General features: G+C 43.7%; 4 protein-coding genes across 5 annotated transcripts; 1 reads left to right on the plus strand and 3 right to left on the minus strand.

Moving 5' to 3' along the window:
- Positions 1–18151: 18151 nt before the first annotated feature.
- On the minus strand, positions 18152–170181 carry ADAMTS17 (ADAM metallopeptidase with thrombospondin type 1 motif 17). Its single transcript, XM_066558883.1, has 22 exons — positions 170112–170181; positions 169174–169508; positions 160950–161115; positions 150060–150232; positions 141499–141582; positions 141019–141176; positions 134934–134977; positions 112350–112455; positions 93480–93620; positions 92088–92238; positions 80674–80775; positions 79442–79587; positions 77053–77219; positions 76096–76223; positions 67272–67392; positions 55031–55188; positions 51039–51198; positions 49074–49209; positions 37581–37785; positions 33404–33556; positions 20634–20811; positions 18152–18491 (listed from the first exon to the last, which is right to left on the minus strand). Exons 1-22 carry the CDS (start codon positions 170179–170181, stop codon positions 18340–18342), a joined length of 3234 nt encoding a protein of 1077 aa, XP_066414980.1. The 3' UTR covers positions 18152–18339.
- Positions 170182–180185: 10004 nt separating this feature from the next.
- On the minus strand, positions 180186–215355 carry CERS3 (ceramide synthase 3). Its single transcript, XM_066558671.1, has 11 exons — positions 215291–215355; positions 208786–208968; positions 207220–207337; positions 205157–205275; positions 201612–201669; positions 200705–200755; positions 199740–199832; positions 199423–199551; positions 197779–197885; positions 196325–196481; positions 180186–183743 (listed from the first exon to the last, which is right to left on the minus strand). Exons 1-11 carry the CDS (start codon positions 215323–215325, stop codon positions 183612–183614), a joined length of 1182 nt encoding a protein of 393 aa, XP_066414768.1. The 5' UTR covers positions 215326–215355; the 3' UTR covers positions 180186–183611.
- Positions 215356–223345: 7990 nt separating this feature from the next.
- LINS1 (lines homolog 1) lies at positions 223346–234794 on the minus strand. 2 transcript variants are annotated; one of them, XM_066558827.1, is made up of 7 exons: positions 234714–234794; positions 230358–230892; positions 230182–230271; positions 229197–229338; positions 228380–228970; positions 225876–226056; positions 223346–224905 (listed from the first exon to the last, which is right to left on the minus strand). In XM_066558827.1, exons 2-7 carry the CDS (start codon positions 230760–230762, stop codon positions 224023–224025), a joined length of 2292 nt encoding a protein of 763 aa, XP_066414924.1. In that variant the 5' UTR covers positions 230763–230892; positions 234714–234794; the 3' UTR covers positions 223346–224022. The 2 variants fall into 2 exon arrangements, with proteins under 2 accessions (XP_066414924.1, XP_066414925.1); XM_066558828.1 differs by lacking the exon at positions 234714–234794 and adding an exon at positions 232846–232954.
- Positions 234795–241520: 6726 nt separating this feature from the next.
- On the plus strand, positions 241521–260982 carry ASB7 (ankyrin repeat and SOCS box containing 7). Its single transcript, XM_066559011.1, has 4 exons — positions 241521–241534; positions 244599–244859; positions 252009–252614; positions 259371–260982. The coding sequence occupies exons 2-4, from the start codon at positions 244649–244651 to the stop codon at positions 259388–259390; spliced, it is 837 nt and encodes a 278-aa protein (XP_066415108.1). The 5' UTR covers positions 241521–241534; positions 244599–244648; the 3' UTR covers positions 259391–260982.
- The last annotated feature ends 27376 nt before the right edge of the window (positions 260983–288358 follow it).

The raw sequence follows: 288358 nt of genomic DNA on the forward strand, positions 1-288358 counted from the left end.
GTAAATGTGACACACTGAGAGGAAAGAAGGCTCCTCAAGCATCAAGAATTTCTTTAAGCAACAGCTGTTCTTCACAGCTCTTACCTGCCCACACACCTTGGTGGGGCTGAGGGGTTTTGGGTGCTGGGACAGTGGCCAGGCAGGATGGGCTGAGCCCGCTCCCCATCTCCCAGCAGGATCTCCTTCCCTCCATCCCTGGGCCTGATCATCCCAGGAGCACTTTGGGCTCAGGCAGCTTGCTGGCCCAACAGATGATGGATTTAGTGTGCTGGTGAGGGCTTTACAAGCATGGGGAGTAGATGAAAGGTGCCAAAATGCCTTTCCTGAGCCACTCGGAGCCTCTCTGTGACTACTGATGTTCAAAAGTTACAAGCAATAATCACATTTTGTCAAACAGATCCAGGGTAACTGGGTAACCTGTTGAACCTGGAAAATAAACTGCTGAGGAAATGCTGGAAATGTGGAGGAATCAACCAGGCTCTGCTGACAGGGCTCAGTCTGGGCTGGATTACTGTCCTCGATAGTGTCTAACAAGAAATAACCGTTTTGTGGCAGTGTTGATGTTGGATCTGGGTCAATTGCATGGGTGATGTCATCATTCCAAATAATTGGAATATTTTTGTAGTTAGCAGACAGATTGTGAGAGCTGCACAGCCCCAAACAAGCAGAGTCTGTGTGAGAGCTCAATGGTTCAGTCATTATCTGCACTCAGCCAGCACAAGGGTCATTCTGAAGGTGCCCTGAATTTCAGGAAGAATCCTCCTGCCCTGACTGAGATCAATGTGACAGAGCTGTCTGCTCATTTGCACTCAATCCAAAGAGCAGTGTGTCCATGGTGCTGGGCACCAGCTGGAATTCACATCCACGCCAGCTGCTTCCCAGAGTTAATCCCTGTGATAAAGAATCAAAACCTTCATGAAGGTCTTGGCTGGGAATCTCCAAATGATCTAGAACAGGGCTCCTCTCCTGTGTCCCTGTGATTCCTGGGAGCTCTTGCTCAGATCCAGAACTGCAGTTTTCCTCATCACTTGGGATTTGTCCCTCTTTCTTCAGGCTCACTTTAGAAGTGTGAGAAGTGTCCGACACACATTCCCTGTGTTGCTCTGTGCTTCTCTTTCAGCTGCATTCTAAGCTGTGCAATAAAACCTCTCACTCAGTGACAGGCTGCTCTCCACCCTTGGGAAAAGAGTAACTTCAGGGAAAACTTCTTGAGCATCTCTTTAGTATCAACCAATCACTCCTGTTTAGTTTAGCAGATATCTGGGAAAGGCTCCTACACAGCACTGTGAGGCAGCAGGAACGTGCTGGTATTTCTGAATTATACACAAAAAGAGAAAAAGATGAGTATTCCTTTTTACCTTCATTTCATTGTTCCCTAGTGGGAGACTGGGAAGGCAGCTGGAGCAAACCCCACCCATACCCTGGACATGGCATTCTAGAAATTATGATGTCTCTCTTGCAAATAATGAGTAAGAGCTGGGCTCTGCTCTGGCTTTGGACTAATGCAGCACAACCAATTTTAGTGGAGCTACCCCTGTGTTAAGTCAGAAGCACAAGCCAAATACAACAAAATAAACCTCTCCCCTGGTACCTGGAGTGACTCAGCTTCTGTGGGTACTGCATGTGCATTTGATTGAATTATACACACAGCCATAATTTTAAGAGGTTCATACAGTAAGCACCCAACACAGGGGGGAAAACCTCAACCGAATTAAATTAATTTTAGGTAAATACTTAATAGAGTTAATTGAGCTGTGAAGGTTACTCAGAGTGCATGTTTGGTAGCATCAGGTTACACCTTGTCTCTTTCAAGGCCCTTGGAGCTTGTGCAGCTGAGCGGGTCCCAGACTCTGCCATGGAGCACAAGTCCTGTAATTGACTGCCCTGGAAGGGTCTGGGGCTGCAGGAAGGAGCTGATAGCTCAGGTGGTGACATCAGGAAAGGAGCACAGAGCCCCTTTCCTGTCCCTGCAGGGCCATCCCTGCTCAGGGCCAACCTGGGTACAGCCCTCCCACACCCTCTGCAGTGTGAGCCAGCCCCCGGGGCAGGTGGCAGCCACTCATGGTGTCCCTCCTCCATGAGCAGAGGGCTGTGTCACCTGGGTCAGGCTGTGAGGAGCTGGGTACCCTGCACCTCTGGCTTCTCCCAGGGCAGAAACAGCTCCTGCCTCCACCTTCTCAGGCTTCTTCTCCTGTCTGGAACAGAGCAGGTGTGACAATAAAGGCCCAGCTTCATCATTCATCTCAGACATCAAATTACTCCCACCTACGGGGACCACATTTGCAACTCTCTCACGTATGCAGTGACTCAGGAGTGGGACTTTTATCTGGGGAAGCAGAATGCAGATCTGAATGGCACTGCTGTCTCCTGGAGGAGATAAGGTGTCTCTGCTCAGAGCCCTTGTTCTGGGCTTGCCTTCTATCACACAGCTCCATTTGGCAGGGGCTGCCTGGTGTGTGTGATAGCAGGCACTGAATTACTTCAGAAAAACAGACTTATTCTTTCTATAAAAACAAATGACTAATTAAAAGTGGTTTTAATTTTGTAATTCATATTTTCTTGGGATTGTACCAGACTCTGGAGTCCATGCTCCATAATCTGTCCTTATGGAGAAATTTGGTGAGGGAAAGCACCGTGAGATTTGTTCCCCTTCCTCTCCCTTACTCCTGAAATCCCCCCTCCCCCTTCTCCCTTCCTGCAACTGGTAAATTGTGAAGAACAGGAATGTTCCTGGGAAGAAACCCAGGCAGAATTGCATTCAGAACAAGTCAAAGATTTCTTGCATAGCTGAAGCATGTGTTTGCAATCCCCAGTTGCTGGAGCACGTAAGCCCTGCCAGCGAGTGCTGTTCCCTTCAGATGTTCTCAGAGAGCTCCAGGCAGTGTCCAGGGAAGCCTGTGGACAATCTGAGCTGAGGAATTGCTCCATGGCCCATCTGCTCATGATGCCATGCCAAAATGTTCTTGGTGAAAGGATGGCAAAGAGCCATCCCTACCACTCCAAGGAGCTGTGCTAGGGATGGTCAGGAATGCTGCTCTGGGACCTCCCCCAGCCACAGACTGGTTCCATGAGAGAGCTTGGCTGCTACTACCAACCTGTCAGCCCAGACTTCAGGCAGCTTTTGGGATTGATGCTCTCCAGAATAGCCAGCATGTGCTACCCCAACAAAGGACAAAACCACAAGATCCCAAATTATAACTGCTGGGAAGCAGCAGAGAGCCAGCAACTACAGCCTGCTCTCCCTTCAGCTTGAGAGATGCTGCTGATCTAGAGAGAAAATTACCTTTCCAAAGGGTGCAATTCAAAACTGGAACCTGACAGGGCCAGGAGGGATGGGAGTTGGGGGCTGGGACACTGGTTGGGAAAAGCAGCTTCAACCTATTTGTGAGGAAGCTTTTGTCCTTGGCACTACACGGAGCACAGGATATTGCAGGAGCACAGAGGGAGCCCTTGCTCGAGCTGGTGCTGATTCTGGGGAGAGGCAGCTTGATGAAAGCATCACTTGTCTTTCCAATGACCTTATCATGTGAGCTGAGCCTGCCAAGAGCTGTCTCTCACTCTGTGCCCCTCGTGGCCTGAGCCAAGGCTCCTGGATGCTCTGTGCCGTATCTGGTATCGCTCGGCATCGCTGGCCGGCTCCCAGGGCTCACACAGGTCCTGGCTGGGACCAGGACACCTCTGTGCTTTGCTGCCTCCAGATCATCTCACTTCCAAACAGGCCCAATCTGATTTTGCAGTTTTCTGCGTATAAGGAACACCCTGAGCTTGAGGGAGGAACAGAAGGAACAGAAGATTCTTCCAAAGCAAGATCCTTGACCTCCAGATCTGCGTGGCTGTGCTGGCTCCTCTTCATGCTTCCCAACAGTGTTCCCAGGTCTTTACTGGTGTGTGGCAACAATAATGAGCAAGCAACACGTGGGGGCAGCAGAAGGCTTTGCTTCCTTGTCTGGGAGTCTGTGGTTGGAGCATCCTTGCAAGGGTCCTGAAGAGCCCAGGTGCCCCCAGGTTTGAGGGTCACTGTGCTGGGCATGAGCTGCAGCTGCTCAGACAAGGATGCTGTTGGACAGAGGGGCTTTGTGGCCTCCTGGGACAGGATGTCAGCACTGAATTCTGGGATTTTGTCACTGCATCTGGTCCTGCCCCAGGTCCTGCAGGCCCAGCCCAAGCACTGCCATGCTCATGTTCAAAGCATGTTCAGCCAGAAGACAGACACAAGGTTGTCCACTATGGAAAACTGGCTGAGGTGAAAATCCCAGAGTCAGATCCCACTGCATCCCACAGGACAAGCCTTGCTGAGCTTGTTGGACCTCAGGCAGGATGGGGCTCAGCATGTCCCTTTCAGTGAGGTGAAGTGAAAAAAAGAAGCTCTTACCTCAACACTGTGAAGAAAGATGAAGGTTTCAGCTGCTACCATTTTTTCTCTAGTAGACTTGGAATTTTCAGGTAACAGGAAGAAGCCTTGATCTTGGCTGTGGAGGTCTTGAAAGCCAAGTTTTCAGGGAAGGACTATTTCAGACAGGGAAGTGGCTACAATTTACACAGTATGGCTCTTAGATTTTCTGGCAGGGCTATCTCCAGAATAGGTGTCATTTTTCCTGCTCTGAGTGAGCAGAAATTCAGGAATTGCTTGTCCACTCTATATTTTCCTGACTGCTCACATCAGTCTCCCCATCATCAGTAATGTGGAGTCTGAGTGGTATTGGCACAAGCTGATGGAAATGGCAAGAAATAAAAAATCCAACAAAAGCCAACCTTGTCACCAGAAATGATGATGGATTAATTATAATTAGGGATGGGAAACAAAACACCCCTGTGCTCCATGAGTAATTTAAAAAGAGTAAAATCAGATACATTCCCAGATAGGAAAAGCATTTTCTGTAACTGAGGCTGCTACTTTAATTGGAAAATGCTGTTAACACAACTCTGACCGAGGCGAGGGCAAGAGCACAGCAGGGCTGGTGGAGATCTGCAAGTAAACAGCTGAATAGCTTCTCTCAGCCTCAATCTGCAAATTTCTGAAGCCAAAAGAACAGCTTTAAATGTAAAACTTCTGTTGGAGCTCATGCTTCAATTGGGCTGCGTGCCAGGACATGCAAAGACTTAGGGCATTAAAAGTCTCATGGAGATGAAAAGACAGTGGGGAGTCATTTGAGTTGGCTTGTAATGCACTAAGCTAAAGCAGGATCTGCCTTCATTCCCTTTAAACCAACTTGTGGGGAGGCAAATGGAGAAAACTGATATTTTATCACTTGTAATTGTTACAGCAAAAGCTGAGGCTGAGCGTGGCCCTGATGGAATCCCTGTGTCCTGCACACAGCCCTGCAGAGGGGTCCCAGCCCCAAACTGGCTCAGCCTTTCCAGTACCTGGGAAGTGAAGTAGCCCCTGAAAATGCCCCAAACCATGAAGTGACCATCTCTAGGGATGTGTGAGCTGCTCTGCTGGCTGCTGTTTTCACTTCAAACCATCATCTCAGACAGCCTTTACCCCAGAGTAACAGAACAGGTTTGCAGCTACCCTGGCCCTTCCAAGGAGCTCAAAGTGCTTTAAAGGCCCCCAGCCAAGCAGTGCTATTGTGGTTCCTATGGCACAGTGGTTCCCTGAGTTACAGGGCAATGCACTGCTTCACCCAAGGCTGCACAACATGCTGGCACATCAGGACAGCCCAGATCCTGGGAAGCTGGGATGAGCACCCACCAATAAATGAAGGATGTGTCTGGCTGACACTAAACACTGAAAAAAGCTGTGAACAGCAGCAAAGTGGCACAAACACAGTGTGGTGACCAGGTGCCACCAAAGCACAGCTGGCCAAACCCAGCTGTTGTAAGGAAAAGGAAGAGGAGCAGGGCCATGTCTTTTCCTGGCTAATGCTGCAGCTCCCTGCATGGGCTGGCTTCAGGTGGGCAGGCTGAGCATCACTACCAGGGCTCTGGGAAATGCTTTGCTGGGATTCTTCACTGCCAGAAGCTTCTTTACAATGCTCCCAGCTGTTCCCCTAAGTATCAGCTTGGACAAAATTAAAGGCAAATTAATTCCCTCGGGTTTCAAGGACCCTGGGAAGTCACCAATCGGGTTCCTGCTGAGCCAAAGGCAAGGAAGAACATTGTTAGCAACAAACACAGAAAATCTTCTCTAATTGGAGCCATGGAATGGGAAACGTGCTTCTGGGGAAACCTTGGTGTCTCTCAGGAGCACGGTCACCACAAGGAGAGGAGCCCCAGTGGGCAGTGGGGGCTTTTATCATGGTGCCAGGGACCTCCTCAGCTGGCAGGAAGGAAAAAAAAAAAACCACACACCAAAAGCTTCATTAGCCTTAAAACCTCACCCTCAGTCTTTGTCCAGATCTAAAGGGGGAGGAAAATGTTTCCATTTGTTTTGAGCTTGGTGTTGGGAAACTCTCCTCAAAGCCAAGGGCCAAATGCTGCTCTCTCTTCAGGAAACAGTCCCAGGGAATATTCAAAGACACCAACTACACAGTGAGGACTTTGTAGGACCAAGGCCTGGGTGCCAGAAGGGAGTTTCACCGTGGTGTCCTCCATGAGAAACTGGCTCCAGGGTCACACCCACAAGGACACCCTCAATGTGGGATGTGGGTGCATGGGAGCAATACTGGCCTTTAAATCTGCCAGGATCCTGGGAAAGCCATCCCAGGCCCGTGTGCTTGGAGTGCTAAATCAGAGCCTGTATATGAGACAAAAAAAAAAGGAGAAGAGGAACCATTAGCAGAATTAAAGGGACACAGGAGCAGATGAAAGGTGCAAAGTGTCATCTTTTGTGTTCCCAGGTTGGACATCACCAGGAGCAGAGGGAATACCACAGAGAATAGTGGGAAGTGTATCAAGTAATACCCACCTCACCCCATTCCTTAAAATGCAAAACACACAAATGCTGAGCTCTTGCTCAAAGCAAAGCACAATCCTCTCCTCTCATTGTTGCCTGTAACCCAGAGCCTGTGGAAGCAGCTACAGTGAATTAACATGAGAGAAAGGAGCTGGATTGAATTTGCTAAGGGAGACAAAAACCCCTACAGGCATGTTGTTAAGAAAGAATGAGCACTAATTCTGTTTATTCTGATTTGTTTTGTTTGATTGTGCTTGATTGTGCTTGCCCTAGGAAATGTGAGAGCTGGTGGGGATCATATCAGCAAAGAAAATCAGAGAGCAACAAGTTGATGGTTTAGAGTTCATGCAAACATCGTGCCAGCCACTGAACCAGAAGAAAAGAGTTGGCTCAGAGGCAGCCACTTATCTACTGATAAGACCCTTTTGGGGAAGAATCTCAGAATGATGTGGAAGAGAGATAGGAAATTGTGCAGCAGAGCTAAACCCAGCAGTCACCAGAGAATATGGCATTGTCTGGGTTTTTCTTTGCTTTCCTCCCAGTTCTTCCCCATTTATTATCAGAACAAAGAGTATTTTTCCCTGCAAAAATCTTTGTGCCTAAAGAGGTAACACTGGGGTGCACTCCTGCACCAGAGCTCAACTTCTGGGTAGCTTTGATTTAACTTTCTGGAGAAAATCACAGTAAAACTCTTAGCTATGGATCTCTTTATGATCATTATCTCAGCTTTAAAAACCTACATTTGCAACTCCTTGTTTGTGCAGATAAAATACATCAGCATGGTTTCAACTCACCAGAAACTCTCTCCCAGGGGCTGCTCTCTGTGGAAGTGTCAGAGGAAGGAGATCAGGTCCCAGGTGGCCAAAGAACACAAACTGTGGCTGGCCAGGAGCAGAAGCTGTGAAACACCAGGCATTTGGAGAGGTGAGGAAATTCAGGACAACTTCTTGGTCCAGCAGATAAACCTTCCTGCCTTTTCTTAGAGATGTGATGTGCTTACAGATGTTCCCTGAAAGGGGCAGCAGAGACCAATCCCACGCGATGAACAGAGAGAGCCATCCTGATCGGGGAGAAATAAAAACGAAGAGCAAGAATTATTTGCAATGTTTCTTTTCCTTGGCATGCAGAGGCTCCACCATGTGTCCACTCAAATAAAAACAGCTTGGACCTCTACAGGCCAAACTGGGGCTGCTGGTAGAATCTTGATTGACTCTGTGATCACTTCCTTCAACTGCTTTTGAGATGAGGGCACCAACCCATGGGTGCTGGGTGTGCAAACATCCTGGAGCTCTGGATGATGCACTGATTAACATCTAAGTCACTACAGCAGCACAGCAGCCTTTGGGCTGACAGGGGGATCAGTGTAATTTGGGAAAGGTTCACTAACAGGCTCTTGAGAACCTACACCACAGCTCATCGCTCACACATTTTGGCTCCCACCTAGCCCTGAAAGAGGGAGACGAGGAAAAATGCTGATTAAACTGTCAAGGTTCCCAACATGTTGGTGTGAAGGTGTGAAGTAGGGAAGTCCACCTAGCACCATCTTTACAATGCCTCCAGGCTCTCTTGAACCACTCAGAGTTAATTCTAGAGCTGATCCAAGTTGCTGCCTGGAGGAGGAGGCACAGTTATTTACCCGCAGCAAATCCCACATGTGTTACCTCATCTAAGTCTCTTACCCCATCCTGTCCTGCTGCTTTATTGCCTTATGCCCCTCTCCAGCATTGTCCACAATTCCCAGTGGAGAGGCTGTCCAAGAGCTCCAATCATGGGACAAACCACAGGCACAAACCATGCACCAGACTCTTCATCAAGGCTTTGAAAGAGGCCTAAGTTTTGAGAGCAGGGAGGGGCCAGTGTGAGGTGAGAAGGCAGCAAGAGCTTTATCAGGAAACCAAGAACCCTCTCTGCTCCTGCTCTCAGGATAGAACAGCACACCAGCAAATCTGGCTGCAGACTGAAATCTTGGCTTCCCCTGAAGCCAATGGCAAACATCCCACTGGCTTCAATGGGAGCAGCACTTCATGCCAGATCTCGTGCTTCCCATTCCTCTGCTGTAGCCATGAGAGCAGCTTCCCTTCCAAGGCTGTGTCTGCAGCTAGAGCCTCCAGCAGCAGGAGAATGGCTCTCCTTGCAGCCTGAGAAGTATCAATGGGAAAGGAAAGACTTATTTTTAACAGAAATGGTGACTTCCCTGGTGAACAACAGTTATGAGGCTCTCTGGAGCCATTTCTTTCTCTCTTAAAAATTCCCCTTAGGATTTAGGTGCCCAGAGGGTGCCCAGCAGCTCAAGCACAGCTTTTGGCTGTGAAGAAATCATGGGTGGGGGAAGTGGTTTGAGCTGGGTTATGCAACTATCAACACTCATCTCTCCCAATCTTAACATCCCTCATTCCACACCTGCTCACACAACAGCACCTGGACACAGTGGGACTTACAGCAGCACAGCAAACAGGCAGGAGACGACCAAGTTTGGCCACTTCTGTTTTTACCACAACAGAGCTGATGGAGGAAGGGATGCTGGAAGAGCTGTGCACTGACCACACAGGGCTCCACGTTTGCTCTGGCACGAGCATCCCTCTGCTGAGATGAGCATCTTGAGACCCCCGAGCTGTTTGGGAGGTGGCAAGGTCACATCTCTCATTTCCTGAAAATCTTTGCTTTCCTTGGCAGAAATGAAGGACTTTGTTAGGGAAATCTTGGTGGGTGTTTTGTGATCAGTCAAGCACAGCAGATGACTTGAGGGTGTACACAGGACCTGCCGTCTTCTTGACGTAGGAAAACGATTCTGCTTGCTCCAGAAATTCAGGAGTCACCAGCATGGTGCTACCACCTGTATTATTCCTTAGGTCACAAGGCATGTCTACTGGACAGATTGATGTCTGTACAGCTGACTGTTTGCATATCAATTCTAGAGGCTAAGGAAATTCTTCAAATCCCAGAGCACAAATGTGCACTGCTACAGAAAAGCAGGTGGAGATGTGCCAAGTTACAGCTCCTTAGCTGCTGCCCCTGTAAGGAATGCCCTGCGAGGAAAACTGGAAAATATTTCATGAAAGCGCAAAGATAACACAAGACAATCTGGCAAAGGGTAGAATTTAATATTAATGGCTTTCCTTTAGTCACTGTATTTCCTGTTCCTAGGTTAACCCTCTAAAATCAGCCATGGTCAGAGAAAGGCTATAAACTTTTGCACATCTAAAAGATCTTTCACTGAAAGATGTCAGAGCACTCTGCAAATGTCAGGGACTGTGGATGGATGGCTTTTCCCTGAGGAGACTGTCCATGCAGCCAATGGGCAGATGCTCCTTTGGCTGCTGAGGCCAAACACTGAAAAATTTGGCTACTCTGTGAGAACATCTTCCTTCTTTGCCTCCCAGGTTCCTGTCATCACAGGAACCCAAAAGTGAGAGGAGCTGGGCTTCCCTTGAGCTCAGTCCAAAAAATCCCTTCCTCATGGACAGATGGGTAACAGACACACAGCAGGGATGTTCTGGTGTCATTTCAGCCACTTCAGGATCTTGTCCCTGCAGATCTCAGGGTTCCATGGACACAGCTCATGGCTGTGCCTGGCTCAGCTGCTGGTGTATCTGAACATCACCATTACAGCAAACTAAAACCAGCCTTGAAAGGGAGCTGGACCAGCCCCACCTCCACCTCCCTACCCTTCCCTGCCAACTGGTGCTTGCCTGCAGGAATCCAAAATGAGTCCAAGCAGATAAGAGATGGACAATGTGGCTCCTCAGAGTCCCAGGCTCCTTTGCTCAGAGGAGATCCTTCTATGCCCACCCACATCTTCCTCTAACCTGGCAAAGTACCTGAGTTACTGAGCTGACTTGCCAAGAGAGATTTAGGCTGGAAGCCTCTCTAGAAAGATGTCTCTCATTAGGAGCAGGGAGCTGGCTGGGGCACAGAGCTGGGAGAGGAGTGTTACTCATTCCTGCCTCACACTGGGCCCTTCAGACACTCTCCTCTCCTGCAAGATGCACTGTTCTGTGACTGCTGGCAGAAATTAATGAGCAGAGCTGGTTGAAAAACTTTCCATCAAAACACTGCTTCTGCTTTGCCAGAAGATAGTTGAAAAATTAAGTGGAAAAATTAGAGAAGGGAGCCTGGGTTTTGGCTGACATTGTTGGTCCAAAAATCCCAAACTTGGGATTTTTTAGCCAAAAATGGAAGCATTTGGGGAAGGCAGGGGAGGAAAGGGAGGTGCCTGGCAGGATTTAGTGATACCCTGAAAAACATCTACAAAAATTTTGACAAATGTGAGGGCTTTTTTGTCAATTTTATCTTTTCTTTTTTTCTCCATAGTTAAGGATACTTCTGCTTTTAGAACCATCCTATGGGGAGGCTGAAAACAAGTAAATAATCTTTTTCTTTCTTACACATATGGCTACAGATCCCCCATAGCTTGTGGCACAAGCACAGGCAGCAACTCCTCTGCAGAAGGAGCAGATCTTTGCTAGGAGCTGCCCAAGAGCTGATTACCCCAAGTGCAGCTCTCAGAAAGGGACACACACAGAGCTGGGGCTGCTGTGAGTTTGTACAGCTGATGGGAAGCTCGATAACCTCTCAGCTGCCTTGCACACAAATAAACTGAGCCATGGGGACAGCCAGGGAACAGAGCTTGTGATGGAAGGTACTGTGCACACAGCTGCTCCAAAACCACCCCTGCTGAACACTCAGGCAGCCACACCACAGGCAGAGAGTTGTTGTTGCAGGGACAGTGGCACATGAATACCCACAGAAAGCTCTTTGCTATCTTGCTTACACAATAATGTGGGTTTTCCTTTTTCCCCTTTAAAATTGTTTCTTTAGCAAAACATGGTTAGGAAAAAAAAAAATAATAAAACAAGAAAGAAAGAGATGGAATCTTCCTTACCCTCTGGGAAATGTGGCTGACAGCATTTCTTGGGCTCAGTGTCACTGTCCCCTCCTCAAGGCATTGCTGGCCAGAGATGTGATGGGGGGAAGAAGCCACGGGTGAGAGCAGCTCCAGGGTGATGATGCCTGAGGAGAGCAGAATTCCAGAATTCCAGCAGGGCCCCTCTTCCTCAACACAAACCTGGGCAGGGAACAGAGCTGGCAGTGCTGAAGCCAGCACAGCACAGGAGGCACCAGCTCTGTGAGAAAACCAAATCTTGTTATTGAGCAGTGGGGAACAGGGGAGGTTCAATTTATAGTGATTTTCTAAGGAGTCAAACCATGATTCTAGAGAGGATTTCTATTTTAAACAACACCTAATCTTTAAATTCAGTCTAGATGTGGATTTCATACCTTTTCCTGAATGAGAGCAGCACTGGAGGAAGCAGGCTCAGGAGTTCAGATGTGTCCTGGCAGGGCACTGCTGCAGGTCCCCTTGCTGACAGCCTGAGCTTGACTCTCATCCCACCACAGCCTGGGGTTGCAGTCCCAGCCACTTCCACCACAGCAGCTCTGGCTCAGAGCCCCCAGAGTGATAAAAGGCTTCTTGTGTGATCATCTCAGGAGGGAAATTTGGTGCCAAACAAAGCTGCAGTCTGGTTGGGTCCTTTTGTCATCAGAGACAAAATCAAGGGGAAAAGTGCAGAGCTAGGGAAAGAAATGGGAACTGAAAAACATTCAAATAATGTCTTTTCTAAGAAAATGAATGAAGTCCAACCCAAGAATAGCTTGTCTGGTTTTGCTGGACAGGATGCACTGATCTTGGTGCAACATGAAAGACCCTGTTAGAGGATTCCCCTTCTTCACCAGTCCTTCAGCAGTCCAAGTACTTTCACCCCTGTCTCCAGAAAGGCTCCAGTGGTGCTGTAGTGTGCAGTGACCTTCCAGAGAGCTGTCAGAGTTCCTTCAGGTGGTTTGTGTGGTGGTGGAGGCAGCCCTGCAGACTGGTGAGCTGCCAGTGCTCTCCTGGTGAAAAATGAGTGTTTTCCTCCATTCCAAGCCACATGGAGAGCAGCATCCCATCCCATTCTTCCTGACACCATTAGAAGTGTGAGTGTATGGAATGGGAGCACATCTGGCATGTATCTTCTCTGCCTGGAACTCCACAGCACACTGGTGTTGGTGTTTGCACTGACACTCTCCAGCAAGAAGAAAACATCCCTTTCCCCATGGAAATGCTCCATGTGGTGTTGGGGAAAGCACAAAGGAACATTTGGTTTTCACTCTACCAGAGAGCAGAGTCCTCAGCAGTGGTACCCAGTGAGCATGGGGCTGATGTGGGGATGAAGTGTTCATACATTTTGGAAGGCAAATTCCTTCCAGAGCAAGCAGGGTGCGGCCAACTTGCTGCAAGAGACAGCTGAGGCTGCCATGGACACCAGGAGAGTGAAGGGAGCAGGTGGAGTTGCTAGAGGCAGAAGTGACCTCCAAGGAGGGGAGGAGGGATTTTACTTTCCTCCTGATCCTTCTGTGCCACAGCACCAGAGCCCTCTGACCCCACTGCCTTTAGTGACCTTGGCTGAGGTGTCTTAAATAAAAAAAACAACTGAGCTCACAGGGAAGGGCAATGGCTTGGGTAGAAATGGGGATTAGGAATGAGAGAAACAGCAAATGGCTACATGCAAAATAGGCAAAGTAAGTATATAATCCTACTGGATTTATAGCAGAGGTATTGGCACATACCAGGAACATTTCAAGCCAAATGTATGACAGCATTCCTTACACCCCTCCCACCCACTGCCATAGCCCAGCTTAATGCAAAGCCCTTTGGCTTCCCCAGGCTCAGAGCTAGGTTTTATTGTTCAAACAGGTCAACAATTGCAATCAGATGTTGACTGCAGGCAAGGCACAAACAGGATGATGTGCTAATGTACAGCACCACTTGGAGGGAGGCTCTGCAGTGCTGCTGTGAATGGTCCCGTGCAGGCTGGCACTGGGCTGATCTCCCAAGGCTGCCTCAGAAGCCCATCTCAGTGCTGTGCCATGAATCCTGTGTGAGACCAGGAAATGAGCTCTGTTATTAAACTATAAACTCCATTTCTGGAAATCATTGTGGGAGGAGGGCTCTCACACCAACTCTGCTTTGGTTGGTTAGAAAATCATAGAATCACTTGGGTGGGAAAAGACCTTTAAGATCATCAAGTCCAATCCAGCACTGCCAAGTCCACCACTCCACCATGTTCCTGGGTTTTTAAGGCTGCTTTAGAAAGATGCTGCTCCCACCTCCAAGTGCCCTTTTAACAAGAATTGAGCTTGAGTGGGATACAGATGATGGCATCTTTGTAAGGCAGGCTGGGAGAGGATCCTGCAGGTGTATCTGAGTGCAAAAACAACCTTCCCTGTGCTGGGGGGCAGCTCACAGGACAAAGATTCTGGCCAGTGCCTACAACAAAGACATCCAAAACACGTGGCACTGAAGTAATTCTGTTTATTTCACACCAGGGGAGAGTGCAGCTAGGTTATGCAGTACCCCCCCAATGGATGGGATTGCTTTGCTCCATTTTGTATAAATTTGTATAAATTTTGTATAAATTTCCACATGCTCAGCCCTGTTCATTGTCAGGGGGCGCCTGTGGAGCTGCTGCTCCCTCCCAGCTCAGGCAGAGCAAGAACAACCTTCCCCAAAAGCACCCTCAGAACATCCCTCTCCCCAGGCAGAAGCTCCCCTCCCCACAGCCTGCCCAGGCACACACAGAGATATCCCAAACACAGCCTGGCATGCTCTTCCCACACAGGAATTTTCTACTCTTGTGTCACTGACCACAGACCTGGCAAGGCATCATTCAGGTGTTAACATCCCCGTGCTTTATTTTGCAACCTGACCAGGACAAGACCCATCATTTCTTGGTTTTTAGCACACTGAGAACTCTGAGGTGCCAGAATTTTACTGCCAAATGACCTTTTACAACGACCACAGCAATTAAACAGTTGGCTTGGATTTATCCAAATCCCAGTCTCAGTCCAGTATTACACAGATGCATAATGTACCACTTACAGCTTCACTCCTTTCTCTTCATTTTCATGCTTTGGGTTTGCTTTGTATTTTTGCTTCAAGTTCAGAAACCTTATTAAAATTGTTATGGAAAAAATAAATTTATTATTCAACATATTCAATTTGTTCAAAATGGAATGATCCTTTTTTCTTTTTCTTTTTCTTTTTTTTTTTGGCTTTCATTTACAACTGGTTCCATTCAGTTTGACTGTTTTTTATCTTTTTCTATTTATAACCAGCACCAAGAAGAAAATTACCATGGATACAGTACATATGCAAATTAGCTAATGGAAAAATATATACATTTCACTCTGTAATGAGAAAACTTAAATGATATTATTGCCATGGAGAATATATCCCGGTACTATAATAAAATATCAAGCAATAATCAACTGCTAAGATTCTTTTCCACCAACAAAAAATAGCACCATACATGAGATAGTGAGAATCTACACTCAATAACACAATTGTGCAACTAGAAATGTACAGTACTTTAGTAACAGTACAGAGTATTGTTTACAATATGGAAATACCACCACTGTAATCAAAAGAGCATCAATCTCTTATGAACAACTAAGAAAAGTATTGTTGTAGATACACTGAAACAAACAGCTTTTCTTTGCACCAGAATGTGGGAACTGAGGGCAGAGCATAGCTGTGACTTCATTGTGAAGCTCCTATACAGTGATAAAAACCAGAAGTGCAGGAATATTGAACAGAATTAAATCTTTTTTGTGATTATTTTTCTGGCTGTTATGTGATGTGATAGTTGCCACTATGTGAAGTAAGAGAATTGAATAAAATGGAGCTGTGTTGTGCCATCAGTTCTTAATAACGTTGGGGGGTTTGATTATAAAAAATAAAAGGTTGATGCATGCTAATCTGTGAGCTGTGAGAGCAAGTGAGGTGGTTTTTTCTCAGTGCTCATACAGTTGAAAAAAATCCTTGTAAATTCCTTTTTCCTTAGGTAGGATCCAGAACTTGAACCCAAGTGTCCTTTGGGTCCAGAACCCAAATGGTCCTGGGTAAGGCCAGAGGTCTAACCAGCCTAGCACCCTGCTCTGGCCAGTAGTGAATTATTACTGAGAAACACAAAACCTAAAATCCTTCCTCTCCTATGTCCTACCTTTTGCCTAGAGAGGGTCACAGATCAGCACCAGAAGGAAAATGTTCCTGCTGTGGAGAAGCACCTTTGATTCCCAGCAATGATAATTCACACAATTCTGCCAAGGTAACAGAGAAAATGTTGCCCATGAGAAGAAAACAGCAAATTGCAAACGGAGTGAGGGGTGTCAGGGAGGCAGCAAGGACAGTCCCAGTGTCACTGCAGGCTAAGGGGGAAACACCACTGTGGATTAAGAACATAAACCAGGTCCTCCGGGCTCTGTCTGATCTCTTGGAACTTTCTCATTAGCAGTTCTTCTACCTGTTAATTTGCCTAATTGAGTATCACCTGGTATTGTCTAAATCTTCCCTGTCACCCCCGCCAGCAATTTTCCCTTGATTACTTGGCAAGTACTTACACAACCTCTGGGCTGGGCAGCAGGGTGGGAATAACAGAAAAAGGAGGTCTAATCCTGATTATAAATTGAAAAAAAAAAATCCAGTATAACAAAAACCAAGCTGGAATCATTTCCCTGATAGAGAAAATCATCTGAGGCATTGGAAAGCAGATCTGTTTGAGACAGGCACTTGAAGAAAAAAGGTGTGCAAATGTGCCCTTGTGCATCAGGCCAGCCCTGGTGCACACACACTCATTTGCACACTCACAAGCACAGATGTAAATGTGAAGCCCGCACAGGGTTAGTCTGTTGATGAACATTATCTCCCTGTGCTTGAAAAATTTAGCCCTTAATAAAATGCTGATAGGTTATTCCAGTGAGGTCCTGGATATGCAAAGAACGGTACTAAGCAAAAATTGCTTTAAAGACACGTTAGCTACTAAGAGTCTTTGTCCTTCCTTGCATTGACAAAAAGAGACAACAGCAACAAAGACAACCTGGGACCAGGTGAGAGCTGCAAGGCAGCCTGGCCCAAGGGCTGGGGGAGCAGCTGGGCTTGGTTCTGTGCTCAGCTCCAAGGAGTCAAACAGTCCCACGCAGTTCCAGAGCTTTGTACTCCCAAAGCTGCAATTATCCAAAGGGCTGTTCCTGTCACCAGGAGGGGGCTGAAACTCCACCATGGCCTTGGGCCCTGGCAAGGGAATGATGCTTGTTGGAGCAAGATGTGATAGGGAGACACTGATGTGTGTGACAAGGGAGGGGACAAGGCCTGCCCTGGGCAGAGTTCCTGTTTCAAGTCTCACATCACAGAGAGGAGCCTGGTTTAAAGTGCAGAGACATGGCAGAGAGTGTTGTGTGTGCAGCACCTGTAAGTGCTCTGACAGCACCAAACCTATAGCACCAAACCTGACAGCACCACACAAGTGACACAGGGAGCATTCAAAGACAGCAATGGAAGTCTGAGCCCTTGGCTTCCCACAAGCTCCAGGTTACACTTTGAATGTCTTGCATCCTTGGCTGCTTCTGGTTACTCCAAAAGCTACATAACCTCAGCTGTGTAAAAGAGCCCAGAGATAGAAAACACCTGTTCTGCTCCCCACTACATCCTTTTCATAAAGATTGTTCCAAATTCAGTTTCTGTTCCAACCCTATCCAGTTTCACAGTCCTCTTATAAGAACCAACAGTCTCATTATCTGATTGACTTCTAAAAATTGGAGAGAGCTTAGGCCAAGCAATCCCTCAGTGAGCTCTACTGGATGAAATGATTTCTGGCTTCTCCCATCTCATGTAAATGGTTCTTGTTTAAAAGTAACTATCTACGGCTGTTAATAAGCTTCCATTTCATTAAGCTCAGAGAAAAATTAGGTTTCACAAAAGAAACTCTATTATTCTGGGGAAAAGATAGAGAGGATTGTTTTTTAAAATTAGAAGGAAAAGCACTCCCTATTAGTGGCTCTAAAAATATGACTTGGAATGTTGGATATAATTATACTGAGTTTTCTGTAGGAAATTCAGAGATGTCCATCCTCTGCTATCAGTTTTCACGAGCTTTTACAGAAAATCCTCTCTTTAAACTAAGCCTTTCATTGATGCACGTCCCTCCAAGCCCACTCTGCAGTGGGATAACTGCTGGGAATTGAAAACAACAGATAAAAGCCAAGATTAAAAGATTAAGTAACGTCTCTACCTTTGCTGAATTATTTTGCCAGAGGCCTTCCTCCATGGAGGTACCCATAACCTTATCCAAAGTAATCACTTTGCAACTCTTGTCCTTTTCTTTAATGGTAGCAAGCCATCCAGTGGCAGGTGATTTAATATATTAAAAAAGCATTAAGGAAAAATGTGAGGATGTCAAAATATTCAGAAATGATTGGTTCCTTGAGATGACCCTTTCTGTGTGTTTTTTTAAGGTGGATGAGCAGATGACTTTGGTATCCAGTCTGTAGGATTAGTTTCAAGTCTCATTAGGTGTGCTTTGGGATCCACCATGCTGTAGCAACTCATGAAGTTCCAGTACTCAGACCTACTAGTCTGTGATTTCCATACCAACAGCTGGAAGACTCTAAGGAGTGGCACAGCTTCATTAACTCTTCTGCTGCATCTTGTTTGCATAAAAGTCTCTGCAGGTCTGGCAGCAGCGCTGGTACCACCGCATGTCCTGGCACAGGTTCTTCTCACGGATCACCCTGCAGTACACTGTCCACTGGTCCCCCGTGCACTTGTAGGTGAGGGCAGCTTGGGAGGAGACAAGAAAGGAGAAACTGCCAGGTTAGCCAGGGAACAGCACTGCAGGTGTGACCAAAAGCCCTGCACCCGAGGGGAGGGAGGGCCACGCTCGCTGCCGGCGCTGGAGAGCAGGTGAGATTCTCTCTGCCAAAATATCAGGCTCTGGAAGTGCTTCCTGCCTTCCCTGGACATGAATGGGGAGTGCAAACCTCCTCCTGTTGCACCTGTTTTGTCTCAGAGGCAAACAGGCCTGGATGAACAAAACACCCAAAGATGCAGCCCAGATTTAAGGCCATGAACTCCACACTGCAGTCAATGGGATGGAGATGACTAAATCACACACCTGGCAAGAACACTTTGAGACAGAGCTTATGAATCTGAGATGGGAGAGTTCACATAAGAGAAACTAAGCCACCAACAAGGCCAGGACTAATGTTTCAGAGGTCCAAGGTCCTTGATAGGTTGTGAAGCAAGACAGGAAAGAAGTGACAGGATGAATCCCTCTGAATGTGTCATCAATGAGAGACACTGGACACAGACATAAAAGCCAGGTGAGGTGAACTCCACACTGAGATATTTTTGGAAATGTTATCCAAGACAAAAACCCATTCTGAAGTAGGGACAAGGCAGCGTGGGGTCTGTAGACTACTGGGATTTTTTTCTGATTTTTTTTTTTTGCTTCCATTGCAGAAAAGAGAAAATTCTGTTTAAAGATAATCCAATTAGAATTGTTTATAAGCAAAAAGAGCAAAACACTCAATGATATGTCTTTCCACTAATACCAAATATCATTGTTTCTGGCTCTGGTGATTCCAAGCCTGGTTTAGAAACAAAAGCATCCCAAATTGCTTGCAGATTATTTTCAGCAGGGACTTGAGCCTCCTCAGTCTTCTAAACACATGAGCATTTTATTGCTTTGTCCTAAAACGTGAATTAGGATGGAATTCTTGTCTCATCAGTGTATCAAGGGCTTACTTCTCAAATGAAATGTTTTCCTTCCACTGTGCTCTTAGTGCTAAAATATCTGGGAAGTACTCTCATACCAAAAGAGGACAGAAACCCCTCAGCATGAGTGCATTTGCAAGAACGAAAGTCCCCATTTTCTCTTAAAACATCTGGTAAACTTTTGGGGAACAAATTTCAGTTCAGAAGCTTCAAGTCCAGCCCTAGTTTAAGTGTTATTTAATACTGGACAGCATTATTAGAAAACGGTTCTTTATTATTTAGCAGCTCTGTGTTTTCATGTGTGTTGGAGGTTTCTTAGTCTTTAAGATCAGCTCAGATGTGAAGGAGGAGGCTGCTCTTTCTGGTAATCTCTCCTTGTTTACAACTCTTCTACCAAAAGGGGACAGGAGGCACCCATGAGGTTGGGTCAGTGTAGCTGATGCCTCAATTTAGCTTCATCTTACTGGTGATGATGTGTGAAATGTAAAGAAACCAACTTGGTTCTTGGAGCTGCGGTGGAACACACAGGGCTGAACTTCAGAAAAATATATATTTAGTATATTTATATTTTTGTACATAAACCAATGTGGAAAATCATGAGATCCCACAAATTTGTATCAACAGAGGCATTCTTAATTAGTGGCATGTCTTAGGTACAGTGTTAGGTGTTTCAGGAGAGATGGTTATCACCATATTCCCATCCCAGCCAGGGACACAAGGAATGCAGTGAGGAAGAGGAAGTGACAGAAAATCAGAGGGTCAGGAAGAGGCTGGATGTTCTCTTGCCCCTCTGGGGAAATCAATCCATCAAACCACCTGTGAGAGTCATGGATTTTCTTGGGGCACCATGAATAAATGATCCTATTTCACACTCACTGCAGCACAGGCAGCGTGTGGAAGGGTTTGTGATGGAGAACAATGCACCTGCCAGCTCCCTCACCTGTGATTGATCAATCAATCAATCAGTCAGTCAGTCAGTCAGTCAGTCAATCCAATCAATCACCCACCATTTGTGTGCTCCTGCTGCTCTCAGCTCCCTCCTCTGCCATGCCAAGCACTCCACCTGGGCACAGCCTGAGGCAAGGCTCAGACAGGACCTAGCCACATTTAGGCTGGAGTCCGGCTGAGCCTCTCTCGATTTCTGCTCCTGGACAATCACTGCAGCGCCCTGGGCAGCTGGTACCTTCCCCCCAGCCCCTGACTCACCGAGCCTGGGTGAGGTGATGGTGTTGACGTTGATCCTGTCGTTGCAGACCTCCTGGTGGCACTGCCTGTAGGCTGCAGGCTTGGCCAGCGCGGGGCACTCGCTGCCGTGGCGCCCGGTCACTTTGTGCATGCACTGCACCACGCGCGACTGCAGCCCCTTGCCGCACGTCGAGGAGCACTGCAGGAGAGAGCACACTGAGCTCACGTGGCACAGCACAAGTCACTGCCAGGGCACAGGGTGCAGCCCTGTGCTGCTGAGGGCTCTCAGCTGGGTCACTGTGGCAGCCAGGGACACTCTGTGTGGCTGCTGTGCTGTCTGTGGTGGTTTTGCACCTTCAGGGAGTGCTGTGAGCAGAGGAACTCTCCTGGCACAGGGAAGGAACCTGTTATCTTTCTGCCCTGAGTTCACCTACTCTGACTGTCCCCTGTCGATACCCATGGGGTTCAAGCAGACAAAAATGCAATTCCTCCCACCAGTCATGAAGAGGCAAAGCTGAAAAATATGTAGTGGTTAATTATGGACCAGCAGCTTCCACCTTCCTCTCTGTGAGGGACCCGGTGGTTCTTGGTTTAAAAGCTCTCTCCAAGACTTGAATGGTCTAACAAGGCTTCCTCCACAGCCAGGCACTGATATCAGATAAATCCCAGAGTTCCAGCAGAGGCTGGCAGCTCCTGTGTGCCCAGAGCCCTGAGAAGCTCTGTTCTGGAGAGAACACATCAGGTATTCTAGTTTCACTCCCATCTATCCCTGCTAACTGTCTGGCCCTTGCCTGTCCTCCTGGGAGCAATTGCAAATTGTACTCATGAGTTTTGGCTGCTATTAGCCAGGAGGCCCAGCCTGTTCATATGCTCTCTTTGTTGTCATACAGTCAGAGTCCCTCCCTCTCCCTCCCTCTTCCTCTGGCCCAGTCACTTGTGATTTACAATGTCCTACTTGCACACTGTTCAATTTTAATAAAGCAAACACAGTGAGCACAGGGAGGTGCAGCAGCTGGAGTCAATAAAAGAACCTTGTATTTAACATAAAGAAACAATGGCTTGCAAGACTTGGGTAAGATTCCTGTTTCTGCTAAAGCCACACACAAGCAAACGATGGGGGAGAGGAGGAGGTGAGGGAAAGCCCGGGAGGTATCAACAGAATGATGTAAAAAAGGTCATGTTTTCTGTCCTCTGCTGTTCCTCACCAAAGTCAGGGCATTGGAGCTTTCTCCCTGAAAACCACCATCACCTCCAAGAGGTAATTCTCAAAGGAGAGATGCCAAACACTGGAGAGGTTCAGGAGTTGGGCATCACTGAGGTTGGACTGAAGTTCAGGTACAAATCCTGTGTGTGCAGAGTGGAGGCTTGTGAGACCCAGATCCAAGGGCAGAACATGTGGATGCACACAGGGCTCCACCTCTACATCCAAGGGGAATGAGTACAGCAAAGCTGTGGTCATTTTGGTCTGGAAGTACCACAAGAAATCCTTGCTGTTTGGGTTTTTCTCCTTTACAATCTTTTTTATTTCAATTTAGGTTCAACACACCAGCTTATGACAGTTATTTTTACACTTAGATTTTTCAGGTGTTGAATTTACATAAAAAATTGACCACTATGAAATAATACCTCAGCAATGGTTATAGTATTTAGGATTATGCTGAATGAACCCTTCTCCTGTCCTACAGTGAGCTATTCCAAAAATCAGGAATTAAAGTCCCTGATGTAAATCCCCTTCACAACCTGAATTTATGCAGTGAGATCTGGGCATTACATTAGTTTTGTGTGTCCTTCAGCTCTTTCCCAGCACTGAGCGCCCTCAGTGACTTCCACCAGCCTGGAAGCCAGTCAGGCACAGCCACTGGATTTAAAATGAACTATTTTCATCCTGATAAATGCAACTATTAGGCCCTTCCACTTCACCAGTCAAATACAACCTTTAATCCTCAGGATTCAGTGGCACTTTTAGTCTTCACAGTGCTTTACTAATCTTAATCCTCCCCAAACTCCTTGCTTTGGGAGAGGAATTGTACATCCATTTTGCAAACAGAACTGCTGTTATCACACAGGCATTAAACAACTCAGGCCATGGGCTTCCGTCACATGATTGCAACAGTGAGCCTGAAACCTCTGTCTCTGGCTTTTAAGCACTCCCTGTGCCCTTAACAGGGGGGACACAGGAAGAAAGAAGGGAAAAGAGGACAAACCCAGCATTTTTCTCATAAGGTGGATGAGGTTTTCAGATACCAGCACAAAAACACTCACCCACCTTTATCTGTGTTCCTGTCTCTGCATTTGTTAAGCAGCAAGGAGGGCAAGCAGTGAAACTTTTTTCCACAGACACTGCCAGCTCCAATCCTCAGACAAATAACAGCAGAGCTTTTGCCTGAAGCAGTTTTATTCCTTCTCCTGGGAGACTGGGATCATCACCTATGCTATGCAATTAGTTTTTCACAGCCAGGAAGACAGATTTTAACATCTTTCTTGAACTCTTTAGGGCTTGGCAGCTAAAGGAAGGTTGGACATCTGGCTTATTTTAAGACGAAATTTTCAACTCGGTACTTGGATAGTTTCTTTCCTAGGAATTTCAATAGGAAATAGGAATAGATACAAAACACATACAAAGGGGGAATTGTTACTCATGCTGCACTATTGGAAGAGGACATCATTAAAAGAGGCATAAAAATCAAACTCCAAGTGTACAGCAAATTCCCATAAATACCTTCTCTCCTTCTCTGGACAGCTAAATGCATTGCTATGGACTCTCTGTTCCCAAATGTTTGTGGAGCAAGGAACCATATCCACAGACCAATTTTCAGGGCTGGATTCAGCAGAGAAGACCCCCCAGCAATCTGCCTCCTCTGGGAAGCTGGGGCTGGGACAAGGGTTGAGCAGAGATGCTGGTGCCAAAGGAAGAAGGGGATTTTCCCTTCCACCAGGCACTGCCAGAGGTGTCACCATCACTAAAATGCACGTGCAAAATGCACAGAATTTAGCCATAATGCCCTAAACTGGAAATCCACCCCCATGCAAAGATCAAAGGGTTGCTCACCACTGTAAAATAGAGGTGGTTAATAAACAGCTACAAAAAGTGAAGCTAATGAGAGCCCCTGTAACTCCCAGTTCAAACACTGCTTAGGAAGGCAAAAGCAAGACAAAAATGCCTGCATTCACATTCTTTGGCACTAACATGCAAGCCAGTGGGGATATCCAGAAGGAAATAAACTCACAAATTGTCAAGGCAGCAGCTGCATTCAACAGCTTAAAGAAGATTTACTCACTGAAAAACTCTAACCTTAGAAGCAAGCTATGATTTTTCAACTGGAATGCTATTTCCACCTTAGGATACTGATATGAAAGCTTGAAATCTAGCAAAGGTGCTGACAGATGTCTAATTGCTTTGAAAGCAAATGCCTCAGGAGAATATTAGGTATTAAAATAGAATGAATTTACAGAAAGTGCTGAGATCTGTCAGGGCCTTCATCAACTCCTGCTCTACAAAAGATAGCAGAGAAAGAGAGGGGAATGAGAATGACTTAAGCCAGGGCAGGGCTGCTGTTGGGCAGCACAGCAGAGAGTCCAAAGAATCCCTCTGTTGAGGCTTAATGGGGGCAGAAAAGGAACAGATTTACCAGCACAGACACAGGCTCAGGACTGAATGGGATAATGGATCATTGCTGAGGGCTCCTGAGAGGCTGGGATACATTTCAGACCCCAGGACACCTTCAGAAATGTCACTTTTCTAACCTCCAAGGGATAGATGTAAAAATATTTTTTTGTAAGAAACTTCTCCCAGCAGAAGCAGGAGGTCACAGCATCCCTCCAGCCAACCCTGAGCACACTCCAGTACAGAGAGGGCTGATCTGTCAGAGGGAGATCCAGTTCTAGATGACTGTCATAAGTCAGCTGCAGGCAAGATGGGGTTTTCTCTTTATTCATCAGTCTGCAGGCAGCTGATGTTTAAAGATACTGGTTTGCCCCCAGTTTGCTGGAAGTTGTTGAAGCCAAGGATAACACCATGGCTAAAGCTCCAATATTAGAGATAGAGTTATGCTTTACTGACTTCAGAGTTCAAGCATTCAAGGCGTTAGGGTAGAGTGTTTTTCCCCTCGGGGGTCTTATTTCTTGCCTCTATGAAAGTCAGAAAGAAAGCAAGAGAAGTTCCTATTAAAAACATTCTAACACAGCATCTGAGATGAATGACAAAGGTCCTGTAATTGCTCCCTTCCCGGGACCTTAATAGCACACACATGTGTGCTCTGAGAGCCAGTGCTCCACACACCTTCACATCAGGCTTTTTATGAGGATCACTCCTTTAAACCCCACAGTTCTAGCTGAAAAGCAGCATGCAATATGCTTTCATAAACACCAGGTCAACTTTCACCATGGCATCATGCTAAAGAAAGAAATATCTGTCTTTTCACTGATAAGATCTAATTAGCCCATAGCAATCTGTAAGCTGTTTTTCAAGCTTCCTTGTTCTTTTCTTTTTTCTTCTTCTTCTTTTTGAACCCCAGATCTGTAAAAGAACATATCTGGTCTTGCTTACAACAATCTTTCATTTGGAAACTTTTGTGAAATGACTGATTTGTTTAATTTAGCCAAGAAGAAAAAAATGCATACCCTTCTGACTCAGTACGGGAAGAAACAATAAATTATGGCAGCAAATGCTCGTGGCTGATGTGACAGTATCTTAGCAGGAAAAGAGAAGCAATTTTTGCAAACTGCCTACAGCTGTACTTTCAAACTGTGCAACCCCAAGGAACAAGACCTGACCAGCACATCCAGCATGTCTCACTGCATAATTAAGTTTGGCTTTGCTATTCTGAAAAGCTCCATTGTATACAGAGAGTTCAGAGATTAAAGGCTGAACACATGAATATTCTGGGCAGTGACAGTGCCCCTAAAGTACTTGTGCAGTGGAGGCCAGGTGGATGCTGATGAGAAAATGCCATTTAATCCAATATTCCAATCAGGCAGAATTTACTTCTCACAAGGTTTCAAACTGGATTTGAAGAACAGGCTCAAGCAGAGCTGAGGTGATTCAGTGCTGCCCACTGGGGCCCATATTCTAGCAGGTCACCTACTGCACTTGTGGACCTGTGGCACAAAGTGGAAATACTCCAGAGCTTATTCCACCAGGACAAATGCAAGGACCTGATGGTGAAAAACACCTAATGCAAAAGGCATAACCAAGGTAATTTTAAACAGCCCCAGTAGTAATGGACATCCACGGGATCACAGAACTTGGGTCAGGCTGGATGCTGGAGAATTCCTCCTGTTCCTACAGCACTGTGAGCTGCTTGTGCTGAGCCAGGCTCTCAGGGCTCACATGAGCTCTATCCCCACTCCAGATGTTATCCTGAGAGGACATCCTGGGAACTGAAGCCCCCCTGAATGCATTATTACTTACTATTAGTTATTCATCAGTTAATGATCAGTGCTCCCCCAGTGCAATTTATTAAAGAAAGTAATTAAACTAAGGACTCCTTTAGGATTTTTTAATTTCAGCAAGAGACTGCTCATCTCTCATTCAGTCCTGCCTGAGCATTTTCTGGACATGGAGCTACCCAGCTCTGACATGTGTGATGCTGGCTAACACTGTTTAATCTCTTTGCACAGTCAGTCACACTGGTACTCACTGCTCCTTAAAGGTGTTCTGGGAGATTGTCACCTTAATGCCTTGGCAGTCATTATAAATCTCAAAAGGTTGTTGAAAGGACTGGGAAATTACAGCAGTCCCTGCTAGCAGTACATACTGTGTGCTGTAGGTATTCAAGGGGAAAATCCTCTTCAGACTGGTACTACAGAATTTAAATGGTGAATTACTACTCCCCTTATTTTCAAAAACATGATCCTAGACACTGTAGAATCTCAGAGAAACTCAGAGAAAATGAATGCCAATACTTGAACAGGCTTGTCTTTCACTCTTTCTCCTTTTTCACTTTAAAAAACAAGAGTAAAAAAAAAATCACAATGGAATTTCATTTCCAATCCACTGGTCTTGGTGGAAGGCTTTAACTCTCCATCAAAAAAATGCACTTAATGGACCAGGCTTTTAAATAAAATATCAAAAAAGAGAAGTTACTCTTCCAGTTAATAGGATCACTGGAGGCTGTGTTGGAATATGAGACAAAAACACTGTGGCAGAGCGTGCTCCACTTCAAACAAAACACTGATCTTTTTCAGTGCTCAGATCAATCTGATCTTTTTGCAGCACATTCTCTTTTACTACAGAACCTTAATAATTTGTACCAGGGATGTTCCTAGAAACTCCAGTGGAGATGAGCTGTGCAATTTGTTGTGCAAATAAGGAACAGCTTGAAAGGCACAAACAGTTCTTGGTTCCTGGAGCCTGCAGTGCCCAGGGGAAGGACACAGCCAGCTCTGCAGCCAGCATCTCTTCCCTTTCCATGCCCAGTTCCTAACTAGAGCTGCATCCACTGGGGCTGGCTCTTAGCCCAAGCCTAGGCACAGGCTTGACCTTGTTTTAGTGCCATGATGCAACATTTCCACCTCTGCCACAGCTAAAGACATTCCACAGATGTGGGGACACACAATCACGGAGCAGAAGGGTGGCATTCATCTTACTGAAGCCCTGTTCAAACCCAAGAGTGTTCCTTGCTGGTAAAACCAATTTTGGGCCATTTGATCTCATCTCCTGTAGGGAGGGGTGCTTTGAGATTTAGCTGTTGGCAAGAAAGGCTCTGGTTTGCACATCAGTGATCGTGTGCCAGAGCCACAAACCGCAGGGAACCACAGCTCAGAGCAGTCCATGGGGCAGGACTTCGGTCTAGGACAGATGCTCTGGCTCCTGGCTATGTCCAGGACCATAGGAGCAGGGAATTTGACTACTAAAGCTTGTTGGATCCTCTCCTGTCCCACCTAGCTCCATCACCTTCTGGAGAACAACTGATGTGCATCAGTGAGGCCTGTGGACAACCTTCCAGTGCTGCTGAAGGACGTGAGCAGCCATAAATCACAAAGTTGTTCAGTGGCAGAGAAGGTTCTGTCAGCTCTGATGTGCCACTACAGTTTTAAGCTACCACCCCTCCTGCAGAGTTTTCTCTCAATCCAACAAGAAAAGTTATTTTCTCCAAGGTAGAAGAAGATTAACTTAGTTCTGACCTTTATGAAGAATAACCAAGTTGTCCATAGCTTATCACAAACAGATGTCAGGTCAAGCCATGAATTTGTAATAAGTGTTAGAACAAAGGACAGTTTTGCTTCTATATTTATAACAGCTTTTAATACACCTCTCAAACCACAGCTGTCATTGATTTACTCTTCTTATTATGTAATATGAATTAATCATTGAAAGTGAGGCACATAGAGGATTTTGTTGACGTTCCCAATCATTTGGAGCTTGGAAAATATGCCTTCCTGGCACTGGGAGTCTGTATTTTTGAAAAAAAAGCCCCAAAACCCAACATGTTTTTTGGTGTACTGCAAGGCTGGGGGTTTATCTCTCAGAGAATAAGACCTCCTGTAATCCTGCCAAAACAATTAATTTGCAATTACAAATCCTTGTTACCACCCACTGTGATGAATGACTGCTGATCTTCAGTGTGAAGCACCTCAATGTCTGGCACAAAGCCAGTATTTTTCTTACAGGAAATTAGATTCTTTTTTTCTCTCCCTACTGTTAATGTCCTCCTGGGATGAGAACCCATCTCCAGCATTTCACAGGCTCAGTTCTGTAAAGGAATTGGCAACTCTTGATGCCCAGGGAGGGCAGGTGGCTCTGGGTGATTTTTCAGATGTGCTTTATCACTATTGACACTATTTGGCAACAAGAATGTTGTTTAACATTACACTTTGCCAAGCTGATCCTTACTGGGGCTTTCCATTTCTGGAGTGTTCAATCTCTCTGAATCCAGTGAAAGTTGTGCCAGGTGGTTATACAAGAAGTGAAGTGGTAGAAACAGATTTTTCCTCTACTTTCTCAGCTAGTAGAAGCCCAGCTTGATGTGTCATAGATTTGCTTTCTGCTCAGAGCACAAATCTGTGATGGTTCCTACCCAATACCCAAAGATTCTGCACAGCCCACGAGGTCAGATCCTGCTCTGCATGGCATTGGCATAAACCTGCATTAACTCAAGTGCCTGAATTAATCTGGGTTTACCCTCAGGTAAGAGAGACTGATATCTGACCCAGTGTGCTGAGTGAGATCCTTGGCCTGTGGCCAGTGGGTTGTAGGGAAGAATGAAAGACAGTTACCCTGGATTTACACTGGGTTATCTGAGATTAATACAGGCCTTAGTATTTACAGAGCACCTACTGTAACTGCAAAGAAAAAAATATGGCAAAGCCAACATGCTACAAGGCCTCTATGTGTCTTTCTTCTTCTAAAAATCTTTTCATTGGGCTAGGTAATATAATAGGTTAATGAGCTAAATTGTTGCCTGAGGGACAGAAGTTTTATATTTAAACTTCCACCCACAGAGCTGAAAATGCCCCTTGTGAAAGTCAGGGCTAATGATGGAGCTTGTGTGTCTGGCTTGTAATTCCAACTTTCTTGATACAACATCAGTGAAATGGAGAATAGTCAAAAAATGAAACTGGGAGCCTTGAACCATTCTGTGCTATTGGCTCCAAATACAGAACTTCAGTCAGGACAGAATTTGAGGCACGTGAAATAGAGAAACAATTAACTAAAACTGGAAATAAATAAAAATCCATAAAAATTTTGTGGAGAATTGCTCCTGCTATATAACCTTGCCTCCTCAATTTTACCTTAGAAGAGTCCAAGGGACAACTGGAGGAGAGGAACTAAAAATTATAGCCTTGGACTGTACAGAATTAAAGAATTACTAAGGTTGGGAAAGACCTCCAAGGTCAAGTCCAACCTTTGACCAAACACCACCTTGCCCACTAAACCTTAGCACTGAGTGCCTCATTTGCTTGTGATGGTGACTCCACCACTTCCCTGGAGAGCCTGTTCCAATGCTTAACCACTCTTTTACTGATGAACATTTTCCTAATATCCAACTTGAACCTCCCTTGTGCTATCTCTGGTTGTCTGGGAGAAGAGCTTGACCCTCCCCTCAACACAACCTGCTTTGAGGTGCTTATGGACAGCAGTAAGTTCTCCCCTGGGCCATCTTTTCCTGCCACATCACTGCTGGAGCAGAAGGGGAAAGAGCTGAGGATAGGGGGCAGCCTTGGGTGGCCAAAAAGCAGCCCCTGCTCACCTTCAAGCACAAGATCCGTGTCACCACCACAACTCGCAACCCCTCCAGCTCCCTGCATCATGTGGGACACGTTTCCAGTGACTCCAATGCCAGGTCCATGCCCTGCAGAGCCCCTGTCAGCACAGTCTGGGGCAGGGAATGGTGTGGAGCTGGGCTGTGTGTCCTGCTCAGCTCCCCAGAGAGCCACACACATAAAGACACGCTCTGTTCTTGCAGGAATGTAATCCTCGATGTAAAGTTTGTCAGCAAAAATATAATTCACCATGAAAGAATGGACTACTGTCTTGCTAAAGCATCAAGAGGCACATTTCAGCAGTCTGGGAGTCTGAGGCAAGTGTTGGGAAACTGAGCAACCTGTGTTTGTTCCTCTGACCAGCACAACTACAACAAAAATGTAAAAATGCTTCCAGTGCTAGAACATTTAACAGCTCGGATTTCAAACAAGGAGGAACTATTTCAAAGCAGAACGAGTGTATGAGATGTTTGTTTCTTTAACTGAATGCAAACTGGATGTGGAATTTCCTCTTGGAAGAAACGACTGAATGGGAGATGGCTTGGACTCTCTTTTGTATATTGCATCATGTACAAAAAAGGATGATATAATGAATTGCAATTCTGAAGAATCCAGGCAAAAATAAAATAACAATTTCAGGTTAACACCTTCAGTGGGTCTTGCATTGTGCAAATCATGTTTCTATTAGGTTTGAAGACTCTGGGGTCAGGAGCATTGTATCACTCATGCTGAGTTAAATGCTAAAAATAATACTTATATCCCTTTAAGATAATGGGTTTAAAAGAGAAGTGGCAGCAGTGTAGAGCTGCAGGTTTAGTAGCAGTGGTAACAGAGGTCTAGTAACAGAGCAACTCTCTGTCTTTAGAGACTCTCTGTCAGTACAGTTTGTATCTCAAGCACTGGGCTAACAAAGGCAAATTCAGAGCCATTTAAAATAACTTTACAAACTTGGCCTTATGTGTTTGCAAAGTGAACTAGATATATCAGTTTCTTGTGTAACACTTGAAACATGCTGCAAATATATTAAGAATATACAAACGTGACAATTAGCTCCAAATGCTTTCCAAAAGCTACAGGACACAGCAAGGACCAGCTGCAAATAAACCTGACAGAAAATGGGATAAAATCCCTCTTCTTTCAGGCATGGATAATGGCTACAGAGCTGTTGCTAAAGTCAGTGGATGAGGTTTGGCTGGTGGGTGCAGGTCTCAGATCAGCATGGCCTCATCTCCAGCCCTCACCTCTTCTCCAGCCCTCACCTCTTCTACACGAGAGCTGAGGACTTAAAATCACAATTTGTCTGGGTGGGTGTGGAGGTTTTACTGCTGCAGGGAGCTCCTTGGGGAGCTGATCCATCTCCTCAGGCACAGAGTCTGTGTGTTCTACAAATTGCCACTACTAACACAAAAATAGCACTGTCATACCACCCAAACAGCCTGCTCTATTTACAAGTTGTATCTGAACTTGACTTTTTAAATGAGGTTTTCCCTCTCTCTTACACGACTTCTCAGCATCTTCAAAGAGGATCTTGGTTTGGGAAATTAAGGATCAGTGGCCAAGTCACCAGGCAAGCTGTTTGCACACAAAGCATCAAGGCCCATTATTTTAATCTCTGATAATTATCACTGTTAGTTAAATCGTGCTTCCCTGATGGTTCTCAACAATAAGCAACAAATGCACAACACATTAATTGCACAAAGTTGTTGCTTGTTCTGAGATCAATTTGTATTAACAGAAAAAAAGTTTCCATCTTAGTCAGCAAAGCTCTCTCACAGTGACTTTTACAGGGCTGGGAACAAATGTTTTACAGTGGAATTTTGCCCTGGAAGGATGAGTTTTAAAGAGTTCACTATAAGCTAATGGCTACAGACTTTGTGCTTCTCCTTAAAGGAGGAACTGTTTTAAGCCAGAGTTGCTGATAGCTGTAAAGGCTCCTCTCCTAAGTCCAAGCCCTGTATTAAAGCTTCTGAATCCTCATGATGAAAATCCTTCACTCAGGATTTGTGAAGAATTGAATTCCACTTTAAACATTTCAGCTATCTGGGTTTCTGGAACAATACATTTTCTTCTAAGAATTGTACCTACCCTTTTCTGCAATCTCTACCCCTCTACTCAGAGAATAAGAATCTAATTGTGTGACCTAAGTGTCCGGTCAGAATTAACCAATATGTCTAGAATTTTAAATGCTCATTACAAACCAAATCTAAGTCCAAGAACATCCTGCTGGACTCACACAGAGTGAAATTCCTGGGAAGCAGAGCACTGGCACAAGCTCCCTGCAGACAGAAGCAGGCCACATATGCAGCACACAAGCTTTTGTGCCCTCCTGCACAGGGATGATCCTGATCCTGAGTTAAGAACCACAAACAACAAATGATTTTGCACTGATCCTGCCCTGCTCACATGCAAACATTAAACCCATCAAACAACACTGTTTACTGTGACCCATGTAAGACTGCAGCCCTCCCAGCAGTGAGCCAACATCTTTATCAGATTGGAACTGTTCACACAACACTGAACTTTCAATCCACGTAATCAGTGAATACACAATTATTTCATATTCCTCCCTATCAAGAGAACCCGGGTCCCTTTGCATGCCAAAATGTTTTAGTGTTCCACAAATAAATAAATAATATTATTTCACCTGTTAACACATGGGGACTGTTTGTTTTGGCCAGCTTGCATGGACTCTGAGTGCCAGGTTATGAATAAAATAATGTTCAATACTGTAAACATCTTGTGACATAAATTCCTGGCTCAGCATAAATACAGACACTCTGTATGTGGCAGGTTCTTCCTGCATTCTCCAGCACTGACACCACTAAATTCATGTATCTATGACAGAGTAGATACATAACTGCAATTCCTAAAAAAAAAAAAGGCAATCACAGATAAGCCAATTTGCCCATCCTGGGCCTCTGCTTCATTGGATTTTGCTTGCTGGAGTTTGGGTTTTTGGAAAGCAAAGTGCAACTCCTGCATCCCAGTGGTTTCTGCATATGCCATACATTCCAGAACAGAATGTAGGTTTTCTTTTTAAAGAACAGCACAGTTAGAAAGATAAGATAAAACCAAACTGGAATATAATATTACTGGGAATTTGTAGTCCTTTATGCAAACACGGAGTCAGTAATGTAAAGATGCTTTCTGAACAACACTGGCAGGGGCTGAGTTTCTCACACTGCCAGGCCTCCTTCCCAAGCAAAACCTCATATTACTCTAAGATCAGAATGCAAGTACAGAGCAGACTCTGCTCTGGTTCAATCCACTGCATTCAGGAATTAATTCCACTGATGTCACTGGAGAAACAACGTTCAGACAAGCCTAAGTGAAGGTAAGCTCCAGCCCTGAGGAAGGGACTGAGGTTTTAGCTCTGCCTTTAAACTGAAGCCTTTCTTTCATTTCAGGTGGCTGGAATGAGTCTAGGACTGGACAATGTGTGTAGATCCCAGGCTGCCCTGAAAACCAGTTAAACCATTGCTTCCTAAATATTTAAACTGCAATTTAATGCAGACAGCAGACAGGAGCTCAGCACCCTGAACATCTTTGCTCTCAGAAAGAAAACAGCACAAGGTGTTCGCTGTTACCTTGGACCAGTCTCCTGTTTTCCACTCGTAGCAGCCTGTGTGATCCTCGCACTCCTCCTCGTCTCTTGGCCTGGTGGCTGCATCACATTTCCCTTGGGAGTTTGTGCACGTCACTGTTCTTTTCTGAATTCCCCTGCCACAGTCTGCTGAGCACTGCAAAAAAACAGGGGTTTGGTTTTTTGTTACATGGTGCTTAGAAATGATGGCTTTTATGTTGGTAACACAGCTCAGAGGAAAAGCTGGGGTTATGAACACTGAGGAAAATGATAACCCATAAGGTTTTATTACAATAATCTAAGCCACTCATATATGAGTAATTTGAAAAGCATGATGACTGCTTGTGAAATATTTTACTTATGAAAAATGGCAATTCTGAAAATCAACCTTCTTTGAAAAATGTCAGCTGGCTTTTTGCTAGAATTGGTGCCACTAAATCTTGTGTTGAAGAGCTCCTTGTTCATACTGAAGGACACACTGAGATTCACTACACAGAACTGCCACATCCCTTGATGGATCATGGGATACATCAAGGGTGATAAATGGTGGTGTCAAATGTAATTTTCAATCCCAGCAGCATGAGACCACTGTTATAAACACGTTTCTCTAGTACAGTTTGTGCATATCATGGCAAAGTCACAATTCTCACACCTTCTCATGTGAAACACACACATCACGTTCACATTTTGACTTGCCATCACTATCTTAATTCTGAAAAACTCGAACAAACATTCACTGAGTGAGCACAAATTACCCACAATGTTTTTATGCCTGGGCTCTATGGGATTAGCTTCTAAAGAACAGGGATATCTGGTCACTCACTTGTTATCTTTGCCAATAGTTGGAAATTCTTGTTTAATGAAGAATTTGTCTTGATTTTCTTGGCTGTACGAGGTGAGAAAAGGACACTGGCATGAACTGAACCCGAATTTCTGTTTTCAATAGCCAGTTTGGTAACAGAGCACCTGCTGTCACAGCCACCTGAGTCCTTGTCACCACCCCTGAGCACAGCCAGTCTGCCTGCTCCTCATTCTCATGCCACTGCAGTGGTTAAGAGTGAGAAATTGTCTTGCAGAGCCACTGGGGACAGGTGGGTGGAGAAATGATCTATGTACCAGCTGAGATAAAAACTAACCTCCCCTGGCATGTCAAGTTCTCCCCTTCGGGGGGCCAGCAGGGAAAAGACAGTTGATTTGACACTGAATAAATAGTGCAGATATGAGATATTCTGTGAGGTCTTTTGAACGTGTTCCAAGAAGCTTCTCCATCCAGGGGGTCTATGCTGGAAACAAGCGTCAGCTTGATATAAATTACATCAAATGGACAAATCTCAGCATGCCTGTCTAACTGTCTTAAAAACACAATCCAGGCAGTTCTGACCTGCTGGCCTTGTTAAGGACATGAATGACAAGCGTTTATGAGCTGGCAAGCAAACAGACATGCCTTTAAATACTTCACAGCACTACAAAGTGACTTCTTGAGAATCTGGGAAACCTTCCACTTAATTTACTGTGTGCTGCTCACGGCGTGACCCCTCACGGATGTAACATCTTTGTAAGGAGCACAATCTATAGTTCTGCTAAGACAGGGGGGTGAATTCTTCCCAGCTTTGCGGAATTCCACAAAATGCTTTGCTGGACTGCTCAGAGAGCAAGGCTTGCCAGATATCCCAGGCTGGAGCTCCCTAAACGGTACCTTAAAGCCATGAATTTGCCCCAGGTTGGGTAGACTTTCCCAAATTATGTATCATTTTCCTCAGGCCCTGGGGTGGACTCCTCAGGGTTGCACTCGTTCATCTCAAACTACAAAGCTCAATATATAAAAATCTTTGGAATGGTCCAATTTGCTCGAAGTAAATCAAGCTGAAGTGGGAGTATTTTTCACAGTAGGAGAAATCTCTAGGTGGGTTTTACAAGCAAGTCTGGGAAAAACACCAACTGTTTGTTCTTCCCACAGCTTTTAAGTCATTCACAGATTAATACTGCATATACTTTCCTAGACAAAACAGCATGAGCAAGAAGGCTTCCAACAGATCTTTGGTGGTCACATATAAATCACCCTCTTTAAGAGGTTTTTTTCCTTTCCTCAAGTCATCTGTTTTCATGAAGAATTTCTTAATATATAGATTTTACAGAGAGTCCACAAATTAATAGACACAGTTCTGTGTGTTCACTCAATATCATTAAGTCTTATTTTATGAACAAATTACTTTGTCAGATCCCATGAAGCTTTGCAAAGGAGCAACACAACTTTGCAGTTAAGAGACAACTCCTTTATCTGAAGGAAATCCATATTTTTTTCCACTCTATTTCTCTAACAGTAGAAACATTCACCTTCTCTTGACAGGCTCTATTTTAATCATTAAAAATGGGTCGAGCAGTACTTTGTCCAAAACAATCTCAAGTGTTTGGCAATACAAGGGGAACTTAATTTTTTCCACGATGAAGATTGTATTGGAATTTGCTGTGAAAACACACATTTTTGACCAGGGACCAGACATCAGTGCAGTCAACTGTGTTGCATGAGCAAGAAGTTAAAAAAAAATACTAGATCAGAAAATAGATTTATAAAATGATACAATTTCAGTGATATTTATTCCTCAACATCAGATTAAAATGCTAAGGAATAAAGTGATTACCACTGAAGAAAATCCTCAGGTGTCAGAAGAGTTCACACTGGCAGAGCATCAAGTGTGTCCTGGAGTCAACTGAGCTTCATAACAGCAGAAATGGGCCAGAATAACAAATTTAAAATCACAAGTGCACAGTTACAGACCCAACAAAAGTAAATAAATGTATCAGAGGAAAAGTAAACCAGCTATTGAAAAAATTATCTAAAAATGCCATGGATTTGTAAAGGAGTTACATGGTCATGGATATGGAAGATTTCCACTGATCTGTAACTTGACTTACTCTATTCCATAAAAGGGAGACAGAAGTACTTGGGATTGTTAACAAAAGACTCAAGGAAAAAATCCACATGTAAACCAGGTGGGAATTGCACCCTAATCTCATCTGGTTTAGCTATAAGAAATCAAGAGGGCATCCTCTGAAAGTGGAACACACAAAAGGCATAACAGACAACTTACTAAAACCTTGGTGTGTTTGTGCACATTTTTTGTAACAAAAGAATCTCATGCACCAGTGAAGGATCCAGCACCCCACTGAAAGGGAACACTGCTCTCACTTAACCATCACCTCTCTTGCCAAACTAAGATTTCCTGTCCAGGAGGTGTACAATGAAATCCCATTGTATTTGTGAGGAGACACTGCTCCTCAGGATCCCTTCTGCCCTGAGCTTCTGTGACTTTTAAGCACATTTCTAACAATAATATCTAGCAAAAGCTCTTTGACAATGGTTTAAACAGGAGCTCCCTGTTCCAAAGAGAGGGGAATAATGAGGAATCCTTCCAGCAGGAAGGGCTGTTGCTGGACAGCCAGGCTGGAATGAGGCTGGTAGAGCTGCAACCCTGCACCCAGAGTGAAAGGAGCTCATCACTCAGGTGAGCCCAGAAAATACAAAATCAAAGTGAACATGGGCATCCTGTAAGGACTGCTACTCACAGGGTACACACAAAGTTGCCCTGTACTAGCTGAGTCCTGGTCATGAACTGCAGGCACACTCCCAGATCACTCTGCTGCTAAACAAAACACAGGATAACTATCTAGAACTCCCATTATTTACATCAGAAATGCATTCATAACACTTGGGAAAAATTTCTTAACTCTGCAACTACTTTGAGATGCATCTTTTATACAAAATATAACCAGCTTTTTCTTCTTCCTGGAATTATACAAAAGAAGGCTGGATAGGGCCCAAAGATTGTCCATTCTCTGTAACATGCAGATGCCTGATAAGTCTGGTATTTCTTCACACCACATTTAAATGGAGCCAGAAGCCCTGGGTTACTGCACTTCTGGCCTCAGGTCAGTGAAACATTTTCCCTCCTTGGTCAGAGTTTTCAGATGGAAAGATACAGTCACTAGAGCATATCTAAACACTGCCTTACTAACTCATCTGGTCTGGAAACCAAACCTGAGCTCCTCACTGCTCATCTCAACAGATGAGAGTCCTGCCCAGCACTCCAGCACAGTGAGGATGCTGACCATGAGAACCATGAATTAAGGCCAGTGTATGCAGAGCTCTGAGCAGTCTGGCTCCTCTCCAGTGAAGGTCCTACCTTTGACCACTCTGATGCTTCCCAGATGGACAGGCAGTCCCTTCCCTCACAGCTCTGCACCGTGGCTGGTTTGCTGCCCAGGCAGTAGAGGTCCCTGGTGTTGACGTAGGTGCCGTTCTGCAGCTGATAAACACAAGTGACCTCCCGGTGCTGCACTCCCTTCTCACACGTGGCAGAGCAGGGACTCCAGTGGCCAGTCACCCACCTGGAAGGAGCCAGAGGATAAATGTTAGCAAACTGTTAGAATAAAAGATTATGCTTCACTTAAAGCCAGTGAGAAGTGGGCAGCTCTTCCTGGGTGTGTGGGTGCTTTGATGGTGCTGTGCTGCTGTCACCCTGAGCTCACTGATCCCCTCTGGGAGCTAAAGTGTGTAAAGCAGCAGTGTCACTATGCAAGGGAATATTCCCTCTTGACTCCATGTCAGGCAAAACCCCAAACTCTGCATCATTTCCTTTAACCCCACTCTCTGCAGCGGGGCTGGTTTTTTCTCTCAGATAGAGACAGACTTGTCTGCTGACTGTCCTGCAAGACCATTCCTTGCAAGGGGAAGGAGGAATCCTCCCCACTCTGTCTTCCAGCTCCACTGACTCCAGCAAGTGCTGGAAGAACGACAGTGGGGCTACAAGGCAGTGAATAAAGTGTCTAAGAAGGATCTGAAGGAGGAGGGATGGAGGGAATGAATTTTTTTCTAAAAGAAAAGCAGCATCGATCTTCAGCTTCCTGCAATCTGTCAGTGAGAACATGTTCTCTGTAATTACAGGCATTCCTGGATGGAGTGAGGGACTGGAGCAATAACTGTGCAGCCACTGAGCACCAGAAGGCTCTCATGCCTTTCTCACCAGGCAATTGACCTTCTAGCCTGTTATTTAGGACTGTCATCCAGATCTGTATCCTTACACCATGAATCTTTTACTTGTCACCCAGTGCTGGGCTGTCTATTATGGTAAGGGGCCCAAACAAGACTTCTCAGAAATAGGTCTGCTGAGAAATACTATCTCATTCTGCTGGAGACTTCTGTAGCCCAGCTAGAACAATTTATTTACCACATTTCTTTTGAAGGTGTTGTGTGTTACTTCTCTGAAATGAATTAAAAAAATATTTCCCATCTTCCCATTCCTGAAGGGGAGAAAATCAGCTCAGCACCATTTGCAGAAACATCTTCACCTGCTGCAACTGTCATGAATTAATTTGTGAATGCCATGACTGGTGTGACAGCACTGATGACTGTGCTGACAGTGCAGGCAGAAGCCATTTGGTTTGAGCAGCACTGGGCAGACTTGGCCACCTGTCTTTTGTGGAACAGGGCCCTGCTCAAATGTTCCTGTGCATTAAAGCAGTTGACTGACACATCTGTGAATTTCTGTTGGCTAAAACAGCTGATGAGACATCAAACCTGTTTCTCCAGACTGCAGTTTTGGTGCATCTCTTTGGCCCAGGGCTTGGTATTTCTCCTATGGAATGGGAAAATGTCAGCTGGGAAATTGAATACTAGGGCTGAAAGCCTGACAAAAATAGCCTTGAAGTGCAGAAATCAGCATTCATGAAAATGAATAGCCAGGCCTCCTTGGTATCAGCTGGGCTCTGCCCTGTTGGAGAAACGTGAGGGAATTACCCACCTGGGGGAAGGACCCTCCTGACAAAGGCCTGGAGGGGCAGGAATGACTGTGCTTTATGAGCTGAGTGTGAGTCACAAGGCTGGGAAAGGGCTCTGCCCAGGCTCCACTCAGCTAATATTCACTTCAGCACTGTGCTCTCACTGTGATCTACAGCTACTGGCAGAAGAAAAAGGGAAAGGGGCTGCAAGCAAAGGAGAAAGATAAAAATACATTCTTGGCAGAGGCTGTCTGTGAGCTTGCACTTAGGATGGGCAGCACACAGCATGCCAACTATTTCCAAGATGCCTTAAGAAGAAAGGTTATGGCTTTCCTTTTAGGAAGGAAAATTCCTTTCTAATATTTTTTGTTTGTTGCTCTTGTGCAGGGGAGAAATCACCTGGTTTCTACCCTGTGGCTGGTCTGTCAGTACCAGCACAGACATGACAGAGTATAACTAGAAAATTAGCACAGAAAAGACAAGTATTACCATCATCATGAGAAGAATCATTGCATAGGGAATGAGCTGAAACCCAGGCTACCAATACAAAGATGTGTCTGTGGTGAAAACAATCTCCAGCTTCAGCCACCATTCTCTACATCCACTCCTGATCCCAACCCCGTGGTTACAAATCAGGTGGGGCAATGCTGCAAGGGATCTCTGAAACCTCACAGCCAACTCTGCCCTGCCTGTGACAGTCAAAATACTTAGAAATTAAAGGGTCTTTTCAAGTGGTGGTTTTACTCTCACATCCAGGAGACAAGTGACATTAAATGTCTAAATATTAAATTGCAACTACATTTCAGCAATGTTCACAACCAACATGGAAAGACAAAGGATTTATGGATAAAGTGATTAAAGATGAAAATTCCTGTCAGTTTCAAATTTTTGGAAGGAATTTGCAGCAAGATATTAGCAGAATTACTATCTGCAAGTAATGTACACAGAGGGGAGAAAAATGGGATGTGCAAGTAGTATCACATTATGGTAACTATTAAATTGCAGCACAGGTAGATTTTTGTCTCTACACTGTCATTACACCTTCTGAACACACCTGAGTTTGTTTAACAACAAGACCTACTGAGAGGGTGATTTTCTTTAAAAAATGGAGGCATTTTTCTTATGACAATGTCAAAAATACCTCCAGTGTTCTAACTCCAAACCCCAGGCTGGCTCTGTATTATTAACTAAGCCAATTAACTGCTGTACACTAAGCCCTGTGTATATCATATACATAATTTGGCTTCCAGTTACACTTTAAGCCTATAAACTGATCTTAGGGATTGCTTGACACCAGAGTTCCTTTCAGCTTGGTCTTTCCCTCCCAGGTTATAACCCATCTTCTGTGGGAGCAGGGGAGTGCTCCAGCTGGGGTCCCAGGAGAGCCTCTCCCTTTGCCAACAAGCACTGATTACGTGACAAACACACTCATCTTTCTCACAGCCACAGGGATGCCTTCATCCCTGGTATTATTATTTTTTGTAATCTTACCTCGACAGAAGATTCCAGAGCTAAGTGATCCCTGCTGGTGGTTAGATTCAGGAAGAAAGTGATGAGCTTTTAAGCAGAGATTTTACCCCAGTCAGTGGCTGTCTTTCCAGCTAAAATATGCCCAGAAGGGTGTGATTTTCAAAAGCTTCAAAAAGCTGGGATGGGCAGGACATGCAATCTGAGAGGGCTGCTCTAAATCTTTGTCTTCTGAGTCTTCCTCAACCTCTGACCTCTCAGTATCTCTTCTGAGGAATTGGGAGTTCTTCTTCTAATCTGCTTTGGCAACACTCATCTGGCAGGCCCCTGGAGCAAACTTGAAATATCTTTTGGAGATTCAGTTCATCATTTGATCTTTCTATGGTCTGGATTAGTTTTTAACCTTGAATTATCTACTCTACCTGCCTGCCTAAGACTCCCACATTTTCTAGGAAAAAAAAAATGCCTGCAGCACATTATACATAAACCCAGGGGAGATGAATGTCTGCAAATGAGGGCTTGGAACTAAAGATTTGGGAAAAAAAAAAAGTTAGGAAGAAAAAATGGATGAAGGCGGAAGGATGGGGGTGAGGGAGTGCAATCAAAAGACATGAGGTCACTTTGCAGAGATTTGCAGCCTCTTATAATATAAAGCCATTGCATCTTCTGGGGTAAATATTGTGACCCATTAAATTTGCCCTGGTTGTTTCTGCCCTGAGCCCTGCAGAAGAACAGTGTGTTCTCTTCCTTAACTACACATCCATGCCATGTTCACACATCCCCTCACTACCTACTTCTGTTGCCTTCCCAATGCTACAGTGACCTTTATTTCCCTGCTTTCACAGTAAGAGCTTGATATGACCAAAGACATGTTTGCAATAACACATTTTTTTCTTATTAAACCTGTTTTTTTAGAGCTGGCTCTTACCTTTGACCAGTTTAGAGCCTGTGCTACTGCTGAGTAAAGCATCAGAGGAAACTTCCTACAAAATATGCCTGAAAAAGCCATGTGACAGATATATATCTAAAGCCATGCACTGTGAGGGTTCTATTTCTAACAGATTTTCGTGAAAACCTTTTGGTTTAATGCACAGGTGAGGATGAGTCCATGCCCAGTTAGCACTGGTTGTCTTTAGCACCAGTTTTGATGTAAAATCACGTCAAATCACTCTTAGTTTTCTGAGGCACCTGGAGGAAACTGGCACCTGGCTCTACTGATTTAGGCAAAAGTCAGACCAACTTTCAGCAGGGCCAGGATTTTACATTGGATAATTTTAGCACGAAGAATTGGAAAAGATTTCTGAGAATCAGTCATGTGGAACTGACAGATATACTTTGCTTACAGCTGTCAAACCAAGCTCAAGCTTGACTGTGTAGAAGAAAAGTCTCTTTACAAATGGAATTGTGTTTTTCCTGAAACACACACACACTCTGCTATTGGACTGTCCTCTTCTCACACACTCCTGAGGCCCTCCACCACCTCTCTGCTGCACTAGGCTCAAAACAATCAGGTGAATCTTGTCTTTTTGGGAACAGGTTGTGCCACACCCAGTCACTAGAAGGCTTCTTTTTTTTTTTTGAGAAAAGTACAAGGAATCTAGTAGAATAATACAGCTGCTGATGTTGAAAGTAGGACTCCAAGACTAACATTCCTGTCTGATTGCCTTTATAAACAGTGCTCAGTAATTTTCCAGTACAGTAGTCATTCTGCTAACAGACTTGCCAACTTTCACTCACACAGGTTTCTTTTTTTCTTTAGTGATTATCATTTTGACAGCTTTTTTTTTTTTTCTTTTTCAATTTCCCACCAATAAGATCAGCCATGGAACAATGTTTTATAATTTACATACAGCTTGGGAAGTTCTTTATTCAGATGGAAGCCATTGTTCCCTGTCCTCCTCCCCCAGATGAGCAGTTCTCAGTTTTGGAGGACTCAGTGTGGGGTCAGTGTGAGGAGGGGTCCTGCTGGCTGCCACCAAGGGACAGAATTTCAGCACTCTCAGAGCTCCTCTGCAGTGAGTTTTCCCTACCCACCTCCATGGCAGGTGTAGCTTTAATGGGGCAACTGGTTTCCAGCTCCATTCCCTGTCTTTCCAGGAAGGCAGTGCCTTCTCAGCTCCCAGCACACGATGCAAACTGTGAAGATCGTTATAGCAGGCAGCAGGAGGAGTGGATTTCACAATTAAATATTTTGCTAGATTATCCTGCTAATCCTTTTCTGTGGGTTAGAACAGCACTTAGAAGAGCTTCAAAACAAAGCAGCACAGATCATGTAACATTTTAAAGCAAGGCAATGGTCAACCACAAGGTTGGTGAGTCAAACATTGCACTGGGAAAGAAGTGATGGAAGCCAGCCTGGGTGTTTACACCAAAGCTAAGGGACCTGTCTCATGACTCTATGTGGAAAATAATGCCAAATTAACTCCTGCTCCAGCAAATCATCTTGGATTGCTTGATGTAAGTGCATTTAGCAGTAGCCAAAGAGCACTTTTCATTCTACACTGTCTGCTCCCCAGCCTTGTCTGCCAAAATTGCTCCACTGAGTTGAGTTGCTGGATTTGCTGGAAGATACAAGCAAATTGTCTTTCAGTGGCTAATTAGCCACTGACTGGCACTTGATGACCTGCCTACAACCTGGAGCACAGGAGGTTTTGTCTCCTTTTGGTGGATGGGGATCACCATCAACTGACCTGGGCCCCGGATGTGCCCACAGCAAGACATCAGCCACCCCTCACAAAGGTGCCCGGGAGTGTCTCAGGTTTTCTGGTGTGCAGAATCTGGGCTTTTGCTGCTGCAAGGTCCACGGGAGCCCTGCTGCAGGCAGTGCCCCGAGGAGCTGCCACCAGAGTGCAGCATTCCCTGCTCCAGCCCCTCCAGCACAGTCCTGGCAAATTCATTAAGCTCAGGCTGACTCTGGAGATCCCAACTCCAGCTTTGGGAAGTACTTCAAAATGAGCTCTTACGTGGTGCCTCCTTGGATCAGAGGGTGCTAACATTACTATTGATGCCAGATTTCCAGGCTAAAATGAAACCCTCCCCACGGCTGCTCCTTCTTTTCTTTTTTTTTTCATGTAACCAAATCCAATGCACATCAAAGATGTTTCTCAGAACAAGGCACAGACAAGGGTTTGAACCTGCTGGCATTGAACCTTATGGATGATAAACTGCATTAATGAAAGGACTGACCCATTTGGAGCCATCAAATGTCCAGCTCAGCCCCTTCAGTTAACGAACACCCACATCCCTCCAGTTTAGTGCCATTTCTGTACAGCCCTGTGAGGAATTTGCTGACGTTCTTAAAGAGTTTTCCATCATATTGTTCCCTCCAAATTCTAGTATTTGCAAGACAACCACCTCACAAAATAAATCTGAAATTGTTTTGCTCCCCATCCACCTGTGATGAGAACACACAGAAATAGGGTGCAAAGAGCCCAGAGTCAGGGAGACAGACTGATTTCTGTATTATTCTGATTTCTGTATTCCTGGGCTGTTAAACAGAGCACTGTCACAGGGATATGGTGAAGTCTGAGGGCAGGGTGGACTCTCAGTCAGCACATGGATACACACCCTAAGCCTAAATCAGACCAGGAGTCAAAGCAATGGGCACTATCAACCATCACACACTGAGGCACCATTCTTTTGGCACTCCCAGCCTTTGGACATGTTTTTGAGGTGCTGAGCCAACTGGGGCCTTGACTGATTCTTAGAACTGGCTTAATTTTCCCCCAGTGGGCACTGGTGTGGTGTGTGAACCCTTGGGGAGCCTGGTGCTGGATTCCAGCCCACGATGGAAAAATGGAAGGGGAGAGAAGAAAGAAAGAAGGAAGTGATCCATGTAACCACAGAGCTGACCTCAGCAGTGTGCCAGCTTTTAGAGCTGATTTGGAGGGCAACAATAATCAAGGACACAGTGGTAAAAGGATGCAAGATAGGCTTCCTCCAGGCAAAACTCATTGGCTGCATTTCTCTGACTAAAATAACTGGCTTTTCAGACAAAGGAAATGTAGTAAATTTAATCTGTTTGGTGAATCCTTTTGCTACATGGGAAATGCTTACTGGTGACATGCTGGGAAACACAGATATTATTGTGTAATTCATAGAGAGGTGAGAGCTGGCCTCCCATCTACCTTTAGTGCTGCAAAGGAGTACCAGGTATGAAAGGAATTTAGATCAGTTACTAGTGGGCTTCCTGAAAGGTCTGTCTTGCATTTGATCTAATTTACTATGCTCATTAATGACCTTGGCACAAAAAAGAAGAAAACTGCTGGAAAATTGAAGAAAATGCTGACAATATAAAGCCTAGAAGCAGTGTCAATGCCTCAGAGCATTAGGATGTCAAACAGGAAGAACAGAATAACCTTCAGTACTGCAATAACAAAACTAGGATGGAAATAAACAGCACACAGTGCAAGGCTGAGGGCTCAGGGACCAATAACAAGCATTTCTGTGTTAAAGTAGGGTTCATGCAATGAAATAAATGAGGAGGAAAACATCTCGAATGACCGTAAGCCACAAATATGATGCAGCCATGAAAAAAGCAATAAGAAGTTAAAGTAATGGATTTAGCCCAGAAAAATGATTGAAGGAGGAGATACAATGGTTTGTTGTGTCCTGTGGCAAATAGCCCAAGGCTGAAAGGAAGGGAGGGAAAATACTCTGTAAGAAAAGGAACAGAGCTGATGCACAAAAAAAAAAAAGGCTGAAAAATGACAGTGCGTAACTTAGGCTGGAAATAAAAGGTTCTGACCCACATGAACAGCAAGGTCAAAGGAGAGTGAAGGAAGGAGCCTGTGGAAAATGCTCAGCTTATAGAAAGCAGTCTAAGATGTGCTGCTGGTAGTAGCAGAAAACTAACCCTGGAGCTCAGGAGATATTTTCAAGTCCTAAACAGTGAAAATAAGTGCTCAGGGTCTCCTGTGGTTTTCTGTAGATGCAGCCAGGGATTTCTGGCATTTATGCTGCTGTTCAGCATCCATGTAAGAACACCAAATATTCAGCAGGCCCCTGAAAGAACTTAACCTCTCCTAAAATCTCTTACAGCAAAGAGGAGAAAAATTACCATCGTTTGCACACAGTCCATTACAAGTCCAACAGTTGGGGAATTTCATGTGGTTTTGGTGCTTGTCCTGCCTTGGAGGGGAAAGTTTCATAGCCACAGCCCCAGCCATGCATGCAGAAGTGTGTGGCCAGTGGCCGAGCTGTGTTTTCAGTGAAAACAGCTGATGGGATCTGCGATTCGTGAGTCTGGTGCCAGCCCCAGGGCTGGCCCTGCCGCTGCTGTATTTGGGTTGGTGCTGGGCGTGCTGGAAGCGACCCATCCACACCGCATGCAGGAATCCAGATTCCATCTGGTTACAGCAGGGTTTTGTAAAAAATACCTAAAGAGCTAGGCAAAGGATTAGAATAAAGAGGTGCTAATAGGGTGCAGTTGGGACAGGAAAGGAAGCTGTAAAGAATTTAATGGAAAAAGAGGGTCAAGGAACATAAAAAATAAAATAAGAAGAAAAAGAGGCATTTTTTTAAAAGGTGAAAGAGTAACAATAATAAAGAATGAAAGATTCTTTTATTTTTGCCAGTTTCAACAAAACTCTTAAGAAAATTCTCTTCTCTGACGTTTAATTTTAAAACATGTCAGTGTATCCAATCAAGTTTTAAATCCTGCTTTGTTTTCCTCAGATGCTGGGTTGCAGTTGGAGAATTCCAATCTTCTCCTTGGCCTCATGAAAGTATTGTCCCCTGCCCTACATTATTTGGCTCTCCTGAGAGGTGGCTGAAGTTCAAAGGGATATATAATTTACAAAGCACTTTGGGATCATGCTGGAAGAAAGACACTGTTATTAATAACATACCCTTTTTTCCTCCTGATCACTTTATAAATGTGGGTAACTGTTTATTTTATTTTTATTACAATCTCAACAGCAACAGCCTCTTCCTCCACTTAAACAATATGATCTCACCCCATCCTAAAGAGTTTGCAATCTAGCTTACACATGGATTGGGAGAGGAAACAAAGGGACAGCGTGGGATAGTGAATTAAAGTCACACAGCCCATCCAAAAGTGAAACAGAGACTGAGTGTCCTCTGACCCAGTCCTGTGCTGGCCAAGAGACCCCCTCTAGAGATAAATACTCTGAAAGGTGATTCTCCTAAATTTTGAGTGAAAGTGCAAGTGCAATTCAGAATGCACAAAACAGAGCTGGTTTACTAGAGAAAGGAGAGCATTGTTCCTTCTTCTGAACTCAGGTGAAGGGCTTAGGTCTGAGTGGAAATGGGAAAGGACCTTATTGTAACAAGATGCTACAATAATTTTACTTGAAACCCTAAAACAAATTCAGGGCTCATAAAAAAAGCATTGACATGGTGAAAGAGAATGGTTTCTTTAAGATGTTCTTGGTCAGAGAATATGCTAAGCATGCTTTTCTAATGTCTGGGTGGGCAAACGCAAGTGGAAATTTAAATTCTACAGAGGCACAGAGAATGTGCTTCTGAAAATGTTTCCAGTTAAAAGCATGTTAAGTGTGAAAGTGTACTCTACACGGAGGGAGTGAGGGAGTGTGGTCTATCAGATCATCAGCAAGGATTCTGTGGCCTTTCCAGGTTCTAAGCACATTGACAGTGTCTGCTGTCATTGCTCTGAAAAAAATAGGCCAGTAAGAGTGTCCCTGTGCCAGAGCTGACTGCAGCTGGGCAGAGCTGTGCTAAGCTGTGCCCATAAACTGCCTGCTGGCTCCACACGGGAGAAGAGAGACCTTGGAATAACATTTAGGGCTGGACCCAATTCCCCAGAGGAACACAGGCTGGATACAGGAGCAGAGTAATCCTTTCTGAGGAGGTTTTGTGTGATTGAACCTCACCCACTGTCACTGCCCTGACAGGCAGCAGTGCTGGGCAGCAAAGAGACCTCCCCAGGGTCATGGGGGTGCCTCAGAGCACACTGTGGGGCGCAGGGCTGTGACATGGCCAGAACTTCCCATCCTTGCTCTCAGCTGGTAGAGGCAGAAGCTGCCCACAACTTCAAGAACTTTTAAAGTTGCTTTTCTTCATCTCTACCACCTGGAACCCCTCCTACACCTGCCTGGGCTCACTCCAGTCTACTCCTGACAGCTTTCCAAAAGGTCTGGGAGAAATACTTCATGCCAGGGCAGCAACACAAGCAGATGCTTTTTGTTTCTTTCTGAGAGAGCGACATGACAGAAATCTCAGCCTCACTGGACTTCCTTCTTCAAGGAAACAGTTGTTTCCTTGAAGCCATTGGGATTTTGGCTCTCCTTACACACCAGAATATCTCATTATACCTTTCAGTACTGCAAGCTGTACAGCCAATATTGTCCAGCAGCAATAACAGGCAGTGCAGACAGAAACTGAAACCTGAACCAGCCTTATTGATGGATGACCTGACACTGCATTTCCCTGCTCCAGGGCACTTTAATCAGAGTGCAGGTCTAATTAGAAGGAAGTGTGCTGTTTGCTGTTCCCCCCATTGTTTCTGCCAGCAGGATTAGCTTTGTAGGTGCATTTCTCTGGCTTGTCTGATTACCCAAGATGCAGCAGCCAGCAGGCTGGTTTGAAGGTGCTTTTTTAGGTACTGTTCAGCTTTATCTGAAATTGATTTTCTCACAGAATATTCTGAGTTGGAAGGAACCCACAAGGATCATTGAGCCCACCTCTGAAGTGAATGGCCCATACATGCATCAAACCCCTGATCCTGGTGTTATTCTAACTACCATCAAAACTGGAGTTTCTATACTATTCTACAATGCTAAACATCACTGCAGAACAAGAGTGAACTTTTTTTGTCAGCAAACAAACTGAACAAATTAATTTACCTTCCCGTCTTTTGCCATTTTGGCCAGAAATGTCTTTTTTAATATAACACAGACCAAAATAATTTCAGCTGAAAGTGCTTGCCAAATTAAAAAAAATATTTTTATTATTTTTAGAGATCTCTAATAACTAGTGAGGAGAAAAGCACCCTTACTGAGGAAAACCTCTAAAATGTGTTTCATCATAATTTAATTTATTGACCTCAGGGTTTTTGTAGTGCTGTTTGACAGTTAATTAGACCCCATTCTGTGCTGATTCAAAAAAAGAAAGGTTAGAGATGCAGTCACTCTACTCTTGTCTAACTTTATACTGTAAGTTCTGTCTCCCACGAGGCAACCAAGGGGAAAAGAAAACCATCCCCAAACAATGTATGAAGGCAGCCTGCATGGAATCTGGCCTTACTGACCACAAATTAAACGGGCTTTGTCTGAGGTAATGAAAATCTGACCTGCTCAACAAAAGGAAATGAATATTACAGCTGCTTACTGTGGCTAACAACGTGTCCCAATACTTTGAGACATTTTCACTGTGTTCACCAGATGAAGGCTTTGGAAAGGGGCAGTTTCTGAAGGCAAAGGATATTGGTTTTAGTGTTTTTAACTCCTTACCGTGACTGGCAGGGGTGTGTGTTACATTTCCTGACCTGGGGCTCGGGGCGGGTCACTCGCTGGCAGTCACTGTCATTCACCAGTGTCATGGTCTTGTTAATGATCCGAGTGCAGGACACGGTGGTTCTCCTCTCACCTGGAAGCCAAATCAAAAAGAACAAAACCACCTCCACTCATCAAAACTCCAAAACTCAAAAGCTTCGAGCTCCCTGCTCCCTCTACCAGATGCACTCCACCACCCCTGCAAGAAATCTCACTCTCCACTTTGTTAGACCTTTGTACTGGCATGGTTTGGGTCGGTTTTTTTCCAGAAAAGCTACAAATCTTTCCCCAGTAATCATGCAATTGACTGTTTCACATGAGCAGCAACTTGGGCTTTCTCCTTCTAGTGTTTAAGGTGGAAAGAAGCTTTAAAACAATTTGTTTTCATTTCTGGTTCCTCCTCCACAGGTAGCTGTGCCCTGTCATCACCTCGGGCAGATGTGCTGAAGTCACACAACCTCCCACCCCCTGCTAAGGTGACTGATAATGACAGGACAGCTGCCTCCTGCTGCTCCCCGGGCAGGAAATCGGGATGAAAAGGACTGACCGAGGTTCAAGAGTCATAAACTGAGCTTGTTCATATTTCACAAAGAGAAAATAAAGCCACCAAAACAAATTATTTCTCATCTCCAGCTCCTCCAGGTATACTGCTTTAAAATCCTTGTGGCAGGAGCATCTCAGGAGGAGTCAGCATTTCTCACATAAGCTGTGCACCAGGAGTTTCCTTCATCCAGTGTGGCCCTCAGGGTTCAGCCTTCCACTGAGTGGCATCAGGAAAGCTGTGCCACAGGGAGCATGACAGTGACCAGATGTGACAAGGAAAGTGCTACTCCTGCTCTGTGTGACTTTGCCTCACTGCTAATTTTGGTTTCTCAGGTTTGTTTTCTAACCCCGAGGCTGTGTCAGATTGAGTTTATTCACCATCTGCAGCTGAAAATAAAAAATAACTCACATTCTGCTAATAAAAAATATGCAAACAACTGTATGGAAAGGAAAAAGGCCTTCCCAGCTTGGATAAGTAGCAAAAGCATTGAACAACTAAAATAAAAGACCAATTATCAAGCTAGTACTGGTGGGAACCATGCTGGAAGACACTGATTTGATTCAAATTTATAACAGGCTTACAACAAAAATCAGAAGAGTCACAAGTAATTTTTTCCCCCTCATGTGAGGGTTTAATGGCTTAAAAATTATTATTTTAATGCACTAGTAAAAGTGTCTATTCCAAAGTTAGTCCTATTTACAGAAAAAAAATCAGTAATTTCAGTGCACTGAGGGCAGTGAGCCTGTAAATGTGAAGATGAGCTCTTTCCTCCTGTCATGTCACATCATAAATAACTGAGTCTGCTGGTGCAGACAGACTCAACGATCTGTTTTCCTCAGGGAACAGCCTCCTTCTTCCAGCACTGCAAATGCAATGGACAGTGTCTGACAAAGCAGTCTCTGCTTCCACAGCACCAGCTCCCCCAGGGCTGCAGCAGATCTGTCTGGGCACATCCAGGGATGCTCTGGGAAGGGAGCTTTGCCACGTGCTCCCGGATGGGAGCATCTGATGCAGATCTCCAGGAGCTGTCCCAGCAGCACTGCCCTGCTCCATCCCTGGGGAGGGAAGGGCCTTTCCCTGAGCGTGCCTGGACACCTGTGAGATCCTGCTCCAGGAATGTGGTGGGGGCTGGAGGTTGGGGCTGCACACAGAATCCAGGTGCAGCTCCAGCCCGCAGTGACAGAGCAGTGTCCCTGCCAAAAGGCTGGCTGGAAATTAACTGTGAGGACAGGGATCAGAGCAGGGAGAGCTGGTGAGAATGAGCTTTCACTGAATTCATTACAGCAAAGTCCATTTTCATGGCCAATTTCCACCTCTCCTGTGGCTGGAGGCTGCAAACACCACCCAGGGATTCCCACCAAGCTTCCTGGTGTCCCTACCTCCTCCACACTGCACACTGCATCCTTCCCATCCACTGTGTGTCCAGATGTACAAGGAGTCCTGTTGCTTTTCTGGCTCACTCCTGTTTTCAGCAGTATAGTTTACAGGGATGGTGTATTCATAATGAATTCCATAATTCTGGTCGTGGAATAACAGCACCTGGTTCGGCAGGAAAAGAGAGGCTGTTGCAACACACTGTGCTGGGAGAGCCAACAGGCTGAGATAGCACTGCTGGAAATGCTGGCTCAGGAAAAAAATCCCTAAAATATAAACACCTTGTGAAAGGCAACCAAATCTTTATCTAGAAAACTTAGATTGCAACAGTACTGGTAAAACAGGGCAACTGCAGGAGCAAGAACTGCTTATGATTTGTGAATATTTAAAGCAGCACAGGGATGTCTAAAGCTGGAATTCAAGGCATAACTTCCAGCCTTGTATGTGATCAGAGGGACAATAGCTATTCAAAGAAAAAAACAACAGGAAGGATTAAATCAGCACTTTTCATATACCAACTATTTTAAAAAGCATCTAGAGTTAAACATCTGAAAGAACAAGGTGATGCTTCTCAGAGCAAAAACAACTGCTGCACAAAAAGTCCCTTGTCTCCTGGTGAATGTGGCACTCAAGGCAAACATGACTATTCCTGCTGACAAGCTGGAGCAGCAGGGTTGTATGTCTCAGAAAACTGGATAACCAGCAAAAGCCATATCATACAGCTTCTGGTAACATATATTTTCATCCCTGCACATTGCTAGAGGAAGGTGAAACCTGTTTCCAACAGCAGGCTATTTCCTATGGAACCACTGGTGTTATTACTCCAAAATTTCCTGACTGTTAACAAAGGAACAGAGAAAAATGTTTATGTCTTCACCATAGGCAGATGAGAGTACTGGTCCTGTTTTGATTTACATGTTGGACTTCATTTGGCTCTCAGATTCCCTGGCTTGAGTCAGAACTGATTGGAAGATATCCCATGGAGAACAGGGTCCATGGAATCTGAGTTACCACAGTATTAACAAATGCCATGGAAGTACTACTGTAATGTTCATGCTGTGGCTTTAAACCTACTTATACTTATTATCCCATGATCTGAGCAGCATCAAACAGGTGAATTGTGCTGGCTTTTGTCACCTACTGAAACAGGAGCAATGCCTTATCAAATAAAGGCTCTCATAAGTGGGGCAAGCAGCTGCCTGTTTGAAAAAAGACAAATCTGCAAATGCTATTATCCCCCAACAATAATTGTTTCCCCTTCAGATTTGCACAATCATTCCTACTTAACCAATAATCTCACTAAAGCTGTCAGGAGCTCGTTTAACCACACAAATGTGCTGAAAGAAGGGGTCCTGGCAGCCTGTGCTGTGAACACTGAGGGGGCTCCACAAACTCAGCACCCATGAGCTGCTCTACACAGGGCAGAACCCTGGGCAGATGAGCCTCTCCCAGAGGATGTGGGGAACAAAGACATGATTTTGCTTCAGCTACAGAGTCACTTCCAGGACTGAATACCAGGGTTGAAACCAGCCAGCCATCATTACAATTTCAAAGATCAATGTTGGTTTTTTTTTAAACACAATTCAAACGCCAGGCAGGCAGAGGCAGAGAGCTTGAGCTCTGACCTGGCTTTCCTGAAGTGCAGGAGATATGAATTCCTGTTCTAGAGAACTGATCAGTCAGCCTTCTCTAAAGCCCCCTTCTGCTCTGGGAGTGTTTGGTTGTCCTCTGCTGCACAAGGAGGACTAGAACAGGCCTACTTACACAAACACCAGTTTCTCCAAGAAATACACACACAGCAATGCACTTGGAGACATGCCTCAAGTATTAAAAACCAGCTCCTAAAAAGAAATCCTTATTATCTCAATATGGGTGCGAGACCAGTGAATCTAAAGGCCCATATGAAACCAATTTCATGCAATTTCGTAGCCATATATAATTGGGGGGTGTGTGTATGTGTGTATAATTGGTTTCAAATGCAGGTCACAATGGATTGACTGAAGCTTCTGGCTCTTTGTCAGTCCAGTGTATTCCACCACTGTTTGAACAACAGTTTTCTATTTAGAGGGAACTGGTAACCATCCCGCCTTTCTTGTGTTGAAAGAATGAAACCCACCACCCTATATCAGGGAAAAGATTTGTATCTGATTCGAAGCAAAGACTTCATGTGTGCTTTGTTTACCACTGGCAGTGATTTAAAACCACATGTTTTTTAATGGTCTGGTAATTTTTACATTCCTCATTTTTAATCATTCCTCTGAAGGAAGGTGAAGAAGGAACATTTCCTCTGCTTATGTCTGCTGAAAGGGCCTGTCTGTATCTGGACAGGACACTCATGGAGAAGCTCAAAATCACTCCTATGTTAGCTACTTACTCCTTAACGAAGGGGAACTGAGCATTTCTTTAAAACCAAAGATCTGCTGATGCTGAGGTTCACAAAATGCCAATATCAGATTTTTCTGCAGTGGACCTCAACCAAGCAATGCCCCGGAAGGTTCCAGGAGCTGCCAAAGGAACTCTGCACAGCATCTTCCCAAACGGTACCTGTGCAACTCCTGTTTCTCACATGAGCTTGGGAAGACCTTGGCAGTACAAGGTACTTTGTTAGAATCCTGGTTTCAGGAGGGAAGGCTTGTGTTAAGGCCAAAGTCCAGAAGAAGCTGATGTTTCTGATGGTGAAGAGGGTGTAATACACCTGTAATACACCTCCTTTGAGTGGGCACACCCAGGACTACACAGGTGAGCCAGGAAGGTGCTGGTGTGCCCAACCCTGCGCCTCTGACTACTCCAGCTGTAACTTCTTTGAATCCAGCATTACACTGGTCTGTGAGCCTGTAAACTCACCCATCTGTCTGAGAAAGCAAAGACAAAACCCCTCATGTCCCTGTGCAGCAGATTTTGACACAAAGAAGGTACTGACAAAGTGGATATTACTGTCAGCTTTTTGTGTGTGTGGAAAGTTCAGGCATCTTTGGAGCTTTTCAAACTGTGTCAGGAAGTGTTGCATAATGAACACCAGCAAGCCAAAAAAATCAGGTGAGGGAAGAGAGAGAATGCTGATTTTTAGCAGTGCTTACAGATAGTCTTCAGAGAACAAACATGGCAAAAAGTCACAAGGAGAAGAAACAGCACAGAAAAAAATGGAATAGAATAAAAAAGTTACAGGAAACAATGAAAAAACGAATATACTTTCTATGCAAACCTTGCTACAGAACCTGTAAAGCTTTCTGCAGACTTTTAAACAGGAACAGATATACGAGACAGGAATTATTACAGCTGTCTCACAAATACAAATGTTAAGGTTACACCAGCATTAAGGGACTGGCCCATGGGTCACCCTGTCACCCACCAGTGACAGCTCTGGGACCACAGTGCTGCTCTTCTCACCCCTGTGGACTTCTCATTCATGTTCAGCCACATGGCTGTTCATAAAATACCAAGCTGAGTTAACAGAAGGGCTATGCTGAACATTAGGAAAAAATGTCAAAAAACACCTTAAACTACATACAATTGAAAAAACAATACAGAGAAAACAAGAACATTTCTGTGTGTAATTAAGTCATTACTTAGATTCAAATTCACATATATCATCTGTGCATGCTAGATCTGCACCTCTTCTATAAGAGAACAATACTTAAACACAGAATACATTCTGGCATAAGATAAAAAGACATTTCAGCAAATATGCTTTTATGTGTGTGATCAGGTATGTCCAAGAAATAATTCAGGTCCTTGGGAACCTACATCCCCTAGAATGGACCGGTCTGTGACACATTACTGGGGTTTCCTGCAGTGGACATGAGCTGAATGAACACTGCCTGTTCTCCCAGGATGGAGCATCACTTTTTGAGTGGGGAGCTGGGCTTCTCCAGCCCCTGCAATGCTGCAAAAGAACACTGTGGTGAGGAAGCAAACAATCAAAATTTAACTTTCAGCTAGGATATAAACCCTTTCTGTTGCATCACTTAAGAAACACAAACAAAGGATATAAAGTTACCATCAAGTGCAGTGGTATTTTAGTTGGTCCTTTGGCAGAGATTTTCTCCCACAGCCCCCTTCGCACGTACCGGACAGTGGTGCCTGCGATCTGAAACTCACCAGGAAGCTCAATTTTCCAGTCGCTGTTAATGGATCTCTTACTGGAATCTTTTAAAGCTGCAATGAATCAAACACCGCGGAATGAAATGCGAGCAAATTTGTAATTACAATACAGACTACTGAGCCTTTGTCTCAAGGCACCTCAAGCACAAGATGCAGAAACCTTGTAATGGATGTGAGTTTAAAAGGATAAAACCTCCTCCATTTTTAAAAGGCCCATTGTGATGTTTCTAACTTGGATATATTCTGGACTTCAGTTGATGAAGGTATTTTGAAGAATTAACATAAGATTCATAGATCATTTATCTCTACACTCTCCTTTCAAATGCAACAAGACAAATCTGCAATTTAGTTTCCAAGCAGAATTTTCTTTCAGTTTCCAGATTTTGAGACCACATTTTCCTAAACTTTCCTTGAGGAAAAGATCAATCAAATCTTTGTCAATACACATGTGAAGATTTGCAAATGCAAAATACAACTGATGCTGTGTTTGTGTGTGCTCCATAACCAAGCATTGAAAAAATTAACATTCAGCTGTCACAGCTGTAAAGAGAAGTCAAGTCACAAAGCAGGGGCTGGGCAAAATGTGAACTTGGCCACCCTCTTTTCACCCTCTTTTCAGGGTCCAAGTGCTGGACACAAATGCATAAGGTCAGGTGTTGTAGGGTCACACCCATCCTGTGCCTTTGTGCCTCACTAAGGTAAACATGGAAAGCTTAACTTCAGAAGAAAGATGAATATTGAGAAGAAAAGATTCTTGGAAGTTGTGTGTCCTTTCTTCCAGCCTAACTACTTCATCAGGATCACTGATGTCCTTCAAACACTCAAAGACAGCTCCAGCCACAACGGCATCACATTACTGTTGACTCATCAGTGGAGGCTGATTTAGGGATTGATGTGTTTTCTGTGTTAGAAGGGAAGCAGAGTTATCCAGATGTTGGTGTGATGCACTGAGGGAAGAGAAAATTGGCAGACCCTGCTGCAGCAGAAAGTGCCAGGTCCCTTTGTGGAGATCCAGTCACTGTGATCAAATCTGCCCTGACAGCAGACAGACAGAATATCCCACATGTTACTGGGCTTACTTAGTTCAAGGTTAACTGTGTCTTTTGGCTAAGCCTTTAACAAGATGTTTTTTTAACCTCTAGCATCTTATGCCTATTTTATTCTCTTCCAGTAAAGAACTTTGCTCTCACTTAACTGAGTGTGTTGCAAGTGAATAGGAAATCTCCTATTGTCATCCCTTTGGACCAAGCCTCCATTGCCAGCAAACCCTCCTGGGTGTGCTTAGGATATATATATATGTATATATAATTTGTGATGTCTGAACTCTGGGGGAATCTGGAGCCAGTGGAGGTCACAATGTTCTCTGCATCTACACTGGGAATCCTGGAAAAAGGTGGATTTCTGTCCTGCTGCACACAACCTTCCTGACAGCTCTCCAAGTCCCATCAGAGGCTCCAAAATCAGGGTGAAGGGGAACTGAAGTGGGAGAGTATTTTTTCTGAGGAAAGTTTCCCCTGGCACACAGCTCAGGGGTAAGATGGTGCCCTGGCATTTGCATGCTGCAGCAATGTGTCTCCCTGTGGCTCACTTCTCTTTCTGCTTTGTTCCTCAGTTTACAAAGTACCTTCTGCAAGCTGCAGACACAATTCTGAAGCAGGATTGCTTTCCTCTGCCAAGACCTAGTGGCTTCCAGGCAGATCAAAGCTGTGGGTGAGATAAAACTATCTCCAAGCAGCATGGCTGACTAGGAAAGATAGCCCAGCATGTGCTCCAAACTAAGAGGTTGAGTGACTCAAGTCATGCTTTGGTTCCAGCTCACCCTCAAAGGGAGATAATTTGCTGATGAAAACCAATGTTCCATCTTTGTGAACCTCTTTTCTGGGCAGGGTTTGATTTTGATTGCTGCAGGCACTGCTCCCTTAGTGGCTGAGGAGATGGAGAGTTTGGAAACAGACCTGTTCCCAAAGGTGCTCCTCGAGGATTGCAGGAATTGCACTGGGGACTGAGCAGAGCACTTAAGCCCAAGTGTTTTCATTGCTGTTTGCCTTCATTATCCCATCAGCAAGATCACTGCTGCAGCTACAAAACCTTCCATGTCTCAGACACAGGGAACTCCAATGGCTTTTGTCACACACAACCACTGGCTGCGTGCCCAGCCCCAGAGGTGACAGGACTAAATTCAAACTCGTACAGTAGAAGAGCAGGAGGAATAGGAACCCCAGCAACAACCTGTAACTTCTGTTTTTCTTGTTGGCTGGAAGGCAGGAACTGACCAATCAACTTCTAAACCTGGCATCTAGTCAGATCTTTATTTCCACCTTGGGTCTCTCCAGCTTGCTTCCCAGCCTGTGGACACAAACTGCCCAGGCATTTCCTGTTCAAGGTGGTTTTTGAGAGTTACAGCCAGCCAAGGCAGCCAGCGTGGGCTGCCTGTAGGTGGAGGGAAATTCTTCAGGCACTGCTCCCAGCACATGGAATAATGATTCCAAATTATGCTGGGCTTCTTTCCAGAATGTTGTACCTGGTTCTGAGTAGAAATAGGACCTGATTGGACTCAGCTTTGTCAGTGCTATTGAAATAGAAAATCCTTCCACACTCAGACCTGAATTTAAGAGTGATTGGGACATTTTTCTTGGTCATCTTTATTGCCCTATGGAACCCCCCTGCTGCTATTCTTCATCTCAATTCAGCAAGGCATTGGGTATCTTTTCTTTGTGTCGAGTGTTCCTTGAAAGAGAAAACCCTGGAAAGCTTAGAGAGGTTCTCCTGGCTCCTGACCATGAACCAAAGAGCTGAAAGCACTAAAAGCTTTAAAAGAGCCAGATTTTTATCTATCTTTATGTGATGCAAACAGGGCCAGCTCCTGCTCTCAAAAACACACAATCCTAATCTTCACCACCCAGTGGGGAACCATCTGCTTTAGTCAAGGTTATGTTGTCCCAGGGAAGGGAGTTTCTAACTCATGTAAGACTCTCAGTGCTCTGCTATCTGCCAAAGCCCAAATACCCTGTGCAAACCCCACCAAGACAAACAAAAAGGCTGGTTTCCAGAAGGCAGAGCACTTGCAAAACCCAAAGAAACACTGGCTCCTATTATTCCACCAGGCTTTGCTATGTCAAACATCTCATGTGTAGGCGGGATCCTCTGGCTAAAGCATTATGGAAATAGGAGCAGTGGTGATATTCCTTCCTACCAAGAAGTGGCACAAATGCCAATGGTTTTGATCAAAGGGCAACTGAATGACATAATCTGCCCTCCTTTTTTCCTCTGGATCTGGAGTGAAAGAGAACAAAAGCATCTTTCCCAGTGATATTGCCAACTGCAGCAACATCTCAAGACAGAAAATCAGTAGCACTAGAGCTGAAACCCTGACACAGCCACCATGCAAACGTTTTCAGCAGCATCCGATATTCCAGTGCTGGATATTAACATCTCCTTTTGGCTGGAGATGAAGAATTATAATCAAAAGATGTGGAAATCAGAGACCAAGGTCTGAGCTTTGTTCTGACTCCCTGAATAGCCATGAGCAAGTTGAAACACCTCAGTTTCCTCTTCACAAACAAGAGAGTGACAAGTTCTGCAATCCTCTCAGAGTTCCTTCCTCTCTGGAAGCAATTCCATGGCCATGCAGCTCTGGGACCATGTTGGGGTTTTTTTGGATCTTGGGCAATTTTCTCTGAAGCCTCTGCTCTGCCACTGGCTTCCTGTGTAAATTCAGGGCTAATGGAGCATTTCTGTGACCTGGACTCCCTACAAGTAGATGGGGATAAAACCCCTTGTCTAATATCTAGTAATGACAGAGAAGGAAATGCCTCAAACATTGCAGAGAAGAGGCAGAAGACCAGACTGACAGATCCTCAGTGTAACTGACTGGCTGCACTTTACAAATGCCATTCTGACCTTTAATTTATGCAATGAGTAACTGAACAACAAATTCATTGACAGACTCTGCCCTACAACAACCTCACATGCAAATCTTACCCATCAGCCATGTCTAAACCTTCTTTTCCCAATAGGAAAAGGAGGAGAGATGCCTGTTCCCCTCTAAAGGAATGCAGAAGTAGAAATGACAAAAGGATTAAACAAATTTTTTTGCCTGATAAAATAGAGGCAAGTGGACTAGAGGCTGCAGCCAAGCCCATCTCAGAATGCAGGATCAGGTCTTGGGTACAGCATCCAGTGAAATTGTGCTGCTGTAGGAAATGGCAGCAGGTTACTGAGGGATATCAGCTGCCCTGTCCTGCCTCTGCTTCAGACTGAGCTGGGCGCCTTCCTACCAGTACCTCTGCCATTCCCCTCTCTAAACACACTGTTCTCTTCCCCACTCCCTCCTGAAGTTCTGTGTGCTCCTGGCAGCCCTGTGCAAACCACTGCCAAATTCTGCTCAGGAACTCTTCTGTCTGTATATAAAAGTACTCTCTGGTCCTTCCAGGTTGCACAGGGCCTGTAAGTGTCACATACTATCACATCACAAACATCATGAAACCAAGCCACAAAAGCAGACATTGCAGCAAGACTCAAATCACCAGCCCCTCCCTGGCAGCAACAAACCTTACAGGTCCCTTAGAGAAGGGTCATTTTTAAAAGAAAACAGCTGAATTTTAATAAAAACATTTTTTCTTTGGTCTTTTTACCCAGAAAGCTGTGAGCAGGTTTGTCCTCAACCACTCTGATCCGCCGGGCACCCGCAGGGATCACAGCGGCTTCGATGTAACCTAGAGCAACAAAAAAGGGGTGAATAAAGGCAGGGCCAGCCAGGAGCAGCCATCCCACATTTCCCTGAGAAAAACTCAACTCCAGGCTGGAGACTGAGTGAGAAACACTCCAAATGAGACCCCTGTGCAGGCAGCCAGTTGTCACTGCTGTCACAGGCGTGGTCATGACTAACATTTCAGCAAAAATGCATGAGTGCTGCTCAGCTGCGACTTCAGCCTTGTTAATTAGCTCTAATTAGATCTGCACCCTTCGAATCACCCTGGTTTTCCTGCAGTACTGGCAGGGATGCATGAGAACACTGCAAAGTGTGACTGTCAGGAGCAACACTGCACAGAACAGACATGTGAAATGATGTTTCCAAAAGATGCTCCTGCTTTGTCTTCCCTGTCAAGGCTGTGGTGTCAGAAAGGACTCACTTCTACAAAACGTTTTGATGATGCTAAAACTGAACAGAGGGAATTAGCGGAAAAAATGAGGGAAAAAGTTTGTTTTTATTTACATTTCAGCTCTGTACAAAAATTCTGGAGGAGATAATGATCTCCTTGCACTGGGCTGCTGAAAATTCAACAGCTCAGATTTAACGCAATAACAGAGCTGGAAGTTTCTCCAGGACTGACCACTGGCCAACTCTAAACAATTTTTCAAAGACCAATTTTGACTTATAGAATACAGTAGGAATAAGCAGGAGCTACAAGGAAATGCAGCCTCTTTTCCCCCACTATGGAGACACGTGGAGTTACAGACTTGCTCCATGGGGTGGAAGCGGTGCCTTTAAATAATAAAGCAGAGGAACAGCAGGGCCCATTTCAAAGAGCCAGGCAGAGTTTTTCCACTGGCTTCAATGGACTTTGAATCAGGCCTCTGTAGATGACAGTAATCTCATCACAACCATGACTTGATTCCTTCTAATTGGCCACCCAGTTTACTTTGCAGTATATCACTTGGCACCTTTTTGGGGTTATTGCTGTCCTCTTTCTTTTAGATGTTAAGCAGCTTATCCTGTATGTTCCCTCATCCACTTTTCTTGCTTTAAATGGCTCTGTGAAGCTGTTGTGTGTCAGTGATGCCTTTATGGGAATTGTAGGCTGTCTTGAGCAATGGGCTGGAGAAGTGCTGGCACAGGGAGCAGCGATTCCTTTAGCACTTAGCAGTGTTCAGGGAGCTATTTTAGGGATAAAAGTGTAGCCCTGCTTTTGCTGTGCTGATACAGGGAGGACTCCAAGGAGTATGGTGACAGTCTCTTGCACCTCAGGACTAAGTGATTCTCCTTCCATTGTGACATGGAGTGAGACAGATTTGGGGTCTCAGATGGTGGATTCATTTCCTGAATATTTATTTCATGAGTAAAGCTTGAGTTCTTGGCTTTCATCAGGTGCAGAAGGTGGGCAGCTGACTTGGGCCAGACAGGCTCTCTCTTTCCCTGATTTGTTGTATCTGAATGACACTTTCATCTCACCCTTTAGCTCAATTCTCTTTGCACTTTTTATTCTTCAATTACTTCTCCCTTACTCAGGATATGTCAGAAGTGGTCACTCATCCCTTGCAGGAAAACCAGAGAGAGGGGCAGCAGAGCTCAGACCTTGTCTGTGCACAGAAGCCAGAGCAGAGGCTCTCCCAGCTGCTGTTCCAGCCTGGGTTTCACCAGGAAAAATCATTACTTCCAGGGTTAATTTTACAAAGGCAATACGGAAATCTGTTATGAAATCAGAGCAAACAGATGTTGGGCTTTATCCTAGACATTGCCAGGAGTTGGTTTTTCATCAGCTGAGATACCAAATCACAGTCAATACAGTCAGATATCAAATATCCTCACTGCATCCCACGCAGCTGCATGTAAACCCAACCAACAGCTACTCAAGACATGAACACACAGCAAAAGTGTGACCAGTGACAGTCTGTCACAAGGAAATAGCTCCTGATACACCCTGAACACCCCTGTTAGGAAGCCAGTTTGGAACATGCCCAAGTTTCAGGAAATTTAAAGTACCTACTAGGGGACTATTTACTTATTTAGTTTTTAAACCAGATACAAATGCCCAGAGCTAAATCATGCTGGGGTTGGAGACAAAGTTACTCTGAATTTAGTGGAAGGCAGTCACTAAGTTCAGTGAACTCTGGGTCTGTCCCCTGACCCAGCAGCAGCCAGGAGTGTGTCACCTGCTTTAGAGGTGAGCAAGCTCTGGAGCTGTGCTGGAGGCTCAGCTCAAGCCATTAAATACACTCATTTCATCACTGTGCCATGAGAGAAACACCACGTGGAAAGGTGATTTTTATGTTACATTTTACAATAGTCAAGTGTGAGCTATTAATAGAGTATTAGTTCTGGAGACTGTTTGGTTTGGTCTCACACCAGATTTTTTCTCCTTGTGTAATTTCTAATCCTGATTGGTGGCTTTGGGGGGCTGCACTCACAGCTCCTGAATAAAAAGAAACACACTGTGTTATCTCACTGTGCCACAAACCTGACTGCTGACCTTCACTCTCCCGTTAGAGAATTCCCAAATGCTTTGCAGGGGTTTGGATCTGGCCTGTCCTCTCAGAGGTGAAGCAGAACCCTTGGGCATGTCCCACCAGGAGCACCTGGACACTCATTCATTACCTCTAGCGATGTTGGGTGAGTTAGTGGTCGAATTCTGCTGCAAACAGACTGGATATCACTCATGCATATTTGCCACAGGTACAAACTTGGATCATCTCCACCACTCCACTCTGGTCCTCAGAGCTGGTGGGAGGCTTGTGGTCACAGATTCCTGATCTTTGACTGCACCAGGAAACACCTCCAGTGTTTTCCAGGCACATTTTATTAAGCAAACCGTAACGGCAGATTGCCAGAAAGATTATCAAGTGTCAGCTGGAATGACCAAAAAAAGTCTCAGAGTTGGCAGTCAAGGACTCTCAAAGCTCTGTTAGGTCTAAGGATAATTGTCTGCAAGGCCAGGGTTTGCAAGGTTGGGCTTAAAGTTCATCTTTAAATGAGGAACTGGTTAAAGACTGATGAGATTTGGCAACTATCAGGCAGTATTTTTAGTAATTTCACCCATAAATCAGCGTGTTAAGATGAAGCTTTGAAAATACAACAGGGGAACTTCATTATTTGATAATTTATAGTGCTGCATGCAGTATACTCCACCTTGGGAACAGTTACTTTGGCACACACCAATCTTTCTGGATAATCTGCATTACATCAGTGTCTCAGGAATGTAAGACTGTGATTGAAGCAAATCCTAGATACAAATTTTATGGTATAACTCGTATTAGGAGAGACACCAGAACAAAGAGGTGGCTTTGTCATCAAGGAGATTAATATGTGAACAGTGGCTACTGTATCTTCAATTAAATGCTGGAGAGATTTGCAAGAGGAAAGCAGCCCACACAGAAAAATCCATTGTTAGCCATTGTTATTACTCCCAGAAAGAACAGAAAGTTTAGTGTGAACTTCAGAATGTCACTGATCTACTGCAAAACTCTTCTGGTTCACACTGCAGTGAAAGACGGACCCAGAGGTGAAGGACAAATGATCCCATGGCTGAAAGTAGCACCCCCTGGGCACTGCACCTTCCTATCTTATCCCTGTACACACCAAAATCAGGTGTGAGAAGGTCAACAGTGCCCAGCCCATTACCAAACCTCCCAAAAGTGCTTTGAACAAAGATCTCGGGGTAGAAGCCAAGGAGATCAGGCTGTCCTGCCTACCTGCCAGCCAAGGCCAGCAAAGCTCCCATGGTATTTCAGGGATAGGCATCAGCTGAGACTCCATCTCCTTCCCACCTTGCAGCTTTTGCTGATTGCTACTTGTTGCAGTGGAGTGCAAATTATGCGTCTGTTTCCTGAATAGCTGTGATAATTCTCCTTTGCTTTTAGCTTGAGAATAAATCCTGCATTGGCACCAGTCCACTTCCAGCCATGGGATAGCTCAGTTGTAAGAAAATAATTTCTCTGAAGAGCCATGGATGAATTTCAAAGCCTCCTACTATTGCTGCAAAGTTGGTAACTGGGATTTCTAACTCGCATGTTCTGATGAAACACCCATAAGAGATCTCTGAGTTAAAGATTAGGTAGAGTTCTATTTTCTTGTAATTTACATGTGCACCCTATTGATAAAAAAAGATATTTTTGTGTTGGCTAAAGATGCTCCCAGCCAGCACAACAGCACTACTGTTCAAAATTCTTTTAGTAAGTGCTGGACAAACAGCATATGCAATAAAACCTCTACTTTTCTACCATCTTAAAGAGAAAAATTCCTAGCAAAGGTGTACTTTTCCAAAATGACAGTTACAACAACTGGCATATCTCACCTTATTAGATTCTGCCATTAAAAAAGAAAATCCAAACATCTGTGGTCATTCTTTTGAATTATAACCATAAATTATTTTGAATCACAATAATAAATGAAAATCTTGATGTGGCTGAGAAAAATCAGGAGAGACAGATCCAGGTCTCTGAGCATTACAGGCACAACCTTGGGGAAGTTGTCAGTGATAAATCAGCTCCCCAACAGACAGGAGTCCAAGAGCTGTCCTTCATTTCTAGGTCCCCTTTACAGTGGCAGAGTGACAGAGCTGGACTTCAAAACAACTCTGTGTTTGGTTTTGAAAAATTATTTTGTAGAAATAGGTACAAGGCATGCTGCCAGTCGAAAGGAAACCTCAGTCTAAACAGTGCATTCAGCTGGCCTGCTGAAGACAGCCAGCTGCACACAAGTGTATGAGATGTATAGCATCATAAATTAAGGCTTTTGACCTCCTCTCCAGCAGAAAAATGGGGTCCATTTCCAGTTGGATCACCCTGGATCACAGGTGCTAGGAGCTGAACTGCTGGATCTCCTACAAGGCACTTTGAATGTTCCACCATCTTTCCCACCAGGGTGGCAGAACCTCTGTGATATTAAAGTTGGGGAAAAAAAAGAAATAGACCTGGTTCTTTTTGCTTGGTGCATGAAAATTTGGCTTCCTTTCCACAGATATGTTCCCTAAAAGGAAAGGATCTGCATTATATCTCTGACAAGGCAAGTGAAACAGTAAAAGGACTTGAAGTTTATCCATGACTTTTGATACCAAATTTCCCCATCTAATCCGACAAAATGAAGATAAAGGACCAACACCAAAGGATTTCACGGACACCCACTGACACTGCAAACAGCATTCAAGTATCTTACACGAGAAACACTTGGGAACAGCCTTTGCCTTTGCCATCACACATGTGGAAACCTTCTTACAATGACTATTGGTTACTAAGAAACAGAAAGGAGTTGGCAGGGGTTTAGTTCAGTTCACAGGGCTCCACAACATCATTTGCAATCACAGGACACAGAGGGACCAATCCTGCAAGCAGAGGAGTCCTATGGGCAGAGCCAAGGCTCAAGGCTGCAGCTGCAATTCCCCAAACAGATACCACTCCAAAACAATCAATGTATTGATGTTTGAAGTCTATTCTCTTTTGAAATAATAAATCAGCACACTGGACTCAGGGTCTTGGCCTTGACTTGGAATGCAGCCAGGTGGTGGGGATTTGCCACTGAACTGTGCCATCATTTACACACCCAAACCTTGAAGTTGTTATCAGCAGAATATTGTGGATCTTTCTTTGCTCCAGCTTCCATCAAATTTTTGCACATTTTTGCTTAAATGTCAATTAAAAATAAAAAGCTTTTTTTCCCTTGAGTAATGCCACGTTCACTTGTGATGCCCAGACCTGGAGCTTTGCTTACTGCATGAAATTCAGTGGGTTCATCTGAGGACCTGATTCTGCAAAACAGCATGTGAGCAGAAATGGACGGAAGCACACATAAAATGTAATTGACTTTCAAAATTAAATTAAAAATAAAACAAAACACCTAATAAATGGTTATGAGGTTATACTGGTAAAAACAATTATCTTCTAGATTACGTGAGATGGCTAAAGGTGGAAACATTGCACTGACAAAGCAACACTTTGACAGGTTTGTGTGTCTGAGATGATCAGCAGAGAATCTGAATGCTTGAACACTGCCCATGAGTCATCAGGAATTCTTTCTGATTAGGTTCCAGGGCACTGGGGGTGAAAACCTCCTGCAGAGTCCTGGCAGCCAGTTAAGGCTGAAGCTGCTCTGCTCCTACAGCCTTGTAAAGTCACCACCTCAAGCAGGCCGTGTAGCTGGAAACGGGTGCAACCTCCTGGCAGTGACCCAGAAATTTTGTATTTATCTGCACAAGATGTTTTGTAGACTCATTGGAAAAAAGATAGCTACTCTTCAGCAGCATGTAAGAAATCCATGAAAGCTGTATGAGCTGCCACAGAAATGGAGAATAGATGGGGTTTTTTCAATGGAAATGAGGAACCTTTCCCACCACTTGCATCAAATGCAAAAGACTTGGTGTAAGTGGGTGGAAAATAATTGGGACAAAAGAGTCAAAGGCACTAATGCAGGAAACAATTCAACAGGCTGGCCAAGCACACAGATGTACTCCAGAGAGATGTGGTGCAGGTGGGAAATCTACCTGCATCTCACAGGAGGTGACAGATTCCAGCTGGCCCCACAGGTGAGGAGGAGGAGGTGCAGAGGAAGAGGTCAGTGAACAAAATCAGAGCCTCAGACTTCAGAGCTGAGACCTGGACTAAAGGGAGCTGCTAAGCACTGCTGCTGCTTTAGCCACTAAATTGAAATGTGTGCTTAGAGGGGATTTTCATGTGCTTTGTGGAACTCAGCCCTGGAGCAGCACTTTGAATGTATTTCTCCATACAGAAATGCCAGTTCTGTATACACTGAAGGGGAAATAATTTTTTTTCTGGACAATTGTTTCCTCCTGGAGCAGCTTCCAAGTTCTGGACATGGCTTTCCCTCCCTTTGGCTAATAAGGGTGTGTGATAACAGGGTTCTCAGAAGTGTAGTACAGAAAGCCTGGAACAAAGGCTAATTCAAACACCAAGCTGTACATACATTAATGTTTAACAAGAAAGGGAAAAGTCTTATATCCTATACTGGATATTTTTGCTGGCAGGGAATCAGTAAAAATATTCAGAGGGGAGTGCACTGCTCTTTCCTTTAGCTGAGATATTCTGATTATAACATGAATCATCTACAACATGCAACATGCATCATTCTGAGACCTCAAAGATGGTGCTGAAATCCAACTTCCCTCCCACTGGGAAAGATTCTGTGATTTTGTCTCCTATTTAAAATCACCAGCATCAGTAGCATTCAGAATGAGAAACACAACTTCAGCCTGAATTTCAGGCAGAGGCAGTGGCTGGTGTCTGGGCGACCGAGTAAGAAGCAGATGGGATATCACAGCTGAAGTGAGTTGGGGTTTGTTTTATGCTCCTTAGGAGCTCCCTAGAGCTGTTTTGGCTAGGTGACTCCAGTGCTTTCCAAGAGGAAGAGCTGTTACTGCTGCCCCAACTCTCCTCCAGCAAGCAGGAGAACCAGACCGAGTGCTACTCACCCATGCCCTTGGTGTGGTTGAAGTCTCCTTTCACCACCTTGCAGGTTTTCCCGTCTCCACTGCAGATCCCACATCGATCCTCTTTGGCAGCTGAGCCAATGATCCCATCACAGCCAATTTTCTAATGACAACAACCAGAGACCCCCATTACTTTGTTGGCAAGGTCAGAGCATCTCTAAACAATGAGGTCAAGACTAAGATTGACATCTGACTGAAAACCTGAATGGGGAGAAAACATTCAACTCTTAATTAAACTTTTGAAATATCTGAAAAAAGACCTCATTAATCAGATGGCTCAAGATACCTGAAATGAAAGAGTAGCTCAGTGGAAGCAGATCAGTTCCATATCTGGCCAATTTCTACCACAAGATTGCCTATGCAATTATGAAATTTTCCACATGCTTGCACTGTAATAAGAATCAACATTCAGTTGAAAAATAAATTATAGAATCTAACAGTTTCACCTAAAGCGTCACTAGAAATGGTGTTTTCATAATTTTCTATACATACCTATTTTTTTTTCCAATGAAACCTACAGTTCTGCTTCCACACAAGGGAAGAGTCACAATATTCTTCCTGTAGCCATGGGAATTATCACCATAATCTTCGTTATTCACAAAGCATTCATGGGTTATGATGGTGAACATTCCACTCTTGTAGATCTTGAGGCTGACAACACTGTCATTAATCTACATAAATGAATCTTGTATTCTGTCCATGCAAGACCCTTAAATTGATCAGCAATTCACTCCTAAAACATAAATTTCTACTGAAAAAAGCCTTGTCATTATGCAAGTTATTAGTAGAGATTGCACTATTAAAAATTAGTTTAAGATTTATTCTGCATAGATAAACAGTTTCTTGGCAAATGAGTAGCAGGACTGTCACTAGTAAGACTTATTTGACTGAGGCTATTGGGTCTCTCCCTTCTTTGCCTTCCTGTGATGAAGCCAGAGGAAAGTTGGAGAGATATCTTAGGGAACAATCAAAACAACAAACATTTTGAAAAATAGGGTAAGCAGGGAAATATTAAGAGAACTCAGGCTGTTTATCTGAGCCTGGCTGTGTGTAAGCAATTCAATTTGGATCAGAATTCCAACATTCCCCTTGTTTCAGAAGACCCTGGCCACTGCCTCAGTCCAGATGTATTTCAGGGATCAAAGATTGCCAGTGTTCCACTGTGTGCTGATGCAGAGCTTGTCTGGGTAGATCATTAGGGACAGATATGCTGAGAGAGGGTGATCATCCTGAACACATACCAGGGAAATGCTGCTCATTAACTGGCACAGCACCTACACTGGTGCACAGGAACAGCAGGAAAAAACTGTATAAATGCATAAATGGGAGTTAAAAGAAGGAGGAAGAAGATTGTGGATTTTTTGGCAGTTGCAATTCTCAAGCCTGAACTTCACGCCCATGTCCAACAAATAATTTTGGGATATTGAACGTGATTCTGCCCCCAGAACAGAAGGATGTCCCAGCAGTTCTCCTTCCAGGAAAATCAGGATGATTTATTAATGGGGTTGCTGAAAGGCAGCTGGAAATGAACGCCTGCCTGCCACCCTGCTGAGATACTGGAAAGGCTGTGTTTAATTTAAGGCTCTGGTGCTATCTTTTATTGTGCTGCATTGTTATTAGCACTATGTGAGCACACAGATGAATAAAGGGAACATAATGAGTGTTGAACCACACTTATTCCCAGAGCTACATGAGGAGTCTGTAGGACTCTAACAGGGAGGGAAAGAATGGGGAGTTGGCAATCACATGCTTTGTATTTACGCTGGAGCTTCCCAGATAATGGAAACCAGTGGGAGCCAGCAAAGCTTGAGAAGGCTGGGTCCCCTCATCTGAGACTGGGGTTCAAGACAAGCCCTTTCCTCACACCTTTACTTGCTCACTGACACCCTTCCACTTGAGAGGCCCTTGAGAGGCATGGAGCGAACCCACTGAATCCACAAATGTAACTCCCAATACCTTTGCTGGTTTTTACCTTTCATCTTCACCCTGTTCCCTGTGAGTGAAGGAACTGGGAATGGCCCTTGCACCCTCCTCTTCAAGGGCACCATTGCTCCCATTCACACAGCAAACTTTTCCCTCAGTGCAGGCCCTGAGACTTAAGGCTTCCATCACGTTTGGGCCAGGAAATGGCTTCTTACAAAGGAATATCTCTAAGAGAATAAAACACTTTTTTCCATGGCTTCAAGATGAAAACTGGTGCATTCTTGCTACTTTATGGGGGAAAAATACCTTGGAAGCACTTTAGTGTTGTCTACATAAACATTAGAGCCTGTTCCCCTCTCCCCAAGCCTTCCAATAATTTCCAAACTGAAAGTGCATTTAGTAAGAGTACATTTAATAACGGTACATAAGGAAACAGCTTTGGGTAAGATCTGACAGTGGATTCCAAAAGCTGCAAAATCATTTAGAAACACATTGCAGTGACCACCTTGGTCACTCTGATCCTTTGAGAACTCTCCACATGGAAAATACTCTTAAAACCACCACCATGGCCACTCTTAAAACAAGTGGATCAGTGGATCAGAGGGGAAGAGACAGGACTGGAAGGGCAGAACACAGTGGCTGGGTGTGAGAGCCCCTGAGACTCCAGCACTGGCAGTGTGTACATCAGCAGTTTCCCACTGACAACATGCTCTGTGTATTACACTGCCCATCCTTTAACTACAGAGCTGTCCTCAGCCTGCAGAAAGCTTTCCACAATGTGAAAGCTTAATTAACCACATGCAAAGGGAAAATTCCAAGTTTCACTGCTCAAAAGTCAAGTTTTTACAGTGCAGAAAGAATCCCTTAAAACCTAAATAGTTCAAGGGAGTTGTTTGATCTTTGCCATCTCTCATTGGTTTTGTGTTACTTCCTGTCCACTCCAACCAATCAAGGTAAGGGGATTAATTAAATTAAGAAGCAGAAAGGGAAAGCTTTATATTCTGAAGAAAGAAAGACCCTGTAAATAACAATAACATCCCATGTGTTTTCTGACCCAAGAGTTATCCTGCAGATGAGCAGACTGAGCCCATGGACCAGCCCATCCAGCAATTGCTGGATACTTTCAGTTCCATCAGTCTTGAATGGACTGGTGAGAAGGGGAAGCAGCTTTAAAACATGGGAATGCTGGTAAGAAACATGAAAATAAGTCTTTTAGGGCTTCAAGTCCTCAGCATGGACAGTCAGAAATGTGTCCACAGGTTTCTTGAAGCTCTTCCACCCAGGCAGTCTCCTGCTCTGATACCACATTTTGGAACTAGACACCGACCTTTAAATTGGCAGGTAACTGCACGTTTGCTGAGCCAAAGGCCTGAAATTAATTCTCTTTAAGCTGATATCTCCATCCACCCTTCCTTCTCTCCCTCCCCCTTCTTCTCATTTTTATAATTAAACATCTGAAAGTACTGCTTGTTGGGTGGTATTTCCAGCTTCAGTCATAGCTGGCTCCAGCATAGGAAAACTCTTCTCTTTTGAATACATATCACTTGGATTCTTCTGTGTGAACTATTCTCTGTATTGCTTGGGTATTTTTTAATGATATTTTTATTTGTATTTTCAATGGCTGTGAAAGAGCTCAATTGATACAGCTTGTGAGGGTATGTTTTGCTACATAAACACAATTATTTTTGTTATATACACCCACTCTGTGCAAGAAATGACATTGTAGGCTCACAAAACTGTAATGCTTCCCATATGCTGAACTAACTGGCTGTCTCAATGGATCAAATATAAATATTGATGCAACATGTGCCACTTTACAAATTAATCATGTACAGAGCAGGCTGGTTATGACAGATTCATCTACACTGCCAATTCCTTCTGTCCATAATATCCAATGCCATTGATACCTCCAGGGATGGACCACATGAAACAGGAATGTACAGATGTGAGCAAGTGACATTCAGATCTGAGGGGAAGAGAATTCTTATGTCATTGTTTTAAACACATCTGCCCCTGTGGAGGGTTGTGGGGGCTGTCAGGGCTGGCTGAGGTGAGTCTGGGTCCCTGATCAAACAGTTCCTCTCTGAGTTACTCCAATTTCTGTTCCACAACAAGTTTTGTGCTAGGGGTTGGAGTCCCTGTAGGAATTAGTTCAGCAAATATCTTCCTGTCATTTCCCAAGCCTTCAGATTTTGTCTGAATCAGAGCAGCTCTGCTGGATCAGGAGTTAGACACATCCTATTTTAAATCAGCATTATCTCTTCTGCATTAGATCTGCAATGTCATCTGCCATTGACTTTGTGCTTAGATCCCTCAGCAGCTCATGGGGGTGTTAGACACAATAATTTATGATTTTTCACACTTAGATATTGAAGGCTATGTGTCAAAACCTCTGTGTTCATGAGAGAACATGCAAATAATGCAAAGCTCTTTCCCATCCCAGGAACTCCTTTGCTTCTGTTCTATTACATGCTTTCCATGGGACAACATGGAAGAAAAACTGGGGGAAATAGCATGGGTTTTTTGTTCTTCATACCCCACACCCCAAGTACACCACAAACTAGTAGGATATCGACAAAGACTTGGTTTTGTCACTATGCCTTACTCACCAAATCCCTGATACTCTTTTAAACCTCAGATTACATTGCTACAGATCCAGACACGAAAAAAAACCAAAAAGGCAATTATACAACAGGTTTCTGTAGTTCAGACAATCCTTCTGGATTTTGTGCACATGCACTAAATAATTTATCAAAGTTCAGTGCTAAGCCAAGTTGTTGTATGGAGACAAGCTACCCAGTCTGGAACATCTTGTACCACAGTTTGTAATGCAGGAATATGAATAATACATGGAAAATACTCAAGTGAGGAGACAAAGCCAGAACTCCAGGCATCAATCAAATGCAAAAAGTGGGTACTAAGTATGTAAAAAACTGTTTGCCAGAAGCAGGTCCAGTAGACAACTTCAATTTCTCCTCTGCCACCTGTGGCACTCTCCTGACACTCTGCCTGTCCAGTTTACAGAGGCTGTTTTTGATAATCTGTCCATTTTCCAATTTGTGCTCCCCTTTCATAGAGTGTGACAATCACTTTCAGAAGAAAATAGTTCTGTAACAATTCTGTTGTGCCAGGACAGCCTAATATGTGGCTTATTCTCATTAAACACGCTGTGGATTTACCAGCCAGTTGAAAGGAGGTGTGATATGACAAAACATTCATGAGAAAACTGCAGATAGAGCCAAAACATCTTCACCTCTTAAATTGTTAAATCCCAGCAAAGACTGCCCTTGATCTCTAGCCCAGTTCTTGCTATACAGGAGGTCTCTCTTTTCACAGAGACCTTAAATTACATCCTGAAGCACAATCTGTAGTCCCCACTGGAAAGTTCTCATGCTGTCATGAGGCTCAGACTAATCCTCCTTTGAGAAAAGCCAGCACAAGGTCATGTGCATCATACCAGTCAGCTGAGCAGCTTGTCTTCTCCTCACCCCTCTGCTCTGTGACATCTGACACTTTTTTTAGCTCCACTTCTGCCAGCAGTTTTGAATTAACCTCAGCAGCACAGAGCAAAACAGTGTAAGGGGTTAGAAAGGGCCCTGTTGTCATAAGTGTTCTCTCATCAAACACACACCCCACAGGCCCAGGGAAGAACAAAACCCTCGGGAAATCCTCTCCCTCAGGAGAATCCTCTCCCTGAAAGCCATTTGTCACTTGAAGGGAAATGGGAGGAGATGAACCCAGTGTGAAGTGCAGGTTGCAGTGCTCTACCCCACCTTCCCCATGGCTGCAGTGCCCATGACAGGGAAAGCAAATTGCTGCAAAGCCTAAATGAGCACTCACCCTCCTCCTCCAACACATCAGGCTGCTCTTGTTCTCCAGCCTGCTACAGATTTTCTGTCTCTGAAAAATCTCTGGGGAAAATAAATTTTCCTTGCTAGAAGACCATGTGCATTTTGAGGAGGAAAGGTCAAAGACCTACACATGCTTTGAACAGGGGATCCAGTTTGCTCCGAGGATGGTAAGAAATGGTGCATTTGAAATGTTCAGCCTCAAAACCAACTCAAATAAACAAGGAAAAAATAAATTAGGACCTTATGATTCATCTCAAAAACAAGGAGTAAGGCTAGAAAAAGTCTAGGTGATTTAGGAACCCCCATGCTAAATTTAGGGCTGACTTTGCTCTTTGGTGCTTCTATGCATGATCGAAGTAATAACCAAGTTTACTTACTCCAGCTGCCTTCAGGTGTAAGGGATAAATAGAGAGATGCTGCTGCTTTTGATGATTTTGTTTCAGGGATAGTGAGGCTGACAGCAAAGGCTTCATTGACACCTTTTAGATTGGAGCTCAGCTTTAAAGAGAAACTGTAGTAACTTCACAAAGTAAAACTGAAGGAAAATTCTCTTAGTGCCCAAAGGTATTTGGGGCATTTTGAGGCTTCAGAGAATCTGTTCCTGCTTTCCTTCTCAAAACCCTCCTCTCCTTGCAACAGTTTTTTCTCTACATTCATTCATCATCCAAGAACGATTCGCAAGCTGCATTTAGGAGCATCTAGGAAGGGAGAAGATCTATTACATTTCCTGGGCTAGATGTTCACAGGCAATGGTTACTGCTAATTTGTCTGTTGCACTGACAATGTGTCATTCCTGCCTTTGAGAGCCTCTAACTAGAAGGATTACATAAGAAAATAAATAACAGTAATACCACCCTCTGATTTCAGCACTTATTCTCTTCTCCAGACCCCCTGCAATGCTTATTGCCAGGCTTTGTCTATGCTGAGTAAAGAAACAAGGAAAGCAGTAATTAAATGAATATGGCAATTAAATTGGTTTAATAGGCAGCTAGTTAGACAAGTATCTGTGGCAAATGGGGTACACAGGCACATATGGCAATTCTCAGCACTGCACTGCATATATGGCAGAGGAGTATTATAAATGAGTTCACAGGGCTTTCAAATCTGCTCGGCTTGAACTGATCATTTCACATTTTTTCTCAGCCAGATGCAAATGGACTGAATGTTCTGCAGCTGTCATCACCTCTCTGCACAGTTAAAGGCACTTGCCCCCGACTCAGAGTGCAATTTGCTTTTCGTGATGTACCTCCAGTGCTCCGTGCTCATAAAGGAATTCATTTGGAGAGAGCTGGCTACTGATCCTCCCTGGATGAAAAAAAGGTGCCTTGCCATGATGTCTGATTTACCATTTGTGGCAGTTCTGAAGGTTTGGAGCAATAAAACTGGCCAGCCCAGAGTAATGGTCAATGGCACACAGCTGGAGGTGCACAGCTGGCCTGACTATAAAAGGTTATTAATGGGTTTTTGTTTTAGCTTTTTTCAGATATTGCCAAAAACTGGGAAAAATTAAGTAACTTGGGATGCACCATGAACCTGGCTCTATGTGCAAAGCACTTTGTATTATAAAGAATCAAACTTGTACTGGCTCCCCAGACTGCTGCTATTCATATTCTTCATTGGAATAAATTAGAAAGAGAGATTTAAAAATGCCTCTTCAGCATCATTTGTCAAGAAACAGTGGGAAGTGTCTCCTGCAGCAGTGCAAAATTCAATCCAAAGATTTTTCACTTCTGTCTTTGCATTGTTATTAATAAAGCTGCTTTATGCCCCCAAAGCCTCTCTCACACCCAGGTGGGTATTGTGTTCATTTATCTCCCTGCCTGGAAGGCTCAAAGCAATAAAAATTGGCATTTCTTAACCACTCACAGAAACCAGAAATAATGCCAAATTTGGTGTGCCCTGTGTCCCCAGGGCAAACCAGTGAAGTCAGTGGAAATAAAAGGTGATGCCAAAAAGCTGTTCTGGTGGATGCAGAGGGCTGGTTAATACCAGGAAGAGCAAATCTTACCACAGGATACACATCTAGATGAGGAGAAACTTAAAGGGAAGAACTGCCAGGAAGAATCCAGCCCTGGCAATGCTGCTGTAGCCAAGTGAAGGTCCCACCACTGTGGTGTGTGCAGCACACTTTGAACACGTGCTCCATGATCAGGAGAGAGGAAACTCATGAAAGGTCTGCCCTGTCAAACTGACAAATGACCTGAACCCATCATCAGGAGCATCCACTCCAAACAACATCCTGTCTTTTATGATCTTTAAATACACATTTTCTCATCTTCCTTCCCCTGTGCAAACATTAAATCTCCATCTTATATAGGTTTACACAACTCCATTTAATTTTTGAGGAACCTGAAGCACCAGCTCTAAGAGCTGTCCTCCTTAGCATTCAATGTATTACAAACTCTCTCAGCAAACCATGAAGTTTTATTACTTCCCACACCTCCTTTTGGGTGTGTGTGTAATTTGGTTAGAGAGAAATAATCACTGCAAGGGTTATGGGGCACCACTTTAAGAAAAAGAGAATTCAATCTGAAGACTCCAGCTCGTGTAGCTGCAGGAGCCAAGGAGCAACTGGTACTGAAAGGTTTTCTCAGTATTTCTAAGAAGGAACCAGGTTGACCCAAAAGCATCATGATTCTGGCAAGATAATGCTTGTAACAGGCTAGTGACAATTTGTGAGCTGATTTGCAGCTTCAGTGCTTTTATCAGGGATTTCTCTAATAGCCAAAAAAGAGCAGTTAAGCAGGCCAGACTTCTCCTCCAATCTGCTCCCCTCACAGAAGTCCCTTCCCACCCAAGCCATGCACACAAGCAAATGTGATTTTTGAGCATTCCCAGCTGTTCAGGAAAAATTTCATACCTCGGGCATTCAGCACAATTCTCAGACCAATAACAGAGCCATGGAGCACTTGCAATGAGCCCTATAAACCAGGGCTGTCCCCTCCCCTCAGGGACATTCTCCCAGCCCCCAGCACGGCGCTGCCCCAGACTGGGCCTACCAGCAGAAATAGAACAAGAGAAGGTTACTCCACCTGGCACTTGCCATGTACACAGAGGTCTGTCTCATAGGGCCCACAGGGAGTTCCATCCAGGACTCTGTCTGCCACCAGCACAGGAGAATCCTTGCCCAGTGGGGAGCAGAAGAGCTCACATGGCTTATCTGGGAAAAGAAATATGACAATTGCCCTTGGGAACAACACAAACAAGGGTCTGAGGCAATGGTGATGCATTCTCTACATAAATACATTTGGGTATCTCATCTTTGAAGGAACATGAGGCTTTCAGTTTAAGTCTGTCATTTTCCCACTTTAAATATCACTATTTAAAGGGTTACATTGATGAGACTGGGCTTTAACAGCACAGAAAACCAATTGGTCAGTACAGTTTTGTGTATCTATTTGTAAAGGGAAGATGTTTGTTACAGGGAACATTCATCAGTCGGATAAGAATGATCAAGTCATTGTAATTCACAGAATTCAGGCTACAGCCAGTGATTTTAGAAGAACAAGTTCTCCAGACCATTTCATATCCCAGCAATATCTGCTTGAATAGCAGATGAACAGCAAAGCCCAGCAGAGGAAGTGTTAAAGGAATACAGGTGAGATAGGTAATCCCACTACGTATGCTGAGATGCCCCAAAGTGACATAAATTAAAATATGGCACAGGGAATCCACCTTTCTTTCCAGTTCCAAACTAACTGGAACGTTTTTATGTTGAAAAAGCTGGGAATTTCAGACTGGGAATCAAGTTAAGGCACTTCTCTCTCAACATTTCAAAAAGATGAGTAAAGCATTGACAACTCTGTATGTTCTATTAAGAAGGCTAAAGGAACAGCAGGGCAGCACCAAGAACAATTAATTGTAATTAGTCTTTCAGCTGTAGCTAAAGGGGGCCTACTGCAGCCTTCTCACCACCAATGGAGCCCTGCAGATGAGAAACTGCAGCAAAAGAACAGTGAGGAATCACAGATGGAGATGAAAAAACTCACCATCCACGATGACAGCTGTCAGGAGGCTTTTCTTCTTGTTGGTGTACCTGTCGTGGGCCTGGCACTGCTGGTCCCTGAAGCTGGGCACCCCTTTGGGGCAGGGCAGGTTCTCACACACCGTGTGCTCCACGCTGGCCCCACGGCAGTTCTTCCCACCCGGCCCCGGGCTGCAATGGGAAACAAAACCAGGGTCAGCACCAGACACCTGGAATGTTCCATCTTCCCCCTCCCACCCTTCCTTTGCCCCTTGCCTCAAACATCCCATCAGCACATGTCCTCCTTGCAATTAAAATGCCACAGAAGCAGCTATAACCTGCACTGTTGGCATGGTATCCAGATCCTGTGCTGCAGATAACCTCCATCCATGAAATCCATGCCATTCCACACATTTGTTTTTTAAACATACAGGAAGGGCCACTGATGCAACATCAGAATTAAGCACCTGCAAAACTTATCTGTTTTTATTTATGAATCCCCAGAGAAGAAGGAAAACTCAAACTCTCAGCAATAGCCTGTATTTTCTTTGCAAAATAAAACGAAATACAAACAAAAAACCACAGGTAAGCATGGAATCTGGAATTCCAGGTCCCAAGCCTTGCATTTATGAGCTCGAACGTGGGATTTCCAATAAACAGGGCAATCCAAGCCCCTCCTGGCACATGTCTGAAACAGTGACTGTGTGAGATATTCTGGTAGGCAGCCACTTTTCACTGTATTTATGGCAAGAGAATCCACCAACTAAGGGAACTGAAGAAATCAAAGTCCATTTATGCTGCTGTGACCCTTTTACATGACAAGGGGAGACTGGAGAAGGGATGCTCTGTTTAAGCCAAGGTTTTCTCCTCAGTCCAAAGCCTAGACAGGAACACAAGGCAGTATAACTCAAAATTCTGCACGTGCAAACTGGCTTATGACACATTCCTTACAACCATGGGGATGCAATGCATGTAAATGTTCAAAGAAATTACAGAGAGGAAAAACCAAATCAAACAGTGAAGCAACTGGTTTAAAAATACTGATAGTCCCACAGGCTCAAGAGTCAGCTGGCAGAAGCAGAGATTCCTGTAAAAAAAAAATCCCAAGACCAAATATATACAAAATAAAAGATAAATCCCTTAGCCAGTATTTCTGGACAGTGAATAAACCAGCTGCAGAAGTGGGCTGAGGCCAGGAATTTGAAGCAAAAGAGGATCACGTGTGTATCTCCAGCCAAGAATGTATATGAGCAAGAGAATTTTAAAATCAGTGTGCAGTGTTGGAAGGAGCATTTCCTGTAATTTAATGAACGATGATGAATGGATTTAGGTTTGGTCAGCACTGTAGCTGACAGCAAAGAAACCAGCTCAGTCCCCTTTTCAGGAAAATGAGCTGGTAAAAATCAAACCTGGATATTTTAGACATGCAACTGCAGCTCAGATAAGGAGAGCAATAAACAAAAATATCATTTTCACATAATTACAGGTCAACAGCATCAATTGTGAGCCTATCCATCATCTAGGCATGTCTTTAAAGTGACTGTGTTGCTATGCAGAATTTCAGCCCAAATTTAAAAAGAAAAGCTTTGGGTACTTCATGTGTAGAAGAAAACCTAAAATCTGAATAAAGTCAGAGATACTGCATTTGGAGGGCTGCTCCCAAGGCTGCGAAGTTATAATATACACAACAGGGTGGCCAGTTAAATGGCAGTTAAATTTAACCTCTTCAGTACTCCAAAACGATGAAGAGACGTCCAGATGGGCCTCAACTGACCTAAGGGATGAAGGACAACACCTACATTTCATCCTGAATCAGAAAAAATCCAAGCCCATGCAGAGAGCACGGACTTGTTTGCAGTCACTGTGCAGGAGCTGAAGAGCATCCACGGCTCTCTGCATGCATGAAAACCTTGCTGTTCTTATGCAGCACATCCTGACCTATGAGTATCTCAAGGGGCTTTGCCAAGGCAGCTCTGGGACACTGATCATTGTCAGCCACTGCACTGCTCCCCAAGCTCAGAGCAAGCACTCCTGCAGAACTGATCTCTAAGGCACATTGGCTCACTTTGGTCTGTAGATCCAGATCAGCCCCTCCTCATTCACTGTAGTGCTGGAGGGGAAACACAGCATCAGTTTTTCTGCCAAACTACATGTATCTAATTCAACTGTATCCACCTTTGAATCACTGCAATGGGAAACTTCCAAAGGTGACCCTTCAAGCCACTTCCACAGAACCACTTCAAGTCACTCCAGGATTCCAACCTGGTCATTGCAGCTTGTGAATCAGAAATTTCTTCAGAGCTTCTGCCCAGCTCTGATGCCCATGCCTCCCCTGTACTCTTGCAGCAAGGGTTGCCCAAGAGGGAGAAGGCTGCCAGCACGGCAGAAGGAGCCAGGATGGTGTGAGGACTTACGGGGGGTTGTCACATTTCCGCTGCCTGAAGCGCACGCCTGTTCCGCACGTCCGGCTGCACATGCTCCACTGGCTCCACACGCTCCAGTCGCCGTCCACGTGCTCAGGGATGGGGGTTTTACTGACACACTCCCCAGCTCGGCACCACTGCAAGGCAACCATGTTAGCACGGCCTGGGAGGAAGCCCTGACCTTGCACAGGTGGACTTTAAAGGATGGCTGAGGGATTGCAACAAGTCCACGTTTAAGTTTCTAGGGATTCGAGGCTTTGGTGAGGTGGCAGTAGGGGAAGGAGGAAGGGAGGGGGTGAAATGTAAAAATTTAAGTGTCACTCTCAACAAGCCCCTGAAGGGGGTTCTGTCATTAAAAAAGCAATCACAGAATTGAGCCTCTTACTTTATAAAACAGATAATTATCTAAGCACTAAGACTTGAAGCCCCTCGATTCACAGCAACTGAGTCCAAGAAATTATACCCCAAAGCAATGCCTTCATCAGCACTGCTCCCAGTATGTACAAAATGATTGAAGTATTTTGGACTTAACTTGGCTAAAGCCCCAAACCCCTCTGGTTCTAATAGGTTGTGCTGGCTCCTGACCAAGCAGCAAACTTGGCCTGTCCAGGATGTGACAAAGTGAGCACAGCTAAGAAACCTTATGAAAGAGTCAGCAGGACTCCTCCAGTTAGAAAAACATGGGCATAAAAACCTTTTTTTTTTCAGTTTCCTTGTCATGGTTTCCAGGACCCAGTTTTTCTTGACATTGTTTATCTTTATTTGCAGGCAAAAAAAAGGTTCCAATCCTTGATTTCAGCAGCCAGCTTCTTAATTTTACCCTTTCTTACCTCCCCAGCTATATCATAGATTAAAAAAAAAAAATTAGAGTCCAAAACCAGTAAGTAGGGGGCTGAGAGTTACCAAACCAGTAAAGTTCCAAAAAACACATATATAAATAAATACAGCCAATTATTACCTCAAAAAGAACAGAACATCACTGAATTTGAGCTCAGTTCTCTTGAGCTACTTGTAGAAACGATGAAGTTTTTAAGTAGCCTCTTTTTCTTTCCCCATTTTCCTCACCTCCCCAAATGTCAGACTAAATGCTCTGCACACTTTCTACCTCAAATACAACCCAGAACACGACCAGCTATGGGTTTATGGTAAATACTGAACATCTTGGAAACACTTTTCCCAATGCTGGGAAACAAGAAGTGACTGCTGCTGAGCATCCTGATTACCTTGTCTGCGCCACACTCGGTACCATCCAGAGGGGGGTCCAACTTTGTCTTACAGGATGTGTCTCCTTCCACCAGGCACCAGAGCCCAGCACACATCAAATGCTGTAATCACAAAGCAAGGAGGTGAAGTTATTGCTTTTGGAGATGCCAGCCATCATTATGGGATACACTTCAAAGCTCAGGCAGTCTTTCTCAAGTGAATCCAGAGGCATCCAGTTGGTTTGGGAGCAATTACTTTTTAAGGGTTGATTGGCATTAAGTGGTGAGGCTGGAAACATGAAAGAGATTGATGGATGCCACTGACAGGAACAAAACCTACCCCAAACAAAAAGTGTGCTATTTGAACAGATTTCTTTTCACAAGAATAAATCTGGTCCATTAAAAAGGAATCCTATATGGGAGGCCACGTTGGGTGCTTTGGAACCATGCCAAATGCTTAGATGTCCAAGATACTTAATTACTCCTATTTTTTAAAAAAATAACTGAAGTAACTGCAGCTGGTGGTAGCAATAATCAGCCAGCAATGCCCCTGGGGAGAAGGTGGAATGAGAAAGAGGAAAGGCTGTCATGGTGTGCTGTACAGCAAAGGAGGAGCTTGGTGACAGGCAGGGTCAAAGACTGGGAATATTCTGGGGATCATTCCCCAGTGCTGCTGCTCTGCTCAACCAGTGTGTGTTGCAGGGATCTCAGTGCTGACCACAACTGTGACCTGCCAGATCAAAACATCTTCAGAATTTAAGAAAAAGCACCAGGAAAAGGGACCTTTGCATCAGTAACATTTTCCACAGCATCCACCATGCTTTGCATTCCATGGAAGGGGATGATTCCAATACAGTGCTACATAGCTGAGTACCAGAAGAACAACAAAGAATAATTACATTTCTTTCCACTATTGTTCACATTTCAATGTAATGGTAAAAAAGATGAGAAACCTGATTCTAGTGCCAGCTGGTCTTGTCAAGATTTATTGCACCTCATTAAATGGTTGAGTCAACATGCTTCAGCCTCATGGTTCTTCCCCAATGTAATGTAAGAGACTGTGGGTGCATGTGTGCTTTGTGTACAGGCATGTTGGTATGTCTCTATAAAACACACCATGTCTCTATAAAATAGATCTGTACAAGAGAGGGTGCAGATGAGATGAATCCCAGTCCCAGTGATGATGTAGAACATACTGAAACAAAACAGTTTTCACAGCAGTATCTGCATCCTGCTCCATTTCCACATTTCTTTCTGGAAACAGAATTTTTCGCTATTTAAACCCAAAGAACATTCACAAAAACTGGAAGCAGACAGCACAATTCAGCATCTGTATTAACCACAATGCAGAAAGTCAATGTCAAACAAACACAACAGCAAATACTCCAGGGAAACCTAAATCAATGAATTTTCAAGACATTTTCTCTGAACAAATAGAGCATATGGGAAAATATCAGTCTTTAGTAATTTTGACTAAATGACTGTGACTAATTAGTGGTTTACCCACAGCTCTGAAAGCACTTAAACACCAATTAGCCATGAGGACATCACACACAGTTTTATTGATAATAAAATTACCTATCGATAATATAATTTATTGATAGGTACAGAGAGGCAGAAGCATTGACAAGGCAGAGATTTCAGAGCTTACTGAGAAATTCATTGTTCTACCTCATGACTCCCAGATTCTCCACCCCCTGCCTTCTGGAGAGGACTAAAATCAAGAAGTACATCAATTAACCATGCATAAGCTTTATAGGAAGAACACAAATCTAGGCCATAAACCACAGTGTGAAGGCACTACCAGCAAAACCTCCTCCCCAACTGTGCCTGGGGACAATGTTGGTACGTAAAATGAAGGGAAGCTTTGGAAATGAAAGATGCAGACAGCAAGTATTTCCACTTTTCCAGTCTTCAGCCCCTCTCTTACATATAACCACAAAGCTTCAGAGCAGAATGTGAGGAGAAACACTCCAGCCAGATCTCTTGAATGACCCAGACAGAAATTTTGCCCCCAGAAGGAAACCCTCTGCTTCTGCTTTCTGTCAGAGGAACATCCTGGCTGAAGATGTGATGGAATTCACTACATCCCTGAAGGAGTTGTTCTAGACATATATGAGCGCCATTGCTAAATATCTGTGCATTAAGCAAGACCAGTGTTTGTTCAGCTTCAGGTCCCTGGATCATAAACTGCATGTAAATTAGGGTTAATTTCTGCTCTTGGATGTAAAACTGGGAAGACAGAGTGGGTGGTGGTAGAAACAAAGTCGTAAAAATGAAATTTTTTTACAATTTTGGCTGGTAACCAGAATCCCTCCATAGCCCACAAGAACATGGAAGGTGATAAAGCCAGGTCACACACTCAAGTATGAGCCATGGCATGGGGAAGCAATGGGCAGAGATCACCTCAAATATGTGTGTTTGCACCTGCAAAACAGCCCAGAGTAGGGTACAGAGGGTGGAAATATCCACATACATGTGGGTGTGGTGTGTGCATATATATGTGTGTGTCTATGCCCATATATTCATGTACACACACACATAATTGTAGGGAGATAAATAAAGGAAATACCTCTCTCAGCAGCACCAACCTTTCTGAAATCTCCCATCTTCGAGGTATGGAAAACATTGGATTTTTATAGCATCCCTGTGTTTGATTCAGAATCCTAAATGCAAAGCATATTTCAGGAACCAGTTACAGAAAAATCTGGTAATGGTGCTGAGCTCTGTGTTTTGGTGCCACACCACTGCAAAGCCCAGGCCCTGGTTAGCCCAGTCCCCTGCATTTAACAGTGTTCAGATACTCCAGCAAAGATGAAACCATCAGCTTTGGGATTGTATGTTCCCAAGATGTTTTATCATGTTAATAGCTCTGTTCAAAAGAGATCATGTATCCTCCTCAGCTACAATAGGAACCCAAACAAAACTCCCCATTAAACAGCAAAGCAGTCAGTGATTTTTTAATGGTTAAACAGCCAGCTTTGTGGGGAAATATCCAAGTGAGAAATGGCAGGACTTGAAAGGAAGTTGTAAATGAGTGGCAGCTCAGAGCTTATACTGATACAGAAGAAGGCATCAAAAGAACTGTATTAGTGTTAATTCTGCATTCAGCAACCAGCTTTCAGATGGCAGGTCCCTGCCTGCAAAGCATTCCCTACAGCGTTCAAAAAGTGCCAGGGAGGAGTTTCCAATGACAGATATTTCGCACTGGAAAAATATTGATTTGTTGAAACTGTCTGTGGGGAAAGGTCATCTTTGGATCAGCTCCCAGTTTGAAATATTTCCAAGACAAAAATAAAATTTTAAAAAGCGAGATGGCTGTTGAGAAGTAGTGTTTCAATAAAAATTTTAAATTACTAGAATTACTAAAAGAAAAAAAGAAATGCTTTTTCAACTGAACCCTTAAGGAATTTATTTAGCAAAAAAAATAAATAGAAACTGAAATAAAATGAAATTGTTATGAAGGTACAAATTTTAGACATTCAAAAACTCCTGGGAGATAGGAAAGCTTGTCTGCACAGCTGTTAGGAAGCAGTCCTGGGAGAGGTCAGGATCTGGAAACTCCCAAGCTGGGAGAGATGTGCTGGGCAGGTGAGCGGCGCTTCCGATTACAGGGATCATAATGGCATCCATTTGACAAAGGGGCCTCACTGTGCCAGGTGTTTTCTCTCCCTCAAAGATCTCACCATCTAAACAGACTCCTGGGAGCTTGGGGATAAAGGAAGTTTTATCACTCCGTTCTAGGTGGAAAGATGAGGAACAGAAAGGGATTAAATGTCTTGCTGAAAGTCTGCTGGGGGATGAGCTGAACCAGAGCTGCTCAGAGCTCTCTGCTCAGTGTCATAGCCACAGGCTCCTGTGTCACTGCTCCAGCTGAAGCCAGGCTCTGGCTCTGGCCGTTCCCAGCTTTCCCAGCTTCTCACACTTTCCCAGGATGGTGCTCCTTTCCCTGGGACTCCATCCCCACCCAGACTCCCAGGCTGCAGAGCTCAGGCACAGCTCAGTGCTGGGATCTGTTGGAGGTTCCTTAGCTCAGTGCTGCAGCTGGAAATGAGGAATGGCAAAGTCACTCCAGCCAGCTCCTGGTCCACAGGCAGCAAGTCTGGAGCTCTTGCTGGGGTAGCTATTGCATCACCACTGCTGCTAAAATCTGCGTGATCCTGCCCCATGACCTCACGAGGGCTCACAACACTCCCCCAGCTCAAACCTCAGATTGTTACCTGCAAGGGGAGCTTCCAAACCTCCAAAGTATAAGGAGAATCCAATGAATAAAGATGTCCTTCCCACCATGGAGCAACTCTACAGAAGCTTGTTCATTCCCTGCACATTCACTCCTTTACCTTGTCTGCACCCAAGGAAAGAAACACTTATTTCTCCTAGAGATGAATTTGTTTCTGCTGCCTCTTCTTTCTAGCAGCAGAATTAAACCACCAGAAACCAATTTTTCTGTCAAAATGAGGGGACTATGAATAAGAACTTAGGAAAAGTAAATATCCTTAAGGGAGAGGAGAAAGAGACCTCATAACACACAGGCTTGCTTCTAAATAGGCTGACTTTCAATGAAGTATCAGAACTCTCTTATTTTGCCAAGGTAAAGGCTCAGCATATTGCTAAGCAGGAGAGAAAATGTACTTATGAATGGGATCCTAATTAACATCTATTAGGTAAAATAAACACACAATTTACTCTTGCTTTCCTGTTCAAAGCACAATGCAGATGTTCTCAAAGTCTCACAGGATGCTTCTGAGCAGCAACTCTACACAAGGTGACAAAAACAATGCCCCCAACTTCTACACCATCACTGTCTTTAATTCTGGGTGCCTGAACAACCCACAGCAATCACAAGGGAGGTGAGCAGCATTGTTTGATGGAGCTTCTTGCTGCTGAAAATGAGATGAGAAGTGTTCCAAACTCAAATCCTGTAAAACTGGAAGGCACTTTTGGAAAGGAGCCACGTTAACCCAGACAAGATAATTGTGAAACTCAGATCCGTGTCTCAGTGGCCAAACTGCTGACCTGTGTCTAGAGCTGATATTCCAAGATAGTGCCAGACAAGCAGTGGAAGACTCCCAGACTGCAAGGAAGGCACAAAGGAATAGAAACACTTTCTGTGTTTTTTTTTTTAACTGTACATTGGGAAGCAAACAAACAGGAAAACTCTGCTTTCAGCTGTCTCTGGTGCTCTCAAGGAAAACTAAAAACCTTCACAGTCTAAAATATTTCTTTGCAAAACAGCAGTTTTATTTATTCTTTCCCATGTATCTGGAATTAAATTAATAGTCAAAAGAAAGAGATTGGAAAGAGAGCATTCATAAGACCACAGGCTAATTTTATGTCAAAACATTATGCTGAATACAAATTTATCCAGTGCCTTCAGGGCACTCAAGTCACCAGCTCATAGACAAGGGATTCACAGACATGGAAAAATCCAAGGAGGAAAGGAGAAGCTTGATGTACTTTCCTACCAACAGAACTCTCACTTGTGTGAGCTCTTCAGCTTTGCTGAGCCCAGGTTTTAGCATCTTAAATGAGAGAACACAACACAAATGTGTCACATCAGCTGGAAAAATCATAGAAGTGTCTTTATATGGTCAAACCTAGAAGTAGAGGCCCATGGAATAAAGCACTGGAGCAGAGTCTTTGAATTAAATGACTGGAATTTTGTACTGTGACTTATTACCAGTGTCTAAAAGAGCTGTTCTTAAGGGTAATGTTCACTCAACAGCTCCCAGTCTACTCCTCAGGCCTTAACACCTGACTGCCAGATATAAAAAATATTGATTTGTTTTGAACAACAGGCAGAATTGTCCCTTAACAAAGAAAAATAGGAAAATTAAAAGAATGAAATAATGGATTGTGTTTCTTGGCCATGGGAAAAGAGAAGCTAGGGACAAAAAATAAATATAGATTTGTACACACCATTCAGATGTGGTTGTGAAAATTATGGAGTTTCTCTTGAAGTGTTTTGCAGATGGGAAGCTCCCAGCAGCCAGTGGGAGAAGTCTGAATGCCCTGCAAGCTAGTTATACACTATTTTCAGGCTGATACTCAGTCATATTCTGGCTAATTTTGTAAAGTTTAGGCTTTAGCTGTAGATGCCACATCACAAGGCTACACTAATTCTTTCTCCCTCCCCTTGTCTTAATAAGAAATGAAAACTTGCCAAGCTCAAGTGTTTAATTCTTAATAGGCTCTCTCTACTATTGTTAAGAGTTTATTATGTTTATATTCTGAAATTTCCACATTGTATTTTTATAATTTTATTTTGGTTCCCTTCTCTCTTTTTATTTTTCTTTAAACCACTGCACCAGAATGTGTTTTGACCATCTTCCAAACTGAAACACGTACAAAAATTTCTGAAGCATTCCAATAATTGTAAACTGGGCTGTGCTGCCCAGGCAGGAACTCTGCTTCTCTCTCGTTCTCTCTCTCTCTTAAACAAAAAGTATTTCCACTGAAAATAAAGAGAAAAAGGTATTTTTGCAACATACAGAAGCAGTGAAATAAGACACTTCAGCTTCATAGAAACAGGCAATGTGAAAATAGTCTGAATTCTGACAATCTACAGGAGGAAAACTATAAAGAATGGCAATTAAGTTAATTGTTACCTTTATTTCTCAGAAAAAAGAAAGATCAGCTAATTTTATTTTAGAATTGCCAGGCTTCTATCCTGCAAGCCTCAAGAAAAACCCAACCCATCCTCTTCCAGATTTATTAGTATTACTATGTAGACAAAGTCCCTGGTTGTACAGAAAATGACAATGCAACCTATTATTTTCAGCATAAACCAGTTTTCAATCTAATTACCACGTTCTTATAAATATTCTATACATTACTAAATAATAGGGCTCACTATCATGGTCTGCATCTCACAAATGGCCCTGCACAGAAAAGGCAAACAGAGGCCCATTGATTCCCATGCACAGAGCCCAAAAGGCCACTCCAGCAGCCTCTTTGCAAGCTCAAGACCACAGAGAGACCTACAATTGCTGAATTATACTCACCACCACACCAGTAAATATGTAAACTGAAGGAGAACATTAAATCCACTTGATCTTTACAATTGCTAGTTTTTCTTTACTTTGTTTTTGGTGCCTCTCTTTTTCCACATTAGCCATGAAGTCTACTTTGTCTCCTTTGGCTTGCAATCAACTTTGCCCTTTTGTTCTGTAGCTTGCAGATACTGGAAAATACCTAAATTCATTGGAAAACAACCTGAACCTAAGAAAAACAGTGGAGCCAGTTCTAGCTGGTTTAATATTTCTAAAAACGGTGCTATGTCAAAATTCACATTCCCAGCTACATCTGAGTTGACAGTGTCCCTTGTCAGAAAAAAAAATAAAAATCTCTTGGTAGCAATGCTAATCTCCTTCCAAGTGCCACTCCAGCCTCAGCCCAGTTTTGACTCAAAACAATGTGGATGATAACGGTTACATAAAAATCCACAAAAATGTGTTAATAATGAATAAGCCAAAAGGCTTAAAAAACAAAAAGCCAAATGGATACATGAGATAGAAATCACATTTTTTCCCCCATAAACATGATTTCAGTGCAAAAGCCTCTGTTGGTAGGCGTGCCAGCCTGAAAAATAAAGATTAAACACGCAGAATGTTTCCATGTGAGTTTCAGATGTGTTTTGATGAATTTCTGGGGGAGAAATTTGTTTTGATGAATTTCTGCTCCCTGAAAGACTGAGCAGAAACCACTTGTGCTATTCCTCTTGGAATAAACACAGGGGCAGCAAAGGGTTAACTCCTGCTCTCAGGCATCATCGCCTGGCTGGGGTTGGAGCTCTCTGCTTCCTCTCTTGGAGGGGTCAAATGAATTCACAATGGTTGATTCATAGCCCAGCGTGGAGCTGAAGGACAGAGGTCAGACAGGTTGAATTGCCTGTAATTTGCACAACTGCTCCCATGCTAGCCCTGGGCTCACAGCAGCACTGAGCAGCCAGAGCCCCCCAGGATCTGTGTGTGTGGGGTGCACTGATAACGCCCTGTGCAGTGTCACAGGTGCATTTCTGACCAGCTTTTCCTGCAATTATTGTGATGCTGCTCAGAGCTTGAGAATGACACATTCAGTTCTCTAAAAGCAACTTGTCTGCCTCAAAATAAAGGCCACTGTGTAACTTCCTAGGTGGGCCAAAGCTCACCAAAGAGCTCATTTCCAACACTGTGCAGCTTCCCAGCTGGAGCCAGGCAGCATGCCTGCCATGGCAGACACTTGTACAGCCTGCTGGATAAGCACTTGCATGGCTCAGATAATGCCTGACATTGCACTGGGAAAGATGAACAGAAAACACTTTGATCCCTTTGTGTATTCCAGGAGAAAACTCTGTAACTTGGATATAAAGGAAGATCTACTGAGGGGTCTTGAGAGACTCCTTAATCATAGAACCATAGAATGGTTTGGGCTGGAAGGATCCTTAGAGCTCATCCAGTTCCACTCCCTGCCATGGGCAGGGACACCTTCCTCTACCCCAGGGTGCCCAAAGCCTGTCCAGCCTGGCCTTGCACACTTGTTCCCTGGCCTAACAGGAGCCCAGGCTAAAAGCCTGAGTCACAGCTCCTTAAAGAGGTGACATGCACTAGAAAACCCTACCCAACACTGAGGTTACAGATCCTGAATTATACATCTTGGAGGTCATAGATTACAACAGACTGTGCATCATGTGACTATCATAAACTCATTTTTTTAGTATATTGAAATGTAGAAGGAAAGGAGAAAGGAATGTAGAGGTTTGGTGTATGTACAGCTGAGCCTTGCTCATATGTTTTAATTTCTGTTCTGTAAATTTGGAGCAGAATAGCTGCAGGAAAGCTGGTTTGGCAAACAGAGAGCTACAGTTTTGTTCTAATGCATCTGAGTTATCCTTAAAAACAAAATGGAAGAAGAACTTTGGGGATGCAATCTCAAAAATTCAGATATGGGTGAATGTTCATGGATTAACTATCCTGTTGGACTGGTGTGGGAGGCCCAGCCACTGCCAAGCATTGAGGGACCTGACTCCCTGTGAAAGCAAAGATCACATTCCTTCAAAAAATGGGGCTTTGATGCTGTTAAAGGAGAGAGCTTATTGCACAGAAATTTCTGTGTTTCTCAAAAATGTTGAAATTTTGGAATTATCTAACCTCTCAAGTTTGCTCTAAACCAAATTGCATGACATTTTTGAATATAGGGCCTCTAGTTTGCTTGATATAATTATGCAGCTCAACTATCTCCAAAGAAATATTGTAATGTAACTCTCTTATTATATAAGAAAATAGGCAGCAGACACATGTAATCATAAAAAGATTGAGCAGGCTCATTTCCTGAAGCTTATTTCCTTTTCGTAACAAATATTTACTGTCAAATGTTTATTGCTTTTACATTTGGATTTTTTTAATACTTTATTGAATTAAAAATACCACATTACCATTGGCTAAAAGAGGAGACAGCTGTATTTGCCAATAATTTCTACAGCTAATGCCAGTGACCAGTGCCAATTTTTTTTTTGGTTCATATTTTTGTAGACAGCTTTGAGACTTATGATACAAGTATTCTGCAGATGAGGCCTGAGGAACACAAAGGTGAAATGAACACAAATTTCAGAGGTTTAAAAATCAAAAGTGATCATTTCCTCTAAAGAATTTCCTTTCCTTGCTATCACACACCAATTCAGAGTAGCATAACAGGATGTAAACACAAGCTTAAACTAATGGCATGTGACATAACTGATCCAGAGCTTCACAGGGTGAATGCTAATTCTTAATGCACATCTGCAACAGAAATAATTCTAAATAAGGGACTGCAAATTAGTTTTCATCTGCTGAAGTTCTACCAGGCTTTTCATTAGGAAGCACTAATGTCCTCACAAAATATGCTTCTCTTTCGGGAGAAAGGAGAGATGGAGGAAAAGAGCACATTTTTCATTGGGTTCTAAACTGTCAAATAATTAGACTGGTGAAAAATCTTGGGAGACACAAACACCTGCTGTCTGTGTCTTACAGAGAATGGTGCCTCTTGGCACATTATTCTGGCAAACAACAAGTCCCTGAAGCAATTCCAGACTGGACATGCAACTCCTGTGTGAGAAATGCTGACCACCTACCAGCAGGCTGACATTCTCATCAGGCACTGGAATATCCAGAAACAAAATGGTTTTTTTATCACAACAAGGGAAATAGCAAAAATCTCTTCCAAGAGCAGCCCAGCTGGGTGACACCCACACAAGTGGAAGAACTTGAGTCATGCTGGGTAGATCTGAGGTTTTCTTTACAGACCTATATTCTAACATTTTGCTTCCAGTACAGTAGTCCTGGTGGTCTGCATTTTCTTGATGGAGCTGGGAAATACAACCTGTCCAGATTCTTTTCCTTTGTTTTATATTAGTTAGTTTCCAAGTCCAAAATAAATAAAACAGCTAACGTGAAACTAAGAGCATTTTCCCAGGACTTGCACGTGTTCCACAGTTTTAGCAATTTGGCACTTAAAAGCCCCAGTTATCTCTGATTATTATTTTCTTTCTTAACACTGATTTAAGATCTCAAGCTTGTTCAGAGTGGGAATGAGGGACAACTAAAAAATACAAATGGCCAGTTATTAAAAGCAAGAAACCTGTCTGCTTTTTGCCTGTCTGTACAGGAGGGGATGCTGCCAGCTGGTGCTGGTGACCCAACACAGCTTCATGACTTTTTTTTAATATCTCCAAGGCCATGCTGGAAGCAGGCACTACCCCACTCCCTGTCTAAAGCAGGGGATAAGATCTGCTCAGAGTTAAAAGATCTGATTATGTGTAATACCTTACGAAAAGCTTGGCTGTCTAAATTCCAGAGATGAGTCCAACAGCCTCATCTCAAACACAACCTGCTCCTAGAGACAGCAACAGTCAATATTCCCATTTTGCCAACCAACCCCATGATACCCCACACTGCACCCAAATCCTGATTAAACATCATGTTGCTTAGAAAACACACAGGATTCTGCACAGAATTTGGTAAGGCTTCATGAAAGAAGCAGACACCAATATTTCCTCAGCACAGAGTTAGTTAGGCGTCAGCTCCTAAGAACACTGCAGTGGTCTGAAGGTGAAGTCTGTGAACGCCCAGCCAGCCACCTAAGCTGACTCTGTGGAAGTCGCCAAACACTCTTGTGAGGAGAGACTTTCACCTCAGCTGAACTTCCAGGAAAACAATCTCTACAGAGCATTTCAGCAAAACAATCTCAAAAGGGAACAACATGCAAACACCAGATTTTCTGAGTCTGCTCTGGGAGATTACCAAGGGGAAAGAAGGATGAGGCCTAACCAGGAGCAGCTGACAGGGAGCTCGAGGCCGTTTGATTTTCCACCACCAGCGCTGAACCTGAGGGAAATACAGATTCCTTTTCTCCTCCCCAGGGCTTGGCAGCTTTATTTCCACTTCCCACCTTGTTTCCAGCTACAACCCACGAGCTCTTACCTCCATATCCTTACAGAAGGTGGCGTTGGTGCCAAAAAGGATCTGGCACTGCTCGTCGGCGCTGTAGTGCATCCCGGGCAGCTTGTGAGGGAGCCGCACGGAATATTGGCTGCGGGGGTCGGTCAGCAGCAGGCAGGTGCTCACCTTGGACCTGGGCAGGGCAGGAAGGAAAAATGTCCTTAGGGAAAGCCCCTCTGAACTGCAGTGTTAGGTCCCTGCTACAGAGGAGCCCTGTCCTCTCTTTAACAGTGTGAAACTGGGATTTTCCCTGGAAGTCTTCTGAATCGTTGAGAGCTATGGATATAAAGGGCCTTGGGAAGTCACCTGCGGCCCCAGGCCTTAAGGCAGGAGAGATAACATTCACAACATTCTAGGTTAAACTTCTGTCTAAACCTTTCCTAGAAATCTGAAGGAGACTCAATTTGGCCCTCAGGCAATCCAGCCCATAGCTTCACTTGCCTTGAAATACCAGCTAGAAAGTCTGCCATTATGTCTCACCTCAATCACCCCAGCTGAATTCTGACATTTTTTCTTATCCATCACAGGCATAAAGAGATTTTTCTCTTTGCTTTCACAACAATCTTTTACAAATTGTTGTGTCATATCAGGGACCAGATACAACCAGATGAATTCAGATGCAACTTCTTTTTCTAATTCATGCCTTTAACGTGGCATTAAATATCCCATTTTCTTTCATTATTTTCCTTTCTTTCCCACCTCTAACCCCCAGAGTGGGAAATTTTCCATGCCTAACCCACTCCTAGCACAAAGCATGTGCCAGGCACTGTTTGGCAGAGAGCTGCACTGTAGGTTTAAGATTAGAACTGCAGAGTTCAGATAATTCTAGTGCTTCCTTTAGTTCGTGAGATTTAACAAGCAGCAGGACAGAAATCCTTCCTGAACAACTGAATATGATGAGCTGAAAGATGGATGCAGTGGGAAAGAAGTTTATAGTGAACTGTTTTAGACCAACACTCATTGAGGAGTGAGAAAACACCTCACAATCACCTCCAGGCAAAGTCAAGTTTCAATAAAATAAAAGCTATTTAATAACAAGACAGTAAAAACCGTAGCATCTTTATGCAGAGATTCCTGCAAGCCACCTACACACAGATTTCTGTCATTGCAAAATTGAAGGGCATTTTCTGTAAAAGAAAGGTGATATAGGATTTTTTAAAAGATGTTATCAGCACATTGACAATTGCACATAATTTTTCTGCCTCTCTTCAATCCTCAGTTTCAAGGTGCTATTGCAATGGAGACAGGTTCAAATCTGCATACCCTAATCACACATGTACACTTCTTTAAAAGGAACATTGTTAATACTTCACTTTAAAGCAACAGAGTGGATTCTTGCCTGGTAGGATTTTTGACACTCAGCACAATCCTTACTTTAGGAAGTTTTCGAGGTCGTCTCGGCTGCAGGAAGACCAGGAAAGGTCACTTGGGTTCCTACCCTTGACCCATTCTCCAGACATGATGTGAGACCTCCCAGCACAGGGCTGATGATCATCATCGTGGCTCATCCCCATGCTGTTGGATTAGAACAAGACAAGAGAAAGAACCTATCAAGTTATGATGTGGGTTTTCATTTCCCACTGCCCTCAGCAATGACACTCTCAGGGATTAACAGCTGGACAACAGGTTGCACATACAACACACAATCAGCCATGCACTGCCCTGGGCACCTGTTAAATAAATGAACTAGAGGTTCCTTTAATTTATCCATTGCCTTAATTTCACAAAGTGTTTGGTATTTGTGTGTTTGAAATTTTTAAATGTGTTTCTTATGGACTTTCCTCCCACGGCTTATGAGCAGTGAAGCTGGAGAAGTGATGTAGCTCAGAGAAGGGTATCTGCTGGAATATTTACTGAAAATTTTGGATTGCTTTGCCAAATCTAGTGGATAGGATCCCTACAATTACACTGAGAGAATGATCTAGAGATGAGCCTACTTTGTTCTTGCATCAGTGTGAATTTGGAATATACTGTTAGGAAACACATTTTTCTAAATTAGTGGTATTGTACAATCATCTAACTTTGAGGCTGATCCTAGTTTGAGTCGTGGGTTGGATCAGATGATCTCCAGTGGCCCTTCCAACCTAAATTAGGCTCTGACTCTGTAACAGAAGTGTTTAGACTGAAGCCTGAGGCAAAGCCAAGCCCCATTTCTGCAAGCACTGTCCAAACAAGCACCAGGACTGCCCCATGCCCATCTCAGCAAGGACAGAATGGGACCTACTCAGCAAAACAAACCATCTAAACAAACAGCAGATTGTGTTGTATAAACACATGGAGGAATTCAAACACATTCAGTGAGGATTTCCAAAAGCACTCAGAAACAGAAACCTGTTACTTCAACCTCCATCCAACTTCCCCCTCAGGACCCTTCTATCATCAGGGGAGTCTTCACCATTGGGCTGCTACAGCAGGTTCAGAATAAATCCCTGCTGCATGGAAGGTGAGACTCCTCTGCTGCAGGTAAAACTTTGTGAACAGGGAAGAAGGTGTGACCAAGGTCACCTGCCACACTCAGTCCTACACTCCGCCCATCACACCATCCTGCCTGGCACTGAAAGTGACTTAAAGATTTTCCATTCTACTTCAAAATGAACATTAAAACCCTCTTCCAGAATCATACTGTTTTCAAAGAGTTATTACTCTGTAACATTCCCCCTTCAATTCCAAAGTGAAATGGACAATGACTTTCAGAAGAAAGGTGCCTTCTATGGCCAGTGTCACCTTCTAGCAAAACATCACCAGTTTGGGGCTGAAAATACAGAACTTGCTGGGTCTCCAGCTGGCTGTTTGGAGCAAGCCAGGAGCAGTCCCTTTAAATATGCACCGTTTAATCCATGCTATTTCCCTACAAATCTGAGGCTCCTGTTTGCTTTCTGACTGTGCTCTTGGCTTTGCTCCTCCCCAGTTGTGGGACTTGACTGTTCAGAGCCCAAACACGACATCCATTTCTAGTAGCAGTGAACCAAAACCCACTTCAGCACTTTGATAATTATGGCTTAGATTGAACCACCATCTCTGCTATTTTTAGCTTACAGTGAAGATTATATGGTGGAGTCTATTATTTTAGGTTTATCTCCAGGGACATTATTATTATTATTTCTAGCAAAACTACATTCAATGTAATTTTTAGACTCAGAAGTTCATAGTTATTCTTGTTTTTAAACCTTTGTGGTTTTTGAACACTGCAGAAACATTAACATCAAGCACATTTTGTTTCATGCACACAGGAATAATCTAACAGTCTATTAGTAACTCTAACTTCAAAACAGTAAAGAGTGAAATTCCTGCTCCACTGAAGTGAATGGGAGTTTTGCCATTGACTTCAATGCAGCCTGGGTTTCACTCCAAATATTTTACCCATGTTGTTTCTACACAGAGAAAACTCCTCACATGCTAGGATGAAAGTTCCAGCAGTATTTCTCCAATGCAAATAAGCCCATCTAAAGATTGTATTCCTAAAAGTCAGGAAAGGAAGGGCTCAGCACCATGAAGTAAAGGATGCGAGCTTGTCAGGAACCTTCCAGAACAAAGTTTGCCCCAAAATGCCAGTTTGAAGGTTTGTGGTCACACAGCAATCCTGATAACTTTTCTAAGGGAGACCAGGCAGATTTCCAAGGTTTCTTGCAGCTTGTCTGCCTTGTGACTGCCACAGTGCTGACACTCAAAGCTGGGTCCTTTTTGGGTTTCTCCTCTGTTTCTGTGGGATGGGATCTGGCAGCTTCCTGAATGGCCCCCTGGTTGCCACATCAAGTGTTCCATCTCAAAAGGCTGAAAACAAATCATCTTCCTGACTTTGCAAGTGCTTTAGGATCCCTGATTTTATCCCTTCCAGAAAAGCCTAGTGTTTAGTCTAGAGTTGTTAATATAAGAAATGCTTTAGCTTTCTGATTAGCTTCAATTATTTTTATGTTGAAAGTGAGGTTTTGTTGGCAAAAATCAAGGGTAGCACTTATTAATTAGTACATTCCTGTCTTTATCTTAAACCTGATCTCATGGAAGATGTCTTGCCTAAGACAAATGCTGAGGCTGCCAGTCTTTACTCAGCTTTATTTCACAGGGGGTTTGAGGCAGATAAAATTTGTTCTCTATAAAGAACGAATCAGAACTCATACCTCAAGTTATTTACAGGCTTCTTCTGAAATTCATTCAATTCTTACATGTGTGGAAATCTACCCATTTCTGAATCATTCCTGTTTTCCTAACAGAAATTCTTTTAAAAGTCACAAGCATAAAGGAATTGAGCCTGAAAGGAATACCTTTATTGGTATAAAGCAAAAGAGCTTTGCCAGTTTATATTAGCTTGGGATCTGGCCTCAAGGTACACAGGCAACCCCTCCTGGCCTCTCAGTGATGAGTTTCTGGTAGAATGAAACCAGCAACACCTTTGGAGCCTGTTTTAATTGGCAATGCAGAACTTTTCTCAGCATCTACTTTACCTTACAATGACTCACTTGAGAAAATGATTAAATGACCTGCAGGACTAAGGCATACCCTCGCATGCTAACACATTCTTTTCTGAAGTTCAAGGGTCTCCAGCTACATCAAAGGGACCAGGTTTTCCTAAACAAGCAGTAAATGCAATGCCATGCTCATTCTTTTCACTAATGAACAGTCCCCCTCCTTTAAACAGAAAAAAATGGGAGAGAGCAGTGTGTGTTTGTACTAAACACCAGTGCAAACTGAATCAATAGTTTACATTTCATTTGTGACCATCTAATCTTACCTGCTATTCAGAATTCACGTGGAATTAGAAGCAGGTAATCAGTCTCTTGAAATATTCTGCCTTGGGAAGTTCTATTCTTACATGAACTGATCTTGAACAAAGAGTTGATAAGAAAAGCTCTCAGATTAGAAGTAGCAATGTCAAAATGACACTGCACTGCCCTGCAAACCCACTGCTCTGTGTGCTCCCTGAGACATGAATGTCCATTTTATCAGAAGCCACAAACAGACGCTGCCTGTTACCCTTTACAAAGCCAGCAGAGCCATTATGGATGAGCAGGACTCAGTTTCCCTTTGTGCTGTTACCACCACAGTCACTCCTTCATCCCAACCCCACGGGAAACTTCAGCCTTTCAGTTCATCACATTCTCCTCCTGAAGACAATGAGATTCCACAAAGGCAAGCAAGGACAGCTCAGACTGTCAGCTCTTCAACTCCTTTCATTCAATGTTTACTCAGAGTAGGCACCCTGGGACTCTGGTTTCACACTCCAGCTTCTTTCCTAATATAAATAATGCATTGCTTACCAGTCAAAGACACCACGGCCTCACTGGAGGAGTCCTGCAGCACATTTACTGTGGCTCACCATGTGTGAGGCCAGAAACAAGCTGACTGACCAGTGTGAGCCCTGACTGTTAACAGAATCACAGCAAGGCAAATCTGATCAGGAGTCACAGGGAGGCAGCAACCACAGATCTCTTTGATGCAGTTTTTTTGGAGAGCAAGGCTTTAAAGTAGCACTGCTATGAATAAAAAATAGCATGCAGTCTCTGGGAGCTGTGGCCTCCCTGAAGCCTGTGCAGCAATCAGAACTGGGTCAGGATGCCAGAATTACACTCTGGGCCTGAGCTGGCCAATTTCTTGTGTAATTCTTTTAAGCTAAACTCAATTATCAGCCCCGTGTTTTCCCACAGCAATGCTGAACAAATGCACTTGCTTTGTTTGTTTGGGTCATTTGTGGAGTTTCTCCTCTAGACAGTTAATGTAACTAAACTGCTCTGTTTACCCTTGGTGTGTTTTCCAATGTTTCCTGTTTTCTCTCACAAGCCTGAGCCAAAGTGCACCAAAGCCTGTGGAAAGCCTCCTACTGCACCCAATGCACCGCTGCACCTCAATGTTCTTGAGGTCACATACACAAATCTTCACCAGAGCCACCATGACCCTCACTAGAAAACCCAAATCTGAGTTAAAGATAATGCCAAGGGCTGGGAGAAACTGATTTAGGAGATGCTTGAAAAATCTGTTCAACAGCTGCAGCTCTGGCTGGTAAGAGACCACTGGACAAATCCCCAGGACTGTTTTCATCACTCTCCCTTAGCAGGGAGAGACGAGAAGCTGGGACAAGGGGCAAGTTTGATAGAAAATACCAGCAGCAGCAGCACTTTCCTTCAGAAAAAGGGTAGCAACTGAAAGAAAGAAATGTGAAGAAGGGAAGCCTGAAAAAAAGACACACAGATATGGAAATGCCACCTTCAACACCTCCCTCTGAAAGTCAAACCATTCCATTTGCCTGCAAATAACTCAGGGTGAGTCAAACACTGGATCACTTTAGAAACTCATGGCTATCAAGGCTACCCAAGGTGTCCTGGCTGTCACCCCAGCTGTTTATTAAACATGCATGACAAACAATTGATTGCTCTCCACACAACTGCACTTACCTCAGCCACCAGTTCTCCAAAGGGCAGGGAGGATGTCCAGCTGCCAAGAAGGAAATGAGGACAGCAGGCTGTCTCTCATTCCCACCGAGAGAAATCCAAAGGAGCCTTTCCAAAGAACCAACTCACAAAGAGCTGTAACTGTGTAAGCTCAGCAACACATTAAATAGGAAGAGCTCCTTGGGGCCAGCCCTGCAGAGCAACATGGCCTCAGAGAATTGAGCAGAGCCCATGACAGCTGTATCCCAAATACAGGGGGGACAGGAGAAGGCAGAGATATCTCATGCTCTGAGTGACAAGTTCAGTGGGACCACTCAAGTTTTTACATTTTGGCTGATTGCTGGGCAGCATGTTTTCTCTACCTGTAACATGCCTTACCCTGCAGATGTTCTCCTAAAGGCTTTGTTTCTGCAAGGGAACATTGCTATGAGCCAGGCAGTACCAGCCTTGCATGTCACCACTGACCTTCTCAGAAGAGAATATGAGAGAAGTCATTCCCTGTGACCCAGCTTGCCATGACTCACCCACAAGTAATCCAGCATTAAATGCAGAGCCAGAACCAAGCACAAGATTTCTTTCTAAAGCCCACTGGAGAACAATAAATGCAAAAGGAGGGCAGACTGAACAACATCCTTGCAGAGTGGGAGAGGGAAGGGAGAAGGGGAGCTGTAATTTACCTACTCTGGCATGTCAGAGTGGGCAGGATGACAGTGCCCCACAGGAGGACAGCTATTTAGACATGCACAAATGCCATCTGGTTTTGCTTATGAAGGACAAAATTCCTCCCCTTCCCACCTCCTATCAGGTCTCAGTGAAGGTTTGAGAAGGGAATCCCATCTCTGCAGTGCATCCAATGTCAAGCACAAAGGAAGATGCTGGTATGGAAGGAGGTTACACAGGGTGTGTGGCTGGCAGCTGAGAACATTAGACATGGCCGTGAAACTCAAATCCAAACAGGTCACTAAGCAGAGGGTGCACACCAACAGCTCTTAGCAGCTCCTGCCTTGGGCTGGGTTTGAACCAGGAGTGGGAGACAGCACCCCACATCATCCAGCCTGAGAGCAGTCCACTCCCAAATTGAGTTCAATGTTAGGAATTTTTATTAACATTTGAAATTGAAGCTGCATCACTGGAAAGATGCCTACTTCTGAACTGGTTCAACATGTTGAACATTTCAATATAAAATGCTGATCATCTTGTAAGTTATGAGGTTTCCATCCAGTTGAGAATAAAGACTTAACAGAGGAAGGAGTGAAGCAGGGGTGCTCATTTGAGCTGGAATTGTAATAGGAGCTGCAGGGCAAAGTGAGGACAGTAACTTTGAGAGGGTGACCCAGGAAGGTGATGCCTCTAAGAGAAGCAGAGATGGCCAGAGATGTCAGAAGGGGCCAAGGGAGGCTTGGACAAACAAACAAATCCAGTGAAAATGCTGAGGTGAGCTGAGCTCTCACTGAGGGAGGAGGCAAGGCAACATCTTGTGCAACCTTCCTATAAAACCAGCGGCCACTGAGGCCACTGGCTTAATGGAAAGCAGGTTTTTTCACCCTCTTCTTTTCAAACATGTAAACACCATTTCTTAAATATGCTTTGACTATTCCAGAAACTGTCAGGAACACTTTGGGGAGTAGTGATGAAGAAAGGGAGATGATCCTACTTAAAGCATTTGAAGTAACCAAGGCTGGTCATTGTGTACACAGTGTTATCTAGAACAGGGGTGTTCAGGATGGGTGCTGTACTTTTGGGGCTTTTTTAATCAGGAAAGTCAACATTTAAAGGGAGCCATGACTACTGGACTCTTGTTTTCATAACCAAGTTTATGTCACTCTCCAATAATGAAGTAACCAGATATTTTATATGGTTATCTACTCATCAAGCAGCCAAGAAGTCAACAACAGCGAGTGAGAACACATGAACGCCTATGGTGAATAACAGTGTGGAAAGCTGTGGTTTATTCAGCTGCATGACAGATCCAGCCCTTTATGATATGGTTTTCATTTAAAAAGAATTAGCTCTTTTGCCTTGGAATCTGGAAGGCAGCAAAGCACGAGCTTGTGCTGCAAGGGACAGAGAGCACATGACAGTGACACGGCAGGGACAGACAGCACATGAGAGTGACATGGCAGGGACAGACAGCACATGAGTGACACAGCAGGCACACCCACTGTGGCCTTGCACTCAAAAGCTCACTGGTATAAACACCAGTTTTGGTTTGATTGAAGCCTGACCAAGGCCATGAAGAACAGGGTGAATTATCTTAGGATCCTCTCCCCAGCAACATCCCATGCTCACATTGATTCCTCTCTCCAGCAGACATTTGCTCATGGGATTCTCTCTGAGCAGCCCTTGCTGCTCCACAGAATGGGGGATTCACAGCAGGACAGGCACCGCCTGATGCACTCCAGCACCTTTGGTGAGATGAAGGAATCCAGCTGCAAAGCAACTGAACATCCACCATTCCAAGGACCTCCCTCCACTGCTTCTGATTTCTAGGATGTGGCCCCTGCATATCAACCTTTTCCTGAAAAAAGCTTCACAGTTTCTTCTAAGAGCTGGCAGGTTCTGAGGCAACAGGGGCAGAAAAAGGAGTGCTCCACCAAATACGAAGTCCTACAAAATGCTTAAGTTGATCAATATACATACAAATAAATTTGGCAGAAACTCAGCATTGCAGAGGTAGTATTACCTCAGGAAAACACCCTTCTTCCTTCTGGTGTCAATACTCCCTCCTTTCCAAGATCCATTTAGCATCTTACATGAATCTTTCCTCCTTCCTTAAAGTGCTATCCCATCTCCATGCAGGCATCCGACCACATGCTGAGCATTTCTACACCCTCACACATTCTTTCATACCTGCCAACAACACACAGCAGATTTCTGACACAAAAGCATCAGTAGGAGTCAAGGGTTGCTTTAATTCCTTCAGTCAGTCCCTGTTGAGGAGCTGAATACAAATATATCCAAAAGCACTCACTGTACAACATGGATCAGTGACTCTCTGTGGGAATCACTTGTCTCACACTGGCTGTTTGTCATGATCACAGCTGAGCTGTGACCCCAAAGTAAGAATAAATTTATCTGAGGATGCCTCCATGGAAATGTTTGCACTAAGCTGTTTCCTTGCCCTCCAAGTGATTAAATCCACTTCTTGGACATACAAAATTCTTTCTTTCTCACTTGCTTCAATCTGGTTTCAGAACACAGAGAAGTGTTGCAGAAGGAGCACAATGACTATGAATGAACCAGTGGTGGGCAGAGAAGGACTGCTCATTGCACAGAGGCTGCTGTGCTCCATCTGTAGCTCCTTGTTTTTGGAAAGCACCCCGGGGCACAGCAGAAGGAGCAAGCTGAAGGGTAACAAGCTGTTTCCTTTCAGCACTGCCTGAAGTGGGTGAGAATGAGTCCTCCCGAAAATGTGACATGCATTTCCTCAGAAGATGAAAAGGGAATATAAATTGTAGGGTGGAAAAAAGACCAAACCCCGGGATAGCTGGGTGGGATTTCCCACCCACGAGGGAAGAGAGACAAAAGCTCAGTGAGCACTGACAGCCCTGTCACTCAGAGTGTCAGAAACCCCAGGGGAAGCTCTGTGTGCAATCACTTTTCCAAAACTCCTGCGAAACCACTGAAAGCCTCCAGTCAACTGCAGTGAATGACCAAGTGCCAAACCTGAATGCAGAGCTGCAACACAAGACACCCTTCAAAGGAAGGCAAGGAGAGGGGAGAGATGGTGTGGAATATTTGCCAAATACGTGCAACACGAGTAGCCCAGATGTCCCACGCTCTGCCCCATCAGGAAGCCACCCCCAGGCGAGGGCTGGGGAAGTGGGACAGCCTGGGGAATACACTGTGGGAGTCAGGAATGCTGGCTGCCTGCCCCACTCTGGGAGATGAATTCTCCATCCCTGGAGGTGGGAAGGAGGAGATGGCCAACACCAAAAGACAAGAAGGTGTGAAGTAAATGCATTATATAAATTCTACCAGCATCAAGTGTTTTGCAGTGCACAGACAAGGCAGTGGGTATGAGTTTGATGGCTCTCAGAGCAGCAGAAGTCCCTTTTCACAGAAATATTTTTCATCCTCTCACTTGGTCCACTTTGTCAATCACTGTGGGCTTGCAGATTCAGTGCAAGAAGAAATCCATCCTTATGTGACCTTCTTGCACTGATCCACCAACACAACAGGTGACTGCAGGGAACAGTAACAAACCTCTGGGCTTGCTTTAGCTTCCAAAAATGAGAAAAATCCACCAGAACTGACTAGGAAAAAAGCTGCATAGGAAACACATGATCCAATTCTAAAATTTTGTTCCCAATAGTGGCACTCCCATACACCAGCTCCCTAAACTCCTAGAATTTTTCACAATGGTTCAGCTGGTAAAATAATTTATAATAGCAGAACCACCTGGCCTTGGCTGTTTGTAAATGATTGCAGAAGTTCAGCAAGTTATCTCAGTTTCACTCCTTTTATCAGCAGGGAGAGATTCGATATCCAACAGGAATGTTGCAAATTATGGCTTGGTATCAAAGCAATTTGGCAATGATATGTTCAGACCAATACTGAAGTGAAATTCTTTGGGTAGTGGGTGTGCCTGGTTGCCTACAAACCTCAGTGCTAATCAAGTCAAGTTTGCTTCCATGTTGTCTAAGGAAACGACATGAGGAAAGTAAAAAGTGACTTGAAGAGACGCTCTTGCTTTGAGTAACTTTGGTTTGAACACGTTGATGTGAAGACAAATTACACAGAAAGAAAAAAGCCAGTTATTTTCATGAGAAGATACTGTTTTAGAGGGTCCCTAGCTGATAAGAGGTGCAGGGTGTGTGTCATTTAACTTGGGACAGCTTTCTGAAGATGGGTAGGAGCTTTTCTCATGTAGTTCTGTTCATTGTGCTCAGAGGGGCTCCTGCAATCACACATTTGGCAAACCTGGTGAAGTTACTTCAACACACACCCTAAACAGCTCAGAAGGAGCTGCAGGTATGGAAGGTAGTACTTAATGTTTAAAAAGAAAATATGAATATATTTTCCTAAGCAAACAAGTTGGCTTTTTCTTTGACTGGAGAAAGCCCTCAGGATCATATCTGAATTACTACTGGAAATGTGTCAATAACAGTGAAATAATGGAGAAAGAGATAAAATAACTGCACAGTGGAGGTGATACTTTAAATGAAGTGGTGCTTGTGCACACAGGCAGGAAAGCTGAGGGCAAAGTTGTTATTATAATGCTCCTGTGGGAAAATCCAGATTGCAGCATTTCTTTAAAGCTACTAAATGCAGACAATCTGCACTTTTATCAAAATCTGACCACTTCTGACCACGGTGACTCATGATGGGTAGTAGGGAAGAGTTCTGTGTTCTTGGACTAAATCTACCCCACGTTACACAGCAAGCAGCTTTACTTGAGATAAAGGAGGAACCAGACAGGAAAGAATTCACCCATTGAAAAGTGCTGCTGGTTGTGCTTTCAGGAGGAAGAAAGGAAGCTGTGTTTTTCCTGTGAAGGACAGACACTTTCCCTAAGTACAGAGACTACCTGAACCAAGAAGCACAAACTCTTTCTAGGGAGCATTTCTTTATCCTGCAGCCTAGTTTTCCTGTGTGCAATTAAAATGAATATTTAAAAGCCAGATTAGAAAGCTGCCACTTCATTAGCTGTCTCCAGAGTGATGCTGGCAAACAGCAGGGTGGGAGGAAAGGAGCCCAGCAGGGAGCAGGAAGAGCCAGGCAGGATTTGGACTGTCACTGACAGGTGAGAAACAGCTACCAGAGGGTGGACGTGAGAAACTTCTGAGAGATCAAACTGTCCCAAATGTGGATAAGATCTGGTGTATAAGGCGAGTGTCCCAATGGGCTTTGGAGCACAGAAAGAAGTGAAAAATACAGAAAGGTACAGTGAGAAATACTCATTTTTAAGGCCCTGAGCTAATTAAAGCCCAGCCAGGAGGGAAACTTTTCAAGCAACTGAGAGCAAATCATTATGATCAGATTCCTTTTGCTTTGATTTGTTTTACCTAAGCAAAAACAAAAGCAGAAAACTGTGGGCTATTCTCCTCTTTTTTATGGAAACTGGGGCTCAAATAAAGATGTAGACAACAAACTCCCTGCTGGGCTGGATCCAGCAATGGAAACAGGCCTGGCATCTGATGTAGGGAGGATTTTGCAAATGGAAAGGGATCACTGAGAACAAAGCAGGCCTGTTTACTTCATTTCTCCAGTAAGCTCTTTTTTGCTGCATTTTATTTCCCAACACAACTGTTGGCCAAGAGGCAGCCAACCCTGTTCCACCCCAGCACAGCCTTCCACTGACGTAACAGCTAAAGGGAACCACATTTTAAGAGGCAACAGCATTTCCACTGGCATTGCTGCTGCTGACTTACTACCAAAGGCTTTTCCAAGTGACAGGCTGGGATTTATCACCTTCCCCAGCTCGGGAAGTCATTTTCACCTGGAACCTGTTGAACTCAGCAGGCCAGGCAGACAGCACGGGTTACAGGCTATTGGAACCCAACTGCTAGTGGAAAAGTAAATATTTCATCTAGATCACTGCCCTTGTATAAAAACAAATTATTATTTGGTAAATGGCACTTACAAACCTAATATTTCCTGTGCTGGTGTGCAGTGGGAGGCTGCACAATGGGGACTTGTACTGTCCCCATGTTTTGGGTCACTGGGTGCACCAGGCTGCTGCCAGCAAAGCCAGTGGAGTATGAAACCAGAACCCTCGTGGCAGGAAGCAGATGCAAGGCTTGCCAAATCATTACGGCCCAGCTACTTAACACAGCCCTGGCTTACTCAGCAGAGTAAGCCTTCAAAAAGAAAGGCAGAGCTGGCAAAGCTACAAAGCTATTGATTAAACAAAAATTGTGTTTCTAAATGGCTGTCGTTCGCCTGTTTGCTGCAGTTTTATTATGTTAAGTAAAGCTCTACAAGATGCTCAAAACCAAAGAAATTAGAGGAACTGCAAGGGAATGTTGCTTCCCTAGGGATTACACAGAGATCTTCCACAAAGCAGCAAGAAACCCTTGCCCAGAACTAATGTTTGCCTCAAGAGTGCAGAAAGCAACAGGATGTGGAGATTCCCACGCCCAGTTCCAATGTCATTACATTCCAGTACTGTAAATAAACTATCAAATTTGGATGGTACAAAGGTGAAACAGATAATCATGACAGAGGGGAGGTACCCTGCTACTGTGCCAGGATTAGCAGGTTCAGTAAATCCACCTGGAAATATCTCACAACTTTACATAAAACTAAAAAACCTCCCAAACTGAGGTCTATCCAGAGCAGAATACTACAAAACCTCTCCATTTCTCCTCCCCAATATTCTTTTTCTCTGTGTGATTTTTGTACCTAATTTTCTTTTTTTTTAAATTTTTCTCTGTGTGATCCCACTGCCATTGCAAAAACAACTTGCCCAGACAAGGCCAATACCACAGGGATCTGCTGTTTCTGGGGCTCAACTTGCTCAAGTGTCCTGTACTGCCTTACAGTGGGCCAACACACTTTCTGTTTAGTGCTGCTCCATAACTGCCTCCTCCTCAGGTCAAATCATCCATGCTGGCAGAAGTCTTCACTGATTGTTTTCTAAATATGTTTAAACCTGTCTTTGATCTCTGCTTCCTTTTGACTTAGGACATGGTTTTCAGAAAGTTATTATCAAGCTACTAAGGTACATCATAATAATTTGTTTTATTTAAACCAGACCCCTCAGTGTGTTACCAGAAGTGGAAGAAGCATCTCCTGAAATGTTAGGATATACCTATTCTTTCTGTGAACCAGAAGCTGTTATTAAATAACTGCTTTGCTTAGATCATACCACTCTGATGTACAGCACATATGATGAAATAGGCAGTGTTCCATTATGTCCTTTGGACTTGTACAGAGAAGGGCAACTTAACTGTGAAAATGTGCTTGCAATTATCTGTGGAAGAAGAATGAAACCTGGGAGGAGGGGAGCACGAAAAGGGAGCCTGGGAACAGGGAGAGAGAGACATTCCTCAACAGATTTACAACACAAATGGCAGAAAATAAAATTAGCAACTCCAGGGTGGGTACAGATTGCTGCCAGCATTTCTGGCCAGCCCCAGGGTGTGTCTACACAGCAGCCAGTCCCTCCCAGTACTCCTGAGACTGCAGGATACTGGAACAGCCACATCCTCCTGGGAGATTTCAGGAGGGGATTCTGGCCCCAGGAGAACAGAGCTGGGGCAGGCACTGCCTGAATGCAACTCTCCAGCTACTCAGGAAGTTCTGGTGCAGCAGAGTCAGTAATACCTGAGCTTGCAAGAATAAAGTCTGCATGGGATTGTCTCTGGCTCCACTGGTCCTTGGGACCCAACTGACCTTGATTTTCCACCACTCCAAATGCAGAGATGTGAGCTCTGACACACAGCATGGCCAGAGGGGCACACAGGCTTTATGAAGGCACCAAGGGAACCACAGCTCCCCAACACAAGGCAGGATTTACACCAGCAGTGCCACTGGAGAGGTTTGTGCAGCCACTGGACAGATCCTGGCAGCCACAGGCTGCATCCCTGAGCCATCCACAACTGGGTGTTACCCTACAGACACACAGGATGGGCACCTCTTTGCAAGAGCTCTCTCATAGTAAAATAATAATTCACAGGAGTGAATAAGATGCCTGTGGGCATGTGTTTCAGTAAATTCTTTAAGTACATGCTGAAATCCTACCCTGTGAATAGGAGTTTGACCTCATTTGCAGTACAGAGGGAGCAGAGTTATAACTGAAGTTGTCTGGATAACCCTGAAACTGAGACTTTGGTGCTTCTGCATGTTTGATTCTACAATTTAAGTAACACTGGTTTTCATGCCTTTTGGGAGGCATGAAGTAACCTGGGGACACATCAGTGTACTTCTGCAACAGCAACAAAGAAAAATGTTCCACAGAAATTCAGGTCAGGCAGAACCTGCCTGATAAATGTGGGACTAACTCAGAGAAACACAGAAAAGAAAAAGAAGCCCAGGTGAGAGATTTTTTTTAAAAAACAGGGTTAATGTTTAAAATCAGTCAGGACAGAAACTACACTCAGCTGCCTCCACTGGTAGAACCCTGAGTTCAAGGGTTAGACTGTGATGAGCTGCTCTGAAAAACACAGAGGGTTGTTGGCATTTTTTTCTTTCAAAACAGCTTCTTAGCTCCCACATCCTGTACCTGAATGTTATAACCCCAGGATAAAAGGAGAGAATTTTTAGCAGAGGTCCCTCCATTTCTCCATGGCTTCCAGAAGCACTGCCTTTGCCCCAGCACCATGATTTGCCTGTCTGGCTCCAATGCTGCTGGCACTGTTCTGACTGGAATGGCAGGACAGGCTGATCCAGAAAAAGAAAGAGGTTTCTATCAGCACAGTGTGCACTCTGCAGGATTACCTGTCTGCACAGATCTGCCACATTTACTGGGGTGGTCCTCAGCTCCCACATGAAACTTGTCATTTTTAAAATGCATTATGACCAGTTTTTTATAAATTGTGGGGCAGGGGAGAAGGGGGACAATTTCCTGCTTGGTTCTCAGGCATCCTGACTAGCTGCACCACAGGGACTGGCTTTGCTGGTGTAAATTGTTACAGGGCATCACTCTGCACCTCTGGGATCTGCCCAGGGCCACTCCTCAGCCCACAGTGTTTTCACATTCTGGCACATCTGCATCTATCTCTCTGCTGGGTGCAGAACTGCCCTGACCAGGGAGGCCAATGTTATTCACAAGTCCATCAGCACAAATACCAGCCCACAGAGGGAACAGCCAGAGTGCTTTTCCCTCACCTGCAACACCACTGATGCTTGAGAACCACAAAGGCAGCAAAGAATTATGCACCCTGAAGTCATTTTACCCAAGCTACAGCTATCAATACCTAACATCTAAAGCAAATAAGCACACTGGAGAGAAACCTGCTGGTTCCAAACCCTTCTCTTTGTCTGATTCCAAGCCCTGAGCTGTTTGGTTTGTGCATTATGGGCTTTTACCTTTGGACTGGTTTTTGTCCTCATCTGTTTCAGCTTCAAGTTTGAGGCCGTGTGGTTTCAGGCTGTTGGCAGGAGGCAGCTCCTTGCTTATTGTCAGTTGATTTTAATCCCCTTTCCTAAGGGCATCTGCCCGAGTGTGGCTCCCAGCCACACCACCTCGGGCCATTCTCTCCCCATCCAGGCAGTGCCAGGTTCCTCTGGCTCATGAATGGGAATCTTCCCTCCTCACCCAAGCCTGCCCCCGTCCCACCACAGGAAAGCTGAGGCTGTTGAAAGAAAGAGCAATGGCAACAAAGCTGGCATTGTTGTCCTGAAAAACCCCTGGCTGCAGCCCGCCCCGCTCCGTGCGGGGATAACGGATACACGCATGAATCCCAGCTTTTGTTTCCAAAAACTTGTTTGACTTTTTCTTTGGAGAAGGACTTAAAAATGGTAACAAAGTCACTGCTGTAGGCAAAGAGAGAAGTAGGAGGGGGGAAAGTGGCACTGTTTTCCTTCCAGTCGGATGTTCAGGGTGGTCTTTGGGGTGTGAATCTCAGACCAGGCTCACGCTGGGGCAGTTCATGGAGGTGGAGGAGAAGAGAGGCACCAGTCAGGATCCTGGTGACAAAAGCAGGGCACTTTGACGCTTTTACTGATGGACTTGCCCTCCAATTCTGAGGAAAGATGAGTGTAAGAAATGCTCGTTGTTCATATTATGTTTATAATATGAAGACCTCAGACTGGTACATTTTAAGACTTCAGTGACCACTGTGATCTCTGGGTCTTCCCTTCTGTGTAGGTCAGGACCCCACCCAGCAAACCCTGGATAAAATCCAACAAACCCTGGTTACACTCAAGTGTGCTGTTTTAGAAGACATCCACTGCTGACCCAGCTGACTGAAGGAACAAGGCTTGGTGAGGGTCCTGTCTTGTGCAGGAAGGAGTTTATGATTTGCAGCCTCAATACACATTCACTGGGCTCCCTGCCTGTCACCTTTTTGTAACAGCAAGACTCTTCTGGATCCTTTGTAGCAAAAATTGTATCTAAATACAGATGGATGTTCCATTTGTGTCCATGGACCAAAACTATCAGTACAGACTTGGAGATTTAAATACAAAAGTCACGTCCCTCACCCCATCATCAAGCAACAACTCCACAGGTGAAACCTAAAGATGAACTTCCATCCTTCAACTTCCATAGGACCTATTTCATCCTAATGGACCTATTTAATGGTGTATCCATGTTTTCACAGTGCAGCTGTCCGGAATAGTGTTTTTTGCAGTCAGTCCAAATGACATTAGTGGCAGATTAGGAATCTGACACATCAATTAGTAATCCATTCACTTTTTCCAAAGTCCACATCAGAAACTATCTGTGAATGCCAAATTGGGCTTGTGATCTCCACAGACATTTGTTAGTCTTAAGGAAAGAATAATAAATCTCAGCTTTTCTACACTCATAAGGAAATCAGACTTCAATAAAGCTCAAAATTATGGCTCTCCAAAATTTATATTTTTGCCAATATGGATGTAAGTTTTGATTGGATTTTATTCTAAATTAAGAAACTTACACCTAGTTTTCCTTGGTTTTCATTTTTAAAGCTCATGTCAGCTTCTTTGTGTTCATGTCTGCAATGGGTTTCCTTACATTTCACACAAAAACTCTAAAGTCTGCAAAAAATTCTTCTATTTGCACAAGATGTGCTGAAACAGGACCGCTCAGAGCATCTTATGCAGGTCAACACCAAAAGAAGAAGGCCTGACACCTTGTAAGGTTAATGTAAAGATTGCTGTTGGCCTCCAGAAGCCACCAGACAACTGGTCAGAGGTTGAGATGAGCAGCCAGGCCCCTGGTGGGTGACAGCACAGAGGGATGATTTTGATGTTCAGGTTGGGGGGTGACAGACATGGCATTTCCCCCCCTCTGTTTTGATTTGGCAGCACAGGGGGTTGATTAGGCTGCTGATGTCAAGGCAGAGGGGGCAGAAGGGTTTGCCCCAATGTGTGACAGAGAATTGCAGCTCCTCGTGGAGTGAGATAACCTGGAACATGTCCCCAAACATTTGTGGAAGCAAAATTCTCCCAACAGCTTCTACAACCTTCAGCTGGAGCCCTCCTAGCTCCTGTGCCCCCCCAGAGCCACATTACCCCCATGCCTTGGGTCCCTAAACTGGCCCTTAGTGACCCCCACACTCCTCCAGTATTTCTGAAATAGTTTTCCAAGATGAACGCAAAGAAAGAAAACCAGCAGAGGAAAGACATTGTGGTCTTACCACGAAAACTGCCCTCAGAAAGGAAAATGGAGTTGGCAATTTTCTGCACAGATGGAGAGATGTATCTGAAAGCATTACATCCCCTATTTATGATGGGGATTTTTTTGCAAGGCATTATTAGAAGGAAGCTTGTCAGCTCTGCTGAGAAACTTGGCAAACACCAGGGCAGACCAGTCTCACTCTTTCACACAGCTGGATTTTCTGCAGCTCAAGTATTTTTCCCTCTTGCTCTTGGCCCATCCAAAGATGAGTGCTGAATTTCCCTTAGCATTACCCACAGGTTAATTTGTTATTAAGTTTAGGCTCAGTTTAACATCTTGGCATGCAATCTAAATAAAACCAAAACCAAATGTCCTTCATTTCTGCTGAAACCACCCTCGGTTTGGCTCAGCTGCCTTTGGTGTCACTGGAGGGTGAACAGGAGATTCATTTTTGGTAGGTCACCTAAATATCCTCCATGCAACTTTGAAATACACTGCCATAAAGTAATTATTTGTCATGGAATGAGAGTGGCCAGAACCTGAACACACTCCATTGGCTCTGACTTAGCTGTGAAATACTTCTTACTGCAGGAAAGGAAGATACACCAGACACATGAGCTGCAGGAAGAGTGCAGAAAAACCTCAGGCCTTACTGCAGGAACAAAGCTGGGATTTCCCATCTTATGTCCAGAGAGGCTGAAGGAAAGAGTGCTTGAAAACCCCCCAGGCACAGTCCTGCCCCCTGTACAACTTTGTTCCTGGCCTAATTCTGTATCTTCCACAGCCCAACTGTGACACTGCAACCAGAGTGATGTCAATGGAAAGGGGAAAAAGCTCATCAGTGTTGTAAGTGCAGTGACACTGGGCCTGGAGAGCAGGGAATGTGGAACTGACCTTTGGTTAACTCATTCTCTGCACTAAGAGCATGCAGCTGACTCTTCCAGTCAATTCTGTTTTCTTCTGCCCATGGGATATTTATAGGCAGCTTTAAAGAGGCTCCAAAGTCACCTGCAGAAAGTACCCAATAATCTCATTCTGCAAATTGCTGTCTAACTAGGATTTGTCACGTTCTTTCCTGCCTTTTCCAGTGTATTCAAAGTGTCTTAAGTGTGATTGAGCTGATAAATCAAGTTATAGCAATTCTTTCTGTTGATCAAATAATTCTGCTTAAGGGCATTTCCAAAATACTGATGTTTACCATTTCAGTCACAGCAGATTACTTCACATGCAGAGATGAAACCATTACCAAACTATTTAACTATTAAAGTCCTTGACACAGACACCTGAACTTCAGAAAAAACTTAGCAAGTTCAAAGATTTTGAAACTCATATCGGTTTTGTGGACCTACTCTACACAGCAAAGAAAATCAGAATTTGTCTCTATTACTGTCAATCATTTAAGAGATTGAGGCTTCTTTGTGCTACTCAGAATCAGAACAGAGAGCTGAAAACAGGGGAAGAACAGCTAGAAAGATTTCTGTGTACTAAAATGGGTATTTACATAAGCCTCCTGAAAATTAGGTTATGTATCAATGTGCTACATTTATGAAATCATAACAAACAGCCACTCTAGTAATTGCACTTGTCTGGCTTTAAATAAAAGTATCCTGCAGTGGCAAAAGAAAAGAAGGAAACAGAAGGACAAGTTCTTACTTGTGCCCAAGTTCGTGTGCAATTGTGAATGCCAGATTGAGACCGTTGTCTTCAGCAAGAACACATTTTCTCTTGGCACTGCAGACACCTCCTAGGTAAGCAATTCCTGCAACAGAAACACAGAGAACGTTCCCATCAGAACCAGTGAAACAGCTCATTCATTCAAAACATACAGCAGTAACAAGCAAAGTGACCAAAAATGCAACCAGAATGAAAAACATTAGAGCAGTTTCCATACAAGATCATCTGAGTAGTTTCTTCCTCATCCTAGTGAAGAATCAGTCCAGAGTTTTGTCAGACAGGAAATAAGTAAAACACACTCTCTTCCACTGCTTTTGTTGGAAAATATATTTAACTGTCTCAAAAATAATTTTACTGACCCAAAAATTCATCTAAACTTGTCTACTAATACCCTCTACTACAGCATTAGAAGATGCAGTGAAGGAGCCTGAACAAGCATTTAAATGAAGTTCTGATTTTCAGAATGAAGTCAGGCAGCAGGAATAAAACAATAAAGCAGAGACTCTGAAAAGATCTTATATTTTCCCTTCTTTTCATGCTCAAAAGCAAGCGCGAGTGTCAGAGCCAGGAGAGCTGGCAAAGTGCTGCTGGTGAGTCACAAAGCCAATGTAGGTGGCACAAGTCTCCTATTACTGAGTGGAATTTAGGATTTGATCCATGCACAGTATTCTCCTGTTTGTGTGGGCACCACGAACAGTTTGAGGCTGAGGCCAAAAACGAATTCAAAAGTTATGGCATGGAACCTCTGCTATGGAAAAACAATAGTCCTCATCTGCCCTTCCTGCAGCCAGAGTGGCCCCTGCTGCAAGTGCCACTGCACTTGGGAACGCTGTGCTGGCACCTCAGGGTGCCCCAGTGGATATATCTGCTTTTATTTGTATTTATCAGCATACAAGGAATCTATTTCCTCACTGCAGGACTGGTTCCATGGAGGGGTGTCTGGATGGAGCTGCCTTTAAGGAGCAGACCATGACCATGCAACGGAGCCATGATCTCCCTGTTCTCCTTTTTTTCTTTTCCTCTCAGAGCTGACAAAGCTGTGTTTATCAGAGTGCAAATGTAAAACTTTAGACCTGGAAGAAGTCCATCTCTGTTTTTATGAGATTTGACAACAATAAGGATGTGGTATTAGTTGCCAGGGGTGTTCTGGATGGAATGAAGGGATGGGCAACAGTCTTTTACTTCAGTACTTGCAGAGAAGAGTGAAGGCAGAAATCAGGCACTAACACTTGCTTACTTTAAAAATGCTGACTGTGAAAGGGCAGATTCATACCACAAACAAAAAAATGAGATCAAGATTTAACCTTTTAAATCAAGGGCCTAAAAGGCTGGATTTCAGCACTCTTCTTGGACTGACTCGATTCTGACATGCAGAATAGTCCAAAGGACATCAAGGAATTGCTCAGAAAGGATCAGACTTCTTTGGGAAAGATTTCTGAGATTGCAAGCTCAATTCACACACACCTGGTGGCCCAATGAATGTGCCCCTTTTTGGTTAAAGGGAAGCCAAAACCAAGTATTTGAGTCAACTGAAAGACACCTTTACTGAATAGGCAGAGATCTTTTGGTTCCCTTTCAGCAGTTTTAGGCAGAAATGACCAGAGCAGGACTTTTACCAAAAGTGTTTTATTCCTACTACTAAACCTGATTATTCCACCTTTATCTTCCACTCACCTGTGCCAATATCTCTCAGTTGTGTCTGACACATGAGGTTTTAACTGAGGAGCAACAATTGCATTTCAGGCTCAGGGGTCAATCAGGCAAGTCAGTTTTGCTTGAAATTATTCATGCTACATTCCTTCTGAGAGATTTTATAAAACAAGGTTGGGTCTATGTTTCCCATCATGGAGATAGAAGGGGGCAACATTCCCATTTTTGGGAGGTGTGGTGCAACAGAACAGTCTAGAATTCTGACAATATATTTAAATATGTTAAATACCAATTAAAATGTCAAATAAATTATACCAAATAGTAATTCTTCTGAAGTCTTTGTTTAGTGGCTCTAATCCCCACTGAACCTGGCAATGCCTATCCACATTATTATTTTGGCTTTTGCTCTATGCTAAAACCCTCATTATTCAAAGGTGGAAAAGTAATGATTAAGGACTTGTACATCCACCAGTGGTCAAAGAAGTAGTGACTGTGGCTCAGTTACAGACTCTTAGTCATCTATTTTTATTAGCTATTTTCAGTGCTTAATGTGAATCCTGTGTGGCCATTTTATAATATCTGCAATGATCAATTTAAAAAATGTAGCCATTTAAAATTAGTTTATTATTACAGAAATGGACTGGGCAGAGAAACTCATAATCCTGGAAGAGGAGAAACCTTTGGAGTACATGGAATGAACTCAGTAAGAAGTCCAGCTCATGAACTGCTGAGTGCTTATTAATAAAAGAGTCATTCTGGAACAGCAAGCCAGTTATAACAAATTGGTATCACATTTTAAGCCTGAAAAAGCTTGCTTTAAAAACGTTTTTGAAATCTATTTTTTCTATCAAACTATTTCCTAAGACTATAATTTTCCTTTGGACCAATACATTTGAGCATGAATTCCTCTCATCAGAATATCAACAGCAAATAAATTATTGATCTGCAAACATACTCCAGATCTTTAGTAAATCTAGCTGAACCATTAACATAAATGCAACTTTTTTGTTAGCCAGTACAATGATCCACATAACTGATATGCAGAGAAAAACACACCTTTAACCAACAACAATAGTAGCACAATGCCTTGGTAGCTGCATTAACATGATTTATGTCTTCACTGGGATGAATGGAAACTGTTGTTTGCCTCTTAAATTTCCAGATTTTTATCTGAGCCTTTCAAGTCTGCAGAACTGGAATAAAAACTTCACGAATTCTGACATGTTTGTGAAAATCCTGGCGTGCCATGGTTCTACCAGGCTGGGAATAATATAAGAGGAAATGCTTTTATTTGGTAATTTTGCTTCTGGCCCTGTCTGTGAGACAGGTGTGTGCGTGTGAAAACAAAAAATAAGGAAGGAAGCTGAACTGGGATTTTTGTCTTTTATGTTTTAAGAAAACCCCACACTTCTCATGTGCCTCTGCAAATATACAGACAGTGACTTTCTCTGGGGGAAAAATGTCCTTATCTTTCAGATATGCTGTCAGCAATTACCACAAATCTATTTTTAATATATAAAAAAGGTCAAGCAGGAGCATCAGTGGAAGAGGGAAAGGAAAGCCAATTACTATTTTTACTATTACCAAGCACGAGGGTTTTTTCCTTTCTCTCCTGAGACATTACATAATTACAGCCCATAACTTCTGTGCTTGGGCTTGGACACACAGAGCTATCTGCACTTCCACAGCAAAGCCTGGGACACAGGCAACTGTGTAAACTCACATTTATCCAAAAACTTGTCATACATAAACAGTTTGCAGCTGTTGGCCTTCCTGCCAGCTCTGAGCCCTGCACCAGCAGTATCTCCAAGGGGAATGATCCCATCTCTCCCCCCAGCCCAGCAAGGCATGAGGACATTACACACTTGCCACATGGATGGCCAAAGCTGGGAGAAGACAAGTCCTGGTGTGGGGGTTCCCATTTTGTCCTACTCCAAACACCCAGGGCTCCCTCCTGATGGCTCTGGAGTATTCACTCAGCAAGTGGTTTGTCCAGGTACTCCAGCTTTCAACTCTCTAATGTCTTGTTTTCATTGCACTCCTAATACTTTAATCTCTTCTTTTGCCAAACACCTCTGGATACAGAACTTTTACTTGATTAAAACTTGGCTGGCTCTCCTCCTGCTCAATGTATTTGCTGTTGGGAAGGGAGCCAAACTCCCAGTCCTGAAGTCTGCTTGGCACAGACAGAGGCTCCCTGCACATCCACATGCTCAGAGCAAAGCTCCCATTCCCCATCATTACTGGTTTGGTGTTGAGCTGATGTTTTTCTCATCCTCCCATGATTTTCAATTTGTGCAGCTCACACATTGCCATCAATTACATTCCTGTAGCCTCTCTTAACATCCTACAGGAGTAAAATCAGGAAACCCTGAAGTGATTCATGCTCTGCCTTTCCACTCAATGGCAATGATATGTTTGACAGAGATGCCCTGCCTGTATTTACACATCAAGTCAGTCACCAAGGAAATCTTTCAGTGCTTGTGATACTTAAAATGAAAAATACTTCTCCCTTTCTATAAAGCCTACATAGAAAATGTTCCAAAATTTAAGAAACATTAAAGAAGAAACCCACTAAACTGCCTCCAAGATAGGTACTAACACTGTTCTACAGCTGAATAAACACAGGTCTCAAGAGCCAGCAGTATCCAGGTGAAAAAGAACTGTATCCATGGAAGGGCCCTCTCCAGCACATACAACACAGACAGGCTGAGGCTGTCACCACCGAGCCTCCAGGCCAAGTCTGGTTTACAGGGATCATCCAGAGGAGTGAACAGGGTGAGCTGTTCCTTCATTTATGAGAATGTCCTAATTCAAAACTGGACATGCAATCTTAGTGGCACAGATTAATTTGCCTTATTGCTGGATAGTCCTCCAAGATGCCAATTTCTGTTAATCTTGCAGTAACAACATGGTTTCCATTAGAGTTTAATATTCATGTATGGAAACTGTTTCCCTCAGCAATAATTTTCATTGTTATTGCATTTAACAAAAACCACACAGGAAACGACACGCTCATCATGAACCACAACTCCAGAAATTACAGTGCAACCATCCAGTGCATGAGACACAGCCACAGTCAGGTAGGAAAACAAGTTAGTAGTCACACCAGTGCAAGTCACATTATTTTGAACTCAATTCTTTATAGAGGAAGAGCTTCTGATGTCATGGACCAGCTGATGGAAGCCACCAGGACTCCTGAGAATCATGACCACCAGATCCTGACTTTCTGTACCTGGGCAACTTGTTGCAAATGTGCCCATCAGCACAGAATCCTCTTCTCCTTGTGGAGAATATAGCCTGCCCTGAATTTCACCATGACCCCTGTAAAAACTCAGTTCACCATGACCTGCAGGGATGCAGCACAACTTTCCCAGAACTCAGACAGCTGTCCTGTAGTACCCAATAAAATAACTTCTTCCTCTGAAAACACTGTCATTTCCAGTGTACACAACTGCTGTCAGAATCCCAAAAGCCCAGCAAGAAACATAAACAGCTGGAACACAAAGTGTAGGTACTTTCTGAATCTCCTGATTTTCATTACACTCACCCTGAAGGACTAACAGATCAAATCTTTCCCTGATATTCACAGTGCCAGCTGATGTTTCTGGAGCTCACAAGGATAAACTCCTCACAAGAACACAAGGTCCTCGTAGCACAAATGAGTGAAATGCTCAATACCTTTGGCAGGAGATAGTTTTCAGTTTATTAGGAATAACGAGATACTTGGCATTGAATATTGACACAACACCCAAGGGTCTGATGAGTGGCCCTGGATAACATTTCACAGGGCTCTAGCTGAACAAGCCAGATTCAACCACGTGCCTTACTCTTTGTGGAAGGACTGTGATTCAGGCAGAAACACCCAAATTTTAGCCATGGCACCACTGCAGCTCAACAGAACTCAGTCAATTCTTTCATCCCACCCTGGAGCCCAGGCAGGAGTGCACTGCCCCATTTCCAAACAAATTACCTGACACCTAAACCAGCTGCCCTCCTCAGCACCTTCCTGATAAAAATACCTTTGTGAGGCCAGATCTCTTCGTGTCTGCAAACCTGCAGAGGCAGCAAGATTTAATCATCAGAGCTTAGAGAAGTGCTTTTGCTATCTTCCTTATCTCTGTTTAATTACCCTGCAGGACAGCAATTAATGGAGCCTGTGGAATCCCCTCCCCAGCACGGCCAACCATCAGCTTCACCTCTCAGTCTTTCTGCAGGGCTTTTCTGTTTCTTGGGAACCCACCTGAGGTTTTACAAGTTTAATGGATGAATCATTTATCTGCCCCTTTACCAACCTGCCCACACACAGACATTCCCCAAGATGGGAAGAGCTTTATTCCAATGTTGTTTGCACTGGATTTACACTCTGCTAATGCACTGATTTAGGCACAGGGGGCTGCCCAGACAGTAGAAGAGCTCCAGAGACTGAGACCTCTCCTAGTTTCAGGAATATCTGCCCTCACCCACACCAGCAAAAGCTGTTTCAGACACCAAATGCAGTGAGACAAGACAGCTGAGAGATGTTCTAACACTTTTTTTTTGGCTGAGAAAATCCCTTTAACCAAGGCCTACAAAAACATTATTCATGCTGCATTATAAGAGCAGACAACCCTTGGAAACCCTCAGAGGTTTGGCACGGGCATCTCTGAAACCACATTCCTTTCCAGTGCCATTCACCAGGATCAAACACAAATATTCACCACAGTGGATTCAGAGAAAGCTGGGAACAAGCACCCTGCTCAGCCCCCTGGAGCAGATACCCATCAGGGACACAGGTGCCACTGATCTTGCCTTGCAGCAAGGGAATGCACTAAAAGCCCACCTGAAGTTCTTTCCAGCCCTACTTTTCTAAGCTTTTATGATAAAACACCAGGATCTGAGACCTCAGCAAAGCAGGAGATAAAAGAAATTCCCTGTCTCTCTGACATCTGCTCTTTGTTCAGCGTGACATCCCCCGTGCCATTAATGGCTCCTCCCTTTCAGCAAACCATCACTCCCCTGGATGACAGCACATTAATAAATCCTCCCTTCCAAGGAGACATGAGGAGTGCCTTAATTAACTGGGGCAGAGGAAGCAGGGTATCATCTCCATGTTTACTCTGCTTTGATATGCTAACAGCCACATTCCAGAGAGCTTCTCCCCAACACTCCCCAGAGCCTGGGCTGCTGCTGAATGCAGATCTCAAACACAGCTCCTTCCTGCAATCCTGTTTCTCTAGTTAAATATGGAGTTTGGGACATTTAGTCCCAATCAGACCACCATTCCTGAATGCTGATTCCCAAATCGAGGCAGCTAATTCACCATCTGCTTACAGACATCACTGCCTGGTGCTGAAAGTCTCCATGCTCACACACACACAGGGATTACACGGGCTGGATCACTCCAAGTAAGATATATTAGGACAGCTGTTGAGAGGAAAGGCGGGGAAGAGCTGGCCAGGTGGATTTGAGAGAGGGATTCCAGTTGGGGATTGGACTGAGTGAGTTAACACACCGTGGTGGGAAGAATACAGAAGCCTGGCATAATTCAAATATAGTGAAGAAGGCAGGAAGAGAAATGGGAAGAGATAAGGGAATGAGAAGAGACAGGGACAGAAAAGTAGCAAATGGAGATAATATGGGTTTTCCAGAAGGCTTCAGGAAACATGGCTTTGATCTAATAGGCAGCAGGGAGTCACTTCTGAGGGAGGCAGGGGTCAAGGAGGGCAGCAGATAAGATCAGAAAGGAAGATGAGCTCCCTGAGAATGTCTGTGTGTACTCACTGCTGGGGAAAAATGGAAAAATCTCCAGCCCTGGGTCAGAAGTCTCTGGCATCATGGGTTCACTTGAGGAATTACTGAACAAGTCTGAGGGCATGGAATTGCTCAGGCAGGGAGGTGTGGGCAAAACTTGGCACTGAGCATAAAGGAGGGACAGCTGCTGGAACTGGTATAGGAACAAGAGATGCAAATCAGAGAGATACAAGATAGTGAGAGAAAATGAGAGAGGCACAGGGGACAATGTTGTTCAGGGATATCTCACACCAGAAAAGAATCAGATCTGGCAGAAGGCAGCAGAGATCTGATGCTTTTGAAAGGTTGCAGGAACAGAGACTGAGAACTCAAAGAAAACATCACCAACAACAGTGAAACCAAGCTGCAAATCAGGATTTGGATCCTGGCCCTCCAAAGTCACCCCTGCCTGGGGATCAAAGGCATTTGGATTTGAATATCTTGTGTTGGACTCATGGTGCTCAGTGGAGGAACCTGCCAGTCCTTCCCACAAGCTGCTGTAGAGTTAAGCAGGACCTTCTCTTCCCACCTGCATGGAAACATCAGCATGACAATATGAAACAGGCAGGCAGCCCATCAAGGCAGCAGCAGGACTCAGCACTGGATTCAGGGTTTGTGGAGCTGTGGGAGTAACAACTGTCTTTCACTGCAGTGGCTGCAGCACAGAGACACAGGACAGAACTGACTCCACATCTCTCACCTGCTGGACAGCTTGAGAAAAGGAGAGAGCTCCACCTGCTCCTGCTCTAAACAGCCTTTATGAATCTCATCCTTCCCTTTCCCAGATGTTGTCAAATGTCAGTATTTCAGTATTTTCATTTTGGCCTGTGCTGTCTGGTGAGAGAGGCCTGAATTCAAGAATTGCATCAGTTGTCCCCTAAGCTGCATCTTTCAGGAAATAAATAACCCACCAAAAAAAGAGAAAAATATAACTCTTCCTTTACCACCACTCTGCTACATGCCTGTCAGTCTGCCAACACCTGTCCTCAGGATGGATTCCCACCTGCAGGTTTCCATCTCCCAAGGAATGGAAAAGCAACCCTGGCACTGCCTGCCATAGCTGCAGCTCTGCAAACTGTGTAAGGTTCCAAAACCAGCCTTGGGGCTATTTTCATCTTCCTTTTTTCAGATAAGTTCTGTCAATTCCACTTTTGGACTTGTCAGTTTGTCCCTGCAACTCATCTGAGCCACCTGCTTCAACAGAGGGCCTGAATTCAGAGAGAAGGAAGAAAAATATCAAATCAGAGCTTTTAATGAGACTGCTGAACAGTATCATTAAAAGGAATGGAATTCCTTTTAATGATACTGTTAAAGCAGCAGGGATTCTGGAGCCTTTAAATTCCTCACTATCTCCCTTCCAGAATGAAGGTCAGCCTTGGCAATAATTCAGAAAAAATATTTGGAGTCTCTGTACCAAACAGCATCTGCTTTAAGAGCAAACAGTCAGGGTGCAGAATTCAGCTCCAGTTTTCCCCTTCCTATAGTTACAAACACTAAGAAACTCATGAAGCTCTGCAAATTAAATTCAAAGATTCTTTCAACAGTTCCAAGAGCTTTCCTGAGCCATGCCTATCTCACCCTGCTGTGGGGCTGGTCAGGGGTGGGCTCATGAGCAAGGATCAGTCCTGCAATGATTAAACAACATTAATGAACAATATTTCAGTGTCTGGAGAGTGTCAGCCCAGTCTCTGAGCGTTCTGGAGATGGTTGAACACCTGTGCTGCTGATGAATGGCATTTTTCCACAGCTCCCCATTAAATTGTTTCCATGTTCTTACAGAATGACTCAGCATTCGTTACTCTCAGAACCTGAATGAATCTACACTTTTGAAACATGTTCATCTTTAAAGTGTATTTTATTTTTAGGTGCTGTATGCATGTCAAAGCTGTTCTCCCTGCAACATCAGGTGAGCTGCAGGGAAGGCAGCAAATGGGATGATGCACAGTGATCCAACCCCAAACAGATCCTTTCCCAAATTGCTCCTGTGATACTTCTCATCTGCAGCTCCCACATCCTGACTTCCAGGGCTGCTGAAGCTCCTGGCTTCACACTGGTGAGCTGCCAGCCAGCACTGATAAACTTATTGAGAAATTCTTGATTCAGCCCTTCTTGTGTTAATTCTTTGCTGAGTGCTGATTTAACCTCACAGCCTGACAAACCCTAGTGCTGTGCCTGATAAGGGTAATGGGGTTGAGTTACTCTGTTAACTCAGAGCATGGGTTGAAAAGCTGGTCCCCAGCACCTGCCCTCAGCAGCCCTGGCTGATACCTCTGCTGCCAGGGCTGGGGAGTGAGAATGATCCTTCCATGGCAGCAGGCAGTGCCATGGCTCTGCTCCTCTCCTCACACACCACCAACAGGCATCACATTTGTTCTGGTAGAGCAGAACAGCACCAAGGAAAGGGAGGTGAGAATAAATAAAAAAATTCCCTAAGCTTTCTGCAAGTTAATGGCTTAATTTCCTAGAGATTATCACTTCCACCTGGGGCTCCTGATGTAAATGTGGATGCTGCAATTTTTCCCTCACTGGCAGCATCAGAGGGAGATGGCTCCTTCCTCTGCTTAGCTTCCTAATTTTCAAAAAACTTCTGAAAGCCTAATATTTCTGAGCTCCATATCCTCAAGTTCGATTCCAACTGGCCAATGGGTTATAAAAATGTTAGAGAACAACCATCACTGGGGGAGACAGACATGAGCACAAAGCACACACAGGGCACAGACACACCCACCAAACCAGGGTAAAATATTTGGGTTACTGCTAACCCAAAGGGCCTCTCCTCTGGGTTCCCAAACAGAGCTGCCCATCCTGGCACCCACTGCCCAGGAAGGGAATGACCCACAGGGTGGTTTATGCAGGCATGAACACATCACAGCATCAGTCTGACTGAAGAGAAGCAATGGCTAATTTCAGAGGTAACATGGCTGGAGGTATTTTTAATATGTCCTGAATTTAGTTTTTTAAGTACCCCTTTCTCTAGATTGCTCAGAAATGAAATGTCACCTTTAAAGCCACCAGGTACAGAGAAATTCTCACTCTGAAAAAGACCAGCCTGAGCTTTTCTCACACTTCATAAAAAGAAATCTCTCATGTTCAAACTTGAGCTCCAGTGAAAGAAAATACAAGTTTGGATGAATAGCACTGAGCTCCCTGCAATGACTGACAGCAGCCAGAGAGTCCCTGGTGCCTCACAGACACAAGTCAAGGCACAGTCCCAGTCCTGGGGCCTTTATGAACTCAATTCAGAAGTGACAGCCCGGGAGGCTGACAGTGACAGCACTAAAGAAAATTGTCACAGGATCCTGCAGAGCCAGGGGACATTTTCATGCACATTGTGTTCATGTCACTGCTCCAGGGTTTTGTGCTGAAGTTCTTCCAACAGGGACAGAAGTGCCTCTTCTAGTCCCGCGTGTTTCTAAATAAAACACCCCCAGGAAATGCAGGAGCTCCTCTATACCTGCCTGGGTGACACTGCCAGTTCTGAGCCAAGGCCCTGTGTCCCTGACTGAGAATTCTGTGCTGAGTGTGCAGCACAGTTTGCAGGGTCTCCTCAGCTGGCAAACCCCACTCAGGACTCCTGGGGGACTCTGCAGCAGGAACAGCTGCACTGCCCAGCTAGGCAGGTTGGGTATTTTTGAACCAGCCTGCCTGGGAGCCCAGTGGCAGTGGCCTCCTGGCAGCTGCCATATAATGAGAAGCATTTCCCAACAAAGCCACCTGATTAGGGATAACACAATCAGCTTCATGGCATCCCCACAGAACAAGCTGGATGTGTATTATAGCCTCTCTAACAGGACCAGCTATCAAAATCAGGACAGGCTTGATCAAAGTTTCATTGGAACAAACAAATTATAACCCCCAGCTTTGGAAAAGGGCTTCAAATAATTTCCTGGCTTCTTTTACTCAGTTTCCACCCCTAGGAGGTTGACTTTTGTCATTCTTCTTAGGTGTAAAGGCAGGAAGCTTTAGTTACCTCCGTGCTCAGATCATGCTGTGGCTCACAGACACCAGTGCATGGGTCCTGCACCTCTGCAAACCCCTCAGTGCTTTGAACAAAATCCTGCCTACAGCAGGCAAGAGCTGGGGGTCTTCATTGTGGAAAGGGCCAAATGCTCTCAGAATCCAGCCCTTTGCTCTGAGCCAGGAGCATCACACCCTGCACAGCTCCTCAGGTGACATCCCAGGGATGCCAACATGAGAGGGCTGTGCCAGGAACCTCTGCCCCTCTCTTGGCTCCCCAGAGGGAGAAGGGAAATGGAAGATCCAAGTGAGACAGATAACCCATAGAAAGAAATCTGGGGCAAGTCAGAGAACATCATGGAAAAAGGAATCAGATAGCAGGAGGAAGAACATGAAACTGAAACATAATTATTGAACTCTGGTGAGGTAACAGACAAAACATAATTATTGAACTCTGGTGAGGTAACAGACATTGCTGAAAGGAAGCAACAAAGTTTAGAACTTCAGCAGCCCTTAAGCAACATTTTTGTGCTGCAGGATCCCAGGATTCCCACAGGAAAGCATCTCTATTCAGATGCTGCTGAATGTGGTACAGGTCAGGCAGGAATCCCAGGGAAAACCATCTGGGAGGGCAGAGCAGCTCCAGTGAACAGTGCTTTCCCTCTGAAGTGAACAGACACTTGGAAGAGCCATCAAAGGGATTAGAAGGAGCACCAGCACTTCCCCAGGAGCCAGGTCAAGAGAGCTATAGCAAGAATTTCATCCACTCTTGGACCCAGACAAGACCAAGCTGGAGACAACATTTGCTCTCTGACTGACAGAGCCAGAAAAGCAAACAAACTGGAGCACACAAAAGAAACATGAGCATACAGGTTTCTTAAACAGAAATATAAAAGATACATTCTAAATAGAAATCTAACTTCAGCCTCCTATTTTCCTGTCATTTCAAGAACAACAAAGTCTGATTAGACTGATGGACTCATTTTCAATAAATAAAAACATCCACACAGAGTTTCCTAACTCACTGGCCAGTTTTCTTATAAATAACTGCAGTGTTTACACTGTTTGTCTGCTACAGCACAAATATTGCTGAACATGCTGGAGCTTGATGGATGATATTACTAAAACCAACAAGCAGATCCTCAGCAGAACATTCATGTGTACCCAGCAGCCCAGCTATGGCCAGGCAGAGCCTTAGTGCAAACAGCCCCACAAAAATGTATGACACAACCACACAAAACCAACAAATGCCTTCAACCTGCTGACTGCTCATCACCACCAACCAAAGTAGGAATACAGGGCTAATTCCAAGCTAAGCAAACACAGAAATCCTTCACATTCTACAAATCATGCTGAAAGAGTACAGGAGGAGAAAGATATTTGATGGGTTGAGTCTGAGGGTTTTACTATTATTATTCTGATAAATTCAATGTATTTCTATCAACTGATCTAAAAGGTAAAAAGACTTGTCAAACTAATCCAGGCAAAACCCTTGCAGATTATAGGATTCTGAACCTGAAATTAATAAACCTACATAGCAGAACCTATGCGTTCAAATAAAATTCCAAGGAAATCCACTTCTGCTCAAGGGACAGTATATACACAAATACACACACACATATATGTATATACACCTGTCAGTGATAATTTGGCTAAAATTTCACCATCTATAGTCACCTTCCTATCTAAACTGACAAGGACTTGATAAAGAAACCCCAGTATTTTCTGCAAGGAATATCTGATCAAATCTGTATGTGTAAAATTCAAAGTATTCTGCCATGCATTTAGAGACAGTAATTTATTTCCAGAATGTGTCTGTGCATTCTTGGGTCATCTCAAAATTTCATCACCTTCCCCACAGCACCTGCCATTAATATTTCCAGCCATGGAATGACCTTGTAGTGGATCACAGCTGGCTGGTGCACACTCTCTACTGAATTTGCAGCACACTGGTAAACACAGGGAACATTTTCAGTGTCTGCTAAACACAGGCAAGATTTTCAGTGCTGCAAAGTACTGTTAGATACCCAATTCCTATTTGCATTACATGGAGCACAATCCCAGCTGAAAAGCTTGCAGCTTGTGCTGAGGCAGTAGGAGAATTGTTAAATAAACCCAACAACATTCCAAGGATTTAAAGTGACTTTCAGTCTACTCAATGCACTTGGTGCAGCAAAATCCTGCCAGGACCAGACACCCTGCAAAATGGGTTAGGTATAATACGAGGTCATGTTACCAGATGATTAACCAAAGCTGGGAAAAAACCAATTCAAATGAAAAAAAAAATCAGCACAGATCAAACTCCCTTCTTGGGGAAAGGGAGGGAAAGTTTTATGCACACTTCACACTTGGTTTTCTTGGTTATCACCAGTAAAATCTCATCTCTACGTTATTTAAAACTTGCTCTCAAAATTGCATTTCACCTTGGCAGCTGCAAAACAAAAGAAATGTAAAAGTACAGTAGGCAACTGTCCTTCATTTCCTTCCTTTACTCTTACATATCCTGTGTGCAACTGGAATGCTTCTATTTGATTATCCAGTGGAGCAAATGCTACAATGAATGCAATCATGCCTTATTACCCTGTATGTCTGCAGCCTATTGCACAGCTATGTACAGATGTTTTTACACAAGCTTGGTTTTCTAGCTACAGGGTCTATAAAACAATAGGAACTATCTGAAATGTTTTCAAGCCAGCAAAGGATAAAGGCACTGTAAAGCAGTCAACTGGATAAAAGCCATCTATGTCTGACGGGAGAAGAAAAACCTCCGAGGTTTCTCCATTAGAAACGCGTCAGCTTTCTGGAAGTGCTGCAGTCTGCAGCAAACTGACCAGGAATGTGTAAACACAGGGGAAAACAAGGACCCAGGCAGTGGAAGGAAGGAACACAAACCTCTGGCCTGTTGAAGGGCTTAACCACTATTTCACCAACCTGAAGAACTGGCTGGAGCCCAAGGAAGTGGAGCTGCCTCTGGTAGCCTTGCACCATGGGGATCACAGCTCTGATCTCTTTGGTACAGAGCTTGGGATTTTACTGAGGAAAGGCCCTGTTTACAAATTCATTTCCTTCTCCTCTCAATGCATTCTTTTTTTACCAATAAAATACAGTGCAAAAAGCCCTGAATGTGTTGTTTCATGGTCTGTCAGGGAGGCACCAGGAATTAACGGGTACGGCGCCGGGCTGGAAATGGGGATGTGCAAAATCATTCTATGTTCTTGGATGAGAACCAGGGAGAAATGGGTTTTATGAGTCTCATTTTCCCCTGTCCACCTGGCCTGAAGCGTGTCATAGCAGAAAATTCTGCTTTCTGCTGCAGAGAGCCTGGGGTTGGCATTCCCAGCCCACAGGGGTTATTTATAGAGCACTGACAGCAGGTCTGACACTGTGGAAAAGAAATACTATTTATCTTTCCACAACCTTTTATAACAAAAGGGGAAGTAAGAAGCAGAGTGAGCTATGAAAGCAGAATTGATGATTTTATTTGTTTTATGATCATTCTGGTGAGAATCCCCCAGAGAAACAAACCCTTAGCAAGGGGAAGTGATGGAGCTGCAGAGTGAAGCAGTGCAGCAAGCATGGCAAACCTCCATTTACATGGATGAGGCAAGAGACAAGAGCAGAAATACTACAAACCCCAAAAGACACAAATGGTCTGTCCACAGACCAAATATAATGAGCTTGTTCTGCTCGTGTCTGCCTCAAAGGCTTCTCAGCCTCACACACACAGTAGCCAGGAGCAGTTCCAGAGCTTTTCCTGACAGTTGTTTGGCAGAGTGGGCTTAGCTGGACATTATTTAGGCTCCTGCTTCTCTGTTTGCAAACACAATGACCCCTTTCTGAGATAAACAGCAGAGATTTCTTTAAATCATCATTAAATGCTGCTTAGCCATAAGCAAAGCCTTGGTTCTCAAGCAGTGTCCCACAAATCATCTCTAATTTAGAAAACAACTGAGGCACAAAGATGTCTAGGAAATAAAGCTATAATTCAGAAGTTCTAGCATAATATATTCAGGAGAACCAAAACCCTAAGACCTGCCTGTCACACAAAATAAAATATTAAAATATTACACTTCTGATTGTTTTTTTCTCCATGCTAGCATGAAAATGTACTGAATTGATTCTGAAGGACACTATCCTGTAAATTCACTGGGAATTGTTAGTTCAAACAGTCCTAACAAGCCTTTTCCCCCAGAGTGATTGCATGTCAAAGCCCCAGACATAGCAAGAGGGTGAGGGGTAAAGAGATGGGGAAAGGAACATCACATGGAGGTATCTGCCCTTTAAGCTATGAGACCAAAATTCCCAGGTGCTTTGTGTACATGTCTACATAATTTCACACAGACAGAAATGGCCCTGGAGTGGAATGCAGGACGTGTTTGCACCTGCACCAGTCAAGCTGCACAATGGTTTAGCACATGAAGTGATTTATGAGATGGAGTTGAAATCAAAGAATAAAGCCAGAGTATCAGAAAAAATACCAACAAAGTCATGGCAAATATTTTCCCTTGTGACTTACTCCTTTCAATAAAGGCAGCAGACAGAAGCTTAGTTACCCACCAGTGAGACTCCAGGCTGGGATTTGGGCTGGAGTCCTGGATTCCTGAGGGGAAAGGACCATAGTTCTGGTAGCCACTGAATTTTGTGAAGAAAGCCAGGCTGGATGGGACTGGAGCAACCTGGTCTAGTGGAAAACGTCTCATGGCAGAGGGTTGGAATGAGCTGGGCTTTGATGGTCCCAAATCATTCCAGAATTCTATGATAATTCTATCAAGATGCATTTCATTCAAACAGGAATCAGTACCACCCTGTATAATGCTGAGATGTGATGGCCTGGAGAATATTTACTCAAAAATATGTTGCCTGATAAAGCACTATGGGTCCTTTCCACAGCATTTTGGACAGGTGCTCACTTGCATTTATCAAAACACATCCCCTATGAACCATTAATAAAACCATGGGAGAAGGCAAAGCTTTCAAGCTAAAATCAGCCTAAACATCCAGCACCAGCTTTGGGGTGAGGCACAACAAAGACAAAAGCTCTGTGCAAGTCAGAAGGTCAGGAGGGAGCAATCAACAAGAAAAGCAAGATTTAGGATGAGCAGAGACAAGCTAACAAACTAAAGCAGGAGGGGAAGTTGATGGGAAGATTTTGGACATGCTGCTCTACATCTGACAATGACTGTGAACATATTTCAGAAACCAGCTTAAACATCTATGAGCATTAATTCCCAATAGCAGTTTGAGGGAGGACATGAAAGGCCAGGTACAGAGCAGGAAGTGTGTTATTCCTCCCTGCTGACAGTGTTTAGCTCCAGCTCCCTGAGAACAAGCTTCAAACACACACCACACTGCGAGGCCACTGTTTTATCTGCTGGGATGAGTGAGCATGACAGACAGATAAATAATGGGAAAATAAAAGGGCCTGAAACACATTTTGGGGCTGCAAAAGGAAAATGATGTATTGAGGAGAACTAATGAGGAACTGCTGGAGGTTTATGAAGACTGAAGTGGAGTAAATGTAGGGAAATTCCGTGACCTCGGTGGGCACGTCCTGAGGTCTGAGTGATGGAAACCAGACCCTGCAGGGCCCCTGGGAACAGCAGCTCTGCCTGCCCAGGCCCAGCTGAACAAAGGCAACACGAAGGAACAGAACTGAGAAGAGCTCCTATGAGCCCTGAACTAACCCCAAAGAGAAACAGGGAAAAAGGAAAGGGAAGGGAGTTAATCACGAGAGCAACTGAGGCTCTGCGAGACCTCCGAGCTGGGAACTGGAAATACATGGAAGAGGGAAAAATGAGAAATGTACAGAAAACCTGTAACTAATCCTCTCCCCACTAAACACTTGCATTTGTTTTAATTACCCAAGTTATTTCCTTCACCCAAGACATGAAACTGAGAGAAAATGTTAAAAGCTGAGATAACTGTGAGTTGATAGCACTCACAGACTGATAAATTCCCAACGAGAAGAGTGATCATATTTTCTACAAAAACTCCTTGCAGCTGGACAATATGAGCTCCCAGCTAAGGACAGTAACTTTTTCAGCCAAGGAGATCAAGAATCCACCAGCGCCCTCAGTACATGGAATGAATAAAGACAAACTTAAACAAGACTACTGAGCTGCAAAACAAACCCAAAGGCAAATAAAATTCAAATGCTCTATTTTTCCTAACAACAAAAGCAGAATGTAAGATGATATCAGGAGGGTTGCATGTCTCAGGCAACATCTAAGAACAAGACCAGGATCCTGACCCCAATGAAGCCACCCCCAAGATTCTGAGGCTGGTGTAAGCAGGATTTTCCTCTGGGCTTTAGTGCACAGTGAGGCAGCCTGGCTGAAGCCACATCCCAAAACAAGAAAAGGAAAAGCACAGACAGGACACTGAGTGAGGCAGAGCAAGGGTTACAGCAGCAGGAATTCCCAATTACCTGAGTGGCTGTGCTTATCCCAGGGCTCTGTTGAGATTTATGCAATCTCATATTACACATGCTTGGCACAGGAATTTTTAGTGGGAATTTGGAAGAGGAGGGATTGCTAGCTGGTGAAGAGAAAGTGGAAGGCTGTGGTGGGTAGGGTGGGTAGTGATGAATATGCCCAATAGCACAGTTCAGCACTGTCTGGCTTGTGCAGCCCAGCATTTATTCCCTAGCAACCAAAAGGCAAGGGAAAAACTCTCCCACTGCACTGGACCACAGCTCCCTATGGTTTCCTAAAGCCAGCAGCCTGACTCCACTGTCCTGCAGAGCCACAAATGACAGAAATTTGCAGTGCTGTGAGGTCCCTTTCTTTCCCTAACACCAAATCAAGTTGACAGTGTTTTTTTAAGAGACATTTTAACCTCCAGTGGGCTCATTTTAATGCATTAAGCTGGGTTTGGGTTTGGTCTGAAGGACAGTCCCAGCAAGGCTTTTGCTAAAGCCAGGCACTGCTGCTCTAATGAATTGTTTTAAGCAGCAGGTATTTCTATTTATTCTGGCATCAAATAAAAACCCGCCCTGGAATATACAGAAACATTCAACATGAACCACTATGGAAAATGTTTTTAATGTGAGAATTCCTTTTCCATTCAGAGCAAACCAGCTAGTCTTTTCCCTTTCCTTGGGGATGAATTCTCTGTTGTGACACTGGCAGGGCACTGGAATCAATACAACCTAGGGAGGAAGATGTAAATGAACAGTACAGGCAGGATGACCAGAATTGTCTCCTGCTGTGGACAGGCCAGCCAGAGGTGGCAAATGGCCAAGGAAAAGATAAAAATGTGCAGTCCCTTATTCAGGTGTTTTACATGGAATAAAAAAGCCTACTTGGAGACACAGACCACAGATCCTCTTTTGCCAAACCTGGGCATATTTTGAAATATTTTACTGCAATAAACAGCCAGGAGATGGGAATGTTTTTCTCCAAACACCAATTCACTTGTGGAAAGAGTCTGGAAAACTATGTTCCTCAATCACCTCTACTCTGTGCTTGGTTTTCTCCAGGCAGCTGTTCCTTCAGCTCAGCCTGCCCCTCTGCAGTACACACACTTACTCTGCTTTCTTTTCCCCAACATCAGGCCACAGAGGAGCACATGTGACTGCAGCAGAGGTAAAGTCATTTTTAACCAGGGCAATTTAAGGATATTTAAGACACATTCTCATTTTCCATTTCCCAATTCCTCACTGCCCCCAGTTTTATTATTAGCTGAATACAGGGAAGCTTCAGCCTGGATCTGGGGTAACATGTACACTGAGGAATGAAGGCCAAGCTTTGCCTTGAAATATGCAGGATCATTCCTAACTAACCGTAAAGCTGCTTATTTGGCACTGGCAGTGGAAATATTGAACGAAAGGGGCATTCTCAATCTGCTTATGTCACAGAAAGGTTGGATCCTGACAGTGTGCAAGGCTCCAAGCTGCAGCCTGATATTAATAGCAAGACATTAAACTGGCAATTTGGCTGGCTGGGAGCAGCTCTGCTGGAACACAGATTTTTCTGCAGGAAACGGCAGCTCAGGGTGAGCGATGAGCCCAAAGCAGACTCGGGAATTTTGGCTGGTGTGTGACAAGGCTGTGTCACACAAAGAGAACCTTCCTGATCCTGAGGAGTGGATCCCACAGCAGAGGCTGTTGAAACACCACTGTTCCACACAGGAATATTGTTTTCCTTCTGTCCACCTCCTCTGGAATTCACCCATTCCCAGGCCTACCTTACCCAACCAAGTAGGGCAATGAGCATTAACAAACAATTCCTCACACAAACGTGGTTCTGTTCCATGGTGCAGACAGTGGAGTATCACCCCAAGACACACCTACACATTTTCCCCATTTTTGAGCTTGTTTCTGCCATTATGTAACCCTCCACACTACCCTGGCAGCTGGGCCAAGAATATTTGAACCAAGTCCCCAGAGCAACTGGTTTCAGTGAGGGGCCCCTGCCAGATTACAAATACAAACCTCCTGCTGCTGCTTTCTCGCTGTGTCTGCATGGCAGGCAAAGATTCCAGACAGGTTTTTCAAGATGGATCTTTCAGAGCACAAATGAACACCTCTTATGAGGCATTTAGACTTCATAATCCCACTTTCCAACAACAGCTGGGCCTCAAGGCTTCTGCCAGGGTAAGTTCTCATTTCTCACAATGTAAAGAAAATCAAGGCATTGTCACTGAAAATAACATTACATATAGCACTCTGAGTCCTCTTATTTCAGGACATATAATCCAACAGATTTCTTAGAGTCTCTTGAACATGACTAAGCAACATTAGATTCTGGACTTGTACTACATCACACCCCCAAGAGCCCCACACTCTTTACAGGAGACCTCCCTAAGCCATGCAATCTGTAGCTTTGCACTCAAAATCCTCATTTCACAGAGGTAGACAGAAGCATTCAGAATGCAAGTGACTTGCCAAATGTCACAAAATGAGCCAGTGCCAGAGCTGGGAATAGAAATCAGGAGTCTAAGAGTCCAGATTCTCTGCCTTATATAGAACAGCAGTCTCCTGGTTTAGGAGCACTCGCTGCATTTACAGCATGGCAGCATTGGCATTGCAAGGGGCAACCTCAGGCATAAGCAGGTGTAAAAACACACATGCACCTGCTGAGATGTTCTTCTTCTGTTCAGTGTAAAGCAAGAAATGAAAGCAAGCTGCTGTTGTAGAGAACTTTGGGGATAACCACTAAGACCAAACGCGATGTCACTCTCTGGACTCACTTCTGGCTCCCACACGCAGCCTTGCTGATTTGGAGAGGGATATCTGGGAGCTGGAGTGAGAAACAGGAATCTGGCAACAGCAGAGATGGCTGAATCTCCAAGATAAACCTTCCTAAGCCAGCATGGAGGATCAATGGGCATCCACCTGTCTCAGCTGTTGCAGTCATATTAAACCCAAGTCAAGGCCATGTTACACTGCTGCTCATGTCACCCAGGTGTGTGCACATGGCATGGAAACCTGGCTATTAAAAACCTATTTATCTACAACTGACACCTGCTTTTCCCAATCCTGACAAAAGAGGACAACCAGAGAATCTCTTGCATGGTTAAAATTTAGTACTACCAACACTAACCACTTTCTCAAACCAGCTGCATGTTACCAAAGAACATTCATTAATTTATTCTTCCTCTGCCATGAAAAAATGCAAACGGCACAACAAGGCCAAATGGAGCACAGAAAATGCATAAGTGAAGATGTAAGTGCTTTGCTGCCACATAATCAAACTGGCAGAGGAGAAGGTAGGAAAAGCAGGACTGAAGAGAGCAAAGAGGCCAGACTGGTTTTGTCCCAGGAATATTCACTCTCTAAGTATCTTGGAAAACTGTGCTGGAAAGAGTAACTAGTGAGTTTAATCTTCATTGCTGTGATCTACTACTTTCTCCACTGCAGCCACAGTCTGCAGCAAGTTGCAGCACAAGAAATAACTTGGGTATTGTAAGAACAGAAAAGAAGTCATAAAAATATTTCCTTAGTCATGCTGTCTCTGGTAATATAATTCCCTGAATAGAGATCTTCAACAATACTCTCTTTAAATATGGAAAGAGCTCTGACTTTAGTCAGCATGTGTCTTCCATCAGCTTCTCTCTTTTTTTTTTTTTAACTTCTTTATTGTATCTTACCACAGCCACCTCCAGGTGCAGGCACACAGTGTAAAAACCTTCCTCAGTGGAAGTGTGTTTTCCATTGGACACAGAATAAACACATTGTGAGGGATTCCAAATGGAAAAAACTTGGACACAGAGGCCAGTCCTTGCTCATGGCTATGTATCCTCCAGCTCTGTATTTCCTCCTTTCACCTAATCCCCACACCAGGGAGGGAAGGAGCTGCATTCCAAGATGAGCCTTCCACAGGGCTCCCGCTGAAGGCACTTCCCTCCCTGCCCTGCATCACCCATTGTCCATAACCCCTGCAAGTGTCTCCCTGAACACTGGAGTGTAAGAACAGCTGAAAATTGGGATCATCCCAAGTTTATACAGAATGGAGGATGAGGGGCCACCTGACTTTGAGGCAAGTCTAAAAAAATTCATGCTATCATCACAGAGAGGATGTTGAGCTGTGCCTCCAAACACTGCTGCCACTGTGGGGATTAAAAAAAAACAAACCAGGAGAACACTGTGAAGGTTACTGCTACCTGAGTGAAATAAATAAACAAAGTATTTAATGTGTGGGATGTAAGGACCCTGTGTATGCAGGCTTTGGATACAAGTAAAGGCAGTTAGGAAGTAGGAGGGGCAGGAGGCTGAAAAGAAGATTTAACTTGGCTTTCCCACAATGAGGTATTCTTCTCCAGTGTCTGAGTGCCAGCTTGATCTGGGAATGTCACACAGGTTCTTACAATGGGAAATACACTCCTTAGCTAGCAAATTCTTGTTTGAGGTGAGAGAACTGAAAGGAACATTATACAAACACACCAAGAGGCAGTTTCTTCTGCATCCACTCCAAAGAAGTAGAAATACTCAAGAGTGACTCCTAAACCCAGAGACCTCCAGGGCTTAGGAGGGGTTAAAATTTAATGGGGCTTAGGAGGGGTTAAAATTTAATGGCTTATTTATAGCTCATACCCTGCTCAGCTAATCCATATCTGCATCACAGAGGTACACAGAACAGCAAAATCAACATGACAGCAAACCAAGGAGTGAAAGATTGCCCAGAACACTCTCTTAGCACAGAGGTGCCTATCAAAATCCCCTCCCCTGCCTCTTGCACTTACCCACAGTGTCACAAGGCTCGTCTTTGTGCACGCAGAAATCTGTCCTAGAAAGAAAAACAGAACAGAAGTGAAATGTATCCTGTGCCTCCAGAGCAGGGAGAAGCAGTGGTGCATGACTCACACATCATGGGTGTTGAGGTCTGGGGATTTTGTAAGGCTGCTGTGCAGCGTACACGATGACAACAGAGATAGCAGCCCTGATTGCTACTGAGATTACAGACAATTATGTGAATCAGCCACATATACCACAGTCCCATCATCAGACTTAAGAGTCAGCACCTAAAAAAGTCCTGCCTCAGTCTGTGATGTCACATTTATTCCACCACTGGATTAAAACTGAAGCTCCTTCCACAAGAGAATTGTAACAATAAGGAGCAGACACCCTGTGATGCACCCTAAAAGACAGTGGGAGTAGGAGATGTGTGAAGGCACAGAACTAATAATATGTACCCAGAAATCCTCAATTCTTCATTAGAATAGAAAAGAACATGAAAAAAGGAGGACTAAACAGAGAAAGACAGATGTTGACACAGAAGAAGAAAGAGAATTTCAGGATTTTCCTGGTAATGGGTAAATTGGCTTCAGCCAATTATTACACTCAGATTTGCCATGTTACGGTTTGAATCCAACACAGAGAGGTTCAAGAGATTCCATTTGTTCCCCACATCTCATCAAGGCAGGAGAAGATACTACAGATGCCAGTGGCACCCACAAATCAGCCAGGGATCCATGGATGTTTCTGTATTAAACAGAAACAGAATAAAAGCCTTGAAGCTCACCACCAAAGCACTTACACTTCATGTGAGAATATTTTGTACATGAGGTTCCTCATGACAGAAAAACAAGTGTGTGTGGGGAAAAGTATTTTATACCTAAATTATTAGCTTGACTACATTTCAAGAAGCACTTAGACCTAAACTTTTAGGAGCTCTCTTCACCAGGGCTGCTTTGGTGGGCAATCCACAATAAAGAGGAGCTGCAGAGAAACATCACATGTGCAAAAACATTTCAGAAGTTCTTTAACCCAAGGGAAGCTGAGGAACTGTTGTCTCTATCACCTTGGCTTTCCTCACCCTGGGAGGAGGCAAGAGAATCCCACTGGTACATTTGCAGTGTGCCATTTGAAATGCCTGAGTCCCCTTGGGGTTTGGAGTGTAAGAGTTTGGCAGGAGGAAGATCGAAAATACTTCGAGAAAGATAAATACTTAGAAAAAGAAAATACTTAGAAGAAATATAAAAATAGATAAATATTAAAAGCGCTCTTTCCTTGAAGAAAGTTATGAAACTAGGGTTTATAGGAAAAGAGATTTAAGGCCCAGGACTGTGGCTGATGAATCCAGACCCTCCACACCAAACTCCTTTGAAAGCCACAAATCAAGCTGTCAAGGGCTTGGAAGGAGAGCACAAACAGCCATTCCCAGCCCTTGTTCAGCACACATTGAAAACCAACCACGCTTCAGTGCAGAAAAACCATAACAACCATCAAAGTGTTAAAAAAATCAGACAGAAACCAACCAAAAATCGGAAGCTACGACCACACACCGGCCCCAGCTTTCATTTTTCACTGCAGCCTGTGTCTCAACACCTTGGCATTGCAGCCTTCCCAAGGAAGACTAATGACAGTCTCCTGACGGAGCTGGCACCAGCGCGCCTGCTCGGCTTCCCAGAGCCAGCTTGACAGAGGTTTATTTAAGGACTTATTATGTTATATAAACTGCTAAATCAAACAGATGCTTTTCTTGTGACAACAGATAGCTCAACTATTAGTGGATGGCAGGAGGCCACAGCTAGAAAAGCCTCTCTCTCTCCAGAGCCTGTCCAGCCCTGCGAATAATGCACAGAATTTCTGCTCCTCACACTGCCCCACACCAAAAGGTGTCTGGCACTTTCTGGCAGCTCCACAGAGGAATTACCACCATGCTAGTAAATAAGGGGTCAGTAAATGATCCAGCACAACTTGCAGGCTCTCCTACAGAGGTAGAACAACCCTTGTGTGTGAAGAGAGTGTTGTGGTGCTGTTTGGTCAGGGAAAGGCTTGAAGCACATCAGCAGCAGAACTGGACATCACTGGAAATTCAAGTATGAAACCTGCTCAGCCCATCCTTAAAACTGTCATAAACACAAGACCAAGAGACTCCATCTTCTGTTCAAATACACGTACAAAAATGCCAGGATTTTAGCCTTCTGGACCATTGTAAATACTTTATCCCAAAACTCTGTGGCCAAACAGAAAAGCACATCCAGACCTTCAGTTACAAACCAACGCGGTGGGTCTCAGTCTTCTTCCAAAGACAAGGGCACACCTCATCACAAAGCCCATTGCTGAAACTCCTACAGTCCTTCCCTGGCAGCCAGGGGGAGAACACTGCATGGAAAGGTGTTGAGAATGATCTGTCTCACCTGTGGCTCAGTCACACCAGTGATTTAAATGGCTCCATCCTGGCACCTGACACTGATCTGCTTTTAAAAAGGTTTCACTAACAGGCATCTCTCTGGCACATTTTTGAGCTCAACTGCATGGGTAATTTTGAAGTGAGAGCTTGACATGACTGATACTATAATGATACTCAACAATGCAGAAAAGATATTTTAATATTTATTGCACGTGCAAAGGTCTCCTACCACAGAGACACAGTCCTGTTAGCAGAATTTTTTGCAGAGCTATGTTGAAATAAAACTCTTACTGCAGGAGCTGCAGTTCAAGTCCAACATCTGACCTTATCACACGAGATCTTGGCTAATACATTGCAATCACAGCTCAAGCTGTGAACCAGTTTTACTCTTCACTTTTAGCCATTGACTGAATCAAGCAGGACATGAATTTTCATCCTGTGACCTGTGAAATTCTCAGTCATTATCATGTGTGGTACCCAGCAGAGGTTTCCATTAGCAGAGTACAACAATTCTCAAAAAAAATGACAACAAGTTCATTGTTTTGTTCAATAAAAATAGCTAGAAGAGCTCAGAACTCCTCCTACAGTCACTCTTCCATCTGGCTCCCACCAACTGGAAAAAAATACCTAACTGTGCTAAGCTGAACTCTGCAATTCAAGTCCTTCCTGTGAGAAAGAAGGACAGAAGTTGAACTGTGCAACAGGAATAAGAAGCATTCTGTTAAGTGGCCATTCCCAGCATCCTTCAAAGGACATCTTTCGACCAGTCTAACCCTGCAGGGTCATAAAGCTAAAGGACACAGGAAACTGGTACAGTCCAGAACCTGCCAAAATAAACTTTCCACATCCATAGGTACATTCAGCAGCACTATGTGCCCAGTTTCCTCCATGCACAGTGAATTCCTCCATTTGCCCATTTAATGGGAAGGCAAAGAGCTGGAGAAGTGTGGAAGGGAGGACCAGGCTGCAAATGGAACAACTACACCACTGTGTCAGGAAAAAACAAGTCTTTGCTTAAAGACAGCTCTGAATTCTGTTCCTGTCAGTGCTGGGACGTTCTTTGCTCTGCTATCACATCACCTTCAGTCTAATAGCTGACCCAAACACCTCCAGCCAGAAGCTGGGATAACACCAGTGTGCCTGAAGATTTCCCAGGGAATGCAAGAGACAGATCAAGAGAGGGAATGTGTTTCAAATGAGACATGCTTCTAAAATCACTAATACACAGATTCTGCAGACAGAAGTTATTCTTGTCAGCTGCCTGTTAAAATATGAAGTACACTATCCAAAGATGCCAGAGACTTGAATTTCTGCAAGTTCAAAACCAGAATCTGAATGAGGAAAGTCTGATGGTTATAGAGACCACAACACTATATTCAGCTGTGGCAGATTATTCCCACTGTCTCACTTATTTACTGAGCTGGACAATGCATCTTATTTCACAGGCACAGTGTGTCCCTTACCTGGAACTCAGGTGGACACCATTAAAATCCAACAAGAGGAATATTTGCCACCTACATAATCTACTTCTGCATACAAATGAGGGTATGGGAAACATCAGAGAGGTGAAGTTTCAAAAGGCAAGCATGCCTTGGTGTTTCAAATGAACCCAGCCAGACTGGAACCAGAGGGATTTCTTCAGAGCTTGACCCCAAAGAATCTGTTTCTAGTCCTTAAAGCAGCTGCAGCTGCTGAAAATTCAGCTTCTGCTTTTTCTGGCGCAATTGCTCGTGCTGGACATGCTGTTGCTCCCACTCCTCTACCACTGGTCCATCTGTACAGTCTGGGGAGGGTCCAGGGACACACACACACATTTCCAAAGCCAAGAGGAGAAAAATTCATTTCCCTGACACAGGAATGGGGCTGCTGGCCCAGAAGTCCTCCAAACAATGCAGCATCCTCCATGCAGCAGAAGCAGGATGGTTAAGGATGACAGGACACATCAAGAAGGAAGGAAAGACTCCAAGTGCACACTGCTGGACTCTCCAGCAGCCAAAATGCTGCTCCTGTGCACAGCCATGTGCTCCCTGGCCTGAATCTTCTCACCAAAGCTGAATCTGGTTTCTAGCCCAACCAAACCTGTACTTTCCCAGCTATTCCCCCTGCAAAACACTGCAAATCCAGTGAACAGTTCCTCCTACAAATTCTTCTACAGTTCTTCCTCAAAAGCCTGAGTCCAGCTCATTTAGCCTGACATTATGCATTCAGTTTTGAGAGCAGCAGAGATGAAATGCTCTGCTCATTCCCCCCACCCTGTGCTCAGAGCCCATCAGAAGAGATTCCCTCTGCCTCACTTGTCATGCAGGACAACTGGATACCCAGATGAGGTTAACAAAAATGTTAGTTATTTATTTAGGCTCTGATCCAGTGGAGCACATGCTTAACTACAACCAGGATGTGCAGCCAGTTGACTTCAAAGGAACTATTCCCCCTGTCTAAACTGTTAAATATCTGCACAAGTGCCTGGTGGACTGCAGTGAATACAGAGGAGGGAGCAGGGTTTGGGGGAGCTGCACACACGTCTGTGGAGGAGATTGCTCAGAACTTTGCTGGCCTCATGCCCTGCTCACCAGCTCTTTCACTGAACACTCACCAGAATCCCATGGACAGTTTGCAGTGGGGCTGTTAACACAAATCTAACACTAGAGATTATTGCATTCAGGATGGCAGTTTATGCAAAAACATGTATTTCTACTCAAATTGTTGGCAGAGAAAATAAGCGAAAGAGGTGAGTAATATTGAACTGCAATACAGATATTTCCTGTCTCAAACTGGGGGAGAAGGGGGTAAGAAGTAGTGTTTTTCTAGCACCATTACACCATAATTTTGTGCTCACTTTCATTATTCAGAGATCACTTCTGTAAAAATGCATATTTCTTTTACATCTTAAAGGATGCAAAAACTTAAAACACCATGAAATTGCCATTCAGAATTTGTGGTAACTGTGAGGAACATGGGACATGCATTGTATTGTGAGGTTAAGCTCAGACAATTAGAGGAAAAAAGACTGTTGTCCCTAAACACCCTTTTTCTTGCTTTATCTGATGTGTTTGACACGTCACTAAGTTCAGAATTACAGAGTGCAAAGAATTTTGATCAAATATTTCTATAAAGATCATTTCACATCTGAAATGCATGACTTTTCAAATACGCAAACCAATCAGAAATGACACCCCTCCTCTATCTCAGTTGTGATAGAGGAGAGTTGTTAAAGTGGTTATTTCCTGGGGCAAAGAGAGAGAAAACTAATTTAGTTTGTGGTATTTCTCTCCCTCTTTCTTTAGGAGATAACTCCCTCCCTAGTGCTGACACACTGTCTGCTCAGCTGATTCACCCCTAACTGCACACGGAGCACCTGAGCTCAGCTGTGTTCTCAACTCCCCACCTTCCTTCTCCTAGGAAGGAGGGCTCCAAAACCTCCCCTATATTTTCCATTCCTACCAGCTGGGGTGAGGAAAAAGCCCCCCTGTGCTACAGCCACGTCCTGACCCTGACTGTGACACCTTGGCTCAAGGGGAGAGATGCTTTTGTACAACCTTGTTAAGAATGCACAAAAACAACACAGAGCACTTTCACCTGAGCCATCTGAGCAGCAAATGTATCATCTTCTTCTTAGATTTCTGCCTGACCAGATAACCCCATCACTGACCATCACTGGTTGTAGGAAATTGATAAACCAGACCTTCCCATACCTGGTCACAAAAACAGCAGCATCCACAGGAGGGGTGTCATCCCTGGCACCAGGAACCTGGTTGTTACCAAGGTATTTTGCCCCACCATACTCTTCATTTTGCCACTGACAGAAGCTCTCCAGAGATCTCTCTCCATGATGCCCGATGGACAACTTTGCCTTTGGGGAAAAAAAAAAAAATATATATAAAAGGAGAAATTATTATAGCCAGTCTTTAGCTAAAGCATCAGACCTCTCTGTAACATCTAACTCCAGACTGGTTTGCAGCTACAAGCAGACAGCTTTACCAGGAAGGATAAATAAAAGGATTCTGGTTCCTTTCACTCCCACAGCCCTTGTACTTCCCACCTTTAACACTGCCTGGTGAAGTGGACCAGGTAACTCCTCACAGTTTGTGATGCTGAGGCCCCACATCCCCCTCCACCCTGTGGGACACCACAGAGCAGTTCCAGGAGCAGGGCAGAAAGGGGCTGGAACTCACAGGGCGACTGTGGAGCAGGACTAGCTTGGTCACTCGAATGTTGACTTTAATTCCCAGGCTTTGATGCTGGAACATGTTGTACACCTGTCAAAAAGCAAAGAAAACATCCACAGCTTATTAGTAGAAATATCAAGACCTAGTAACAGTAGAAGAAACTAATTGTGACTAAAGTTAGACATTTCTTCTTTTAAAAATTGACACAAAAACTCCCCTCACATAGATTGTGCTACTACACTCAATAAAATAAAGAATATTTAGGAATGCTGTGAAATGGAGAAAAATATTCCAAAGGAGCTCTAAAGATAAAGTCTCAGGAACATGGACATACGTTATGAAGCATTCAACCAACATGGATCTTCAGCATTAAAATATCAGAGATATCTGAATGCAAGATGAAATAATGGTGTGTTTTAGACTTCAGGAAATAGAATGGAAAAGCAATTTCCCTCTGTTATTTTCATATCTTATATAAGAGAATAGTAATAAGGCAGCACATAATGACACAAGCCTCAGGAAATACAAAAATAGCACCGGAAACTACCTTACTACTTTCTCCAGATTTTGCATTCCAGCTCAGATACTTCACCTCACTTTTATAGGTTAAAATAGAAGATCTTAATTGATCCCAGAATTTTATTCCACACGTTGCTCAGTGTACAAATGTTTTAACTAGACAGTATCAAAAAAGGTGAGGGAAGGGTTTATTTCAAAAGGTGTAAAAGGCCACATAAAAGGCCTTAGGTGAATATTGCATCCCCTATTTCATCAAAAAAACCAAAATCAAGATCAGTGAAGAGAGACTCCTGACAAATGGGAGGCAGGTTTGGCCCCAGGTAAGCAATATTCCTTGCTCACAGCTCCTTTGGCTACAAGCATCGCCCAGGCTCAGAAACTTCCTACAGCAAACCCGAGACACGAGCACATCTTGCACATCATGTTTTCAACGCTTGGTATTTTTCCTATTTGTGCAAATGCTCAGGAATGTGCTCAGTGGAAGAAGCTCTCCAGTGTTTGGGGTTGGATTTAAGCACACACATAAATGTTTCCTACAATTTAGGCACAGATTGCAAGACAGAGCTACTCAGTGTTTGACCCAGTGACCTTCAGCTGAGCACAGTGAGCCATTTCTCTTCCCTGGGGCTGGTGTACAAGTGCACACAAGGGCTGGCACTATTTGCTCAGCCTGGGGATGTGTTGGGAGAGCATTCAGGCCTCTCTCTACACACCTGGCAGGGAAAAACTTGACATTTGCAGAGAAGGGCTCTGACAGATGACCCCTGTGTAAGTGGAGACCTGCTGCACCACTACAGAGGCTGACAAACACTTCACTTCCCTGGGATGGATGGATGGATGGATGGATGGATGGATGGATGGATGGATGGATGGATGGATGGATGGATGGATGGATCTTTGGTTTCCCAGCTCTCCAGTAGCTCTGGCCATCCCATGAAGTTCCCACTCATGAAATGAGAATAATTGCAGCAAACAGGTCCTTATCCCTGAGCCTGCTGGGTGCTGGTGCTTGGCTTCCCATCAGAGCAGTCAAGCTGCCTCCAGAGCCAGCACAGACAAATCCAAACACCACTGACTTCCAAAGGCTGCTTGCCCTGGCAAAACTTACCCACCAAGCACCAGCTGCTGGACAGTTCAGGATGTCATCTTGAAAGCTGCCAGCCCTTCCTCCTTTTCTCTTGTGCTCCCTGTCCTAAGCATAACTCTGACTGCACTTTTATTCCCATCCACCTTCCACCCTCTTCTGATTCTGATTTCAGAAGAGCTCAAACAGGAGCAATTGGACACTAAACCAAAAAAAAAGTCCCTGGGAGTGCAAGAGGCTCCACTTTGCTTGTTTATTCAAGCTTTGTTTGCTTATTTTCTTAAATGAAGGCCAAAGGAGCCCCAGGCTGATGGTGGTTTGTGTTGCCTAGAAGGAACATTAACCTTTCCCTCTAAGAGGGAGATCACTTAACAGTTACAGGCAACACACACTTGACTTGGAGAAAATTTAATTTGCCAATTAAAATAATTTGTATACAGAGAAAAAAAAAAAAAAGACAAATTAAAACAACACCTTCCCCATACCTCATCTTTACTCCTGCATTCCTGACTCCTTCCCCCTCACCCAGAGCCAGGCAGGTGGATGGGGAATGGGGACTGTCCTCTGGAACAGCTCTCTCTGCTGCTCCCTCCTCACACTTTTGCCCTGTTGCAGGATGGATCCTCTCCATGGGCTGCAGTTCCCATCAGGAAAACCTGCTCCAGCACAGGCTCCTCTCCTCAGGTCACAATGTTGGGAACAGCCACCTGCCCCACCATGGTCTCCCCACAGGCTGGAGGGCACCTCTGCTCCAGCACCTGGAGCTCCTCATCCTCCTGCTCTGACCTGGGTTTTTTCCCCACTTTTTTCCACTATTCAGCCTTATTCCCCTCTTTTGAAGATGTTTCCACAGAGGCCTCCCCAGCCCTCCTGACAGGCTCTGCTGTGCCCTGTGGGGAGGGCTGGGACCATCCGTGTCCAGCACGGGGCAGCTCTGGGTGTCAGTCCCACCCAACACCATCCTTTCAGAGGGAAACTTCTCTCAGATCATGGGCTATAAGGCTAGAAGGAATCCCATGGAGAAGGCAAACAGACTTTTAAATTACTTGATAAAAAAAAATATGAGCCTGACACAGCTCAGGTTGTTGCCAGCTGGATTTAAACCAGGCTGTCCAGGTAGATTGTGCCCAAAGGAAGCATCATCACAGAATCCAGCTGAATTTAAAATAAAATAATTCAGATAAATAGGTCTTTCCTGCTAAGAATGAAATTCCATCATGGCAGCAACAACCTTCTGCCTTTCTCACCCAGCCAACAAAACCAGACTCCAGAGACTGTGCTGTTCCACACCACATCCAAGTGTCCACTTGCAGCACATGCCAAGTGAGGTGGTGGGATAACTGGTACCAGGCCATGAGGAATGGGATTTCCCACTGCAGATGTTCTCAAGATTTCCTGCTGCACAGACAGAGACACTGACTCACAGACACCTCCCTGCCCACTCCCAACACCATGGGCCACCCTTCCTCAAGCCTGCAACTGCATCACACCCTTCAGGCTGCTGTGACTACTTCCAACAGGGGAAAAGTAAAAATACTTGGGTGGTTTAGAACCTTTTAATAAAATAAGGCAGCTGGGAACAGAAGTGTCAGCCGTATGAAACTCTGCCATGGAGCCAAATGCAAAGGTTACTTGTTTAGGACACCACCACAAGTGGCAGAAAGCAGCTTGGATGGAAAAGAAATGGAGGTTCTGGATCACTGGCATGAAAGGAAGGGATGGGAAAAGTGGTCAATGTGACTGAAGTGTTGTGGGTGCCCTGCTGCAGGGGAACTTCTGCACTTCTGTACTGACTTCTCTGTGTGGAGTCATCGAAAGTAGGGTGAGCTCTGGAAGCAGGAGATGTGGTAAAGAACCATACAAAACAGACAGAAAAAATGGAAGGAGAAGTGCAGTAGAACAAGAAGAAGAATAAAGCCTGTCTCTGGCATCTCCCCCTTCACCTGCATTTCTCTGACAGTGCTTTACTGTACAGAATGCCCTAAAGAAAACAGGAAAGCTTGGAGGCTGGACCATCCTCCTCTGTGTGCATTCCTCCTGCCTTTCCTTCTCCTCACAGCTCTGACATGGAAGGGGCAGAACAAATGCAGTTCTGGCATAAGCTGTGCAGGCCTGCCCCAGCATGCACAAAGCAAACACAGACATAAGGAATTGGGCCCAGAGAGGAACTAAACTACATCATTTTAATTTTTTTTTTAATTCTCAAGAGCTTCCTCTGCAGGTGGACGGTGGGAGGGAGACGTGTGTGTTTCAGATGTTTTGGAGTTTAGAACAGCAACCCTGAGGGTAAATTGACTTTTTTTCCCTTTTTTCTTCCCTGAGCACTGCACTCAAGCAGGAGCCTTCCCATTGCCTTGGCTGCTGGATGAGGTTTGGACAGCAGAAGCCTTAGTCAGGTTACTGAGGTTGTCTTTCTCTTGTTTTGAAAAGTGCTATAGGATTTCTAACACCCACCTAAAGCCAAGCTTTCAAATTATTCCTTTAAACATTATGAAAAAGAACATATTCATAGCTCTGTATAAGATACAGTTGACATAACTCCTTCTCCTGGGGCTGCTGGAGCAAAAAGAGAAATCTGTAGACAGTGATGAAACACTCAGATCCTTTTCCCTTATGTTCCCTTATGTCCCTGTTCTCATCATGAAAATTCCAGACCAAGGTAAGGGAGCTGATTATCAGTGGCAGCTCTGGAGCCTTTATGTGCCAGCCCCCAAGAGCACAGACACATAAATCCATCAATGCAAGCATGATAAAAATGATTTTATCTGCTTTTTTAACATTAAAAAAAACCCTCACAGGGGAAATCCAAAATGAAAAACAATCTGTGGAGCGTAAAATCAGGCTTCAGAGAGTAAAACAGTATCATTCCTAAAGAACAACATAAGAATTTTCCCTCTTAATGGCATCCAAAAAATCACTAACGTCAAGTTCCTGCTTGCTGCTGCAAAGAGCTTCCACAGTAATCTCATGGCTTAGCAACAGCTGCAGGAGAACTGAGAACTGCAGGAGAACACACTGCAGAAACTCCCTCCACACTGCACTCTCAGGGAAAAAGGCAAGCTCCAAACCAAGCCACAGTTGTAATTTATTGCAAAACCCAAAAAAATACACTTAGGGGACAAAAAAAAACCCCAAACCCATAGAAAGCAGCTGTTAAACGACTGTGTTGTGGTCCTGGAAATTCAGAAATTCAGACTTCTCTGTCTCCAAATGCTCTGAGGGTCAGTGTGGGTGGGACTTGGTTTGCAAAGTCAGCTCTGCACTCTGCAAGGAGCCAACATCCACAACTCCCTACTCAGGGCCTGCCTGGAAACAGCCACTCCTCATCCTCAGCAACACAACAGCCATGGACAGGACTTTCCAATGGGTCTCATCCCCATTTATCACCACTTGAACCAGTTATCTCCAGAACCAATTCTCTCCAGAAAGCTGAAAACCCAAACCATGAAAACCAGACTAAGCAGAGACCAGTGCAGTTCCTAGAATCTCCTTTTTCCTTTACTGGTCACTTCTTTCAGATGAAAAGCAGCCACAAGAGCAAACAAAAGCACAGAACTCCTGCAAGAACAGAACATTCACCCTCACAGCTCCACATGGATGAAATGCACTGAGAAATTAGCTGCCAGATGCAGACCAGCAGAATGGCTGAGCAAAATAAGCATGTTTTAAAGCTGGATTTACTACAAAGGCACTTGGGTGTGGAATTCAGAGGAAGTTCTGAACACTGGTCACTACAGAAGGAGGACATGAACAGGAGATGCTCTCAAGCCAAAGGTGAGACAAGAACTGGAATGGAAACACTGCAACAAAGCTCAGTAAAAAGGGAGTTTAACCTAGAAAAAGAGATCAGCACCTATATCTACGTAGGTGGTTTTGCATTCCCACAGCTCTGCTGGCATTTCTCCCTGTCCATGCTCTTCCATTCCTCACTGCCTTGCTAAGGCTGCAGCTGGGCATGGTGGCATTTGACAACAACTTTAGCACCTGTTTGGAAAACAGTGCTGAATCAAACACCTTGCCAGAAAACAAGAAAAGATTTCTTTTTAGCAGTGGTGACTTGAAAAAAGCCAACTCAAATCCCTGGAGCCCTGCTTGTTCCTACTAATACATTACAGAGCACCTTAGAGGGAAATTCTTCCATGATCTTGGAAAAACCTGTCTTATAATTTCAAGCATTAGTTTAGTAAATGGAAGAGCCTGCTCCTCTACAGTGACATTCACAAAAAACAAGTACTTTTAATGTGAATCTACTCTCTGTTCAGGGGCATGGAACTACAGAATAACATTAAAAACACAGCATTTGCTACATGAAGTGCTACCTGTTATTTCTGGGTTCCAAAATGGGTTTGCTGTGCTTTTAAGCTGTTATTCTAGAAGAGGGTGGTGGGGTTTTTTCCTCTAAGATTCTCATTTACCAAGGGAGCAATAAACCTGTATTTTGTAATGCTGACTTTTTCCCCCTTCAGAAATTCTTGTAACATAAATAGATATTAAATACTTTAAGGCAGATCACTTTATTTAAAATGTCTATAAATATAAAATGCATTAATAAGACCTCTTAATGCTTGTTTTGTGGTTTGACAGTAAATGTAATGGCTTACAGAGAGGAGTTAAGTTAATATACCCCTGACCAGTAATGTTCTATTTGCTTAAATGCAAGCATCCAAGCCAAAATTAACATTCTGGTTTCTTTTAGAGGCAGCCTGCCATCCTGCAGTATAGCTGAATAAGCACTGCCTAATAACATGGGGCAAATCCTGTCCCCCAGCTAACAGTCACCCAAGGCTGACAGGGAGGCAAGAAACAAAGATCCCAAGCAGCCAAGAGCTTGACTTAAGGCCTCCCCAAACCACATGATTATCTCTCTGAAATATATTTTTCTGAATTATCCTTCAGCTTCTTTTCCTGGGGTGAAGGTCAGCTCTCATTACACAAATGTAACATCAAAATCTCCTTTGATTTCCCTGAATTTCACCTGGTTTTATCACCACAGAATAAAGGATTTATGCAGTGATGCCATCCATGTGTTTTGCCTATCCTTATTCCTCACTATGTTTTGCCAGTCACTGTCAAGCAGTTTCCTTCAGAGGCCCGAAAAATGTTCCTAAGAGCGTGGGAATGGAGGTGGCTGAGGGAGAGACCCTCCCATTGCCCCTCTGAAGGCTGAAGAGCTGAAACATGAATTCAAATCCTATCAGACACCAGAAAAGCCTCACACCAGGGAGCCCCCAGGAGCAATGACTTAACAGTGGGAAGCATTTCAGCTGGACCCTGCACCTGAGGAGATGCACATGAACGTGCTCCTCATCCAAGAGTCCTCTTCCATGTGCTCTCTCTGGTGTCTAATAAAGGGGTGAGCTCACCCTACAGCATCAGAACTCAGCTTAAAAGCCCATCAGCTTAATCCATTGGAAACTAACCTTCAATATTTGTTTAATAAATGGGTTTAGAGAACCCAGCCCATCTCTGAGCACCTCCCCATACAGATTTATTCACACCTGGCAAGCTGATGTTGCTGAGATGTTCTGCAGCACCTCAGCCTGGACAGACAACAGGATTCAAAGACCCACAGCCATCTTTTGTTTAAGACTTGGTCCATCAGTCTGTTCATCCCTAACAATCTTGACAGGCTGAAAAAGCTGCACAACACAGACATTCCCAATGGCCACAGTGAAATCATTGACCTGCTGGCATGAGGATCATCAAAAGTAACTGCAGAGCCACAGTGGAGCCCCATCAAGTGACAACTTTGAGAGTACACTGAGGCAAAATGAAAGGTAGAGGAAGGGACACAGAAAAGCAGCTCATTAATGGAAAAGACTAATCAAACTCCCTACTCAATCAGCCTCCAGGAGGGCTCCCTCACACCAGTGCTTGATGAAGGAACACAAGACCTCTTAAAAAGTTGTTGTTCCGTAGCTGGTTTATGCTGAGCATCCATCTCTTCACTGGGAAGCATGATCAGGCAATTACTGTTCAGGACTGTTATTTTTTCCCAAGCCAATTTGCTGCTCATAAACACCAGCAGAGGCACAGTGAGGAGAATGAGCTGTTCCTGGATATTACAATAGCATGGGCAAAGGAACATGAGCTTCCTCCAAGACTTTCTTGTGCAAATGCCTCTGTAAGGACCCCTGCAGCCTGTGAGAAGAGTTTTCCATGTCTACATCCAATTTAGCCATTACCTCCTTAGTGGCACTGCCAACAGCTGAGTGAGCATTCCCTGTGGGAGGCTTTGTGTTCCCTTATCAGCTGAGCCAGAAAGGCCCCACTACAGAGACAGCTCACAAATTAACACCCACACTTCTCATGAGCCTGCAATTTCCAAAGATTCCCCTCACTCCCAAAATATACCCCTAGGATTTCTAGAATGATTTTCAAGCCCAACTCCATCAACTATTCACAGGTATGACCAGCACCATTTCATGCAGCCCTGGGGTGAAAAGAATGGGATCAGCCAGCAGTTTGGTCATAAGCTTGCCACATCTTCTACATCAAGGGAAGAAGCCATTTTCATTGTGTAAAAATCAGAGATAAAAATAATTTTGGACTTAAAGCCAGGTCTTCTGCTGGAGTCAATATGACTGCTGGTTTTAATTGCCTTGAACAATGAGCCATATCTTTTGTGAAACAGGTGTGCCATAAGAATCTTTAGGAACTCAAGAAACATGTCAGACAAGACACTCCTCCAAGGTAAACCACAGCAACAGCAAAAGCCTGGTAGAAAACACCACTCCTGAACCACTATTTCCTCAGTGAAAACATGCATTTTCAGTTTTAAAAATGGGTTTACCAGGAATAACACAATTGGAGAAGAGGTACATAACACAAGAAAACCAAAACCTTTTCTCGTACCCGAAGGTCAAACCAGTTCTTGATTTCTGCTGCCAAGTCAGCTTTATCCTCCCCTGGATATGTCCTGCTTACTCTTGTTGCCTCTTTGGAGAGTAAAGTGCCTACTTACCATATTCATAACAGTGAGGATGAACCTTTGGGCAGCCTCAGCTCCGTGGTACTGCACCATGTCAGCATCTGCCACCACCAGCGTCTCCACCGTGTACTCGCTGGTGAGGCGGATCGCGTTCCTCCGCTCCCGCCAGTCGCTCGTGGCCTTCACTTTCTTCTGTCTCTTCTTTTCTGAAAAGTCAAAATGCCTTTTAAGGCTGGCAGATCATAACAAAACACTCCCAGCCTTTTCAACAAACACCCTGGTGTGTACTCAGGTTGTATCAACCTTTAAATTGAAGTGTTCTTGGCTGGTTAAAGAAGAGGTTGCATTGCAGGTACGTCTGTGCCTGTGTGTGCAGAGAGCAGCAGATGATGTGAAAAGAGGGAAGAGGATGGGAAAAAACATAAGTTCAGGAAAAAGAAAAAATTAACTAATTCAAATAAAAATGTTACAGATAAGTTAAACCTTCCTTCCTACCAACCAAAGGACTTATGTATTAATAATTTGCCTTCTTCTAAGCTGAAAGGTGAACTGTGTTTCACAAGTAGATGTGCAAAGCAGCTGAGTCATGACCAAAGAAGAAATTAAGTTCAGATATGAATTCAAACCTGCTCACTTCACTGCAGCCACAAAATTGTGTTCATGCTTTCAATTGCAAAAAGAAAGAAGCAAATGAAGTAATTAAAACAAATTTATTCTTGCAATAAGAAACAGACTTCTAAGATTCACTGAAATGATCTCTGCCTACTGTTCAGCCTGTGATATGCTATGGTTACTGACACTGCTATTACTATTGATTTTTTCCTGTGGAAAAGGGAACAGAATACATAAGTCCTGAAACAGCACAAACACAACATTCAGGGCAAAACTGACATGGGACAGAGCCTAATGGATGGTCAGACAAATCCCTCTTATGTCACACAACACGTGCTGCTCATTCCCCAGAGCAGAGAATCACTTTTTAATTTTCTCTAGATTTACCCTGAGACCCTCTCTGAGCAAAGCAGCAGCCAGAGCTGAGCTGGTGTTCACTGATCCTGATTTTCCACAGCCTGTTTACCAGCTCCCTGACATAATTCAGCTTGAATTTCCCTTCTTTCCCAGATCATCAGCTTTCCCTGACTGACCCTCCTGCATTCAGGGTGACAAACTCCATCAGCTGCAAGCCCCCCAAAGCCCATCTGAAATGGACTCCTTGCCTTCACCCATTCATGCATTTTCTGCCTTGTCAATATGCACATTTCACCACGTCCATCCCATCTCCTCATTCCTGGGTTTCTTCAGTCATCCAGTACAATTCTGCACGTGCTTTTCTGCCCAAGGCATCAACTGTCAACACTTGGTACATATTTTAAACTGAGAAAACAACCATGAAATTTGATTTTTTTTTAAGAGAGTTTGGAAATATCCCCCTGGGTTGAAAGAGACAGACAGAAGTGTATGGACAGGAAAAAAAAAAGAAAATAGGGGGGGTGATCATAAATTATGGAAGCTGCATGCCAGCAGCAAAGATGAAAATAACCAAGTTTCAAGGCTCGTTTTCACATGGGCTGCAGGACAGCTACAGAAAAAGTGCACAATCATGGCAAAGCTGCCCCAGAGCAGAGGATCTCTATAATGAAAATAAAATAACTAAAATAAAAAAGATTGTCTATACAAGAAAGAAGGAGAGCTGAATGCACCTTTGATTTGCCAACTATGAGATGGAGATGATTTCAAACTCCTGTGGAACAGCTCACATGTTTGTGTGTTATTTTATTTCTTTCATTCCATTCATTTCCCATCCCTCCCTCTGCATAGCAGCACATCTTTAGCTACAGGTCCTCAACATTATCATTTAAATACCAAGGAGAAATCAAAGAAAAAAGAAAAGAAGGTGAATTCTTTCAGTAAAAACACTGACATTTTGGGTCTTACTGCTATCAGTCAGAACCTTCCTGAAGACAGCAGCATTTCTGCATCAAATTGTTATTTTGGCAATCCCCTAACAAATGTTTCCAGGTGGTACAAATCTCATACCTGTAGAGAAGTTCTTATAGAGGGGCTAAGCCTTGATTCAACTAAGTCTCGGCCTGGCATTGAACGAGCCATGTAAAAAAGTTTAAAATGGAAGGAAAGAATTGGAGTTCTCTGGGTTTTCCCTTAAAAAACTCTTTTTTTGGTGGGAAAGAAGACATTTGTGTCAGAGGAGGAACTGACTCTGCTGGACTGGAGCTCACTCTGGGGAGAAGAGGTCATGCCATGGTCATTTGCCAGTGTGGTCTCTTCCCCTGAGGCAGGTGAAGGAACTGGCACCTCTGCAGCAGAACAAAACTCTGCAAGCTGTGACTTCTGGAGAGCAGCAGCCAAAGGGGCTCCTGGCAGAGGGCTGGGCAGCCTTGGTTCACACAGCCTCTGGCCCCGTTTCCCCCTGTGGGCTGGCTGCTTTCCACAGAGGGGCTGGGATTGGAGGATGTGTGTGGAAAATCAGCATCCCACAGGCTGCCTGGAAACGCAGCCAGAGTGACCTGACAGGAGAATACTCACCTTCACACTGCCCAAGTGTAAATTTATCTGCACCTAAAACAGACAACAGGACTTGAGGGAGCCCACAAAGAGCTCAGGAGGTCACTGCTGAACCCTCCACAACAGGCACAGCAACACCAGCTACTTGAAAAGAGAGAGGCTGTTCAAGTTTGTAGCTCCTCCATAGGGTAAATTGTTTTATCATTTCGATCCACTTTCACAGTGGTCTCTCTTTGCATCCTCCTGCCCACCACAAATGCAAATAATTTTCCAGAATAATCTAGCACACGGAGAAAAGAGGGCATTTGCATGGCTGAACCACAACAAAGAGAAAGGAAATGCACGTCCTGTATCACAGATGTTTGATGAAGAGAAAGATCCAAAACCAGCAGGAAAAATTCTCTTTAAGTGCATTTGCAGCTCATACCTGAAAGTGAGTCAATTTTATGGAGGTATCCAAAAAATAAAAATACCCCATCTCTAGAGCCTCACTTCAGAAAAAAGCCAGCACAGAGAAGTCTCATTCCTGCCCTGCAAGATTTATGGACCATGGGCAGAGAATCCCTCCATGAGTACATGAAACCCCAAACTAAAATAAACATCAGCCATTAAACCAAGGATTAAATGCTTGGTGGATTCTTTATTTGAACAAACTGATGTTACAAATTTTGTGGTGCAGATGTCAAGTGTTAGTGTGAAGGCATAAGAGGCCATAAACCACGGGCAGGAGCTGTCAGAGAAGTTTACATTGCAGGGAGCACACAGCACACGATTTTAGGAGTCAGGTGTTCCCTGCTTAAGAGGTCAGAGAATTTAGTATGAAATATGAGCTGAAACAGTCAATCTACAACACAGCATGTACATGCTGCAGGTGACTGGGCACAGGGGACATTACTCTTTGGCCAGTCACTCTGACAGTGTGTTTTACAGTCTATTGGACCAAAAAATCCACAAAATTCAGGACTGTGAGGTGAAGGGAGAAGGGTGAAACACCCCCAGATCCTCAGCAAAAAATGGCTGTGACACTGCACAAGTTCAAGTTTAGGTGACTTTCCTTTACCCTTGCCTGGCTCACCACCTTCAAAGCCACATGATCACACCACGTCCTGCAGTCTTTGAAGTCTCCCTCAGAATGGGAAGAAGCAGAGTCCCCACTGTGATCAGAAGCACAACAAGGCTCTTCTGAGGCCTCTGTAGAAAACTCCTGACATTCAGTGCTTTTTATGGCAACTCAACAGATGTGCAATTCCAGAGCAACCGCCCCAAATGACCTTTTCCTATTACACACCAAAAGCACTGTCTAGCACTGTCTGGCTTTTGGCAGATTCTTGCTGTAAGTGCAGAGTCCTTTCCTGTTCCTCCTACCTCCCTTCCAACTGTATTTCCCAGACTCATCTAAAAGCAACATCTTCTCCTACAGCCTTCCACTATTTTTCCTGCCTAATCTTTCCCTTTGTAATTTTAGCTACCTCATTCTTGTTAAATCCACTGATGGTTTCTGGATGCTGTTCAACAGAAGCCACAAATAAAAGTTAAACTGCAGAATCCTTTCTGTAAGGCCAGATTTCTCCTTAGAAGCTCTTTTCTATTGCAGCCTTAAAAACCCTCTCCAGCTCTTCCTCAGGAGCCCTTTGCTTCCTCCCCTCCTCCCACAACCCCTTTAACATCTCCCCACACCCTTGATGGAGGGCAAGCTCTGTTTTACCATGTCCTGTTATTTCAGCAGCATAAAAAGGAAGAAAGGGCATCCAAGTGGGGCAAACAGCTAAAATTAATTCTCCCTAAGCCCCAGGAGTTTCCAGAGAACCTCTGACTGGTACTCACATTAGGCAGGTTTTATTAGCTTCACCTAAAAGTAAAAATCATCACCTCTCCAAAGCAAAACAGAAAGAAATGAGAGATTTTGCACACAAACCAAGCCAAGAAATTAAAGAAAGGAAATCCTTGAGGTGCATTCTTACTACTCAATCTAAAACCCTCTGTCACTGCTGAATTATCAGAGGGACAAGATGCCACAAAATGTCCCTGATAGCAGCAGCAGGATAAAAGCACCTCTCAAAAGGTGATTAATCCCAGCCTCTGCCAGGATACAGCACAAGAATTTTCTCTGTGCCCTGGCCCATTATATCTCCACCAAAACCTTGGAATTTCAGATTTACCACAGCCAGCTGATGCCAGTGATTGCCTGAAGTTCAGGAATTACAAATGGTTGCTTATTGAAAGAACAGCTGATTACAGACTGAGAGTTGTCCTCTCATTTTTAATGCCCTGTCCTACAAAACTGCATCTCCAATTTGTCTCTGACTGGAATGGCAAAATCAGGCATCAACTGCTGGGTAAAATTATTGCAGAGCAGAATGATCCATTATTCCCTAATTCACCTTCCAAAAATGGCTTTGTTTTGCTTTGGGGTTTTTTGTTTATTTTTTTTTCCCAAAGAGTCGCTTTTATATCAAATCACAAGTTCATGACTATTTCTCTGGCAAAGCAGCAAACAAGAACTTGAGACAGAAGTCATGAACTCTGAGCTGCATCTCAAAACACCACAGATTTTGCTGCAAGGATTGTTATCCAAGTTAGTCTGTGGCTTGGACACATCAGTTAAAACCTTATTCTTCTGCAAAACAAACTCAGTCTTCAACACAACTCATCAGGGCTTTGTTTAATGGCAGGTCAGGATAAGCACTGTGATCTCTGCTCAAGGGTTCAATTTGTCACCAGGATTCAGAGAGTCCCACCTCCTGGATTATGTACACCCATCTCCCATGGAAAGGACACTTTCCTGGTGGCACAAACAAGGACTCATGGCAGAGAAATAAAACAATTTAGTGGAGCAGGAGCAGGCACAGTGGGCATGGCTTGAGCTATGGACAGTGATAACATGGAAGAAGCAAAGACACCTAAAAGATGAGCAATCCACCTTAGTCCAGGAACCATCTCTCTGCTTTTCTAGCCAGAATGAAATATGATCATGAATATACGACCATGGAATATCCATGAACATCCCAAGACAAGGACAGTGGACACTGACAATGGAGCTCATCACCACCTGCCAGGCTGGATTTCACTGGGCTCCAATGGCAACCAGCACTCAGCTTTATCAGGAACCAAGCAAAGGAGCACCACAGCTGCCCTGGAAACGGAAGAAATCCATCCACTATCTACATTTACATTTCCTTTTTGTGTCTCTTTTTCACCTTGACAGCAGAGGGAGAAGAACCTGGAGTCCCTCACACTCCTCATGATCCACACTGAGGGAATCATCCAGAACAGACCTGCAGTAAAGCCTCACTTGCCACATGAGATGGAAAAGGACACTTCTGAATGTCAGACTGCTGCAGGAGGCTGCTGTTTATCAGCCATGAGGAAACAATCACAGGCTTGCAGGGAAAACCCAGACTCCCTGTCAGGAAGAGAAGGGACCTGGAAAAACCAAGGGATTTATCCACAGAAGTGAGACACACTCCCATGGGCAAAGTGCTGAGTTCCTGATACAGGGAATCCTCCTGTGCTTGCAAACACTTAATCACATTACATCTTCTGTGGAGCCCATTGTTGAAATCTGCTTTAATTCTCCAACAGCTGCTTCCTAATATGGACTAATACAGGTTGCATTACATCTCTCTATTTTTAGTGCACATGTTTTTGGCCATAACAACTGCTCTTTCAGGCCAAGTCAAACCTGCAGAGAAAACACAGCTACGAGACAATGATTAAAGATGGGGAAATGCAATGTAGCAGTAACATGTGTTTAAGATTTATACCTGTTCAGGGAAAGCATTCCCTACATTTGATACCTGTACACCAGCACTTACTTAAATTATTACCAGCTTTGATAAATTGTTAAAACAGGTTGCAAAGTAACTATGCAGAGAAGCAACACGTTGTTATTTTGTGAATTAAAATATTGATCTTCTTGTTATTTCACTGTATGTGCAGCACATTTGCATTAGAGGAAAACTGGTTCATTTAAACTGACAAAAGGGTTTAAAGCAAACCCACATTTAAGAGTAATTTATGAGGTCTATATCATAAACATGAAATAACAACCTTCTGTCCAAAGACAAGCTGCTCTCTCTCATGCTCCTGGACTGTATTTTATATCAAATCCTTCCTATGTAAGGAGACTTTAATACATCACTCGAGACCTTTGGAGAAGTTGTAACAGAACTTACTTTTCCTGAAGAAACAGAAAGTTTTATGACAGCGTTAGAGGAGATTCCTATGCTTTCACAACATGCTTTGATTCTGCCTTGAACATTGATACTTTCTCAAAAACAAGAAAAACTGATTTTTTTTTTCCTATTTACAGACTCTGGTGGCAAAGAAAACATGCAAAATATGTGTCCAAATCTCAGTCAATAGTTAAACTACTGTTGTTCCATGATAGTTCAGAAAAATAATCCATTTACTGCAGCTGAGGCTGTGGTGGACATTGTCACATGGAAACAGCTTTACTGTATGTCACAAGCTCACAGAGAGAGGGCAATGAAAGAAGCTCTATCTCAGGGCTTGGGCACTGCAAAAATCATGTATGATGCCTTAAATGAAATCTTTCTCTCCTGCCTGGCTCTTCTGCAGGGAAACTCTTACTTGTATCTATTAAAACCTGCAAACAAAACTCCCTTTGACTCCACTCTCTCCATAGCAAAAACACTTCTCCAGGACCTTTGACAAGAAAGTTGTCAGAGCTGGTCTTTAAAGTGAGAGCAGGGTGTGACAGGAGCTTTGTGCAGATGCTGCCCAGTGTCCAGAGAGGAGAGGTGTTTCACATCACTGGTGTGAAGCTATTTCCCCTGTTCCTCACCACTCCCTGCTCAGAGCAAGTGAAACCCAACCTTCCCTTCCTTCCCCCTCATTGCATGTGCACCTGGAAACCTTTTAATAGGTTTTCTGTTTGCCTCACAGGGGCTCATGTTCATGCCTGAGCAGAAATGTGCATTGTGACTTGAACTCTCTCTCTCTTGCAGGATGACAGGTGATAAAAATAAAACATATTCACATATCATATGACCAACAATAGCACCTGGCCCATGGTGATGGGATCCTTCCTTTGCTGCTGGAGCACTTTGGAATTCAAACAAAAGAATTAAAACATCAGCCTTGGGATTTTTTTTTAACCCATTAGTAGACACTTTTAGGTTCAAATCTCAAGGACCCAGTCATGCAAAACCTTAAGTACTTTCCCATTCTTGACTACAGCTAGATTAATCCTCTTATACAGATTATTCCAGGAGAAATTTGGCTCCCACAAAGTTCTCCTGCAGACCTAAAAATAATTCTGAGTGCTGCAGGACGTGTAACACCACTCAGACTAAAGGAGTTGTTTTAGAGATTTTAACCACCCCTTATCAAACCAGCCTGATGGCATTACCTGGCCCCAAGCCACTTTCCCCCTCCCAGTGCTGGGGTCTGCAGGGAGGGCACCACATCTCTGGGTGGAACACAGGGGCACTGCCCTTGCAAAGCTGTGCTCTCTGTCCCCCCAGCAGCACTTCCTAATTAAGTTCATTTTGCCTTCCTAAAGTGCTTTCCTGCTCCTCCTCCAAATGCTCACACATTACATCACCAAGCACCTTTGTTTTAAAAGTTATTAAGTTCATATATCACAGGAAATTTGCCATTGAGCAATTTAGCCCTGTTTAAATTTTTATGATATGATCAATAGTTAGCATTAAAAATTCAGCCTATTTTTTGTGCTTTGATTCCCAAATAACCCCAGATTATGCCAGCTACCTCTGAATTACAGAATTTTAAGAAGAAAATACATACAGAGGTGATTCTTGTGTATTCAGAAAATACAAGAACAGCAGTAAAGGACTGAAAAATGCCCAAGCATGGCAGCTCTGTGCCCTTGAAAAATACTAATTTTATACTGTATTTACACAGACCTGTCTTTTTCTGTCTATGTCATTCTACAATAGAGGGTTTGTACCTAACTGTCTGACATAGAAATATCCCCATGCATTCACAACCTCCAACCTTTCCTGCCAAGTTTTAGCCTGGGTGAGCCAAATTTTAAGCCACTGGAAAATGACCTCTAGTACAAATCTGACCAGTCCATGTTGGTGAGTTTCACTGCAAAAAGACCTTTTCCCAGGAGAAACTCTGGAAGCACACCCCTAGATGGTCACTTCCACACTGTTTTATTAGAAATGGACCTTTTGTGTGTCAGACAGGATTAATTTTTTAATTTCTAAACTCCTTGTGCACAAAAGTTAATCCAAAGCAGACAGCAGGCAATTAGGTCATTAATGTGCTAAGCCTATTAACAGCCATGAGTTACATTTCTGTCCCTCAACAATGACAAAGATCCAGGGGTCTGCCTTTAAGTGGGAAAGCCCATGAGCAATTGCATTATTTTAGGACGGGGCTACTGCCAAGCAAGGCTTGGCTCCCTTCTTAGCACAGCAAGAGTCAGCACCCAAGGGATGGGAATTCTGTTCCCAGTGCAGCAGTGGCTCCCCAGAGGCCCTCAGGAAGCAGGAGGTGCCACTGGAAATACTCTTTCACCAGTGTCTTCTTCATGCTCACTCAGCTCCTCTTTCCCTTTGTAACCCCATGTAATTATTACCCAGTGTCTCCCCAGCTTCCTTCCTTTAGTTCCTCTTCTCTCAGGGAGGGAATTCCAGTTCTGCCAAGGACAGGGAGCATCCTGCCCCTAGAAAACAGGTCAAAAAGTTCAGTGGCCAAAGGGTGAGGCTCATTTCCTGGACTGATTCTGGTTCGATTCAGATTTTAACTAATGGCTGTCTCATTTTACAGTGTAAGAATTCTGAAATGCATTTTCTGTGACCACAGGGCTGCAGCACCTACAGAACTTGGCTGGGAAATCAGAGCAGTCCTGAATTCTGATGTTTCCTCTGAAAAGAGACATAAGGGATCTGTAACTGTAACCAGATCCAAGATTTCATTCTCAGAGAATCAGAGAGAAGATTGGCTTAGTCTGAACCCCTGAGAACAATAAACCTGCTGAACTATTAAGAGCTCAGCTCCTCACAGGGGAAAATAAAGGTCCTGGCTGCAGGATTTACCAGCACCCAGTGCAGAAGCAGGCACAGGTTGTTTTGCTGGTGCACAGGTCTGGTTAAACACAAAAGCTGGGATACAAAGCCTTACAGGCAAACTTCAGGTTCCTGCCTGTTCCAGTGAGCTCCTTCAGGCCTCTTCCACTGCTGTTCCCACAAGGAAGCTTTTTGTGCCTCCTGTTGCTGCCACATCCTTCCACATCCAGCAGCAGCCCTTGTCCCTGAGCACTCAGCTCTTCCCACACCAGAGATTCTCACTCCTGTGCCCAGAAAATCCCCCCAGCCCTACTCCCCACTTTGCCCCTTTGGCAGCCCAGCAGCAGAACCCACTTCTCCATTTATGCAATCCATCCAGGAGAAGGCAGGAGAGGAGTGAAAGAAGCAGAAAACACAGGGACACTGCAACCTAATGAAGAGATTTCACTATGTTCATAAAAAACACCCCCTCTGCAACACACCCAGAGAGAATGCCAGAAATGATAAAACTGAATTGCTCTAAAGAAGCAAAAAAATAGTTTATATCAGCTGGCAAGTTGACTGTGTGGCTTTGAAAGTGGGACAAGACAGGATATGATCAATGAACAGAGTTGGCCATTTTCTCCTGAAAAATGATAGCACATTATAATATATGATATAACATCTGTTTTATCAGATAGAGCTTAAGTTTGATGAGTCAAACACCAGACAGAAAAAGCAAAATCAAGCTTCTAGTTTAAAAAAATCACCTTGCTGAACTACATCTGGTAGTTCCAAATGCACAGAAGCCCTTACAAAAGCAATTTAAAGCCATAAAATAATACAAGTCTGCTCAGTTGACCCTGATATGGATTGTGTGCTCTGCTACACAGAAGTAAGAATGATGGCATGAGAAGCTGAAAAAGAAAGCAGATTGCTCTTAAAGACAAACAAAATATCTCCAGATATCCATTTATCCTATTATGAGCTGGATCCCTGGAGTTGGACTCCCCAGATGATACTTGTGATTAAATTATATCAAAGCAGGTGAAATGATGTTTTCCACACTCTGAAATGTGAGGATCACCGTTCTATCCCTGCCTGCTCAGCACAACTCCAGTGGAAAGGCAAAATGGAAGAGTCTCCATCAACACTGACTTCAGTTAAAAATCCTGAACCTTTGCTAAAACCCAGTGAATCCCTCCCTGAGCAGTGGTCACACTGCAAGATTAGAGCAGAATTTATCATCTCACAAGTCCAGTGTTACAGCACGTGCCCTGACAACCTCACGGCTGTGATGCGACTCCTGCCTAAGTCACACTTGCCATCCTTCCCCAGCCCCAGCTGCCCAACCACCAGAATCACAAAATCCAAGCAGAATTCCCATGGCTGCTCTCTGGAACCACTCCAAGCTCACCTGCCACAACCTTGCAGTGCTCCTCAGGGCCCTGGGGCCTGGAGGGGTGGCCGGGCTTGGTGGATCGTGTCCGCCTGATGAAATGTTCCTTCCCACTGAAGGAGCTCTCAGATGCGTTCACAGGTTGGATCAGCAGCTGCTCTGATCCAAGCTGGATGTAGCCAACCTGTGCACAAAACAGAACAAAAAAACCCCATCAGTTTGGTGCCCAAGCCTTGTCTATCCAGCCCGGTCTGAAACCCAGGTCATTCACTGCAATGATTTGCAGTGTGAGGAAATGATGGGATTATGGTTGTGTTCAGCCTGTGTAATACAGAATAAAGAACTTCATCTGCTTCTCTTGGTTATTTTTTATATCACTGAGCACTATTTAGAAACAAAGCACTGTACAAAGGAAAGGTGGGGATTCCTGTCAAGACTTTTGCTTTCCCTTCCTCCCCTCCCTCCAGACACAGCCCCACAAATGTATGTGTTTTACAAGATGCTCAGCTCACATGAAAAAATAAACCCTGTTAACAGAAATCCCTTCAAAATCACCTCTCCAGCTGCCAGGACTGCCCTGCTATTGAATGGCATTTACTGTCTCAGAGCACAGAGGTGACACTGCCTGCACACAGGAGGCCCCTGTGGGTACCACCCTCACAAGGAACACTGAGTGAACTGATGCAAGTGTGATTTGCAGAGCCACACTGCATTTTTTGGGACCAAATACCTCTTCCTTACTACAATAAAGGCCACACAGTCAGCTGTGCTCTCCCTGCAGGCCACGGGTTGGGTTTCAGAGGTGAAGTCAGGAATGGACTGTTGTACTGCCCCAGTTTCAGGATTTTCCACCATTCCTGGAATAAGTGACACTAGGAAGGCAAAGACCCTGCCTAAATAACTCCATAGGGTCCAGGTCAGAGCACTAAATCCCTGCCTTCCTTGCACCAAGTCCAGACCTTACAGCAGGGCTGGCAAGAACACCTTTGGAAGCCAGCTTCTGCCCCAGGAGAGCCCTCCTCTGCTCACAACCCAGAGCTTTTAAGGTTCTTTTATGCTTTTTCCACTCCTTTTCTGGCATGAAAAGAAGAGAGTGAAAGCTAAGTTATCACCTTAAAACTTAACAAAGCCTCCAGGTTTAGTAATCAACACCGAGGCTGTAACATGTTGCACAAAGTGGGTATTTACAATGAGGAGTTCTTACTTTTCATTGCACTAATCCAGTGATTATTTATATTGCAATTAAAAGGCTCAAAACACAGCTCTGCCCTGTACCTCCCCCTTGAGAGAAGTCTTGAGGTCTGATTTAACTTCTGTTAACACCAGAAGGGCTCATCTGGTCTGCCAGGACTGTGCACCCGAGAGGTAAAGGTGCTTCCAGAGAGCTCCAACACCCATCCTGTACATAAAAAGAGAGGCCAGACTTTTCTGGTCCCCCCTCCCCACGCTCTGTGCCAGCCAGGCAACTCTCCAAAGAAATGCTCTGCACGTACTTCCAAATGCTGTATGTTCAACAGCTGACTGTACTAATATGATTTATAATATACATTACACACATACTGTATATTGCACATTTCCACACCTCCCTGCCAAATCCGGTCCTCACGTACACCCAGGAAATCCCCTTGGCCCAGTATTTCCAGCAAGAGGAATTTCTGTAGCAGAAATGAGAGCTCTCCTCCTTTGAGGAGGAGAATGAACTGAACAGCATTCAGGGCGTCTCAGGAGGGGTCACTGACTTCCAAAGAGAGCTTGGACAAAAAGAAAACTGTAAAAGTTGGTGTCTCCACTGGGCATGGCTGCAAAGCACAGCAGAGACAATCAGTGCCCTGTCTCTGAGGAGACAAGAGACACCTCTTTGGGGGCCTTCCAAAAGAGACCTTGCTCTTTGGGGAGGGGAACTGCTCAAGGATAAAATGCCTTGGCACTTCCTACATACAGAGAAAACCCAACATTGTTCCTAGGCCCTACAGAATGCTCACCAGTTTACAAGACCCCCTCTGCCCTGGAGTGTCCAAAGGGCTGCCTTTTCACTTAAATCACAAGCTGGGCTTTGTCAGAGTTGCTCCAGAGACAGCAAAAGCCCTGGTGACTTGTTCTTCCAGCCTCCTTTACGATGTTCTCCACTACTTCCCCTCCTTGTTCCAATCTTCCAGCTGGGAGGTAGCCCCAGCCCCCTTTTTTAATATAGGTTTTAATTATTTAGAAGAAGGGTTGTAAATCTGGTGCCATGGTACTAAAAGCCACACCAGAACTCCTGACAGACTGCCAACCATTTCAGCTGGTGCCAAAAGTATGTAAGAAGAAGTCAGTTTCATCACCACCCGACATTATCCCAATTTTTTGGCATCAAGAGTGAAAATAATTTAAACCATTGGAAAAGACTTATGTTTCACATTTGCTGTGGAATTGTGAAACCTATGGAAAGAAAGAGCCATGAGTCTTCACCCTGGAATACGTTGGGAAGCATCTCAAGCTCAATCTGAAAAGACAAACAGAGTTTCAAACAGGAAGGGTTTGCAGGATCAGGCCTGTAAAGCATCCCTAGCGAGTTAAAAATGTTTAAAATTTCCCCAGACTCGCCAGTTGGACTCTGAAGAGTCCCCAAACTGCTGGCCCAGAGGAGATCTTTTGGATCCTGCAACTTGAATAGTCAGGTCATTATTTTGCTTTTTCCATAAGAAATGCATTCCTCATTTGCATCCCTCAAATCCTGAAGGTCCTGCCCTGTGCTAATCCCAGCATCAGATATCAGCCCTGGACAAAGGCTCTGGGCTTTTCTTCTCTTGTCTGAGTTGAGGGACTGCAGGAGGCTTTGGATCCTGAAGATAAGGAAGTGAAAGAGAAGACCATGTAACCCTCAGAGCTACTTTTCCCACATCTCAGGAAATCATTCCAGTTAAGTGAAATGCTTTGGATCTGCCAGTTCCCATTTGCCTGGGGAAATGCATATCAAAAGCTGGGATACTCCCTCCCATCCTTCTCTCCCTGTGGGAGTCCAGGACCTGCTGCTGTGCCAGATCCTGGGACAGACGAATTTTGGGAAAAGCAGCTGCTGCCCAACCCCACTGAGACACAGGAACCCAAAAATTCAGAGGAGTGCAGGAGTTCACCACCATCTGCATTAATTTTACACTTGGTATGGCCAGACCATGCAGCTGACAGAGCCCTGCAGCTCTGCTAACAGGAAAGGCTGAATGATTTCAGCCCCCAAAGGCAGGCAAACTGACAAGCTGATTAAAACAAACAGTAATCCACACTTGCCACTACAGCCCCACTCACCACTGTGCCTAACAGTGGCAAGATCTTTCACATTAAGGATATTTCACATCCTTATTTTAGGAGTCAGCTCAACATTGCTCACCACCAGAACATTCACATGTGCTCTTATCCAGGGTTTCACACACACAGGGGTCACTCAAGCAGCCTGCTCACTCTGTCATCTACTCTTGTACTACTCCTCTGCTACAAATCATCTTCCAGTGGAGCTTTTCTTGGGCTAAATGACAGCAGGGAAAGGAGGAAGGTCCTCACACTGGAATGACAGTGTCAGCACAGCCTTCGTGTGACTCCATCCTGCCTCCTTGGCTCTGTCCCTGTGCCCTGGTAGTGCTGCTGGAGCTACTGCAGCTCCAGGGCTTGCTCAGAACAGGGATCCAAATTCTCAGTGCTCTCTGCACATGGTTCTCGACCTTCCCACATGTTAATACTCTCCAACAGTTACACTGTTTTTCCAGCCCTTTTTATTTTCACAACATCTTTGAAGGAGATCTGTGAAATGCTGAATCTTTAACAGATTTTTTCTCTTGCTCCTAAGTGTTCATTAGTTACATACATAGAACATGCTGAAAAGAGAACAGATTTAAACATCTGACAAATTCCATCCCCTTCTCAATTTCTCAACTGTTACGCTGTAAATCGTTGTTTAACCATTTCCTCAAAGTTAAAAGGAAGTTAATGTTTAAAGCGAAGAACAAAACAACCCACAAATACAGTTTAATAAACTTCATGTGGGTTTTAGTCCCACCCTTATTAACCATGTTTCAGCTTTGCTTGGTTATTATTTAAAAGTGCAATTCAAGCAAATTGAAAAGAAGAGCTTTAAATTAAGTCTTGTTCCAGAGTCATTTCAGGTTTACACTCAGTTCTCAGAGCAGAACATACCCAGGAATATCTGCCCTGGCCTCCAACTCTGCTAGACAAGGAAACCCCAACATCTTCTCCCTCTTGTCCACTGTGGAAGAGGAAATAAAATCCCAGCACAAGGAAACCCAGCACAGTAACTTTAAGAGGTTTAACTTTTCAGCTCGTGGCCCAGCTATGGATGAATGCCAGACAGCTCCTCTCCCAGACAGGAGAGTTCAGTGGAGCTGAAGGTTTCCTCAGGGGAAATTGTATCATCTTTAATCCCCACACGCCTGCTCTGCCCTGCTTCCCACAGCAGCAGAGGCTCCTGAGTCACCTGAAGGGCAGCACCGCCCTGCTGCACGCAGAAAACACCTCCCTGGCCAGGGATGGAGCTCCCCGAGCTGCAGCACCTGCTCTGAACCAGGCACCAGCTCCCTCTGCAGTGAAATTGGCAATTCACCAGCCTAAGGTACCTGTGGCACAGGATGAGCCACCAGGGAAGTGCTCATCTTCATCACTCACTCTCCCCTAACACCCAACCCTGACAGACTGCGGCCTCTTCTGCATCCTTGTTCCTCTCCTCCAGAAGAACTCCATGAACCAGCCTGAACAAGAGGGAGGCACAAATTCTTCTCTTAATTCAACTGAGAAGAACATGCCACCTTATATAGAGACAGGACAAAGAGCAATCCTGAACCCCAGATCAAAGACTCTGGATTTTAAAATGGAAGAGAAGTTATTTAGAATCAAACCTCTGCCTCTAAATGCATCCCAGTGATTGTCACCTTCTGGTTGCTGAACAGTTCTCAAGAGTTTCGTTTCATTTCTAATTATAATGCTTATTTTGACATGGGCTCACAACCCTCTTAAAACTGTAACTGTTTCCAAAATGCAGGTACAAGTATGAAAAGCCTACACCTGCTCTAAGGAGCTGATGCTGCAGTCCAGCACTTCAGCACGTGACAGTGACTCAACTGTGGCCTTACAAAGCTGGAACTTTCCAAAAAACCAAGTTCCTGTACTGGCTGCTGTCTTCTAGTGCTGGTCCCAGAGCTGCAGAGCTGCCTGTGAGTGCCCAGCAGCAGGGAAGGGCAGGGCAGCCCTGAGCTGTGGCCAGAATCCAAGTGCTGGCACAGCTGCACTCCCCAGAGGCCGGTGCTGCCAAGGGGAAGGCAGCAGCGCTTTCCAGGAACCCTGTGCCTCTGCTAGGCTGAATTCCCAGCTTGTCACGAGGAGCAGGAGGGCTGGAGCATCCTCACACCAGGCACTTTAGCTGTAGCTCAATGGTGAGACCTTGGGCAGTTTTTGCCTCACTCTGAGCTCACAGAGCTCCGAGAGCACGGCCACCCTTGCCAAAGCAGGAGCTGCAGCAGCCACACACAGGTTAACAGCAGCATCTGCCAGCAGAGCTTGAAAACCAGACCCCAACCTTCAGATGCCACACTGGGAATCTGAGACCATCACCAGGAAGCAATTGCTCAGCCTGGCTGCAGCTCAGCTTTCGTGCCACTGTGTCAGGGATTTTGTTTTTACTAGAACTGCGCTCGCCCTGATCATTTTCTATCACTTTTGGTATGATTTATGGCATGGCTGAGAATATGATTACAGCAAGGCCTGAGCCAGCTGGAGATCAGGACACAGCATTACTGCCCACTCTACCTCTTGGCAAGCAGCTTTCCTGAAGGAGATGTCCTGATCACCCAGTTAGAGTCCAATGAGCATTCCCCCTGCTGGAATTTTCAGGAAACCCCCCACTGCAGCACTAGAACTGCTCACAAGACAAATGCCAGGACAAACAGGCTGCAAGGTTTCCACTACCCAGGTCTTTCCTCTAGCCCAGCAGGTCTGGCCCACGTCCCACCTGTGAAGTTGCTGCTCAGGGCAAAGCCTTATTCTTCCTGCAGCAAACAGGGCTCAAGGAAGCAATGTGAAAATAAAATATTTTTTTTAAGTGATGGTCTTAGTATTTTAAAATTGCCAGATTAGAAGGCAAAAAATTTTAGGCTCTAGAGTCACCTGCTCTCAGGTCTACTCATAGCACATTAAAGACTTCCTAGACAATTTGGGGCAAGCTTTTGATTCCTCTGATTCCAGAAAACATCTTACCACTACATTAGACAGCTTCCACTACAGGTATGCTGGTTTAGTGTGGCCACTGCAAAAGGATGTGTAAACACTGAAAACAGCCTAAAATGTGAGATGTTTCATGTTTAAAGACAGACTTAAGAAACCAAAATGGTCCACTCAGCTAAAATAAGAAGGTTCATCTACATGGTGGTATGGATTATTTCAATGAAACCATTTCAATAATTAATGAGGTTCATCTTAAGTTTAGTTTCATCCATCTTAAGTTCAGGCTAATCCTCAAGACACTGAAGTTTTCTGTTCTCCAGTTTTGAGCTTACAAGAGTGTTTTAACTTTAACTCACTCAAATGTACCATGCACCTGCTTTTAGCCCTTTCCCATTCCTGGTGATTATCTGAATGAAGAGGATGAATGGATTCCTCTAACAGGAAAGGAATATCCCAACATGCAGAAACATCTCTCTCTCAACACATCTGCCCACAGCACTCTCAGCACTGCCAGGACCAGGTGCACAGGCAAAGGCAAGCAGAGCTTTACCAGCACTGTCACTAACACAAGGGGCTTTGGCACAAACCAGCAGCTTTCACACTGATCCCACGTTGATCCAGCCCAGTTATGTCAATTTAGCCACTGCTTAGAATTGCCATGATCCAAACAGGTACTGCAATATTGCTGTTCACTTTTGCTGAGTAGTGAGCTAAGACTAACTAGTCTTGTCTCTTTTTCAGCTTTCCTACTGGGAATTTTGCCAAGCTTTATCACCCCCTCCTCCATTCCCTGATCTCAGGCAGTTAATACTGTGCCTACAACTACATTCCTCTTTTTTTAAAGGTTTCTCCTCTGTTTGTTTGTGCTTTCCAGCTTTGGAAGCCCAGCAAGATTAACAAAACATGCCTGGTGGCAAGAGCGTAGAGCTGTTAGTGATTTAAGGCTTGAACTAGAGATATTAGTTTTAAGCTGCCCTCGGTGGAACTCAGCTCAACTTCCAGTGCCACTCAGACCTCAGCATCTCTGTTTGCTGGGGTTTTTTTAATCCTGAGGCACAGCGCCCTCAAATGGCTCCGGAACGAAGGCTGGAGCCCCGAGGGCAGAGCATGAACTGCTCCTCACTACGGTTTAAGGATAAATCTCCACCATCAGGTCTGTTCTGACAGGCACACCTCCCAGGACCATCTGCTGGGAATCACTGCCTAATGCCCCGCTGACTTCCTGAAGTACTTTAAAAGTTATCAACAATAATTGCAAACTACTCAACGTCTTAAGCATCTCAGTCTCCAACACAGAGAAACTTTCCGTCCCACACAAGATCACCTGCTCCTACTGGGATGCTCAGAGGAGAGCCAGGCCCTGCAGACACCTGACACACTACAGCCTCGGGCAGAGAAATCCTGAAACTTGGGTGGGAAAAGCCCCCCTGAGTGGGATGTTCCTGTGACCATGCCGGGGCACTGGCTGCTCCCTGACCACAGCTCCCAGTGAACACCCCAACACCACCAGCAGGAGCCTGGGAAGAGTCAGCTGCACAGCTGCCACAGCATCAAGCCAGGATGGCACCAAATCACCCCAGTGGGACACAGCCACCTGCCCCATGGCTGGGGACAATGACACAAGATGTTCCCTCCATCACGATGCTCCTCTATAGCACCCTTAGGTTCTGCCACCCACCCACAATGGAACTGAGGGCCTGAGCCCCTCAGGGATGGCTGAGACAGCTCCACAGGGAGAGCCAGGGTGCGCAGAACACCCAGCCATGGGACAGCGGCGGTGATCGGCAGGGCTCGGGAGCTGAGGGGACAGTGAGGCAAGGGGACAGGAGAGTCACCTCCCTGAGGGCACGTGAAGCACCAGCATCCTGCCTCATGAGGCTGGCAGTACCCGGCCTGAGGGGGAGACCGGGCCGGGATGGCAGCACCGGCCCTGAGGGGGGGAGCGGGCCGGGATGGCAGCACCGGCCCTGAGGGGGGGAGCGGGCCGGGATGGCAGCACCAGCGCTGAGGGGAGGGGAGGAGAGGGGTGGGATGGCAGTACCAGCCCGGCGCAGGTGCTGAGGGAGGCGAAGGAGTCGCTGCGGTTCAGCGCGTGTCCCGAGTAGAAGCAGAGCCGCTCCCGCGGGGGCCGCCGCGCCTCCCCGCGCCGCCGCTCCACCGCGAAGCCCCGGGCCAGGAAGCGCAGGTCGCGGCGGAGGTGCAGGTAGAGCTCGGCGCCGGCGGCGGGCAGGCGGAGCAGCACAGCCTCCTCCTCCGGCTGCTCCGCCGCTGCCCGCCGGCGCCGGGGGCCGCCGCGATCCCCTCCGGGCGGCAGCAGGTGGATCTTCTCCAGCGGCACTCGCTCCGGGATCACCACTTCCAGCTCCGCTCCGCCAGCTGCAGGCGAGAAGGAGAGAGGCTCAGGCGCTCGCACCCCGGAGCCGCGGCCCGACGGGGCGGCCGGGGGCTGCGGCACCCCCCGCTCCCCGGGACAGCCCCGCGCTCGGGTTTCAGCGCAGACAGCCCCGCGCTGGAAACCGTGAACGGGCTGCGCAGACAATGGAGCCAGCGGAGCACGGCGATTTATTTCTCTCTATATACACATATATTAGAGACAGAAGCGTGCAGGGAAGAGAGGAATAGGGCAAACGCTAAAGCTACTTGTATCATTAAAAATATATATATATATATATAGCTCAGACACAAGCATCGCATTTCACCAACCCCAATAAAAATCTGCAGGGAGAAGGGGAAAAGCAGAGCGAGCCGCAGCAGCAGCCAAGGACAGTCAGCAGCTTTCCACATGGAACGCTACAGCAGCAGCGGGAGGACAGGAAAAGAAAATACAAAAGCCTGGAGCAATTCATCCCGCGGGCTGGGACCGTGGCCACGCAGGGGATGCGGTGCGTGCCCTGCGCTCCGCGCCCGCACGCTGCCGCCCTGGACCGGACCCTGTCAGCGCCGCCGGGGAAGGGGAGCCGGGGCGGCAGGGAGCGCTACCTGTGCCGGCGTCCAGTCCGCAGAGCAGCAGGCAGGGCACGACGAGGGGCAGGAGGCAGCCGTCAAACATGGTAGTGCGGCGGCGGGGCCGAGCGCGCAGCGCAGCGACGGGAGCGGGGCCCGAGTGCGCCCTGCCCGCCCTCGGCACCGGGGATCGCCGCGGCGCGCGCCCGGCCACGCCCCCCGCCGCGGCTCCGCGCGCCCATTGGCGGCGGCGGCCACCGGGACACGCCCCCCGCTCCCCCATTGGCTGCGCGCCGCGAGGGGGGAACGCACGTGGGAGCGGGCGGCCGGTGGGGGGCGCCCTCTCCTGCCCCGGGCCGGGCCCTGAGGGAGCCGCGGAGCCGCCAGGGACATCCCGGCCGGGTCAGGGGGTCTGAGGGGCGGCATCCCGCCGCTGGGCAGCCCCGTCGTGTTTCCTTCCTCTCCCCTTCCTCAGCATTTATTGAATTTAGACACGATTACGGCAACTCGCTTGAGAGTCACCCATTCCTTTCCAAGCGCCAACCACAGGACCGGTACCAGGGCTTGGAAGACCAGGAAAAAATAAAGTTGGCGCTATCATAGAATGGGTGAGGTTGGAAGGCACCACAGAGGGACATCTGGTCAAAGCTCCCTGCTCAAACAGGCTCATCCCAGACCACAGTATATGGACACACAGAGATTTTGGGCAATGATCCCACATACTCCTGAAGCAATCATTGCATGGATGAAAATAAGAAACAAGTGCATAAAGAGATATAAAAATTGATTTTTGCTACCAATTCCCATTTTCACTGAGGTCCTGCAGCCACTGGAGTTCCTTCCCACCTGGCTGGGCCACATCCAGTGTGTCCTCAGCTGTGCAGGGATCGGGAAAACTCAGTTTGGACAGGGGCTGTTGGAAGCAGTAGGGTGATTTCCAAAAGCAGAAAGGTTCTGCTGTGTTTGGTGGGCTTTGGATGGGATCCTGTGCTCCTGGCATGGTTGAGTCATGGAAAGCAGTCAAGACCCAACCTGTTAGCAGCTTTAAATTGTGGTGGCCCAGCAGAGCAGTGTCCTAGAGTTTAAACTTCTGCAAAAATCTGCAGCTTTGTTGCTGAAATTGTAGAAGAATTCAAAGGAAGACCCATAAAAGAGTGTGAATGACTCCGGCAGATCTCCCTGCAGCACTTCCACAAGAATTGTCCGGAGGAGCCGCACTGACAGCAGGGAATGGCTCTGAGTCACAAACAAGTGGAATTAGGTTTGGATGCTCATCGCGGGGAGGGCAGGCACTGGGGGAGTGCTGAGAAAAAAGTGTTTGGAGCTGGGAAAAGGACTGGTGAGAGACATGAGCGCGTTAACACCATTCTCTTTCTTCCAGGCATTGAACAGGCAGCAAAAGCCACATTTTCTTGGTGAGCTGCTCCTGTACAAGGAGAGAGGCTGTTTGAGAGTCAGAACCTTGGAGCTGCTGCCAGCTCTTCACCCTGCTGGCTGTGCTTTTCCCAGGCACCAAGGGACACCCCATGACTCACCATGGGCTGGTGTAGCACCTCAGAAAGCCCTGCCTTGCACAGGGCCTCTGCAGCACCTCATGGACACAAGAGCATGTCCCACCTCCTGCTGTGGCCTCATGGATGCCCCTCATCCCTCCAGTGGGGTGGCACCTGCAGGATGTTACCTGTGGTCAGCAGCAAGAGCCAAACTGGGGACCTGCAAGCAGCTCCCAGCAGGCAAAATCAGAGTAAGCCAAGATCTGTGGCTCAAACTCTTTATTAACATGAGATCAGATGAGTTTTAATAGCTCTGTGTTTCCCACTCTCTCTTTCAGGGCTCTCTCTGCTCCTAATAAGAATTTACCAAAGTAAAGGGACTGGCCCAGACCCATTCAAGTGAGACAAAATCTCAGTTTGGGGCTGCCTTGCTCTCTGTCAATAGTGTAACATAACACAGAAAACAAAACCTCAGAGCCTGAATTTCCCTCCTGACCTGCTGTGAACCAACGATTCCAGTGCCTCCCTCCAAGGCCAGGCCCTGGCTGGCACAGAGTGGGGCAGAGCTCCCCCACAGCTCCTCACCCGTGGCAATCCTCTGCTCCCGAGAACCACGAGGCAATTTGATTTGTGAGCTGCCAAACCTGGCCTGAGCCCTCAACAGCCACGTTTAAACCCAGACCACCAGCTGACTTCATTTGCTAAGGGACTGGAGCTGCTGCCTCGAAAGGGTTTGACGTGGGGGCTTAGATTTGTTTAACTTTTTAGTAGATCCTTTCTCCCACCTCCCAAAGTCCTCTGCCAGAAAAATAATAACAATACAGAGAAAGAATAAATTTAATAGTGTGGGGGAAGAGAGGCACCAATAAAGAGAAGTCTGTAACTTACTGCATGGAAGGACTTGCTCAGTGGCTGGGCTGGCTGGCACAGACTACACTGGAGTAGGGATAATCCCAATGGAGCATCCCAGACTTCCAGAGCATTTGGACAGGAGCCCAAGAGGCTGCAAACCCCAGGACAGGGGCAATATCCCAGGCAGGCCTCAGTGTTGCCAAGGGCTGGAGCCAGGAGTAAGAGACAAGCCCCACAGCAGTACCCACACAACAAGAGAGAAACCTGTCTTAGGAGCAGCACTGGTGGTTCTCTTGAATCCAAATCCCAAAGTTCCAGTGAGATGCATTAACTGAACACCACGGACTTTTCAGAAATGCCTTGAAGTTGTTTCTGATAAGGATAAGGGGTGTGTGGCAGGAGGGGGCTGTGGTGCTGTTGTGGTGGTTGCATTGCTCCCCTGCTCCCAGCCCGTGGGGAAGGAGGGGTTTCTCCTCTCACCATCACAGAGGTGGATTTGGCCCTGCAGTTCCTAGGAAACAAGCCCTCTCCCCCTCTGAAACTGGTGTTGGGGTAGGGTTTTTTTCTTCAATTTTAAATGTACATCGAGGAAGCCAAGTTTCATGGCCATTATTGCAGAGTTAATAACCCTTTGGAGACTGCAGACATGTGTTATATCCATCTTCCCGAGCAGCCACTTGGCTCGCCGCCTGGAAAATGCCAGCATGGGAAGGGTTAACTTGGCCACTGCTCAGCCTTCTCCCTTCTCCAAACCCTTCCTGTCCTGGTCCTCTCCCCGACCTCACAGGTGCTGCTCTCCTGCCGGGACACTCCGATGCTTTTCCTGCTCTCCCCGCAGCTCCTCCCCTCTCTGCAGCCTTCGGGAATCGGGAATTTCCTCCCCTCCGGGGGCTGCAGAGCTTGGCCAGGCTGCCTGGGCACGGACCTGGCAGGTGCTGCTGTTACCTGTGCAAATGACCCCCCAAAGAGGCCAGAGACAGTTTAGTGACAAGTAGGGACCAACAAAAGCTCCTTTGTAACTTCAAATCATCAGCCAAATAAGCACAAGTAGTTCCAGAGGTGCCAACAGTGGTTTTCTTACAGACTGGCTTTACACACTGAGCCAGAGGTTCAATTAAAGCTCTTTGGTGGAGGCTGTTTCAGGCTGTGCTGCTTCACGTTGGACTCACTTCTTACAGGTGGTCTCAACCATCTTTAAAGTCTTTTTCAGCCTAAACGATTCTAAGTGGAGTCACCAGCATCCAGTACTGTTCATGCAGCCTCAGCAGAGGCACTTAGGAGGTTTCTCCTTACAGCAGCCTGAATTCTCCCAAGCCTGCAAGAGAAAATCTCCCTCTGGGACACCTCTCTCAAGTGTGGCTCGAAATGGACAGTCTGTTCATGAGCTCCTGGGAACAGCAGAGCAGAAAGAAAAGTGACAGTGACCCTGGAGGTGTCCAGGGACAGAGCTGAGCCACCAGCACCTGTGTCCTCAGGGGAGCACACAGCCTGCTCCAATTCAGCTGGGACCATGGCAGGAGAGGTGTCCTTCTCCTGGCAGGGGACTTTATCCACAGGCTGACAGAGGGTCCCTTTTGTCACAGGGAGTTTGCTTTGGCTGAGCTGCGTCTGTCTCACAGTGAGTGCATCACATGGAGTTTTCCCTGAAGATCTTCCCTGCAAACACTTTCCCCCTGCCTGTCTCCAGGGGGCTCCCAGCTTCACCCAGCTGCAATGGGGAAAAACCCTCTTCCATAGAATACTGAGAAATTAGAAAAAAAATATTCCTGTGGGATAGAGGCTGAGGAATGGACTCCTGAAATTCCAGGTTGCTTCACATCTGGCTCCATTCCCACCCCGGTGCTACGGCTGTCTGTGCAAAACCTTCCAGGGTAACTTTGGTGCAGATTTGCAGGGATCAGTTTGCAACAGTGTCAGGACCAGAAAATAACTGCACACAGGCCACAGCAGGTGAGAAAAGCCAGGAATATACAAGAACATACTCCCAGCTGAGCAACACAACTGCAGGGTGCTGGGAGAATCTGCTCCCCCCGGGCAGGCAGCAAGCACTTTGTGTAGAGAAATCAGAAAGGAAAGTGCTCCACCACCTCCAGGCAGGCCATGCTGGGGTTTTCAGACAGACAGACAGACAGACAGACAGACAGGAGTGGTGCAGGTCAGGCTGGGATGGGAGGCCATGCACAGATACCATCGCCGGGTCAGCCACGCGTCACTCCCCAGGCATGCGGGGACAAACGGACAAAGCAAAGAGCTGCCCTGTTTGACCCTAAAGTTCAGCCAGGCTTTTTATGGAGTCCAGTGTTGCCACCTCTGATGATGTTATCAGGAACCTGGGAATAGCTGGCATTTTCTTTTGTTATGATTTATGGTTTGTTTGGGTTTTTCCTCTCTGGACCTTGGCTCCTGCAATCATGAGATTGATTTCTCATTTAACTCCATGTTTGACCTCCTGACAGGCTGGGAAAGTGAGCTAGGAGAGGCCTGGAGGGTTTTTGCCCAGGAGCAAATCAAAAAAGTTTCTAACCATGAGATTATTTAAGATAATCCTTTCTCAAAAATGATGCTATTGATTCTTTTTGTGTGTGTGTGTGTGGAGGCAGAAGTTCTGAATGCTTGGAGCTGACAATGGCAAAGCCCTTCATGCAGGTGCCACCTCCTTGGCACCAGCAATATCCCACATCTGGTGTTCCCCATCTCCTCTCAATCATCTCCCTTTGTGTCCAACACCTGCCTTGGATGAGGATCATTCCCCCAAACTGAATATTTCACATAAGGCTTCTCCTTCTCTGCCTGTTCCTTGCAGCAGGAGACAAGGAGCCAGAGGGAGAGATTTGTAATCCAAGAAGGTGGTGCATGGCTTGGAAGAGGTGATGCCAAGGGGATGCACAGGGCACTTCATCCATCTGCATGGACGGCTGCTGGAGCCTGGACCGGGTGAAAGTTTGCATCTCCAGGCTGTGGAGCTCACTGAAAGCAGTGAAAGCATGTTTGTCCTCAGGGGATAAAGGAGCAGGGTGGGCAGGATGTGCTGTGACCATTGCAGGGCCACATCTGTAGCCCTGTGCACTTTGGCAGGTGCTGTTCCCCTCACACTCCTCTAAGGGATGGCAAGGGCTGCCTTTTCCTCCACAGCCAGAGAGGAAACCCCAGTGCCCACGTCAGCACAGTGCTCAGAGCCACTAACATGAGGGTCAGTGCGAGGTCTGGAGGGAGCAACACGCCTGGAGTCTGAAACACATCCTGCTCCTAATCAGCAACAGCCACCAATACCTCATCCCAGTCCATTTGGGGCCAATATTGTCATTTTTTTGCAAGGTCATACAGTGAACCAGGAACAGAGTTGAGATGTTCCTCTGCGGCTGGATCCCCTCTCCCAACAGAGCTGGCAATTGACTTTGGCTTGGCTGCAAGCGTTTGTTCATAACATCAAAACATCAGTGTCACTCTAGGACTGTTTAAACTGCTGGCTGTCAGGAATTCTGGGCTGGACACACACAGGAAAAGAGGGCAGGTGAGTGTCAGTGAACCTGCTGGCAGGGAGCACGCCCCAGCCCCTTCTGTGAGCTGGGATGGAGGGCACCAGCCCATGGAAACCCTGCATGGAGAGAGCCCTGCAGGCAACCCCAAAGCTCCAACTCTCAAGGACAGGCAAGTCAAACCCAGCTGTCTCCTGGCTCTGAGTGAATCCCAGGGAAGAGCTGGGGTCAGCTGGGAACCACGGAGGTTGTCACCCACAACATCCAAACACCTCCTGTCCACCCACAGTTATTGAGAGAGCTCATGGAAAGTTTTCATCCTGCTATCAAAGCAAACCAGATCCCAGCTCTCAGAGCTGAGCACAGCCTGACCACGAGGGTTGTGCCAAATGGGATTAAAGCATCTTGTTTGGACCAACAGGTCCTTTTTTCCTGCTGACACCCGTGGGGAGTGTGAGAGTGTGCACATCATGCTTGAGATGGAGAGCCTGTCTCCTGAGGTGGAATGGCACCCTCAGAATGGCATCATTAGAATAGCAGTGTAACCCCCATTATTCTGAGAGATTTATCCTCCATATTTGCATTACAGACATTAAGGATCTAGATGAGAACAGGACTTCACTTACCACCAGCCACAAACCCTGTGGCTTGAAAAATATGTAGGTTAAAGAGACAGTATGATAAATGACAGGCAGTAAAGCAGTGTCAGAGCAGATTTAACATCCTTTCTGCTCCAGCCCTACCCCAGATACACCAGGTACAGCTCTGGTACCAGGAGAGACAGCAGGACACTGCTGCACCTATAGGGAAAGGGCCAACGGTGACAGCCAGGCAGATGCCAGCCCTTGGGACACCAGCACATGGGGCCTCTGGACTGGCATCAAACACTCAACCTCAGTAAAAGTTAGCGATTTTTTACCCGACACCTGTTTCACACTCAGAGACCGATCAAGTGCAAATACGGGCTGCATGAAGTTTGCATGTTCAACGCGATCTGTTTTCAGGGGCGAAAAGACGGAGAGCAGCGCTCCACGGAGCCGTGTCCCGACGGGAGCCGTGTCCTGCTATTGCCACCTCGTGGGGCCTCGCAGCAATGACCAGGTCACCGACAGGGGTGGCACGGGAGGGGCCGGGGCGCTCTCACCGCAGCAGGTCCAGCAGCGCTGGGCTCTCCAAAGGCAGCCGCAGCCAGAACCAGAGGGAAGCAACTCTCCAGTTCACTGAATGCTGTGCATGCCCTGCAGAATAGTCAGGGTTACAGAACGGTCCTACCCTTAGGCCAAATGGGGCATTGCTACCAAGTCCTGTTCTCTGCTCATCCCTGCAGGACCCAAAGGGATAAAAAAAGCTGCAAACACACAATCACTACCTGACCTCGCTGCCCTTGCAATGGGGAAATGTATGAGACGTTCTTTGGTTGCTGAATAATTCCTCCTTTAAATCAGCAAAGGAACTAGGTAGGATTTGCACGGCCTGATAAGATTTAGTACAACCTGATAAGATTTAGCTCCTGCTTCCCACAGATTCTTATGAAATCCTAGGATTTCTCCTGTTCTGTCTACAGCCCATAACAACCGAGACACTTACCCAGAGGTGCAGTAGGAAGGCCTTTTGGAGCTGTCTCCTGCTCTTTGTTGTAGAAAGCAAACACACACATCTTCCAGAAGCTCTTCTAGGACTCCTGGGATTTCCAGCCAGCCAGGAAAAGCACAAAACCAGCTCTGAGGTCCAATGGGGAGTCAGGCTTGCCCAGCAACTGGAGGTGAAGGTGGAGTGGTTGTCAGAGCTGCAGGTCTGCTGGGCTCTACCCGTGGCTGCCCTGGCCCAGCCCCAGCCCAGTCCCCTCACTCTCATACTGGGAACTTTGTGAAGGAGCTTTTCCCAGATCCTCCTGCTTCGCTCCTGCCCTGGGAACTCTGGCTGGGCTCAGCACGAAGCCACCAGTGCTCGGGGAGAAGGAGCTGTCCTGGCTGCAGAGTTCATCTCTGAGTCCAGGCAATGCTGGCTGCTGCTGCTCAGAATGCTGATCCCCAGGGTACAGAACTGCTGTCTTTTTCCTCCTCCTTCTCTTGGGACTTGTTCCTCCTAAGATTGTTCCTGCTCTGCTTTGTGATTCTTGGTGATGTCAGTTCTGTGTTTAAGCCGTTGCTGTGTTGTCCCAGCCATTTCTGCTCCCTTCTCTCTCCAGCTGCACCCACATGCTGAGGCACTTGTGACAACCACAGCTCCTATTTCACCTCTCCCTGGTAAACTTGGCATTGAATTGTGGGCAGGGGAGCCCAGGCATTGCTCAGATCCTGAGCAGGCAGGGGACAGGATGCAGAATGCTCGCCAAAGTGAGGATTCTGCCTTGAAAAGGGTAGGACTGCTTTGCCAGAAATGTCTTTGAAAGGATACATGCCCAGCTTGGGAAGAGGCAGAGCTGTGCTCAGGTGTGTCCTGCAAACAGAAATACTAATTTTCCAGGGAGGATTTTGCCCTGGGCTATAGGAAGAGGAAACCCTGGGGCTGTGCCCGATGGTTTGAGACTGCAGTGCCACACTGTCCTTGTTGTAACTGGTCACAAGAGATCTGGGTCTAATTCTCACCAGTATCATGGGAAAAACTCCTGTGAATTTCAGTGGAAATTTAATCACTTACTTCCCTGCTCAACTTAACTTCTTTTAGACCAGCTTCTTTTGTGGTAGGAAAAATATGGACTTTTCACCACCTGAAACAACGGCCTGGGACCTGTTTCTTCCCACCCAGCTCAAAACAGAGCTCCATGGCTACAAGGCCATGCTTCTTGCACTTCAAAGTCAATGTGGAGAGGGTTTATACTTGTTATTCCACTTAATGTTTCTGACTTTGAAATGATTATGGGGTCTCCTCTGAATGCTTTATGGGGTAACAAAACTCAGAAGAATAGGGCTCACTCCAGCTGAGTAAATAGAAGCTATTTTCATAAATCTTGAGACTATTGGAACATCAACAACATTATCCTGTGTGGGTTGTTATGACTTTGTGTTTGCAGATTCGTGTGTTAAAGGTCGGGCCTGTGCTTTCAGCCTTGTCTTCTATTACAGCAGAAACTTCAGGTAGCCCCAGAGAGTGTTCTCCAGTCCAACAACCTCTCAGAGCCCCTCTTGAAGCTTTCTGTAGCCAGCCTGGGTAGAGATCACACTGCTTTGATCACCTCCTTTTCCTTGGAGGGAGCCCATCAAACTGCCAGGGAACCAGGATTAATCATTTCCAGTGATTTGGGGTGAAATCAGCTCCCAGGTACATTCGTGGCTCATGTGTGGATCCACACCAGAGGTTCCCAGCTCTGGGGCAGCCCTGGACCTGCTCTGGAGCTCTCACACCTGGGCTGCATCCGTGGGCTCAGCATGGACTGTCATTCCTGGTGATTGCTGCTCTTCAAACCCACAGCTGGGGGAAGTGCCTGTGGAGATGGTGTTTTTCTTCCAAATTCAGCAACTTTTTTTTTTTTATTCTTCACAGTTTGCAAGTTGTTTGTAGCCAAAACTCACACAGCCCTGCTTGGTTTGTTTTCCATCTACTTTATTCTTACTCATAAGCTTAAAAAAAAAAACAGCTAATAAAACCAAAGTGTTCTGCTAGAGTTCATTATTTGGGCTGAAACACCTTCCCTTCTGTTTGATTGCCCATGGGAGGAGATGATAAGTCAGAACCTCTGCAATCTTCCCAACCAGGGAGGCAGAAATGGAAAGGAGAAATATGGAGCAGTTTTTCAGTTGAGACAAATGAGCACAACTCCCTTGTTTTCTGTAGAGTTTCCTGCTTTTGCTAGCTGAAGATCCATGGCTGAGCTGTCTCACAGGTGCTGGTGATGAACCACTGATGATGCCACAACAACCTGCTGGGCAGTACCATCTCAGTCCTAACACACAGAACTTCCTAGGCAACCCTACTGTGCACCTCAAAACCCAGCTGGGTGGAAAAACAAGCAGGTGTAACATTCCTGGTGTACTCAGGAGCACTCACAAGCACTTTAATCAAAGCATAGACCTTGGATAATACAAAGGATGGGTGATGCCCCCATTAATTTTGCTTCCTCTCCACTTGTTAATTGTTCAGAAAAACACAAGTTCATATACAGACATTGCTGTTAGGTCTTGTGAAGATTGTGGGTCATCCAGCTTTTTCCAGGCAACAGAAAACCTTGGAAGAGTAAGGAATTATTTCCTGAACTAAAGATGCTCCCATTGAAAAGCTTGGAGGGAATGGAAAGCAGAGAGGAGGACACTGCAAGACAGTGAAAACAAGGAAATCCTTACCTAGACACCTCTTTTTAAAAAATATTTATTTGTAGTGTGTATTTCAACTTACCAAAGTCAGTGGCTTTAAGAACAAAAAAAAATATAATTACACCAAATAACATGAATAGCCAAAATGAGTTCTGTGGAATAAAGGAGATGTGTAAACCCAATCCAGAGCAGGCTGGTAAATCTAAGTATGACACGAGTATGGAGGAAGCAGAGTACACACGGACAGGAACACCTGAACTAAATCCAGAGAAATTAAACTGAACAGAAGAGTTTCCCCTGCATCTTATGGACTAAGGTGTGATTTGCAGTCTAGAGCTCTATCAGAAATATGTGGCACAGTCAAAGTGGCACAGCAAAGCCAGATGCACAGTGTCAACTCATTGAACCAGGACACACTGTGTGAAATGGTAAAAAGAAAATGTTAGAGTCTATCTGTGCTCCCACACACACCCACAGTTGTGGGTTGTTCTGCACTTGCTCTTTGAGACTCTTTGTGCAACAAGATTATAAAAATGGTGAATCTTCATTGCATTGCATTGAATAGACTGAAAATCTTGAAGCACATGACATAAATTTCTTTAGCAGAAATTGTGCCCCCATGACCTCAGCTTCTTGTTTCTGAGTTTCCATCAGTAGAAAGGGGGAAATTAAATGCACATAACTCCAGGAATGACCAATCTGATGTTGACAGAGGACACTCTGACAGCCCATTCCTACTTCTTTCTGTGCTGTGGGTATTTATTACCAGGACCTAGTGGTTTACATTCAGAATTTTTAGGTCTAATCCCCTTGGCTGTCCATGACAGTAATCCCTGGAAAGGGCCCTCCATGGCCTGCCTGCCTTCCACCCATCCCCCTGCAATGTTACTTAGTTGCTTACTGTGCCCAGACTTCACCTACAGGATGCTACTTTCTTCCATATTCTTCTGCACTCACCCAAAATTTCCCTCAAATTTTATACTAAGTGTATTTATCTACCTTTTGTTCTTCCTCTAAGATCCCAGTTTCACATCAACTTAGAACAACAGTTCTTGCAATTAGGTTGGATAACTGCAGTCCAAAATTTCTCCTAGGCAAGACTCCAATAGAATTAATTGGCTTCAGTGGGAGACTTGTCCTGAGTAGGAAAGGCAAAGTTTTGGCCTCAAGGAGACTATAAATTCCAGTTTAAAAATCAGTAGTTGTTCAGAGGCTCATTCCTGTGACAACATCATCCTTTGTGTTTCCTTTCCTAAATTCCTTTCCTAGTCATAGGAGGAAAGCTTCTGGCACCAAAACCAAATGATAATACCCTGGCCACCTCCCAAAAGCCTGTTAGATCCTGAAGAAAGTGCCGTTGTCTCTCTCAAGGAAGTGTAAATCCTCCAAGACGCCGGATTTCCACGTTTTGTTAGGAAAGTGTTTTTCACGCAGGCAATAAACGGGCCCTGATAACAACAACTGTGCCCCTGCCAAACTCTCCAGTTGCTTTACATGTTGCCATCAGTGCTGAAACTCCCCATACTTCCCCCCTGCAGTATTTAAGGTGTTCTCCTCATCCGTGCAGGAAGGGCACTGGTGGCCAAAGGCTGCTCACAGGGTCCTGCCCACTCAGCCCAAGTGGCACCACTGAACCACAAGCACCAGGACAGGGGTCCTTTTCCAGCACCACACATCTCCCTTCCTCCTCAGAAGCTGTAGCCCATGCTCCTTCCTCGGTGCAATTCCCTTTGTGGTAAAACATGAACATTTGGGTCCAAAATAGTCAAAGTACAAGTAAAAACGTAGACACTGTAAAAAAAGCCTCTGTACCAAAGCCTTCCTACAGCTTCTTGTAACTGCATGAAACCAACTTCTTTCTTCATATCTGAGATCCCAAACATTTCCCATTCTTTCAATGGTTCAGTCACTGAATTACATCCCACTTGCCAAGGAAACCTTGGGAAAACAAGTCAGTCCTGTAACACTTCCTGTAGGTCACCAATTCCTGCTGGAGGGGAACGGAGCCGCTCTGACCCGACCGCTCTGACTGAGGCTGCTCTAGGAGTGGTCCCCTGGCCTCCATCAAACTACTGGATTTAGCTCCCCAGATGATCTCAGCTACTGTAGAACCACATGCAGAGCCTCTCGCCTCCCAAACTTATGACACAAATCCTTTATGACCCTGTGAGCTAATGCAGAGGGAAATGGGACTGGCACCACCCTGTTTACAAGGCCTGTGCTCTCCATGGAGGGCCCCAGAACTGAAAATGCTGCTCTCCATGGAGAGCCCCATGAAAATGCTGCTGCAGCCCCACTTGTGTCAGAACAGAAGTGCAGATTTAGGATAGAGGCACTTTGGGTAAGAGGAGCTGTCACCCACTGGTTGCAGCATGAACAGCCTGTGGCTGAAGTCACATACATCCACGTTTGGGTCTAGCTGATGTGATTCCCCATTTTATAAAAGAGCAGAGATGGAAATACAGATCCTGGTATCAAAGAACCCCCAGCAGTGACAGTGTGACATCCTGTGCCAGTCCTATTCTCCCCAGTGCCCAGGTACCTGCAGTGAACACTCCAGAACCACAAATCAGAGCTTGGTGGCCTCACTCCAGAGAAGGCAGCATCCAAAGCTGTGAGACAAGGTCACAAGAAGGGAATGGATGAGATTTGGCATTAACTTTCTAGTCTGAAGATGAGTGAGGAGCAGAGGGTGTTTTTCCCCAATTTCCATTTCCCCTCTTCTCTCCCTTCTGCACCTTCTGTTCTAACACTGGGCCAAAATGACTGAAAGACATTTGAGAAGCCTGGAGCTCAGTGGAGAATTGGGGCTGAGTTTTGGTGTTTCAACAGTGACTTCCTTGACACAATATTTCAGCTATCTATCACTTCAGAGAAAGGCTATATTTCTACACTGAAGCCAACCCTTCACAGACAAGTAATTTGAATTCCTCCATGTTCGCTTCCCCTGGCCTCCAGGAAATGAAACATAAGTCAGAAAAATACCCATTTTGATGAGGGTTTAAACTGAAAAGTAAAGATAAAATGGCAGTCACTGTACAGCACTATCAAATTTTTCCCACATTGAGTAATTCTGGTTCCTAATGGAGTTCACACTACCTACCTACCACAAAACATCTGTGATTTAAATTGTTTGATGAAATATATCAGATTGAAAAACAACATTAGAATCAACGGGACACTAAATTCCTTGACTCTCTTGAGCTTTGCCCTTGTGGAGCACTGTCAGTCAGCGTGTCCCAACATCTTTCCACACACTCCACAACGATTCTGAAAGTGGGTCATTAACACATTTTGTCATGTTACGCAATTTCTCCCTCCCCTCTAAACTGGGCTTTTTTCCAGGCCCAGTAGCCAACAATAAATCAATCACAGTCTCTCACAAGCCTTTTGACTTAAATCCTGTCCTGTAGGTTGGGCTGACACCAGAGCAGGAATCACTGCAGGAGGTGAGGCAGGACAGGGCTAGTGGTGACTGCTGCTCAGGAGGTGTTTGCTTGACCCACTGCTGTTCTTGGTGCCACTCTTTGTGGACTCCTCTTCAGTGTCTGTAAGAGAATCTTCCTCCTCTTCATCACTCCGGTCATCTTTCAAGTCCTAGGGAGAAGAAAGCACTGTGAACATATTTTACTGCCCCCCCGAAACACACCCTGCCCCCAAAATGGAGACTGACGTCCAAGGGGAGATCAATTAACAGCACTTTAATTCTGCAGAACCAAATGTCCTTTAGACAAAACTGCTTCCATGACCTCAGCCCAGCCACTTGACCTCTTGTTCATTTCTGCTTTTCCCTGTAAAGTGTGGCTATTAATCCCTGGGTGCTGTGGGATTAATTAACAGGTGTGAAGTGCAGGGAAGATGAAAAGAATATTGTTTAAAAGCTAAATATGATGAATACACTCACCCAAACACAGGAGCTGAGAGGCTGCCTGTTTCTGACAAGTGTAAACTAAACAGTGATGAGTTGTGCCAGCATCTCCTGGCACCAACTTTGCACAAAGACACTTGCTGACCCTAAAATGCTCTTTCCTGCTCAGTGGCATACACAGCACATCAACACTGGCACAGGGGAGGCTGTGTCTGTACAGCTGTTGTGCTTCTTGGGTTTATCACCCTGCTAAGGGAACTGCCCAGGGGGAGAATGGCTGCTCCAGGAGCAGGGATGGAAGGGGTCAGCAAGGCAGTCTGCCCTCAGGAAAATCCCTCCCCAGCTCCATAGGGACAGCTCCTAGCATTTGGCAATCATGCTTCATCCCAGACAGTCAAAAATGGAAACAGTGAATGTTTCCACCACAGAGAGAAAATTCATCACATCTACCCCGTGTTTCAGGGAGAGGTGAGACCATGCTGTGCTGTTTGTCACGGCACATAAAAAAACACACCATTAGTTTCCTATTTCTCAACTCCTGCCATAACCCAAGGCCCTAAAATGTGTAAAGAAGTTTGTTTCAAACAATTGAGGCTTCAGCATTAAAGCCAAACACCCCTATCTTCCTCCAGTGCAACAAGCTCACAAGAGCAGCACCTGCCTGGAGGACTTTCCACCCCAGTGGGTGACCTGCTCCACAGACTCAGGGCAGGATGCTCTAGTGAGAGATGTTGTACATCCAGAAAACTCTTCCTTCTTCCTAATTCCTGAGAACAGGCACCACTTTTTGTGTGTCTGTACTGCAGGATGCTGGGGCTCCTCCTCATGACAGAGCTCTGCCTCCTAAGCCTGTGCTGGAGCTGGCAGGAATTCAGCACAGACAATCCCCTGCCTGCACAGCCACACAGGGACCACTCCATCATGGATCAATCTGCTCTCATGTCATCCAGCTGCACCTCAGCTACACAGGCAGAGGCTGCTCGTGCTCCCTGTGATGTGCCAAGGTCAGAGCAGTGACGCAGGGAGGAGAAACCAGGGTTGTTCCTGCCCCTCCTGTATCTGCTCTTGGAATGAAGCAACAATTCCACTTCCTTAGCGTGCTGCTCTGAGGTCTTTCTTAAGCACCAAATTCATACAGAGAAAATAAATAACAGCCCAGTAATAACTCATCCAATTGCAATCTCATATCCCTTCATATATTACACTCCTAGTAAAAGTATAGGGCTAGAAAGCAAATTAAAGCCTGAGCTCTGGCTCATCACAAACTATAAACTTCCTGGAGATTTTCTTTTGCTTTTTCCCTAACAACTTACAAAGGGTATCAAAACAAACAAATCTTACTGTAAATACTGTAAAATAAACTTGGCATGCCATCAGTTAGAGAAAAGGCAAGACAGCCTTTCCCACACAATTTATGAGGTTCTGGCTCTTTCAGATCACCTCACTCCCTCCTGGTATTTTTGCCATTTGTATCTGCAGTAAAAGACAAATGCTGGGGGGGGGGGGGGAAGATTGTTGCTTTTCTGCCACCAGAAATGTTTCAGAAAGAAAAGCAAACTAATCCTAAGGAGTGTCTGATGCCAAATCCACTGCACTCCCTGAAGTGCTCTCATCTCCCTGAGGCTGCACTGTGGGCAGTGACAGGAGCAGCACTTTGGGACTCCCTGGGAATAATGTCAGGGAAGTTTGTGGTATTTCATTTGGAGTCCCTCCTTGTGCTGCACACAAGTTGCTGGTGGCTCGGGCATGTGCTGAAGAACAGCTGGCAAACTGCTCTGCTTTGAATGATGGCCAGTTTGTGATATTGATTCCTGTTTCCTACAGGAATGAGCTGGCATTTCCAGCATGGAACTGGAAACTCAGATAGAGTTGGCTTCCCAGTTTTAATGCTGTCAAGCTGGATGCTCTGATTAAAAGCACTAAATGTAGTAATTAAAAAACATGTCATGTTTTTTCCAGCTCACTGTAAATCCCTGCCTTTGAGAGAACATCTTACAGATTTCAAAGCAGCAGAATTAAATTTCTTCATATTCTGAAGTAATCACTGCAAATTTTCTTAATTCTGGGAAAGAGTGTTACTTCTGAAATCCTGATATTAATCAAGAAAAAATGCTGCTAAATTAAATCTAATTTTTATTAGATTTTGTAATAATAAACTTGCTTCCTGACCAAGTGCCTCTACAAATTCCTGCTTTAGGAGAGTCTGGCCATTTTTGTCTGGCTTGTTTAAGTGACAGAACTTGAAATAGCAATAGCTTCATCTGTAACTGGAAATCCAAACAAACCTGTCTTTGCAAACTGTTTAACAGACCATTATAAATATATTAGGATATCCTAAGTGAAGTTTGTGCCTCTTAACTTTGACCTTCTAATAATAACAAAAGTTGTAACATTTGTAGGATTTTCCCCACTTTAATACCAAGATGTTTTCTCTGAGCCCCTCACATCATATATTATACTCATGTTTTCCAACTCAAAGGCTCTGCTCAGACTGTCCCCGAGCAGCAGCAGATGAATATACTATCAGGAACACAAGAGCTGGCAAACTGTAAATACCACAGCTGAGGCCATCATTAATACTCAATGCTTTAGTTTAATGGCATCAACTGCATTTCTTATACTTCAGCTGGTTTTGGGTAACAGACAAAATGGATGTGTACGTTTTCTGGTTTGGATGACTAACCAATTTAATCTTTCTAAATGGATGAATGGTTTCAAGGTTTATGAGAAGCAACACTAATGCTATAAAGTCTGCAAGAGAGCCATTTGTAGTGAAGCCAAAGCTACAAACTTTTATAATCTTTTTTTTCCTTTTGTTTAACCCTTCCACCTGCTGCTCAGTCTGCCTCTTTTAGTTAAATGAACCGTTTTTGTTAAGGTAGTTTTGGCTTCTTGCATTTCACTGCTGTTAGAACGTGTCATTGAAGCCATTAGCACTAGATGAACAGTGAAGGACCCTCTAAGCGACTTCATGGAAAAAAAAAGAGTTCTTCAAATTAAGAGATGAACAAAATTCTCTTGTTAGCAGAAAAATACTGCTCAAATCTCCATCTAAACTAGCAGAGAATTGACTCCTAATTGTACAAGTTTGTCTCTCAATAAAGCACTCAGAGATCTCTTCGCTCCTGACAAGCCCTTGGCCCTGCACTGTGCCCCAGCTGAGGAGAGCAGCAGCAGGACAGGGCTGTGCTGATGGAAGCTTTCCTGTCCCCTGGGCTGGTGACACCATGGGACCCTCACTGCTGAAGTGGGGCTGGGCAGACACCACCCTTCACTGGGAATGTGGCAGCTTTGTCCAGTGCTGAGGTCACACTGCAGCCAGGGCTCCATATCTGCCCCAGCAGGGTAGTTCAAGTGCAAAGTGTAAGAGCAGAGGCAAAGACAGTGCCAGGCAGTGTTAAAAGGCAAAAATAAACTGTAGCAATGTGGATTGATCCTACAAACAGAGAGGAAACCTTAGCAACGTGCCTCTGCTTTCTCAGAAGGGGGAGGGCCCTTGCTGGCAAATGTCAGTTCCTGTGAGGATGGGGAGGTCTGGCACAGGTGCCCACAGCAGCTGTGGGTGGATCTCTGAAGTGTCCAAAGCCAGGACAGGGCTTGGAGCAACGTGGGACAGTGGAAGGTGTCCCTGCCCATGGCAGTGCTGGGATGGGGTGGGCTTTAAGGTCCTTTCCAACCCAAACCATTCCATGATTCCAACTGTGTCCATGTGAGTGGTGGGAGATGGTCCAGGCCTGACCCACCTGGTGGAATCAACACTGACTCCAGGCTTCTCAGCAGCATCAGAAGATTTCAATTTGGCCCCAACGAGACAAGACTAGAACCAGTTAATTTTTTGGGCTAAGCAAAGTTTACATTCAGTTAACTGGATTTCTCTTACCAAGTACTGATGTATCAAAACAATTCAGAGCTGATTCCAGAATTTTGTTTTCTAATCTGGTGAAATTCCAATTTCTGGACTTTCAAATACTTATTCTTAACATATAGTTGGAATTTTCTGACTCTTAAATGTATCTTCTATTAAAATCAGAACCTTATACCTTAATTCTACCTTAAAAATATTTTCATTTAAACATCCACAAACACATTGACTAGATCTTGATTTTTCAATGTAAAGACAGTAAATTCCACAGCACCTGCACATATGGAAACAGCTTGAAGTACAAAGATGAAAGCTATTAGTCAGGTCAGCAACCACTGCCTCAAATAAAAGAGATAATAAACAAGAGAGATTATAAAAAGTCAGTCCAAATAGATAGAAGGGGGTACTTTTCTAACAAACAATACTATAAAGTTGATGAATCTCCGAGTTCAACATGTTGAATTCAACATCAATAATTCAACTCAGCTGACATATGACTTAATAAGTCTTTACTTTCCTATTGAGACTAAGCAATATACATTTGGATTCAAGCAAACTCTTCTGTATTTCCAGCCTGGAAGATTTTATTGGAAAATATATTTCCCTTTTCAGCTCATACATACTAGGCAACATAAATAATGTTTATCTTCCATGGAAGATGCACAGTTGGACTCTGCTTTCTGCAGGTTTAAAATGAAGATGCAGACTTTCTAAGTTAATTGTATTGGACATCTTGTGGCAAAAAGTCCTCTTATTTCATCTCTCCCTTCTATGTAATATCCATTCCCCAAGCTTTCCACTGGCAGTTTTCAGAGGGAACTCAAAGAAGACTTGTAAAAAATTAAAAGTTCCACTAATTCCACAATTATTGGAAAGAACAGCTTTATAAAACTAAATGTTGCTACTTGAACACGTCCCTGATTTTGACTGACGGGATAAATTTAACCCCAGGAAAACCTGACTGGTGGTGTCACTGAGCTCAGCACACCTGGAGCTGGGGCTGAGTGCCCTGAGTGCTCTGAAGAACCAAGCCATTGTTTGCAGCTAATCAGGCTCTGTGGCTGCTCAGAGTCTGCTGGCTGAGTTATTGAAATGCACGGAGTGAACCTCGCACCGCAGCCTGCGGGGCTTTACGATAATGTCAAAAGCCCAGGAGGTACCGAGTGACTCATAATGTCCCACTGCTTTTTGAATTATTCCAATTTTAAATCCACAGTTGGCAAAGAAACAAAGAACAATATAATAGGCATTTGATGCTGTTCTCTATAGTGAACTTTTTTTTACCCTAGGACAGAACTTGCTTTAAGCCAAGGAGTTCAGTGGTATGAACTTTTATCAGAACATGCACTTTTACTCCTTAGAAATGCTGTTTTGGCTACAAAACAGCTGATCAGACACTCGTGCTGTTCTCAGTGAGGTATGATACTGCACTCAATTAATGTTTTGAAACAACACAGCTGCTAAGGAGTATCCCTGCAGAAGCCTTGCAGCACTGTGGACTGAGACCACAACACACAGGTGTGTGTGACAGGCACTTCTGTCCAGCAGGGACATCTCCCTACATCCTCACAGACCATTCCATTCCTATTGTGATGCATCTAAACTTTATATCCTTACTTAAACATCACCTCATTTTCAGTGGCATACCTAACAAGTAATGGGTTTTTTTTCCTGTATTGATATTGCAATACATAAAATCCACCCAGTCCTTGTAACCACCCTGGTATCAAGGCTGGGTATGGAACACTTTGAGTGGCGCCCAGTGAACAAAGTTGATGCAGTTTCCTTACTGAGCCAAATATACAGAGATGGGGACCCCAGTCTTCCTCCACTGGTTACAGAGGGACCCTGGAAATGGTGGTAGGCACAGCCTGAGTTACACAGGACAAATCCCAGCCTGGAGCCGCTGCACACCCATCCCGGCCTGCTCAGACTCCCATGTGCTTCCTGCTGAGGGGAACCTGCAGTGTCCTGTGCCTGATCAAAACTCACTGCAGTTGTGTTACAGAGGACAAACTGCTCCTTTAAAGGATTTCCTCCCTTCTTGCCATGTAATTATGATTTTGGAGCACTCCTAGGTCCTCCTAGGGAAACATTTTCTTTAAATACGAGACAGAACAATTTTCTCAATTGATATTATCCTATCATTAACTAGCTTTATTTCAATCTCTTTTAAAATCGATTCACCAGATTGCAGTTCAGTAACTCCCTCTGAAAATATAAGAATTATTCACCTCATAACACAGTCACAATTCAAATCTCTGCAGAATATATTAAAAGTAGTAAACGAAGGCATCAAAAATTCTGTAAAAGCTTAGGGTTCGCTCTGTGAATTGATTTTTGGCAATTGAAAAAATAAATACATATGCACAGTATTACACATATATAATTTTTATATAGGTGTATATATAAAACTAGCAAGAAATGGAACATTTTGTAAAGATCCTGCTAGAAAATTAAAAGATACAAGCAGTTAAAATGAGAAGCCAGAAAATCTGTCGGCAAATGTCCTTCTGTGAACAGCAAGGTAAAGCAATTAATTTTAGAGCAAAAACTTTACCAACATTTGTCTTTCCTCTGAATTAGGAACTTGCACATCAAAAGAACCATTTGGATGGGGGATTTACTAGAAGTGGAGCTGCCTTGTGCCAGGGAACACGCAGAGAGGGGTGGGGGTGCTTGTTTGGCCAGATCCATTGCTGGTGAAAACTGACACAATCCCATTGAGCCGTGCTCATTCCTACCAGCTGAGAGCCTGGCCCTGCATCAACCCTCGGGTACGGCCAGGCCAGGAAGCCTCAGGATTGCAGGGAGGCTTGGTTTGCTATTCTTAGAGGCACTGGTCATCTGCAGCTCCTACTGAAGTGAAGCTCAGCAGCTTTGGAAAGAGCAGGTTTTTATTGCAGCACACCAGAGCTGTTTATGGCTCGGCCAATGTGAGACAGGCAAAGGGAGCATCCACACCCCCAATTTGTTGGACTCTGGCCTGGGGACTGAGGCTGCTCCTGCACAGTCCTGTGTGTGCACAGCAGGGCTGTGGAAGGGTACTTTGCCCCAGTGCTCCCACCCCAGCATACCTTCACCACCCATCTATTACAATCAAATGCTCACAATTGATTTTCTGTGGTTTCTCATTAGTTCATTCCTCCACAATCATCATAACAGCCTTTAACCCAGGTTTCTGAAGCTTTACCTGATTTTTATATAATGTTCAAGTGAAAAACGTTGTGGAATTATGGGCATTCTAAGCAGAGTTTATGAAAAATAATTTTTAAAAAATCCAGCAAAGAACATTGCTGCTGTATTGAAACCCGAGAAGTGTATTTTAGTGTGTGGAGGAACATACAATCCACTAAGCATATAGAACACACCTCCCTGGAAGTCACTGCTCAGCTGCTGACCCCGTTCAGAATCTGGAGTAAATGTAAAGATCTAAACAGAAATCTGCCTTTTAACTCCCAGTGCCAGGAAAACTGGCTGAGGCCCCAGAGACCAAAGAGTGATCTTAGATTGGCACAGTGGAGAAGAACTGGTGGCTTTTCCTCTTTCACAGGCTCTGTTGGGCTGCACTTTGACAATACCCATGTCTGGGGGGAGCCTTGACTCCAGGGCTCCTCTGCTCCTCTTGCCTACCACTGTAAATACCATCCAGCAAACCTCAAACTCTTCCATGCTCCTTCTGCCTGCCTCCCACCCTCCTCCCTTGGATCAATTTGGCAGCATCAAGTGAGACATGCAGCCAGGCTTTGGGTTTAACTAGATTGCTGGAGCAGAATGGGAAATATGCAGATGAAAGAAAGTCGTAACAGGAAGTAATTTCCCTTTACTAGGGCACGAGCCTCCACGCTGCTGACCTGGCTGGCTAACTCCCCTCTCCAGGCTATTAAACAGCTCGTGTCCCCAGGGCAATCATTTCAACCAACTGGGAAGGCTCCCAGATTGACTGGTTTTCATGTCTAAGGGGGAAAGCTTTCATTTGGCCTGTTTTGCTCCCCCAGTAAGCCATCCCCATGAGAAAATCTGCTTTAAATATTCATCTGTTGAGAACCAACAAATTCAACTTCTCCACAACCTGTTTTCCTCTAAAATGGAGAAAAAGCAGCCCCTGCTAATCTAGTTCAAACTGTCTCATGTTTGTGCCAGCCCTCCACTGAGAGAGCTCATACTCCAAAGCAGAACTGGTCCTTCCCAGGGAAGGGAACAACAAAATATCCAGGAAAAGCTTTTCCACAACTTCCCAGTTCCAGTCATGAAGATGTAACTCACTAGATTATCATTATCCTCTAGAATGTATTGCTCCTTTTAAAACAGCCACTTGGAATTAAAGTGCACCTCTAGGTGTGTTTTACCAGCACCTCAACAACCACTGGGCAGCACAGGCCTGACAAAATACAAGAAAACAAAATCTTATGTGCCACTAGGTTAGGAAATAAACCCTGTCCTCTGTTTAACTCCTGTAGTATGGCAATTTTCTAAAGGAAATTACTTCTCACTGAATGTGCTAATTCTCATTAAATTTCAATTTGTTTCATGCCAGCAGATCAAGCATAAAAAAAGTAAGAGGAAAAATGCTGCAGTAGAAAAATGATGGCTGGGAACAGCAGAAGTATCATAACAAGCACTTCACAGCTCTGATTTCAACCCAAAATAGTATTTTCTTATCATTTTTAGTTTCCCCTACTCTGTTTTTAGTAATTCTTTGAACACTAACTCTCACTGTTGCCTTGGGAATTTGGGCCAAATAAGGACTGAGCAAACCATGGACAAGGATACGCCCAAGCAGTCTTTAAAAAGTTTACCAAGCACAAAATGCCAAAGGAATATTGACCACAGACAGGTTTTTAAAGAGTGACAGGCCCAAAATGCTGATCTACAGCAGTGCAGGGTCTTTTCTGCTTCAGGAAGAGGAAAGAACCACACTGAATCCAAGGAAACTGCTGCTGATGACTCCCAAATAACAGCAGCCATTAGTGAGCAGCTCACTGCTTTCCCTGAAGGTGGTCTGATGGTGGCAAAACAATTACAAGAGCAGGAAAACCTATTGCTGGACACATTACAGTCTGTTAGAAACCTGCCATTACCCTCCACTGATGGACTTTGCATCAGCCCTGAAGTATCTGAGACATGTGGACATCATGCCCATTTCCTACAACTTACACATTTTTCAAGATTTAAAGCACCATGGTCTCAAAACCTTAACTCAGTGTGTAATGGGTTTAACATATATTTTACATCTTAATTTGCCATAATAATGTGGCTATAAGCTGCTGTCATTCACTCCCTTTTTCTGACCTTGGAAATAAAATGTTTAATCTCCACGGGATTTTCCTGGCGAGATGTTTTAAATCAGTGCATATGTACATACTTCTCTATATGCTTTTTCAATTTTCCTAAAATATTCTCATATGTGCAGACATGATGACTAGACATGTTTCAGTGGTGCTTGAAACTCGATACAAGTGGGTAATTTAACCATGTAATTGAACAATATTACAGAAACACAAGGAGTTTCCTAGCAACAAAAGGCCTTGGACATCAAGATGGCAGCCAGCAGCTAACATTGCAATTGCCTGACCTAACTTGAAAAGAAATTACACTGAAGAATGTCCTCCTTCCTCCCAAAGCAGAACTGGTACATGGCTACAGGTCTGACCTCGAAGGGCTTTGCTTACAGGCCTTACTCATACACAAGGTCACAAATGTCACATGAGAAAGGACATTTAGGGAACATTTCTACTTTCCAGAGGGAAGAATAATGGTTTTGAAAAAAATTCTGAACCCTCAAGTTTACCCCTATGGAAAATTAGAAGCTTCCTAATGTGAAGTAGCTGATTACAGCTGAGCTTGTGGATGGAGAACTCCCTGTTTTTAGGGCATTCCCAGGCCACCAAGGGAAAGGTGGCACAAGTCCCCTGAGCCTGGAAGCCACCAGTCCCTGGGCCAGAGTCCCATGGCTGGGGAAACAGGACACAGAGGGATGGCAGAAGATCATCTCCCTTCTTTCCTTTTCCCTCATTTTCAGCCATCTCTCACTGCGGTATTTGGGAGGAGGAAAACCACAAGATTTTCAGTGCAAGCTCTTTTTTGCTGAAGCAAGTCAGTTGCTGAGCAGCTGTCCCAGAGGGCTGAGGGCAAGTGTCCCCTCTGCCAGTGCAGGGGGAGGTGACAGCTGAGATGAAGAGCTTCTGACCAGCCACTCTCAATAAAAACCTTCTCCTCATGGGCAAGAGGAAAGCATGGAAGAAGCCACCAACTCTCGAGGGTGCAGTGACCCCAAAACTCCAGGACTGAGGCACAAGAGGGCACTGGAAAACTTCCTCACACCCTTCTATGCTCAGAGCTTCCTTCAGTTAAACAACAGAAGTCTCTATTCCCAGTTACACCATGACTTCATTTTTCCATCTGAAGTAGCTAAATGTTGCTTCAAGAAAAATATCAAAAATTGCTAAGTTTTCATTCAGAAAACAGCTAGTCTTGGGCAGAGAAACAAACCCCTACTAACACCAGAATGATGGTCTACTGGTATTTCCCTAAAATAGCAGCAGCTATTTGTGTGCAGCCTGTCTGTAACAAAGATGTTGGTATAAAAACCCTCCTTGCCAACACCATTCTTTTCAACGTCGCCTTTCCAGCTCTGGAGGCACTGGCTGCTTTCACAGCCAAGTTTGCCACTGCTATGGAAAACAGGCTGCACATGCAAGCCAGCTGAAGTCATCCAGACTGAAAAGGGCCCAGGCTGCTGCTGCTACCACTGTAAAAATGTTATTTGGAAACCATCTTCTCAGAGAGCTGTATAAGGAATCAAATCCGTGGTAAGGATGCAGGCTTGGTGCTTTCCCATTTTTTAGCAGTGACGAACACAGCAAAGCTCTTATCTCAAAATAAAACATTTCTGCCCCTTACAAAGGCACATAAAGCAGGCAGGGCAGAGTGGCCTTATATAGCTGGCCTGGCAATGTCCTGCTCACCACTGCATCTGAGCACCTTCTGGCACTGTGCCATCAGAACCCCAGCCAGTGTGGATGGAGAGCTCTGCCCAGCCTTCCTCTTCCTCAGCTGGGAGGCAGAGGGATGTCTCTCCATTCTGAAGAGGGGTTGTGCACAGGGAACAGCACAGAGACAAGGCCAAAATCACAAAAGAAAACAAGAAGTAAAGCACTTTACACCTGGGCCAGAAATAATGTAGTAATTGGTCAAACAGAGGTATATGACACACAAGAAATACAAGATTCTCAGTGTCTAAGGGCACACAGAAGCTTGTTTTAGAGGCAGAGCAACACAAACCATTTCCTCCACAGATTTGTCCCTCCTATGCTGCTGTTTGCTGTCTTACAGGGGCTGAGTTTGTAACTTCAAGGGCAGATGTTGGGTCTCCCTACGATACCCAGCTGTGTGTTTGTGTAAGAGTCGATGGAATCCAAAAGTCCAATAATCACAAGATGGTTCCTGTTAGCACTCAAACAACAATTAAATGCAGGGAGAAAGGAATATTTCTATTTCCTAAAGATGCTTCACAGCATAAACTGCTTCAGATAAAAGGACAGTCAGTTTAATTAAGTTTTTGTTTCTTGAGCCTCAGAAAAAAATACCATTTTTCAACAGCACAACTTAAATTTCATCTTAACTAGAAAAATATACCTGTCAATACTTGTGCCAAATCTTAGAGACATTCTCCAGAGTCCTTCCCTTAAACGCTTTTTGATAAATATTTTATCTACTCTGCACTCCACTGCACATTTCATGGCACGAGACCTTGTGAAAATGTCACTACTTCAGGCAATCAAACAAGACATAGATGGCAGTTTTATCCAGAGTTTTTTCCCATGTGAGTTTTCTCTACAAGGTAAAAGCAGATTAGGCAGACCAGACTTGCACTGTTCCTCTGCTCCAGCTGAACATGACAGTATTTCATTGAGTCATAATATAATACCAGATATGCTTCATTTGGTTTTTGTGATCCCAAGCCAGTGCTCAAGTTTAGATGACCTCAGATTTAGGCAAATCTGAAGAAACTTAAATACTGCAGAAAAATTGTAGTCAAATTGTAGTATCTCATCACTCACTCACTTCTTTTTTGGTAAGTTCCTACAAAGCCCAGTGACCAAAGATTGCTTTTACTCAGAACACAGAAATTCCTGAGGAGTTCTGGACCATCTTATGGCTTCAGGTTCTGGGACAGCTCATTTCTCATTTACTATTGGTACAAAACATCAAATACAGGCAAAAAAAAACCCCTGTTCTAGCTGAAGTCTCTGTATTCCAACCAAGACATTGGGTGTGACAATGAGAGGTGCAAAGCACATTTGAACATCTCCATGCTCTGTAGATCCCTATCAGAAATTATGACTTGAAAGCTCAGGACAACCATAAAATTCCAAGTAAATCTATTGGAGGTATTGGCATCTGTTTGATATTTCACATATCTTTCTGAAGAAACAAGTTTCTTACCTTTAGGAAAACGAACCTTTTCAAAATCTTGAAAATTAAGTAACCCCAATATAAATGCAAGCCTTGGAGGGTTAATAGCATCCCATTGAATAAAAAATATGCTATGACAGGAGTGGTGGAGTAGTAGGTAGGCTGATATAGGGTGGCACGAAGAATCCTAAAAAATAAAGATGATTGTTAAGGTGCAAGATCTCTTCCTTATGCTATTTACACTTATTTCTAATCTCATATTCCAAGCTGATTAATATTAAAAAGCTCTGCAAAGATGGTAGATCAATTAACAAGCCCTGCCTTAACTAGATTATGCATCTCTGTTGAAATACAGACTTCAGAAGATGAGAAATTTGAGTCTGGCATGGAAGTACTCTAAGTGAGGTTAGAAAAAGTCCCTGTTTTTCAGATCTCCATCTCTGTGTGGTCTAGATACTGTGCAACTCAGAGCTTGCCTATGCCTTTTTTAGTGCAAATTCTTTCTAATCTGAAATCCACACTTGAGAGAAAATCCTAGAGGCTTTGCAACAGGGCTTTTTGTTAATTAACATATGTTTTGTCCATCTTCAGACTTCACTACTTCTATATTATTTGGGGCTCTTTGAGTCCCTTTAATCTCATCGTGTTTCGCTTCCAAGCTCAAGAACTGAAGAACAAGAAACTCAGTGAAGCAAAATGATTGCAGATCACTTGTACAGTTAATTAAAAAAACAACAATAAAGTAAGAGACATCAGCATTTCTGAAAGAAAATACTACAGGAAATTAAAGCCTTATGTTGATCAATGTTCAGAACTATTAATTTAACCAGCTTGAGTCTCTAAGGGTTTGTCCATGTGCAGGGAGGGGCAAATTAGAGCTGTGAATGTGAAACACATTAAACACTTTTTAAAAGATAAACATGTTAAGCACCCATGTGGATACTCCAAAGCAGATTAAATCATAGCACTCCAAAGGCATGCAAGTATTTAGCAAGTTAAGATTTATTTGTGCTGACTTCATAAATTAATTGGTTCACCTAAACTTCTCTTGAGTGCTCCTCATGCAAGCAAGGTGAGGCATTACCCAAGGACTGGGTAGCAGAAAGAAGGCTCTAAAAAAATTAACTACAGTCATGTACTCTGACTTTGCAGCTACAGCAGAAAGGGTGGAATGAATGGGAAAAGGATTTCTCTTAGTTAACGAGCTCAGTCCCCTTGAAAATGCAGGGGCTTACAGCATTTAACTACTATTTACAAAACAAGTTACATAATGCATACAAGCTTTTATTTAGGTTAAAGAGGCTCATTTAAAATTATTTTTACATAATAATTTTTAAAGAAAATGGCAGGTTTTGTCCATTTTCTCACTAGCAGAACATTCAAGTCCAGTCCATTCCTTTCCTTTTTCCATGACAACAAACACTAAACTTTCAGGGGGAGTGGGAATGAAGTAAAAGCCTGAGACTGGATTAAATCTTGCTTACCAGAAGGGGAACAGGATCATCCTGGTGATGAAGAATGCAATAGAGAAGATGATGAACAGTATGTTGCAAGTTTTCTCCCAGCGAGCATAATTAAACATTTTGGCTGCCTGCAGTGGATAAAAATCCCCAAACATATTATAAATATTCTCTGAAATAAATTCTGTGTTTTCATAAATAAAGACTCATCTTCCACCTAAGCAGGAAGAGTATTTCTTCCCAGTTTGACATGTAAAGCAATCATTTTACTGATACCTAATAAAGCACCATCAGACCAGATTCTCTGTTTATATTTCTTTTTTTATCTTGAAGGAAAGGACTCTGCATCAAAGGCCTAAAGAACAGCATTCAGACCAGAATATAAAGTGTCATGGAAACACAAAGTGCTCTTTAGAATAGAGATAATTCCTCATTTTTCCACCAGATTCCAAACAGACTGAATTCCAAGAGAAGCTGCTGCTACCCCTGCACATTCAGGAGATCCCTTAAATGCAGGTGTTCTGGGACATGCCTGTTACTGACCCCCCTCAGGGCCTGATTCAGCTCCTGTCTTCTCCTTTTTGAGAGCAGGAGATCTCAGTGCTGGTCTCTATCACACTAAGAAGGGTTGTAAGTGCTGCTTCTCCCCTAAATGAACTGTCCAGCTCCCCCTGCTCCATTAGGAACCACCCTGGGCAAAGTTTTCAAGTAGGAGCAAAGCTGCAGGTGCCAAGCCTAGGTTTTAAACAGCAGCTTGATTAACTTTTCTTCTCCTCCTCTTTTTGAGTGGCAGGGCTGGATTAAATTGTTCTGGTACTCAACTCCAGTTTCCATCCAAGTGCTGTCCTACCAGTTGTCAACTCAACTCTTTGTAAGGCCACAGAGTTAATTGGACCTAGGAGCAATTTAGGATTAAAAGTAAACCAGCAAGAAAACCTGTTTAATCTGGACCAATCCCAAGTGCACAACCCCACAATTAGTTGTTCTGATACAGTAAGATAGAGTATCAGGAACAGAAATGGACAGTGGCACACAACAGCCCACAAGGGTTGCTTACACTGGCACTGCCACCAAAAGAGGTGATGAAACTGTGCCCTCAAACCTGGTGTTACAAACTCAGGGTAGTTCTAGTGAAGAAACACTCTGTGTGTCTTCCAAAAAGCCCAGAGCTCTGATCACAGTGATCTGTGCAGAGTAGGACACTTCTTAAACACTGCCACTGATATTTATTAGTGCAGGGAAGGGACTTTCCCTTCAGTCCAGGAGAAGAAACTTGTCTTCTGCCAGAAAATGCCTGATACAGGTTGGACTTGATGTCAGAGGTCTTCTCCAACCTCAGTGATTCTGTGATGCTGTGGACAACCTGGTCTAATTTTATCAGTGAAACAAGAGTAACCCAGGGAGGCAGCTTTATTTCCTGTTCTGAGGAAATTATCTTCTGCTCCTTTCTCTAATGGATTCTGTAACAAAGTATCAGCTTAAATTATCTAGAAGATCTTTTTTATCTTACAAGTTACAAATCTGCAAAGCTGCATCCCTGTGGGGATAGGAAGGGATCATATGAAACTCGTGGCAGAAAGATTAAAATGTCACTGACACCAAAACCAAAAAACTCGGGACACAGGGGAAAAAAAAAAAAAATTCCAAACAGCTGGACAGCAGGGCTACCTCGAGCCAGAAATCCGCAGTGTCGTGCACGAACATCACCAGAGTTCCAAGCCGCACGTAATTGCCGCACCAAGAGCCGCTCATCAGCCCGATGGCTGCCAGGTGATGAACAACGTGAGCCATGAAATCCTGGGAGGGACAGAAGGAAATCCAGGTGGATCCCAGCCCCTGGGGGTCCCCCCCGGCCCTGGGGCTCCCGGGCTGTGCGGGCTGATGCTGCCCTCCCGTGGCTGCGCCCAGCCCCGCTCCAGGCGCTGCTGCTCCCTGCGAACGCCCCTGCCCCGCTCACCGAGCTACCCGCGGGCACAAGCACTTGCCTTCCGCTTGATGTCGATCCCAAGGGTAAATACGAGAGACCAGTAAAAGCCGATCTCGGCCATGTAGTACCAGTACTGGGATGGCAGCAAGGTCTGTGATGAGGAAAAACACAGTTAACTCTGAGAATAGGAAAAAGTAAATGTCAAGTGAGATTACTTCTTTTTTCCTTTCCTGACTTCTGCTCCTCTGGTGACTCTTGCTTAAAAAATTAAGCTAAATTAAATTCCTGTCCTGGGCTTCATTAAGAAGGATGTTCTGAGAGCCAAGTATGTTAACCTTTGCTCAGCCCAAACTCTCAATTCCCACAGTTCCTCCCCCACCTCTGGATTTTAGCATGCTTTTTCTCCATGTTTCTGTCACAGAACTACATGCAGAATCCTTCTGCATTTAATTACAAACAACTGCAAATAAACCCCTCGGTTTTGGTGAACAATTAATGTAATAAACTGAAATGTCAATTATTTATGCTAAAATCCTATGGATCTGCCTAAGGGAGGGCAGAGCTTGGCTGCTCCCTTGGGTCAGTACATTTCCCAGGTGTGTAGCAGGAGCTGGGAAATCTCAGCTGGAGGCAGGATCATTTGTATTCCTGGCCCCTGTTTAGGACAGGAATAAGAAGGCAGTGGGATGGGGCAGAGTTATTATTTCAATAAGAGTGCCTTGAAGCACCATGGGGCCTGGAGCAGTGCAGGGGTTCTGCACCCAGTCTGGGAGCACTGATAACATCTCCAGTGAGTAACTGGTATCCCGGGCTGGGGGGGGATGGAGGGGGAAGTTGTAGCTCAGGCAGATCCCAGGGAAGTCCCGCAGCAGTCGGCAGCACTTCCCGAAAGGGGCAGGATTTGGTGCCACACCTCTGTAGGTGGTGCCCGTGTGGAGGGAAAAGGCTGCTGTAGATTATCCCTTCCAATGGGGAAATACCTGGAATGCCTGGAGGCCGCTGGCCCGGTGCCAAAAAGCTCACCTGAAACGGATAACCAACCCACGTCTGCCATATGTCGTAAAACCAGGGTTTCTGGGGAAGACACCTCAGTCAGACACTGCTCAGCTCAGCAACAATTATCACCTTAACTCAAAATCTTCACTACTTAAAATCTCTCTAAGTGGAGGAGGCTAAGAAGCTGTAATCTTGATAACTGTTCTCCACCAATTTCTAAAGGGAACTTACAGCTCAGATTTATTACATTGTTCCCAGCTTTTTGGCTTCTTTTCAGGACACCTGAAACGTTCCAGTTCACAATTTCATCATCCAAAGCAGTGGGTGTGTGTTTTATTACTGCAATTACTCAAGATATGTTGCCACAGTGATTAGATTTGCTGTGTTTACCAGTCACACAGAGCAGTGGATGAGGATGAGAAGCAGTGTTTGGGGACAAGGGCCAGATGAGCAGAGACACGCCGGGATCTGTTCCGCTGCCTGGGGAAGCACTAATGACACCCCAGGCAGGGCTCACCGAGGTACAAGCACCAATCTCTGTTATTCCCAACTTCTGACTCAGCAGCAACACCTCAGTAAATAGCTGTGACCACCAAAAGTGCTGCCAAAAAAAGTTTATGGTGTCCTCTGAGGAAAACATGGCCATGTGATGCATTTGTAGGTGTTAACAAGGCATGTTGTAAAACCATCTGCGTGACTTCTTCAAGGTTGCCTTAAAAGTACTGATTACTCATAAATTCCTTTGTCATAGAAGGTCTAAAGTTTAACTTAAAAATTAAATCTCAGTGCATATTGCAGCCCATCATCCAGATTACATACAGTAAAGATCTGATCCCACAGAGCTATTGAATTCACAGTCTTTCAACGCAATTCCAGAAAATCTAGAAATTATTTTGTTTAAATACAGTATCGATCTTTCAAAAAGTTAACTTACATCATACAGAAATATAAATCCAACAATGGAGGATGTCAGATAGAATGAAAATCGCCAGCTGCAAAATTGAAATGAAAAAATAGGAACAAACCATTATATTTTGTAAATATATTGTCCTGAGCCACAGTTACTACGGATCATTGTATATCACAGACAATCTTCACATAAATGTGGCCTCACACTCAATGTTAAGGATAGACACATTAACTGTATTTGAATTATTAATACTTAAATATTTAAGGTCTGATTCACTGCTAAATAAGGAAATTCTTTTGCATTATCATGATACAGCTATTTTAATTGTCATGATAGCAGTAATTTTCCAGCCAGGCTTGAACTGATCAAGGAAATGACCACACAAAGTGTAATAAATCCCCTAAAAATTAATGTTTGAGAACACAAACCTTTTCCTGGGTTCATTCACTTCATCCCTCCCAACACCAGTTGCTGACAACAGGGGAGCCTTACGAATTATTAGAATCTACTGGGTTAGTTTACATCTTGCTACAAGGTCTCAATTAACTATAACCTCATCTTTCACTAGGTGTGCCAGAATTTAGCCTGATCTAAGCTTATTGTAGATTAAATGGATATCCAGCAAGGCAGATAAACCTTCCAGCTTTGCACCATCATCTTGCTAAGTCAGCAAAGGCAAAAAGCTCTTGAGCATCTCAGTGAACTGTGCTGCTGCTTCTGGGTGTCAGAGCAGGGTGCTGTCAGAGCCCTGATGATGCTGGAGCCTGTGTGGGAGGCATTGTCCCAAGGGCTGGGTGTGGCTGCAGCCTCAGCCCAAGCATTCCAACTCCCACCTCTACAGGTGATGGAAAACTCCTTCCTTTCCACTCTTCCCCAGGCAGGTCAAGCCAAGGCTGACCTTCCCCCTGAGCAGCTCTGCAAGTCCAGAAGGAAACAGTGCAGGACTTCTCATGAGAAGGAAGGTTGTGACACAGGAACAGGCCCCAGAGCTGCTGAGAACTTCTAGAAACAGAGGTATCCCAGAGGAGAGCAGCAAGCAGCTCCCAGACAACCCAAACCCACTGAAAAGGAGAAAGCACCACAAGAACACTGTACCAAGGGATTGAGAATTGTAGAAAATAAGGTTGGGGTCTTTGGCAAGCTTTAATGATGTGCCAAATGAGAGAAGAGGAGGAGAACCTGTGTGGTAAAAGCAGCCGCTACTTTATGAGCCTCACATCCCCTGGAGGTTGATATTCCAGGAGAAAGAATAAGATTTTCAAAGGCTGAGACTGTTTTATGAGAAAAACAACAAACAAAAATGAGGATGTGGAATGTTGGAGGTGAGACAAAATAAAGTGTCTCACACCTGAGGAATAAGTCAGGAAAATAATTATAAAATTGCCACTTGACACGCATGTGATAAACAACTGTTTTTCTTCTCAACTTTAAACTATCTTCCCTCAGATGATTTGAAAATAACACTACTCAACAAGCACTGCATGAACAGGAAAAGCACAGAGGTACATGGTGGAAATTGCAGAGTGGAACCCACAAGGAATACCTGGCTCAGAGTTAACCAAGAGATGCTGGAAAACACAACACTGGCATGGGACAGACTTCACACAGCAGCTGCTTCTGCCCTCATGCCTTCCATTCCAAACAAGGTGTGAGTGACCAGTGGATATGGCAGCATTGATTCTGTGTTGGTTGTAAGTGCAAGTGGGGTTTTCTGAATCAGATTCAAAGCACAGAGACTGTGCCATTTGTCCCCAGCCCTATTATATATTACATATTATATATTATATATTACATATTATATATTATATATATTGAATGCATTTGGCAATAAACAGCACTTCAGATGAGCTCATTCTGTGTGCAAGGCTGCCAGAGCACTGCCTCATTTTGCACTGAGCCCAGCTTCTTTATGAATTTGGTGAATAAAACCTGGAGTAAAACTCATCCAAATTCACCAAATTTTACTCAAGTGCCTCTTAAACTCTGATCCTGGCCACCAGAGAGAGCACTGAACAACAACTATGCAAGAGGATTTTCTGGTTTAACTTCAGGAATCTTTTCTCTTGAAGTGAATGAAACAAAAAAGAACTTGGTAGGGGAAGTAAAAGGCTGGTAAATCTTACAAGGCAGAGAAGTTTCATGCAAAGGGCTTTCCAAACCCCAGAGTTGCTTAACTGGGAGCACTAATAGCATAAGTATGGTTTAGATCTGGCTCATCAGATTTTCCTTGTGATTCAGAAAAAAGATCCTGGAGATTGCAGGCTTTCAAAAAATTTCATAACGCTCATAACACTGACTATTAGAGTGAAATAACTCTGTTCCTCTTTTTTTTTTGCCTAGAGAATTATATTCAATTAAATTCACTGACAAAGAGCAGAGCAAGGTTCACAAAATTGCACAAGAGAAACCTGTTTGCTTCACTCTCACTCAGGCTGCCAAGCAAGTTGGAATTTCAGTCTTTAGCTGTGTGTTACTAGAGACAGGCACACATGGCAGACAGGTCTTAGCAATAGCAGGAAATCTTATTGCCACTTCTGAAACCAAATTAACTGATCCCCAAAACAACAGCAGACATAAACCATGGCAGGAGAGTTTACTCAGCTCAGACTTCAAAGAAACACACCTCTGTCTATCATCTGGATTTATGTCTGACAGAGGACACCACTAAATCATCATCACATTGATTAACACTGGAAATAATCTTGATAAAGTACTCAGCTTTGAGCTCTGTGCGGTACTTTTAACCCTCATGCCTTAAGCTGATCTACAGTTACAGAGGTTCAATATTATAATCAGGTGAAGTTTTGCAAGTGTAATTATGCTAATGAAAAGCCAAATACACAGAGCACTTGAAAGTGCTTTTCACTGGTACAGTTAATGTCAGTACCCAAAAGGGATGAGCTGTGCCCATTTGGGGATTTGCAATTTGTGTGAGATTTTAGATCACACTTAAAGTGTTTAGGTATGAGGAAGTTCTCACACATAAGTGAAAAATCATATGCAGGAGGTTTTGAAACTTCTTACATATTCATTACTGTCACTCAAAGCTGCTCACTGGCCCACTCTCAGCAGGGAGTTTGAGTTCCAGTTTCACACAGTATCCCATGATCAAGCTGTGGCACCTGTCCTTCAGTCTGGATGCCACAATTCCTGCTCTGGAACTGACTTTGGTACACATGACAGCATCCCAAAATGACAGCATGGGAACAAACCTACCCCAGGGTAAGCATTGTTGTTCCCCTATGATTACTGGCAGACAGAAAAATATTTTCCTATTCTCTGCCTGTTTTCATCTTACACTTTGTACAAGGAGCCTACAAATCCATTATTTCACAAAGAAGAAAACTGTAAAATATTTTAAGGTTGTTTTTTTTTTTCCCCAGGAGAAACAGCTAACCTCAACTTTTAACCATCATTTGGAGAAATGCTACTAAATAATTTCAACTTGTTTGTGCATTCAGAAAACAAAACCCCCATCAGGCAGACCCAGTCTTCTGGAAAGGGGGGACCTCAATCATTTTCTTCCAGAAGAGTACAGCAGTGATAACCAAAGGCATTTCTTTCCTTACAAAGCTTCCTGGAATTTCCGGAGCACGGTTGGGATCTCCAGGTTTCGCCGTCTCCTGAACCATTTCTCCACCAAATGGACGGTGCAGTTGCACTTCTTGGCAAGGCCTTTGATCTCTGACTGCAAGAAATAGAACAGCGTTAACAGGAGATGCACCCCGATGTCATTTTCATTTATTTTGTAGTTCATAGAGCAGCTTCCCACTGTTGCAAGGTCTTATTTAAAGATATTACCAATATTAAATATGCATAGGTGGGTATTTTTGAGTAATGCCCACAGAAACTCTGGATTTTTATTTATGTAAATAATGCAAGCATGAAATGAACAGATTCACAAACTCTTCTATTGTCTTTCTGGTCACTCCTGAGAGTTTCAGAGATGCAACTTTTACTGTTAGATGTGAGCTTAGGATGCAGGGGGAAGTGCCATGATTGAACAGAGGTGGACATTGGCACCTAATATCTTACCTAACCATAAATATTAAAATTTGTTTATCTATGAGTCTCAGAGATGAAAAGTGGCCTGGAATTAAAGTGAGCTGAGCTCTGTTCTCAAATGCAAAGCAAGTCAATCTATCCTCCTGAGCAAGGTGCAGAGTGCCCCCCTCCAACACCAGAACTAAACTGGGGGTGGAGCAGGGCCTAGCACTGCACGTGGCCATGGGGGTGCCACACCTGGGGTCTCTGCATCCCCTGAGCTCCCACGGTGGCCAGACCAGCACAAGGCAGTGACACTCCTGCACTTTGGGGAGCTCAGTGCCCCACATGCAGCAGCCTGTGGGCTTCCCCCCTCTTCTCCATCCCCAAGTGCAGAAGTGTGGTTTGACCTCCCAGGGCTGCCTCAGGAGCAAGGAGAATGTTTGGCTCAGCTCTGGGGAAGTTCCTTCCTCCCAAGGGAAGTATGCAAATAGTGGGTGGCAGCAGCTGCCTCCACCGAGGTGAGGCCAGTCCAGGGAGTCTCCTACCCTCAGGGAAACCTCTGGAATGTGAGAAAAGGCACCTGAGCTGCCAGGGAGGGCTGGAGTGCAAACAGCCACTGCGTCCAGCCCACCCTGCTGGCTCCCAGCTCTCCACTTGCCACGCAGGAACAGCGACTCTGTTTCCATACAGCAGAGCCCATACAGCTGCCAGCCAGCCTTTCCCAGGCACACTGGTCCCCAGGCTGGACACCTAAAGGAGGCAGCTTGAATATTTCCCATGCTCTGAGGAGTCTAAAAACACTGTGCTTCCGTTCAGAAATCAAATGTCCAGCTGTACTCAAGCAGAAGGAAGGAATGAAGCTGAGATGGGGATACTTGCCCAGAGAGAGAGGAGCTCATGTGTGAACACCCATGCATTTATTCCTGATGTTATCAGGCAAAAGACACAATAAAAGAATAGCAGAGTTAGGGATAGAATGCCAAGTTCCACTATCAATAATTATCAAAATCCCTCATTACTAGAAAGCACATATTTCTTTTCAAAACCAGTGTAGGAAAACTGCAATTGTTTGGGAACTGTAGTGAGGTAAGGGAACTTCCTGAGGCAGCACTCACAGCAAACTACCTGCCTTCCATAAAAAATTCAATGGCCTCATTTTTGGAGGTGACAAGCATTGGCTAGCCTTTTTTACCTTGTTCAATTTTAAAAACAATCAGCATGGTAATAGAAGGATTGCTTTTCTTTCTCACATAAGCCAGGATTAAGTATGCAGTAACATAACAGATCAAAAGGCTGCCATGCCAGCATTCCTGCAGTAAATACAATCCTGCTTTCCAGCAACAGACATCAGCTGAACCTTCTTCCAGGCAGAATGAGTTAAAGATGGAACACTAATCTTCACTGGAAATATTATTAACAATCTAACCTAGAACAGCATGCCAGAAAATTGAACATCTTAAATGTATTTTCTGTTTCGGATGCCATATACCCTTGTCAGCAGAACAGCAACAAAAACCCAAATAAATTAAGTCATCTGTCAATCAGCTGGAACTCATCCCATGATGTCATTGCTGAGAGCTGATTGAAACAGTAAGAGTGGGATTTTCCAAAAGTAAAACAAGTTTGGAGGAATGAGAATCCTTACTTGGGATGGTTGTCTTGAGCACTCCCGGAAATAACTCTCTAACACAGGATTAGGCTGTGGCTTCACACGTCTTACGTTCTTTATACCCAAGGCTTTTGCTAAAGGTATAGCAACATATCTGAAAAGACACGGCAGGAAAAGCTTTAGAAACACAACACAGTTACAAGACCTTGGCTGTACTCATGCCAGGATGCAAAGAAAACAAATCGGATGCAATTTAATCCACCATAGAATGTGCCAGTGCACTGAGAAAAAGGTATCTCCCCTAGCTAATCCCAAGAGGCAACCACAATTTATCAGCTGTTATACCATAAAGAAGACCCAAGGAATGCAGTTTGTGGCCATGAAATGCTGTTAAACTCAAGGAAACATCCTGACTTTCGTGGCCATCAGAGGAGTGCTGGGGCTGAGTGAAGGGAGACCAGATGCTGTCTCCACATGAGCTCAGGGACCGCTGCTGGGCAAGTTCCTCCAGTGGCAAAGTCACTTGGCACCTTCTTCACTGGGCCACCACCACAGATCAGTGCTGGATCCAGCCTGTGGCACGCAGCCATTCCCTGAGACTGATGCATTCTCTTTCCCTCCCTTTTCCACCCCAAATCACTGCAGAGGGCTCCAAAGGTTTCGCCTTCCTGCTTGGGCAGGGTGTTCAGGAACAGCCCCTCCCTCCTGCTGTATCAGCCATGGATTCCTCATTGCTCAGAGCAGTGGTCAGCCTTCCCCAGACTCACTGCAGCCAGATGTGTGGGCTAATTACCCTCAGCACTGCAGTGAGACACACTGGGAATGGTTATGAACATATGATCCAAATTACTTTTCATTTCCAGCATGAATGATCTTATCTGCTTCTGGTTTAAGTCTGTCCAACTTACGACATTCCAAATTTCCTCATTCTGTCCTGAAATAATTATAAAAACCTACTAATCACATTTTTTAGAGGAAAAAGAAAAGAAAGTAAAGCAAAAAAGGTATAAATAAATAAGTCAAAACGCTGCAAATCTTAATATGATTGTAGCTTTCTTCTGTGGAGGCAACCTCTGCCTGTCCCCTAAGACTCCAGCTGCAGAAGCAATTCATTTTTGGTGCCAAAGAGAGGGGGAAAAAAAGCAACCAGCTTTACTAGATCTGCATAAAATGTTCACATGAAACTTTGAGATCCCTCCAGCCTGCTTAGCTTGGCCAAAGAGAGACACCTGGGGTCTATCAACCTCACACGAACGTTCTGGTGCAGAACCAAATGAGAGGCTTGGTTGAGAGGACAAATCTCTCTAGCCTTCCACTGAAAGAAAAAAAGGAAACCCAAAAGGTTTAGAATGGAAAGGAGATAATCAAAAGTATCCAAATGCTGTTCTAGAAAAGCTGGATAGAAATAGTTCCCTTCTGGATTGGACCACAGCCACACATACCTAATAATGAAAATATTTTCCCATTTTTCACCTGCTGTGTTATCTGTACTAGATCTTCCTAGTAAACCACCAACTAATCCTCCTTTATAAAACATAGCATTGATCTACAGATATCTCACTTTCAGCATTAATGAGGATTAATTGCATTTCAGTTTCTTACCTCTCACTGAAGAACCGGATGATCAGCAATACAAAAGCGTATGGGATTGTGGCGTACAACTGATGTGGTTTGGGAAACACGAGTCCCTCTCGGTCCACAAAATCTGCCCATGTGCAGTTGATGGGCATCCAGATATTCTCCCACCAGAACCAGCTGTTGAGTGTCTTTAGGATGTATGCCATGCTGAGTAAATAAAGAGAGAATTTCATTTATTCCTCACGTATTAAAAAGAAAATGCATGAAAAAACCCATATTGAGCCTTTTTGTGTAAAGTCAGTAAAGTCAGTGTTCTCAGGGGGACAAAAAAAATCATACAGGAAATTAAAACCCTCTTGGTTTAGAGCAAAGAGGTAGGATTATAACCCAGCAGAAGATAAAATAATAAAGCTAAATTTTGATCTGCTATAAAACAATAAGGGCCTTTGAAATCTGCACAGGGAGGTACCTGCTGCCTCCTTCCAGTCACTCACACTGCCCTGCTTAGCACCTGGTCAAATCTCCTGCAACATTCATGTATTATCTATCATATTCATACTAATGAGAGCTCATCTTCCTGGGGCTGCCTTTATAAATTAAATATAAGTGGGAGGAAGAGTGGAAAAGAGATGAGAAGGTCCAGGGAGTGCCTCAATTCCATAGTAATGAGGACATTGCACTGATGAATTACTGCTGTCTAATATGCTAATGGAAATATACCCTGAATTTGCAAACACCTGTGCACAGGAACAAATGGGGAAAAAATACAGTGCATGGCAAGCTTTTTCTGGGAATTATGGGAAATGATATGATTTAACTGTGACCAAAATCTAGATCAGGAACAAATGTCTAAAATAAGTTCTGGAAGGAAAAAAATTCACTTTGACTAAAGCATTTAATTCTTGTAAAAGCCTCCTTTTTAACTTTTGCAGTCTTTATTATATATTTGGCAATTGCTGTTCTCTCTTATTTATTTGTAAGGCCTTTACAGTACAAACATGTTATATATCCTATAAAAATATCCTAACGTTGAAGAAAAACAGAAGTTACTACAGTATTTTCCATAAGGCTGAAACACAATTTTTCCATGATTTCTAGGAATAGTAAACTTGAATTACTTTTACCATACTAAAATTTTCTGTAAACCAGGGAAAACATGAGGAAATAACTGATATCATTGAAACATAGCCTTGATGAGGAAACAGTTGAGCTGGGAGGATGATTTCTACCAAATCTTTATCTTATCAGAAGATCTCCCAGCAATATCTCTGTATAGGATCATGAGTTGAGATCAAACCATGCCAAGGTCAGGCAGCACTTCAGCCCTTTCCCTGTTGTTCCAGGGAACACAGGGTTTTAGTTGTGCCTGCAGCAGGCTCAGGACATCACGCCTAGAGCATCCCAGACCTGGACACAGCTTTAATTAACACTGGAGCCCACGTTAATTAGCAGCCAAACAACCATTGCTGGTCCACACTGGGCTGTTCGCACTAAGCTTGGAGCAGGTCTGTGGAACAGGGACCTGCACCCATCAAGCAGAGCTGGTTAACAGCACTGCAGATCCATGGGCTGGCCCAGCACAGTAGTCAGAATTGAACTATTAATAACCCAGTCATTTAATCTTTTTAAATGCAGGAAGGGGACAGTAAAAACCTCCTGAATGACTCGTGTGTGTGTATAAGTAAATGCAAAAATAAAGGAGAGAGAAATCACAATTGTTCCTGAGAGACTTTATATGCCAAGTTCCAGCCTAGAGCAATGTTTTACTGCTGAATTATAAACTCCTGGAAGTGGGGATTTATGCTGGGGCTGCTAACAGACCCTAAACAGCAGCTTGCAGGCGCCACCCTAATGAAGCAGGGCTTTGAAACATGACATTTTGGGTCAGACAGAAAGGCTTGCAGACAATAGAAGACCAAGGGAAAGCCTTGTTACACAGTTCTGCTTCCTAATCTAACTATATTTGTTAGCTAGACTGTGCACTGCAAGCTATCCCAAACTGCAATAAAAAGGGGCCAGTCTGTTATGGCACAGTGGAAGGAGCACTCACAGTTGCCTTGCGGTGAGATGGGCTGGGCTGAACATGCACCCAAAATATTGAAACCTTAGAAAAGCCCAGTAGTGCAGATTTTCTTATTGGATTCCTGGGATCTCTCTAATTGATGGTTTTCTTCCACACATGGATGCCTCACCATATGATTTCCTCTTAATCTAGTTAATATAGCACTATTAAACTAAGCTCATAAGTACATGCCTAATCTTAAAACATAAGGGAATTCTGGGATTTGAGGTCTGATCCAGAGTTCACATATTTCAGGGGAAATCTTTCCTCACAATCACTAAACAGATTCATCAAAAGGTGGATTCTCTGAAACTCTTCCTTCTGTAATCCCTGTATTTGTACCAGGACTGGCCCCTGGGGGTTCGACCATCCCTGAGGAACACTGCCCAAGTGATTCTGACAAAACCAATGATGAGATTCCAAATCTGTCTGCAGCTTATTCTTAAGTTCCATAACCCTTAAACTGGATGTTTTCACTGCAGAAAATCAGGCCATGCCCTGGGAAACCTTGAAGGTTTCCATCTTCATAACAGCAGCAGTGAAATAGCTGGGCTGCTTTCCTGCCTCCCTTCAGCTCTCATCACCAGGTTCCTGGAGCACCTGGGAGGTGAGGAATTCCTTAAAACATCAACCTGAGCAGGAGCAAGGGGACAGCTGTGGCCACCAGCCCCAGTGCTGGGATCAGGCTGAAGATGCTGGATTTCAGAAGTAAATGGTTTTTCACTTGCACAAACTGTCACGAGTTCTCTCCCCTGCAAACGCTGCTTTCAAAGAATGGGCAGCAGATGCAAAGGCCAAGCTTGGCCTGACTTGGGACCAGCTCTAACTAAAAACTTAAAATCCTACCCAGCCTAAACCTCCTATTGCTGAGTGCTGAGCTCAGAGCTTCTCCTCACAGCCTGTGGCAGCACCAAGCAAGCAGGAGTGAGAAATGCAGCAGTGAGTGACTCATTCTGCCCAGCCTAGGGTGAAAAACCTCTGCCTCTTCCCATAGAGCAGCACTGCCAGGAGCACTTCCCTTGAAAAAACTGGAATCCTTGCTCTGGAAGGGGCTAAAAGTCAGTCAAAAATAAAGTTATTTTTAAAAACTCAAGTTCCTCTGCATCTCAGGGATTAAATACTCCCAGTAAAGAAATCAAATCACCTCCCTGTTATGGAAGGATCACCTCTGTAGCTTAATCTAGTTTTAATGGGCTAGTGCAAAACAGGAAAATCAGGAATGATTACTTCAGGAACTGCATCCTTTATAATTAAAGGAAAGCCCACACAGTTGGCAGGTACCAATGTGAAATTTCTTTCAAAGTGCTCTTTCTTGGATCCTGAATATAGTCAATAAAAAAAGCCCTCATATTTTTAATGATATTAAGAAGAAGAAGAAAAAAAAAAAGGGGCAAATCTGGCCTTGACAAAAGCTGGGCGGCTGCATTTTGCAAAACAAATTCAGGAGCTGCTTCAAAGTGGAATTTCTGGCTGCCGCAGTCTGAGGAATTAATAAAAAGAAACTGAGCCAAAGCTTTGATTGTATTGTCTGTACAAAAGCTCTTGAAAACTGCATTTCCAAAGCCAGGACTAAGAGAAGGAGATATCCAGGTTTGCAGGATGTATTAGGAGGATTTCCTATCCTTATTTACTGAATAAATTGCAAAACCCAATGGATCAACAACACAAACATGCAAGTGAATGTGACCTTAATTCTCCTAAGCATCCCCTTAGTCTCCTCAGTGAGGCTCCAGAGGTAACAGGGACAGACTTGAAATCATCAAAAAGCAGGAAGAATGTAATTCTCCTATTCCCCTCATAATTTGGCAGAACTGGCAAAGCTGGTGCAGTGACTGTTGGGAAAAATCAAGCCTCAGATATCAAAACAGATAGCAAAGCTGTTCCAGGCTGTTCATCCTCAACGTGAAATAAAAGTGGTTTAAAAGAGCAAATAAAGATCAGATCCACCATACCACAGGCTTTGGTTTTGCTTAAGACTCAGCAATATTTCCAGGAGTTAACACACAAGTTTCAGCTGCAGATCTGTGTTCTACTACAAACAGACTGGTCTTTTTTCTTTTTGACAATGTGTGAAGAATCCCAACTGCATCCACCAGCATGAAACAGCTGAACAGAGGTGGGTCCTGCACACTGACCTGTGCTTTGTGGAGCAAGGCACTGAAGGCAGGATGTTGGATTGATGCTGCCACCTCTTTGCATCCTGTCTTACCTTGTTTGTGCCAGTGGGAAAACAGGATTCCAGGTGAATTCTGCACAGCCTGAGGCTGGGCTGGCTGACACCTCTCCCAGCCCACACAGCAGCAGGGGCAGCACAGAATAAAGGAGCTGCTGGACTCAGTTTCTTACAATGAAACTCCAAAGTACTGAATTCAAACAGCTGAATTAAGATTGCTGTGAGACCTTTAACTTCACATTTACTCCCTGGCTTGTACAAATCTCAACTGTAAACACTTTAAGTGCCTCATTACAGTGCAGTTGCAGCATTTTACTTTTTACTGTTCTTTCACATTACCTTGTAACTTGGGTACTATATTGAGCAGGCAAAAATAGCACTTTGAATAAATCTCAATTAAGGTGGCAAGTGAATTTTTATTTTTCCCTGTTCTCTGGAATGAAAACAAAACCTCAAAAAAAGTGAACCTGACTTCTTTGAAATAATTCATTTTCTGGGTGAAAGTCACCATGCTCTGTCTACTTAAAGGTAAATCATTTTTGAGCAGCTAAAATGGTTTTAGGTGATCGCAGGCTGCTGAGGAAAGTGAAATACAGTTCTCTTACTGTACAGTTACAGTGCAAACTATGTCCACTTTTAAGCTTTAAAAATCTATAAGATGAACAGAGTGGAATAAAGAGCTGTGAAATAACTCAAGTAACTGCAGTAATTTTGAGATAAAAAGTAGTTGTTGGGAAAAAACCTAACCCTATCCAAGCTAGAGGTTCTTGATAGATGATTATTTCACAAAAAGTTTGAACAATCCTAAAGGAACAACTCTTGTTGCTTTGAGAACTTAGTAATACTTATCAGAATGTAAAGAAAAATCTTTTAGATTATGAGGCTTTTCTTCAATTTTTTACTACTGGGGAAAGATGCAAAAAAGATTTTTTTTTTTTTTGCAGCTTACCAAAGCTTTGTTTGAAATACAAACTTGAAGTCTGACTTAAAATGCTAAGCTACATAAAGGAGATCTTACCAGAGTTGTGCCACTTATTTCAGGTGAGAGTTGAGGGCGGGGAAGAATTGAGCAGAACGGGAGACACAAAGGTCAGGACAAGCAGTGGGAGCACAGAGCATGTGGAGGCAGTAGAATAGAGAGAACCAGAGATGAGACCTGAGGGTGGAGAGGCTCTTGGCTTTTCCACCCTCAGTGAATGACTCAAGGTTTTAAATAAGCCCTTGGAAGGCAGGGAAGGGACAGGATTGGTGCCCTTGCACTCTGGAGAACTCTGTTTGCCAGAGAACCTTCAGGCATGGTGTGCACCAGGGGCTCCCACTTGGCCATCTGTGATCCCCAGAGCACCCTGGGGCAGCAGCTGAGCCAAGGCTGCTGTGCATCCCTGTTCCTGGGCTTCCAGCTCCCCCTGGATATCCCTCCTGAGCAGCTCATCCTGCCCAGACATTCCCCACCCACCAAGACACCTGGAGGAGGAGCCAGAACCAAACTGGTCTTTCATTATTTCAGCCGCTTTGCCGTCCTTTTCATGTCCTAACAAATGCAAGGGAAATTTTCAGCCACAGCACAGCCTCTTCATCAGCAGTGGCAGCCAGCTAAAGGGCTGAGCTAGGAAGGTAGTGAAAAATAGAGATACATTGCAACAGTGTGATTGGGGTTCTTCCATCTGAATGTTGGGGCATTACTATGAAATAACCCTCTCTAGCAGCTTGTTCAGGTGTTATTTATAGCACAAGCTTCTTCAGAGCTTCAAAAGAGAAGTTTTACAAAAAAACCCCACCAAACCTCTGTTAAACTGAATTTCTTAAAGGATTTTTTTTTCTTAGCATTTTACATAAAAATTTAGAAGTAGATTTTTCAAGCTACTCAAAATCAAGGGTTTTTTTCTCTTATATAATCACACCAATATCCTTAGTTAGTATTTATTCCTGTTAAGAAAATTTCCTCCCAGTTCAGAAAGAAGTGCTGTTACAAGCACTTAACAGGATAATGGTGCAAGAAGTAGAAAGGGAAGCTACTACTGTAACCTGGATTGTCTTTTTAATTTTTTCCTTCACTAGGAAGCAGTTCTCATAGGTTGGAATACTTAGTGGCAAAGTATAAAATCTCACTGATGTCATTCCACTCTTTATCTGAGGACTACTCATGGGAGTTACTCTACTCTTCCCTTATTAAACAACATTAGAGACCAAGCACATGCTGACAATTCAGAACACAGGGTGATGTGAGGAGAGGGGGAAAAACTCCAACAAAATGTACCAGGCCAGGAAAAAAGGGCAGAAAAAGGAACTCTTACCTTTCTGATGTTGCAGTCAGAGACCATAAGCACATTAGCAGGGAAGAGGCATCACACTCACTACTCTGACCGAGGTAAACACGCCCTATCTCCAGAACCCTTTCAAATTCTTCTGAGACCCACCCAGCAAAGCTGCACTTCAAGATTTCTGACTGAAGGCAATCCTGATGTCATCCACATCACCCGTGAAACTCGGCAGCAGCAGCAGTGCCAGTGCCTTCCCTGCTCCTTTCAACACAGCAGATGAAGAAATGTTTGAAGTCACGTGGCCTCTGTTGCACGGTGAGAATTGGTCTGGCTGTGAATTGCTCCACGCACACGGGAGGATGCTGAGCCTGCTGAGGGTGCAGAAAAGGGAGCACCAAAAACATCACTTCACCCTGACAGCTTTTAGATGAAGTGTGGGCTTTTGAATAAAGTTAGAGAAAGGTTTCTGCTCCTATTGAGCACTCTCAGCAGTACTTCCAGCCTCAATCAACTGAATGTTCTACAACAAGTGTTCCAGTTCCTCAGAAGATCAAAAATGGAATTTCTGAAATTCCTAAAGCAGAAGAAAGCACACACTGAGCGTGTGTTTGGTTAGAGATACCATATAAACATGGCAGTTTTACTTAACCTATCTGACTGTTTAATTTCTTTTTTAATTCCATGACTAAGGAATCAAGCTGAAAGTCATTCCTCAGCAGCTCTCCCCAGTTTCAAATAACAACAGCCTTCAGAAGTATTGGCATTATTTGCATTCTGGTGGACACATTAATGTGGAGAAGAGAACCTCACAGAGAAGCCAGGAGCAAAGAACCTTTTATTAGCCTTTTCTTCCTGCTTGCAGTCAGCAAACAGCAGCCCAGGAAATGAGACCAGACTTGCCAGAGTTGAGCCAAAGCTCCATCTCAGCCAGCCCTCTGTCAGAAGGAAGGCAGGAGCAGATGGCTGTGGGAGAGCACAAGAATGAAGAAACAGAATAGTAACTGGTAAGGCCCCCAGCCATCAGTGCTTTGGGGCTCCAAGAGTTCTCAAAGCACAGAAGGCATCTGTGGGAATAACAGTGGAGAGGCTCCCTCCTGCAGGCCTTCCTTCCCACAGCTCCTTTGGAGCATACTGAAACTTTCATCTGGATCTGTAAGCCTGCCATGAAAGAAGATGGGACCCAGGCAATATTTGCAACATCTTCATTTATAACTCCTTGTGAGAAAAACGTGGGTTTCTTCCTATGGCATTTCTTTAATTTTAGGTATTCTATCTTGCAGCTACTACAAGTCTTTGGTCCTTCCATGAAACTGGGAGCACTATTCAATAACCCGATGCACCAGAGAAACATTAAACATGAAAGGGTATTTCAGAAAAGATTATGGCTTGGCTGCTACTTTAAATATCTCCAAACTTTCCCACATCTGAATGAACCACTGCTGTGAACCAAGCAGAAGATTTAGGAACTCTCTGCCAATTAGGAAAGCCTAGAGCAAGCTGATTCATACATCACTTGACCTATGCTGGGCCAGGAATGGAAGAGGTTAATTGGCACCAACATCTTTCTTATGCTTAAAACCACAATTTCTTCAGTGTTACAACAAATTGCAAAAAAAATGAAAAAAAAAGTTTGGTTGACTGGAGCAAACATGGGACTGCTACAAAAATAAAAAAGGAACACATGTTTTTACATGTGTTACCCTTTTTGAGCAGCATTTGTTAGGCTAGCACCACCTAGATAGGATACTATTACAAGATTAAAGATATTCTGTGGTAAGTAACAAGCTAATCATACCCCCTTGATTAAAGTGCCCACTGACCTTACAATTATCCCTGCACCTCCATAGGGCTTATCCTGCAGGAGTCTTAAATTTGAATGCTGGGGGAAAAAAAAAAAAAATCAAACCAAAAAAATACCTTAGTCTGCATGTCTCACTGAGAAAATAAAAATTTAAAAGTTTAAGTGCTACTATTCCTTACTTGCAGCACAATATCTACTCATTCATTGGACATTTTAATATAACTAAATATAGCTAGATAATGGAGACATGTATTTTACCCAATTATTTTACATATCACTGGGAATTGTGTATAAGTTCTCAGTAAAAAAAGTATTCCAACAAAGTAAGAAAAATTTGCTTCTTTCAGAAAATGTTACAAAATGTCCCTCTTTTCCAGTCAGCTGAATTCATGTAATAAATTACTGTTTATCCGCACAGTGGGTGTGAGCTTCCAGCCGAGGTTCCAAGCAGTTACATAAGAGAGTTTACAGTATTAGTAAACTTTCTCACTAGAGAAAACCCTCCTGGCAAATCTTTGAGACTTGTATTAAATCTCAAGCTTCTAGAATCAGAAGTATATGTGGTGGTACCTGCAGAGGGAGAAGAAACATCAAAACAATCCCAAAAACCCCTAAGGGTTTCTTTTGTTTCCCTTAATATATGTATAAAAAAATATCCTGGAATGAATGCAGGGAACCAAAAATAAATGTTTTAGATATACTGTCTGTTAGTACCTAACCATTTTTGCTAACTGATTATCTCAGTGGTAGAGTGTTAAACAAATCTCAGTCATATGTATACATGGAGGAAAAGTAAGAATCAATTTGATCTAATAATCATTTGCACTCTGAATTCTCTCTTCACCACCAGTGAAGCCCATCTCCTTGCCATCAGGAATTCCTTCAAGATTAAAGTAAAAAATCTTGACATTCCTGTACTTTCTGTGCCTCAAGAATCAACAAGAGCCTGAAAATTAATCATTCCAAGTCATGTGTCACAATATCATATTCAAAACCTTGTAATCTGTAGTTTAAAAGCCAAGATCCTTCTTTTCACAGGAATTCACATCTTCTAATATGCCAGCCTTCCCTTACACCAAAGGAATGAAAAAGTCTCAAATCTCTCAGAAAGCTTTTTCCTCAAGATGTTTGCTCCTAGTATGACCTGATTCATAATCCAGATCCTTACAGGGAAAGGTTCACTAAGGAGAGGCTCGTTACTAATTAATTAGTAATGCCATCTGTCATAAATAAAGACTAGATACCTGATCTTGAATGCAGCAACCATTAATGCAATAGATATTTATCATCCACAAGTGCCATTGCAGGTACAAATGAGGAAAATTTGAACACACGGGCTGAAATCTTCAAATCAATTAAATCTTCTGAAATTGTTGTTTCAGAACTCGGTGAATTTTAGCCAGAAAGAAAATTCATTACTTTGAGCATCTGAGCTTTAGCAATAGGAGGAAGATGACTTGGATGAAGTGGGTGAAGGGAGGATATCAGGAGCAGTAGTGGAAGGATAAAGTCAGTGCAGGGAAGGAACTCCCTCTGCTGCTGATCCACCCTGCCACAGGCTTTGGATATGCCTTAGGAAAAAAGGCTCCAGGAAAAGACCTTACCTGGGGACTGCCTTGCAACCAACTTCTCTCACACACTCAACCACCAAGGCCAGGAAAACCATAATTATGCTCCCTTACAAGCCCTTGGCTGTATTCGATTCAAATACTGAACACACCCTGTATCAATCAGCCTCCTGGACAGGAATTAAGAATCCTCTCCTATGCAGGGGCACAGAGATGTGATTTGCTGAAGTTTGGTTGTGACATTCCTTATGCAAAATCCTAATTGTTTTGTCTTTAAATTATCTTGGTGAGAGGGCTTTTTTTCCTTTCCCTTGATTTAGCATCAACTTGTCCATACTTGTCGAAGTCTCTTTTCTGTTAAAACACCAGAAAAGTCAAATATAACTGCTTATCTATATAAGGAACTGTCACCAAGTTTGTTCCAGTACATTTGCAAAGGCAAAAGTCACGTTTTCCTCTCCACCTACAGCACTGCCAATTCACTCAACACTCCTATGCTGCCACTATCTGAAAATCTAGAAGAATTCACTCAATCTTCTGGCTGCAGCAATAAGAGATTTAACAATTAATCCAATCAACTTAGAATTTCTTAACCCATTTCCAACAACATAAGAATAACATAGGATTCAAAAAAATAATGAATCCTTGGGGCTGGAAGCATTGGTTTAACAACAGTATGAAAATAAACCCCAACAATTTGTAACACTTGCACGTAAGACAATGCTGCAAACATTGTTTGATTATGTTGCTGGGAGACTCTTGGAGCATCAATCTTTAATCACCCACAAAAAACATAAAATATGAGCATTTGCTTGGTGAAACAAAGATAATTCCTTTGATGCTTCACACTCGGCAATTCCCACTTATGCATCAGCTCTAAGTGACAATTACAGAAAATAACTGTAAACAATCGTAAAGAAAATAATTGTACAGAAAATAGTGGCAGCACACTGGTCAGTGATTTTAGCTGAGGTAAAGAAACCCACCTTTAGAGGGACCAATGCTCTGTTGAAGGTGACCAAGTACCGGATTCTCCCTAGAGGAGATAAATAACTTCTTAAAAAATTTGGTTGAGTTTGGTATTTGCTGCTTAATGGGTCATTGCCTAATTTTCACAGTAGCTGTAATGGCGTCAGCAGAAAGGCACAAATTTCTTGAAGAATATAAATATTATCAAGGAAGCCAAGTACTAGAGGTAAATGTCCAGAAAGTATTAATTTCTGTTTCAGTTAAATCCCTGCGTGAAAGAACTATGAAAGATCTGTAGAGACAAAGTTACTCCAAGATCTGACAAACCCTGGAAGGTGACACTTGAGAATAAAGCTTTTTCCTTTCCAGCAAGGAAAGAAATATGGACATAGGATTTTGTCATTTGTTTTGTTTACTTAATCAATATACATTCCTTTGCAAAACAGACTTCAAATTATTATTCATGTATTAATACGTGGCTATTACTTCCTCAAATGCTAAGGGCATTTTAGAAGTTCCACAGAAAATATTAATTTTTAACTCTCAAGAACTAGGATGAGATGGGGTAGATACCTGGCTAACTCCAATTAGCAGCTACAATTCCTGACAATTTCAGAATATGGGCCTGCAAACCTTCCCTACAAACTTTAAGGAAGCCACCATTCAGCAGTGCTCACTGTTGAGGTTGTGTGTGCTACTTTTTCCAACAATTCACATTTTTTCCAAATATCCCCCCTAAAAGGACACTGCTGACTGGCAAAATTCATGTTTTGCAGTACAGGGACAGTAGGAATCAGAAATGACTAAGGATATTGTAATTCTCCATGAAAATTTTTACCATCAAATATATTTTATTCCTTCCATTCATGATGTAATTGGAGCCAGCACCAAGCCAGCTGGTGTATTAAAGGGCATCTCTGTCAGCTATCAGCAATAAACTCATTTACACAACAGTTAAGAAGATAATGACTTAGAAAAGCTTAAATCCCTGAGATGTTTCTCAATGAAGTCCTGGCCCATTCCTGCTGTGGAGGCAGGGACAGTAAAAGACTGCTGCCATCCATTCTGACACACTGCTGGCTTCCAACAAGGGTCCAGAGTGAACCAGGCAGCCCAGAAGGGTTGAACAAAATACAGCAAGAATTTACAAACTCATTAGGGTAACTCTAAGGGAAAACACACTGAAGTAACATTGTTATGACCACAATATATTCACTCCTACTGACACTGTGATAAATCTCTGATGCTGACTTCAGAAACCATCCCAGACTGACTCTGGAAGAAGTACAAACAAAGCTTATCCTACAGTGATAAACCAGGGAACAACCAAGGCTCCCTATTCCCAGCTCAACAAGGGTACTGCAGGTATGGAGGTTCCCAAGGTTGGTTTTTATTCTTGTACTACAGGATTAAAACCTGTACTACGAGTCTTAAAAGCAGAATGAAAAGCAGCCATAAAAATATTGGAGAAAATCCAGTTTGAAGAGCCACAATTGTGGAACCACCTGGATTCAGTTGTAGCTTCAATCAAGCTCTACAAACATTGAGTTAAAAAGTTAAAAAATGCTCTTTTTAAAAAGCACATCCTGTAAGCAACTTCTAGTGCTAACTGCTTACCTCATTAAAGCTTAACTTATTCTATTGATGTTGAAGGTAAACTCCACCAAACAACTGCATCAATGGCCAACTGAACACTTCAGGAGGAGTCCTCAGATAGAAAACTTTGTCCACACAGGTCACCTGATTGTTCTGTCTTGCTTTGAAATAATACAAGAAAAGCTGACAGCTATCAATATCCAGAGGTAAGGCACATTGATCCAATTCCCAACTTAACACTGGTAACAGGTTCTGCAGCTGAATTAAAATTAATTTGTTCTAGGACATGAAATAACAGCTGTGCCTGAAAACTTTGTATCATTGAAAAAACCCAGCCAAAATGTAACCAAATCACTTTCTACACTCACCAATTGATTAAAACACAAATTCTTTAGCAAGGTGTTTTTTTTGTGGTTGGTTTTCTCAATACAGCCAAAGAAGTCCAATCCACCTTCATGGTTCACCCTCAATTTGTGAGCAATAAAAAATCCCTGACTCATCAATTTAACTCCATCTCAGGTCATAAATGGCAAAATATCAACACATTAAGGTATCTAGTTGCCAGATACAAATTATGTTTACCCACTTTTACAACTAAAACATTCTAAAAATTAAAACAATGGCTTTCTGAGAAGGGAAACATAACTTCTAATATTTCTAATAACCAGGTGGGCACACAATCAGCCTCAAGCCTGTAAGAATTAAATACAATTGGACTGCAACTGGATTTGCTGTATTTAAAAAAATCAGGACACCTACATTTCTTGCTACATTCTACACACTGTCCTGACATGTCTAAACTCTTTATAAAAGCTTATATAGTTGTAGTAATCACTGACAAATAAGCCTAGGACTTATCCAAAATTATCACACCATTCTACCTTTCCCACTCAGCTTATCATATCAGTGTCAGAGATATTGCTGCAATTTAGACACTTCCAACTGGCAAAGTGTAGATCAAGAAATGCTGAACAATATTTTACACTGAATCTTATGTTCAGTGTAAACAGAATTACTCAATTAAAATAAACTAGCCAGCAAAGTCTAGATTAGAAAAGGAGTAAGGATAGTGGAAAGGACTTCACTGAAATATAAGCACCTACCTACTTTGAAAATTGTGAACTTGAGAAACTCTTGCTCAACCACCATGCCCATGGCACTTCCTGTGTTTGAACTGAAAGAGTTCCCAAGTTGTCTGGAGCTGCAGCTCTGAACACGCCCAGAGGGATTTTAGTCCTGACAGAAATGAGCAACTCAGCAGCTACAGCACAACTGGGCTCAAACAAAGAGAAGGCAGGCATGTTGCTGCCCTGGACAACTCCAGGGTTGGCTCTTAACTACAGCAACTGCAGGCATGAATGGAAAGGTTTCCATTCCTTGACATTCCCACCCACCCCTCTGCACAACAGCTGTCTTATCTCAGCAAGAAGCCATGGTACAGCAAACACCCAGAGCTTCTCATGCCAGTGAAGAGGATCACTCCTTCCTGCCTAAAATACTGCTGTCATCCTGGAGGGGTAAGACTGAGGTCCAAACCTCCCTGTCTGAGCACTCATACCATTCCAGGAGCACTGCAGAGCACTGGAACTGCCAGCTAAAGGATCCCATACACTACATCCAGTTTTCTTCCTCTCCCAGTTGCATTGATTCACCAGTCAGGGCTAAAGACTAATCTAGAAGATGGCCACAGAGAATTGAAGGTCAGCAACCTGCTCCAGAGACTGCTCACCTCAGCTCAGTCTCTATTTAAATTTAACACTAAATTTCTATTCAAAGGGAAGAGAGCACTTACTTGTTCTCAGTCAGAACAGAGCACTTACCTTCAAGAGCAGATCCTAACAGGAAAGCTGCTTCCCACGGTTCTGAAGAGGTCTGAGGTTTTCCCAGTGCTCCTGTTGTCAGTATTTTCCCAGTGCCTAACCCTTGGCAGATCATTACAAGCTGCAGGTTAAATGAAGCAGCATCAGGTGCTTTCCTGCTAAGAGCAACTGCCTTGGATCCTGCTCTGAACTCACTCCCCCAGGCAAACTCTCAGACACTCACTCTTCTGGTTATTCAAATTACATCTAATAAAAGATAGAAGTATAATAATTTAACATCTTCAATATCCTTTCTCACTGCACTGGAGTCACTTATTTTCTAATTCTCTTTCTGATTTATTAAATATACATCCTATATTTATAGGAAATGCATGATGGATGCAAAAAAATCTGTTGAAATGTCACTTCTGCATCACCTAATCTTAGTTAAAGATATAATGCTCAACTAAAATTTTCCATAGACAATATATCCTTTAATTTCACATCTACTTTTTCTTTTAATTAAATGAATTTAGACACCAGAAGGTCCACTTTGAGCAATGCACCAATGCAGAACACACAGGATGAACAGTAAACTGTCCCCAGCTATATTATTTGGCCCAACTTCTAAGCAGTCAAGCATTGCATTAACTTTGCCCTGAGTCCATGAACCACTACTAATCTGGCAATGAACTAAAAATAGAATGACATTGAGTATAATTGACAATACTTTAGCATATATTTTTGAAATGCTTTCACATGAGTTATTTATTACAAAAAGTTGAATATCCAACAACTCATCCCTCTATACTGTACATTGACATACACACCATGAATGAGCTTAGGACCCTCAGGTCATGGATCACATCACTGGATGCAATTCCAGATTTTAAGGTTCCAACCAAATCCATGTTCACCCTGCCAGAGGTTAAATGCACTGACTAGTGCAAGAGGCATGAGGCAACAAGTCATTAATCTCATGGAAATATTCCCTGGTGAACTCGTTAAAAAAACCCACAAGGACACTTGGGATTATTGTGGATTCATGGATTTACTCATCCTCTCAACGTGGCTCAGCAGTTTCAACAATGCAGATGGATTATATGGGAAAAGATTTCTTCTCTGCAACCTCGAAATAGCTTCCTGCAGCTCTTCCAAACACTTTGTTGATTTGTAAAGCATTACTCTTAGGGGAGCAATGTTATCTGGAGATGCCATACGAGTCCAACAGGATGAGGTAGGAGATCCCTTCGGTTTCGGAGGCGACACTTCAGAGGTGCGTGGATTCCGGTCATCATCTCTGCAGCTGCAACCTGTTTCCCTCCTCCTCACCTCACCCTCATTGTTTGAGGGCAATTGCTTTGTGTTTACCAAACACTCTTTTCCATCTGATTCCACCTCCGAGTCCTCTGAGCTGTCATAATTAACCAGGCTTTGAAGAGACCCGAGCAGGGACGCGCTATCAGCGCCGGTCAGTGAGTCAGACCGGCTCCACTCTGCAGCCTCATTATCACCCTGCCGTGCTGTAAACACCGGGCAATTGTGAGCAGCAGCCAGAGCCATCGCAGTCCGTGGTTCTGCTGCACAAACAGCATTTTGCAAACTCTCCCCAGTCACGCAGCTCTGCTTGTCTCGGTGGGGTGGGTGGAAAGCGCTGTGCCTGGTATCGAAATGGTTACAGACATCGACAAAGTGATGCCACTCCTTCCCAAGAAGCTTCAAGTACCTGACCAAGTACTCCAGAAAGCAAGTTTCTGACGAAATCAGAAAATCTAGAAGTACTGTGGAATCAAATGCAATCTTTTCCAGAAAAAAAAAGAAGATACAGTGTGGGTTATATCCACGTGCATGCACACGGAACTGCCAGGATTCCTCCTCTTTGTGGCTTAGGTTATCAGCAGCACCACGCCGTAACCTGAAAAGTAAGCCAGGAAATAATTTAGTGGAAATTTACCTTTTTTTTTTTTTTTAAAGCAGTAAGATGAATTCTTGCCTTTTTTTTTAATTTTGTGAAAAAGTAAGAACAAAAAGAGAAGTCTTTGTATCAGAGTGAGAAAGAATGAAGGCAAGTGGGGCCAGGGGATGGGACAGCTCAGGAAGCCAAAGCACTTGAAGCAGGCCTTAAAGGGCACGCCTTAGGAAACCTTCTGCAGTCAACAAAGGTACTTCCAACACATCAGCTGTACTTTAATATAAATATGAAATAATCTTATTTGAATAGTTTTGTTAACCTGAATTCAGGCTAACTTTCAGAATGTTACACACACTGGAAGAGGAGCCTACTTGTAGTTAAGTGTCAAAGAATTGTGTGTGTCTAAGGTGTTACTTGCATTATCTTCCCACTTGAAGCTTGAGAGTCTTGTATAAATCAGCATAATATCTTGTATGGTAATTTAAACAACAATGAAGCATTGTACATCCAGGACAAATCCATGAAGAACACTTTTCAGTTGTTAGCAAGAGCCATTTTTATCAAGTAGCTGGAATTCCCATAGGGCCAATCCTTACAAACTCAGCCAGAAGTACCTGAATTATTGAAGCTTAATTCTAATATCCCATTCTTGTCAAACCTTCAGTGTTGTAAGAAAGCAATCTTGCTTTTTATCTGTAACCACTATTTTAGACATGAAGTCAATTATCCTGAATTACAGGATATGATAAATTATTTAGCAGGAAACTTTCACAACTCCTATCTCCACCCAAAAAATACTTAAATTATCAGCTCTTACACCACACATTACATCATCCTGAGGTTTGGGGGGGGGGGGTTTAAATTATCAAAAAATAATTTTCCTTCCAAAAAAAGCAACCAATAGGAATGTCACAGTAACCTCCCTGAAGTACAATTCTTCACAGTTCTGTCAGAAATAAAAAGGTACACTGACCTATCAAGTTTTAAATAGATGAGCAATAAAGCTTTAGCAGCTTCCCACATGTCATCATCTTGCTCCATGAAAACCAAGGAGAGCCATTCACAGTGATGCCCAGCTGGATGAGACTGTGGGGAAGGCTTTCCATGACTCCTCCAGAACATCAGCAGCTGGGACATGGTGCTCTCAAAGTCTCCTGGAAAACAAAATTAACCACAAACTTTGCTATACATTTTTATTGGCAAACAACACACACTCTTTATTTTTTAAATTAACAGTGCATAACAGTTCATGAATGCAGTTCTTTCTTTAGCTCAACTGATTTATCACAGCATCAAATTTTATAGATTAGTTCTTGCCGTTTTAGTGCAGTAGCTTACTCATAAAAATCACTTTGTATTCATTAGACAGAGACTCTTTCCCTTAAGTCAAAAAATTTACACTTTCAATACTAATGAGATACTAGAGAGCAGTTTTTGATGTAACCCAGCACACAGTCAATGTTTAGAAAACAGAAAATTTTCCTGCAACATTGAAATCAATTTTATTTACCATCACTACATGATTTTCTTTAATATTTGACTTTAAGATTTGTTTTTCCTCCCAGCAAATAATAGGAACATCAAATTATCTTTGTTATTAATAGTTACTCTTCAGACTGAAACTCTTCCCTATAAACCTGGAAATGATTCTCAAAATTGAAATTAATTGAAGTTAAGCCACCTTAATCCATGTTAATGACAGGAAGATCAAGCAGCTTCCTGGAAGGGAAATTAGCATATTAAAGCATTTAGGTGCTTGTTTTAAACACTTCCTGTAATTTCACTAAAATAAGGAAGTACCATTCTTTTCAGATTGAAATTCCTCTTGACAGTTGGGGTGTTTGAATCTAATCAAACACCTCATTTTTATGTCATGAATCTGGAAAAGAAAGAAGAATGTGTTCCTTTGAGAAAGAATTTTCAGAGATATCTAAAATGGATATAGCCTACATTTTTTCTTTTCACTTGTTCTTACACAATCTCAGTCTCTACACAGTTTTCAGAAGGTGGATCACAAGTAAAATATTCTTTACAAATACTTAAAAATCTTTAAGAATGCAACTGACATCACAAATGTAACATCTTCCAAAAATCTGGAAAAAGTTTCACAAGCTGTCTTATGGAAGTTGTAGCTCTTTCACACGGATGAATTAAAAATTGATTTTAGCCTTGCTACCTAGTATAGAAATATAAAAAGCAAAATAATATTTATGTCTAGAACTTCTACTAAAATGCCTCCATGTATTTAAAGTGCTGTAAAATTTCACCCTTGTTTAAAAAGAAACAGAAATGACTTTTGGCCACAGGATCAGTACATATATTATTCCTGCCCCAGCCCAGCCTGGCACAGCAGCAGCTCTGCCCTCCTCCTGCCCAGCCAGCCCCTCACTGCAAGCAAGCAGCCCAAGGCAGCAGCTGTGGGGGGAATGCTCAGACCTGGGAACTGGAAGGGCCAGACATGTCAGCCAGGGTGAAGAACAACACAGCCATTTACATGAGGAGGATGTGGAGCTGCTGGAGCCAGCCCAGAGGAGGCCATGGAGATGCTCTGGGGCCAGGCTGGGAGAGCTGGGGGTGCTCACCTGGAGAATAGAAGGCTCCAGGGAGACCTAAAGGTGCTCCAAAAGAGCTGGAGAGGGACTTTGGACAAGGGCCTGGAAGGACAAGGGGGAATGGCTTCCCACTGCCAGAGGGCAGGGTTAGGTTGGATACTAGGAAGAAATTCTTCTCTGAGAGGCTAATGAGGACCTGGCACAGGCCCCAGAGAAGCTGTGGCTGCCCCATTCCTGAGATGTCCAGGCCAGGTTGGACAGGACCTGGAGCAAGCTGTTCTAATGGAAAGTGTCCCTGCATGGCAGGGGTTGGAACTGGATGATCTTTAAGGCCCCTTCTAACCCAAGCCCTTCTGTGATTCTGTGTCCCACAATTTCCCTGTGCCTTACTTTGGAGCTTCCTTATTTTTATTTACCTTTCTATACCACAGCTGGTTTTCCCTCATTACAGGAATGACATTGGCTGACAGTAATGCCTTGTACCTTCAATAAAATAAATACATAATGGTGTCTAAAGTTCTACCTCCACCTTAGAAAAGACCAGAGTGTTACCTGCAGCTCCTTTCAGTTCCCCACCCTCAACAGAGCAGATGCTTGTGCTATGGACTCTTTTCTTGTCCAGCTGAAGAAGAGCCTGGTGTTCTCAAGCTGGCTAAATGCTCTTAACAGGTAAAAATTTCAATCCCAAATACAGCTGTTTCAAGCCCAACATATTGCAGGGCTAAGGATTTGATAAAATGCAAGGAGACAACTAATTAGGCAGGACACAGCAACAGCAGTTTCTTGGGTGGGTCTTCTCCTTCCTCCCTCCCACCACCACTAATTCAGCTGAAATCTATTTACAGTCTTAATGAGCTGTGACTACAAAATCTGAAAGCTCTAAAATTCTTGCTGCTTAATGAACAAAATTTAAATGGACTGTTACCTTTGATTTCTGCTTCTGTTGCAGAGTTGTGAATCTTGAATTCCAGTGCTTTAAGCACAACCAGACTTAAGGCTCTGAGAACAGTTTGGTCAGAAGCACCTTGAGACTCATGTCCAGGAGCAGTTTCACTGCTTCCAAAGTAGCTGGACTTCCCACTGAGTGGGATCTGATTAAGCCAAGTCAAATTCACAACCTGCAGAACAACATTACTCAGTGCAAGCATATCCTCACACAAAGATGGGGTTTGTAAGAACAGTGATCCACTTTTAGCATCTTCTCTGGACTTGTAAAGGACACATTTTTTAAGGAGCAAAATGAATTTCTTCTTGATTACATAAGGAATCGATGAGCTAATAACATTGAAGACATAAGAAACTTTCAAAAATAAAATTCTCTGGCACCTGAGAGGTAATTCCAGTTCAATTCTGGAAACCAAAAGTGCTTCAAGCAGATCTATAAAACTGATCAGATTGTTTGTAGCTTCAGAATAAGGTGAAGTGTAGTGGTGACTGTCAAAATGATGGAGCAGGATGGCACTATAAAATCCTTCAAGCACTGCATCAAGAGGCGCCAACAGCTTCTTCAGAGCACCTACGGCAACAAGAGGCACATTATTGACTTGTGGTGTAACAGATAAATCAGTGAATGAGAAATTAATCGGTGTTGTGACTACTTTCAGAATATAAATATGTTCAAAACGCTACATTTGAACAGCACTGGGTCACCCCCTATAAAAGCACGGGCAGGGGCGTCCTGGAGCCGAACTACTCCCGAGGAATTCCGGGTGAGCTGCTCCTCCTGGCGGCACCGCCGCTACCTGCTCGGGCTACGGGCGCGTCCTTCAGCGTCTCCTTGAGAATCGCCGCCAGAGTCCACAGGCAATCGGCCACCCCCGCGCTCCCGGGGAATCCCAGCAGCGCGGCCAGGCTAAAGCTCAGCCACGGCACATTCACAGCGTCCTAAGAAAAAGAATTCCAAACCCAATCACGTATGCTCCTCAGTTGTTATGCAAATTACATGAAATCATAATACAATGATTCCAAATTGTATATTAAAAAGGTTGAAATGTAGGCACAGACAAAACGCAGGTAGAAACAACGTCTGTCCTGGGCCATTAATTAGGTCTTTAATTACAAACATGAAGCAACATATGCATGCAATAGAAATTATCTGTATGTTCCAAAAAGGGAAAACCAAACCTCCTAATGCCATGTGACCTACCCAAAATCAGATAATTCTGTAGACAGACCAGATCTGAACTCGTAATTCCCAGACTACTTGGTGAGAAATATTACAAACATAATTACAAAATAAATCTGTGTTCAGGATGCTACTATGGAGACTGCAATACATATTCACTAAATGTACAGCAAATTAAAAAAAAACCTCAAGTAACTGGGTTATTCAAACAAGAGCTTACACCAAAGCATTTTATTAACTTCCAAGAGGTTATTATTTAGTTTTATCTACTGCATCACCCAACAGATACCAAGGTACTGTAAAAATACTGATAGTCTAGATCATGGCTTTTTTAATATCTGTATTGTAACCTTAAAGAGATTGTCATCTACACCCATTTTACCTTAAATGAGTTTCATAAAATTCCAGATTTTTATATATAAAGACACTCTATACTTCTGTTGCACATCAGATCTCCTTTCTTTCCACACTCCAGGCTCCTCCTAACACAGTTGACAAAGTTTCTCAGAAAATACAAACTTGGCTGTGGAGTCAAATGGAACAACCTGCAGGCACAGGTTCACTAAGCCATTTTTTGAGCTTTGAAGTGATGCCACACTCACCTCTTCCTTCAGCTGGAAATACACAAGAGATGCCAAACTTTGTGAGGCCATGTGAGATAACAGCCGATCATCAGAACCCAGCAGGTGAATCTGGAGACAGGTAAAAAAGGAAAAATATCTAAGGCACATCCCTATTTATTTTTCCTGCTTTCCTAAAAATATCTTTCAGGATTTACCAATTTTGAGTCAATTTTTGCCTCCTTCAGAAGAAGAACAAAGATTTCACAGTACTTCTGTCTCACGTGGAGTTCAATTTCCTGGGACTCTGCTTTGGCCACCATCATTTTGATCAAGGTGAGCTGGAGCAGCGTCACCTCCCGTGGGCAGAACGAGGAGCTCATGTTTGCAAAGCTGTTGGATAAATCATCTGTTGCAGGGACAACATCTGACATATCAGCGTCCTGATGGCTCCCAGTGCCACCAGCAGTAGATGGCAGATGCTGCTGATGACAGGATCCATCTCCTCCTGGTGGCTGCTCAACACACAGATTAATTAAAGAGGAATAATGATGGCTTTCCCTTGCTAGGGGAACGCCTGCCAGAACGTCCTTATACATCTGCTGCAGGAGAGAGATCTTCATGATGAGATCATGAAATACTCCACAAAATCCTGTGTGGCTTCACTGATTGTTCACTGCAAATCAGCTTCCAGGTCACTTTCATCCAGTAAGAGAAACAGGAGCACCACTGGGCACTTCTCTTCTAAGTTACCTATAAATAAAACATTCTGCTGTTACCTTGCAAGCAACTGGAAAATACAAAGGAACAACACATTCTTAGAGTTAATGCTACCATTATTAAACTTGTTTTGAAAATGCAAATTCAGCTGCACAAAACCGTCTCAGTGAGACATTAAAATGAAGAACTACCATGCTGGGAAGAAGTTCCCAGCTCCACTATTATATTACCAACACCAAAGTTCATTAGCTGGAATTAACAAACCCAAAGATGATTGTTATTAGGGGCTACTTCTAAAGATATGAGAACTTGGATTAAAGCCTTCTCTACGTTGCTAAAACTACTAGAACCTAAACTCTTTTGTGATAGATGCCTCCAAATACAGGCATCAAATTTCAGCTGCAAATTTTCTTCTGAACTGGAAATGCTCATTACTCCACTGAGGCTGGAACTGGAAACAACTCTCAAAAAAATGGAAGCCAAAGGAAGGACAAGTCTTGACTTCTGCTGCACACAGGCTCAGGGTGGGCTGACCTCAAGGGCACAGCAATTAAGGAGCTGAAAATTAAAGAATAATTTAAAATCCGAGTGTAAAATTTCTTAAACATATTCAGGAAAGGTAAAAAAAAAATTCTTTATCCCCATGTCAATGGAAGATATCTTTCAATCACAGCACTGGAAGATTTGCTACAGCTTAAAATTAAGAGCTACTAAGAATTCAAATCTCTGCATCAAGTGTGAGCACCAAAGCCCTCACAATTTTCTGTGCAGTATGTAAATGGCCAAACAGATACCTCATCTTCTCAGGAAAAAAAACCCCAAAAAACAAAACAACAACAAACCCTTAAAAATACCAGGGTTTCTTTTTCACCTACATTAAGCATGATGCTCATCTGTAATATTTATCTTCTTAGAGCACTTTTAACATGCTCTCTAGCCAGATCTCTTTTAATTAAACCAACAAACTCATGACCTTTATCTATGGTGAAGTTAGGAGTGGAACTAAAGTTGATTATAGGAATTTTCATACTTTTTTCATACTTTGCATACTTTTTGGATTCCCATTTCTAAGTGTAGCATAATCAACCAGGTAGAATTCCAGGCATATTCTTGCAGCCATCCACCTGTAGTTGGCTTTTATTTAAATAGTACATTTTCCCTTTCTTACCAAAGGAAGAAAACAGTTCAGCCTTCCAACCAGTAAGAAATTCTAAAGATCTTCCCATCTATGTATCAGTTTTACCTGCATTTGTCATCAGATAAAATATTTTAAATTACTATTTTTTTTTTAGCAGAATATTAGAAAACAATGAAATTGTAAAAGTCAATATATGAGGCATTTCTGCTCTAGCTTATAATCTTCACAAGTTTTAAAAACAACATCAAACATTGAAAATTACACCTTCATTTTTACAACCTGATTTTTTCATTGCAACTGAAGCATGCATTGACAAAATGGCTTCCCAAAGGCACAAAGGATTAGAGGCAGCCCAAGATGTGCCATCCTGCCTCATCACTTCTCCCACCATCAGGAAGCAGTTCCTTCAGAAAAGAAACTAAAATTTGAGAGCATGAAGTTGCCTGCAGGAGGAATCTACAATTCCCTCTGGTGTGGTATTTTTAAAGACACATTCAGCAAGGGCTGACCTGGAAACTCCAAAATGTTACAGCATGTTCCTTACCTGACAGATGCAAGAACCCTTCCCCCATCCTTTCCCATACTCCACATTTTGCTGGATGTTAAGAATAAATCTGGTATTTCAGGCAATAAATTCCCTCTTCATTTGCAGAATCTTCTCAGAATTCTACTTGAGGTGGAAATTTATGACCTGAAACCTCATAAAATTTTTTCAGAAATCACTCTGAATATTTTATATAGCTATTGTTCCCATCCTTGAGCTTTATTTTATCCTAAATGAATACCTAATAAAGTAAAATCATCTCAACACATTTACTCCTGTTTTCGAGATCAGCTTGAGTTATCACCTTATGTGGTAGATGAAGAGACCTCATGCACAAATTCACACGATCCAGCAAGGTGGTTAAGGCAGAAGAGAGTCAGAACTTTTCTAGGGCACCCACTGTGGGATTTCACCTCCACCACACGATGCTGGCTGTGCCTTCCTGGATCCTCCCAGAACACATTTGTGTTCCACCATTAATTTGCAAACTTTACAAAAGCATCTCTAAGATATGTCTCACTCACACATGACAACAGTGCACAAACGTAAGCCATTGAAGGAAATGAAAAGTGAGGGGGCTTATTTTGAAGGCATTTACTTCAAAGAGGGAGAAAATATCAGACAAGGACTAAATTTGTTTCAGACACAGCACGAGAGTGAAAAGCTCAAAGCTGAAGAGTAAAGGGAAGCAGTGACAAGCTCCAACCCTTATTTGTATTATTTATCTGAGTTACTCACGACAGCATCTAAAAACCAATTAAGGCAACGCCTCACAGAGCCAGACTCCTGCATAAACAACAGGGAACAGTTCTAAAAACCTTATATATAGACTGATCACATAAAGAAAAAAAGAAAAACTACTCAGAAAGTAAGAAACCAGAAAAAGAGGGTTTGCATGTTACTTTCACGATTAATAATGCTTTAAAATGAAAACCAAAGTCAAGTGGAGCTGCAAACAGAATGAGGGAAGAAACTTATGCCTCTTCACTTATATCTCTGAGTTATTGTGTGTCAATATAAGCCATTTGTTTTAGTTAAAAAAAAAAAAAAAAAAAAGGAAAACGTGCTATCAACAATGTTAGTTCAGTCAAATTAGGAAGAAATTGTTCCCTGCGAGGGTGGGCAGGCCCTGGCACAGGTGCCCAGAGCAGCTGTGGCTGCCCCTGGATCCTGGGAGTGCCCAAGGCCAGGCTGGACAGGGCTTGGAGCAGCCTGGGACAGGGGATGGTGTCCCTGCCATGGCAGGGGGTGGGATAGGCTGACCTTAAAGGCCCTTTTTTCTAGAAAAAAATATCTAAAACCCCATCCTATTTTCATTAAAGAATTAAATCTGATAAAGCTAAATGAAACCTCAGTCCATGACTTTTGGCTATGAATCTGAAGGCTCTGGATCTGCTTATAATGAAATGATTATAGCATTTAAGTAATAAAAAATACTTTGGACTCCTTGTACTCGCAATGACTTGGTAGGCTCATCTCGCAATAAATAAGCCCCTGCTCAGTGCTGAAACACTGTAAACGCCTCTAAATTCGTGTCATTTCCTTCCAGACTTTGCAAACAAGACGAGCAATGCAATCCCTGTTCACTGTGACACCTCAGCACGCCGGACGCTTTGGCTGCAGTGCTGCCGAGCGCCCTCAGTCCCTGCCGGCAGGAGCGGACCCGGACCAGCCTCACCGGCCCTGGCAGCGCTGGGAGCTCATCGGAACCGCGACACTCAGGGTGACAGAGCGAGCACGGAGCCGCCGCTCCTCCAGAGCCCCCACAGCCCCGGCCTGCCGGTCTGAGGCCTCACGCCCCTCCACCAGCGCGGCTTCCCAGCCCGGCATCCGCACAGCGCAAGACCCCGAGCCCCCGCACCCACTCGGCGACCCCTTCCTTCATCCGCCCGTTTCTCCCTCAGCGCCCTGAGCCCGGGCGCTCCCCCCTCAGCCCCTCCGGCCACCGCATCCTTCTCCAAGGCCCCGCCCCCGTACAAATCAAACCACGCCCATATCGCATCAGCCCCGCCCCTCCTGATGCGGATCCGCCTCTTTCGCTCCAGGCCACGCCTCTCATTCCCCCGGCCCGCACACCCGCGGCCTCGCTTAGTCACCCCGAGCCGCGGAGCGCCCGGGCCCGTCCCCGCCCTGCTGCCCGGCGGCCGCTGCCAGGCAACTCTCGCCACTCACCCGTCCCCGGCGGACCGCGAGGCCCAAACTCCGCTCCGTCACAGCGCCGGAACCAGCGCCGCCCCTTGTCGCAAAGCCGCCCCCCCACTCCTCCGCGGCTTTACGGCAGCGGGGCGGGGCCGCGGGGCGGGGCCGCCGTCAGCCCGGCGGCCAATGGGGCGCGGCGGCGGCGCGCGGGCGGGGGCGGGCCCGCCGTCAGCCCGGCGGCCAATGGCGGCGCGGCGGCGGCGCGCGGGCGGGGGCGGGGCCGGCGCGGCGGGCGCGGATTGGCCGCGGCGCGGGTCAGTCCCCGCCCGCCGACCCCGCCGCGAGCCGAGGGGGGCGGCCCGGAGCGAAGTGTCCCCGCTCGGCTCGGCCCCCCCGACCCCCCGCCCGCCGCCGCCGCCAGCGCGGGGGGCGGCCGCGCCCGGGGCCCCCGGCCCGCCCCGCTCCGGCACGCGGGTCACGCAGGTAACCCCGGCTGCCCCGGGGTCCCTCGCGGCGCGGGGAGGGGGGGGCGCGACCCCATGGCCTCCCCTCGCCCACACCGGGCAGCCCCTCCGGCGGGTGCGGGGCCGTGAGGGGAGCCCCCGCCGCTCCCTCCGGGAAGGGCTGCGCAGCCCCCAGCCGCCCCTGCTTGCTCCCCCGGCGGACTCCGGGCCGCCCCCGGGGCTGCCCAAAGAGGGGGGTCCCTGTTCCCGGCCCCCGGCGGCGCCCCCGGTGCCTCGGCGGCCGCCGGGCCTTGGGGCTGTGCGCCGGGGCTTGGCCGGCTTTTTGTGTGTGTGTGTGTGTGTGTGTGTTGTGTGTGTGTGCGCCGCTGACGGCTCCTGGAGCGTGAACTCCTGCGAGGGAGAGGTTTGGTTTCCCAGCAGCTCAGCTTTCTGGGTTACTTCCTGTCCCATTCTTTAGCACTTATCTTTACTTCCATTCCCTGGAGGAGCTGCCTTGACAGGGCAGCGGTCCTGCCGTTATTATCCCTTCAACTCCTCAGTATCCTGGGAGAGTGTCCTCCTTTTCCAGGAGAGATCCCGATTTTGATGAATAACGCCTTTCCTTCCTAATTTGTGAAGGCTCTTCCTATTTTGCCCAGCTATTGCTTTTGTATTAACCAATTCTGTTCTTCATTTCTCTTTTATGTCATTGTGTGGCTCAGTTCTACTTTTATTTTTTTTTCTTAGGTTTAAGCTGCCTTAAAGGAGAATTAAAAATAGTGACTCCAAAGAACAAAATAATACAGAAGAGAGAAAACAGCACTCAAAAAACCCCCAGAAAGGTGATGATTCATTTAGACTCTCAGAGTCATCCTAGACACATGGTTTGGCTGGGATTGGGGCCTCTTGTGTTTTTATGGATTTGAATAGGTAGCATTAGATTTCTTTGTTCTTTTAAAACCTACTTTGTGTTGACCTTTTTTTAAAGTTTGAAAGCTCTGAATCCCATTTGAAGTACAGTTCCTCTCGTAACACTTTATAATTTTCCAAAATTATTCTGCAAATGTTGTTTTGATTATGAATTGCTACTTAATGGGGTTTTTGTGTCTTCATCTCAGGGGTGTCACTTAAAAATACTTTGCTCTAAGTCGTTAAAAGGATATTTTCTTTAAGTCTTTCCACAAATTTATGGGTTCAGCACTGCTTCTGTTTCTCTTTCAATTCTAAAATCTTTATTGGGCTAGGTCATGGTAACTGCATTACATTGGTTTAGTCATACCTCACTCCTGTGTGGGTCACTTTATTGTGTGTGTGTTGTAACGGAGCTGCAAAAATTGAAATTAATTTAATTGGATGGTGTCTGCTTACAAATACTTACTTTTTGGGCTGAGATCATAGAAGAAGATGATGCTGTTGGGTGCTTAAGGGGAAAAAATGAAAGGAGTCATGAAAACCAATGCTGCTGGTAGGAGGGAGGTTCTGTTTCGGGGGGGGAGCTGTTCGTAGGGAGAATTGCGTGTTTTACGTGGTGAGATGAAGAAATGGATCCAAGGAGAGAGAGTGGGGGGTGAATGATGTCAGTGAGACTTTTTCTGCATCCTGCTGTTAGTGTGCTCCAAAGGATGGAGACTCTGCGCCTTCTTCTAACGCAGGGTCTGTCTTGAAGCCATTTTAATCTGTTTCAAATGTAGGTGAGCTTGGTTCTTTGGCTAAGATGCCCTCCCTGGAGGTCCCTGTGGTCTGTGTCGTGTTTTCAGAGATGTCACTGGCTGTACCAAAACGTTGTTCATTGTTGGCAATCAGTTGTTTTTGAGCATTAGCCTGCAGGAGAAACAGCAGTGTTTGTTGCCAACAGCCTTGGTCAAGGCTGGATCATTTTTCCCATACAGATGTCTTTAGATTAAGACAAAAAGTGGTTGCTCTGTGTTGAAGATTAAATGGAAAATCCCTCTGTAACACAAGTGCAGCAATTCCTGAGGCACGCTTTGGAAGTGCAGGGAAGAAATTTTCCATGTTATTTTGATAACTCAGGAGTAATGGCAGAACATGTGGACATGCCCAGTGTGATTCCAGGAGGGATTTTCCTGCTAATAGGTGAGGCAGATGTGCATCAGTACAAACTTACCAGTGCAGTTATTGCACAGCTGTTTCATCTGAATTTAGTTTATTTTAACTCCCTTTTCCCAACCCACCCAGTGCCTCTCACGTCAGGGCTGTAGCAGCTCTGACAGAACACCTCGTGGTGCCAACAATTCATGGGATCTTTGGGATTTATTCACAACAGGAGACCTAAGTTTTCATTTGATTTGTGAAGTTCCTTCCTAGTGTGAAATGCCGGTGCAGCAAAGTTTGATTCAGATGCAGAGACTGGAATTGAGTTCATAGGAATCAGGGAATTAACTTCTGGCCGAAATTTGCACATGGCTGAAACAAGGCACAGAGATCACTGATATGCTGAAGTCCTGCTCTTGATCCCTGGAAGAAATGCAGCATGTTGCAAGTATAGCAGTCCTTTAGAGAAAGCTTTAGTCTTCAGGCTCTATGCTCATTTTGGGTTTGTTTTTCCTCATTGGGAATTCTCAACCCTTAAAGGAAATGTGCTGTCTTGAGGGATGGTTTTGTTTTGTTCCAGCAATGCTTACAGAATGATTTTATCACAGTGAAAATCTTGCTGTGTCCACTAAAGACATCCAACAAATTTTGTCCACTTGGACTCTTTTAGGCTGTATTAAATAGAAATATATATCAAATGTGTTTCTAGAGATTGTTGAATGACACAAACTCTGTAAGCAGCACTCAGTTGGTTTATCAGCTGTGCTGTGAGAATTAGGGCTGAAGTGACTTCTTTAATGTGGTTTGAACTCACCATTGGTTCTTGCTTCTGTCATTCCTTGCAGTGTTGGTGTTTGGGTGCTCTAATGGTAGTAAATCATGTGAAAATACATAGATCTTAGCAATTAACACTTGCTACAAATTAATTACTCACAAGGCTAAGCTTCCATCTGACTTTTGCTGTTTAAAACTTAGTGATAGCACTGCTGGAAGTTGGAGGAGAATTGGTATTTTTTGCTTGGTACACGAGGATCTCCATGCATGCTGCAGAGCACAAGCTCCCTGCAGTTTGTCAGTGCACATCTTGAGGGAGGAGGTTCTGGCTGTGTGAACCTGATGCAGCATTCTCTACTGAAAAAGGAGCTGGAAGGCCTTGCTTCAGCATCAGCATGGAGGTCCTGCCTTCAGAAGGAATTGCAGGATTTTATTCCCGGGGCTCTGCTTGTGCTTAAGGTTGCCAGTGTATGGTGGGGGTGCTGAGGATGCTGAGTGGTTGTTGTGCTTGCTGAAGGTGAAGTTTCCCTCAGGTTTACAGACCTGAAGTTGCTTGAGCTGGGTGATGTCTCTGATTCTCCATCAGGCCCAAAGTCAGACCTCACAACCTCTCAGTGAGATGGATAATTGTAGTAAAATGACACCCCTGTGCTTCAGTTTCACCCACCTGCAGAATGTAACAACACAACAGCTGCTTATTAGTGTGTAACAACACCACCTCTAGTTCTAGAAACACCTGAAGTTGGTGGGGCACTTGTAGATTAACTCTTTTGGTTATTTTAAATTTTGTGTGTCCAAGCTATGAGCTGGCCTTACAGGAGCTCTCACGAGGAATGTGTAACTTTTAATGACACCTTGTGAGGAGTGAAGGCCTCTTCCCTTTGAAGCAGCAGTTCCTCTGTGATCTTTTGGATTCATGCACTGTTAACTCATTGCTTTTTTGGATTCATGCACTGTTAACTCATTGCTTTCAGGCCCAGCAACTCTCTTGTGTTGCTTGGTGATTTTCATCTCGACTGCAGGGATATCTCTCTTGGTGTCTGGGCTGTAGCATGGAACTTTCAGCAGAAATATATTTGGGATTATAAGGCTCCGTGAAATTTTGATATTTCACATGTTACTTGCAAACTTCACAATTGTGATGTGAGAATGCAAATGACAACACAATTGTTTGCCCTACTCTCTTGTCTGAAGAGCTCTTGGAATAGGAGCATGAGTGACAGCTGAAATGATGGTTGTGTTTAGTTTGTCAAAAATACAGTGACCATTTTTAAAATGCCATGTGAGTGAGAGAACACATTTAGCTTGTTCAAGCTTTGAAATGGGTAGGAGAAGTGAGTTGTGAGACTAATGAAGGCTGATATGATTATCCTTATTCCACAGGGCTTTCCTTTTTTCTGTTGTTTATTTGCTTTAAATGTCTCGGAATACTTCCACCACAGGCAACTCAGACCTACACTGATGAGGTCTATGCCAGATACTAAATGTCACATGTAATGGTACACTTCCCTTGTTGTACAGAGTTAGGCTGACATCAGTAACTTATGGTCCTTATTCTGCTCTTGGGTGTGTAATCTCAGAGTTTAAGGATCAGCTCTTTCTGTCAGGCCGTGTCAATGAGCAAAATTCTGAATTTTGAGGTCTTGCTTTTTCTACCAACCTTTAACTTTCTTTAAAGAAAGTGTATACATATGTTGGAATTAATTTTCCACATGATGTTTGCAGTGACTTTAAAGAAGTGACACATTGATGTGGCAAAGTCTAAGATCTCTCTGACAACATGAGACATTATCAATAGATAATGAGGATGTTTGTCTTATTATTTTTATTTAGTGCTGCCTCTACTATAATTATTAGCATTTTAATCAAACTTTGTTAAGTCATTGAGTGAGGGAGCTTTACTCTTACTAAATATGACTTATTTTTATTAAAGTTGCAGATCTTACTCTTGCCATATGCAGCTAATTTTCCTTTGGGGGGAAAAAGCTTGTTACTTTTTTAGTGGAGCAATCTGTTACCTTGTCTGTAGTCTGTGAAGTCAGTGCAATTCTAATTTGCATCAGCTAATAAAAAATGTGTGGGTTTTAAAGTGAAAATCATGCAAAAATTAAAAAAAAAAAGGTGAACGACTGATCATCTATGCAAAAAAACAAGGCTAGAAATGTGATCAAATTAGGTCATGGCAGTGCAGTTTTGTGCAGGGCTGTAAGCATATCTGAAGACCTTGTATGTTTTATCTTGGGAAGCAAAGCTCTTGGAAAATGTGCATAAGAGGGATAAAAAGGGCTTTTTTTTCATCCTCCTCTTTGAGCTATCATTGCAAAAGGATGATTTTATGTTGCATTAAGTGGCAGAAATTTAACTTAATCTAAAAGAGAGCTGCACAGTTCAGGGAACTGCTCTGGTGCAACTCGTTTGCAGAAGAAACGAGTCACAGTTGGGTTTGTGTGACCAGCTGTACAATTAAGTATTTAATGGTTTTATTGTTTATTACATGATTGCAGTGCTCAGATGAGATAAGGGAGCCTTTCACGAAAAGTTTGCAGCCAAAGGAAATGAAAGGTCAGATAAAGGTGTAGAAAGAATTAGTGGAATAACAGTGATGAGTACAGCAGGAATGGTCTAGGACTGATCCCATTAACTGCAGGTGATGGGAGGGGGTAAGGAGGGGCTACTTGAAGGAGGAATCTGCACAGGGGATGTAACTGGCTTTTGGTAAACCTTGATTCTAAAAGGCTGGTTTTTCTATATGAAGGAAAGGGTGAAGATTTTTGAGCTGGTGGTTTTCTTGTACTGTGGAGGTGGCTTTACCTGTTTGTGAAACACAGCATGTGTCAGCTTGAGCTGTCACATGAGGGACAGGAGACAGGCTGATGGCTCTGCAAATCCAGCTGAAGGACACAACTCAATGGTCTAGGGGTTCAGGTTTTATTCTTTACTTAGGGAAACAGAGATGGGATGGAGATTTAAAAAAAAAAACAAAAACCAAACCCCATACAAAAACAACAATAAAAAAACCCCATAAATAAATAAAAAGCCCACAAAAGTAGTTTGGGAAGAACTAAATGGATCCTGAATGTTTTTCCTGGCATCTGACTCCCACAGGGAGGTGTTGAGCAGTGAGGCAGAAATACCTGCTGTAACCTTTGTATACATTCTTGTTCCATACAGGAGGGGCAGATACATGTAATTATTAGAGAAGGGTGTAGACCACTTCTTCAGGGTATACTCCAGAGAGGAAGCACATCCCTCATTTCTCATGTCTTCCATAAAATATTCCCTGTAGCCTTTTCCTCATGTGGCAGAAGCAAACTCTGCCCTCCCCAGCCTCTGGAGGACTCTTTGATAATGATAGAAAACACACTTTGGGTCTTTTCTGACATAGCTGCATGAAAATGTAGCATTCTCACACACAAACAAAGTAAAAGTAAGTAAACCTCTGGCTCTTATTCTTTACAACTAACAAGAAATACCATTTTTTTAAAGGGGTAGCAGGTTGTTTGACACACATGGGCACAGAAGATTATGAACAGTGAAGACAATGAAGAGTGGGACATCCATCAAAGAGTAACAACCTCTTATAAGGTAATTCAGGACCACATTGAGTTTATCCTGTTGTACTTGCAAAATCAATTAAGTAACTGTTGCTGTCCTCCATTTTCATGGTGCTATAAAATCATTTTAACCAAGAATATATAGGTCTATTTTTCCCCCCTATGCTTCCTTTTGTTTTTTTACTTGCATGCAGAAAGCCAATATGTAACAACCCAAATGCATGCTGAGTTCTGAACGAGATTGATTACAGTTGCAAAACATTAAATATTAAATGCCAAAGGGCTACTTCCAGTAGTCCTCCTTCTCTTCTCCAAAGATTGATGTCTTAAATGGGGCTCTGCAAACAGGAATTTTAAATGATCTATGGAGCAGAAGTAAAAATGTTTTCAAAGCTGGTGTGTACCTAAAACTATCCTGAAACCTTTAATGTTATGGTTAAGTATTCTTGTCATTTGAATTTCATTGCTTGCCATAGGGGTGAGATGGAAGAGTGGATATTTACAGAAACTGTGCAAGTGATAAAAGGAGCTGCCTGACTTTGTCTTCTGCTTTGTATGTTTTAGTACTTATGTACTTTAGTACCAGCTAATTTGAATAAGCTCTGCTAGTCACATGCAACATATGGAGCCAATGCCAATTTTTTATAATGCTGCATTACAAATATACCCACCAGCTGAGAAGTGTGAGAGAGAGCTCTGCTTTTCCTCAACCAACTGTCTTCACAGAGAGTTGCAGGGGGAAGGAATACTGCTGGCCCTTCAAATGAGAAATCCCATTTCATCTCTTTAGTCATCCCATCTCTTTCTGTAGCATTTTGAGCAACTAGCCTGACCTTAATCTTCAGGATCACTTGAGGGCTTGCAAGTATTGGTCCTTTACAAGAAAGGACTGTAAAAATGGCATCATAAAGTTTGTTTACATTAAGTTTTGATCAGATATTCTCATTTGAAAAAAAGTTTTCATATCTTGTTTTTGTAGGTATTCAGAAACTAGGGCTAAAAGGGACATGGTCTGAATTAGAATTTTTTAAGGGATTTGCATGACTCATCATCATCAGTTAGATTCTACTGTCAGTTTTCACCTGCAAATCCAAAGAAGATCTTGCTCTTGCAGCTGGAATTTCATTACCAGTGCTGTTAGTAGTGTGATGCAGAGTGAAGTCAAGCTCCCTGTCTTATAGGTGAACATGTTCTGAAGTGCTAATTGGAGTTTAGAAAAGAGCTTAGCAAAAGCTTATTAGAGTCAATAGAAATACTTCCATTGTCATCAGATTAACCAAGTTTGATTTTTGGAATATGCTGCAGAAGCTGACCTATTGAGTTGGCAGTTGCTGCTTTGTAAATCCCCTTTCCTTCCAGCCTCAGATAATGAAGTCCACACTGTAAAACAAAACAAAGCCAGTTTCTAAGCCATGTATAACATATGGAGCTAAAAAGTCTTCTTTAATAACCCTATGCTGAAGTAGTGATTGTTGCTATACATGGTAAACTGAAGCATTTATAAATGTCAAAGACAGGCATTTGCTGTGTGTAATTTCCATATTTGCAGGGTAAGTGGGGTCACTGGAGCACCTGTTAATTATAAGTTTATATCTCTCCAAAAAGCAGATAAATAACTTTCATACCATAGGCACGATGAGGTTGATGAGGTTGTAGAAGAGCAAATACACACTGTGCCTTTGTCTGCAAAGTTGGCAGTGATTGATGCTTTCCCTTTTCTCTTGTCTGTGGGTATACCTGCATCACAGGAAAACAAGTGTCCGGTGGGATATGGGAAGGTGATTGCAATTTCTTTTGAATGACCTGTGGATCACGAGGATCTGGAAGTCTTTTTGATACCTAAAAGAAGGTTTAGGAGATGATGTGTGTTGACATCCTAATAAACCCCAAAATTCCTGTAAATTTTAAGTTTTGCTTGAAATTAATTTTCATCATTAGAACTTTTCTTTGTACTTTAATGTTGATTAACTTTGCAGGAGTTTAAATACATTCCTGGTTTTAATCTTCTAGGTCTGTGTTGATATCCATCCACGTTTGAATATTTTCTGAGGCTCCTGTTGCTCAGCATTACCTTACTCATACTCTGCTTTTACTCTTTCTTCTGATACTCCTTTCTATTTTAGGACTATGGGATATAATACACAATGTATGTGAAAATGCAATCATTTAACTTTGTGTGCTGGGGAACAATCCCTAAATACCTGTTCATTTTCTTGTCCCCAAGTAGAACTGCAGGTGAGACTTTTCAAACAGAGCATGGAGTACACAGTATTTCTCTCTTTCCCAAGGTGTGCTTCCTTCTAGGCTCTTTTACAGTGGCTGTTTTAGATACCCTTTTGGCCCAGCTGTCATGTACTGTATCAAGGTAATTATAAATGGAATTATTCTGACATATGTTCTCATGGTGTTTGACAGGACTGTAGTAACTGCACTTAAATGTATTTTCAGGTCTCATATAATATTATCCTTGTATTTGATTTTTGGAATGTAGAAGTTCTTTGCAGCCTGTGTGTACTAATTAAGAAATGCTCAAACCAGAATACAAACAGTAGACTCTAATTAAAGAAAAAAGATAATTAAAGTTTTCAGTTTGAACATTAGTGTTACTAATACTCACATGCAGTAGGTCACAGGATTCTTTTGGTAAGATATTTTCACTGAAGCAATGCAGTTCCCTGCAACTGTTTGGGTCATCCATTCCTTAGTTTGGATAATCCATCTAACCAGTGTCTCTGGAGGTAGTGATATTAACCACAGTGTGATTTTGAAATGGATGGTGGCTTCTGGAGATTTTTCATTTTGCTCATTGCTCGGTTGCTTTAATTGTGAGCTCCTGTTTGATGCTGTCACTTCTGAAGAAAACATTTACTATTTATAATGTGCAAGTGTCCTTTTCTTTTGCATTTCAGTGATGTCACCATGTACTATGATTTTGCTAATAAGAGTGAGATCATTTGGGGTTTATCCTCTGTGTAACATCACTTTTCCAGCATACAGAGAGAAGTCTTAGGATTAACAGAACGCGATGCTTTCTTTCCTACATCCCCCATTTCTGATCCCAATCCTAATTTATTCCTGCTTCCCATTGACTGAAGGTGACTCGTGTGAGCTCATGAGGCTCCTGTAAAGGCCAGACTCAGCTAGGATGTTACACCACCACTGCAGGAGGAACCCTGAGCTGCAGGAAGAGTTGCAGATCCAGGCTGCCGTGGCCGCCGGCGATGTCCACACCGTGCGCAAGATGCTGGAGCAGGGATATTCCCCCAACGGCCGCGACGCCAACGGCTGGACCTTGCTTCACTTCTCTGCAGCAAGGGGCAAGGAGAGATGTGTCCGTGTCTTTCTGGAGCATGGAGGTGAGTTCCCCACAGAGAAAAGTCTTTATACTCACCTATATTTGTTTTGGTTTCAGGTAAATTTGCTTTAGGGTAAATTTGGGACTTCCCCGCAGAGAAAAATCTTTATACTTATCTTTTTTTTTTTTGTTTAGGGTAAATTTGGAAGAGAACTTTTTAAGGGTTTTTTTTTTTTTTTAGAAAAGTAGATTTAAATGGTTCTTTTCTTAATTGGTTTGGGAACAAACATTTTTTTGGGGAAAATTGGAAAAATTGGTTTTTAAGTAATAAAACTTAAATAAGATTAAATAATAAAACTTCTTGTTGTTGTAAAAGAGATTAAAACTCTTTTTTCATCTCAGAAAAGTCTCTTTTTTGGGTTGCAGTTTGGCTTACTTAGTCTTTTATTAGTTTTTTTTGGCATTGGAAATGTTGTGGCTCAGGCCTGGCTTGGTGGGCTGTAGCTGTGAGTTGGTGGTTTTTTGGGTGTTTCGTTTAGAGTAGGTTTAAATAGGTTTAAAGAAAAAGGGAAAAAAATCTCTAGTTTAGGGAACTTTTTTGCTTTAGCTAGTTCAAACTAATTAAAGTGAGAGTTCTGTTTTGCTGTCTGTCTATCTGCAGACAACAACAGTTTAGGAGTAGTGGTGTGGAGGAGTGAGTGCAGTGTCTGAAAACAAACTGCGTGCTTCTCTCCCCCCCTTCACTCTCTGGAACAGTCTTAAAGGTGCAAAACTTATTATTCAGCATAAACAGAACAGACAGTTGGGGATAAAAGCACCATATAGCAAACCCAGGGGATAGAACATCATATGGCCGACCTAGGACATCATCTGACACCTTTCTGTCCCAGTTTGCACTGCAGAACTTTCCAGCACTGGTTAGATATAAAATACTTCTGGTTATCTTTTGTAATTATTATTTTTTATTCTTTTGTTCTTAATATTTGTTTATTTCTGATGCATACTCTGTGAATGACATCACAGCTTAGCTTTATATTTTAATAACTATTTCCCCCCAGCATTGCCTAGGAATTGTTCAAGGAATGAATAAGCATTATGAAAATAGGGCATTATAAGGACTCATTATAAAATGAAATGCACTCACTACACAGTTCTCTTCTCTCTTAGTGGGTATTATTAGAGGAAGGCAGATCCCTGAATTTAAATCCTAGGGAAGCTTGTTTCAGAATTCTAAAGCAAGTTAACCAATTGCATTAAAGACTAAATTTAATATAGGCTTTAACAGAATCTGCTAAACTTTGTGAAAACAGTCCTCTTTGTGCAAGGACTTCACTGTCAGCTAATCCAGATGAGTTTACAGCTCTCCTGCATCCAGCCACGATGGAACTTTATTTCAAGAGCTGACTGAGTTTTGTTGATTTAAGTGGTACTCATGTGGGTGATGATTATTATGCCTCAGGTGGTACAGTCAGAATTTCTCATTGCTTTATCATATTCCAAGGCCACCTGAAGCTTTAGAAAGGGATCATCCTAATGATGATCATCCCTTTTAAAGTGGTGCTGGAGAGGAAATCAGTAGATATTCTCCACAGCATCCTCTATTCTAGCACTGTTCTTACCAAATGAATGATGAGGTGCTCAGTCCCAAGGAAACTGAAATGATCTTCCTGATGCTTTGTGTATCTGAGCCATATGGACCCCTTGTTTCTGTCACTGGGTTTGTCAGCTTATGGATCATCCTGAAAGTGGAGTGGCATTAACAGGCTGTGGTGATGGCACAATCAGTGATTTGTTCCTTAAGAGCAGTGGTGAGATACAGCCTGAGCAACTGGACTCTGTGGATGAACTTACTACAGATTGTAACCACATAGAAAGGGCAAACCCTCATGGCCTTTTTGGAAGGGGAAAAAAAAATATTTCTATGCAGTATATAACTTTAAATTCCACTTTTTAAAAGTAATATATGCGGATAATCTCAAACCTTCAAAAGTTTAAGGCTTTAAGTCACAGACATTGCTTTTAACTTTTTATCTGTAAGTTTGAAGATGATAAAAAACCCCCAATCCCTTCTGTATTCCAATGTATTTTCATTTTATAGGTTTTCATAATACATAGCTGCTGATGCAGCAGTTTGTTTTTATTTTTGTTGTTACTCTTTCCCATACAAAGTAGCAGCTGAATGTGATGCCTCATGAAAACTGCCAGTAATGAAACACCTTTGTCCTGAGGCAGCTTGGAGTTGAATCACCAGGATGAGAAAGTTGAGTAACAAATAGTGTGAGGTTTAGTCATCCACAGCAGCTTCCCTGCAGCTGAGCCTCGCTCCCCAAAATTGGCACTGCCTGCTGCCTTGCCTCATTTACCCTCAAAACAGAGGCACAAAAATAATGAGTATTTATCACATAATAATGTCACAAATGAGTTATTAAGTAGCAAGTGAGTTGACTCTCACAAGCTGAGTTAATCATGCCACCCTCATTAGGCCGAGGTTTGTGTCTACCTTTGCTCACGTGGTCTCTCCTTTTCTCCCTCTGGAGTGGATTGTTTTGCTGCTGGTGCTTAATCCCTGTGGAACAAAAAAAGATACTGGGCTGAAGGAAAAAGTCCTTTTCTGTTGTGAATCTTCTGGTAAAATAGAGAGTGTTGAACTATATATTGGTAATAAATTGACAGTGAGAGGGGGTTCTGGGGGAAAGAGGGAACTGAGATGGGAAGGAAGGGGTGGCTGGTGGTGGTTGTGGCTGTCTGGAGGGTGATGGAGCTGAGCAGAGCTGGGAATATTTTCATGGGGAAAATAAGAATGGGAAAAGCACAGTGGGCTGCTGCTGAGGGCAGAGTGCTGTGCCTCAGATCTGAGATGCTGCAAGGCTCCCAGCATAGCCTGCTGGTGGGATGGAGGCTGAGTTGGGCTAATAAAGGCTGAGAAGGAATCTGGTCACTGACCTGGAAATAAAAAGTAGATTCATATGGGAGTCATGACCTGTGCACCTCCTGCTTTTGCTTTTTCTCTTCCATCATTGCTCACCAGCAAAGAAAAGGGCCAGAGGACAGTGTTGTGCATGCAGATTGGCTGTTTGAGTGGAGGTGGTGGAACAGCAGGAAGCTTTTTATTATCTGCTGAGGAAGGAGACACAGATAGATGGGGAAAATGCAAAAAAAACCCATTCCAGACTAAAGGATGAAGCCAACAAAAATGCCAACTAGATAGAGAGGGGATAAGTCAGACAACAAATACTATTTATCAACTGGTGAAATGCAGAAAGTTCATCATAACCATGGAGAAACTTAGTTTTCATAAGAAATAATTAATTTTACTTTCTTAGTGTATTTGTCTCACTTTATTAAAGTGAATATTCTATGAAGCCATCCCTTCCCACCCATAGAAATTGTCCAGAGTCACAAAGCAACACCAAAACAGAGTGCAGTTTTTAGTAATCCTTTGTAATCTAGTAAAACAAGCCTGTTTTCCCTTTAGTGTACTTTGTAAATTTTTAATATGACATACAGAGACAGAACATCCAACACCAGACAAGAAATATTTTATTAATTTCCAACCACTGCTATTAATGTTACAACAAGCTAAAATCTTCAAAGTGTCCAGTTAGCTGTCCCTTGGTGATACCTTCTCAATATTAACTGAGCACTTTCTGGTTATTCATATTAAAATGAAGAAGTAATTCACTAAAGCTCCTAGAAATGAAATAGTAAGAGAAAGTAGCCAAGCAGCCCTATTTATTTATTTTTAGTCTTGGCTTCAAGGTATCTAAATTTCAGTAAGGTCAAGCACAGTCTGGGAGGATCTAGAGAATGCCAAATGCTCACCCCCCCTAAGCTCCTAAAGTGTTTCTGTCTCTGAACAGTAATGCTTTCCTGGACATCTTCTGTATCAATGTTATCTTAGGAAATTCAAAACAGAAGCTGCATGTAGCCATGCTTCTAAACCTTGTGGTCAAAATTAAGCCCCAGCTGAGGGAAATAAGCTTGAAATAATAGAAGTACTCAATGAAGCCAGAAGCATTGCTTAAGCATTGCTTTCTTAGCTTCCAAATTACTGTGATAGAGTGACCTAAGGAAGGTGTCAAGGAAAAAGGAAAACTGGCCCACTGAGCTGTAAACTGAAATTCTGAAATATGAGTCTTTTATTTATCAATCTATATATCCTCTAGATTGCAGTATTAGAGTTTTATTAACAGTGGACTTTAAATAACTATTTAATATCTAGTTTATGTGCCCAACTTTCACATATAATAAAATAATCTTAGTGTCATTCAATGCTACAGATTTTCTATCTGGAGTGAGATTGATTGCAGTAATTGGTACCCTTGATAAGCTGTTCAAGTTTTCTCCCATTATATTTTGCCTCATATTTGAGAACATTGGAAGTGACCAAATGCAGTTGTTCACGTTTCTATAATCTGCTCTCCCCATATGAATGGGAAGCTTGGAATGAAAGAAATGTCTGACAGTCAGAATGGAGATGAGCTAGAGAACTGCTGGCAGGTGCTGGCTTGATCCTTTTCTAGCTAAAATTGCCAGGTAGCTTTTACCCCTCTGCAGATTCTAAAAGGTTATCTGAGAGTCATTCCCAATTCATTTTTACCTTGCTCATGTTCCAGGGGAAGAGAGTTGCTTTACCACATGATACCAATACTGAAAATTTTAGAAAAATCAGAAAAAAGCCCCACAGCAGCACAAGTTCTTCAGGCAGCATCAGCTTTGGGGTGTTACTTTTACTAAGACAGGGACTGGGTGGATGGAATTGGTTTGCAACTTCATGCAGGTCCAGCCTGTGCTAAAAGCTCGTGTGAAATTCGGGAGTTTTCCAGGAGGTGGCAGCAGGACATTGATGGAATAGCAACAGACCTTTCGATCCTGTTGAAATTGTTTCTCTAATCCGGAGGCAGACTGTTGGCTCACTAGAAATCCATACTCTTAATGGGAATTACAGTATATTTTCACGAGGTTTTTCTAAGGGGTTTGTTATGGAAAAGTTGGTTGTTTGTTTTGCTTGGTTGCCCAACTGTGAGGCTTTTTTTCCTATCCTTCTTAAGAAACTTCTCTTACATGACTTAGTAATTTTTTGGTTCACTTAAGTGGTCAAAAGCAATGACATTTTGGGAGTAAGGAAGGTGTGGAAAGGTGCTTAAAACTGTAGGTAAAAGGCATCCTTGTGTTGCAAGCAAATTGTTTGGTTTGGATTACAACAACCAGTATAAAAGTGCATATAGATGCACATACAAAAGTTGGGCCATATCTGCTTGAGTTTGGAAATGGCACTGATTAAACAGGCTTTGGCAATGACCTGCACCTCGTCTGGGGGTAGAAATGATGCCTTGCATGCCTTATGCAGTGTGGGAGAGAGAAGGTACAACTGAAACATTATTTCTTTTAAAAATGGTTTTTGGTGGAAGACAGTTCTGTGTGCTGCTGTCTCCTCTCCATCATGTCTCTCTTTGTCCCCAGTTCTGCCCCTCAGATTGTACCATCCCTCTGCTTGTTCTCATGCTTGTTACCCACTTTATTTATCACCACTCAGAAGTCAATGTAGAATAGTCTGAGCTATTGTGAATAAAGATACCCTGGGAGCAGCATCACTTTGAAATATTATCTTTGTGTGGGTTGTGCTGATTATTTGCTGCGTTTTGGATGTGATCACAGTGCAGGTTAAGAACACCCATTCAGTCACTGGCTGCGTTTTCCTGCTGAGCTGTGGGTGCTGCATTCATTCCTTTAGCTCAGGTTAGTGTGACTTTTCAGAGCACTGAGACTTCTGCTTTTCATGGGAGATTAGGAAAGCTGTCACTAGCAAGGAACTAAACTTCCCCTAACATATCCCTTATTTCTGTGTTTATTCCTGTTCTGTGCACTAGAGGCAGTTCTCACATCTTATTTCTCTGTGTAGCCAGGCTGCATTCATTTTTATGTTGGTTTTTTTTTTTTTGTTAGTTTGTTTCCTTCCTCTCCATCTTCTCTTTCCATTTAGAAATATCCTTAAAGTTGCTGGATCATCTTTGCAGCTGTATTCTCTACTCCTTCCTTCCAGTCTTTTCATTTTGGTATAATAACTGTCTTGGTGTTACCTGGATATGATCACAGTGTGTTGGGAACCTTATTCCTGTTTTGTGTTTGCACCTTTGTGTGTTCAGGTGTGTTCAGTCTAGGGTAGCCTGCAATTAATATTGTGTTTTGAACTTAGAGCAGGTCTTCTGGTGCAGATGGTATCTAACTGAGGCTGGGAAAGTGTTCAGACTTCCACACTGTAGTTGGTACCTTTTAGTGTCCAACAGTAGCACCCATGGATGGTGGAAGGAGAAACTTCAAAGCCTGGCTTGTTCTCTAGCTGAGAAATGGCACCTTGCCTTGGGTAATTAATTAGTCACTTGTATAACAAGATTGGGTGTCCTGAGGAAATTAGGTAAATTGATTGGATTATTTTAATTTTTAAATTAATAAATCAGTCTGAGTGTTTGTGCTGTGTGAAGAGGAAATAAATCTGTAATTACCTGTACTCTGCACTAACAGTTTATCTGACTCCTTTCAGAAGTGGGTTTTTACATTCCTGAATTCTTGTGAAACTATAAATTCAGAACAGGTTCTAAACAGATTCATCATCTATGAAAAGAGACTTTATCAAGATAATCTAAAATAACATATATCCTACATGCTTTGGAAATCCTGCAGACCACAGAGAAACATTTTACCTAATACAGCATTACACCCTAAAAACAATACAATGCTGCCAGACCACAAAACATCCGCAATTTGGGACAGCAGATGTTTCTACACATGCTTCTTTTTAAGACCAAGAAGCAACACAAGGGAAAATAAAAAGTTGAACATTGAGAAAGAAATGTAAAATTGTAGAGCTGGGGGAAAACTGTGGATGGACAGAAAGATTTGAGTAATTAGTAATTAATTCCTAAGAGTGCTTGGAAGATGTGGAAGAGTATTTGTCAAATGGAAACATATGTATGAGGAAAAAATTGTATTTAAGAACGAGTTACAAAAAATTTTTTTTTCTAACTTTGTCTTAAAAATAGCATGTTCATGAAAGCAAGAATTAGTTTGAAGTACAAAAACTCCTGTCATGCTATGCCTGGAAAGACTAGCAATTACCATTCGAATTTTTTTTTTTTTAATTTTTTTTTTTTTCCAGCACCGGATTACCGTAACGCCTTCTAATTATTTTTAAATTTTATTTTAACTTCAGCTGATCCCACAGTTAAGGACTTAATTGGAGGCTTCACTGCTCTGCATTACGCAGCCATGCACGGCCGGGCGAGGATCGCGCGCCTGATGCTGGAATCCGACTACAGGAGCGACATCATTAACGCCAAGAGCAACGACGGCTGGACTCCCCTGCACGTCGCTGCTCACTACGGCAGGGACTCCTTTGTCAGGCTCCTCCTGGAGTTCAAGGCTGAGGTTGATCCGCTCAGTGATAAAGGTACTACACCACTCCAGCTGGCCATTATCCGGGAGAGGTCAAGCTGTGTGAAAATCCTCCTGGACCACAATGCCAACATCGACATTCAGAACGGTTTCCTGTTGCGATACGCTGTGATCAAAAGCAATCACTCGTACTGCCGAATGTTCCTCCAGAGAGGGGCCGATACAAACTTGGGGCGCTTGGAAGATGGACAGACACCCTTGCACTTGTCTGCTCTTAGAGATGATGTGCTTTGTGCACAAATGTTGTATAATTACGGAGCAGACACTAACACAAGGAACTATGAAGGACAGACCCCACTGGCTGTTTCAATAAGTATTTCTGGAAGTAGCCGACCCTGTCTGGATTTCTTACAAGAAGTGACAAGTATGTATGTAAGAGAAGTTAATCACAGGACACAATGTCCTCTAAAAGCCTTCTTTGAATTTAGCCCCCAGGAAAAAAAACAAACCTTCCTCTCTGCCCCTTTATGCTATTTAAATGCACTAGAAAATTTCTGGGAAGGTGAAGGGATTGTGATACTGGGAAACTCTTACTTGTCAAAGGAGCTAATGTTAAGTGTACTTCATTTAAATTAGTTTTGTTTAAATATCTATGGGAAGCATTGATTTTAAAAGAGTGAACTGTAAAATCTCATTTTATTTCTGGCCTTAGCACGTAAGATTTTTGAGTTTGGTTTTGTTGTTTGTTTAGGGGTTTTTTAGTGTCTTTTGTTTTGCTTTTTTATTGCCATGCAAATCCTCGGCAGTCGATGGCTTTTTCATCTGCACTACAACTAGGGCAGAAGAGAGCTTTGGCTGCTTTGTGTTCTCCCACATTCCCTCCTTCCCTCCCTTAAACCAGACAAAAAAATGCCACAGTTCATTCCTGCAACTTGAAGGGATTTCATGTGCTGTGTAGCTTTGATTTGATTTTGTTGATGTCTTTGAAATACGAGAGATTTTAATTCATCGTGACTTCTGATATTTAGAAAAAGTATTGGGCTCCAAATTTCTGGATCGCTTTTGATTCCCAGTTTTTGGTGCACTAGATCTACTGAAAGTTTTCCTCTCTCAACATGGAATGCTGTACTAATGTTTCATAATCACAGTATTTCCTAAAGCATATAGGAATTGCTGATAAGCATTTGGCAGCATTTGCCAATTCAAATATGTTAAGATGGCCTGGTAAATTATCATCCAACTAGAATGATCTCTGCAATATAGAGGATGGGGTGTTTCATATATCCTTTTTTGTCCCCTACATCTCCTTTTTTTTGAATGTGGTAACTTTTTAATGAGAATTAGATAACCTATATATTCTGTAAAGAAACTGAAAGTCAGTGTGGGCTGGAAGTGAATCAGCTGAGATCTGTTGTCAGTAGCTGACACAAATAAGCATTTGGAATTTCCTTTCTTTTTCTATAATGATTTGTGGTGTTGTTTTTGTTCATATCTGAAGTTGAAAGAGAATTTCTGGAAAGGTGGAAGTTGGTAACAAGATATACAAGCAATTAAGCATTTTGGGTTTAATTTGCCTGCCCCTTCTCATTCAAACACATTTCTTTCTGGTTTCCTTTTTGGAAGCCTCTCACTATATAGTTGCAGTGTCAGGAATTTTAGGGATTTTAGGAGATGATATAATATCCAGACTTGCAGTGTTTCAGTCTTAGGATGTATCAGTAAGCATGAAAGCTTAGTTTGCTCCCCTGTTTCCTCAGTGTCTAAAGACCAAAGGAAACAGGTACTGTAACTTTCAGCATGCAGATTCCATACCTTAAGGGTTTAATGTTAAGTGAGAAGTAAATTCTGCTACAAAAAAAAAGTAGCTTTAATTTGTGGCCAGTGTAACAGTGTTGGAACTGTCCCAGTTCTGTGCTGTTGGAGGGAGAACTGGGAAAGCAGTGCTGACAAAAACAGCTCTCTGCTTCTGAGCAAAATAATTATCAATATATGTTTACAAAGCACTGTAAACAAACTCTGCTGCCCTTTTTGTAAATATCCAAACACTGTCTTCCCTGCTTTTCATGAATAATTAATAAGGTGCTGTATGAGAGATGAGATGGATAAAGAGCAAGCTGGCATTTTGATAGTGGAGTTCCCAGTTAAGTCTGCCTGTACAGGGAATTGTTGAGATCTTATTCTGTAGTACTTTGGGGAAGAATCTTGCTTATGGGTCTACTGCAATATGTATTTTCTAGAAAAAAAATTTACAAAATTTTTGGACAATTTTTTTCTTGGAATTCTTCCTGGAACTCTTCTGAGGTTGGCAACAGTGCCTTGTTTGTGGGGCTTAACGGGAACTTCAGTTTATTTGAATCTTATACTAAGTGATTGATACAGAAATCCATAGCTGCAAGTTTTATATCTGCATCTGAAGTTTTGAAGAGTATATTTGATAGTAAAACAGGAAATAGTTTATATTTTTACAGTAGGTTAACATTTTGAAGGTTAAAGATTAATAGATATTAAATATCAAAGTTACCAAACCGATCTGTGTCAAGTGAAGGCAGTTGCATGCTGCACATAAATGGGATACTATTGATTAGTCTACATGTAAGCTGTGAGTAGCTATTTTTTTATACTTGGAAAACGTATTTGTACAGTTTCAGTTTCTCAGAAAACATCATTTGTGAATTTCTTTTTGTTTTGGTAGGTATTGTAATCGGTAATAATGGCAGCCTTTAGCCCAGGTCCCCGGTTGGGAATAACAGGCAAGAAACCAAGCTCTCAGAAATACTCAGTATTGGCCCTGAGAGTCTGCAAGAAGATATTGGATTTTGGGGTTTGACCCTGAAGGTCTGATATTCTTCCTGGTTACAGGTAGAGATTCCTTTGCTCCTAGAATAATTCCAAGAGGAAGTTATTCTATAGTTGTGTCTCAGTATTTAAGCACAAAGCTGGAAGTTAGGAACAACAGAGTTTTTGACCATGAGTCTGCTGTTGTCTTGGTGTTCAGACTTGTGTGTTTTTCTTTTTCCCCCTCTCTCTTTTTTACAATACAGAAATAAGCAAAGTCTCCCTGGGAAAAAAAATATTGAGGATGAAAACTGCTCAATGATTTTATTAATCACCTTCCTTCTCCTTATCTGTATTACACTTTCCTAATTCAAAAAACGTTTATTGGCAGCCACCATAGTACCTAAGATCATTTGATAAAGAGTTGGTTTGGAGCAGTGTAAATGTTTCCATTTCCACATGGCCTGAACCTGCCTCTTCAGGAGTGTTAATGTGATAAGCTTGGAATGCACTAATGCAAATTAAAGTAGAGAAGCATGTATATGATATATAGAAAGATAGAGATACATAGAGACTATTATTGGTAGTGTATATATTTATAAAATTAGTGTGCAATCACAGTCCTGGATGAAATTGTTTATTTTGAAGTTGAATGGGATTTGAGAATATTAAAACTTATAAAAACAAATGTGGGAGGTAGAAAAAATGCAAGTGTTAGAAAAATATGTAAGGGCTTAAGTAAGCTTCAAGACATTAGAAATTTCAATTAGCATCTTTAAATAAGGGAATTTTACAAAAGCCTGGAAACTGCCCCCTCCCCATAGCCCCCCTTTAATTGAATTTGTGTTCAGCTCAGGAGCAGGAGAGGCTGTGAGGAGCTGCTGGTCTGTGTCGAGGCAGAGCTCAGGAAATGGTCTGGCCAGAGCAGTGTGATGTGGCTGGTGTGGAACCAGGTACCAAAGAACCCAGTTCAGTTCTGGAACAGCATCTGAAGGTCACCCAGTGACTTTAACTGCAAATGTTTCAGCTGCATTCCTTTTCTGATTTTTCAAAGGGCAGTTCTTTGGCTTTGACTAGAGAGTGTAATTTTGTGTTTAAATTTATACAGCACTGTAAATATACAGAATAACTGAGACAGAAGTTCTGTTAAGGAAATCCTTAATCCTATACATCCTTTGTCTCTACCCCTTGGCTAAATCAAGATAACTTTTCACTAGAATTTTATTTTTTAACTGGAAGAAGATTTTTAAAAGTTTCTCTCTGCGTAGTTTTAACTTTTATAAATACAGAAGTGTCATAGTGAATTTAGTAGATTTCTACATATTTTATTTCATGGATAATTTCAAAGGAAATGGTGTTTTTGTGTTTGTAATAACAGCAGATCTTTACTGGAATCTCAGGCTTTACTTGTTTCCTTGGGTGCTGCTGGAATCTTGCAGTGATGATTAAGGTCTGCTTTGTCATCCAGTTAAACAGGGAACTGGGATAAGGGGATTATTTTTTAATTTTCTACTCTACAGTTGACTATATTAAGTAGTTGAATCATATTGTGTAGGCATATAAGTTATTTACTTTGAAGGAATTTTTTAAGAGGCCTACATTAAAAAAAAATTAAAGACTATTTTTATATGTGGCACTTAAGGTACAGCCATGCTCTACTCCCATTTGTACACCTATGCTCTACTCTGCAAAAATAATTTTAAAATAGCATAACAATGCATCTTAAACCTGTCTTGATGTTCAGAGCACTTTACTTACTGTCTCCTAAAAATAGATAAACATTATGGTGTTGAAATTCTTAGCTGCATTTCCATAGCAATTTCAGTGAGACTGAGTTTACAGAGATGTCACAATTTTTTTAAAAAATACCTTTGCGAGCATATTCAAATCTAAATTTCATTGCCAAATACACCTGTTAAGTATAACATTGAGCCTTACTGATATTCTGCTTTTTCATATAGGAATTTTCAGTCCAAAATAGTACATAATTTCTGTGCCAGATAGACTGAAATTTAATAGACATCTAAAACTCATTGTGGGGAATTATTTTTCAGAGACCAATGAAAACATATGTCAGGCTCAGACATTCTAGCAGAGACATATTGAACACAAAATTAAATTAGAACTTTTAAAATAGCTTGTTTGATATCCAGTTAAAAAGCTCTCCATGTCCTGTCGAGCTGGAGGGATTTGTTCACGCTCTCAATGCGCACTCTGTGATTCTACACTCATCCCTGCATGTCTGATATTAATATTTTAGACCTCTAGATTTTTGTTATTAGCTTTTTCTGATGTTTTGAATGTTGGCAATTATTGCAATAATCTCCAATTCTTCTGCAGTTGTTTTATACAGAGTACAAGCAGTGCATTTCCTAAATTTTACACCTACTGCACTGAGCAGCCAAGCTCCCCTTGGCTCAGCCTCAGTCACTCCCTAGGTGATCCCAGCCTTTCCCTGTGATCCCATTTTTGTGCATCCTCCCCAGTGTGTTTCGTGGCTGCTGGGTGTGAGTTTCCAGTTTATAACTTCAATTATCTTTTTCATTTCCCCCCCCCTCAAAAAAGTCAACAAATTCAGAACTCAGTTTAATTGCTGGCAGTAGCTGCATTCCCTCACCGCTGTGAAATAAGGGATGGGTTGAAGGGCTTGCTGCAGAAATAAATACTTTTCCTGATATTCTAGAGGAGCTGAGCTGTTGCCAGCATACATCAGCCTGGTTTCAATGTATTTTGTAAAATGTTTCAGATGATTTTTATTTTTAAGTTCCCTTTGTAGCTAAAAAGAAATTACCAAATGGTTTCTCGCTACTGTTTTCAGCCTTTCAGAATTCCCAGGAGGGGCAGAGGCTCAGTTTGAGAAATGCCACTCTAAGGTTTTTTAGAGAGATGCATTAATATTGTAGAGAAAACTGTGGGCGGCTTCTGAAGTATGTCACTGATGTTATTTTTCATTTTTTAATTTCTTCAGAATCAGCCTATCCACTTGAAACCTATGGCACTGATTGTTTGCTTTAAAAGTATTTTTCTTTTAGTAGTTAGAACAATACATCAGAGGGGATCTTCTTGCAGCCTACAATGTATTAATTTCAGTCATTCCCAAGTTTTCTTGTGGGTAACAGAAAGGTCAATTCATGATTGTTGCATTGTATTTTTACATGGATTTTTTTTTGCTCTCTATCTGCAGTGGAGGAAATGGGTAGGGACTCCTCTTTTCCAGCTTTACAGCACTGGATTAAAGTCCCCAAAAAAGATTGTTATCAGAGGCATCACAAATATGCCTTAATAGTCCTTAAACATAGACTTATAGGGTGAGTTAGTGTTTTATTTCTTGGGGAGCATTGTCTGCAGAGGGAAGGCACAGGTATAAGTGCAGAGCAGTTTTAACATTGACACAGTTCTTTGGCCAGGTAGCAGATCCTAAATGGAAGATTTGTCTGCCTGTGGGATACAACAGAAAACTCTGTTATCATACCAGAAAAATCTTGAAACTGCAAAAAGAAAAGGAATGGAGTTTTGAGTGGAAATTTAGATTAATTGTAATAATTTCTTGCTGTTAAAACATGTTTTTTTTCCCTTTGCTTTACCAGCAAAGGCTGATCTTTTAATAATAATTTAAAAGGCTCATTTCATTATCCAAGTAAAATAATTCTTTAAGTGGAAGAAAGCTCAGAAACTTTGTTAGCAGCTGAAGAACTGATTTAGGAAAATGCTTAAATTTTATACATACTGAAGTCTGCTGCATCTAGATTAGAAAAAAATCAAAAAGCAATTCCTCTTGATTCTTTAAAGTCATGCCTAACACTTCTTCTGTTTGGAAGAAGCTTTTCTGTCAGGTTTGGGACACCATACACAAGAATTGCATTGGTGGGGGTTTCTGCTTTCCCTTCAGCACAGAGCACAAGCTCTGGAAGGCAAAAGATGAACTGTGCTTCTTTTCCCTGTAATTAATACTTCTAATTTCTTTGATTACTGCTTTAAATCTTGCAAAATAAATTGACTGCAGCATGTAACGATTTAGTGAACACATGAGTAAATCCAGAATAACAGCAGCAAGGTGGCCCTTCAGGGATGCGCTGGGTGTTTTTAAGGTGATCAGTAGTTTTATGTGCCTGTTTTGCATGATAGTGGTAATTAGGCCAATCCTACTTTTCATGTTTGTGGGGATTTTTGTTTCTTTCTCTTTTAATTCTCTTCCTTTCCAGCTTATTTGCCTAAATAACTTCCCAAACTTGTGCTGCAGGATATAACCAAAGCTGCAACTTCCTAATCGTTTTTAAAGAGAACTTTATTCATCATTTAACTTGTCTTACTTTGCCAAGTTACTAATAACATTTTTCATTTGCCAAACTAAGGTTCACTGACATCGGTCTGTAATCCTTTATTTTTTTTTTTCTTTTTCATTCAGATGCAACCAAGAATGAGTAAGTGTTCCAGACACCGTTTCTAATAAATCACAAATGCATTAATAACCCTGGAATTTGCAAGGCGTGACCTAAGACACCAGCAGCCACTAGATGTAGCAACTGGTGCTTAACACTGGAAATGTCCATTGTTAACACATTCCCAGGAAATATTTTTTAGGCTTATCAGGGGAAAATGTCATACATTTGATAATCAGGTCTTTTTGAATTAACTGATGACCAATTTCTTCTGGGTATTTTAAGTTGTCTGTTCTTTTATGTTCTCAAAAACCACGTAGGATGTTAATTAAAAGGCATTTATTTCTGAAACCAGAAATCAGTGTCTCATAGCTGATTTATTGTGTACTCTGCTACAGAAAATGCACAAAGTCCTCTAGTCCTTTATCCTTTCTAATGCTGCTGTTTGCAGTGAACTTTTGCTTTCTGAGCCCTGTTTTAAAGTATCAGAACAATTTCTTTATCACCATTAAGATTGCTTAATTTCTTACCAAAATAACTTTCCTTTCCCTGAAGTTTGAGCATTCTGTTGTCTGAGTTGCCTAAATTCTTTCCTTCAGGTGGAAAAAAATTTGCCAAGAAGAAACCACTGGTGGATAAAGTAACCATTGGTCTGTGTTCTAAGTAATGGATGAAGGATTTAACTAAAAATAAATTGACATTTAGGTGGTGATAAGTATAATAAAAGTATTTTCAATTTACATAAAGGAAACTCAAAATTTTCATGTTTTTTTAATTTCTAACCTAATTTCCTTAAAAGCAGACTGAGACTATTTTCATGCATTACTTCTGCTGGCTTGCCCTGGATAATTTTAGTGCTTAAGATAAATCCCAGTGTCTAAAAATCCCTACCTGTCTGTCAGCCCATTTCTATAGATACCAACGGAAGCACCTACATTGTTCAGGGTGCTGAGTGTTTTGAATTTTGCATTCATCAGGTCCCATAACCAAGTCTTGGCTTGGAGGAAAAAAAAAATTAAGAAAAAGAGGCTTACACAGTTAAGTTGATGATCAAAATATTGATTAGCACAGCTTTGATGTGTTACTGGAATAACTCCAAAGAAGCTGTAGCAGAATGAGGAAAAAGCACAAAGGCAGGCAGTTTGTTCAGAGGTTTGGAGTGGTTCCCATGGTGGGGGTTGTTAGCTGCAGTTTTCAGCTTTGGGAAGAGGTACCAAGCAGGAGTGGAGGATGGAGGTTTATATAAAGGTATGTAAAACCATGACTGGCGTGGGAACAATTATTCATTATTTTCCTTGTAACTCAAAGAATGGCAGGCATGCAACAAAGCCATCAGGAAGCAGATCTAAAATAAATAAAATTACTTTGCAGTTTTCCAGCCAACGCCTAATTATATTGTGAAATTTGTTGCCACAGGATGTTTTGGATACTGAAAGTATGAATGGGTTCAAAAAACACTAGACAGATTTACAAAGGACAAGCTATTCACAGCTATTAAAGACATAGATCTGTGTGCAATCTCTGGGCTAGGAAGGCCCAAAGGCACCAGTGCTGAAAGCTAGAAGGGTTTATTGGGGCAGGATTTCTCAATGTCTGTTGTTCTGCTCTTTTTCTCTTTCTTTCTTCCTTGGGATCCATTGCTGGGTGCATTCAGATACAAGACTTGATTAAATTTTTTGAGATTATTTTGGTTACAGGGACCAAACCTCAATTTTTCTCAAGGTGTTTGATTTTGAGTAGTTTCCTGGTAAGAATGAGCTTGAAAGAGAATTGATAATTTTGGAAAATCCTGGACAGGAATGCTGAAGTTTGTATTTGTCCTGGTTTAGGGCAAATCTGGGAGAAAGGACAGCCTAGGACAGTGTGACATCAGTAAAGCTTTTCCTCTGTGGACAGTGGTTAATTCACATTTTCATCCCTTTCTGTTGGATGAGGGTTTGGCTGCATCCAAAGCCTGAAGACTTTATCTTTTCATTAGAAGGCAAAGAAAACCCCAGTCTTTAACTGTGCCACAGCTATCCTGGAATAACTTTTATAAATCCTTACTCTCTAAGGAAACTTCCTAGTCATGTTACAGCTGAACTTAGAAGTTTCTGTCTCATTGTTTGAAAGAAAAGCAAGACTGAGGGGTTTTTCCCTCAAGTATAGAAAAAAATCCACAAAAAGTTAAATGGAGGAGTTCTGCTGTTCTGTAATGCATAAGCATATGTTGCCACCTGGTGGGAATCCTCACATGGGTGAAAATCACTTTACACTGGCATCAGTAAAATTATGTGCATATAAAAATGTTTTCAGGACTCATCCCTTGATTTCATTGAGTTCATTAAAAAGGTATTAACTTGTGATTCTCTTGTAATTTTCCCCTTCCCTCTCCCTCTTAGGAAACAGCAAACCCCTGTCATTTTGCAGAGTATATGATGTCTTACAATACATTTAAAATGTGATCATTTTATTTTATATGTTCCTTTTGTCTTTTCAGGACAGCCCAGAAACTTGCAAGATCTATGCCGAATTAAAATCCGTCAGTGTATAGGCCTTCAAAACCTCAAACTGCTTGATGAACTACCCATTGCCAAGGTCATGAAAGACTACTTAAAACACAAATTTGATGATATCTGATATCCATGAAGAGAGGAACTGTGAGCAAGTTTAGTTCTATTCCAGATACTGAAGAGGCTTGTTGCCTTGCACAAAGTATATCCTATGCAAATTCTGATTTTTCTGTGAAGTCAGAAGGCAGGTATACACTTCCTTGGGTTTTTTATACCACACGCTAGAAGGTCTTAATTTTTGGTTTCTTGGTCCAAGTTTACAAGGTCCAAGCTTTCTATACAATATTGCATTTTAAAAATTGCTGTTGGTTTTCTGTTTGTTTTCACATTATGTGTGCAGACTTGCCTTGGAGATGGAAGGCAGCCCCTCGAGGGAAGTGCTTGGTTTGAGCTGGCATGCTGAGCAATGATGCAAGAACATAAAAGTCTGGAAATCAATGCACCAGTCCTGCAAAAGGATACAGATAGACCTCCAGAACCTTGTTTGTTAGGACCTCTGTCTCTGCCAGGTGTTTCTTTTGCAGGACAGAGGGAAGAGGGGATAATTGACATGTCCTTGGGTACTGTATGAATATAATTTGGAAATTGAGGAAAAAAATGCAGTTACCCTGCTCAATTTGAGGGTCTATAGGTCTATACATTGGCTTGTTTTTTGGTTTTTTTGGCATTTTTCTTTTCCTAATTACTGTAGTTGGGATGCCCAGAGAATTCAGGCCCTCTTTCCCAATATTCCCTGGTGAATGGGCTGTTTGTAAGTCTGTTTTTACCAGTGACAGTACACTACAGAGAGGCATAGCCTCTGTATTTTTTACATTAACTTAAGAGGAAACAAATTTAGATTTTTTTTGAAGCCGATGTATTCTGTTGCTCATGCAGTGCCTCCTGTGCAATAATCTCTCTGATGTATTTTCCCTTGATGTGTGATTCCCCCACTATTCCTCATTTAGGCTCAGTGCATTATTTGTGAGAGCAGGAGCTGCTGCCTCTCTGTAGTGTTGGTATGACATTACAGAAATGATGCAGCAGCTCCTGTTCATTATTACTCCCTGAATTTCATGAATGTATAACCTGCTTTATTTCACTTTCAGTTGAGATTTTATCTACGGGTTCTCGGCCAAGTTGTGTCCAAAAAAACAAAAAAAGGTAAATTGGCCAAACCCTTTGGTTTTAAAAGCAGTGTTAGGGGTGGGGGTTGTTTTGACTGCTCTGAAATTCAGTTTGTTTCAGGTTAGAGAGCGGGAAGGGCACATAAGTTATTAACTAAGAAGACAAGCCCCACTGACATTGAAAGTTCAAATTTTGCAATTAATCTGAAAGCAGAAACTGAGAGGAGTGCTGAAATCTGGCTACTGAATGTGTCTTTCAAATTCAGGTATTAAAAGATCTGTTGCAGAGTTTTGTTTCTGACCGTAGGAAAAAATTAATTTCTTGATCAAAAGATTGGGCCAAAATGTGCAGTTGTTTCCCTCTTTATTTTCAAGGCATTACAGACTCAGCATAAGGTTCTTGCCAGTGCTCTACTTTTATTTTGGCATCTGCCTGGCTCCAGAAGAGCCCCTCTGATAGTAGGAGTGCTTTTGTAGCAATTGCACCAACCGATGTGGGAGATGAAAGGAATGATGATGGCTTTTAATTTCACACTGTCACTTTCAAAATACTTAGTGTTAAAAATAGGAAAAGCAAGGTAAGGCAGGTAAACTCATATTATTTAACTCTGCTAGTTCCTTTTAATATTTGATAACCCTGGACTGCAGCTCCCTGAGAATGAACCTTATCACTGCTAATGGATGCATGGAACCATGGCAAGCAAGGAGGATTAGCTGTCCCTATTGTGGCTGGCATTGCATCAGGTTTGCAGACAATGAGGGATTTTGGAGATTCATGGCTCACAGGGTTGGCAATGGGCCGTTGAACCTTTTTATCTCCAGCTTGTAGCAGTTCAAGTCCAGCTGCTGGAGCAGTGACCAGAAGGTCACATCTTGGCTGTGGGAGTGAGCAAGTCCAGCCTAACACCCTGCACTGGTTTGTAGAGCTTGTGGTGCTTCCTCCTGGTTGTATCTGTGGAGTAGGGACAAGCTGTGAGCTGGAGTGCATGGCTCAAACCTCTTGGCCCCTGTGGAGGGAAGATCAGCCATTCCAGTCTTTGAGCTCTCCAGTGCTAAGACAGGGCAAACTGGCAGGTTTTAACTCAAATCTTCTGTTTTCTGACATGAAATCAGGAGCTTAAAACTGTTTTCTTTAAAAAAAAAAAAAAAACAAAACAAGCAGAACAGACTTAGTATTGTTCACTACAGTTGTAAGTTGGTCTAAACCAACATCCTTCCCCAATGAATTTTTACAGTAATATTTTCTAAGGTAATCTAGAGTATATTTTAGTTGCAATCTATATTAAGGCAAATTATTTGTTCTGTCTGTTGCTGTGACTGAAGAAAATTATGAAAGACTTTGTTGGTAACAAGAATGCTATTTAATGAAGAAATGTGTAATTCCATTATTTATTGTTTGAGGTTTGTTTTTTGGTTATTTCTTTTAAGTAACTGACATCTAAAAGGGAACACACATATGTTTTCAGGCCAGTAAAAAGCCTTTCTTCTAAATTAATTTTCATCCTCTCCTCTCCCCAGGGTGGAGGGAAGCCCTCACCCTTTTTTGCAATGCTAAGCCATCTCTTGTAGCTGGTTTCTCACCTTAATTCTTGCAAAGCACCACAGCACACATGGGTCTGAACCTACTGATAGTCCTGTGCACTATCTCTGGTTATCCATGTGCTCAAGTGCAGATAAAGTGGGATTATTCATTGATAATCCTACCCAAATTTCAATAAGGGGGAATTTGGTCTTTTTTTTTATTATTATTTTCAATATTGTGCACAAATACTTTGAAGAACAAACTGACTTTTGTTTTTCATTTGGACTAGAATGTGGAAGGAGAAGTGCATAATAGAGACTTGTGATGTAGCCTCGTTCCGTTACCTTAAAATTCACGGTTGAACACTTTTAATAAACCTTAAAAAATTGGCAAACACACCAAAGAATCAATATGAGTAAAAGACTCTGATCATTAACAAACTGCAAACCTCATCCTTTAAAACAAAGCAGAAAGTTTTTGTAAATATTTATGTTTATAAATGTACAGCAGAGTAAGAGTGTTTTTTAGATTATTTAATTACCATATTTCTAAACTATTTACATTATAGACAATACTTGTTAGTTTGAAAAGCTCGAGTGGGTTTGTTTTGTTTTGGGTTTGTTTTCTTTCTTTTTTTTTTTTTTTTTTTTAAATTCACTATCACTCATGCTTGGAATAACTCTGGCTTCCTTGGGATAGCGTGGAAAATTCGTTTTTCTGGCTCTGGTTGGCAATCATAGGAGAACACATCTGGACAAAGTCTTCAGATAAATACCCAGAGGCAAAAGAAAAGATATGGCATCTTTACCAGGATGGGCTGGTTTGGAGGAAAAAACCTGTCCACAAGTACAGCTTCCATGCAATGCTGTGTTACCAATACGATCATGTATTTTGTTCTTCCTTTGCAATGTAAGTTTTTGCTTTGGGTCAATTTGAATTTAAAAAAAAAAAAAAAAAGAAAAAAAAGAAAAAGAAAAAAGTTAAACCTGGTAAAAACCTATTTTTGGTTTATGTTCTGTTTATTTCTAATGTAATGTTTTAATAACATAATACCACTTTACACATTTTCTCTCCATGTTTGTCTGTCTCTTCTGCTCCTGTTCCCTTCTCTGGGGTACATGCTTCTGTAATGCATTTGGGACTCAAAATGCCCCCACAAATGGGAGTTCAGATGTCTCATAAGTTGTAATGTGATTTTTTTTTACCAGTAAATATGGACAAAAACCCTCATAGAATAGTTTGGTGTGGAAGGGACCTTAAAGTTCATCTTGTCCCACCCCTGCCATGGTCAGGGACACCCTCCCCTGTCCCAGGCTGCTCCAAGCCTGTCCAGCCTGGCCTTGGACACTGCCAGGGATCCAGGGGCAGCCACAGCTGCTCTGGGCACCTGTGCCAGGGCCTGCCCACCCTCCCAGTAAAACAAAACTCACTCTAGAGCTGGGCTTTGGAAGGGGGATCAAACTGCTCCTAAACTGCGAGTGGTTGGGTTTTCCCTGCTCAGATTCCAGCACTGCCACTTCAGGCTTTTCTGACAGGTTCACCTTTCCTCCTCAAGCTCATGCACTGACCCAGATACAAAAATGACCAAACAGAGGCTGCATTTTAGGCTCTATTTACTACTAATAAAAAGGGGGGTGGATATGAATATTGTTGGTACACAAATAGAAACTGGAACATTTGGGTTCAGTCATGAGAAAAATGTACAACCAAAAGTTGCAGTAAGGTTTTGGGCTCTAAAAATTTGGAGAGGAAGGAGACTAGATTTCAAGACATTACTGCTAAAGGGTAATAGGGGGAAAAAATGCTGTTTCCATTGCTCAGTAGCAAACTTCACAAACATCACTGAGAGAACATTCACTGTTCAACCAGCAGTTGTGTTTAGAGCTGCTGCTGATGGTTTCTAGCAGACTGGCCAGGCTTTGGCTGGGCTGTACTGAATGCTGTGCTAAAGACTTTGTTCCTGTTTATGTATCATATTTCCTGTATGAGTGTTCACTTGTGAAGTTTAAAACAATTAATGGCTAATGTTACTACTTGGAAAAACCTGATTTACAAGCTGTTGACAAATGATGTGTTTAGAATATACAATCTTTATATATATTGGTAGAAGTGGGTGATAGAGAAGTGTGCTTTTTCTATATGGCAAAACATGGGGTTTTTTTACCATAGTGAATAACAAAAATTAGAACCTTTGAAAGAAAAATTAGCACAGCACAGAACAGGCTCTGCTGTGTCTTTTCCCAGACAGGCTGGAGTAAACCATTTAAATTCTCTTTGCTCAAGTCTTTCCCTTCTGCTTTGGCTGGGGCTACCACTACCTCTAAGGTTTTATCCTGCTCTGGAAATTGGGATAGACTAAAGTTTGCTTTTTCCTTTATCACTGGCACACTGAGTCTCTGCTGTAGGATTCTACTCCTTGACTTATTAGCCAAAGTAAAGCTCAGCATGTGATTTAATCCCAGGGCAATAAGAAACAAAGCAGGTATGTGCACTGCTTTATGAAACCATGCTACCAGGAGTTCTTCAGCCAGTGCATTCCCCAGGGAACCACAACGTGCAGCTGGAACAGCAAAACACTGGGCTCAAAAGCTCTGCTGACTTTTATTGGGATGTCTCCAGCTGTCTAGTGAAGAAGTCAGAGCTCCAGCTGTTTCCTCCACATCTGGGCTCTCTAGTGCTGCTGGCTGCTGTTTGTGAGGTCCCAGGTAAGTTCTGAATGTTGTCATGTTTGCAAAAAGGATGTTTGGCCATCTCCAGAGGTGCTTGTAAAGGGTCTGGAAGCATTTCTGAGCCTTCTTCAGACTTGCAGGTTTCTCATGTGGTGGAGTTGGTGTGTGCTTAAAACAAGTGGGTTTGAGAGTGATGGGTGCTACAGGGTCAGTATTTCCCTCACTTTTGCCTTTATGTTTTTACAGACCCCTCAGCATCCATTAAATAGTCCTAAAAGGAGTGAGAAATGTGAATGAAAAGAAGCTCATAGGCAGTAGGTTATACAAGAGTAAATACTTCTAGGAGAAAATGTAGGTCTCTAAGTAACTGATCTACAGCAAAATCATCTATTTTTTAAAGACCACAAAATTTGCCATCATTCTTCTATTCTGACTTACAAAAATAGAGTTTATTTGCAGTCTTAATAGACTCCAAATAGATCATCTCCTGTTCTGTCACGAGTAACTGAAGTTAATGGAAGCGTTCTGCTAAATTCTGTCCTCATTTCTGACTTGGACCATTGTAACTCCACTGAAGGTGGTGGTTACTCAATATTTAATCTGGTGTGAAAGAGCAAATAATTGCTTTGAATGGTCAGCTTGCAGTCCTGCTCCTTGTTTTGTGGCCTAATGAGGAGAGTATTTTTGGAAGGCTTTTGTGAAACACTTTGTGAAGGAGCACTAGGAGGGATTCTGGAGCTCAAGCCAACTTTATAGGCAACCAGCAGACAATTTTATTTTTCTCCTGAAAACATTGCCTGTTTTGCTAGAGTTACTTAAACTCTGGTAGCTAGTTCTGAGCTGGTGAAAAATTTGAGTTTGATATTCCATTCCATATCTTGACAAACAGCAGATTGAAGTAGATCTGCAATGAAATGTAAGCTCATTTTATTTTAAAGAATTAATTTGAAGCCATTAGAGATCAAATTTTATATATATTAGCATAACAGCAAGTTCTTACATTCTTTGCTGAGTGTATGACTGCTTGCAGTCTCCACAGTACAAGGTGGTGAGTTTGAATAGCATCTCTGGATGCTCTGGGTCTGGAACTGTCAGATCTGCCTTTGTCCATGGTAAGTCAAAGATGATGCTGGAAAATGTTAGTTACTGTCCATGTCTTGTCCACCTACAAGCCAATACAAGTGGGATTTTTAGGTTCTCATCTGTTCCTGCCTGACTATAGCATTTGCATGGAGTAGTAGAAATTTAGATTCAGCTTCATCTAATGGCTGATTTTCAAACCTCAGAGTACCCAAGTGCAGGATGTGGGTTACTGAAAATGATTTCCAAGCTGTGTCTGTCTTGAGCAGCCCAACTTGAGATCCATCTCCTGGCTCTCTTGGATATTGCTTGTCTCATAATGGGTTTTAATATAGCTGCTAGGAAGCAAAACCAGCTAATTTTTAGAGAGCAGTCATTCTGAAAATAAAGTGCCCGGGATGTTTGGTAAGAGGATGAAGTTTAGATGTGTGTGGGATTGTGTGAGGGAGAGAGCAGAAAATGTGCCTTTTGATCTTACAGAAATGTTTGGTATGTGGGTTGTTGGGCTTAGAAGTTTGAACATCCTTAATATAAAATAATCTGTGTGAGTATTTGAATCTGTTCCTTTTCAACTTTGTGTGAGTTATTTAATGGTTAGTGAGCCAGAAAAAAATCACTGGTTTCTGATGGTTCAGGCACCCTCCTGATGAGTGGAAGACTTGAATTAAAAGTTCCCACTCTGAACCAGGCAAAGCAATTAAGGATGGGGATTTGTACTCACATTCCCACCTTTTAGTGCTGTGATTACAGGTTTGTTAAAATTGTGCCACAGAGAGAGAAAATACCAAAACTGTTACACAATTTCCGAGGCTGACCCCAGAAGGTCGTTCAAAGCAGGTTCCCAGCTGGATGGAGCCCAGTCCTGATGTCTGCTTCTCTTGTGAACAAATGACTGAAGCTCATGGGGCATTTTTGTCCCTACTTATCTGTAATCCACCCGGGAAAATTAACCCAGGCCTCTTCTGGTTCCCTGAACACCTTCCCTTGAGCTCTGGTGTGTTTGTGTTTGGGTGCCACATCCTTGGAGGTGCTCCAAGCCAGGCTGGATGGGGCTGGGAGCAGCCTGGGGTAGGGGAAGGTGCCCCTGCCCCTGGCAGGGGGTGGAATGAGATGAACTCTCAGGTGCCTCCCAACCCAGCCCCGTCTGTGATTCTGTGGGCACCCACCTCCTTCCAGCTCTTGTCTTTGGTATCAAAGACTGACTTTCCTTCTTCACAACTTGTGTTCCACACCTCACTAAGGAGGGTGGGGAATGAGACTTTGCTTGCTCCAAAGACCATCCAACAGGTGGATTGAAAGGTGTCTAAGTGAAAAAATCCTATGTGATGTCAGTTTTTATGATATTCCTTAGGACTTTGCTTTCTTGGCTAAAGAGTCAATACTTTTTTTCATAAAACCAAAATAACTTACCCTGCGTTTTCATTGACTTCCATTCCAGTGTTTCATTCCAGATCACTGATTATCTTATGTTTTTTAAGACTATAACACTTATCTTTCACATCACAACCAGTTAGTATTTTAATGAATCAAACTGATTAAGGGCACCAAAAAATGTTACAGTGACATATCTGCATTATTAGTCCTATATCCTGTAACTCTGCTTTTAATTTGTTCATGTCCAAGTAAATTAAATTAAGGGGCTGTTTTAGGAACCTCATCAGTTGTTTTCAGCCAATAGTAGAAAACATTTTAATGATTCCAAATAAGAGTTCTTTGAAAGGTGTCCAGATAGGGGCAGTTTCAATCTTATCTGATAAATAGCTTCAGATTGTCTTTGCTGCAAATTGAATCTTGTGGTTTGTGTTTTCTTCTTCCCGAGCTTGGGTACACTGATTATTTTTTTTCCTCAAGCCATTTTGCCAGAATTTTTGAAATCTGCCATTTTGAGCAAAGAAGAACTTTGCTCAATTTGAATTGCTTTCATGATTCATTGATCTTCCTTCAGTCTTGATAAGAGAAAAACTTTTAATGAGAACAGACTCCTTCTTTTAAAGGGCATTTTTTATGCCCCCTATATTTTGCCCAGTTGTTCAATATTTTATCCAACATTTAGTTAATTTGTAGTTGTCTTGTCAATAAAGTGGCTTTTTACCAGATAGATGGAACATAACCGTTATTAGTTGTATTGGTATACAGCTGAACTTGCTGGCTTTGAGTATTTCCTGTGCTGTATAATCTGTTGTGCAGGCTCAGCTGTTCTTAATTCTAATGTGATTCATATTGTGCTTAGAAATCTGACATTCTTGGCTTGTCAGAAATATTAATATATGTTAGTGCCATATCTATCGAAAATTGACATGTTTTGTGCAGGGCCTTAATTTTCACTTCTTTATATTGCAGCGTTCCATATTGAGCAATGCAGCTTTGTTTGCTTTTAAATTTCCCTCTCACCTTCAGCCCTGAGAAACCAGAAATAATTAGATTATATCTTTCTCTTGGCTCGCATAGTTTTCACTTGTAGTGAATTATGCCATGCAAAACTATCCCTCCAGTGAGAATTTGGTTGTCATTGTTAAGAGCTACATCTGGACTGTGTAATACTTCGTGTGTCGCACTACAAAGAGTCTTTGCCCGTGGCTCAGTCAGAGCTATACCTCACCATTCCACCAAGAGCTGGAATTGCTCTTTCCTCTGGCAAAAGTGCCACAATTCACCTCCCCAGGCCGTTCTGCTGTGGATAAGGCTGCTGGACAGACAAAAATGTTGCTCTAAACCTCCAAAACTGAAATGACCCTAACTCTTAACAGCTCAAAGTATTACAGGAGTGTTGACCTCCATGTGGACAAGTCCTGTGTCCTCAGTGGGTGGTGGAAGTTCAGACTTCCACCTACTTGAGCCAAATACTTTATCCTGGTAGCTGGATGAAAGTTCAGCTTCAGAAAAGAAGTTTGAATGCACCTTTAAGGTCTGTATGAGGTGAATGAAAAGCCTTTTCTCTCCAGCCCCTTCTGTGTTTAATTACCCAACCGCAGAGGAGCTGAAGCTTTTGTTTCCAGGTTGAGTCCTGATTTCAGCTGGGCAGTAATGAATGTTGCTGTCTCTCTGTACAGTTTTTCATCTTGCTGATGATATCATTTTCTTGTATAGTCATGGGGGTAGTAAATGATTCCTATTCAGACTTCCTCTTTCAAATCAGACTTGGAGATTCTCTCTCTCCCCACACTGGTTTTGCTGCTGTCACCCCTTATGCCACACTCTTTACTGGTACAGATCCACCAGCTCTTCCCTGAGGCTGTGTTGATTCTGATAAGGCACTGTAGATCCTTTTCTGGAGGTATCTGTTGGTTGTGAAGTAACAAAGAAGCAGTGCCATTTGATTGCCCAGAGAAGAACACAAAAATGTGTGGACTTTGATTTGGGGTATTTGTTTGGGTTCTTTTCTCCCCTTATCTTCAGGGTCAAGAGACCATTAAATGCTCCAAGCAGAAGTGCCCCTGTTGGCAGAGACTTTGGTGGTTGCTCTTATTGCATTGAATTCTTCCTTGCATTAGAATCATACTCAGAGCTGGTGCTGGAGGGAACCCTCTTGTTGAAACAAATCTGGACTGATACTGAATTGAGGCAGCAATTAGGTGCTGTCTTTTTCTGTCCATGCAGAGGAAAATGCACAGCTTGAAGCCTCATGTCTCTTAGAGTTTCCTGTCCTCATCCATGTCCTCTCCCATCGCCTTTTCCCAAATCTATTACAGAATCAGCAAAGTCAAGTATTCTGCATCAAAAAAAAAATCTACTTGGAATTGAAACCTTGACTGTCTATTTTGTGTACTATTAAGAAACTTTGGGCTTTTATTGTAGTGTGTAAATGAAGTCTGGCTCCACAGCTGGCTGTCCCTGTCAGGGTGGTGGCATCTGTTCCAAGGGCAGGAGATGAGCTGACACTCTGTGAAGTTCCCTTGACTCATCTGCCTTACCAGAACATACGCCAGCATGGATATGTCATGGCTTTTGAGTAGGATTTATTCTCAGAGTAGCTACTCACAGCTGCCTCTTTTCCTGCCACGCACAGATGTGAGGTTACTGTAGGGTTCTTCCCCAAAATGATGGATTGTCACTGGGACCTTGACTTCTGCTCCCACGGAGGTTCATGGCCATAAAAACCACTTTGTTCAAGAGTAGTGGCTGTAACAAATAAGCTCAGCTAAACCCTTGCTTTTTCACTTTTACTGGTTTCACTCATCTGCTGTATGATAGGAGTTCATACAGAGAATTAGATTTCAGTGACTTTGTTTAAACCTCCTTATCCTTGTCTAATTAAACTGAATGCTTTAAAGATGATTCATACCACTTGACACCCTTGTATCTAAATGCTCTTTCTTTTAGACGGAAAGTGAAGGAAATATACAGACTAGAAATTTAAATGGGTCTTCCTTTCAGTTACTGGAAAAAGGGGGGCTTTGGGGGTTTTGGTATTTGCTTAAGCTTTCACTAGAAACACTGTGCTTTTCCAAAATCGGGTGTAATGATAGCCAGCTCCCATAAACACAGTTTCCCATAAAATGTTTCCTAAAGGGAAGAATTCAAAAGCTGTGACCATAACCCCTGTTTCAGTGCAGAGCAGCTTCACCACCTGTTGCAGCAGGACACCAGCACATTTTGGAGGTTGTGGCTTCACCCTTTGGTGTGGCCATGTTTTGGCATGTTGGTAGGACCCAGGGCCAGGTACAACCTTCCCTCAGTTCTACCCATCTCCCCACGCTTCCAACTTACTGTTCTTGCCAATTATGGTGCATCCCAATGAAGAAGTTGCTGGGAAAGGGGAGCAGGGCTGTTTGATGCCCCCACCACAGGACAGCTCTTGTGGCAGATTTTTTTCAGATTTTGTCAGCTCAGTCAACAAGGACGCACTGAAATGAAAGTTTTCTGCCATGTAATGAATGCTTCTTGCTAAGCTACCAGGAATGGCTTGGTTTTGCATAACATTTTTGTACTGTGCCTTCCAGAAGGCGTGGTGTGAGTAACAAAGGCAGGGTTGAAAGATGCCATGGGTTCCCTTCTTCCTCATGGCAGGACGTAATGATATAAAGAGCACAGTATTTCATTGATGTTTGTTGCCATTTCTGCTTGTGGGCTTTTCACAATACTGTGGTCAGGAAGATGACAAGATAAAGGATGACTAGTGTAGATCTGCTCCGTCTTGTAAAATAGGAATAATTCCCTTTTCTGATTATATTTCCTCTCCCCTCCCTTGGAAAAGATGACTCAGAAATCCATGACAAAGGAAATAAGTTCATTTGAATTTCTATGGAACCTTGAAAAGCCGCTTTTATGAAGTCCTGTTAGGAGGCTTTCAGCAGTGGCCTTTGACAAGAGCAGGAGGCAAAACCGAAACTCATGGTCCAAGTCCTCCAGTGTCAGTGGGTTGCCCTTGGCTCTTGCTCAGTATTGTAGATGGAAAATGAGACCATTACTCATTCTTGGGGGTTTGCTGTGGGATCCAAGTCTTCAATAGCCATAATAGTAGAAATCTCTACCATACAAGGAAAAATTACTGTTAGCTAATCTCAAAAAGAAAGCCAGCACAAATCTACTATTTTTTCCATTTGGAGGTGAGTGAAGGAAGGGGCTGAATGCAATGACTTATTTCCCTGTGCCTTTACAAAATTTCTAATGTTCTTCTAAGTAAGAATTCGTATTCAGCCTTCAGTTTTGGCAGTGTGTTCAATGATGATCGTATGCATTCAGAAGAAAGACTTCTTTTCTCTTCTTTGAAACAGAAGTCTCCAGAAGATACAGAGATGAAAACATGCCTATTCTCATTCCTGTATGTGTGTTTCAGGAGCAAAATGGTCATTCTCTGTTCACAGCATGATGTGCAGGGTGCTGAAAACAAGAGCAGCAGTTTATCGCTACATTATGGATGTAGAATAGGTGCATCTGCTTGAATAAACTGCCATTGCATCAATGGGCTCTTCATGCCAAAAGAAACTCTGGTTGTCCTTGTCAAAACTTAACGTTTGAGTTGCCATCAGATTTGCAATTGTTCTGAATTCAGTTTTTCGACCTTTGCTCTCTATAATTCTTTCTGCTCAACTGTCGCTGATACCAACAGTTTTTTTCCAGTTAATACAACTCAGAACAATGCAGCAAATCTTCATTTTTTTCCTTTTGGATTGATTGTCTTGAAACACAAGTTCTAAAGAGCAACCTAATGTGTCTTTAAAAGATGTCCACCTGTTTTTGGGCGTGAGTATGGAGGTGTTGGACCCAATGTTCAACAGCAGGGCGATCTCTGAAGTTTGGAGAAATCTCTTAGAGTTCAGGCTGTCAAGTTATTTCAGTAAATCAAGTTTCTCTACACTGAATTAACTGTATGTTTTTAAAAGCCATTTTTAGAGCCATATTTAGAGAAAAAAATATAAGATAGATCTGGTTCTGTGTTTCTTTTATTTAAACAGTTCTCAAAATAACAGGTGGCAATAAGAAGGCAAATAATGGAAATTATATGAGGCCATGCCTTGAGAAATACTTTTTCCTTGCATCAACATTTGAGTTTATTTCTCCAGGGTTAAAATCTGACAAGTGACTTCTGCACTTTTTTCCCAGTTTTATGGCAGTCTGCATCCATGAAACTCGGCACTCGATCTCTGTAACTTGTTTATCTGGCCCAAACCCTGACATTTCTACTATTAAAAATACTTTAATTTCATTAAAAATACAAGGAGCAGGGGAGATTTTGCAGATAATCCTCGGACAGGGTCACTTGTGGTATTTTTTGAGGGAGTTGTTTTTGCTGAGTAGCCCACAGAGTCGGTCGGAGGCCTGGGAATTGGCGCTGGGTCGCTGCTGGCAGCTGCCACCGGGGCCCTCGCCCAGGCAGGGGACAGGGCACGGTGTCACTTGGCCCTGCCATGGCTGCTCCTTTCTCATGGCTCCCCAGGAAAGCTGACCCCGAGTTTTCCAGACTAAACATTCGAGATGTGTAATGGCCATTTTAGGGTCAGGAAGGACAAGAAGGGAACGGGCTCAGCCTGGGAGTATTTCTGTGTATCTTCCTGGTTTGTGCTGGAAATGTGCATGTCTGGTGCAGTCTATAAAGATGCATAATCTATAATGAAGCCTGCTCTTAATTAGCAGTTTGTTTTAATATGAACATTTGCATTTTGAATTCTGCCTTCCAGCTCGTGTAACTCAGGGCTGTGTGTTTGCAGCAGTTGCCTGAATACTGAGGGTTTTCCCCTCAAACCACCATTCCTTGTTGAGGGTTTCTAACACTTTTTTGAATATAAGCACAGTGGTTAATGGATTGTTCTCTGCTTGAGTTCACTTCAGGCAGTTATTTGCATGCACTCTTTTTTGTAATAACAGAATTAGAGGGTGTGTTAAAAAGACTTACAAGCAGCAGATGAAGCAATAAACAAGCAAAGAGCATTTGTATGCAAATGCTTCAAGTGCTTTGTCATGTTCTGGGATCTGTTAGCCACCTCCATGCTTCCAGAACTTCATCCCCATCAGCTCTTTGTGCTGAGGCTTCGTGCCAAAGCCTGGAGAAGTCAGTGAGGTTTCCCACCACCACTGGTGGGCTTTGGACTTGGGTCTGAGAGAGGAAAGAAGCAAATTGTTACCAGCCACTCTGATTTTGCTAGGAGCTTCCCTGTATTAGGAAAGATTTTCCTGTGCTGGGAATAAAACCAACTCACAAAAAGAATGGTCCAGCATTGAAAATTTTTGTTGGCGCCTGTATTGGTCACTGGCTTGATCTGATGACCTCAAGAGCTGAAAGGATTGAGCCTGTTCTGCCTGCACAAGACAGCCAGCAGCCCCTCGAGCTGGAACTGGGAGAGATTAGCAGTTTTTGTAGCTTCTGGCAGAAAAAGAGGACAGGAAGCCCGTTGACCAGTGTGTCAGAGCTCAGTTTCATTGTGTACAGTGTATGAGTCTGTTTGTAAGGTTATCCCTGAGGTTTTCAGAGTAGGTGATTTCCATCCTTCTCCCCCATCCCCTGTGCCTGCAGTGTCTGGTGTAAGCAATGAGAGCCCTGAGAAATCCCTCTGTTCCTTAGCTGAGACAAGCTGGAGCACTTCCAAACTCCATCCCACCAGTGCCGTTATCTTTTTATTACCAGGAATTGCAAGGTGCTGTTGTGCTGCTGGGAATGAGTGAAATCTGTGTTGGTTTTATATGGCTTTTGAGTCCTTCCAATGACTCTAATAAACTGCTTTGCATTATAGGACAGGCAGATCAGTATCTCAGGAGACCTCCTAAGTTTGGCTCTTTTTCCTTGGGCTTGATAAGCAGGAAGGATAGTCCCTAATGGGAGGAGAGGGAAGGAAGGAACAAGGAGACATGTGGCATGTGCAACCTGGAAAACTTGTCTCTGAGCTTGACTTGACTCCATCCAGGGAAGGAAGCTGATGCTAATGGCTCTGCATGAGATAACAAATTATCCTGGAGCATGTGTTTTCTGTATTCATTACAATATGTCTTGAGGGGTGGGGGAACAGGATGTATAGTGTGTGCTTATTTCTGGAGCCTCAGGAGAGCTACCCAGATGTTGAAAAGAAGTAAGGAAGAGTTGGAGATAAAGGAGAAAGACCTCCAGGGTGGGACTGTAAAAGCTGATCCAGAATAGGAGTCATTGTGTTTTGCTCACAGTCACACCAGCTGGCTTCAAGTGGCAGGAGAGCTTTCCAGAAAAGCTGTGGACAGTAGGAGGATAAATAAGGAATTTGGTCCAAAAGGGTGAAACAAAAAAACCTGAGGTCTGCAATACACCCAGAAATAATTACTTAGGCAAGCTGTCCTGAAGAACAGCTGCTGGGTAGCTTGTCCTAATGCAAACCTGAGGTGTAGTTGGAAATATGATGATGCTCTGTTTATTGATAGTTGTTGTGCAGTTGTCTTCAACAGGATTTTTAAGGAAGCACTCTTGTAATCCCATTGCCACGTGTGTTGGAGCTGGTTCCCTCTGTGCTTGGCTGTCAGGGACTGCAGCAATGACTGATGGAACTCACTGCACTTGATCATTGCAGTGTGCTTGCACTGTATGGTTTTTAAATGCATTATCCCATTCCGGTCCTTCCCTGGGGCTTTCCTAAGATTTTCCCTCTGTCCTGTGTAGGCTCTCTGCAAGGACAGCAGTAGGGTTGGTGCAACAGCCCCACTGACCTTGGGTGGTTGCCTGGTGATGCTTCCTTTTGTTCTTACTTCTCTGGTGATACTTTGCTCTATTTTAATTTAATCTCTGCTAGAACCACAGTTCAGGATCTTTTCTGTTGCCTGAGCATGTCATGCTTTCTTGTCCTAATTAAAGGATATCTATTTCTTTCGACGCACACACTACTGTAGAGAAAAAAATCCTACAAATTAAAAAAAAAAAAATATTCCAAGCTTCCCCACTATTCCCTGTCATTTTGTATATTTGCAAGAATCCAGATGCTGCTGCTATTACCAGGTAAGGAAAGCCCAGAACATCTGGCTTCCTTGTGAGTAATATTGTGGTTTAGTTGTCCTGAATTCAGTGAGTAAACTCTAGTCACTTAGTTATTCCCAAAAACACATAACCTTATGAGATAAGGAGTTAGGACCCAATTTCCTGCTGTTTTTGGTCTGTTCCCATGTTCTTGCCTTTCTCATAACTGGATTTTCAAAAGTGAGTTGTGCCTTAGCAAAGCCCTTCTTGACACAAACTTCTTGGATGCATCAATCATTCAAAGAGATTGGGGAGACCACAACCTTTCCAGAGTCCCAAAGGAGGTCACTCTTCCTCTGCTCCAGGGAAAACAAAGATAATCTACAGGGGTACATTTTGATGGCTTCAGCAAAATACTTAAAAATGGCAGAATTTGATCCAAACTGTCGTAACTTCTTGCGTCTGCTGGAGCGAAGTGGGTGGATGAGAGAGTAAATCAACAGAGAGCTGTGAAGGCCAGGATGATGGGCAGTGCAGTGCAGCTGACAGATAATGGGATGACATCATCCATTTCCTGGAAAATGAGACATTTCTGGCCAAATTATTCCAGACCCCGAGTGCTTAAGTGAGCTGGAGCATTCCTGGAATATCTTAAGCAGATATTTCAGTAGTCTAGGTGTAATGTGATTAAGGATGAGTAACAGCAAGATATGAGTCAAGATGAGGATTTCTGGTAACTCTTCTGTAGGCCAGTGAGAATCACAGGCAAGGAGAGAGAGGGAAGTTGATAGAGATGGCCAAGATGTGAGAAAAATTTAAGTCATTTAACCTTTTCCAGTTGAGAATGGAGAGCTCTAAATAAGGTGTTTTTTTCCACTCTATAGGAATACTCATGAATTGGAAGTACTGGAACACGCAAAAATTCCATGAGGGAGGCAAAGATTAGGGAACAGCAGAGAGCATCCATGGTTTGGAAGAAGACTGCTGCTGAGATTTTGGAAACGGCAATTCTTGCATTTTGCACAGTATGGAAGATTATTTCTGGTTACTAATTTCAGTTACCTTCTGTGGATTTGATGTTTATGTCCGGTTGTAACACAAGGACAGAGATCTTAGAGCCTCAGTGCTGGAAGGTGAAAAGAAACTCACTGGATATTGCAGACAGCTCAAGTCCAAGAGGGATTTTACTTGCCAGTTGTTTGATTCCAAACTTAAAATGAAGCAAACATTGGACAAGGAATTTGTACATGTATTTCTTTGGTGATGAATATAAGGAAGATGCAGCACAAGGTGTGGTACCTCGGGATGGGAGGCTGCAGGAACTGCTCCAGCCACAGGGATAAGGATACTGATGAGCAGACACATCTGGATCACTCTTACTGAAGAAGGTCCTCCCAGAAGGGCAAGGTGGTTTGAGTTCCTCTGCTAAAGAAACCAAGAAAAACTTAGAATTAATTACAGAGACAAAAAGAACACACAATGTCAACATAAACAAACCTTTGTAACATATCCAACAACTTACCATCAAAATCCTCAGAACCATAAATATAAGCCAGGGCAGTACATGCCTCATCCAGCTGTTGAAGTCCAGGTGCTGGTATGTTAAGACAGGACCTGCCTGTCTGGGCTGCTCACAGGTAATTTTGTTTGGGAGGCTCTTTAAAAGACAAAAAATGCTCCCACCCACCCTGTGATGTGTGTCACGCTCACAGCACTCTGTGCTCAGCATGTCTGGCAAATGGGAGCTTGTCCTTTCTCACTCTTGTAAGATCAGTTGGTCAACAGTGTCTAATTATCTCGGCTGTGAGTGTCTAATTATCTTGATATTTATTGACTGTTTCGACTTGGTGTTTCCAGGCTGTCTCCTAGGAGGAGACATGGAGTGTGGGTGGGTGGGGGTCAGGGAGGGCAGAGAAATGGTTGGGACTGAGTACAAGCCAGATTCTGGTTTTTGGTAAATTAATACCTTTGTGAAAGTGATGCCCCGTGATCCATACTGAGTGTCTTCTGAATGTCAAAGGAAATCAGTCCCAAAGGCTGGGGAGCTGCCCACAGGAGAATTCCAGTGGAATGTTTGGTAACGAGATCCCAGCTTGGCTGGGGATGGCAGCTATGTGCAACACGCTCTGCTTCTGGTTTTTTATGGAATTTTCTGGGTTCTGCAGGTGTGAATAAAGTGTATCCTTCTAAAGTGCTCAAAGCTTCATCTCAAACCAGCAGCTCTTTGTCAGTCTGAGCAGTTGCCTGGCAGATGGAACCTCCTGGCCCCCTCCAACCTCCTGTGCGTCATCTTCATTATCACTAAATTAGCTGTGTTGTCATGTGGGATCTTAGGAAATGTGGTTTTCTTCTTCTTGAATCCAGAAATATTAAAGGACATGATGTTCTTGTTACACAAGGTGGAGGCAGGAATGGAGGTGGAGCAGAGCAGCACTCTGAGGAGGAGTAAGGAGCTGTGGCCAAAGCCTTGAGGAAAGTCAAGGTAAATAATGCTTCTATTGCCCTAGAAAAAGTAGCAGATAGGAAACAAGACCTGGTATCATACACTGAATATATAAATAGGGGGAGTTCTGTACACAGCACTTAAATTCCAGAAGAAAACCTTTGGAAATGTCTATGTTGCTTTCTGAAATACTATTAAGTAGAAAGCCAAGACCCAGACCACCTGATTAGGGGGCTAATCATTTTTACGACAGAGTTGTTTTGAATTCCTACACATCATTGAAGAGAACAAAAGAAGATGTTTTGTGTGAGTTAGTCTGTGCAGATTTCAGACAGTGCAAATGCATGCAAGTAGCAAAATACTGGTGAAAAAGCCCTGTCATGCCAGTGCTCCTTGATCTTTTAAATTGGTAATAAACAAGCGCAGGTTTAGAAGAGGCAGCAAAGCCTTTTGTGCTGAGCAGGACAACACAGAGACTGAATCTCCCCAGAACCTGGAGGAAATGACAGTAGTTTGTGTGTTTTCCCATTGGAAGGGAGAAGGGGGTGGCTGTGGGAGTCCCAAGCACCATCTGCAGTGTGTTGGGATCAAGCAGAGGGAACATGGGCATGCTGTTCTCTTCCTTAGCTTATGTTTTTCAATCATAATAGACATCTCACTTTGACAGTAGCTGCTTGGAGGAATTTAAGATGAGGGCATGCACCAGCATATCTGATCCCTCCTGGTGGTTGCTGCTTTGTTGCATCTCCATCCCACAGCCCTCTCTGCAGCATCTACCACTGCTTCCTCTGCTCTTTGCAAATCCCTCAAGATCTGGGATCTGAAACATCCCAGACAATCAGTTTGATTATGACATTACTATTGTGCAAGAAACACACTTTCCTTTTCTGACTGATTTTTTAATTAGTTTTACCCTAATTTGTTGATGTAATGAGAAAGGAATGATTGTCTTTTCAGCTTTTCCATTCAATTTGTTTTCATGCTTTACCTCCAGTTGTCATTCATGTACACTTTTCTATGCATACAGCCTGTCTTTATCACTCTTCTGGTTCTATTACAAATTCCTGAGATGTAGGGAAGGGCAATTCCAGAGCCGGGTGCCATGCTCAGAGCATGGGTGAGCTGAGGATTTTGTGTGAGTTACCTCGTGTTACCATCATGGTTCAAAGGCTGATGAAATTCACGGTGTCATTTTCATAGAATCACACAGGAATGTAGGTTGGAAACTGCCTTTGAGGTCATCGAGTTCACCCATTGACCCAGCATTGCCAAGGCCACCAATAAGCCATTGCCCCAAGTGCCACATCCACACATCCTTTAGAGCCCTCCAGGGATGGGGACTCCACCACTCCCCTTGCAGCCTGTTCTTGCAACACTCCACAGTTCCAGTTTTGAATGCCCTGAAGGATTTTGCACTGTTGGTAAAATGATTTCTTTTGTATTCACTTTTGTGAGCCAGTTATGAATATGGACCATCCACAGTGTCTCATCCTCACTGAGGATGGGGAATGCCAAGGCTTGAGCTTTTCTCACAGTTTGGTAAGAACACATCAATTCTAAAGGAATTCTAAAGGAGAAGGGCTGACAAATTAAGAGCAATCAGAGTGGAGCAGAGACTTCAGCCTCTGAACAAGCAGATGGAGGGAATCAGGGATAAAGGAGGTGTTTTCAGCCAGGAATGAGGGGCTGAGTTCTCAGGGAAAGGGGCAGAAACAGGAGTATTTGGTGACAAATACACCTGACCATGTGGTTTTTAGTTTTTCACTCCATCAGATACAGTCAGCCCTGGAGTCTCAAGTTTAAGATATTTTCTGCACTCCATCTGCTCCTTCAAGGACTATTGCTGCTGTTCCAGTGGGATGTTTTGGTTCCAGTCAGTTAAAGTTTAATGGGTTTGGTTATTTCATCTCAAACCCCTCACAGTTCAGCAGCTACAGCAGGACCTCTTCTAATCTTCTATGAGGAAATACAGACAGAAGCAGCTTCCCATAAACAAACTAAATGTACATTGGGGTAGAAATTCATCTTTTGAGATGTAAACAAGACAAGGACGTGTACAGAGAACAAGGAGTGAAGCTTGGAATGTAAGTGCCTGGATGTCCAGTCCCCTCTGGATGACCACTTGAGCTGATAGAACAGTGGTAGACAAGAGTCTGTGTAAGAGAAGCCCTAAAAACAAAGTGAAGAAACAACTTATTAATCTTTGTCTTGGATAAACATTTTAATGGGAATATTTGTGGGATTTAAGTAGTTTGAAAGTCACAACTTAAGGGATGAAGAAGTCTCCAAAAAAAAAGTAATCGTCATAATCCCATTCCAAGTCCTACTAGTAAGAGTAAGACCAGTAGCTGGACACTTCAACACAGAAGAATTTTAGACTTTATATTGGAAAGGAAACAGACTGGGTATTGCACATCTTGAATTTTTGAGTAGCTGGAAAATAATGAAGGATATTCCCTTTGCACATGAGCTTGTGGGGTCTTGCCTGTGCCTGCAGGAGGGATGCTCTGACACAGGCAGAGCAGAATCAGCTGCTGAAACTTGGATTTGGTTACCCTTGCTGCTCAGCTTTAGACTTGTTACCTGAAACATTCTTGTGTTCTTTGGTTAACTACAAAATCTACTTATTACATTTAATTTTAGGTTGCCCAGAGAAGTTGTGGCTGCCCCACGTCTGGAAGTGTCTGAGGTCAGGTTGGACAAGGCTTGGATCAGCTTGGGATAGTGGAAAGTGTCCCTGCCCATGGCAGGGGGTGGAATGAGATGGGTTTTAAGGACCCTTTCAACCCAAACCATTCTGTGATGCTGGTTTCTTGTTTGTATCAGTTGGGAATGCTGGCATTGCTACTGTGTTGCAAAGAAAGGAAGTACTTCCAAAACCAGCAGCCTCTTTAAATGTTTGGTTTGAAAATACAACACAGGATGCAATTTTTACCCAGGGCAGCTGTGTTTGCCTTTGTTTTCCAGTGCGTGCAGCTCCCTGGGCAGCTGCTGTGTCACTGCCATGGCACTTCACAGGAGGAATGAGTCTCATGCTCATATTCCCTTTATGTTCACCTTTTACAAGTCATGATCTGTGCCTTGTTAAGAGATTTAAAAAGCATTATTCCAGGAAGTTAAGTTTCCAAATTTCCTCATTTGCCACCCCCATCCTTTCTCCAGGGGATGTTCTGCTCTGCTCCCATTACAAGCTCTACCTCTGCACATGGTGTTTGTAAACACTGCAGATTCTCTGCTTCCCTTTGCCAGCACTTTCCTCCCCAAAATGGACTGTCTGAAATCAGCCCTTGCAGTGAGTGCTGCTCTGGGTTTCTTTTCTCTTCCCTCAGGGCTCTTGGTGCCATCTGAAGCTCCATTCTGCTGTTCTATTTCTCCATCTCAAAGCACTTGCAGATTTCTGTGCTTGCCTGAAGTTCCTCAGTTCTCACTTGTGGGATTTCTGTGACCCTCTGCAGCTTCTCTTTATGTTCTATAAAGTGATTTGTTCCTGTATTGCAGCACTCAGGACACCAGCCCTATCCTCACCTTTCTCATTTATTTAATTTAGAAATATTTAACCTCATTAATGAGCTCTGGTTTGGGATTAGGATTTTTTTGTTATTGCTAATGCACTTATAAAGTTATTTGGAAAACTTCTAGCCAGCAAGGTGTTCTGCTATGTTTGAGTTAGACTTTCCTTTGCCTTCTGCAGTGCTGGAGCTCTCATGGAAGCAGAGTTACATCACCCAGCAGGTTCATTAACAATGTGTATTATGTACTCCACTGTGTAACAGAGGAAAAATCATGTCATTATTCCCTCCAGATATTAAACCCCAGCTCAGCTCAAAGGGGAACTATTTGGAAAGTAAACAGCTCCCTTTCTAGTATCATCAGTGGGTGCTTTTTCAATATCCTGTATAATTTAGGGCTGAAAGCACCTGTCTTCTCAGCCAGATCCACGAGGCACCGAGGCGTGACCGGCTGGAGCCCGGGCACTGGAATGCCCTCCTGCTGAGTTATTGCTGTAGCCACGGTCAACAGGCACTGTTCATCTGCAATCTGACTTTGCACTGCATTTTCTGTGCGTCTGCTGAGACTGAAAACCTGCTTTTGAGCCAGTGGCAGCAGCCATGTCTGTACATGCAAACTGGCAAAGGGTCACATCTCTGCTCCCAACCTTCCCTCTAACACCTACCAGAGGAGAAAATGATACAAACCAGGAAGGGCTCTATTTTAGTGTAAATTTGGTAAAAGAATATGAAACATGAGCTGATTAGCAGGGTCTCAAAGACCTGAAGTATCTAGTGATTCTCTGTACAATAGCTCCTCGTGATATTACCCTGAGAGGCCAGCCTTGGTGACAGCCAAGGGGCCATACATTGCTTGAAATAATTAAGCAAAAATATCTCACACATGGCTTCTCCCTGAGAATGTGGCCTTATCAGGTTTCAATTTTATTTTGTTTTTGTTCTGCATTATGGCTTGTTCTGCTTGAGGTTGGTTGTGGGGGTTGTGACAGGAGGCTGGAAGGGAGAGAGAGCAGGTATGCTTTGTTTATTTTGGAGAAATACATATGATTTGCAGATGAACAACTACTATGACACATTTTTGTTACCATTTCTGATTGCAGCTCTAAATGGTGCTTATGTTAATAATAAATGTGGTGTTGTGGACTCAAATGTGGAGATATCTCTGTGATTGGTATTCTAGAATGTCTTTTGGTATTAAGACAAACTTTAACTAACGTATGTTGGTGCAGAAACTGAAAAGGATTTTTATCCACTGGAACTGTCAGAATTGGTTTAACTAAGCAGGTGGCTTTTGGGCAATGTTCAGTGGAGAAGGGGAATAGCTTTGTGTCTTCTTTCTGGTCTAAAGCTGGTGGGAATGTTGATGGAAACCACAAAGCCATGAGCCAGGGCAGAAAAGCTGCCCAGGTCACCACAGAAATGCTCAGGAATCTCCGATTTAGTTTAAAAATAAAATTTTAAAGGCACAATATTCTTAAAAAGCTGCATATGCTTTCCCATAGGACATATCTCCTCACATGAGCAACAAGTATGGATTAACTGGATGATGGATGAAAGAGGATCTCTTTGAATCTTGGTTTGGAACATGAAGAAAAAGAAGCAAAATGTTGTTTATTTTGAGGCTTGGAAAAATGAACTTGTTTGTTACATCCCCACTCAAAGTCTTTTCTTGTTTGCATAACTTTGCAGAAGGTTGAGTTTGCAGAAAACAGATGCTGACTTCAGTCCCTCAGGTGGTGTTTTGTGAGCAGTCCAAGTTGAGGAAATACAGATGCTGCCAAAAGAAAGGTTTCACATCCCCTCTTCATCCCAGCTGTGGGTTGCCACTCGTGCTCTCATGGCAGCACCAAAATCTGTGAAGTCATGGAGGGGCTGGTGCTAGGCTTGGTTTTGCAGGACTGACTGTGCCAGGGCTGGTACTGGCTGGAGGGAGGGAGGGAGGGAAGGAGGATGTGAAGGAGGTGGCAGGAGGCAGCATTTGGACAAGCTTAAAATGAACAAGGGGTTCCAGCTGTGGTGCTGGTGGAAGTGACCTTCAGCACCTGACAACCTCTGGGCTGTGCCATAGAAAAACTCTCTTTTCTAGCTGTTCTCATGTATTTAAATGGCTGTTCAGTAGCAGAACCACCAGTGCTGGGGTCTGGCCGTGCCACATTTTGGAAGGAAGCTCAGAGATTCAGCTCCTTGGAAGGATCTTCTTGGGCAACTAAAGAGAGATAACCCTGGCCAGACTTTAAGGTCTCTGTGGCTCAATCAAAGCCTCACTGTGGTCTAAGGATACATTCAAAGGCACAGAAGAAGCTGTACAAATACCTCATCTTGCTGTTCCAGCATCAGGAAAGAATTAATTAGGATTAAAAATTAATAGTTTTTTACTCTTCTGGTGTTACTTGAAAGATGGTTCTTCTTTTGATACCTTGAAAGCCAGCACATGGAATTAATTGGATTGCATTATTTCATAGTAGCTGTCGAAACCTCTCAGTAGCTTCAAGCTCAGTAGCTGGAGCAGATCATGGGACACTCGCCACTTGGCCTGCAGCTCATGGGTTTTATTGTTCCTGGGAAAGAGGAGGAGCAGTTGCAGGGAAATCTGGAGGAACAGATGGAATAATGGATCCAGGAACACTCACTGTGTACAAGTGCTCTGCTTTCTGCTCCAAAACAAAGCAAACACAAGCATCTCTTCATTTTCTCATGTACAACTAAAGTTTTGGGGGGTTTAGCTGAATTCTAAACTGCTGTTCTGGCTAGAGGTGTGGAATGATTACCTTGGAGATTTTGGGAGCTTATGCCCATGGTATATGGAATGCATCTGGAATGTTTTACTACACACCTCTGTGTGCACAGAGTTGAGGCTGTTGAACCCATCATCTCATTGCTGTTTGGATCACCTGGCATCCTTCCTAAATTATCAGAAATCCAAGGAAGCTGGGTTGCTTAATTTGGTGGCATTTCATTAACAAGCTGTCTTGTTTCTGAAGGCTGGAGTTGGAATATCCAGTGCTGGGATCAGGTCTTCCATTGGTGGCAAGTTGACATGGGGTTTTGCTGATTCCTTTGAACAGCTTTCAGCACAGATCTGCTGGAGGTGCTGATGTCTCCCTGGTCTGCTGGAGAAGCCTCTGGCATGGAGAGACCTGGTTATTATTTCCATATTGTCCATTTGCCAGGACACCTGCAGAATGACCCTGTGGACCTGATGTCCCTGGAGCAAAAAACAGCACATGACAGATCCAATGCAGGGCTGAGGAGACAATCTGAGTTTTCCCTTAAAATGAGCCCAATATCAAATGGGTTTGTTTCTATCCATCTGATCTCCCAAGACATTGGACCCACCAAACCAAGTCCAACAATGTGAGAAGGGTTAGGTTCCAATCTGGATCCTCAGCAGTTTTCAATAGAATTGGCAAGTGAGTGAACAAAGGGGACCCAAAGGTGGTGTTTCCATCACAGACAAGGTTGGAGGAGCTTGAGTTATCCCAGATTGGTGCCTGGACCTTCACATGCCCATCAGCTTAGGAATGCTGGAGATGGTTCACCCACAGCCCTCAGGAAACTGCAGTGACCCAGCCATGAGGTCTGAGAACTCCAGGGCAACAGGAGCAGGAATATGAAAGGTAAGGAGTAAAAACTGGGGACACAGGACGCAAACTTACAATGAATCAGTTCCCAGCATTCCTGCAGTGTCAGCAACTTGGGTTCTCAGGTGCTGCTCAGGGTGAAAGTCATCCCACCTGAGGCTGTAGAAAACTGCTGAGTGTTCTACTTAGTTTGCTCCTCTTTTTTGGTTTGGCTTTTTGAGTTTTTTGTGGGTGGTTTTTTTGAGGGATGGGGGGTGGGATTAGGTTCAAGTGTTGTTAAAGGCTCAAGTACTGAGAGCCCCTGCAGAAAATGAAGTGCTCAAGAGGATGGCCATTTTCATTAAGTGGACCTAATCAAGCATAGATAATGGGGAGTTAGACCATCTCTGAAAATCATGATGTGTGTCACATAAAAGGGTTGCAGACTTACTGTTATAAGTTTATTTAAGTGAAGAGAGATTTGGCTTCTTATGGATTTGAATCCTTCTAGGGACTATTGGCATGGAAAATTAAGAGGGATTTTGCTGGGGAGGTGCCTGGAGGCATTGCCTCTGTCTTGGTCATATTTATGCACACAAAAAGAACCCAAAACAGGATTGTTAACCTCTCAAACTTCTCCAAGGCATTGAATAGAGGCTTGTGTTTCACTGAGAGAAAGCAGGATGTCATCTGCTAGAAAAGCAATTTCATATTCTTTATCATGGGCTGGGATGCCCTGAATCTCATTTAAGGCTTTGAAGTGCTCCAAACCCTCTTGCATTATCACCAAATCCCCCCCAGTGAACGTGTTCAGGGTAAGGCACACATCTTAAAGGAAACAGCCATGCAAGCAGCCTTGCCTGTGATAGCTGAGACATTCGTGCAGACATTGCAGAGCGTAATCTAAAACTTCCTTGGCTGCAATTAAGTAAATCCTGTGTCCTACAGCACTGAGATAATATCTCCACAGAAATGCTTTTTAAAAGTTTCCTGTTTCCATTGTGTTCTCAATCCCCATGGGATAATATTCTCATTCACTAAGTCCTGGGACCTTGAAAAAAATAATAATTAATACAGCTGTGAGTCAATGGGATTCCCCAAGTTTCTTTTTTGGTTTTTGCTTAAGGATCATTGCAACACAGGGTTTATTTGAGCAATCTGGGGGGATGCTGGGGTTCTCACACAGTTGGCTGAGCCCAGGGACACGAGAGGGAGGCAAGGGAA

Source organism: Molothrus aeneus, chromosome 13 (genome assembly GCF_037042795.1).
Source record: "Molothrus aeneus isolate 106 chromosome 13, BPBGC_Maene_1.0, whole genome shotgun sequence".
NCBI classification, from domain to species: domain Eukaryota; kingdom Metazoa; phylum Chordata; class Aves; order Passeriformes; family Icteridae; genus Molothrus; species Molothrus aeneus.

Excerpts from the sequence above, each read along its gene's own strand:
- ASB7 (XM_066559011.1), top strand. The coding sequence starts at position 244,649 with ATGTTACACCACCACTGCAGGAGGAACCCTGAGCTGCAGGAAGAGTTG. Across the intron at positions 244,860-252,008 it reads TGTCTTTCTGGAGCATGGAG|CTGATCCCACAGTTAAGGAC; the intron begins GTGAGTTCCCCA and ends TTTTAACTTCAG. Across the intron at positions 252,615-259,370 it reads TTTCTTACAAGAAGTGACAA|ATGCAACCAAGAATGAGTAA; the intron begins GTATGTATGTAA and ends TTTTTCATTCAG.
- LINS1 (XM_066558827.1), bottom strand. The coding sequence starts at position 230,762 with ATGAAGATCTCTCTCCTGCAGCAGATGTATAAGGACGTTCTGGCAGGC. Across the intron at positions 228,971-229,196 it reads CGCGCCCGTAGCCCGAGCAG|GTGCTCTGAAGAAGCTGTTG; the intron begins GTAGCGGCGGTG and ends TTGTTGCCGTAG. Across the intron at positions 226,057-228,379 it reads AACAGAAGCAGAAATCAAAG|GAGACTTTGAGAGCACCATG; the intron begins GTAACAGTCCAT and ends TTTGTTTTCCAG.
- ADAMTS17 (XM_066558883.1), bottom strand. The coding sequence starts at position 170,181 with ATGTTTGACGGCTGCCTCCTGCCCCTCGTCGTGCCCTGCCTGCTGCTC. Across the intron at positions 92,239-93,479 it reads GACCTCGAAAACTTCCTAAA|GTCCAAGGTGAGCACCTGCC; the intron begins GTAAGGATTGTG and ends TGCCCTGCCCAG. Across the intron at positions 79,588-80,673 it reads CCGAGTGTGGCGCAGACAAG|TGGTGCCGAGCTGGGGAGTG; the intron begins GTAATCAGGATG and ends GTTGCCTTGCAG.
- CERS3 (XM_066558671.1), bottom strand. The coding sequence starts at position 215,325 with ATGTGCTTATGGTCTCTGACTGCAACATCAGAAAG. Across the intron at positions 207,338-208,785 it reads ATCCGGTTCTTCAGTGAGAG|ATATGTTGCTATACCTTTAG; the intron begins GTAAGAAACTGA and ends GTGTCTTTTCAG. Across the intron at positions 196,482-197,778 it reads ATGATCCTGTTCCCCTTCTG|GATTCTTCGTGCCACCCTAT; the intron begins GTAAGCAAGATT and ends TTTATTTTTTAG.